At 37.9% G+C, this 258,341-nt stretch overlaps 2 protein-coding genes across 2 annotated transcripts; both read left to right on the top strand.

Moving 5' to 3' along the window:
• The first annotated feature begins 10,928 nt into the window (after window positions 1–10,928).
• Window positions 10,929–13,549, top strand: minar2.L (membrane integral NOTCH2 associated receptor 2 L homeolog). Its single transcript, XM_018224617.2, has 2 exons — window positions 10,929–11,297; window positions 13,370–13,549. Exons 1-2 carry the CDS (start codon window positions 11,070–11,072, stop codon window positions 13,547–13,549), a joined length of 408 nt encoding a protein of 135 aa, XP_018080106.2. The 5' UTR covers window positions 10,929–11,069.
• A 27,582-nt stretch (window positions 13,550–41,131) lies between these two features.
• Window positions 41,132–228,231, top strand: LOC108717241 (chondroitin sulfate synthase 3). The gene is made up of 3 exons (XM_018264109.2): window positions 41,132–42,446; window positions 64,057–64,340; window positions 225,834–228,231. The coding sequence occupies exons 1-3, from the start codon at window positions 41,780–41,782 to the stop codon at window positions 227,394–227,396; spliced, it is 2,514 nt and encodes an 837-aa protein (XP_018119598.1). The 5' UTR covers window positions 41,132–41,779; the 3' UTR covers window positions 227,397–228,231.
• The last annotated feature ends 30,110 nt before the right edge of the window (window positions 228,232–258,341 follow it).

Here is a 258,341-nt window from a genome sequence, read left to right as displayed (position 1 = left end):
TGAGTACTGTAACTGCTAAGGTGCTAAACCAGAAATAAAAGACATTCTGGTATTTTTAAAAATAAACGAAGCGACTAAAAACAAAGAATGAAAGCTATTGTTTATGCCATAGGACTTCTTTTGTCTGTGACGTTTTTTTTTCAGAATATGTGATATTTGAAAAAATACTCTAAAAACTTCACTGCTGTAGATATATAATTAAAAGGCAGCCTGAAAAGGTTTGTTCTCTTGGTGCTATGGAGAAAAAAAAGTTTGGTGCTATTTATTTCAATACCAGTTTGCCACAAATGGCTGATTTGTGAGTAATTACACAATAGGCTAATGGATTTAGCAGGCAGGGCACATAGTATTTTTGCACTGCTTCCATTTTCTTTAACATACACAGTATTGCTCTGCTTCATCATTAGAAACCACCGTGTGCCCAGGAACCGACCCCACCTGCCTGCTCACAAGCTGCACGCATATATATGTGTATATATTCTTGCTTCTATTACTTGCAAATATTATGACAAGCTCTATAATTGGAATGAATTTCATATAAAAAAAAATAATGAATTAAAAAACATTCGAAATAAGGAAATGGGAAAGATAGGGAAAAAGTATAGTTCAAAGAATACAAATAAGTGAGTTGTACCCAATGACCTTCTATCCTTTCATTTAGGTGGCATTAAAAAACGCACTGCAGGTCCAGGTAAACCACTTCTCATTTCTGGAATCTAAGGTTCAGTTGATGGGCAAAGGGAGAGCGACTGAAAAGGAATTTGATAGATTATTATGCTTTATCCTGTATATCCTGAATATGACAAGACCAAAAGCCTTCACATATATATATATATATATATATATGTCCTTTTGTAAACAAATACAATGAGTATTATGATAGATGTAGTAGAACTATAAGGAAATGCACATTATATAAAAACGATATACAGATGCAGCCACTTTGGTTTGTCTGTTTGACACAGAATAACTAAACACAGATATCCCATTTATCTCATTTAACACAGAAAACTGCGTCACAACATCCCATCTAATTAAAGCATTCACCATTGTGAACAATGGTGCTTTGGTATGCTAATGAAAAGGTTAAATGCATTAAATGAGTTAAGATGACTTTAGATAGCACAGTTTATTCAATTAACTCTGAGTCATGATGCATTTAACTCACAAATCCAAGTGGCTTCATCTGTAGTGCGGTAAGTTAATACGATTTGTGTATATACAAAAAGATGTGTGAAAACAAAATACCCTTAATATGACTTGTGCCCTTGTGTGATCTCTCCTTTACCGCACACCCAATGAGTCAGCCGATTCTCCAGATACAGACCAGTATTAAAGTGGACCTGTCACCCAGACATAAAAAGCTGTATAATAAAAGTCCTTTTCAAATTAAACATGAAATCCAATTTCTATTTTGTATTAAAGCATTCATAGCTGTTGTAAGCTCATTTAAAAATCTCAGCCGTCAATCAAATATTGTCTGCCCCTCCTCTATGCCTTAGGCGGGGCAGACAATTACTTTCACTTTCCATTCAGCACTTCCTAGATATCACTGCTCTCCACACATTCCCCAGTTTCATTTAATTGTGTAGTCAGTATTATAATAGAAAGCAGGACAAATCCAAGGCAGTAGCTATGACTGCAAAGTGCTTTTATTGGGGAAAATGCTCCACAACATGTTTCGTGTGTTGGTCCTTTATCAAGTGTCATTTAATTGTGTAGCCAGTACATGGGGATGGACATCAAGTCCCCCATTCTGGTGCACAAACAAGATTCTGAGATGATACAAGGCTTGTCTTAATAACAGTGTCCACAAAATGGCTCCTGCCTGCTTGCAATAATTATGAATTCCCAGACTGAAGGAAACAAGATTCAAATACGTTATATAGTGTAATTAAAGTTCATTTTGCAAGACTAATGTGATAAAATAGGATTTTGGATAATTATTTTGGGTGACGGATCCCCTTTAAGCAGACTGGAAAGGAATAAAGGTGCATATGGTCCTGCAGCAGATCTTCAAATGTCTTCACAGGTTGGACATAAAACACAGAAGCCAGGATATAATGTAGAAAATTTTAATGAATGAATAAAACGCTACTTACATAATATCCAAAATAGGTACAGCACATATACAGTATGTACAGCCAAATGAATACAATTAAGTTCAAGGTGTTTCAAGTGGTTAACTGCCACTCTTCCTCAGGGGCAGTCACTTGAAGTGGATTTTATTGGTTATTCTTTGACACATCTTTTTGTATATTCACAAATGGTCACAAACAGAGAGTAAGACCACTCCAACCGTGCCACATTGTATTAGTCCCTTCTTTAGTGTCCAGTGCACCCGTGTTGGAGTGCTGGCCACAAATAAAGTTGCACAGATCAAACTAGAAAGATGTAGACTGCACCTCTATTAAAAACGTATCCTTCATTGTTTGACTATTGAAAACGTTACCTAAAACCAATTGTACGCATCACTGCCTGACACATTTTGGACTACACTAGTCCTTAATGACCAAGGACTAGTGTAGTCTGAAATGCGTCAGGCAGTGACGCATACAATTGGTCTTATGTAACTTTTCCAATAGTCAAACAATAAAGGATACGTTTCTAATAGAGGTGCAGTCTACATCGTTCTAGTTTGATCTATACACAAATTTACTGCACTATATAGTTTTATATGGTTTTCCTTGTAGTTCTACTAATTCTATATCAGATTTGAGATTCCTGCACAGAGGGTATGATTCAGGAAGCTGAAATTCACAAATTGGATATTGGACATTTGATTGTGAAGATCAAGTTTTAGCACTGAACATTTGTTTAACTGGTATACAATGAGTATTATGTACGATGCAAATTCTCCACCCATCGTTTGGCTGTTATATGTCTTATTTTGTTCCCTGGTATGGTGAATACTTGGGAAATCACTTATTTCCCTGTCTGGCACCAGACTTAGGACTTGTATTTTAAAGGTGCCAGACCTGTTTAGCACAAAGGGAGTCTTATATAATTACCATCTGCCAGTCTTTACTGCCTTTGCTAAGTAATAAACATGCATCCATGTTGGGTTTCAAGTTTAGGGAATCAGAAGCAGGGGCAAAGGAAATGTGGTTGTGCAGCAGCTTTGTATTTTGTCTTTCCCTTATAGGCAACCCCCAGCTGTAATTCAGGTGGAAACATTCTCCTTTGGGGGAATGAGGGCCCTGGGATTTATTCTTCGAAGCAGCTTAAGTACTTTGAGTTGCCTTTTCCTGCGTTAGAATGATAGTTTTCCATCTCTTTGAAAGATCAATAGAATCCACCAGCAGAGTGAAATAGGTATAATTCAATTAGAGAGATTAGTTGCATGGTTGGTCAATCTGAGACTTTTTCTGCCAACTGTCATCTTCTCAGGACATTGTGCTGAGCACAAGTTCAATACAAAACCATTGAAACACTGTATATATTTACACTGAATCACAGTTGCACTGTTAGATAAACACAACCTTTTCAGATCCTTTTATTGTCAGTTGTTTCACTGGATTTATCCCATTTATTCCAAACAAGTCAATATTCATGGCATTATCTTCTCTTTAGGGTCTGGCCACATGGGCAGATTTGGGGAGATAAGTCGCCAGGCGACAAATCTCCTCTTCTTTGCGGGGACTAATCTCCCTGAGGCAATTATGGACGACTTCGGAAAACGAAGCACTCTGAGTGCCTGCACCAAGGCAATTTTCATTTTAGCCGGAGGAAGGCAGGGGAAGGCAGATCAGGGTGATTAGTCGCCACGAAGAAGAGGAGATTTGTCGCCTGGTGACTAATCTCCCCGAATCTGCCCGTGCAGACCCTTAAGCAGAAGAAACACTGAGAGCAAAGTACCTTTAAGCAATCTCTTAGGGTCTGATTATTGCTCTGTGGACAGAAGTTATTAAGAAGTAACATACAACTAACTATCTAGGACAAAGTTTATGAATACCTAATGGCATAGGTGATGGCATAGCTGAGGTGAAAGTAACGGTATTTATTTTAAAAAAGTGAATTCTACCACAAATATACACAATTACATTAGTAATGTAATAACCAGGGGAGGCTCATTTATGGACATTCTCATTCTAGTGAGAATGTCGCTGAACGATATGAATAAAAATCCAAAAACCTCAAGTTTTTTGGACAATTCCTTGCGGAAAAAAATCTGACAACCTCTAAAAGTCCTAACTGATTAAAAAATGTCCAATAGGATCAGCACAGCTCCCATCAACTTCTATAGGACCTCGACAACTTTTACCTGCCAAAGTTTTGTATTAGAGGTTTTCATACACTGACATTTTAAAAAAAAAAAGGAAAACCATGAATTTTTTGAGATTCATGGAAAAAAAATCAGAATTCAATTGTTAGTAAATCAGTCCTTGTTTCTTCTTGCTCTCTCATTATCTTATTATGTATATCTTTTATCCTATATTTCTACTGTATATACAGTTGCCACTGGTGCATGACTAGCACAACGAGGATAACTGCCAAATACATTTTATGGTTTAAACATATTTTTTAAAATCTTTTATAAAAAACAATTAGCAAAACGATCACAAAACATTGTGTTAGGAGGATATGTGTCAGCAAGGACTTCTCTGTTTTAATGAATTGTATCTAACATGATTCAGCAGACTAAACGGTACCCAACTACACAACAGCTATAAATTAAAACCATGTTCAGTGAACACACTAACAAATATTTTTTTATCTTAAATGCCAGTGTTATTTTTAACAACTTGGATTATTTGGATGAAATAGAGTCTATGGGAGATTGCCTTTCCATAATTCAAAGCTTTCTGGATAATGGGTTTCCATATAAAGATCTCATGTTTTTCTGATTTTACTGATCATACTGTAACAAAGATGGGCCTTGCTTATAGCTTTATTTTGTTCCTGGTACAAACTTACAGTTAACCCACTTTTTGTTAGTAACAAGGATTAGACCCAGACAGAATGTTTAAAGTTAAAGTGCTTTGCTCTCATTGTTAATGATAATGTAGTGACTGTGGAAGAGAAGAAACCTGTTTCCCCTGTGCAGAACAGCAATTAGAAAGGAAACCCAAGTAGACCCAACCATTGCCACTCATTTTTTATTTTTTCTTATCATTGTTACTGTATCTCTGCTATATTTACAATAAAAGGTCTATGTAAACAGAGCAATGATGAAATGTTCTTTATTAAAATATATTGTTTGAGTAAAAATTTTACATTGTCAAATAAAGGAAGCTTTACCGAATTTCGTTGTCAATTGTGTCATTTGAAAACTGTAACTTTGTACTTGTGACTTGTGTGTTCTTAAGCTCTCCATACACAAGCCAATATAAGATGTCAACAGATTAAAGGGCTTATCTACTAAACAACAAATGAAAAAATCACGAAAAATTTATGATTTTTTTTATAAAATGGGACTTTTAAAAAATCACACATTTTGCAGAAGTTTTTTAAACCCCGAGGATGGAAAAGTCAGAATCAGAAAATGAGGGATCTCAGTCCTGCCACAGTTGCATATAAGTCAATGGGAGACGTCCCAATGTTTTTTTGATGTTTGCTGGGTTTCGTGCAATACCCCAAAGTTTTCGGGAGAAAATTCTGAAAACAAATTGTAAAAATTAGATGAAAAATCCGAAAAAATCAAATTTTTGGGGAAATTTAATAATAAATAAGCCTAAAAAACCCGAGCGGATTTGAACAGAGTTTGCAGCAGAACATATTGAGATAAATTCAGACTTTGATAAATAACCCCTAAATCTGCAGTTTATTGGGCAGTGTATGGGGCCCTCCAACTGACTTTCCTTTCTTTTACAATTATATTTATTGGCATTTGACAAATAATAAGAGCGCATAATAATTGCACAACAAAAGTTTAGCATTCTTAAGATGGACAAAAAGTAATAGATTACAATGCAAAGTAAAATGGAAATTTCAGAACTAACTGCAAATGAACAAATTTTCAAAATTAATAACACTTTCCTCTCTATCATAAAAAGAAATGAATGATGAAAACATATGGAACCTATGGAACATCAAGGGGAGGGAATAGAATGCTCTCCAGGAGTGTACAAGAATTTATTAAGAATCAGTTTGTCATTAGAATTTAGGGGCCAATTCACTAACTTCGAGTAAAGGATTCGAAGTAAAAAAACTTCGAATTTCGAAGTGTTTTTTGGGCTACTTCGACCTCGACTACGACTTCGAATCGAACTATCCGAACTAAAAATCGTTCGACTAATCGACCATTCGATAGTCAAAGTACTGTCTCTTTAAGAAAAAACTTCGACCCCCTAGTTCACCATCTAAAAGCTACCGAAGTCAACGTTAGCCTATGGGGAAGGTCCCCATAGGCTTTCCAAAGTTTTTTTGGTCGAAGGATAATCCTTCGATCGTTGGATTAAAATCCTTCGAATCGTTCAATTCGAAGGATTTTATCGTTCGATCGAAGGAATAATCCTTCAATCGTTTGATTTGCGCTAAAATCCTTTGAATTCGATATTCGAAGTCGAAGGATTTTAATTCCCAGTCGAATATCGAGGGTTAATTAATCCTCGATATTCGACCCTTTGTGAATCGGCCCCTTAAAGTATCTAAATAAGGGGACCAATTGTCCAAAAATGTCTTTCTAATTGCAAAATTTTCATATCTAAAACTGACAGCATCTTGTAGACAGAGAGATTTTAAATATTACAAAATGTCTTTTAAATCAGGAGATTTCTCTTGAATCCAGTACAAGAATATTGAATTACGAGCTGCTGCTAAAACCAGATTGGTAAAAGGTTAATTTTTCCCAATGCTCTTTCCCTTAGCCATAGAACAAGATGCAGAGTTAATGTGTAAATCTAGTAAGGCAAGTTCAGGAGATAGATTAGAAACAATATGTAGTATTTTCCCATAAAGCAAAAATAGTTGGACATTTCCCCGGATAATGAAGAATTGAGATATTTTTTAGACTGCCTTCCTTATAGATATGTGGCCGAATGTCAGCCAGATGTTGATATGTCAGGTTTAAAAATCCTGTCAGATCGATGACTGCATCAGTTCGTTGATGTGGCACTCAATCTGACCGCCCATATTCTTCTTCTTGTGATCCGATCATTGGGCCTTAGGGCTCACGATCGGATCATCTCGATATTGCCCACCTCAAGTTGGGCATAACAGGGAGCTATCTGCTGGTTTGGTGACGGCTCCAAGCAAATGATTCTTCCCATGTATGGCCAGCTTTAGATGCACATGATCTGTGAGGAACAAAATGTAATATCTTGTAGGGGATTATTTATCAAAGTCTGAATTTATCTCAATATTTTGTGCTACAAACTTTTCCCGAAAATTTGCTTTGCGGAAAAAAAAATCAGATTTTCGCGTTTTTTTCTGATTTTTTTAACCAATTTTCGTGAATTTTTTGGATTTTTTTATCCGATTTTCACGTTTTTTCTGATTTTTCACCCGAAAACTTTGAAAATTTTGGGGTATTGCATGAAACCCAGCAAACATTAAAAAATCATTGGGACTTCTCCCATTGAATTATATGCAACCTCGACAAGTCTTAGATGCCGGATTTTCTGATTCAGACATTTCCATCCTCTGGGTTTAATAAGTTTCCGAAAAATTTGTGATCTTCGTTTAGTAAATAACCACTGTAACCTATTACAAAGGCATGCAAAAACTTTTTAATTTTCCAAAACACTGAAACCACAGTAAAATGATTTTATTTTGCAACTAATTGTTATTCCATGCTGCAACAAATACACATAACTCCATTTCTTATTATACAGGTAGGGGTCCTGTTATCCACAATGCTCCAGACCTGAGGCTTCTGTAATTTGGACCCCCATACCTTAACTCTACTAAAAAAAATCATTCAAACATTAAGGAGCAGATTGATCAAGGGTTGAATTTCGAAGTGGAAAATAGTTCGAAATTCGACCATCGAATAGAATCCTCGGACATTGAAAGTCGGAGAATTTTATTCATCGTACGATTGTATTCCGATCGTAGTACGATTGTACTATCGTACTCCGATCGTACTTCGGATTGTACGATTCAAATGATTTTATCGTACGATTTTCCTTCGATACCCAAAAACTTAGAAATATGCTCTGGCAGGTCCCCATAGGCTAACATAGCACTTTGGCAGGTTTAAGTTGGCGAAGTATTGAAGTCAAAGTTTTTTTTAAAGAGACAGTACTTAGACTATCGAATGGTCGAATATTCGAACGATTTTTACTTCGAATCGAAGTCGAAATTTGGGATCATGTACAGGTGCAAGTAGGGCAACGTATATGCTATTGCTAAATTATAACCACCTTGACTGCAATGAAATTTTGCAAAGAATTCCACAATTTTGCGGATTCAGAATTTTTTTTCCCAGTTTGCAAAATTGACGAAGCAAAATGCAAATGACCTCATTGCTATTAATGGCGACTGCTCACATAAATAATGCACAAGTAAAGCTGTCACCATCTTATATGCAGTGCCCCACATGCTGCCTTCTTTTGCATATAAACAAAACTTAAAATTGCAACATTTCATAAATGTTAAGGCTTTTTTATATTGATTTATTTTAGCACTACAAAAATAATTTGTGTCCCTACATTGAAATGCCGCACATGTTTGAATCCTACGGTGGATTAAAGAAGAAATGAGTACAGTGTAGAGCTAGAATTTCCTTCACCTACAGTATCGTTGTCTGTCTTCATGAATAATTCAGATTGTAAGACGTTCCATCTCCAGGCAGTTTTCCTCCTGTGTGAAATGAACCAAAAGGATGGATCTTTCTGTTTTGCCGAATAACAATCATCCTGACAAATTTCTACATCTTGATGTACAAACTTTAATAGAGAATTCTGCATTTATACATGCCAGGCAATGGCACAACAAACTGTATTTGCAGGTAAGAGATTGGCTCACACGCATGCGCATTGTATGAAGTTCTAATGAAGTGTATTATGTATGGAGCACATACTACATTCTGAGGGCTTTTATAAAAACAAAACAATGCAAAGAGGTTAAAGATCAACATTATGTCCTTTTTTTTAATAAAACTGTTAAGGGCAATTTTTTTATGTTTTCTATGAGTAGGTCTTTGACATCTAAAACGTGGAAAGCCTTTCGGTTTTTAAAAAAAGACTGCACGTGAGTTTGCCCAAAACTGTATGGATGGAAATTCAGAAATCTGCCCTTACATTGATGTATCTTTTACACTAAATGCATACCTGTATGGGACCTGTTATACAGAATGCTTAGGATCTGCGGGTTTTCTGGATAAGGGATATTTTTGTAATTTGGATCACTATGCCTTAAGTCTTTTAAAATAGAATTGAAACATTAATTAAACGAGGCACAAGGTACTGTTTTATTATTACATTATCATATATATTCATCCATTAAAGACATTGTTTCCCTTTTTTCAAATATTTTTTTAGTAGCAGAAACCTGACAAAAATTTTAGCTTATCACTAAACAAAATGGTGCCTCTTATTACTCGACTTTGTGGGAGATTTATACAGCACTCAGGGCAGTTATGTTAGTGTGTGCAGGTAAATTTTGGCATGAGGCACAGTTTATTCATTTTTCACCAGTGCATTAGGTTCCACAGTTGCTGAATGTCTTGTACATCTGATTTGTACTTCATTCTAAAGACCAGATTGATACACAGGGTCAGACTGGGCCGGCAGGACAGCGGGAAAAACCCAGACCCAAACCCCACTGGCGCTCCCCCAGGCCACTGATCTTCCTCCCCCGACATGCAGAAGGTATGTTTAATTTATGCACGCTCGGGGGAGGAGGAGTGGTGGCAGGCCCCTGTAGGGGGGTGTGGGGTCGTGGAAGGGGCCCCTTGTCCCGGTGGGCCCTGCACCCACCAGTCTGACCCTTCTGATACACATGGTGTTATGGAAGGGTTAATGCTTTTAAAGGGAGGTGGGCGTGTATTAAGGAGGTATTTATATGTGTCACTAAGCTCTATGGGATCAGATCTCTTATAGGTAATAAGCGAAGGGCTATATAAAATGCTTAAAGCATGTGATTGACAGGGGTGAAATAAAATCAGTCATTTCAAAACATTATATAGGGGCCCATGATGGTCATGCTGGGGTTAACTTTCAAATAATATATAAACCTTGATATCTGCTTAGAAAAGGTGATTTTGAATAAAGACTAGCAAGTCTTATTATATGTCTTAGGCACAAAACTGGCCAATCACGACACCTTTCTTCACCAGTGCTGGGTGGCCACTATCTGCATACAATCTTATATTCCATGGAGTAGGTTTATGGTACAAGGTAGTTTCAAAACCCCCATCTACTGCCTTCTGCTAAATAGCAGCCTAGTTGTGGCAGGGACCACAAAACTCATTATTTGTTCTCTGTTTCTATTTCTGCTTCTTGCTTGTTTTTAGGTAAGGTGCAGAGGAAGAAGGATGGGTGATTCCTGGAGGTGGGGGTCGTATGTAAAATGTATGTGTCATGTAACTTTGTTGGGGACATTATTCATTTTGCAGGAGTCTCTGTCCCTTGTTAACACGTGAGTTGAGGCTCTTTTTCTTTGTTTTTACATTTCTTTTCATTACAAAGAAGATATTCACTATTAAAGTCATTCTACTCTGAAGTCAGTCTGATTCGTGTCATCCCCCAAACTTAGATTGGAGCAGTAAAATGTTGTACCTAAAATTGTTAATACAGGTATAGGATCAGAATGTTCTGGACCTTGGGATTTCCAGATAAAGCATCCTTCCATTATTTGGATCACCATGCCATAGGTAAATAAGTTTGTTCTGCCATCAATGTGGATTCATGCAGTTTAGTTACCATTAAGTACAATGTACTATATTATTTTTACAGAGAACATGGCCTTCCTGTAATTTGGAGCTTTTTGGAAAACAATTTTCCAAAATACAGATCCCATATCTGTATAATTCTTTGACTTATACTGGGAAAAACCTGCAGTGAATTTGATAAAATTATGTTTAAAATGAGTTCTAATATGGATGTGTCATATAAAACATATTGCAGTGGTATTTACAGCAAACGTAATTGTTTTTTTTGTTATTTTAGAATGAACGCAACAATATGCCAGAAGTTGTGGAGCAGCCAAAGGAGGAGAGTCCTGTTCTGGTTGATAGGACATTACGTGAACACTTTTCACCAGAAATCATAACATCCACAATTAAAAATAACCCCTTGTACCAGGACATAGAGAGAGTGGAAAAAAGTGAAATTAAAAAGAAGAAGCCTTCGTGGACTGTTCAAGAGTATGATAAGCAGTCTATGAATCTGAAGCTTTCTCGATACCTTAAGGTAAGAGACCTGGAAGTCCTACATATGCATGTGGATTTTCAGGGAAAGATTTGGGGCAGATTCACTAAGTGGCCATCGCAAGCGTAATTTTGATTGAAATCCAATCTGTAGGGACATTGACAATTCACTAACAGGCGCAGACAACAATTTGCTAGCGAATGGGACGTCACTAGCGTTCATTTGCACTCTATCGCCAGGCGACATTTTTTACTCAGGTGAATGGTCGTTGATCCACAAATTCAGCAAAGTGAGGATTTTACTGAACGTTATCTCTTTCGCCAGAGTTGACTTCGCCACCACAGACCAAGCGAACTGCAAAAATGAAGCTAGATCGTTCTCAATCTGATGTCACATCATATCTTGTCTGCCGAAAATGCATTAAAGTTGAAAAAACACTGGCGACTTTTCCTTTTTTAAGCGGAATTGTGTAACGGGAAGTCCTTACAAATTTTTTTTTGGCTTAACATTTTTTCCCCAGCCATTTGAGAACATATGGAACATATGGCGCATTCATTTTACAGTGGGCTCATGTGTAGGGCATAATATTAATACTTTTGTCTTTATTAGGGTTCCCTGGACATTTGTGATATTAAGTTGTAACTTTAAGCATTTGCACCAGCATCTTTAATAAAGACGTCCATACAACTTTTATGTACCTGCCCTATTCAAATTGACCTAAGAGTAAGATCACTAGCGAATTTTCGCTAGGCACAAATGAACAGTAACGAATTTTCGCTGTGAAATTCTCGCACTGAAGAAGTATCGCTAGTGAAAAGTCACCAGCGTTCGGAGCCCAGGACGCAACACCGCATTTTAGTTAATTATCGTAGTGGTAACAAATTTGCACCTGGCAAAATGGTGCGGATCGGTCACTGGCGACAATTCGCCTTTTAGTGAATCTGCCCCTTGGAAGGGACAGAATTAGCCAAATACGATCAAATTCTTTTCACCTACCAGTTTAAAGCCCAATTAAATCAATGGCCTACAGAATTGGCGGAATATTTTAATGCCAAAGATTAAAGATTCTTCATGTTATACTGTATGTAGTAGTAACTGTCATGCCATATCTTTCTATGTTGACTGTTGTGTTGTTCTCTAAGCCATTTTGTTTGCTCCAGTAATTACATTTTAAATGTTGATATTTTAAATTAGAATTTATATTGGATAATTGTTTCCCAAACTGTATTTGAATACATACATCCACAGATGGGTATCTAGGTGTCACGGCCGGCACCCAATACCAGAACAGGTGCCAAGTACCCTGGTCTCGGCTCGGCTTCACCAGTAGTGTGACCACCGTTGGGCTTCGGGAGGAGCCCTCAGCTTACTTGGGTGCCACCTGGACTTAACGAGGGGTATAAGGCGAGATGTTCTGGCTAGCAGAGGGGCACGGCAGGTAGATAGTCTTTTGGGCCGAAGGTCACGGTACAAATGGAGCAGGCAAGAGAATCGTCAGACAGGCAGGGTCGAGGCAGGCAGATATCAAGAATCGTCAGGCAGGCAAGGGTCAAACCGGGTAATCAAACAGATGGGGTCAGGCAGAAAGAATAGTCGAGATGCAGGCAAAGGTCAGGATACGGATATAAGAATAGTCAGGAACAGGCGGGGATCAAAACCGGAATAACAGATACAATAGCAATTATATAGAAGGATAGGCTGCAACACTGGGTCCAGTATAATAAATAGCAGCTTTTTATTTATAGAACCAAGAAACATTGACACATGTCAGGCCTAGATTATGACTAAGGGTGGGAACACCTGAATTACCACTGGTTTCTTCAGCCTTGACTTTGTAAACAAATGCTTTTATCACTAGTATATCAAAAAAAAGCTCCTCGTGTTTATTCTAGTTCTGATGTTGTGGCCTAGCCTTTATCTAGCAATTGACTACATAAGGACCAATGTCTGGCCTGCACCTGGGTTTATCAATACCAGGAAATGGATCACCAAATTGAGGAATACAAGTCGAGTTTAGAGCTCTTTGCCTCTTGTTTTTTATTGGGTAGCTTGTAGTTTACCAATATCATGTACTAATAAGACTATCGCTTTCAATATCACTTTCAATATTTCAGGAAAATCCTAATGACTTGAACTACTGGCTAGAAGATATTTACACTCCCGGGTATGATTCACTGCTGAAGAAGAAAGAGACAGAAAGGAAAAAATCAAAATACTGTAAAATATTTGTTTTTGTGGCCTTAATTTGTTGCATCTTGGTTGCCATAATCACTGTCTCTGTTTTGTTTACTTGAATGTTTTTTTTAAAATATTTTATGAAATTGCATTAAGCATAAACTTATATTATGTAGCTTGTATTTGCACTAATAAAATAATAAGGATTCTGCACTTTTATATGTATATATATATATATATATATATATATATATATATATATATATATATAGTGAATAAAGTACCCCCTCTTGTAAAATATAAGGATATTATTAGTTACCAAGGAGTTTCATGACCATATAAAAACACGAGGCCGAAGGCCGAGTGTTTTTATACAGGTCATGGAACTCCGAGGTAACTTCTAATATCCTAATATTTTACAACTGGGGGTACTTTATTATAATACACAAATTTTAGTGAGTCATGTGACAGAAATGACATCACTACTCACCGTTTATAACTGATGACATCAGAACTCACCGTTTATAAGGATATAATTTACAGGATATTCATGGCTTTTGTGTATTATATATAAATATTTAATAATCATGCATATGATTGTATGCTTGATAATGTACTGCATGATTGGTTGGCTGGTTGGCATCATGCTTCTTTGTGCAATGTATGGACATATAAAAAATGTATTTTCAGTACACTGTAACGCAAAACATTTTTAGTAAGATGATAATAGACTAGACTTTGGGTGAATTTGTCCCGTTTCGGTTTCCCAACAAAATTAGAATTTTTTTTTCGAAACTGCAAAAAATTCAGTTTTTGGACGGCAGCGTGCATTTTCGCCGGCGAAAATGCGCCAGTGAATTTACGTGGCAGATTCGCAATTTATTTGCCAGTGGCGAAACGCAGGAATTCACAGCGAATTTGCGTATCCCGAATAAATTTGCCCATCACTACTAGACATCTCTACATTACAAGATTATAGTTAACCTGTTATTTCTTTGGTAAGAATTGTCCCTCCTGGATGTATTATTTTATTCTGAACTGCCTCCCCCTGTGATAATTAAAATATTTTCCAAAAGCCCCAGACCTAAATGACCAAAAATGCAGCTCTAAAATAAAGCATTTTAACAAGTCACATATGATATCACAGTCCCAGACAAACTATCAGTAATTCAGATGTTAAAGAACTACCCATATCAGACTCACTGCATGTTGTGATGGTTGGGGGCATTGGGAGTTTTGTGAATTCCTGAGCAGTAATGTAATCATTGGATATTGGAAAGTTTTGTTTTGTAAGATAACAGGTGTCATTTATGATCGCACAATCACAAATATGGAGCGCTCACCTCCCAACTCGTCTCACAGTTGCTGTGCCAGGTGCTGAACCGGAAGACCCCAATCCTGTCAAATGGTCACATCAATGCTCCAAGAAATTACCAGCAGCACACTGTTAGTCTTGCATAAGTGCTCAAGTGCAGATTTATTGTGTAGCCCATAGCATATAAAGGCAACGTTTCGGACCTCCCTGGTCCTTTGTCAAGCACAACTGAAATTTCAATTGTTGTCACCATGTGTTTTTCCCCCATAATACAGAGTTTTTCCCCAAAATTCCAATGTAGCCGCCATTGCCAGGGGGAGTTACTTTGGATGCAATTGCGGCTGATGAATCAGATGCAATTGCCCTGAAAATTTCCCAATGTCCAGTTGGCGTCATTTACAGTGTATGGCATGAGAGTGACGTCTGTGCCCGTTTCTCTATACACAAGTGCACTGCGCTTTTGATGAAGGGTGAGGAGGGAACCCTAGAGCTAACGCCTGCCCAGGAGGTGGTATTAGAGATCCAGGGTTTCTCTGTGGCAATAGGCGCAGGAGCTCTTTGATTAGAACAGAAGAAAGGCAGCAGCTGAAAGCGCAATTATATGGAAGAGCAAGTCATGTATTTTCATGCAAGTACCTTTAGATGACTGAGCGGAAATCAGCACAAACACATCACAAGTGTTTACATGCAACAATGTCGTAAATGACCCCTAACTAGTTGGCACTAATCATATAACCACCTATTTGTTGCTTGTTTTAGATGAGAAATTGAGCCTGGCTGCTGATGACTTTTAATATAATACCAGAATGGGATATATATGGCCTGTCAAAAAAGGGCAAAGTCCACAAACATTGACAGAAAGTATCCGTAACCAAAATACAAAGTTCCATGTTCAAAATGTAATATACGTACAGACCCCATGGTATTCCATCTTACGCGTTTCATACCCTCTGGTGACTTTTGTCATAGTCAAACAAGAGAGTCTGTTGTGGATAAAATACAATTATGACACATTTGCAGTCAACTCAGAAAAAGGGTTCAGCCTTCCAGATGTACTCGGAAAAATACTGGATATTATAAAGATTCATGTCAGTTGGTTCCCAGTCAGCAGCGTGATAACAATCTAGTCCTAATAGTAACAAACGTCTTTTCTAATCCTCATGATGTGCTTTGCTGATTAATTTGGTTTGATATAACCCATGGCTTTGGCTCAAGTTACAGGATGATTTGCAAACACAAGACGTCATTGTACAAAATAAAAATGTTTTACTTGTTATAAAGAGGCTCAAGATGACAAATTTGGGATCATTATATCATGTATGTTGTTCTTTTGGCATCTCTGCAGTCTGACTTGATGAGAATATAATCATGATCAAAATATAATGGAAACAAATAAACTAGAGGGTAGGTGAAGATGAAAACAAGCTGGATGTGGGGAATACCCAGTACAGAGCCCCTCCATGACCCACTGCTTGGATCATGTGCTCAGATTCTAACATGACGTCTAAACTTTGCCAAAGCCAGCAGTGTGTTGGAAAGGAGATCTGTTTTCTCATTACTGCAGGACACTGGACACACAAAACTATAAATCTGAGGGGAGAAATGTTAACAAAAGAAGCCCCCCAAGAGAGCTAAGGGGCTACAGGTTGTCACAAAAATAACATTCAAGTAGTGTTGTTGTTTGGAATCTTATTTACTTATTTACTCTTTTACTTTGCCAAAGAGAACAACCGTGTTTTTCATTTGCTTTTATATGTAGTAAAATCCCAGATTTTCAGTGGCGGGATACAATTTCTTACAAAACAATTTCAAATACACTTCATTGGCGCAGCACCCCTGATCTAACCTTTCATCCCCTAACTTGAATGTCAATCTAAATGCTCAAGATAGGGATAAGGAGGAGCCACAGGCAGTAGTGCAGCCCTGTCTTAGGACAAGAGAGGGAGTATCTTGCACCAAGGACTAGTTCACCTGAAGATCGAAAATGTGTTAGGGTGCGAAACTGTGCTAGCAATTATCTCTTTCGCTAGCGAATTGTCCTCTGTGCCTGTTCGTAAATTGGCGATGTCCTTTCGGATGGGATTTAAGATGAATTTTTGCTAGAGACAGCCACTTCTCCCTTTAGTAAATCTGCCCCATTGCTTTTAACACTAGCAAAACTGGAGACAACCAACGCTCCCATCACCAATTTGCAGCCAATGAATTTCCAAGAGCGGTATTTAGAACTAGGGGTGACTGGGATCTGCTCCTGCAGGCTACTGTTTGCTCAAATGCCTATATTATACTGTGCAACCCCTATCCTGTTTTCCAGATTCAGAAGGAAAAATGGGGAAACAATATTTTAATTAAAGTAATCTACTTATACTTCAGTAATTTCCTGAAAGACTGGATGTACAGTATTGAAAATAGGGATGGTTTGCAGCAGTGGCAGGACTACAGCAGAGGATAAGGACAGGGTTGGCTTGTGTCTGCCGATGCTGCACATCTCATGCCGCATTTCTTATTCTGTGTGAGCTGCAGATGGACACCAGACCCCAGACAGAAGTGTTCAATGAATGAGCACAATATGTTACCAATATGGATTAATAGAGCTTAGTTAGGATCAAATACAAGGCACTACAAGGAAATCATTTCTAAAAATTAGAAGTATCTGCTTAAAATATGGGAGATTGTCTTAAAATAGTAAGTTAGGTTGAAAAAAGACACACGTCCATCAAGTTCAACCTTTGAACTCTATTTTAACCTGCCTAACTGCCAGTTGATCCAGAGGAAGGCAGAAAAAACCCATCTGAAGCCTCTCCAATTTGCCTCAGAGGGGGAATAAATTCCTTCCTGACTTCAAAATGGCCTCTAGTCCCTGGATCAACTTGTACTATGAGCTATCTTCCATAACTCTGTATTCCCTCACTTGCTAAACACCATCCAACCCCTTCTTAAATGTATCTAATGTATCAGCCTGTACAACGGATTCAGGGAGAGAATTCCACATCTTCACAGCTCTCACTGTAAAAAAAACCCCATCCGAATATTTAGGCGGAACCTCTTTTCTTCTAATCGGAATGGGTGACCTTGTGTCAGCTGGAAAGACCTACTGGTAAATAAAGCATTAGAGAGTTTATTATATGATCCCCTTATACAGTTATGGACCTGTTATCCAGAATGGACCTGGGATTTTCCGGATAACCTGGACCTGGGATTTTCCGGATAACGGATCTTTCCTAAATTTGGATCTTCATACCTTACTACTAGAAAATCATGTAAACATTAAATAAACCAAATAGGCTGGGTTTGCTTCCAATACGGATTAATTATATTTTAGTTTGGATCAAGTACAAGGCACTGTTGTAACATTACAGAGAAAAAGGAAATAATTTTTAAAAATTCTGATTATTTGGATAAAATGGAGACTATGGGAGACGGCCCTTCTATAATTTGGAGCTTTCTGGATAGCGGGTTTCCGGATATGGATCCCATACCTGTATATATATATATATATATATATATATATATATATATATATATATATATATATATATCATATCACCCCTTAAGCGTCTCTTCTCCAGCATGAACATCCCCAATTTGGCCAGTCTTTCCTCATAGCTAAGATTTTCCATAACTTTTACCAGCTTAGTTGCCCTTCTCTGTACCCTCTCTAATACAATAATGTCCTGTTTGAGTGATGGAGACCAAAACTGTATGCCATTTTCTAGATCAGTGCTCTATACAATGGAAGAATGACCCCCTCCTCCTGTGACTCTATGCCCCTTTTAATACAGCTCCAGACCTTATTTGCCCTTGATGCTGCTGACTGGCATTGCTTGCTACAGCCAAGTTTATCATCTACAAGGACTCCAAGGTCCTTTTCCATAATGGATTTGGATATTTTTACACCCAGGTGCATGACTTTACATTTATCAACATTGAATCTTATTTGCCACTTAGCTGCCCAGATTGCCAGTTTGTCAAGATCCTGTTGCAAGGATGCCACATCCTGGATGGAATTAATTGGGCTGGATAGTTTTGTGTCATCTGCAAACACTGATACATTACTTACAATACCCTCCCCTAAGTCATTAATGAACAAGTTAAATAAAAATGGACCCGCATTTCAGAAAAGGGCTTTGATATGTGTACACACAAGCGAAAATGTTTACACTGCAGTTTAACTGGGGAAGGGAGGGGTTTGTTTAGACAGAGGGCTACTTTTAGATTCAGATTTTGTCCTGTTTAGAGCATGAAATAACAAAAACCACAGGCATGTATGTTCAGCATTAACTAATTAACTAAGTTCATGCTGAAAATGGAGGTATACTTTTATCTTTTAATATATTCTATATGAAATATGTTGGTGCTATATAAGGGAAAAAATTGTAATTATTATAATAAAAGTAGAAGCAATAAGAATAATGAATAAGACTTTTGCACTCAGGCTCAGACTAAATGGCAGTGTGTTGGGAGTTTCCTTAAATGAGAAGGATCTAAGGGGTTTTGTAGATAACAAGTTGTGTAATTCTGGGCAGTGTCATTCTGTGGCTACTAAAGCAAATAAAGTTCTGTCTTGCATAAAAAAGGGCATTAACTCAAGGGATGAAAACATAATTATGCCTCTTTATAGGTCCCTGGTAAGGCCTCATCTGGAGAATGCAGTGCAGTTTTGGACTCCAGTCCTTAAGAGGGATATAAATGAGCTGGAGAGAGTGCAGAGACTAAGTGCAACTAAACTGGTTAGAGGGACGGAAGACTTAAATTATGAGGGTAGACTGTCACGGTTGGGGTTGTTTTCTCTGGAAAAAAGGCGCTTGCGAGGGGACATGATTACACTTTACAAGTACATTAGAGGACATTATAGACAAATAGCAGGGGACCTTTTTACCCATAAAGTGGATCACCGTACCAGAGGCCACCCCTTTAGACTAGAAGAAAAGAACTTTCATTTGAAGCAACGTAGGGGGTTCTTCACAGTCAGGACAGTGAGGTTGTGGAATGCACTGCCGGGGGATGTTCTGATGGCTGATTCAGTTAATGCCTTTAAGAATGGCTTAGATTATTTCTTGGACAGACAGAATATCAAAGGCTATTGTGATACTAAACTCTATAGTTAATATAGGTATGGGTATATAGAATTTATGGGAAAGTATGGAGGGGTGTGTGTATGGATGCTGGGTTTTCATTTGGAGGGGTTGAACTTGATGGTCTTTTTTCAACCAGATTTAACTATGTAACTATGTGACTATGTGACTATGAACTACATTCACAGAGAAAAGTACATGTTAAATACACAGTGAGAGTAATACGTAGTGGAGTATCTAGATGCTACTGGGCACCACAGCAAATCGATTTTAGGGCCCCCATAATATCCAGAGGTTTCCCTGTTTTACCAATATATATTGAAATTTCTCATTAAGTAGGGCCTCATGGGGCCACCTATACCTCCTGCCCCCCCTGTAGTCACGCCGCTGGTAATAAGAAATACACACACAAACAGTGACACAGGGATAGAGAGCGAGGATGTAAAGAGAAGGAGCGAGACACAAGTACAGAGCACAGTGACAGGCATATACATGCAAAAGATGAACACAGAGAATATAATATTAACAATCTGATTTCCCAAATTCTGACATAACAATGACTGGTCCTGTGCTGCCCCCTTCAGGCAGCCAAAGAAACAAACCCATTGAAAGCGTATAGGCCATAAACAAAAATTAATTTGTTACAATATTGCTGTAAGGATACGTGGGCAGATAAATAGTTTTATGCTACCATTTTAAACCAGATCTACATCTCTCTAAACACTTCAAGGGGTTATTCCCCTTTAGATTAACATTTAGTATGTAGAGAATGATGTTCGTAGATCATTTACAATTGGTTTTCATTTTTTATTATTTGTGGTTTTTGAATTACTGTATTTAGCATTATATTGAGCAGCTCTCCAGTTTGCAATTTCAGCAATCTGGTTGTTAGGGTCCAAATTAATCTAGCAACCCTGCACTGATTTGAAGAATAGACTGGAATAAGAGTAGGAGAGGGCCCAAATAGAAAGATGAGAAACATAAATTAGCAATAGCAATACATTTGTAGCCTTTCAGAGATTTTGTATTTAGTTGGAGTCAGGTTATTAAAGTTTGAACACATTTCTGTGTTTTTTATATGTTATTATAGTTTTGCAAATGAAGGTGAATTGCCCTTTAAGCTGTGAGTCTTCGTTCTTATCTCATCAAACTATTACAAAAGTATGTTAGGGATCTATCCTGGGCTGTCTGCCAAGACCCAATTAAGTTAGAAACTTTGTTTCTGTTTCTGGCTGTTCAGTGCAGCAGATCAAAAATGAATTATCAGTACAAATCTGTGACAGCGGGACTGTCCCACTCAAAACGGGACAGTTGGGAGATATAACTAAAAGCCGAATTTCTGCTTTTCAACCCGGAAATTCGTCTCTTCTAGTGCAGAGAGTGCAATTGCACACCACCCCTGACCCCTCCAGGGTGACGTGGACCACCCCGACCCCCTCCAGCACTGAAGAGGTGAGTGCCGTGGGGAAGGGGGCCGGCGGCAAAAGGAAGGTCATCTCAGGCGGCAAAATGACCAGGATCACCCCTGCTAAGTATATAACTAGAATTGGGGAAAGAGTAAAGCAAGCAGTGCCCATGTATAAGCTACTATATACCAGGAGAGGTTGCCCCAAAAAAGTTGGTCCCCATGGCTAGACACACATAATATGGATGGTTGACACCCACATCCCAATAATGAACCACAATCTAATACCTGGAAATCAACTGAAGGGTTATTGATACTCCCCTTCTCCCCTCCCAGCCAAGAAACTAACTTAACCCCTATATCTTCCGTTTCTGTATGTAATAACAAAATCAGAAGCAATGCACAGTTTAAGTTTCTTGTTTCTTTATTTTTCTTTATAAACGTTTTTTTTTTATCAGTTAAACCAGACTGGAAATTACAGGACATGTAACACAATACGAGATCAGTATATTTTATTGTATTTTATACGACTAACAAACCATCTGTTTGTATAATTCTCCTCAGAAATTATTGCTTGTACACTGCTTTTCAATAAAAAGTTTTTGTTAAAAAAAAAAGAATTGGGGAAAGGGGTACAATGTATGATTATCCAACCACTACTTGTTATATATGGCTCCAAGACACCCGCACTCTTAACAAACAAGTTGAGCTTCAGATCAGCAGGGAGCTGCTTGGTTTTATTCCCAAAAAATGGTGTGTGCTTTTTATTGTATACGGAGAATGTAGGGGTCATATATTTGATGTAAGTGCTGGACACAAAGGGGCAGATTTACTAACGGGCAAATTTTTCGCCAGCGTCAGCTTCGTACCCATTGCACCACTTTGCCTAGGACAAATACGCTACTAATACACTAATTCAGTAAGATACAAAGTTTCGTCCCGGGCGTCGAACACTGGCGACTTTTCACTAGCATTACTTCGGCTGTGCAAGCATTTCATAGTGAAGATACGTTGGCATTCATTTGTGCCTGGTGATCTTGCACTTAGGACTTTTGCAGCCAATCCCGCGTAAAAAAAAAAGTGTTTTATGAACGTTAATGAATTTTCAACACACAGGATATGATGTAAGTGACAGAAGACTGAGGAAGATGTAGCTGCTTTATAGCACTTTGTCTGGTCTGAGGAGACGAAGGCAACTCTGGTGAAAGAAGTAACGTTCAGTAAAATCAGCAATCAATAGTGAATTTGCGGAGTAACATCCGTTCACCAGAGCAAAAAGTAATCTGGCGATAGAGAGAGAATGACCGCAAGTGACGGTCCTGTTCACTAGCGAATTGACACCCGCGCCTGATGGTGAATTGCCGATGTCCCTGCGGGTGGCTCCACTGGCGAAAAGTTGCTAGCGTTAGCCACTTCGCTCTTTAGTAAATCTGCCCCAAAAATCTTAGTTGTAATTCTGGGAGAAAATGGTGCACATTGGTGGTGGGATGGTACATATTTAATCCTTTTAATAAATGTACCAGCTAATTATTCTCTGGATGCTAGCATTTAGTAGCAACATGCGGTTCCACAAGCCATTGTAGACATCATTGGGACTTGAGTTAAAATATTAGCCTGTAGCTGCACTCCGTATATATATATTTATATATACAAGTAACATGCTCTGTGATATTCATCAGTGTGAACCAAGCCTAAAGATAACAATTCACTCCAGACATTACCTTTACAGAGATTTATTATAAGCACTAAACCGGAATAGCTTTACAGTTGTCTTGATACTGACCCTGACAAAAAAAACACCATAAATATTACAAAGAGGCTTCTGTGAATTAGTAAACAATACTTCCTCAGGGCATGTCGGTGGAGACTGTCTGGCCCAGGTGCTTTATCAATTGTATGTAGCTGTGTCATCCATTAGTAATCTTTATACATAATTCCTTTTTGTCTATCCGTTTAATTCTGTTACTTTCTAAATCACTGTTGTCCAAGCTCTTGTTTAGTGAGTGAATGACAGAATTTCCCAATGATATACTTCCCTTTTCTATTTGCATTAAAAGTATAGTTGGTAAATACTCTTAAGGGCTGAGAGATTCCCAACCAGTAATTATTTTGTGAATTTAAGTAAGAAAGTAAATAAACCATATGCACAGTTTTTTTCTTGTCTCCATCAAACATGGAGATAGCAATATCTGATCTTCATTTGAAGTGTATCTAAACATTGTGTGTAAAGGAGCAAAAAAAAATTATTCAACAGAAAATGAATACAAATATAAAGCAGTAATGATATCTGCTGGTGGTTGGTGGTTCTCCATCTCCATCTCTTTTAGTAGACTTAAGGTATGAAGATCCAAATAATGGAAGCATCCATTATCCAGAATACCCCAGGTTCCGAGCATTCTGGATTAAAGGTACCATACCTTTACAGTTTACATAAGAAAAAGCAATTCTTTGCATCCTAAGCAAAAGAGAGAGTGGAACTGCAGCCTAGATACATAATTAAGGTCAACGGTATCCAAAGTTGGTTGTTTTATTGATTTATTCATCTTCCTGTGATTGGCCTCATTGTGCTTCACCAAACATAGAAAGAACAAACCATTTAGAAAAAGACTGTCTGGTCTTAGTTCATTAACATTAAAGACTAGAGGTTGTTCACCTTTGAGATAACTTTTAGTATGATGCAGAGCGTGATGTTCTGAGATAGTTTGCAATTGGTTTTCATTTTTTATTATTGAAGGTTTTTGAGTTATTTCACTTTTTATTCAGCAGCTCTTCAATTTGCATTTTAAGCAGTCTGGTAACTAGGGCCCAAATGACCCTAGCAACCATGCAGTGATTTGAATAAGAGACTGGGATATGAATAGGAGAGAGTCAGTAATAAAAAGTAACAAAAACAATACATTTGAAGCCTTACAGAGCATTTGTTTTTTTTAGAAGGGGACAGCGACGCCCATTTGAAAGCTGCAAAGAGTCAGAAGAAAAAGACAAATAACTATAAAAAATAAAAAATGAAAACCAATTGAAAAGTTGCTTAGAATTGGTCGTTCTATAACATAATAAAAGTTACCTTAAAGTTGAACTACACCTTTAACAACCACTAACAACCAGCACAGATTCACAAATTTCCCCACAATCAGTTGAGTTAAATTGCATAATTGCACCGTATAATTGCACTGGGCACTGCTCCATTCTTTCTGTCTCCTGTTATCAAGTTAAGGTGCCCTTGTTTATGCAGGTTAAGCCTGAAGCAACCACCACCTTTGGTATCTCCAGTTTTAAATAGCAAAAAAATAGGGTGCACTAGTCATTACAACACTGAATTCATAGCCACTTTGCAGAATTTTTTCAGCTGTGAGATGTTTAAGGGATATCTTGCATGCACAGCCCTTTTCAACCCCCCAGCATCTCAATATGATTTCGATCTGACCTTTAGCCATTCTAAACCCCTTCAGCTTTTTTAACCATTACTTGGTGGATATACTGGAACTGAAATGTTCAGGGTCATTGTAATTTTGCAGGGCTACTTTCTGCCGAGGCTCAGTCTTCTAAAAGATGGATCCTCAAGCACCCTCTGATACAATGAAGAATTCATAGTAAATGTTATGATGGTGAGCTACCCAGGTCCTGATGAGAAAGGGATTACAGGGTTGAACTGGACTAGCAGGACATTGGGAAAGGACCCAGCCCTTGTGGGCTTTTCTGGCCCAGTCCTGCTCCTTGCTCTGCACCAGGAACTTTGGGTCCTTCTCTCCTACCCCAATTGGGGCCACAAGTAGGGTTGCCAACTTTTCTGGAAAAAAATACCTGCCTTCCTATATATTTATCTTTTTTCCCTATTAATAACATTGGGATCAGCCATAATTTTAAAATACCGGCCAGATGGCAACCCTAGCCACAAGTAAGAGAAATGCAGCATGGGGGGAGTCTTAGGTGTAGGTTGGTGGCACGTGGAGTAGTTTGTGACTAGGGTGGGGTGCCCTGGAGATGACAGCCCTGGTGGGCCTCTGACATGACAGTCCGACACTGAGGTTAGTATGTGACACCAGGCAGCCTGAGATAGGTTACAGTGGACTTAGTTAGGTGAGATAGTAGTAGGATACATTTGTTGGAGTTCACTGTAGATGGAGAGAGTGGCAGGGTATAGAGGGTATAGAGATGAGTACCTGAGACTCCAATGAGAGGGAAAGAGGGACCAGTGTCCTTACAGTACCTTACAGTTAGGGACCTGGAGAAAGAGGGACTAGGGTACAAAGGGCCCAGTGTGCCTCAAACACAAAGCTGACCCCTGCTGAAAGTATGTAATTGAGTACAGTGCCCTTTACAGAAAAGGAGGAGCAGGGATATAGGATTTCTGAAACAGGGTTTAGAAAGCCTAACTGGGCTTGGGTAATGCAGCTCCTTCCATCTGGCATTCAGTACACTTGTGAGCTCAGGCCGCTGGCACAGCAGTTCTAATCTGAGCTACAAAGCCAAAAGTATCATTTAGCAGTAATATCTTTCAAATGGCTAAATTAAATGTAATTCAACTGCAAATTCACTCTCCCATCATATCACATCTAGACTACTGTAACTCTCTTTTAATTGCCCTTCCCCTCCAGAGACTGTCACCTCTCCAGTCCATAATGAACACTGCTGCCAGGCTCATACACCTAAGCAACCGCTCCTCCTCTGCCTGATTCTGTCAATCCCTGCACTGGCTTCCATTACCTTTCAGAATCAAATTAATGACCCTGACATTCAAAGCACTTTATAGCTCTGCCCCACCCTACATCTCTGAACTCATCTCTATATACTCACCCAACCGCTTACTACGCTCCTCTACTGACCTGCTACTCAACTCTTCTCTCATTACCTCCTCACATGCTCTCATTCAAGACTTTGCAAGGGCTGCACCCCTCCTCTGGAACTCTCTTACATGGTCTGTCCGGCTTTCTCCCAACCTTTCTGCTTTCAAGAAATCTCTTAAAATGCACTTCTTTCGAGAAGCCTACCCTCACTCTGCTTAACTACCAAATGCAACACCACATACAGTACCACATTTCTCACTCACTTAATAAGATCTTGCCCACTCCCACATCTTGTGTATTACTCCCTTCCCTTTAGAGTGTATGCTCTTTTGCATAGGGCCTTCCTCACCTTTTGTACCTGTATTGATTGTGATGTATGTAACTCCATATGTTCTATGTACATAATTCATGTGATTTAGTTTTATAATCACATTTACTTTACAGTGCTATGCAATATGTTGGTGCTATATAAATAATGTTAATAAAAATAATAATAATGAAAAAGTGCTCAGAGGCGTTTTTGACTTTCCTTTAACCTGATTCAGGATGTCCCAAGTGAAAATGAAACCAGTTTGGCAAGTTGAATTTGCTTCATTAAACCTCAGGGGATCAATATTCTACGAAGCTCAGGTAAATATAGTATTTTACATTTGTCTTCTGAGCATACCATGCTGTAAATTATACAAAATATTTTTAAATTGAATGGATTTATAGTGAAGAAGCAGTAGAAACAGAAATTTCCCTGGACAGCATTTATTTAGTAATACAGATGCACTGCTTTTTACCAAGCAATAAAAACGTACATTATAGATCATTTTCAAGGGAAACATGCAACCTAGCTTCTGAAATACTAAATAAATGCTTGTAAAAAATTCCAGAGACACTGAGATATGCAGTTGTATAGTATATCAATTTGTGCATATTGCTATGATGGTTTTGATCTCTATTATACAAGTGCAAATCCAATGTTTTACAGATTTAGAGGGGTTGATACACTGTACAAAAAGTGACTTGGCCAGACAGTATGACTCTGAAGGACAAACCACTAAGAATATGGTGGATTGAGATCACAGAATTAGAATAGTCACAGGGATGGGCACAGAGGAGAGGGGCAGAAGAGACAGTGTAGATGGCATCCATCACAAGCAACACATTCTAATAGTGATACATCGAGGGACAGAAACAGACAGCAGATGATACAAGTGCTGACAGTCCAGAGGTGAGTAACAGTGATGAGAAGCCCAGAGCAGCAATAAGAAAAGTAGAAACATCTCATCTTCTCCCAGGATAAAAAGAACATCTCAATTGTGAAACCTATGTCCATCTTCCATATCCTGCCTGCTAACACATCTAACAACAGAGGAAAACTAAATATGGAGAGGGATGTAGGACACAAGGATCAGCCTGGTCTGCACAATGAATTATATAGCATAAAGTTAAACATATACATTTAGCTTGTTATTAATACTTCATTAGTGGTAGAATATGAATTGGTATATCCACTCAAATAAACAGTCCATTTCATGAATGTAAATACAAACATTTGTTTTCTAATATTAGTAATCTAAGGAATTAAAGATGCAAAATAAATAAAAATATTGAAAAAGCTAAATTTGTTTGCTGATCCTGATATGCTCAATAAAGGGTACACATATAGAGGATGAGGGGTTGGGAAAGAAAGTGAGAGGGGGTTGCTAAAAGGAAAGTATGAAGAGAAAGAGAAGTGGAAACTGGGGAAACAGGAGAGAAGAGAAGGAAGGGAAATCAGGTGGGGGCTATAGATAAAGGACAAAAAGACCATGGGGAAAATTTACTAACCTGTGGAGTTCCACTAGCGCAGCCTTCACCACACTTCTCTGCAATTCACCAGGTCGCGCTAATTCACTAAAATCCGAAGTTGCGCTCAGGGAGGCGAAAGGTAGTGATGCATAATTTGCATACGGCGCCAAGTTAAAGTACAATGGACGTATATGTAGCAGCAAATACATTACACTACACAAGCCTGGGAAAGCTTCATAAAATTAAATAGAGTTATTATTTTAAACTATACATGTGCCCACTGTATAGGTTAGGCTATGTAGGGGGTGAAGGAGGGTACCCCAAAAAAATGTACGATCTTTTTCAGCCTATCACCCTTAAAAAAGGAAAAGACGCCAACGATTTTTGGGAAAAAAATTCAACTTTTTTTGAAGCAATCCCTATCTACTATTGCACTTCGCCTTGTCTGAGGTGGCAAAGGCAAGTCTGGCGCAAGAGGTAACGTTCAGTAAAATGCGCAAGTTAGTGAATTAGTGTAGTTACGTCCCTTCGCCATAGCAAAACTTCACTTGGCGTAAGGGTGCAAAGTAGAGTTGGTCCACTTCGTTAGCGAATTTACGCCAGCCCCTGTTAGTAAATTGTCAAAGTAACTAAATGACGTCACACTGGCGAATTTTTGCGCTAGCGTTAGCCGCTTCGGGCTTTAGTGAATTTGTCCCTATAAAGGAAAATAGAACAAATAGTGTAGGGAGGACCATATTCTCTACAATAGTAGTTATTGGAGGTCAGATCTTTTGTCAGAACCCCCTTTGCCCATAACATAGATCCAGATCTAGGAAAATATTGATGTATCAGTCATTCAGCCATAGTTCCAAGAACATCTAGGACAGTAAATTCACCCTAACTGACCTTCAAACTAAGTTGTCAAGTATATCTAGGACACTGTTCCCTTTAATTCCTTCTTTGCTATGCGCTCAAAAACATTCATTAGTGTGCACGTTTTAAACTTGTGTGCTCAGTTTTTAAAAACTATGTGCTGAGATCAGAATTGATACAAAATGTTGTGTTTTCACTCAAAATTATTTGTGCACCTTAGAGGAACCATTAATTTAGGATAACAAATAGGCTTCTGTCCAAATCTTACCTGGCTCTGAGGCGGTGCCCTTCCTTCCAATTCTCCAGGTCCATTAATTTAGAAAAAGAAAGCAAATGTTGCACACGAACAGTAAAAACTGTAGTAGGGGTAAAAAAAAGAAAAAAGAAGGGGTGAATGGTAAAAAAACCCAATAAACACAAAAGAGAATTATTATTATCATTATTATAAATATGCATTTTTAGAGCGTCAACATATTGTGCAGTGCTGTAAAATAAATTTGTTTATACGAAAAAATATAAACCTATAAAGTAGAAAGGGAAGAAGAAAGACAGGGTGATTTGAAGAACAAAGTAGGAGAGTATCAGCAGCGGAAGACAAGGCAATGTGTGAGATAAATACAGTATTCCAATAAATATTGTACTTAATATATGGCTGTGCAAGCAACTCTCCTGCGGGGCTGTTACCCCGGATAATTATATTTTGCTTCCAAACAGATGGATGTTAAGGAATGGACTGCAAAAATAAATATTATACCAGTGTTGCTTTATCCTTGTCCAGCTGCTCAGAGTTACTGAGCCCTGATACATATCAATTCTATAAGGGGAAAATAGTACATATCCCTGCCCCTCACTATGTACTTCTATAGAAAGCTTGCCTACTGTTGGCCACCATCAAAATAGCGTCTGTGTCCTTTACACTCTCATGATAGACAGAGAAGAATTCTAAGTACAAGTACACCCTGAGAGAGAGAGAGAGAGAGAGAGAGAGAGAGAGAGAGAGAGAGAGAGAGAGAGAGAGAGAGGAGAGAGAGAGAGAGAGAGAGAGAGAGAGAGAGAGAGAGAGAGAGAAATGGCATGCCTTAATCTCATTAGTTATTGATTCTGTACACTGTGCATTCACTGTATGTGCACTTATATGTTATAAAGCAAAGATGGGTTTAATGAGTGTTTTTTTTACAGACCAGTAGTGTTTACTGTGTAGGATAAATAACTCACACTGTGATTGGAGCTACAGATAAACATTAAACTCAGAACATTTATCTGATTCATACTCATAATACATATATTTAACAGGCAAGTGCAGAACTGAAGGTAAATAATATATTAAAACTGATTTGCCTGTAAAGGTTCTGAAGACATATTTCTCAGAATGCCTCAGTGTGATAAATTATACATTAACAGCAGTTTCATTCTAAAGTCTATGGTTAAAGGAACTGTTCAGTATAAAAATAATGTTTCTAATATAGTTAGTTAGGAAAAAATTTAATGTATAAAGGCTGGAGTGACTGGATGTCTAACATAATAGCCAGAACACTACTTCCTGCTTTTCAGCTCTCTTGGTTTCCTCTGATTGGTTACCAGGCAATAACCAATCAGTGACTTCAGGGGGGCACATGGGTCATATCTGTTGCTTTTGATTCTGAGCTGAATGCTGAGGACCAATTGCAAACTCACTGAACAGTTATATCCCATGTGGGGTACCTTAAAGTCACTGGGGGTCATTTATAAAGTTTGCGCATCGAGTATTTATTCGCAAATAGTTATATTGCCCATGCTTTTTCCTGAACACTAAAATATTGCACTGCTGTGTTTTTGCGAATTCGCTTTGTGAATACATTTTCGTAAATGGCTCTCAAATAAGACGGGTGTTTGTGTGAATGCGCCCAGTGTGCGAGATTGTTGTGTGTGAAAATAGCGTTGACAGTTACTTAAATTCACAATTTGCGAAACTGTTTTGCAAATATTTTCTCCGCCACTAAAGTTGTGGCGTAACTCAAATGCAGAGTATTCGCAATTTGCATTTTTTCCCCATATTTAAAAAGCTCTTATGGACATTCGCAGCGCGAAAAAAAATTTGCAATTCTGTTTGCGCATTAAGGACACCACTCTTATCCAGCTTTATAAATATAACCATGCGCAGGCCAAATATTTTCAGTGTGCGAATCATTCTGCCCTGGCCGAAGTTTATAAATGAGCCCCACTGACTAACTCAGTGTTAGAGAGCTGAAAAGCAGGAAGTAATGTTCTGTTATGTTAGACTTCCACTCACTCCAGCCTTTATAGATTACATTTTTGGCTAACTAACTGTATTAAAAAACATTTTTTTTATTTTGCACAGCCTATCTATTTACCCAGTTTTTATTTTTATTTTTGCACTGAACTGTTCCTTTAACTTCTCACAGGGAGGCTACTATTTGATGCATACAAGCAGTCGACTAATATGGATATAACTATGTTCTATGGGACTAGACATCACCAGGCCTCTATAGGAAACAATAAATCCAATATCAAGCACGTATTCTGCAGCCCCCATAGGCAGGACCTTCTAACCTAATGTCTTGGCTTGTGCTTGATGTTTGTTATTGGTTTATTTATGTTATGTCTATTGTTTGTTATCTCCTTCAGCATACTGTGCAAATCTGAAGAATATCTTGTGGATTTTGAGTTATTTAGTTTTTTATTTAGCAGCTCTCCAGTTTGTAATTTCAACTGTCTGGTTGCTTAGGGTCCAATTTACTCTAGCAGCTATGCACTGAAATAAATAAGAGACTGGAATATGAATAGGAGAGGCCTGAAAAGAAAAATGAGTAGCAATGACTTTACATTTGTAGATTTACAGAGCATCTAGATTTTACATTTGAAAAGCTGGAAAGAGTCAGAAGAAGAAGACAAATAATTTAAAAACTATAAAAAATGAAAAATGAAGGCCAACTGGAAAGTTGCTTAGAATGAGCCATGGTACAACATAATCAAAGTTACCTTAAAGGTGAACCACCCCTTTAATCTACAATATATAATATATCAGCTATTTTATCTACATGCTGAGAATAAAATAACAAGCACACAGAGGTGGAGGTTACTAGTTTCCCTAGGTGTGACATATGTTATCAAACAGAAAGAGTCACTTTTTTAAAAATTTAAATTCAGTTCAAAGTACAATGATTTTAGATTTCAGAAGTATACTTGTGTTTGCTTTCCTAAATGAGTCTGAATTTTTGTTGGGTTACATAAAGGCTTTGGGTAAATGAGATTTGTTATATAGGTATGGGATCTGTTATGATCCAGAAAGCTCTGAATTATGGAAAGGCCATCTCCCATAGACTCCATTTTATCCAAATAATCCTATTTTTTAAAAAGATTTTATTTTTTTCTCTGTAATAATAAACCAGTACCTTGTACTTGATCCAAACTAAGATATAATGAATTCTTATTGGAAGCAAAACCAGCCTATGGGGTTTATTTAATGTTTACATGATTTTATAGTAGACTTAAGGTATGAAGGTTCAAATTACAGAAAGATCCATTAATTGGAAAACCCCAGGTCCTAAAATTCATGTATAACAGGTCCCATACCTGTACTGGCAAAACGTGACAATGTTCGTGGCTGCAGATTTCCGTTAATTGTAACTATGACAGTGACCACAAGAGGGAAGCATTGTTCTATTTTAATAGAAAGCAATAACTACTTGTATTTGGCTGGAGCAGTTGACTATATAAAAGTACGGCAAACAAAAGGGAAGGGCCGCACTAGCTCACCACTCTCCCCTCTAATCAGGTGCACAGTAAGACAGTGACCCCACTGTATATACGACAAGACATTCGACGGTAGACGGCACTTCTGAAAAAAGAGGGTTTATTGGAAATCCTGCTGGAATACACCTAACGCGTTTCGGGAGTTATCCCTTAATCATAGGTTCCTATGATTAAGGATAACTCCCGAAACGCGTTAGGTGTATTCCAGCAGGATTTCCAATAAACCCTCTTTTTTCAGAAGTGCCGTCTACCGTCGAATGTCTTGTCGTATATAAAAGTACCACAGCAAAGGTATTTAGAAACTGCAACACTGAAATGGGAACAGATTTTGAATGGGAGCTTCATTGTATGAACATTGATCAAACACCTTGCAACTTTATTGTCTGCTATTACATAGTTATAGGGAATCGTGGCTCGTTTACTGTACATAGATAGTTTTTTAGTCAAATGGGTGCACTCCCTGCACATAATGGTGAAAGTGTTTAGTGGTGGTGTCACCTCAAGATTAACGGCCATGCAAATGAAGCAAAAAAAAAAATGCGGAAAAAAACTGCGCTGACGTGCATGCGCGTAAAACCGAATACGCATGCACAGAAAATGCTGAAACATGACCATGCGCGAAAATCAGGCCAGCAATGTCCGGCCCAGTCCGACCCTGATTGTAAACCATACCGCTGGCTATGCTATAATTATCCATTACTTTTTTTTATATACACAGGTATGGGACCTGCTATCCAGAATTCTCGGGGCCTGGGGTTTTCCGGATAATGGATCTTTCCATAATTTGGATCTTCATACCTTAAGTCTACTAGAAAATCATTAAAACATTAAATAAACCCAATAGGCTGGTTTTGCTTCCAGTAAGGATGAATTATATCTTAGACTGGATCAAGTACAAGGTACTGTTTTATTGTTACAGAGAAATAGGAAATCATTTTTAAAGGAAAACTAAACCCTAAAAATGAATATTAGTAAAAATGAAAACTAGGCACGGATTTGCAGGAATCTCCCGGCGTCAATTTCCGATTTTTCCGTGAAAATGTTCAAATTGCTCGATTTTGTTGTGAAACCGTTAGAATTGTTCGATTTTTTCCGTGAAAACGTTCGAATTGCTTGATTTTTTCGTTAAAACGTTTGAATTGCTCGATTTTGAGTGAAAGCGTTCGAATTGCTAGATTTTTTTGTGAATATGTTCGAATTTTACGATGCATTCGTGAACTTTCAGTAAGTGACAGCAGCACAGAGCATGTGCAGTGAATCAGCAGAAAAGAAGATGGGGAGCTACTGGGGCATCTTTGGATACACAGATCTTTACTGCTAAAGGGCTGTGGTTGCCTTGGGCTGGTACAGAAGCACAAAACATAATGTACAACATTTCTAGCTACTTCTTTGGTTAGGCTTTAGTTCTCCTTTGGGGTTGTTCACACTGAAGAAGAGGTGCTTAAGGGGAGATATGATAACTATGTATAAATATAGTGTAGATCATATAATAATCTCTCTAATGCTTTATTCACCAGTTTTTTGTCCCCAGCAGACATGGGGGGATCTATTCTGATTAAAAGATAGAAGGTTCCATATTAATATTCATGAAGAGTTTTTTTTTAACAGTGAGAGCTGTAAGTGGATGTATGTGGAATTCTTTCCCTGAATCAGTTGTACTTAGCTTTAAGAAGGAGTTGGATGGCTTTTTAGCAAATTAAATAATACAGGGCTTATTTACATAGCTCTTAGTATAAAACTGATCCAGGGACTGGACTGGTCATTTTGTAGTCAGGAAGGATTTTCCCCCGGCAAATTAGAGAGGCTCAGATAAAGTATTTTGTCTTCCTCTGGATCAACTAGTAGTTAGGAAAGTTATTCATAGATAAAGTGGCGTAACTACTGGGGGAGCAGGGGGTGCGATTGGCCCAGGGCCCACACCCCCTCAGGGCCCCCCGGCAGCTTGCGCGCCACTGACTCTGGCGGAATTCCGGGTGGTTCCGGGCGTATGGAGGGGGCCCGGCTGCATGTCCATTGCCAGGGCCCGCCCCACTCTAGTTACGTTACTGCATAGATGCAAAATGTTGAAATTGATGGACGTGTATTCTTCCAACCTATGTTACTGTGTTTTTTAATCTGACATTTATTTTACAAGATGATGGGCAGGTAGATTAGTCATTTTAGACAATACTGTATTTGACTCTCTCTGAGTGGCAAGTTGCAAAATGCCATAAAGCAATTTCTTTCCCTGTTATACCCGTTAGGCATGGTAAAGTCCCTTTTCTATCACCATCGCCATCTCTCTTTTTCTTCTTCTTTGTCATCTCTCATATCTCCCTTCATTAGTCTTTTGCCTATCCTTTTTCCTTTTCTTAAAGCCACAGAGGATATTTTTTAAAGAACTGCATAAATCTTTCTGTAAAATTGAACAATGGTGTTCAATGCTTCCCTTAAGCAAAACTATGGGTTGTAACATAGAGGATACCTTGCTTCCTCCTTTCTCTTTTAATTTTTGATTGACATAAGCTTTTCTTATGATTTTCTTTTAATTCTTTTTTGTTAATTCTTTTCTACTATATCCTGTTTGGGCAAATTTCTCAATCATCATGCCCCCTTGATCGATACTCTGTCACTGGATACTCACATTGCTTGCCCTTGGTTCAATTTAAAAGTTTAAACAGTTATACAAACAAAATAAGACTTCACTTAGTGGAACTAAACATTTGGTGTAGTCACAGGGGATGATAGAAGGGCCACCATCATAAATCACGGGGCTCCAAAGGACAACATGTTCTGCCCCCTCCAGGCCCCTCCTGCCCTGTCCATACCATGCCCACCCCAGGCCTCGGCCACACTAAAGCAAATTAGCCTCACAGACATGAGCGGTAAAACAGTAAAAACACTTTTAGCCAAAGGATTATTGATCCTGCCACCACATCAAGGTAGACTTTATAAGCAGGTATCTACTCTAACCAAAAAGGCACTTAGTTTTAGAATTTGTCTGCATTTGTAATGTACAAATAAGAGCCATTTGGTTCAATATCTTGGTCAAAAAACAACCAGTGATGGCCAGTGTGCCCTACACAAATAATAAAAAAAAAACATGTCAGGATCCCCTACACAAGTAAAAAACATTGCTGGCCAGGCCCCTATTATTATTTTATTATTATTAACATGTATTTATATAGCGCCAACATATTGCGTAGCACTGTAAAGTAAATGTGATTATACAACTAAATAACATGAATTATATACATAGAACATATGGAGTTACATACATCACAATCAATACAGGTACAAAAGGTGAGGAAGGCCCTATGCTTAGGCATACAGTCTAAAGGGAGGGGAGTAATACGCAAGGTGTGGGAGTGGGCAAGATTGAATTAAGTGGGTGATGTGGTACTGTATGTGGTGTTGCGTTTGGTAGTTAAGCAGAGTGAGGGTAGGCTTCTCGAAAGAAGTGCATTTTAAGAGATTTCTTGAAAGCAGAAAGGTTGGGAGAAAGTCGGACAGACCGTGGGAGAGAGTTCCAGAGGAGGGGTGCAGCTCTTGCAAAGTCTTGAATGCGAGCATGTGAGGAGGTAATGAGAGAAGAGTTGAGTAGCAGATCAGTAGAGGAGCGTAGTAAGCGGTTGCGTGAGTATATAGAGATGAGTTATGAAGTGCTTTGAAAGTCAGTGTCATTAATTTGAATTTGATTCTAAAAGGTAACAGAAGCCAGTGCAGGGATTGACAGAATGGCGAGACAGAGGAGGAGCGGTTGCTGAGGTGTATGAGCCTGGCAGCAGTGTTCATTATGGACTGGAGAGGTGATAGTCTCTGGAGGGGAAGGCCAATTAAAAGCGAGTTACAGTAGTCTAGACGTGATATGACAAAAGAGTGAATAAGAATTTTGGCAGCATCTTGGGTGATAAATGATCGTATTTTGAATATGTTCCTTAGGTGGAAGTGACATGATTTAATAAGTGACTTAATAAGTGACTGGGTATGAGGAGTGAATGACAGGGCAGAATCTAGGATAACCCCAAGGCACCGGGCCTGGGGAGAGGGGGTGATAGTGGAATTGTTAACTATGATGGATACTTCCGGGATGTTACTGGTGTTAGTTGGAGGAAAGAGAACCATTTCAGTTCAGTTCAGTTCAGAACAAGTTAAAAAAAACATTTATGGCCAGCCACCCCCCCCCCCCCCAAATATAAAACAAAAATACATTGGTGGCAAGACCTAATAAGCACATTTATATTTTTAAAAATAATTTCCTTTTTCTCTGTAACACCTTGTACCTTGTATCCCGACTCAGATATATAAGATATATAGACATCTAATATATGGATATAGATATAATTAATTATAATGAGTTTATATAACGTTTACATGATTTTTCTTCACATTTTCTGTGAATGCCTCACATACAAGCCCTGTGAATAAGGTAAATAAGGTAGAGAACCTTAGTATAGTGTTGGATACATGACAAATCCTTCATCCATGCATCCAACTCGTAGTGTGTATATGCAATAAGTGTCCTCCTTTAAATTGGTGAGATGGCAACCATATCTCAGCAGGAAACTGTTTCCAATAGAAATGTAACATTCCACTTTAGCAGTGCTGGTAAATATAGTCCTGTATTTTTCAACTGTCAATATCATTCACTTGGAGGTACATTATTCTTTTAATACCGCATGAGAAATTACAATGGTAGTGTTGTTTCTGTATGTTCCTGCATGAAAAACCTGTTATGTTACAAGCACCAGTAGTATTTGGAGTATAGCATATGTACAAAGCTCCTCTGCATCTTTTCCTGTTGTATAAATATTGTCCATATGCAATGTAGAGACGTGCAACTGAACTGGTTAGGGGGATAGAAGACTTAAATTATGAGGGGAGACTGTCAAGGTTGGGGTTGTTTTCTCTGGAAAAAAGGTGCTTGCGAGGGGACATGATTACACTTTACAAGTACATTAGAGGACATTATAGACAAATAGCAGGGGACCTTTTTACCCATAAAGAGGATCACCGTACCAGAGGCCACCCCTTTAGACTAGAAGAAAAGAACTTTCATTTGAAGCAACGTAGGGCGTTCTTCACAGTCAGGACAGTGAGGTTGTGGAATGCACTGCCGGGTGATGTTGTGATGGCTGATTCAGTTAATGCCTTTAAGAATGGTTTGGATGATTTCTTGGACAGACATAATATCAAAGGCTATTGTGATTCTAAACTCTATAGTTAGTATAGGTATGGGTATATAGAATTTATATGAGGGTATGAAGGGGTGTGTGTGTATGGATGGTGGGTTTCATGTGGAGGAGTTGAACTTGATGGACTTTGTCTTTTTTAAACCCGATTTAAATATGTAACTATGTAACTATATGCACGGTAACCCATTCCTTATGTTTATTAGTAGATTAACACTCCCAGAGGCTGATTTACTTAATGATTGTGCTAAATTGCACCATTGCATTTCCCAATGGCAACCAAACAGGCAATATTTCTGATCTACTGCAAGTTAAAAAATTAAAACAAAGATCTGATTGGTTGCTCCAAGTAACTGAAATTTAGCACCTGTGTAAGTAAATCTATAACACTGGAAGATATGCATTTGTAAAAGTATAGGGAAGTAAAATTGATGGATAAGTCCTGGAGCATTTATCTTCCTGGAGTTTTCCTCCTGGTCATTGTCTCTATAATTATGTTTAAACTTCTAAAGGCACACACAGGATACTGGTACTGTATTCACCATTGGAAATAATGAGAAATAATCTGCTTAATGCGGTGTCATATGGGTCAGTGCTTGAGAGCAAAGTAATAATTTCCAAGCATCGAACCATCAGCACCTATTGGTTTCCTGTTAGTCAACTGACGAAGAACAATTATTGCTGCAGTTGGCATGATTGTCCACTCCAGTAGGCAGAGACCCACTGGGCAGAATGAAGTCAGATAACACTTGAGTAGCCATACGGTAGAATGCACATGAACAAAGCACACACCAAACTCAGGTTTGAACCACCTGGGAACACAGAGACAAAAGAACAACAGAAATTGCTTAGTCAGAGAAATTACAGTCTGCGGAAAGCTGTTGTGTGATCTGCAAGTGCTAAATGGTAAGTACAGACACAAGTAGCTATGTTTTTACCCACAATGCAGGTCCCCCCAGTCATAGTTACATAGTTACATAGTTACATAATTACATAGTTAAATTGGGTTGAAAAAAGACAAAGTCCATCAAGTTCAACCCCTCCAAATGAAACCCAGCATCCATACAAACACCCTTCCCTACTTTTAATTAAATTCTATATACCCATAGCCTTTGATATTATGTCTGTCCAAAAAATCATCCAAGTCATTCTTATAGTCATTAACTGAATCAGCCATCACAACATCACCCGGCAGTGCTGATAATAGAAGCCAATGTTAACCACTCCCTGTTTAGACCACACCCACTTTAAACCACACCCATGTTACCACAAGAACTTTTAAGACCATATTCACATTATATTGGTAGCACACCAGAAAACAAAATGGTTGATGCTCACTGCAGGGATATCAATCATATATGAAAAATGTAAGTTACATTAAAACATACCCTCAAATCCATATGCCTCCTCCTCCCCTGTGGATAACAAAGCACCCCCAGCACATGATTAATGACCTTAGGGGACTAATACCAAATGCTAACAAACCCCCAGAACAAACCCTACCAGGCTCATATCCCAAAAGTAGCTTACAGCAGGCTGAGTATGGCACACACAGGCAGAGTATAGTATACCCAGGGAGCATATGGCTAGTAGAGTATGGCACACAGGGAGCATAGGGAAGGCAGAGTATGGCACACAGGGAACATAGGGTAGGTAGAGTATGGCACACACAGGGAGCACAGGGCAGGCAGAGTTTGGCACACACAGGAAGCATAGGGTAGGTAGAGTATGTCACACAGGGAGCATATGGCAGTCAGATTATTGCACACAGGGAGCAAAGGGTAGTCAGAGTATGACACACATGGGCAGAGTATGGCACACACAAGGAGCATAGGGATGGCAGAGTATGGAACACACAGGGAGCACAGAGCAGGCAGAGTATGGCACACAGGGAGCATAGTTGCACAAAAATTTTTTGCCAAACACCGAAGGCTAGTATAGTGGGAATATCCCCTGCACGTTTATTTCATCAAGTGATGTAACATTTCAGGGGCGTGCCCCTTCATCAGACATAGGACAGGGAGCATAGGGCAGGCAGAGTTTGGCACACACAGGAAGCATAGGGTAGGTAGAGTATGGCACAAGGAGCATAGGGAAGGCAGAGTATGGCAAACACAGGACGCACAGGGCAGGCAGAGTATGACACACACATGGGGCATAGGACAGGCAGAGTATGGTACACACAGGGAGCATAGGGCAGGCAGAGTATGGCACACACAGGGGGCATAGGGCAGGCAGAGTATGGCACACACAGGGGGCATAGAGCAGGCAGAGTATGGCACACATAGTTAGCATAGGGCAGGCAGAGTATGGCACACAGAGGGAGCATAGGGCAGGCAGAGTATGACACGCACAGGGGGCTTAAGGCAGGCAGAGTATGGCACACACAGGGAGCATAGGGCAGGCAGAGTTGGCATACACAGGGAGCATAGGGTAGGTAGAGTATGACACACACAGGAAGCATAGAGCAGGTAGTGTATGGCACACAGGGAGCATAGGGCAGGCAGATTATGTCACACAGGGAGCAAAGGGCAGGCAGAGTATGGCACACACAAGGAGCATAGGGAAGGCAGAGTATGGCAAAACCTATAAGGACCACTCTAAGATGTGCTACATACAGTGCCCCTCCAGCGGTTTGTATGAGGTGTGAACAATGTGTGGGTCTGAGGGGTGAACAGTACAGAACTTTAGGGGTGTGAACAATGCAGGTGGGCTGCCATTTGGACAGCACTGTTCTAGTGGAACCCTAGAATTTCTACCACATTCAGATTGATAATAGTCACAGGGCTGCCTAGTGTCCATGTTTGTACTTGCATGAAATTCATCAAAACAAACTGAACTTGAATTCTTGCACTTGAGTTCATAAACAAGCTCTGCAGACTGTGAGTTGGTATAAAATAAAGACTGTGCTTATAAAAAAGTGTTTTCTTATGTGTAAAATAACACCCTGTATTTTGATCATGAAAAACTGCAACACAAAGGGTTAATTTGCATATTCTTTACACCAGACTGGTATTATTTCACACCACTATAGAGCTGCCATAACTGACTGGAGTCAGTGGTACAAATTAAGGTGACAAAGAATTTCTAATGTGAACAGCAGTGTAAAAGAGCAGTAGCAAGCAACTCCAGTAGCACGTCATTGTGAGACAGAATTGACACAAAATATGTTGCTTGTGCAGGAGGCAGGTCAGCTGGTAGGTTTTAAATGGAACTGTACTGTTGCTGCTGCAGGGCAATAAAGAATTAAAACTGCACCCTCGAGACCAAATTATCATGGAAATGGCAGAACACCGGCCTGTCTTTGCCAAGCAATGAATTTTCTTCTTGTTCTTAGTTCATGAAAATGGTGCAGCACACATTCCCAGCAGCAAATGGGACATTATATTGTTCATAGGGAGGGGATACGCACAATGAAGGCACATGGGCTGTTCTCTCTGCCTGTGCTCCCCTCCCCTGCCTGCCTGTTATACAATGGAGCTGAGGCGCTGCTTACAAGCCAAGGGACTGATGCATGGAAGTGCTGGCAATGCATATAGGAAGCCCCCTCCTTACTGACTTTATGTTTCTATGGAGATGAAAATGCTGAAGGAGAAGGGAGGGGGCTTCAAGTGAAGGGGAAGAGTTGTGAGCTGAAAAGAGAAAGTAGGAGGGGAGAATGCTTGGAAACTCTTGGACTCCTTCACTGTTATCCAAGGGCTGTACTGCTGCCACAGAGTCTGTGCTGAGACTTCCACTGCGGGACTTGGCTGAGGTGACAGAGGACAGTGGCAGAGAGGTGGCATGAGGCACAGGGTTCGTTGGAGCTGCTGCTGTTAGCTTGATGGGAGCAGAGGGAGAAGGTGGAGCAGAAGGAGGAGGAGAAGCAGCTGCAGCCTGCTGTATGGAGCAGGGGAGGAGGAGAGATGCAAGGGAGGTGCAATGAGCAGTGACAAGCTGGCAGCTCAGACACTGCTGTACTGTACAAGCTGCTCCAACCTCCCTCTGTCCGACAACTTTTACTCCTAACAAAGCCTGAGACGCCGGCGTGTGTAGGGCTGCTAGTAGTGCCAAAGCAGCAGCCGCCTAGGGAAGACACCGGTCATAGGCACACATTTGTCTCCTGGTCATTAGCATCATTAGCCTCTCTCTCTCTCTAGTTGTTAGTGGAGGATGTGCTAGAGGTCTGCGTGCATCTCTAACACCTTCACACTGTTCAATTGGCTCTGCAAGTGGATGTGGAGAATGGCTGTGAGGTCTAGGAGACAGTGGATGAGTGTGATAGTGGGTTTGGTCCTGGGATTTACAGCAGCTTCTTGGCTGATTGCCCCAAAAGTAGCAGAGATGAGTGAGAAGAAAAGAAGATCCAATGTCTGTGCCTATTACAGAGGGGCTGGAGAGCGCGTGCAGGGTCTTACTGGGGGCTTGACTAACCCCGCAAGGGGCGACCTCTGGCATGGGAAGGTGGCCAACAGCAGTCCAGCTCCTGCACTGGAAGAGGAGGATGAGCCAACAAAAAAAAAGAAGGAGAGTGGGGAAAGCAACAACACCAGCAGTCTCCGGGGTAACCACAGTGGCAGTGGGGGTTGGGGTCCCCCAAAAGATACCCCAAGTAATTTCCTCTACGTTGGAGTCATGACAGCTAAGAAGTATCTGGATACACGGGCTGTGGCTGCCTACCGGACTTGGGCTCCTTACATTCCAGGCAAGGTAGAATTCTTCTCCAGCCAGGGCTCTGAAGAGGTGCTACTGCCAGAGCCGGTACCTGTCATATCCCTTCCTGGGGTAGATGACTCCTACCCTCCCCAAAAGAAATCTTTCATGATGATCAAGTATATGCACGACAATTACCTGGACAAATATGAGTGGTTCATGAGGGCTGATGACGATGTGTACATCAAAGGCAAGTAACCATGCTCACATGTTATCTGGCATGACCCAAAGTTTAGCCATGCATGTACTGGAGAGCAGTTAGTGAAACTCTATTGCCTATATGCACATACAATAACAGCCAATCTTGTGTCTGCTGTGAATGTCATTTGCTTTTCTCTGGGGATTGAATGACACTGCCCCAGACCATGAATGAATTCAGCACATGAAGAAGTCAAGCTTAGTTCCACAATGAGTTTAGGGTTTCTTCTCTTCTCTAAAATAACTGCTGCCTGAGAGAATTACATGCTTGTAAACCAATTAGAAACCAGTTCTCTTTACCCTTTAAATAAAAAGTGTCATATTTAGTTAACAGATTTGTTCATGGTGGCATAGTCCATAATATTCTCTTTTCTTATTTATATTGACACAGTCTTATCATTATTCTGCCTACCAGCAGCATAACAGTACATTGTCTTTTTAATCAGAATGTCTGCGTGTGTTTTTGCAAAAAACTGGCCACACAAAAGTGCAGTATTTCAGCCTGTAACAAAAATAGCATTGAAAGCAAAGTAACGTATAGACCTGTATGAATTCAGCATACTGTAATGGTGACGTCCAGGACATTCCCTTAATCAGTGGAAAATATTATTGTTGCCTGGCTGTCTGAGGTCACACAACGAAGCATTCTGTACTGTACGTGGAATTTCATTATTCCATAGATGCAAAGGAATCTGTTTCAAACTACAAACAAGCAGAGCTTTTCATCAGAAGCTTCACCTAAATTGCTGGGCTTCTAAAGGTCCTGCTGAACTTTCACTCAGTAAATCACTTTTGCTTAACGAATGCTTTTGCTTCTTTAGGGCAAAGGGAGGCAATGATCTGTTTCCTATTGTATAAAAATACTTTATTCCCCACCAAATACACTTAAGACCTGATTAATGGTGGCATTATTTTCAGAAGTTTAAGAAGTTTTAGTAAAGTTTGCCCTGGTACAAATTATAAAAGGTACCAATGCACTAAATATACATAAATGCTAATGTAGAAAAAAAGTTTCTAATTTGCATATTTTTTCCATTTATGACATTTATTAGGTTTCTACCTTAGAGCCATGTCTTCTGAGATTGATACTCAAGACCATGATGGTCTTGAGAAAGGTCTTAGAAACAGACCGAAACGTCGACCTAATTTTAAATATGTAAATTAATACAATTTTGGACTATTTATCTTTAAAACGTACCCAGTGTGCATCTATATTTTTTGGATTTTTCTATTTATGGCATCTGTGGATAGCACCTGGGTCAGCTAACGTTGAAGGTGTGCTGGATGAAATTGGGACTATATATATATATATATATATATATATATATATATATATATATATATATATATATATATATATATTCGAAGGGGATATGTAATTTTTTATATATATAAGTTTGCTTGCTAGAAGCAGTTACACCATGTTTTCTTTTCCACTATCACTGGCAATGATAATAGATATTACAAGTGTGAGCCAGCACTATTGTTACAATTCAATTAGTCTTCAAACAAACCCCAAATTTAAGAATGCGGTTTATGGAACATTATATATATATTAAATGAAGCCAGTGAGTGTCATGATGCCCAGAAATGAACCCTCGCAGGTAATCAAAACCCAAATTGACTGTGATATATCAATTTGATAGCCACTCTCAGTCTCTCTGCCTTGGAACCCTGGTTCTTCTTTAAAAAACACAGAACCATGTATTATTTTCCATTGCAGCACCATGTCACCATCTTCTTTGCGTGTGGTACAAGAGATCCCTGTGCACTCTAATGTAAGAAACCCAAGGGACCCATGGGATTGAACCACTTTACAGATTGTTTAAGAAATCAAGGTGGATCTCTTCACCTCTAGCCCATCTTCTCCTACAGGAGATGGTTAGCAGGTCCCAGGTTAGCAATTAGACACCCCAGGGAGTTTGGTTTCATTGTTTTTTAAAGGCATTTAGGTTGAAAAAAGACACGTCCATCAAGTTCAACCTTTTAAGTCTATGTATATATATATATATATATATATAACCGGCCTAACTGCTAGTTGATCCAGTGGAAGGAAAAAAAAACATTTGAAGCCTCTCCAATTTGACTCAGAGGGGGAATAAATTCCTTCCTGACTCCAAAATGGCTCAAACTAGTCTCTGGATCAACTTGTACTATGAGCTATCTTTCATAACCCTATATTCCCTCACTTGCTAAAAAGTCATCCAACCCCTTCTTAAAGTTATCTAATGTATCAGCCACAACACTCAGCACAAAGCATATCCTCAATAAAGACATTTCACTTCTAGCAATAATTTTACACTTGATTTAAGGGTTATATTGGTGTTTTAAATGTTAAAATCTCCTCCAGGGCAAAAGCGGCTTTGTGAATAATTCCAACCCTCAGAAGGCCCACATCCACCCGTGTCAAACATGTACATACTCTGGTGACTGGCACAATCATACACTGCTCAAAGTATAGATTGGTTTGGATTAGATTCAATACATTCAGAGATTAAAACAGGGGTATTAAGTGATGACAATTTTCTGGTTGGTGTAAAATGGAGTGGTTTGTACTTAGTAATGTAAACCAGTGCAATGGGGAATACTAACGTTTGCTAAATCAATACTCTGCTTTTCAGTTTGTGCCCCAAGGGGCTCAGCCATGACTTGAATAGTGTTTGTGCCTACTAATGCTCTAGCATCCCTTTTAAAATACCAGGTTCATTGTTGTTTTGCAGATGAACCCGCTGTATTAGCAGCAGGATTGTCCTTCTCAAATACTTACTAAAATCAGTATAACATTTAAAATAATAATTCTGCAATGTAATATGAACTTAAACGTGCCCTGTTTCAGTTGAAGAGAGACAATTCTGTACAAGCATGCACATGTATTAAATGTTTTTAGTAGGCCTAAGGTTTGGTGATCCAGATTGCAGAAAAACTCCAGATTGTAGGCATTTGGGATTATAGATCCCATTTCTGTACTTAGATCAGAGTATGAATTTGCCACCTAACAAGTCACTGTACTGGGGGTGCACTGAAATAAGAGCAAAGCTTTCAACTAGTGATGAGTAAAATTATTTTGCCAAGTTTCACTGCAAGAATGACATTCATAGACTCCAATGGCTGGAAAAAAAAATTGTCGCTCATCAAAAATATTTAGTGTCCCATAGACTTTAATGCATTTTGGCTAATTTTCCCAGTTTTGTGAATTGTTCTGCAAAGCGAAAAGGGTCAGATTCGCCCATCATTACTTCCAACACTTTACTTTTGTTTTTTTTTTCTTTCTGCCTCCCATTAAATGGCACAGGGCACGTGAATTCTGGCATCCAGGGCTCTCTCGTATTGGGCTGGATTCAGTTAGACGACCTATCTCCTCATTCAATTCCAGATTTTCCCATAGAGACAGATGAAATCAATGAGAAAAATGTTTGACACTGTTTATCACATGAAAACTCTAAGGGAATGATTAAAACTGCATTAGGAAAAATGTTTTTTCTCCTCGACTCTGGTCAGATAAGTTTTCAAGTGATTATCCATAAATAAACGTTTTCTCCTTGATATGAATCTTGTTCCTTCATAAAGATATTTATTTACAATTCTCTACAGTTACAGTACTCTCTTCCAAATTGTTGGGCCCTAGGATGCTCAGACTAGGGATGTAGCGAACGTCGGAAAAAAAGTTCGCGAACATATTCGCGAACTTGCGCAAAAACGCGAGCGGTTCGCGAACGGTTCGCGAACCCCATAGACTTCAATGGGAAGGCGAACTTTAACATCTAGAAAAGACATTTCTGGCCAGAAAAATGATTTTAAAGTTGTTTAAAGGGTGCAACGACCTGGACAGTGGCATGCCAGAGGGGGATCAAGGGCAAAAATGTATCTGAAAAATCTGCCTGTGTGTGCTTGGAAGAGATAGTGTAGGGGGAGAGCTGTTAGTGATTTCAGGGACAGATGATAGTAAGTTTGCTGGCTAGTAATCTGCTTGATACTGCTCTGTATTGGAGGGACAGAAGTCTGCAGGGATTTGAGGGACATTTTAGCTTAGGTAGCTTTGCTGGCTAGTAATCTACTGTTCTCTTTAAACAACTGCCATACGTTGACCTTGTAGGCATTGTTTGCCCAGTTTTTTTGGACGCAGCCACTGAAGCACAGTTGCCAGAAAAAATATGCCATATAAATGCTGAAAATAGTCATTTTTCGCCATACGTTGACCTTGTAGACATTGTTTGCCCAGTTTTTTTGGACGCAGCCACTGAAGCACAGTTGCCAGAAAAATTATGCCATATAAATGCTGAAAATATAAATTTTTTTGGTTGCAGCCACTGAAGCACAGAGGCCAGAAAAATTATGCCATATAAATGCAGAAAATATGCATTTTTTTGGTCGCAGCCACTGAAGCACAGTTGACAGAAAAATTATGCCATATAAATGCTGAAAATATAAACTTTTTTGGTTGCAGCCACTGAAGCACAGAGGCCAGAAAAATTATGCCATATAAATGCAGAAAACATGCATTTTTTTGGTCGCAGCCACTGAAGCACAGTTGACAGAAAAATTATGCCATATAAATGCTGAAAATATAAATTTTTTTGGTTGCAGCCACTGAAGCACAGAGGCCAGAAAAATTATGCCATATAAATGCAGAAAATATGCATTTTTTTGGTCGCAGCCACTGAAGCACAGTTGCCAGAAAAAATATGCCATATAAATGCTGAAAATAGTCATTTTTTGCCATATACGTTGAGTCAACGTATGGCAAAAAATGACTATTTTCAGCATTTATATGGCATATTTTTTCTGGCCTCTGTGCTTCAGTGGCTGCGGCCAAAAAAACTGGGCAAACAATGCCTACAAGGTCAACGTCGTTGACCTTGTAGGCATTGTTTGCCCAGTTTTTTTGGCCGCAGCCACTGAAGCACAGAGGCCAGAAAAATATGCCATATAAATGCTGAAAATAGTCATTTTTTTGGTCGCAGCCACTGAAGCACAGTTGCCAGAAAAATTATGCCATATAAATGCTGAAAATATAAATTTTTTTGGTTGCAGCCACTGAAGCACAGAGGCCAGAAAAATTATGCCATATAAATGCAGAAAATATGCATTTTTTTGGTTGCAGCCACTGAAGCACAGAGGCCAGAAAAATTATGCCATATAAATGCAGAAAATATGCATTTTTTTGGATGCAGCCACTGAAGCACAGTTGCCAGAAAAAATATGCCATATAAATGCTGAAAATAGTCATTTTTTGCCATACGTTGACCTTGTAGACATTGTTTGCCCAGTTTTTTTGGTTGCAGCCACTGAAGCACAGAGGCCAGAAAAAATTAAACCAGTAGGGTTTGCACCCTAGTTTGTAACGGTGGCGGAGGGAGGAGGAGGACGCTAAAGGACAGCTGTGTGTGGAGTCATGAGGCTTGAAGAGAAGGACAGCTGCATAGAAGTCAGAACAAGTCTTCCGGCGTGCAGTAACCCTCCGAGATCCACCCCTCATTCATTTTAATAAAGGTCAGGTAATCGACACTTTTGTGACCTAGGCGAGTTCTCTTCTCAGTTACAATCCCTCCTGCTGCACTGAAGGTCCTTTCTGAGAGCACACTTGAGGCTGGGCAAGACAAGAGGTTCATGGCAAATTGTGACAGCTCTGGCCACAGATCAAGCCTGCGCACCCAGTAGTCCAGGGGTTCATCGCTCCTCAGAGTGTCGATATCTGCAGTTAATGCCAGGTAGTCCGCTACCTGCCGGTCGAGGCGTTCTTTGAGGGTGGATCCAGAAGGGTTGTGGCGCTGCCTTGGACAGAAAAACATTTGCATGTCTGACGTTACAGACTGGCCAAAGGGCTTTGTCCTTGCAGGTGTGCTCGTGGCAGGATTACTGGCACCTCTGCCCCTGGAATGTTGATGAGTTCCTGAAGTGACATCACCCTTAAAAGCATTGTACAACATGTTTTGCAGGCTGGTTTGTAAATGCCGCATCTTTTCGGACTTGTGGTATGTTGGTAACATTTCTGACACTTTATGCTTGTACCGAGGGTCTAGTAGCGTTGCGACCCAGTACAGGTCCTTCTCCTTAAGCCTCTTGATACGGGGGTCCTTCAACAGGCATGACAGCATGAAAGACCCCATTCTCACAAGGTTGGATGCAGAGCTATCCATCTCCGCTTCCTCATTATCAAGGACTGCATCATCCACGGTCTCCTCCCCCAGCCACGTACAAGACCAGGGGTCCCCAAAAGGTCACCACTAGCCCCCTGGGAAGCCTGCTCCTGTTGGTCCTCCTCCTCCTCCTCCACAAAGCCACCTTCCTCCTCTGACTCCACTTCTGGCACCTCTCCCTGCGTTGCAGCAGGTGCCTGGGTTCGTTCTGGTGATTCCGACCAGAAATCGTGCGCTTCCAGCTCCTCGTCACGCTGGTCTACAGCCTCATCTGTCACTCGTCGCACGGCACGCTCCAGGAAGAAAGCGAAGGGTATTAGGTCGCTGATGGTGCCTTCGGTGCGACTGACCATATTTGTCACCTCTTCAAAAGGTCGCATGAGCCTGCAGGCATCGCGCATAAGCACCCAGTAACGGGGGAAAAAAATCCCCAGCTGTGCAGATCCAGTCCTACCACCCAGTTCAAAAAGGTACTCGTTGACGGCCCTTTGTTGTTGCAGCAGACGTTCCAACATAAGGAGCGTTGAATTCCAGCGAGTCTGGCTGTCAGAAATCAAACGCCTGACTGGCATGTTGTAGCGCTGCTGAATGTCAGCAAGGCGTGCCATGGCTGTGTAGGAACGTCTGAAATGGGCCGACACCTTTCTGGACTGGGTGAGAACGTCCTGGAATCCTGGGTACTTGGAGACAAAACGTTGGACTATTAAATTTAACACATGTGCCATGCAGGGCACATGTGTTAAATTGCCTAGTCTCAACGCTGCCAACAGATTGCTTCCATTGTCACACACCACTTTTCCGATCTGCAGTTGGTGTGGGGTCAGCCACCGATCGGCCTGTGACTGCAGAGATGACAGGAGTACAGATCCGGTATGGTTTTTGCTTTCCAGGCACGTCATCCCCAAGACAGCGTGACAACGGCGTACCTGGCACGTCGAATAGCCTAGGGGGAGCTGGGGGTGCACAGGTGTGGAGGAGGAGAAGGAGGACCCAGCAGCAGAGTAAGAAGAAGAAGAAGACGAGGTAGAGAGCGATGGAGGAGTAGAGGTGGTGGCAGAACCGCGTGCAATCCGTGGCGGTGACACCAACTCCACTGTTGTTGTTGAGCTACCCATTCCCTGCTTCCCAGCCATTACCAAGTTCACCCAGTGGGCAGTGTAGGTGACATACCTGCCCTGACCATGCTTGGAGGACCATGCGTCAGTAGTCATATGGACCTTTGGCCCAACACTAAGTGACAGAGATGCGGTAACTTGGCTCTGCACATGTTGGTACAGGTGTGGTATTCCCTTTTTAGAAAAAAATTGCGGCTGGGTACCTTCCACTGCGGTGTCCCAATTGCTACAAATTTGCGGAAGGCCTCAGAGTCCACCAGCTGGTATGGTAAAAGCTGGCGGGCTAAGAGTGCAGACAAGCCAGCTGTCAGACGCCGGGCAAGGGGGTGACAGTCAGACATTGGCTTCTTACGCTCAAACATGGCCTTCACAGAAACTTGGCTGGTGGCAGATGACTGGGAATGGGAACAGGTGGTCAAGGTGGAAGGCGGAGTGGAGGGTGGTTCAGACGGGTCAAGGAGAGCAGAGGTAGAGCAGTAAGATGCTGGACCAGAAGGAGTGTGGCTTTTAGTTTGCCTGTTGCCTTTGAGGTGTTGCTCCCAAAGTGCTTTGTGCTTGCCGCTCATGTGCCTTCGCATAGAAGTTGTACCTATGTGGCTGTTGGGCTTACCAAGGCTCAGTTTCTGACTGCACTCATTGCAAATTACAATGCTTTTGTCAGAGGCACACACATTAAAAAAATCCCACACTGCTGACTTTTTGGAAGTGTGCGATCTGGCGGTAACAGTAGAAGTTGGCGGAGTTGGCGGTATTGGCGGCAATGGCGGGTGCGTTGGCCGGCTGAACACAGGTGCCGATACATGTTGTTGCCCTGCTGATCCCTGCGGGCTGTCCTCCCTGCTTCTTCTAAGTCTTATTCTCCTACTGCCTCTCTGACTCTCCGTCTCTCCATCTGAACTACCCTCCTCTTGCTCTCTTCTACTAGGCACCCACAAAACATCAATCTCCTCATCATCATTCTCCTCAGATGCATCAATTTCTTCTGACACATCACAGAAGGAAGCAGCAGCGGGGACCTCCTCCTCATCACTCATTATGTCCATCTCTATCGTGTTCTCTGCCAGAATTAAATCTGGTGTAAGGTCCTCATCTCCTTCATCTTCTTCTGGCAATAATGGTTGCGCATTACTCAGTTCAAGAAACTCATTGGAAAATAACTCCTCTGACCCCAGTGAAGAAGGGGCACCGGTGGTGGAGGAAGTGTTACGTGGGGTGGCCATAGCAGTGGAGGATGAGGAGGATGTTGTGGTAAAGTTAGAAACGGTAGAGGATGGGGTGTGCTGTGTAAGCCAGTCAACTACCTCTTCAGCATTTTGGGAGTTCAGGGTCATTGGCTTTTTAAAACTGGGCAATTTGCTAGGGCCACAGGATTGCATAGCAGCACGGCCCCTAGCACGGCCTCTGCGTGGCGGCCTGCCTTTGCCTGGCATTATTTTTAAAAAAACAACAACAACAACAAAAACTCAGTTGGTTTTTCTGGAAACGATAATACACACAGCTAGATGGCGGGTTGAAGAAAACACTGTGCAAATAATGCCTACAAAGTCAACGTATACACTACTACAGCGGTGGATACGGATTACGTAAAATATATGAATGCTGCTTGAAAAAAAGTAACTCAAGTGGTTTTTCTAGAGACGATAATATTATCAATATTTAGACAAAATGTGAACAAGGTCACACAGCTCGATGGCGGGTTGAAGAAAACAGTGTGCAAATAATGCCTACAAGGTCAACGTATACACTACTACAGCGGTGGATACGGATTACGTAAAATATATGAATGCTGCTTGAAAAAAAGTAACTCAAGTGGTTTTTCTAGAGACGATAATATTATCAATATTTAGACAAAATGTGAACAAGCTCACACAGCTCGATGGCGGGTTGAAGAAAACAGTGTGCAAATAATGCCTACAAGGTCAACGTATACACTACTACAGCGGTGGATACGGATTACGTAAAATATATGAATGCTGCTTGAAAAAAAGTAACTCAAGTGGTTTTTCTAGAGACGATAATATTATCAATATTTAGACAAAATGTGAACAAGCTCACACAGCTCGATGGCGGGTTGAAGAAAACACTGTGCAAATAATGCCTACAAGGCCAACGTATACACTACTACAGCGGTGGATACGGATTACGTAAAATATATGAATGCTGCTTGAAAAAAGTGACTCCGGTGTTTTTTCTGGAGACGGTAATATTATGGATATTTAGACAGAATGGGAACAAGGTCACACAGCTCGATGGCGGGTTGAAGAAAACAGTGTGCAAATAATGCCTACAAGGCCAACGTATACACTACTACAGCGGTGGATACGGATTACGTAAAATATATGAATGCTGCTTGAAAAAAGTGACTCCGGTGTTTTTTCTGGAGACGGTAATATTATGGATATTTAGACAGAATGGGAACAAGGTCACACAGCTCGATGGCGGGTTGAAGAAAACAGTGTGCAAATAATGCCTACAAGGTCAACGTATACACTACTACAGCGGTGGATACGGATTACGTAAAATATATGAATGCTGCTTGAAAAAAAGTAACTCAAGTGGTTTTTCTAGAGACGATAATATTATCAATATTTAGACAAAATGTGAACAAGCTCACACAGCTCGATGGCGGGTTGAAGAAAACACTGTGCAAATAATGCCTACAAGGCCAACGTATACACTACTACAGCGGTGGATACGGATTACGTAAAATATATGAATGCTGCTTGAAAAAAGTGACTCCGGTGTTTTTTCTGGAGACGGTAATATTATGGATATTTAGACAGAATGGGAACAAGGTCACACAGCTCGATGGCGGGTTGAAGAAAACAGTGTGCAAATAATGCCTACAAGGCCAACGTATACACTACTACAGCGGTGGATACGGATTACGTAAAATATATGAATGCTGCTTGAAAAAAGTGACTCCGGTGTTTTTTCTGGAGACGGTAATATTATGGATATTTAGACAGAATGGGAACAAGGTCACACAGCTCGATGGCGGGTTGAAGAAAACAGTGTGCAAATAATGCCTACAAGGCCAACGTATACACTACTACAGCGGTGGATACGGATTACGTAAAATATATTATGGCTGCTTGAAAAAAGTGACTCCGGTGTTTTTTCTGGAGACGGTAATATTATGGATATTTAGACAGAATGTGAACAAGGTCACACAGCTCGATGGCGGGTTGAAGAAAACAGTGTGCAAATAATGCCTACAGGGCAAATAATGCCTAAAAGGTCAACTTATACACTACTACAGCGGTAGTAAAATAAAAAAAGTAAAATAAAAAAAAAATGAATATTAAAAAAAAAAATTAAAGTTGGTGCTGCTGAACTACTAGGAGCAGCAGATTAGCACACCAGTCCCACTCCCCAACACTGCTAGACTAATAGCACTGGGCTCTTATAGTAGTAGTAGTAGTAGTAGTAGTAAAACAACAAAAAAATAAATAAAAGCAGTCCTTACAAGGACTACTGTTATTGCAGCAGTCAGCAGATGAGATCAGAAGCAGGACAGCTGCCCACTGCAGCTACATACAGAGCACTGCAGTAGAAGGTAGATTACTAGCCAGCAAAGCTACCTAAGCTTAAATGTCCCTCAAACCCCTGCAGACTTCTGTCCCTCCAATAACAGAGCAGTATCAAAACGATTACTAGCCAGCAAACTTTCAACTGTCCCTGAAATCACTAACAGGCAGCAGCTCTCTCCCTACACTATCTCTTCAGCACACACAGGCAGAGTGAAAAAACGCTGCAGGGCTTCGGTTTTTATAGGGAAGGGGAGTGGTCCAGGGGAGAGCTTCCTGATTGGCTGCCATGTACCTGCTGGTCTGGGGTGAGAGGGCAAAAAAAAGCGCCAACAATGGCGAACCCAAAATGGCGAACGTCGCGCGACGTTCGCGAACTTCCGGCGAGCGCGAACACCCGATGTTCGCGCGAACAAGTTCGCCGGCGAACAGTTCGCGACATCTCTAGCTCAGACAGCAGTTCACTTTCCAATCATCCTGGTTATATCAAATAGCACAATAGCTTTCAATGTACTTGTAATATTAGCATTACAGTGGCATTTGCTTGTGAAATATCATGCCTAAGGTGACTGTCTGTGCATCTCATTAGCAGTAAGCTGTGACAGGCCTGCGTGAGGTACCAAAATGCCCTTTGCTCATTACTATGTTTACATTTTAAATAGAGGTAAACATAGTCCTATAATACAATGCCAACATTGGAATTAGGAAGTCCCTTACTTTAGAAGTGTCAGCATCTCAGAAAACTTTAAAGGAAAAGAAAAGGCTTGGTGCACTTGGGGGTGCCAAATGTTAGGCATCACCACGCGATCGTAGTTACTTACCGGGCCAGTGCCAGTGCTCCTATCAGCAGAAAACTGCACCTGCCTGGGGTTATTCCAACGAGCACCGCGGAGCGCTTCTCGTCTGGCTTCTTCTTTCCTTTGCGCAGCTGCACATTCGCAGTAGAATGAAAAGCCGAACTTAAACTAAAAAGTCGGCTATTTTGTTCAACTGCGCGTGCGTTTGCCCCGGGAAATTTTCAGCTTTTCTCCACAGTAACAAAAAAATTACATTAACTTTCTTAGAAGTAAAATTCATTTCTCCTCCCTATCTACACCACTTTATCAATATAACAGGCATTGGATACACGAGTGTTATGGAAATAAAAGAAATTTGAACACTTGAAAGTCTGGTGTGCTGGTCCATTTTGAAGGTTGCATATTTCTCTGACCGTAGCACCCACAGATAAAACAACGGAAAGAGTGCAGGTACTGTCTGGACATTTTATATATATATATATATATATATATATATATATATATATATATATTTTTTTTTTTTTTTTATTCCAAGGAAAATTTCCCCTTTAAAGTGCATGCAGAGTAAGTACCTATAGCACACATAGAACATTTGCAGAGCTACCCGCACCAATAAACCAATGCAAATGCACTTTCTCTTATTAATGGGACACACATTCCTGAGAAAAGTAATGAGGCAGCGTCCTTTCTTTGTACAGGTATGGGATCCGTTATCCGGAAAACCATTATCCAGAAAGCTACGAATTACAGAAAGTTTGACTCCTATAGACTTTTTTTAAGAATGATTTCCTTTTTCTCTGTAATAATAAAACAATACCTTGTACTTGATCCAAACTATGATATAATTAATCCTTATAGGAAGAAGAACCAGTTTATTGAGTTTATTAAATGTTTACAAGATTTACTACTAGAATTAATGCATGAAGATCCAAATTACGGAAAGATCCGTTATCTGGAAAGACTCAGGCCCAGAGCATTCAGAATAACATGTCCCATAACTGTATATACAAATTCAAATTTCCCCTGAAGGTTTGGTCTATGAGCTTGATAAGCAATGTCCTTATACTTTTTTTCTTTTAAAAGGAAAGAAGTTTGCAGGCAAAAGCCTGTTTACATCTGCCATATAAATAGTATTTCACAAAACACTGATCGTTTTTTCTGCTCATGTAATCTGTCATTTAAAGCATGTGTATCTTATGTCTAATGATATACAGTACAAAGGATTATGGGAAAAAGGGAAAACGTTTCTTGAGATTAAGCAAAACCATTTAGTCAGGGGTTAGAGATGCTATTTTCTCAAAGGGGGGAATTCACAATAATATAAAAATGTAAAATAAAAATGTCCTATTTGAGCCAACTTATTCACAGACAAACTTTCCTTCATTCTTGTGTCTCTAACTACAATTTTCAAAAAATGTTGAATTAGTCGTACCCACAACCAATGTTCCTCTAATTACTCCTCAGCTATGTGCGCCAAAAAATTATTTTGTGCGCGCATTTTGAACTTGTGTGCACATTTTTTTAAAACTGTGTGCTTAAGGGGACCATTCACCAAAAAAAAATATTCAAAATCCTATTTTATCACATTATTAGTCAATTAAATTTACACAGCATTTTGCAAGTACATATACTCACTGAAGAGTTTTATCATAGAGTCAAACATAAAATCGTAGCATTAAGTAAATGTTTTTTGTTTTGTTTTAGTCTTATTTGTAATAGGAGTCTGGGAAAATACTGCCCTATATACAGAAGTGAATCTGTATAAACAGATTATGGAAAATAATATCAGTGGCAGCCAGAGGGGTTTATGACATAATCTGGCATATCGGATGTTAGGCAATAGATCCTCAGTAGATGTGGAGAACAGATGATAAGTAGCAGATTGCATGGTAATATCTTGGAAAAAGGGGAAAAAGAAGCACACCATACTTCAGCTCCTGCCTTTAAAGCAGAAATGTGGCACAAGCTTTCGGGGACAACCTTCCTTAAGTGCATTACACACTTAGTGAACACATTGCTTTAGGGTAATGGCACACCTGGCGATTCGGGGAGATTTAGTCATCTGCTGACTAATTGCCTCTTCTTCTTTTCATTATAGCTGGCGCAAGACAGAGTGAAGACGTTTGGGGAGATTAGTCGCTGCAAAAAAGAGGCGATTAGTCGCCAGGCGGCTAAATCTCCCCGGATCGCCAGGTATGCCCTTACCCGTAAATACCCTTCAACCCCATGTGATTGGCCATTTTATCCATTAACCCTTCACCACCAGTTTATACAAAGTCTCAAAAAAAATCCATCATTTAATCAGCAGATTGCATGGTACCTTGTACAGTGATACAAAATCACTGGGTGATAGTTCTTGGAGCAAATTATGTTATCAATACCCAATGGTACAACTGTACTTTAAAAGGCTTTTACATGGTGCTGTATAATTTATAACAGTATAAACTCAATCTATAGGTCTAGTGAATTCTTTATACGTATTCATTAATTGGACTACATTTAGAAGCAGTGTATAGCAGGGATCTACAGTGTCAGGGGCCTGATTTTATTTAAAATATTTATGTATTACTTTGAAATAAGGATTGAAATACATGTCTGAGGATGGCACAAAACTTACGAAAGAAATGGACTATGTGCAAAATGTATCAGAAGGGCAGAGGGGTGTTCTGCACAAATAGTGGTTTAGGCATTAAAGTAGAAGGTCAAATCCAAGTAAACCGGTGCATTAAAATTGAAAATTGTTTACAGCCTTAATGGAATTAGCTTTATAAATGGAAGTGGGTGATGGAAGTGGGTACAATTGAGAAACAATGATGGTGAGAATGACTTTATTTACATAATTATATTTAAGGCACCTACAGTCAGGGCAGCCATCAGGGGGGGACAGGGGGGAGAGTTGTAGGGGGCCCCGAGGGTAAGGGGGGCCCCGGCCATGCCACACTTACTTGATTAACCGGCCCCCCATCTTTCTGAGAGCTGCTGACTTTGGGAAGGCATGGACATTTAAGGGGCCCTGGCCACCAATTTTCTTATAATGTGAGGTGGGGTCTGGCCACCAATTTTTTTTTCTCATGTGGGGTCCTAGCCACCAATATTTTTTAATAGGGGGCCCTGGCCACAAATGTTTTTTTGTATGGGGGGCCCTGACGACCAATATCTTTTTATCTTTTATTAACATGTGGGAACCCTAGCCACCAATATTTTTTTTGTTTATTGACTGTGTGGTGGGCGGACCTGTGGGGTGGGGATGGTGGACCTGTAGGTGGGGCTTGTGGTGGGCGCAGCCCAGGGGGCCCAGGAAATGTTGTTGTATGGGGCCCTGTGATTTCTGATGGCGGTCCTGCCTACAGTCACCCCTCCTTACTTACAATTGACTTATTTGGGCATAAGTACTGTAAGTAAAGAGCCTTTAGATTAACCTAATGCTGTTTTGGGAGGCCATATATTCATTCATTTCATAGGGAAACCAACATGGAGATATTTGAAGGTAAATGGTGCCAGAACATTGACCTTTCATCGGCATAGGGTTCCAGCATTAGTGTTGGACTGGGCCTCCTAGGGCCCACTAGAAAACCTGAGAAATGTGCCAGCTGTTACAACAATTAGGTGTAGACAATATCAGATACAATATTACAAGTATTAATGCAATTTATTTAGTACTTGATTTCAAGTGCTTAGATTAATTTTTTTACTATAAAAATTTTAAAACATTTTTCTGGATTAATTATACCCAGAGGCTGCAAAAAGTCAGAATCGAAAAATCCAGCATATCAGACTTGCTGAGGTTGTATATAAACAAAATATAGACAGAAGGCGCACACCTATTAAAGTAAAATGAGGGGTGCTAATCCATAGGGGACTCCCCACAAGGGTGTCCAGACAAGACTATAAATACTCAAAGTAATGGATAGCACACCCAATATCAAAAAAATAAAAGAAACATTTATTACAAAAAAATAAAGAAAATACAAAAAATTACACAAAAATAATAAATAATGAAACAGAGAGCCCAACGCGTTTCGACTTTAGGGGTCTTCCTCAGGGGCACAAATAGACAAAAAAACAAAAAGGCATGTATATACGTCGGGAGAAGTCCCTATCCTATTTGGAAGTTTCTGTGGTCTGCACTGGAATAAGCCTGAAAATGTGACGATTGTGGTTTTTGTTCGATCTCCAATCTGGTTAAATCAAGCTTTTTTAAATAATAAATAAGGTCAACTCTTGGATTTTAGTTTGGTTGGACTTTTTTTTTTAAAATCAAATATTAGAAAAATTGGGTTTTTGATAAATAACCCCCTGCACTGGTAAAACTGCTGTGTTTGCTTCAGAAAGACTACTATTGGTTATATAAACAAGCTGCTGTGTAGCCATGGGGGCAGCCATTTGAGACACGTGTTACATAGCAGATAACACATACACACTGTAGAATACCGTTATATTCTATTACAGAGATTATCTGTTATCTGCTAAGTTATCTGGGCCTTTTCTTCTTTTTCAGCTTAATTGCTGCCCCCATGGCTACACAGCAGCTTGATAATATAAACTGTATAGTCTTTCTAAAGCAAACACATCATTACCAATGTAGGGCAACAATACATTATATTTTAATTACTTTTAATTGCACAATTGTGCCAGCCCTGTATGTCAAGTGTGCACATTGATACAGGGATACCCTGAGGGTGGATCCCTCCTGTGGGAAGCGTCAGTAGGTGACGCAGACTTGTGTCTAACGTACATGTGCAGACATCATGTTAATGCAGAGAACATGAAATGGTGCAACCCCACTGCGACAAATTTGAGAGCAATTGCTCCTGATTCTCAAAGTGCTGTACGTGCTAGAAAATTGCATGGGTTTTAATGCATTGGACCAATTACATGTGAATGCAAATCCATGAGCAATGTATAAAAAACATGCTGAATCGCACCCTAATTGCACTGCAGTTGTAAATGTGCCTTAGTGTAGAAATATGATAGACCTGTGAGGAAATAAAATGTGGATTGCGATTGTTCAGGGTTGGGGCCCACTGAGAGATCCTCTGGTACTCTGAAAGGCCAGTCTGACCCTAATTATCATCATCATCATTATTATCAGATAGCCACGTTTATGAGCTTAGCAGCCAAGTTGTTACAAGAATATAACAAGTGTTTGCTCTCATTTAGCCCTTTTGATCTAGTATCTATACAAATAGGAATTGTGTTTTATCAGTCTGTATCTTAAAATGACTCATTGTTACATACATTCAGACTTACTAAGTTTATATTAACGAGCTGCAAATTGATTAATTGTCTTATCTGGACGTCGTCTTTGCATCATTTACATCAGTACACAAAAAACCTTCCATGAATTAGTCTGATCCTTGGGGGATAAAAGCAAAATAAGTGCTATTTCCTGTAAAATACTTTCAAGCCTAAATTGTCTCCATCATCAACCCAGTAACTGAGCAATCCATGTAAATGTCTGTTAAGTGCTGAAGGAAGAACACCAGTCATGAGTGTTTTACACTTAATTTAGACAATTTAGGATCAAAGCAAGATTTAATCTTAGAGCCTTATCGGGATTAAATACCCTTTTATGTTAAACCACTGGTTACATATTCAAGGGTCATAACAGCCTTACAAACTGTCACTTATATGACAAGATGAGAGAAAGGTTTGTGTACTAAAATCTATCTTTTAAATCAGTGCCAGCAATTATAAAAAAAAATGTTCAATGCAAACTATTTCCTTCATGTGTTATTCAACTTGCCAGTGTTATTACAAACATATATAAGATCAGTGTTCATTAACAATCATTTGCCAAGTTATTTCTAAGAGTATTTACATAAATTAGGAAAGTGTCTTTTAATATTATCTTTGCTTTTCCCATCTGTTATTGTATCTTCTCTTTAACGGGCCCCAGAATTGTGATTGCTTTGTGTGATATACTGAGTAAAGCGCCAGCTGCCAGCAAGTGTTGCAGATGTGCTATAACAAGTACGTTATACAGGAAACTTCTTACATCTAAGTGTTATTTGCCTTTAGTGATTCAGTTATAGCAAGTATGATGTCATGTCAGCAGTCAAAGCCTGATTATTAAGTCTATTTTCAGGGCCAGACAGAACAAGAGATCACAGTAGGTGGCTCATTGCCTTTACGCAGATCACTATAGTGAGACTACATAAATACAATGCTGGCAGTGTTTTAGTTCATGTGGTACCATTAATGTGTGCATACTGTTTCCAGTAGGGTTTCCTGCTTGGCTGGCTTCTAGTGTTGGATTGCAGAAATTCTCCTCTTTCTCTAGTTATGGCCTGTGAACACTGCAGGGACGGGAATGGGATTTTATTTATATTAAAAACAAATACATACTGCATGTGATGGAATTCTTGCATAAATGTACCGATTCTTGCATAAGAAACCTGACTGTGTGCAGTGAAATTCTCCCTTCATTTACTGCTGTGGATAGGAATTGTCAGACAGTCCCTAACTGCTGAGCAGGGAAACAATCATACTTATGAACAGCAGGGGGAGCCCCCCGCCTTACTTACCAGCCATGCAGAATTCTAGCAGCTTTGTTTATGACGATCCCTAAGCAGCCCAGACCACACTGAGCATGTGCAGGGTCAGGGTCAGGCAAAGATGTATAATAAAGTTACAAGATGACAGCCCCCTGTGGCCAACTTTGAAAGCATAAATCATTTGTTTGATTAGGCTTTGTGGTGCAGTAAGTTCATGCTTATGTTTAGTATACAAAATACAACATTTGTAGCCTTATTCTATTTTAGACTTTTCTTGTCCTTTAAAATAGATAACCCAGGACAATGAAGACTTTGGGAGGGTGAGACAGAAAATCAGCTTTGCACAACAGCCAGTCTCTAACCTAGAGCATACTGCCGTCTTTTGCAAGGCATTATTTTATTAAAATAGCTCCAAATGAAGGGAAAAGGCATCTCCCATAGGGGCAAATTCAGTAACCTGCGGAGTTGCGCTAGCTCAGGCTTCGCCACAGTTCGCCGCACTTCGCCAGGGCGCCGCTAATTCACTAAAATCCAAAGTTGCGCTCAGGGAGGCGAACTGTAGCGAAGTTGCTCTTGCGTTAATTCGTCAAGGAAAGCGAAGTTATGCTAGCGATGCCTAATTTGCATATGGCGCCAAGTTAAAGTAAAATGGACGTATATGTAGCAACAAATACATTACACTACACAAGCCTGGGAAAGCTTCATAAAATAAAATAGAGTTGTTATATTGCCCTATACATGTGCCCACTGTATAGTTTTGGTGCCATATGTTAGGAAATGTAGGGGGGAAGGAGGGTATCCCCAAAAAAATTTACGATCTTTTTCAGCCTATCACCCTTAAAAAAGAAAAAGACGCCAGCGTTTTTTGGAACTTTTTTTGAAGCAATCCCTATCTACTCAATTGCACTTCGCCCGGTCTGAGGTGGCAAAGGCAAGTCTGGCGCAAGAGGTAACGTTCAGTAAAATGCGCAAGTTAGTGAATTAGCGTAGTTACGTCCCTTTGCCATAGCGCAACTTCGCCTGGCGTAAGGGTGTGATGTAGCGCTAGAGTAGGTCCACTTCACTAGCGAATTTACGCCAGCACCCATTAGTAAATCGGCAAAGTTATGAAATGACGTCACGCTGGCGAATTTGCGCTAGCGTTAGGCGCTTCATACTTTAGTGAATTTGCCCCATAGAGTCTATTTTAATTAAATAATTCACATTTTTAAAAAGGAATTCCCTTTTCTCTGTAATAATTAAACAGTACTTGATCTAAACTAAAATAAAACTAATCCTCATTGAAGGCAAAACAATTCCATTGGGCTTATTTAATGTTTGAATTATTTTTTAGTAGACTAAAGGTGGTCATAGACGCACCGATAATATCGTATGGCACAAATTTTCATTGCATGGAAAGTGGAAGACGAGCCGACTGATATCGGCAGAAGACTTGAATATCGGTCGGCTCGCCGATTGTGTAGCCTGAAATTTTTGATTTGATTTTTGAACATCAGCCATTGTTAGTGCTTAATTGTCAGATACAGGTAGAATTCTATTGTTTTTACCTGTATATCTGATAAGTCAGCTCTACACGTGTGTATTGAATGAACAATCTTTCCTGGAAAGATCTTTTTCAGGAAAGATCATAATTGTAATGTCTATGGCCACCTTTAAAGCCGAGGTCCCAAGCATTCTAGGTAACAGGTCCCATGCAAACATATGTTTCTTCTTCCCTGAGACCTAGGTCAATGGGTCTGCTGTATGCTAGTTACATCATTGCCCAGTATTACTGCCAGGTCCAAGATGGTGGTAGCTCCAAGGATCCTCCAGTGTCAATAGTTGCAGTTGTGGGACATTTATCAGATGTTGGACATTTTGGCAACCATGTGGAAATGCAGGAACATATGATTGCCAAATAAATTGTGTCAATATGTGCTCTCTATTGTGTCTGTTTTACAGTGCTAGCTGTCATAATATTTTATGGTCTACCTAGGTTTTTGGAAATTACACTATAACTTTTACTTTTACCATATATACTTTTTATTTGAGTATCAAATAAATGTATTGGTGTGCAGCTTTCCATTAGATGTTTGCCCACCAGCTCTAAGAGGGGTTAAACCACTTATTATTTGTTTCTACTAGCCATGAGAAGGTACTGAATGATATACGAGCAATCAAATACATGAAATTGCCCAAAGCTTCAAAATATCTAAAATATAATTCAAAGTGTAGAATGCATTAGAGGATTCAAAAATGTTATGCTAAATGCATTCCTGAAATAATGTTGAAATTTCCCTTTTACAGTGTCGTTTGAATTGCTGAGCCTGTCTCACTTGGTAATCGCCAAAGCGTCTGCAAGCAATTCTCCATTTTGGTCACAAACATGTCCAGTTTAATTCACTAGGCATCTGTTCACTTCATTTCTATTATGAGAAAATATTTCAAATGTTTATCTAAAGAAGGATTGGCAAACATTTACAATAGGTCGGCGCCATTAAATTATATTCATGTACTTCTTGTTATTGTGTGTATCTTGGATTATTGCTGTTACCAAAGACTATACAGTTCATCCAAAAATTATAGGTAGAACGGCTGAATAGATGTTTCAGCCCAAAGAAGAATTTAGAAATAAGATTGAGAAACTGATCAGAGGCAGAATGTTGTGTGTTCAACGAGCAAGGCAAAGATTCCATAGGTTGGCAAATAGATACACAGATAAACAGCCAGTTACAGTCTAGTATAACTGACAAGACAAGAAGGAAAAGAAAAAAGGGATCTGCAAGGAAGTTTAACAAAAGGCTAATGTATCCCTCTCTGACATCTTATATAACATAGCAGCAGGGCAAAGTGAGATAAAATACAGTATGTTGCCATCAGCCATCCAAAGAAAAGGCAACAAGGAGGTGACAACATTGTTGGGATGAAGAAATGGATTACAGGCCTATCTGAGGCCATATTTCAGTTTATTAACTATTTGGGACACTCCATGTGTGTTTGTAATTTTAATCACATGCCATTTCTCTGTATATTCTATAACTCTGGCCTTCAGTGAAATATACAGTTATGGGACCTGTTATCCATAATGCTTGGGACCTGGGGTTTTCTGGATAAGGAATCTTTCTGTAATTTGTATCTCCATACTTTAGGTCTACTAATAATTCATTTTACCATTAATTAAACCCAATAGGATTGCTTTGCCTGCAATAAGGATTCATTATATATGAGTTTGGATCAAGTACAATTTACTGTTTTATTATTACAGAGAAAAAGGTAATCATTTCTAAAAATTCTAATTATTTGTTTAAAATGGAGTCTATGGGAGGTGGGTAATACAGACCTTTCTGGATAATGAGTTTCCTGATAATGGATCCATAACCTGTATGTGATACTAGAGGTTCCCTCTGTCTAACATTTTTAGCCAAGTATTTGATAAAGAGCATTGCTTAGAAACGTAGATGAGACTCTGACCCACATAAAGCAATATCTCTTATTAATCTGCATGCTTAATAAAATAAATAACAGATTGTTTATTGTATATCCACAGGTGAAAAACTGGAGGCATTTCTAAGATCACTAAACAGCAGCAAGCCTCTGTACTTGGGACAAACTGGACTTGGTAATATAGAAGAACTTGGTAAGCTTGGTCTTGAACCTGGAGAGAATTTCTGCATGGGAGGCCCAGGAATGATCTTCAGTAGAGAAGTATTAAGAAAGATGGTACCGCACATTGGAGAATGTCTGCAGGAAATGTATACAACACATGAGGATGTGGAAGTTGGTCGATGTGTCCGGCGATTTGGTGGAACCCAGTGTGTCTGGTCATATGAGGTAAGGCCATTAGTTGTCTACACAGAGATATTACTAGCTGGGCATGGCTGTGTACATTATGCTTTGGTCTGTTATGTGTTAGGTTTTCTTTTTAGGTAAGGGAACTACAGTTTCATTAAGTACTAACCAATTTACAATATAATCTGTTGTAGGTGGACAAAAAAGCTTGTAGCTTTTGAAAGGAAAGTGCCAAGTGGTCCCTACAAGTGGACCCAGAGTTGTTGGGGGGTCAATTATGATAATCTATATGAGTTGCAGAAAGGGATACATATACCTTCTGACTTGGGGTTCACATCACTGGTTATTAGGAATGGCTTCTGGGGGGCTGGAGCATGCGATACACCTCATATTTGGTATCATTCTGGTTGCCTGTATATGAAACACAGCATACCCATAGTTTGCTACTGGCAGAAACTGGCATGGAACCATCAACCATATACAGGGGGTGGGATATGATAAGTTCCTGGGCACTCCTAAATCAAGCATTAGGTAATGAGGAGACATTTAAATAAAAATGGGGGAGACATAACCAATGGGGCTCATGTTTGAGGACACTTCGGAGTATGTGCCCAGTTATTCCAGCATCTGCCTAGTACCCTTTTATTTTATTTACTGTTTGAAATTCCCTATTTTTATGTATTTTGTATATAGATGCACTGTTTATTTTTGTGATATGACATAGAAAATGTAGTAAGCACTTTTTTCCTTCTTGCTCTAAGGGGAAAGCTTGTATGAAAGTCTGTGTCAGTGTAAAATTAACTCTGTGTGTGCTGAAAGGGAAAATTACATATTAATAGGCTAATTAAGCCAACTGCTAGCGTGAGAGTGTTTGAATGTAATGTAACCCTTTGGCTGCTGTGTGCTTGTTGGATTAGTAGAAACTAACCCTGATTGTGGTGAGAGAGTGTTTGATACATTTGTATATATTGTGAATTACTACTTGTTATACAGAGCAGGGAAATAATCATATTACACCTATGACTAAGCGCCGGAGGGTGCGAAACGCGTAAGGTGGGGTATGTGGGGTTGTATGTACTAGCTACTGTTTTAATGTGAATTACAATAAATTAATATTTTTTATTTGAAGAGGCCTTGGGACTTATATCATTTTTGATATAAACCTTTTTGTAGTTGAATGCCTTTCTGAACTGGGGCGAGTCCCTTGGGCCTGGCTGATTAACTATATGGACTCCCGATTTTGAATTGAAATAAATAATCATATTAGGTCTCTATCTACCTATTTTGTTAAGGATAGATGGTAGCAGTGAATTTTGTGGGTCAGATTTGGGGCCTGGACCTCTTCTATTGACTTATAAAGTAATTGGGCAGGTTTTAGATGGCGAAGAGTCAAATTTGAGTTCTTAAAAGGCTAAAGTATGATAAATCTGGAAATTCAAATTCAAATTAAAACTCGAATCGAGTTTGTTAATTCGATATTCGAATTTGAGAGTTTTGACCAAAAAATGTTTTGAAAATTCTAATTTGCACTTTGACCCTTCATAAATCTGTCCCTAAGCGTATAACTTACATTTATATTATTTTTGCCAAAGTGCATAACCTTGCATTTATCAACACTGAACCTCATTTTCCAGTTTGCTGCCCAGTTTTCCAATTTAGTCAAAACTGAGCAACAAACTGGAAAATGAGGTTCAATGTTGATAAATGCAAGGTTATGCACTTTGGCAAAAATAATATAAATGCAAGTTATATACTGAATGGCGGTGTGTTGGGAGTTTCCTTAAATGAGAAGGATCTAGGGGAGAATGATAAAGGGCAAATTAATTAGAATAGCATGTTTCGGTGGGGCACTGAGAACGAGAGTTACTATACAAAGGATTATTTTTATTGTTTCTCACCTACAAAAAAGCCAGCACCATAAAAACAAGTCAAGTGACACATCTAGTGGCCTCAAAGCATTCTGTATTAAGCAAGAAATGGGCTGAATGAATGGTATGCCAGGGGATGTTTTATCTATTTCCAGCATAGACAATTAGTTGCTTTTAATCTTGCTGGTTCCTTTGGTAACAATTCTCAATGTTTCATCTTTGACTTGTTACTGTCGGTGTTAACTCATTGTAGTGGATGATCAAATGCTAATTTAAGGATGCCACGCAGCTATTTTACAACTGGACATGCAATGGAATCCGGTAAAGTGACCATAGTAGTTGCAGCATGCTCTAGTAAAGGGCAAGCTAAAGTACTGCAGCATGCAATTGTCTGCACTACAACTTCATTACGATATAATCCTAAAGTGGAGATCATCAACTTACACTGCTGGGGATAAGGCAGTCCAGAATACACTGGTTTAAAGTGTATCTTTGGCACACTGATGTAACTGCTTTAGTACAATGTATGTGCACTGCCCATTTCACAATGTTATTTTTACTATCATTCTGCTTTTTATTTTTTTGCATACCCTAAGAAAAAATAATTCTAAACAACTTTCCAGTATACGTTAATTAAAACTGTTCAATGTTTTTAATGTTATTTGTAAATGTCATTGCATTTGAAGGCAACATTTGTTTGACACTGCTGGTTCTGACTATTGGAACAATGTAGCAGAAACCAGCTTTTCTCCAGCCAAGTCTCCACTTCCCATAATGCCTTGCATGCTTCTTCACAAGTCTGCCAATCAACGCGCTTCTGCTGTACCTGAAAACTGCAGAACAAAAAATCGAAATAACTTTAAAACTACAAAGAATAAAAAATGAATAGCAATTGCACGTTGAATTCTGCTGCCTACACCTTGCTAAAATTCTTTTTAAGGCGATTGACCCTTTTAATACATATTGGAAACTTGTTTACAATTATAATTTCTTTCTTGAAATAAAATAATTGTGTTCTCCTTTCAGTCATATGAGCATTACACATTACCCAAATATAAGCAGCGCCTGGTGCTATGGATTGCAGAATAATTTGTCTCTCAGCTGTTCTATTGGAACTGGAAGCTCAGCATTTCTCCAGTGACATAGCTTGATTAAATATTGTGAATAGCCTGTCCTTGTTTTAAAATAAGTGCTGTTCTCTGTAGGGCATTACCTGCCGGCCAAGTATTTACTGCCACTGAAATGGATTTCACTCTGACATTAAAAAGGTTTAAAGGGGAACTCCTGCTTCCAAACCAAAATTTGATAAAGAGGCCCACATAACACAGAAACCCCTTATATATTCATCACAGTTACCTGTTTCTTCAAAAAGTATGAATAAATGGTATGTTCTATGCTGAAATCCAGCTGTTTAACAGGTCTTCTCTTTCTGCATCATTTGAAATCCTGGCAGGGAAGGAGGGACTAAACACTGATGTTACAAATTGTAACAACTTCTCCACAGCTTACAGACAACATGCAGGAACTACATAACCACAATACACTGCACTGTGATGTTCCATTCCTTATTGAAATCATGTGCAGGGAATTGTGGGGTTTGGAGGATGCAGACTAAGGACAGACGGCTGTTGATACAAAGTAACATTAGTCAACCAGCTCAGCAAAGTAGTCAGACAGATGAGCAGGAGAGCAGGGGGCTAGGCTTATGGAACTGTCAGAAACCATTAAAAACCATGACAAATCAGCATATTGATGTATATTGCAAAGGTGCTTGTGTTTATGTTTACTTTTCAAAAAGCTTAAGTTATGTTTTTGTGGAGTTCCCCTTTAAGCTTTGATATCAGTTGTGTTGTTCAGATGATCCAAGGCCCTAACATTCTGCTACTCATCAATAACATTTTGTGGTTTAAAGGAGAAGGAAAGCTACCAAAGCCGTTCATTGCCAATATATTAGTCACAATAGTGCAAGCTATAACACTATTTATTCTGTAGAATTCTTTACCATACCTGAGTAAACATCTCTAGACATTGTCTCTGTTTGTTTAGGATAGCAGCTGCCATATTGGCTTGGTGTGACATCACTTCCTGCCTGAGTTTCTCCCTGCTCGCTCATAGCTCTGGGCTCAGATTACAGCAGTGAGGGGAGGAGGGAGGGGGAGAGAAGAGCAAACTGAGCATGCTCAAGACCTTAGTTGCTTCTTACTAAAGCAGCTTTAGCATAGTGTATAAAAGCAAATACTGGCACAAAAACGTAAAAGTAAAAGACCAATGCTGTGATACAGCCTAGTATTTTAGGCCTCAGCATGAATAACAGCTGTAAAAATATCTGCCATCATTTCTGTAAATGTCTGTGTTAGGACCTACAGATTTGGAAAGCAAACAAAGTAGCTGGAATCAAATGGATATTTCATACCTCTCCAACGAATTTAAGTTGTATTCTAACTTTGCCAATTCAGTCTTCAGCAGAATAGCCTAATGTTTGTCTGAATCATGCTGTGGTGCATTTAAGACTAGAGGGTTCCCTAGGTGAAAGGCCTTACATATCTGTTCAATGATTTCATCTTGGAGTCATGGAGTCATGGAGTGCACGGCCAGATCTGTGCCACTTGCTATCCCTTCTGAGAAACCTGTCACGTGCCTTAGGCCTGGCAGTAGTTACAAGATCCTGCACACTGCATGATACCCACAGAGGTTGCACTATTCGAAACTCGCTCCCATGTTGGCCACAGCGTTTGAAACCTTAGGGTTAAAACAAAGGGAGGATGGGGCAGTGGTGCTAAGATTTAAAATTGGATTTAAATTGAATACGTTTATTCTATTTTGCCATTTATTGAGATATTTTTTTCTTCTATGCTTTTGTCTCTAGTAATGTATTTTAAAGGAAGCAAAAACCTTTTGTTTAATAATTCCAGTATCCTATAAAAGTAATTTTTGTACAGCAGGTTTATGACTATATGACTATTTGGAGCTGTATTGAGCAGCCAGGAAACCTTGATTAGATACACTGTATGAATAGAGATCATCTTCCCTAGGAGGGATAGAGGTGCAAGGGGAATATCTTCTAAATCTCTTCTATATCTATATCTTCTAACATTAAACTACAATAACACTAATTAACAATCGATATGTAAAAAAATCTGGAGGCATGTATCTTATTAAATTTGCATGGTTATTCTGTATTCTTCTTCATAATGTATTTATTGGAAGGATACAAATAGCTTTTGTTTTCTTAGTATCAGTGGAGCTATTCCCTTGATAAGAAAAAGCAATACAATTGCTGCAGTGTTTGGATATGGAATTTGCAGGGTATCCAATAGTATAAATTGCCTTGCATACACACACACTATGGGGCATATTTATCAAGGGTATTCAAAAAGACCAACCGAAATCAAGTCAAAGTTTTTTTTGGGTCGAATAGGTCAGTTTTCGATGGAATAGGTCCATATTCGGCCGAATTCGATACAAAGTTTTCCTTAAAAAAAACCTTTGATTCCATATACTTTTGACGCCATGTATGTTCTAGGAGGTCCCCCATAGGCTAAAACAGCAATTCGCCAGGTTTTAGATGGCGAATGGTCGAAGTCGAATTATTAAAGCGACAGTACATGATAAATTTCAATTAGGGATGCACCAAATCCAGGATTCGGCCTTTTTCAGCAAGATTTGGATTCGGCCAAATCCTTGAGCCTGGCTGAACCAAATCTGAATCCTAATTTGCATATGTAAATTAGAGGTGGATAGGGAAACCATGTGACTATTCATCACAAAAGAAGAATTTTTTCCACTTTTTCCTTCCCTGCTCTTAATTTGCATATGCAAATTAGGATCCGGATTCGGTTCGGTATTCGGCCAAATCTTTCATCAAGGTTTCGGGGATTCAGCCGAATCCCAAATAGTGGATTCGGTGCATCCCTAATTTCAATATTCAAATTTTTGATTTTTTTTTCAAATTCGATTTGAATTTGGACTATTCCCTAGTCGAAGTACACAAAAAAACAGCTCGAAATTCAAATTTTTTCCATTTGAAAATTCACCTCGACCTTTGATAAATTTGCCCCTATGTATATATAAAGTATATAGTTGGGACCTGTTATGCAGAATGCTTGGAACCTGGGGTTTTCCGGATAACAGATCTAGGAGGAGCAGTCCCTTAATTCAAAAAGCAACTTGCCTGGGTGCAGTTAAAGTTACAAGTGGAAAGTGCCACACTCATGAGAGGTCATAAAAAAGTTTAACTATTATAAAGATGGATAGTTTTTCCTTCCCAATAAATTAATCTTTTCCATGACCTGGTGAATGTGGAGCTATGTCCTTTTCTATGACTTCTTTAAAGCAGGAAAACAGACAGCTGGTGTTTATGAACAAATTTTTACCAAGAATCAACATTCCAAGTACAGCTCTATATAGTTATATATAAACAATAATGTGTAGCACTGGGAAATAAGAGAAAGAGGAAACTAGTGAGCTATTCCAGCCTGCGATGTTGTTTATAGTTTCTATTTACATTGATTAGGATTTTGTGTACAGTTCTCTGCACCATAAAGGCCAACCGTCAACTGTTAATGTTTAATGCTGGGGATTTAAAATGGAATAATATAGCAGTGATATAACAGATACATTACTGTAAAGCAGCATTGACGTAATTCCAGAATTGGTTGCATTCATCTCTGCTTACTTCCAAGTACAGTAGCTCAGATATTTTCTTTCTTTCTTCCCATTCTGTGGATAAAGACAAGGAAATACAGAGCACATACCTTTTCAGTTCAACTTATTCTGAAAATATTCAGCCCAGATTCAGAATGTCTTTTAGCTTGATTTTATAAATGTTAATGATAATTTTCATATCTCTCTGTGTAATCAGTGTTAGTGTGGGATGTTCTTGCAAAGCCTGGGCTGTTTTTTCACCTTTAGGTAATAGACAAGGAGAAGTTATTACACAGTGGGGTGACAATATATAAGCCAACATCCAGTATAATAAACTGCTCGCTTTTTCCCCAAACAGTGCTCCTGTTTTGGAAAAAAATACACTCATGCTTTATTACCTAGCATCACACCACCATATTTTATATATTTCTCTATATGTCCCTTGGAGACTCCCAGACAATAGTAACATTTCAGTAGTAAGATTCTCCAACTTATATAATATAATGTGCATGCGCAAGCCTTAAAGGAACAGTAACACCAAAAAAAGTGTAATGAAAATATCATGTACTGTTGCCCAGGACTGTTTGCTTCAGAAACACTACTATAGTTCATATAAACAAGCTGCTCTGGAGCAATGGCGGAAATTGAAAAACGGCTATATGGCACAGGTTAACTAATGGATAACAGATAACACCATTAGACAGACAGAGCTTATCTGTTATTTGCTGTGTAACCTGAGCCTTTTGTCCTTTGAATGGCTGCCCCCATTGCTACACAGCAGCTTATTTATATAAACCATAGTAGTGTTTCTTAAGCAAACATATCAGTTTTACCAGTACCAGGCAACACTGCATTATATTTTCATTACTTTAAAACACTTTTATTTTTTGACGTTAGTGTTCCTTTAAAACATCATGGGAGTGTGGTGCTAAGTTGGTGTTGTCTTTCATGTTGGCACCCCCTATATATTAACCTTTCCATAACCTTTAAGACTTCTATTAAGTTTAGCATCTACTCCACACTCAACACACACTACATGCAGCACCTAATGCAGACAAATAAATCCATATAAAGGACAACAAACTGAATGATTTCTAAATGGAATAATCTAAAGGAATAGTTGTTGGCACGCCAGGCTTTTCTAGATGTACTTTACTCCTACCACTCTCTGTGCTTCATTTATTTTCACTTTCTCCCATATCATCCTGGCTCGCAGTGATTTATTGACCATTTAGCAGTTTGTCTTTCCTTTTTATCTCCTATGATCATTTCTAATTTCAAAATGGCCAAGATATATTTCTCTCTTAATTTCCTCAATTGTTCTCAGTTAGAAGCAGTGTAGTGAGAGTTTGTCTTATGTCAGTCTGCTTTAGCTTCCAATGTATACATCCCCCCTCCAGTTAATTACTTTTAATCACAATACTCTAAGGGGCAAATTCACTAACATTCGTAGTTTCGCCAGGCGCAACTTCGCCGCACTTCGCCAGGCGTAGTTTCGCCAGCGCTCCGCAAATTCACTAAAATCCGAAGTTGCGCACAGGGGTAGCGTAAGATTGCGAAGTTGCGCTAGCGTTGATTGGCTAAGTGAAGCGAAGTTACGCTAGCGAAGGCTAATTTGCATACGGCGCCAAATTCAAATTTCAATGGAGGAATACGTATCAGCACTACAAATGGCTAGAAAACCTTCAAAACATCAAATAAAATTTTTATTTTGCCCTACACATGTGCCCACTGTCTAGGTAAGTTGCCATGAGTCAGGAAATGTAGGGGGGAAAGAGGGGAGCCCCAAAAAAATTTCCGATCTTTTTCAGCCTATCACCCATAATGTAGAAAACACGCCAGCGTTTTTTGGGATTTAGAAAAAATTTTGACTTTTTTTGAAGCAATCCCTATCTACTCTATTGCACTTCGCCTGGTCTGAGGTGGCGAAGGAAGTCTAGCGTAAAAGGTAGGGTTCAGTACACTGCGCGCGTTAGTGAATTTGCGTAGTTACGTCGCTAGCAAAACTTCGCCAGGCGTAAGGGTGCGAAGTAACACTAGCGAAACTACGCCAGTGTTCGTTAGTGAATTTGCGCAGTAACGAAAATGCCAAACGCTAGCGAATTAACGCTAGCGTTCGGCGCTTAGTGAATTTGCCCCTAAATGTTCTGCCTTTGGTTTAAACATTTGACTTGACAATAAGTTTCACACCAACAATTGATAAGACATATATATTATTTTTATTTTATTTTTTTTCTCACCAAATCAAGTGCCAATGAAAGCTATAATTTTTTCAATGTTTAGCAGTGAAAGCAAACACAGTCTTGCGCTGATGACATAAATGTACATGTTTATACTGTAGAATGTTTCACATTCTGACACTCTTCTGGGACAATGGTCAACAATTTATTGTGTCTGAAGGATAAAACTGATAGCATGTTTAACATCTTTATACTCGAGTTCTATTTCTCTCATATATGCTCTTCTGCCTATAACAGCCACCTTTGGCTTTGGGCCTGGCCCTCAGCTACTTGGGTGCTTCCAGTTCTTACTGCACAAGAATCCAGTACTCCCACAGGGCCAGACGTGGGCACCAAACATATACTCTGGGAAGGAGTTGGTCAGGAAGGAGCTGGATGTAGTCAGAAAGGCCGGGTCAGAACCAGATAATAGGAGCAGACTTGAGAGGCAAACTCAAGGAACCAGAAAGTCAGGGGGACAGGAGCAGGTATCAGAAATCAAAGCAGTTTTCAGAGCACCTAAAACAGCAACAAAGATAACTGCAAGGAAATAATTACTTTGCATTTCCAGCAAGGATTTATGCTCTTGCATTTTTTATACATATGTTTAGCTTTGAAGAAACAGGCCATTCTCATTATTATAGAAACAAGATAGGATCCAAATCTTCCAAATGCTGGGATCTCACTTTAATAAAGAAGATTTGGATTTGTTTGCAGAAGCATAGAGTGGAGGGTGCCTTTGTTCCTATCTTGTTTCTATAGTTAGAAGGCTTGGAATTGCAGCAGAGCCCACATTGTGCACATCCCCTCAAAATAAAAAAAAAAAGATTTTGACTCAAGGAGCAAGGAAGAAACTAGGGTTGTGAGTATACATTATCATTATTAAATCAATCCCCAAGTGGCTTTGCCTCATAACCCCTCCATTTGGATTGATGCATTTGTTTTTACTTGCAGTTAGATACCTTTACAGTGTATAAAAGCTAGTGCTTAGCTATTACTCCAGGATTGCAAAGATTAGCATCCGCCCATCAAACAATGCTTTTGTGAGGCTCTGCTACCCTCCAGCTAGCTTCCCAGCTTCACTGCACAATACACAGCAAAGGGGGGACTGTTAGAGTTTATTACTATTCATTTAACATTGTATTAAAAACCTGCTTGAACTACAGAGAACGTATTGATGCTTCCATTTAGTTTCTGTATTTTTCATTGCTGAGAAATTATAGAATTTCTGCCCGTTAGCAGTAATAACACCAGTGGTATTTCAAAACCCTCTAAACTTTGTTGTGTCACTGCAAAGTGTAAAGCAATCAGAACAATAACAAAATCACAGTCAAATGATTAAAACATTTATCAGCTTGCACTTAACATTCAACATTCAATTTAAAGTGGACCTGTCACCCAGACACAAAAATCTGTATAATAAAAGTCCCTTTCAAATTAAACATGAAATCCAATTTCTATTTTTTATTAAAGCATTCATGGCCGTTGTAAGCTCATTTAAAAATCTCAGCTGTCAATCAAATATTGTCTGCCCCTCCTCTATGCCATGGGCATAGAGGCGGGGCAGGCAATTACTTTCACTTTCCATTCAGCACTTCCTAGATGTCACTGCTCTCTCCACATTCCTCTGTGCTCGTTAACATTTAATTGTGTAGCCAGGGCATGGAAATGGACAACGGGTCCCCCATTCTGGTGCACAAACAAGATTTTGAGATCATACAAGACTTGTCTTAATAACAGTGTCCACAAAATGGCTGCTGCCTGCTTGTTATAATTATGAATTCCCAGACTGAAGGAAACAAGATTCAAATAATTTATACAGTGTAATTAAAGTTCATTTTGCTTGACTAATGTGATAAAATAGGATTTTGAATAATTTTTTTGGGTGACGGGTCCCCTTTAACATTCAATATTTTCTATATGCAGGTCAAAAATACTTTTGATAGAGCGCTGTGTATTTTTAAAGATTATTATGAAGGTAAGAGACTGATCATGTGCTGCCACAATGGCAATTATGGGAACAGTTTAAGCATTAGTACAACTATTCCTCTCCTGCTGCAACATCAAAACTCAGCATATCAGAGGCCACCCATGTGATACTACATGAGCTCTTTATCATATTAATTCTACTATTATAGTCAATACTATCAAGGAGCATAGCTAGATTTTGGGGAGCTGCTCCAATGATCTGATTTGATAAATTAGTTTCAGGCACCTGCGCTGAGCAAGTTGTAGGGGCAACAAAAAGATGCTCCTGGTAAGTTAAAGAGTTTCATTTTCAATTTTAAAACTTGGCTTAGAATCTCCCCTGGTCCCCTCTAGGTTGGCCTTTATTTTCATGGTGATATGACCCATAGAGCTTCTGCATCCCAGTACTACTTTATTTTGAATTGTAAGGCCAAGGTGGGAGTTCTATGGGTTTTTAGTATGAGGAATCGTTTTGTAGCATCTTCCAGGAGTTGCCCTGCATGGAACCTGCAGCTACTCATTAAATTACTATCTTTAATCCTCCTTTGCATGAAGCCATTCCCCTTACAATACTTGGCTGTTTCTATACAAAGAACATCATAGGAGTTGGCTTTTAAGGCTGCCATCCAAATACTAGTAAGCCATACAGAAAATTTTAGAGGGCTATACATTTTTACTAACTGTATGGTTTGGCACATCTTATTATTTTGCAAGTTCCAATATTGTAATTTAGTATTATTTGTATTTATTTGTTTTTCATTTGTGCCTAAGCCAGTGAAAATAACATTAAGAAATAAGAGAAGGAGAATAAAATTGCACTTGCCTTAGCAGATGCTGAATTTAAAACAATTTAGGAATCTTTTTTTCTAAGGTTTATAACCAAGGAATGATAGTATTATTACCCATTGATGATGATCGTGAGGAACTCTGAGCACTTAGCTACAACTTCATCAACTGCAGCTTTTTGCCTTTTAATATTTCATTTGCATGCTATTTTAGAAACAGTGGAGAATAAATAAATCCATGTAGGTTTACAACTGAATATATGTCAGCACTTTAAATCAAGTTCAAGCATAATGCAACGGGCAATAAGAGATATAGAAAGAAGGTACTCTCATGTATATGGAAGTACTAGAGCTAATGTGCACCTTTTTGGCAGTGTAGTATCTGTCTTCTATTCTATTAAAAGCTTTATAGCTCTTTGCAATTTCTTTTAGTTAAAGGAGACCCGTCACCAAAAAAGCAAAATGAATGACACTATATAGGTTATTTGAATTTTGTATCCTTCAGTCTGGGAATTCATAATTATAGCAAGCAGGCAAGCCTTGCATCATCTTGCAGAATCTTGTTTGAGCACCAGAATAGGGGAACCGATGTCCATTCCCATGCCCTGGATACACGATTATACAGTGAAGAGAATGGGGGGATGTGAGGAGAGCAGAAACATCTAGGAAGTGCTGTATGGAAAGTGAAATTAATTGTCTGCCTAAGGCAAAGAGGAGGGGCAGACAGTATATGATTGACAGCTGAGATTTTTAAATGAGCTTACAACAGCTATGCATGCTCTAATAAAAAATAGAAATTGGATTTCATGTTTCATTTTAAAAGGACTTTTATTATACAACTTTTTGTGTCTGGGCTACAGGTCCACTTAGAGGTCATTATAACGTGCTCAACAGCTGATCCTGCTTCAGGCTATAAAGGTCTTCATATAGCAATGGAACTCAGAGGAGGAAAACCTTTATTGTCTAATTTATTCTACTATATTTCTACAGACCACCTATTGATTTAAAAAAAACATATGTTTTAGATAGCTATGCTTGCTGAACAAAGCAAAGGCTCTATGGTTCCTACCCAATCAAGGCTAATAAGTATTCCACTATTTCCAGGACTATATGGCCGTTATAATCTATGGTGGAGATGGCTGACCTCATTCATACATAGTAAGCTAAATGTAGATTTTTCAGATGAATATGGCATGATGGGGGGGAGGGAATTAAGCAAATTACTACATTTTCCGTATAGATTGAAATCGTAATTAACCAGCCTTGCAGCAAATAGTTATATTTGTAGTTCTCTAGTTAATTTTAACTTCTGATCCAGATGGCTAAAGGTTAAATTTAAGTATTTAATAATTTATACATCAATATATATATATATATATATATATATATATATATATATATATATATATATATACACAACAGTCATAAAAAAATACACAATAGCCATGAATATCCTGTACGTATTATATATCATTCATAATCACTGCTATCACTCTAATATGTGATAACATCTGATTAATTATACATTCATGCTTAATTTAACAGCAAGAAGCAAAATATTTTTATGTAGCCTAAATGCATTTCCATATGTTCTGACATGAGATCTCTGCCCATTCTGGTTCATTCCATGTGACCATTAGGAGCTAAGTGCACGAATGCTTGGAAATATGCACATATGCTAAAAAGTGTAAATATTTTTGAGATGACTGGTAAACTAATTGGTATGTATATACAGTATTGCTTTTTAGGAATTGCTTGTTATTATGAATTAATCCCAGGAGTCAATGTTGTAGCAATAACAAGAGTAGGAGAAGTCTCCACTGTGGACCGTGGCATCCTAGAGGCCCTTATAACCAATTTCTTATTCTTAAATCACGCATAAAAATGATGCAGTGGGGATGCTAAAAAAAGAGACAAACAAGGAGGCTGCTGCGAAAACAGGAGCTAATTTACTCATGCAAGTGCAATGTATAAAGAGTAAAACCTCACACACGGTATCTACAGCATTTTCCCCCAAAATTACATCTGTAATGTAAGTAATGTACACCAGAATCTGTAAACTGATAAACTGAGCACAAGCTGTGTTTTGTTGATTTCAATCTATGGCAGGCCATTACCATACTATACAGTTTATTAGATGCAAATCAGGTGTGACAGTACCACCTTGTCAAAGCATGGGTTAATGTCACTGGCCCTCTTGCATCCATGCACCCTGTATTTTGCACTTTTCAGGATGCTGAGGAGTATGAATTGATGTAAGTACTTGAGAATACCATTTGGCTGGATACAAAATTGTATGCAATTTTGCTCTTTTTTTAACTGCAGCTTTTTATAACACACTGAGAGCAGTGATTTTATTTATTTCAGTGGCACTAAGGGGGCAGTAAAATGAATACTATGAATACTGTATTAACTGAACTAGGAAGAGGTGTGAAGCGAAAACTGGGGTTATCAGGTACAGTATTTAGGCACTACACTGAAGTATTAGGGTCTTTTACTGAAACATTTAGGTGTATACCAGTGACCCCCAACCAGTGGCTCATGAGCAACATGTCACTTCCCAATTCCTTGGATGTTGCTTCCAGTGGCCTCAAAGCAGGTGCTTATAGCCTGCCAGTCCACATATGGGTTAACAATGATCAAACAAATGATCCATCACAGCCATGAATTTGCACCCTGAAACATGTTTCATGCTTTTGTTGTTCCCCAACTCTTTTTAAATCTGAATGTGGCTCGCAGCTAAAAAAAAAGGTTGGGGTTAGACCATCAAAGCCACGAAGGACATGATTAGTAAATTAAGGCAATCAAGAAAATGTTAATCAGATTGATCCTTGTGTACAAGGACTCCAGGGACTCAGTTTATTCTATAGAGAAAAGGTACTTGTTGCTCACATCTTGGTAAACTGAATATTTATGTTATATAAACCAGAGAACAGAAAGTAATAATACTGTAAATAGTAAATACTGCTTTTCCCATTTACAAATAAAAAAAACCACAGCAAAATTTGAATGGATGTATATTGGAATGCTGCTTAGAATAACATTTTCTCTCAATATGCAGACAAACTGTTTTTTGTGGAGGACCCTTTTAAAGAATCATGTGCTTATGCTTTTATTTAGATTTGTTACCTATTCCTTTTCCCCAATGGATTTTTAATCTATGTCATCTACCATACCCTGCAGACACATACACAGCTTTTGCTGGTCTACTACTCCCACTATAAGTATCTGGATAACAGTTGGAAAAGTGCAGGGCGAACACTTTAAATTTATCCGCTTATTATAACTGCAAAATATGCCGAACCAAGGCATCTAAGCAGATGATTATACGCCAATGTGAAGTTTTAAAAAGATTAATATAATCAGGAAAAAAATTAAAAAGCAATATCAGACTTACATTATTAATAACCAGTTCTGAGCAATAGAAAATATATGTAAAGCTCTATGGCTATTATATAAAGCAAGTGAATGCATGGGTAAGCAACCTTTACCTAATGATCCACGTTGACTTTATGTTGGAGAATTAAGGAAGCCCCTAATGAATACTCACTGTCATACCATCTGCTAAATCTATTCAGAAGAAAATAGTTACAAAACCATTATGCTGAATAAGATTTCTCCCCGGAAACCTTGGTTATTACAGTCTGGAGAGCTGTTCAGAGCAGGAAGTTATTTTCAGTGTCAGGATGACAATTTTATTCCTTACCCAGGTGCAAATAGCAATTTTATTTTATAATTAACTCTGCACATGCGCAACATAAAATATTGTTGAACTTGGAAAAAAAGTGGAAATGTGAATATAGTGTAGGTTTAGAGGTTTATTCGGGACACAGAGCATTCTGAATCAAAAGAGTTCATGCCAGGTTTGGGTTTTTTTAGGTTCAGTTTGAGATGGCTTTGAATAATCTAGGAAGAAATAGCTAGAGGGCAAGGGTTAATGGGCTTTACAGAATAGTAGAAGTCAGCACTCAGCAATGGAAACTTTTGCAGTTGGGGTGCACGTCTCAGGTAGCCACTTCCACCTTAATATTCAATATTCCCAGGTAGACAGCACCACACATCCAGTCATGTTCCTTAAAAAGCCTTTATTCGCAAAATGGCTTTAGCAAGACAGAAATACAGCGACGTTTCAGGCCGACATCAGCCTTTCCTCAAACTGAGGAAAGGCTGATGTCGGCCTGAAACGTCGCTGTATTTCTGTCTTGCTAAAGCCATTTTGCGAATAAAGGCTTTTTAAATAACATGACTGGATGTGTGGTGCTGTCTACCTGGGAATATTAATGGGCTTTACAAACATAGCTGGATATAGTCTGCTTACAAATGTTATTTTAATCCACATTAATGAATGAGGTCTCACAAAGAGAGAAAATACAAGATGAACAGCCATAATGCTCCTCTACACACAAACTAAATCAGAAAAGAACAAATGTATTTGTAAATAAATGAAAAAAAATTCCTCAGACCAAAAATTTGGGTTTAATGGGAACTGGTATTGGCAGGTAGTTGACAAAACTCAGATAAACTTGCTCTATGGACAATTTGCACTTTCACCAGTATATATCTTGAGGAATAATTAAAGATCATTAAAAAAAAAAGGTAGGTAAATGACAGCCAACTGGAGGATATCCAACTGGCCTTTGTCAATGTGCAGTGGCTGAGTTTACTGGCTGTTGGCCGTAAAAAAAATAGCAGGGCTCATAAAATTGCAAAGCCTGCTACGATAGGTATACCAAACCCAGTACAATCCCCAAGGTCCCGGTCTCTGCTCAGTCTTCTGCCTATAAAAACTACCTTTCGCTTAGTGAGGAGCCCTGTGCTACTCGGGTGACGCCAGGTCTTATCGTGAGATGACAAGGGAGAGTTCTAGGCAGGCAAGGGAACCATGGATGGTACAGAAAGGATGAGGGTCAAGGAGTGTGGTCAAGGAACTGGCCGGGTCAATATTAAACTGAAAATATGGTACAAAATCAGGAGCAAAAGCATAGTCAAGGTCACAGGACAGGGTCAAACCAAACAGGAACACTGTACACAATTTAGAATCCGAAGAGTAGTCAAATAACAGGCAAGGGTGAAGAACAATAATCAGACAATATGTAAGTGCACCCAGGAACTATGAAGATAGACCTATATTGGGAAATGATTCAGTGCTGAGCAGGGGTCGTATAGGCAGCCTAATGGCTTACACTGATCACCTGGGGCCAGATTGATAACAGGTGTACAAAGCTATACCGTACTTGCAATGACAAGTCTAGCAATGGGATTGAACTACAACCTTAGCTGTCTGCTCACATAGAGCAGTGGTAGCCCAGAAACACCAAGTCCCTGGTTTAACTTCAGGCAGGATATTACAGCCAAGGTGGGCATACAGGAGGCGATTAAAGCTGCCGACAAACCAAGTCAGCAGCTTACTGGTTAGTGTATGGGGACCTCCGACAGGCTTCACTGACTGATATCTGGGCAAAAATCAGAGACCGTCGGATTGAAGACCATGGAAGAGCACTCTAAGCATATTTACATTAAAGGACAAGGAAAGTCTAAAATAGAATAAGGCTAGAAATGCTGTATTTTGTATACTAAACATAAGCATGAACTTACTGCACCACAAAGTCTAATCAAACAAATGATTTATGCTTTCAAAGTTGGCCACAGGGGGCTGTCATCTTGTAACTTTGTTAAACATCTTGGCCTGACCCTGCACATGCTCAGTGTGGTCTGGGCTGCTTAGGGATCGTCATAAACAAAGCTGCTTGAGTTCTGCATGGCTCGGAAGTAAGGCGGGCGCTCCCCCTGCTGTTCATAAGTATGATTGTTTCCCTGCTCAGCAGTTAGGGACCATCTGACAATTCCTATCCACAGCAGTAAATGAAGGGAGAATTTCACTGCATACAGTCAGGTTTCTTATAAAAACGGTACACATTTTTTAATTAAAGTATATTGGAGATAGGTTTCTTTTTCATTAAAGAAAGTAAAAATGGGATTTTATTGTTTTGCCTTTCCTTGTCCTTTAAGTAATAATGTATATAGAGTTTGTTATTTTACATGCTTCCAAACAATGCAAGGATAAGGAATACATTGCCAAGATTAAAAACAAATTGATTACAATATTAACAGTTTTGCAGTATGTGTCACATTCTGTGAAGATAGTTGAATTAAAAATAAAGTACCTGTACCAGTACAATAACATATAAGGAGTCATGTTTGGAAATAAAACCAAGAATCTATTTGATTTGATATTCATGGAAAATACTGAAATGGGCCTCAATACCTCAGAAAACTGTTCATAAGGCGCCTACTAATGGTCCATCACCATACAATGTAATTCATGAATATTGTTGCAAGAACGCCCATTAAGCATACTAACATCTTATCATACAAATAACCTAACAGAAAAGGTTTTTAATGTATAAGAAGTGATGGGAAATGGTCCTGAAAATGCACATGCCCTATGAAGTGTTATGATTCATTGAGTAGCTACAATATAGCTGTAGTATGGTGATTTATTAGCCAACCATACCGCTGGTACCATTCTCAGATAAAATTATTGCTACAGAGCACTGCTGGTGATGGATGTTAAGCTTGTCCCATTAAAAGCAAATACATTGTGTCTGCTTTTTGAGATCAACTTAAAAGAGCAACCTACAGTGTGGTCTTTAACAGATGCTTCAAGGACTATTGTAGAAGACATGTTTACTAGCCCCACTGATTGGTAGGTGTGTGTGTGCTTTGTGTCTGCTTTAGAGATCAAAGTTTAAAAGAGGAAACTACAGGGTGTTCTTCAATAGATGTCTGAAATGATATTGTAGAACACGTTTTTACTGGCAATGCTGAATGTTTGGCTTGTTTACTGGGGTTTTCTGAATGTATGAGAAGGAAGCATGTTGGTAGTTTCCTGCACCTGTCAGCCTATTTGTGATTGCTGCAAATGATGAAGCATCGGATGGGAAATATCAAACATTTTTGCCTTGCAGTTTTCATAACCAACAATAGAATAAGACTTGCAGGAACAACTATAAACCACAAAGAGTATGACATAGAGTATGGCAGTAACTGTCACAACTGATCTTCAGATAGTGAAGGGGATATTTCCAAGGGCTTACAACAGAGAGAACCATTTCAAACCTCACTCCTTTAATTGCAGAGCCAGATTGTCATCATGTTAGCAATTTGTATACCCTCAAAATACTGTAGCAGCCGAATTGCACTTGATATCTGTGAATGCCATATTTCCCAGCCTTGGAGACTGCCATATACTGCACCACTGATGTCATGCCAAATCAGTTGGGCTACTAGGCAACTCACCAATAAAAACACTGTCATATGGGAATTTCCACCATGTGTAATTACAATAGGAGAGTCTGTGACTCCAGGGATAAGACTTGTATTATAGATCATAAAGCTGGAAATCTCTTATGACTTGGCTTATAAGGTACTTCCCAGCTGGGGAGTCTGTGACTCTAGGTATAAGAGTGTTTGTATTATAGATCTTAAAGCTGAAACTTTTTCTTATGACTTGCTCGTGAGGGAATTTCCCCAATATAACAGCTGGAGAGTCACCTGGTCTGCGTCTAGCCTGATACTTACAGAAAGAGCTTTGTTTGTAAAATATCATCTCCCTCTGTTTTTTTTTTTTCAAGGGTGATTTTCGCCTGATTTAACTGTGTTCCAGTTACAGTAGGATAATAACATCCATCAGATGTAAGCTCTTTATAGTAGGAATATTTAATCTGTATGTGAAAAAGGATGTAACATCTATTTGTAGATGCTTATTCTTTTCAAGCACTAATCATTGTCATTGGGCTGCTTCATCTGTTGCTGTGACATTTGATTTATAAACATAGAATATGTAAACCAGTTGGCTTAGAAAGCCTTAAGAAATTATACACATCCTGATTATTATGCCTGTTGGCCTTAACACCTTTAAATGAACTAAAGGTTTTTCATTCTTTCATATTTAAGTTAAATTTTCACAAACAAAAATCGAAAATTTCACTATATTATATGCACAACTTTTTAAAAGCATTTAATGAATACATGCAGCATTATTCATTATATATTAAACAGCATTTGTTAATGTTTACTGTGTTCTTGGTTACTCCTTTGTGTCATAATTACAAACTAGCTGGGAGTAAACATTACATAAAGCACACAAAACAATTGGTTACCCATTATGAAATACTGTTGTACCTACTCAATAAAACATACAGTAATATAGACGGGCTATAAATGACACATGTAAATTGAAAAATCATTATCTATCCACAAAAATATGTTCCACTATGTTGCCCATTGCAGTGAAGGCACAATTAAAGGGGTGGTTCACCTTTTCAACTGAACTTCATTATTTATTTATTTATGTTATAGTTTTTTAATTATTTGCCATCATCTTCTGCCTCTCTCCAGCATTCAAATGGGGGGTCAGTGACTCCATCTAAAAAACAAATGTTCTGTAAAGCTACAAATGTATTGTTATTGCTACTTCTTATTACCGATCTTTCTATTCAAGCCCTCTCCTATTCATATTCCAGTCTCTTATTCAAATCAATGCATGGCTGGACTCTAACAACCATATTACTGAAATTGCAAACTGGAGAGCTGCTAAATAAAAAGATAAATAACTCAAAAAACACAAATAAAAAAAAATGAAAGCCATTTGCAAATCGTCTCAGAATATCACTTTCTACATCATACTAAAAGTTAACTCAAAGGTGCACAAGGGGTTTGATTTGGTCTGGCTAAATAATAAACATTTATCTTAATCTGATACTTGCAAAATGTGCTGAGATTTTAATGAATACTGAATTTGATGCATTTGGGGTGCAAAATTGCACTGTTTGAGTCGCATCCACTTTGCTTCTACACCTAGTCTGCACTGCACTTTCCATCTTGCCTTTGATTTAAATCCATAAGTAAGGGGATCCATAGCACCTTGTGCCTATTGATATTCCTTAACTTGCATTTCTGAATAGCACACAAGCTAGCACTTCTCACCACCAGAGTATAAAGATGTAGAATGTACTGTAGGCAGCACTCTATTTATAGGAAAGGTGCTGAAGCCCAATTTGGTAGCATAATATGCAAATATATAAGAACGTCTGCAAAAATTACATTTGGAATGTGTTCAGAAGAAAACTCTGAACAAGTTGTCAATGTTTTTATTGGGAGGGGGTTTTGTTTCACCCTTTTACCACCAGATATGTAGAATCTACATTGCTAACAAAAAATACAGAGTACCAATAACACCAGTACCTATTTTTTGGTCCTAGAAATCACTATGCCTATAGATAAAATGAATGCAGAGTAACCCTCTGGTGATATTTAACTGTCTAGGTCATTGTTGTTACCAGGGTCGGACTGGGCCAGGACACCAGGAAAAAACTGGGCTCTCATGGGCCCCACCGGCCCAGATCCGCCTGCTTCTTCCTGCCGTGACTGCCTGAAAAACATAGGGGGAAATTTACTAGGGAAAAGTGGCGAAAATTCACCAGCGTGACGTCATTTTGGCATTTCGCCAATTTACTAACAGTAGCTGGCGTAAAAGGAGATAGACTCTGGCGCAACCTTGCACTCTAACGCCAGGCGAATTTTCGGTCTGGCGAAACAGCGTTACTATACAAATTCACTAAGTTTTTTATTTTACTGAACGTTACCTCTATCGCCAGACTTGCTTTCGCCACCTCAGACCAGGCGAAGTGCAATAGAGTAGATAGGAGTTCCTCAAAGTCCCTTCTAAGTCCTTCTAAGTCCCAAAAACGCTGGCGGTTTTTTCCTATTTAAAAGGTGATAGACTGAAAAAGATCAAAAACATTTTTTTGGGGTACCCTCCTTCCCCCCTACATTTGCTAACATATGGCACATAAACTATACTGTGGGCACATGTGTAGGGCAATATAACAACTTTATATAATTTAATTAAGGTTCCCTGGCCTTGTGTAGTGTAATGTATTTGCTGCAGCATATACGGCCATTGTACTTTAACTGCACACCGTATGCTAATTAGCCAACGCTAGCATAACTTCGAACTGCTGTGCGACAGCGTTCAGTACCCTGTGTGCAACTTTGGATCTTCGTGAATTAGCGTTGTCCAGTCGAATTTACGCCTGGCAAAGTGTTGTGATGTGCGCAAAGCCAGCACTGGTGAATTTTCACCGGTTAGTGAATTGGCCCCATAGTGCATGGTGTCATGAGCACATGAGCGCATGCGTAGGGGGAGTTTTTGTTGCCACAAATTTGCATCAGGGTACTAACCTTTTGTAACCTTTATTCTAAATGCTTTCTATGGGGTACTGCAAATTATCTAAGTACTATGGTGCAGTACTTCATAAGGCAATATTTTGTTAAAAAATAAAAAAAAAGTGGTGGGTGCAGTGGTTATTTATACCATATCTGTTTTCCCATCTTTTTTGTAAGGTTGTATTAAAATTGCAGTCATGTAGTGGTGAAGAGTAGATTGATTATTTAACTCCTTAATAAATGTCAGGAGTGTTCATTTTATTCCATACATTTAATCAATAAAAGCTGTTTTAAAGGAATAATACACTGGCTTAGTGAATAGACTTTCTGTATTCAATAAATTATGTAATTAATGTGTTCTCCAAAGGAGATGATCAAAATCTGGGAAAGAAGGGCTAAAATTGAAGGAGGCTACGATCGATGTATTTCATATTATTACAGTGTTGTTTCTAATCAATGTCAGGAACAGTTGGCATCTCGAGTATTGTTTCAGCCTTACAGGAACTGCATCTACAACAGAAATTAGATTTATATATATTTTATAAAAACATCCCAAAGCAGGCAAACAGATGTTGCACCTTTTTGTAGTTTGAATTTATATGTATTTAATACTTTGCTCTACTATCATACTATATATATATATATATATATATATATTATATATTGCTTGCTGTCAAAGATAGGAATAATATTTCTTATCTATATAAATAAGGAAGCATTGCAAGTAAAGTCTTTTTGTTATCTATCTAGCTAGAGATCAGTTTGTCTCACTTTCTGTCTCAACATTGAGGGGGTTATTTACTAAACTCCAAATGCAAAAATCACAAAAAATTTGTGATTATTTTTTTTATAAAATCAGACTTTGAAAAAAATCACGAATTTTGATGATGGAAAAGTCTGAATTTTAAAATCCGGTTTCTCAGACCTGTCGAGGTTGCATATAAGCCAATGGGACAAGTTGCAATGATTTTTTGATGTGCGCTGGCTTTTTGGCAATACCCCAACGTTTTCGGGAAAATTTCACGTTTTTTTCGTATTTTTTCCCGGAAACAAAATTTTCAGGAAAGTGTATTAATAAATAAGCCCAAAAAATCTGTGCAGATTTGCTCAGAGTTTTTTCAGAAAATATTGAGATAAATTCGGACTTTGATAAATAACCCTCATAATTTGGTTCTTGGGACAAGCTTAATCATTAAACAGTCAAGAAGAGATGGGTCGATTGACATTTATTAAATGATTTAACCTTTGCATAATCATTGGACCCTTTGTCAAAGCCGCAGTGAAGAATACAATGTTGATGAATATATTGAACATCAAAAAAACTTTTAAGCCTTAGACCTATTACCCATTTTTTTTCCAGGTAAGAGGTCTACTTTTATATTGTAGCATTAAACCAGCAGGGATTTTTTCAGTTTAAGCACAATTAAGCACAAGGTACTGTTATATTATTACAGAAAAAGACAGCTATTAAAAGCGTATAAGAATTATATGCTCAAATATATTTCATGGGAAATGGTAGACTCATATTTTGAAGATTTCGGGATAGGAAAGATCCTATACCTGTACTAGTAACGAATTAATTTCCAACTCTTATCATACTACAGGATCCGTTATCCAGAAACTTATTATCCATAAAGCTCCAAATAAGGGGAAAGTCATCTCCTATAGACTAAAAATATGTCTTCTTTTAAAGTGTTTGGTGCCAATCATAAATATGTACAGGTATAGGATCTGTTATCTGGAAACCCTTTATCTAGAAACTCGGGAAGGTCATCTCCCATAGACTCCATTTAAATCAAATAATTACAATTGTTAAAAATGTTTTCCCTTTTCTCTGTAATAATAAATCAGTACATTGTACCTTGTATCCCAACTAAGAACTAATCCTTATTGGAAGCATAATCAGCCTATTGGGTTTAATTAATGTTGAAATAATTTTAATAGATAGTTATGTAGATTCAAATTGCAAAAATACCTGTATATCTGGGAAACCCCAGGTCCCGAGCATTCTGGATAACAGGTCCCATACCTGTACTAACAAAAATTGGCTATTCAAGTGGCTGTGGAAAATACATTCAGTGGAGGACATCCAGTTACATATAAAGCAAAATATCCAGCGGAACTAATATTCATGGAACAGCAAATACATTTTTTTGCATTTTTTTTCTGTTACATCATTTTTTTCAAGTCAAATATTTCTTAATAAAAACGTTTGGATTAGAAGAAACTATATAATCTATGAAGAAAACCTTGTGAATCCTGTTGAATCGATGTGAGATCACTTGCAGTTAATACATTCTCACAATACATTACTGTGGCCCTGAGAATGACCCCCCCAAAAAAAAAAAAGAAAAAAAAAAAGAAGCTGGCAAATACACTTGTAAAAAAATTTATTTGAAAAAAGATGAGAAAATTAAATATTTTTTAACAATAGTAATACATTGTGTAGTCCTGAATGTGTGTTATAAATATATACTATCCACTACAGATATGTTTAATTTAATTTCTTATCCACCTGAGTATTGCCATTAAATTTAATTTCTCATACACTTGAGTATTGCCGTAGCTTTGCAAATCAGTTGATGTAAGCTCATATGGATTACCAGGTTTATTAAAGTTTCTAGCAAATCCCTGCATGTCTTGTGTGAACACTATGTTCAAGAAGCTCTCTTGTTGTTTCCTCGTCATCAAGTCCCATGCGTTTCGAACAAAAAAAAAAATCAATATCGCTGATTTTATTGTTGCATTAACAAACCAAATAGAGCCAGATATTTCCTTGCGCAAGTGGCAACTTGTTTCTGGGATACAACCTGGGAAATGAATTAAGTCCAGCCATAAATTAGGGAATGATACTTAAATGCTGGGGCACATGCCAGTCTGTTTTAGCCTTATAAATCACTGGCCACTTATATCAAGCTTAGAAGAGGGTCCCTTGAATTTTTACATTTTCTTTTGAGTTTGAAGAAGCTAAGAGATGACATGGTGGAGCAGAAATATGTCGAAACCTGCCGAAAAATATTACCCATCACTACCACTTTGTCTGACACATTTAGGGGCAGATTTATTAAAGCTTGAGTTGTATTTGACCTGAAAACTGTGAGTTTTCAAGGGTATTTTTTAAAAAAAAAACTCAAATTTTTCAGGGTTAAAAAAACTTTTTTTCAAATTTTTTGAGATGTATTATCTGAAAATATTCCATCTTAAACCTGTCAAGGCCATGAAGAAGTCAATGGCAGAGGTCTCTTGAACCATTTGAAGATGTTAATAGCCTTTATGCTGTAAAACCTCTTAAATTAGACCTTTAATAAATAAATACCCTAATCTATATCATGTTTTAAAATCTTTTTTTAAATTCAATTATATATATTTTTTTTAATAAAATTGCTTATGTTACTAGTTACCTTCAAGGAGCTCTGGCATTTTTAAAACCATCATTGAGAAAATACACTGCATTGTACTTGATCCCAATTAAGATAATGAATGTACATATTTTAAGTACAGTAGTTGAGTAATTGTTAACGAGTCAGGGAATATGAAGATAAAATTCAGAAAAAGAAAAGTGCATGATTTTTATGCTTGTACTTTTTTTCTGTTCTGTTCTAATAACAGTAAGTGGAACTTTGCACTGGGAGAGGCTAGGCTCGATGTTGTTTGATTCTATGTCCATTGATGTAATAGATATTATTGATATGTAACTTGATAATGTTTTTTCTTAACTCTGGGGCAGGGCCTGTGCTGGGGGTGCGAAGGGGTCTGGGGCGAGGCCTGTGGCGGGAGGAGCAGAAAGGTTTGTCGTATGGAGCCCCCTGATTTCTGATGGTGGCCCTGGACTTAAGCTAATAGGTTGCAGAATACATTTCTGTTTATGCTGATTTCAGTAACAATCTGGTACCATCGGGTTGAGCTGTCAAAACCGGGACTGTCCCACAAAAAACAGTCTTGGCCTATGGCTGGCAATGGAGAATACCAGATCCACAGAGTACCTAGGGCTTTCACACATTCTTCTATAAGGTCAGATTTAGATATGACAAAGCCTATAGAGACAATCTACTCCATCTACTCAAGCTCGGACCTGCAGTTTGAAAATTCTGGCTCTGTTTGGGCTTTTGTGTACTTGAAATGCCAGGGCCTATTTTGAATTTCAGCCCAGGCCTGGCTTTTTTCTATGATGTTTAGAGTCTTTGCATCCAGGGTTTAATTACACTGTCTTCTAAATACAGTAGCATAATGCAGAATATTTTAATATGAATATTTATAAGTTATAACTCTGGTTTAAACATACAAATGATTAAGAGCAAGGCAGAATGTCAGTTAAATAAACAAAAGTGATAGTATGCTTTTAAAATGTCAGAGCTTATCAGGCATGTGAAAAAGCTTTATTTTAGCAAGCTGTCCGTGGTATCATATTCTTAATTATTTACATTTTCTAGCACTTTTTAATTACTGCTACCAGGGGCACCCAGATATTTTTTGTGGGCACTCTGGACACTCTTTATATATCCTTTTTTCAATGATTTTATTGATGTCATAGGCTTGTATCTGACATTTTTAGTTTATAAAGCAGCCTTTAGGGCCTGTCAATATCTATACTCATTATTTTCTTACTTACTGTACATGTATATATTTTTTTTATCATTAATTCATTTGTTCGTTTATTTGCAGTCCTAGTCTCAGCAGTTTAGAAATTGGGGCGTAAACAGTATATTAGGGGGCACGTTTACTAAGGGTCGGATATCGAGGGTTAATTAACCCTCGATCTTCGACCATCGAAATAAAATCCTTCGACTTCGACTATTGAATGGTCGAATAGTTGAACGAGTTTTAGTTTGAATCGTTCGATTCGAAGTCGAAATCGTAGTCGAAGGTTGAAGTAGCCTATTTGATGGTCGAAGTACCCATAAAAAAACGTTGAAATTCAAAGTTTTTTTACTTCGAATCCTTCACTCGAGCTTAGCAAATGTGCCCCCAGGAGTATCAGTGGCTGCAGTTTGCGGTGGTATTTCTCTAACTGATTGATCGGCCTTCCAGGGTCTTCCACTTTTTTAATATTTTTTTCCTGTTTCCTCGCTCCACATTTTCACACATTTCTCAGACAATATATATGAATTTGATAATGATTGTAATCCCAATTAATTCACTACACTAATTCAGTTATATTGATTCACTAAGCAACCATACCCTGTTATATTCTTACATTATTTAATTAACTACTACATTTTTCCCCTCTTCTGAAATATTTCTAAGCTCATCCATTCTTTTTTTCTCTTTCTGTAATGCCAGCACCATCAGCATCAGTAACAAAGGGAAAGCACAGTGAAATGGATCATATTTGCTGCAACATGGATTGCTTTACAGGGTTCATGTGGATCACTGCGGATATTGTGGGGGTGACTTTGAACATGTATTAATCATGAGTTCAGACAGGGTCACTTGGGAGAGCCGGGTGCATCTAATATGCTGTTACTGATTTTGCTAGGTAGCACAGTAAGTCTTTTCTGTTGGTTTTACTTTTTCCAGCTTTTCTTGGCACTCTTAATATAAATTGGCACATATCCAGTCTGAATGATGTGAGCCTGGATTAAGCCAGGGATAACCAGAAAAAAGTTTAAAGAACAGGATTTGTAAGCTTAAATAATGTGAGCACAATGCAAGCTTGAATCAAGATGTAATTATAATCTTTAAAATCTTTAGAATCTAGACGCCTGCTGTCAAGTATATACCACCATGTTTGTTTTGTGTATGTTTTGCTTAACTTCCTTGGAAAATTATAGCCATTAATAAAACATGTGCAGCTTTGTAATGTATGCTGAAAATGTTTACAATCTAAAATCATTTTTCTCAGATTAAGTCTGTTACAGCTGTGCAGTATTTCCCCAAAACAATTTCAGCATTACAGTAATAAAATCCCACACATCATCTTATCCTGTATTGTATGATTTTTTAACTGTAATTTTACTGTTTGGCAACGTTTTGCAGCCCATTACTAATTGTGGTAAAATGCAGGGCTTGTCAACCCTCTGCCTTTCCATGCATAAGATTACTCTGCTGTGGCTTATAAATTTTACTTGGAATGCTATCCTTAAAGGAGATCTAAACCCTGAAAATGTAAAGGGCTAACAAAGTTGTATTTAATAAACTGCACCAGCCTCAAAGCTCAATATCTCTATAACACTAACAGTAATGATTCAGGCCATCAACGTTGTGCACAGGAGCTCTCCATCTTGGATTTTGTTAGTTTGTCACTGCACATGCTCAGGTTGCAGTTGAGAAGCCTAGGAATCATAGCAAATAATTGAACACAACATGAGGTTTGCTTGTCATAGAAGCTGATACTAAAGGGCTAATTATTAAGTTCTGATGCAGCATGGACTGCTTTCTGATCTGCAATGTAATGTGAATCGGTATTACTTACTAATCAGTGTCGTACTGTGATTTTTATATTATAAATAAATACTTGTGAGTGTGTCCAGAAGCCCCACACACAAAGTCCAGCATTTCTACCCTACTTCTTTGTTACAAAACCTCCTGCTAATGAGCTAAAACCTAAAGAATAGCGAATATAAGGCAGGGGTGCAATTTGAGGTTGGAACCCACTATTTTAGAAATACCCCCATCCCCATATAAACTCTAGAGATAGCGTGACATGCCCCTATAGCACCCCCCGGGGTTGTCGTTAAATTTAAGTAAGGATCTAGTAACCAAAAAATCTGCTTCATGGAGTTAAACTAGAATAGGGACCTAGGAAAAAGTGACCTACGTTTATCTTGAAATTTAAATATTATTTGTATATTCTTTTATACGAAAATAACCATTATAGAAGAATCATTATTTTGTATAAAATAGCAATGATTATGGATACAAATGATTTATTTTATATTATAATGAGCAATTTGAAAAAGATACAAATGTATAAAAAGTCTGGCTATTGTATAGGGGTATGTAAAGTTTACATGATACTATCCTTTTGCAGTCTATGTACCTAGACACAAAACCAGCAGACGGCACTTCTGGAAAGGGTTTATTGGGGTTGCTGCTGCAAAACCTAAGGTTTTGCAGCAGCAACCCCAATAAACCCTTTCCAGAAGTGCCATCTGCTGGTTTTGATTCTGTTGGAAGTTAGCAGTGGGGACACTGTTTGACAGAGCACCTGGTTGGGAAAACGCGGTGAGCAGTAGCGGTCCATCTCTCTTTGTTCTCTATCTATGTACCTAGACAGAAGCATTTTTTCTCTCCTAATTTTGCCAGATAAATATTTTTCTACTTTGAAATTAAAGTGAGATGGTTTGCCATTCTAGTTCTATCCTGACTATCACATTTTTATTACTTGATCCTATCTTAACTCTTTGGCTGACTCTAATAATACCTTCTCTGGGTGTTATGTACCCCCTTTATAGCCTAGCATTGACATATTCTGCATTCAGACTTGCACATTTTAAAAGTGTTATAGTGAACAAACTCAAGCGACTTCATGTGAGCTAATTAACTGAAATTCTTTTTTTTCCATGGCAAATTCCTAACTGATTTGTTCTTGTCTCAAAGATACAATTACATACCATAATTGACAGGAGGCTTTAGAGTACTGGAAAACTGCTGAAAGTGGAATAAATGTAGTAGATTTTTTTGCTGGGGGAACACAAAAGGCAAAAATAAGGAACAGCTGTATGGATTGTCAGTGTAGGGTCTAGCTTCAAATGTTAACAACTTGTAGCAGATGATGGGAATTGCTTGATACTTCAAGTCAGAGACAAGCTGTGATTAATTAACGGCAAACAGCATTAAGTAGTGTGACAGTGTGAGCTGACTTGGTGTATTCCATGCTCTTTCTATATAATTATTTGTTATGTGATTTGCTGATGTGCTGTATATTCAAGTAACATAAAGGAGTAGAGATTACACAGATTAACCGTGTATAATATTATAATAATATGAATATATATATATATATATATATATATATATATATATATATACATATATATACAGTATTATATACAGTACAGTATTAATATATTATTTGTATATCCAATCAATGATAGTGTAGTTTATATAAATAAGATATTTATACGATGTGATTATGGAATTTTAGTATATATAAATGGATTTTGTTTTATTTATGTATCTCAATCTGTGTGACTATTGTCAGATAGTTACATATCTAAAAATATAACCCTATGGGAGAGATTTAATAATGTTGTATTTTTGCAGTGATTCTTATAGAATGGCATTAAAACACAATGCGTCGTTTATACCTTATATATCAAGATTTATTAAACAAAAAATCTAAAAAACTGAAAATCAAAATTACACCACCTAAAACTTGCCATAGAAGTCAATGGAAGTGTATCTTTGGCAGACAAGCAAGTTGATATATGCAGGGGCGATCCGTGGGCTGCTGCTGCCTGAGGCAGCAACCCCGATGCCACCCCCCCTCTCCCGCTCCGTGCTTAAAAGTTTAGCATTGGAGCGGGTCAAAAGGGGCGGTATCACTAGTGCAATGAGCACGTACTGCGCTTTCTGCACTAGCAGAGCCGAATTTCGGCTTTTTGCCACCTCTTGTAACTGCCAGTTCACTGCCGCCTAAAGGAAAGGTGCTCACCTTGCCTCATGGCAGGAATGGCCCTGGATATATGACGTTTTTTCCCACTTTTTACACCAGTCACCACAATTTTTTCAGCTTGCTTAAAGCGATACTGACACATTCCTATAAAAATCTTAGGTGCCAGTATCAAGTAAATTCTGCACCCATAATCGTTCCCCTCAAAGCCGCTCTCAGCCCCTGCAAACCTGCATTAACCCGACCCTCCAACACTGCTAAATGATCTTCTGAGCCGTTTCAGTGACACTGGACTGGGGGTGGCATGATCCTTCCATAGGCTGATTACGAATGAAAACAGGAATTCAGCCCCAAGCCCAGCATCACTAAAGCAACGCAGAATATCCTGTTAGGGGCGGCTTTGAGGGGGGGCTTCGAGGTGAACTATTTCGGATGCAGCATTTACTTGATACTGACACGTTCCTATGATTTATATAGAAACGTGTCATTATCGCTTTAATAACAAATGGAAAAATGCAAATTGCAATTGGGTTTGTATGTACATATATATATATATATATATATATATATATATATATATATATATATATATATATATATATATATATATATACAGTATATATATACATATATATAATATAGTCAATGGAGGAGTCGGCACTCACGACACAAGGTTCACAGTTGCCTGGGTGCAGTGTCCAAAATAAGATTCAATATTGCACAAATAAGGTCCGCACTCTCAGGACTTACATTAAACACAGGAGGTGTGCACTAAATATATGTGAATGCCTATTGGCCAAGTATCTTCTAATTTTCAGTAATTGATTGGGGTAATTTACACATTTGATTAGCGTTTTTCCAGCGCTTTTTTATTAACACTGAGCATAAATTAATTAAGTTTAAGTACACATTTGCAGGCTCATATATACCCAGAAGCAGCTGTCCCAACACAAATGAACAGAGTTCTCACTTTTATTAACCATCCGGTTCAGAATGGAAGTGCTAGTACCCGCATTTAGGGAGATTTATTATTAGAGGGGAGAGCAATATGCATGTTTTCGGCCGAAACTGAAGGCCACATTACTGCATTACTTAAGGGCTTTTAGAATGGACTTGCGAGGGAGCTCACTATAGAGTCCACACAGACCTTGAATCTTATCTCTTATTGGATACTATTTGTAACATAAAATATCTAAATGAACAGCTGTTGCAGAACAAAATAGGAAATGGCTATAGAGGGGCAACAAAAATGTTACATAGTATTGTTTTTAACCATTTTAACAGTGTAGAGTGTAGGAGAGGTTTAATTTAAATGTTGGTGTGTTTTGTAATAGTCAAAAGTGAAACACCAGATGAGTGTATTGTTTGAAACATGTGTAGATTAATTATGTGACGTATACTGATGACCATGCTGACACGTCTATTCCAATTTGACTAATGTTCCCGCCATTTCTGTGTATTTAAAGCATTTCTGTAATCTCTGTCAGTACTTTGAGAAAGGCCTCTGAAGAGGTCGAAACGTCAGTCTCCTATGTGAATAAAAAAATTCTTAACTTTTCCTAAGTCCTGAGAGTGCGGACCTTATTTGTGCTATATATAAATATATATATATATATATATATATATATATATATATATATATATATATATATATATATATATATATATATATATATAAATATATATATATATATATATATATATATATAGTATATATATATACAGTATATATATATATATATATATATATATATATATTATATTTGCATATATATATATATATATATATTCCACCGTAAAGCCAGCACTCTCGAAACTTCAAAGTAAATTGCCTGGGTGCAGTCTCATTAAATTTAAATAATTAACCAACCAGTAAGATCCTCACTCACAGGTCTTAAAAAAATTAAAATTGTATTCTTGAAAGGAGGACTATATATTGTAATATTTCATAGTACAGGTGTGGGATCCGTTATCTGGAAACCTGTTGACCAGAAAACTGGAAGGCCATCTGGCATAGACTTGTACTTGATCCAAACTAAGATATAGTTATCTGTAGTTGAGTCAAAACAATGTTATTGTTTTATGTTTTATTTAGCTTGTCCCATGTGATATCGAGGCACAAAGACAAGATGATAATACCTTTCGAGTTTCACTAGGAAGGGATAACCTTTATGTACTACAGGTATAGCATCCCTTATCCGGAAACCCGATATCCAGAAAGCTCAGAATTACGGAATGGCTGTCTCCCATAGACTCCATTTTATCCAAATAATCCAAATATTTCAACATGATTTCCTTTTCCTCTGTAATAATAAAACAGAAGCTTGTACTTGATCCCAACTAAGATATAATTAATCCTTATTGGCAGCAAAACCAGCCTATTGGGTTTATTTAATGTTTAAATGAATGTCTAGTAGACTTAAGGTATGAAGACCCAAATTACGGAAAGATCCGTTATCCGGAAAACCCCAGGTCCCGAGCATTCTGGATAACAGGTCCCAAACCTGTACTGCATTTTTTACACGAACCCCTAAAGAAAACACCTTCAGTATATAAAAATTTAAATATGTGTTTCCTGAGTGTTGTAATATTGCCTTTATTCTGAACATATGCATACGTCTCTTATGACTAATAAGGAGAATGGATCTGTTATGCAGTGTAGCTTTTACAATTATTGGCAAAGATACTGAGTTGTTATCTCAGATAACTGAATCCAATGTGTTCAGACAATATCTTCTCTTTTCAATAAGAAATGTATCTTGTGCATTTACCAAAATCAGAATTTATCTAATTTCCCAAAAAAAAGCTTGACCAAACTCCCATGCCCAATTTTGCCTTATTTATTAATAAATATACTCCATTTAATTGGATCAGTAAAACATTTTAAAAAATCGAACGAAAACCAGAATCGTAGCTTGATTTTTTTTTTAGTTTTTGCATGAAAACCCCGAAAAAGTAGGATTTTTGGGCTAAACCCAGTGCTGACCACGATAACTTCAAATTGGAATAAGTGCTTCTGCCATTGAATTATATAGGACCTTGACAGGTCTGAGATGGCAGATTTTTGGATTCAGGCTTTTTGAAGCATTGGGGTATAATAAATCTCAGAAAATTTGAGTTTTTGCAAAAAAAAGCTCAATCAGAAAACGCTGAGTTTAGTAAATAACCCCTAAATATTAAAAGGATTAGAACACCACAAGTGTTTTGACTTCAGCCAAAATATAATTTACTGTTTTGTAAACAAAGTTATGATACTGAAACAGAGTTTAGATGGTAATTGTCAAAATGCACCTGCTCTGATAACATATTCTGTGGGCGATGCTTTATAATAAGCTTGTTCAATCCATTGCATGATACATACATTCATTAATTAGTTCAAGGTATGCATAAACTGATATTATACCAGTTGGGGCACATTTATAAATGTGTACATTAAACCAGATATTGCCACTTTAACGCCATAGTCTACCATGTAAAATCATGCATATTTTTAAAGCTGTTTAATTATTTCATATTTCAGATATGTAGCTGAGTGTCAAATTCTGGTTTAAAAGTTGTTGACTATCCTACAGAAGAGAGAGCTTCAAGCAGCAACGTTATGGCAAGAAAAATATTTTTTTTGCAGAATAAACTTTAAACTGTAAAATTAGAATTATTATGTTGCTCCATTTAAGGAACCTGTGACACCGTTTCTTTAATGTGGCATTTTCTGCAGAAAGTGTCCAGAAGGGTCAGACTGTGCCCCTCTTGGCTTAGGAAAGCAGCATCCAGATAGGCGAGTGCCAGCTGCGAGGCTCATAAAATAAACATTTCAGGCAGAGGTCCAAAAACAGCGCATTTCTTTGCTGGCCAAAGATCAGTAGCGGAGACTGGAGGTACAAAGTGATTAATGCACCACAATAGTTCAGTCGTTGTAGTCTAACCTGGACATCAGCTGTAGTATTCAAGGGGAAAGGTTGCCTGCAAACACTCTCCTAGCTTTCTTTTTTTTGACACCAAACTCTACTCTAGTTAAACATGTTCCTCTTAAGGCATGCTGTATTAAAAATTGACAAAGTGGCGGCTTAGGTAATAAAATGTGTTAACTTAGAAATATGTACAATTTGAACAGTTCTCCTTTGTGCATATTAGTATTTATTATATATATATATATATATATATATATATATATATATATATATATATATATATATATATATATATATATATATATATATATAGGGATGTGAAAATTTAGACACCCTTACACATTATTGACAGGCACATCCCTAGTAATATGGACGCCTAAGTGGGTCCTTATGGGGTCCTTGTGCTTATGTAACTCCTGTAGTTCTCACAGTGTACACCAGATGGCACTTTGTAGTTGTATAAAGGTCATGGGAACCATAAGGTCTGGGTCTATTACTTTAGCCCAACCAAGCAGGCTGGAAGGGAATGGTTATTGTGATCCTAGGAGCCTTGGCCCTAGTAAATAGATTAGCATACTCTGTCATAGATCACTCTAGGAGTAATAGATAGCTTAGGTAGTTACATAGTTAAATTGGGTTGAAAAAAGACAAAGTCCATCAAGTTCAACCCCTCCAAATGAAAACCCAGCATCCATACACAACCAAGCAGTTGAGTTGAGCAGCTCAAAGCTCCAACGAGGAGACATTAGAGGGATTCTAATAATTCCGGGTACTAATAGCCATGAAGTAGGGCAAAATGTTGAGACTAGAGATGATAGGAATTCCCCTAGATGCCAACTAAAGAGATCCTGAAAGCTGGCTGTACCTTTAACATTACTGCTACCTCTGCTGACATGAACCCTTGCCTGTAGGGATGCAGCCCAATGCATGGTGCTGTGAGTATTTGCTTCCTTTATGCTATCTGATTGTTCTATGCTCCATTGTGGATATGTGCTATGTTGAATAAATACAGTTCATTGGTTAAGCATTAAAGAACTACTGGTACCCATTTATTGTGCGATTGCACCTGGTTACAGTTGCACTACACCCTGCCTCCACCCCGTTGCGGGGGCTTACCCCTGAGAGAGAGAGAGCCTCATTTGCGGTATTACCCCACACTGAAAGTAGCTAAAACTGACCACAGTAAAGTCAGTTTACTATAGCCCTACATATATATATATAGACAAATACAAGAGTCCTCTGCACTCAACCCATTATCAATATATTTAAGACAGAGACATTTTGTGCATACTGCTACTGAAAAATGCCTTACCCTTTAAACAAAACAGGGATTGTTTGTCCATATATTGCAATATATTTAAGCTGGCCAACTACGTCAAAGTCATCCCATATCTGGCCAGTCCTATGCTCAATTTTCATCTGATTCATTAAGAATTCTATTGCTTCATTATACATTTTACAAAGGGACTAGGTTTTACCTGCAACTTACTTGCTGCTTTCAAAGTAAAACTCCCATACTTGGCTGCCCTTTTATTAGACACCAGTGGGATCACCTGACCATAGCTGGGAAGGGTGGGAGCTACAACATGGAGCTGGTCACTACTCCTGTATAACTATAACAAACAAGGGAAAGTTGTGCTCACCACTAATTTTTAAAACCATTAGGCGGGGGTGCAATGAGGCTGTGACCACAAAATACATATAGACAAATACAAGAGTCCTCTGCACTCAACCCATTATCCATCTGATTCATTAAGAATTCTATTGCTTCATTATACATTTTTGCTTTTATAATACATTTTGGGGCACATTTACTAAGCTTGAGTAAAGGATTCGAAGTAAAAAAACTTCAAATTTCGAAGTATTTTTTTGGGTACTTCAACCATCGAATAGGCAACTTCGACCTGCGACTACGACTTCGAACGTTTCGAACTAAAAATCGTTCGACTATTCGATAGTCAAAGTACTGTTTCTTTAAAAAAAACTTTGACTACCTACTTCGGCACTTTAAACCTACCGAGCTACAATGTTAGCCTATGGGGACCTTCCCCATAATCTTTCTAACCTTTTTTTGATAGAAGGAAAATCGTTCGATCGATGGATTAAAATCATTCAAAGTATTTTACTTCGAGGGTCGAATATCGATGGTTAATTAACCCTCGATATTCGACCCTTAGTAAATGTGCCCCTTTATGTCACAGCCTCATTGCACCCCAGCCTAATGGTTTTAAAAATTAGTGGTGAGCACAACTTTCCCTATTCCCTTGTTATATATATATATATATATATATATATATATATATATATATATATATATATATATATATATATATGTATGGACAGCACCTCATTCCCAACGGCTTGATTATATCTGCCCCTGTGCACGGAACCAATTGCATATACAAAAAGAACACAAATGCCAGCACCAAGGGTCTTGTGTCCAAAAAACTTGTATTAAGACATGGCATGTTTTTACCATGTCTTAATGCAAGTTTTTGTTGGACACAAGACCCTTGGTGCTGGCATTTTTGTTCTTTTTGTGTATATATATATATATATATATATATATATATATATATATATATATATATATATATATATATATATATATATATATATAGATATGTATATATATATATATGTATATATATATATATATATGTATATAATATATATAGATATGTATATATATATATATGTATATGTATATATATATATATACACATACAGTCTATAGCTATTCTTCATCCACATGAACAATTGTGCATGTATTGTAGTGCAGTATATGTAATAAAAACATTACTGAATTGTGACATTGTGAACCATTATTTTTGGTTCCTTACCCTATTAGTGGCTATGTGACTTAGCACAAGCAGTAGTAGAGTCTGTGTCAATCAACCCACTGTGCAGTCACGGGAGAGAACCTCCTTTCTCCCTCTTCTAAATTGTCCTGTGCAGTACTCTGGCAAGCTCCTACCACTGCTGTGACAAATAAAACTTCTTATACACCATCATGTATTCACTGTGTGGATCCAGAGGAAGGCAAAAAAACCAGCCTGAAGCCTGTGCCAATTATGTCTTAAGATGGAAAAAATTCCTTCCTGACCCCAATAGCGATCTGAAACATTCCCTGGATCAAGCATTTGACATTTATTTAACATGAATTAATACAATGCAGACTCTCGTATTCATACTGTGTAAAGATACAGAAACTACAATAAATCAGCGCATTCAGGAAAACATCCACATCCAGATATTAATAGATAATATGAGAACATAAAGAAGAAAAACTCAAAAATGTAAAAAAAACTCAAAAAATTTAAAAAAGGGGGAGAGTGGGTAGGATGTTTCTATCTGCTCAGAAGAAAAGGAAGTGAACTGATTCTTTCCCTCACATCACATCTCTCTCTTTCTCCGTCTCCAGCCCAGCTCTCCCCTGCCTTAAAGGAGAACTAAAGCCTAAGGAAAGAAGTAGGATATAAATGTTGTATATTATGTTTTGGGCTTCTATACCAACCCAAGTTAACCGCTGCCTATTAACAGGGAAGATCTTTGCCTCCAAAGATGCGCCAGTAGCTCCCCATCTTCTTTTCTGCGTATTCACTGCACATGCTCTGTGCTGCTGTCCCTTACTGAGCTTAGGGACCAACTCACAATATATTGTATATACAGAATATAAATGTACAATATAAGTTGATTAGTACTTAATACAGATAAGCCAGTGCAATTAGCATCAGAATGTAATAATCAGCCTTGTAGCAACATCTCATATTACAGGTCAACCTCATTTTCTGCTTGTAAATTTGCACCGACCCCTAAGCTTCGCTTCTCAACAGCTGCTCAGAGCCCACTGATGGTGACTCCCTGTGACTGATTCTGCCAATCTCTAACCATAAACCAGTGTTATTTGTCTGCTGGTCATTCAGATCCCTTGTCATGCACACCCTGCTCTTATACTGTAGCTCCAGGGCTTTCCTTTACAGCCCCATTTTATCTGGTACTTTGGATACATTTATTTAATACATTATCTCTACTGCTAAAAAAAACAGAAGAATAGCTAGGAAAGGTCACACTGAGCTGTATTTGAAATGATCCACTGCATTCTACATTCTGATAGCATAAACATGACGGTAACTTTATTGTTACTACTGCCAACCTATGCACTTGAATGTGATATTAAATAAAAATGCAAAACACTTCCAACCCATGTCTGGAAAATGTAATTTTGTGGCATTGTTAAATGTAATGAACTGTGGCAAGTAGATATCAAAGTAAACCGACTTTTTACTATCTGCTACACCAGTTACAAGATAAGAGACTATTTGTTATTATTCTGTATAATGTCAAAAGCTTTTTAGCTCGCAGACGTATCCATTAAACAGCTCATTGCTCCACATTTCTTGTATGAAAGAGATATGTGTATCACTTATATTATAACAAGGTGTTTTGGTTGCAACCCCTTTACATTACATGTGATAATGTTTGTATAATACTTAACGGTTAGAGAGAGTTAGCATTGCCATAATGCCATATATAATTTTTCTATAACATATAAAAAGCCCAACAGAACAAATAATTGAGTATACAGGTATGGGATCTGTTATCTGGAAATCCATTATCCAGAAACCTCCAAATTACAGGAAGGCTATCTCCCATATACTCTATTTATCCAAATAATCCAACATTTTTAAAATGATTACCTTTTTCTCTGTAATAATAAAACAGTACCTTGTACTTGATCCAAACTAAGATATAATTAATCCTTATTGGAACCAAAGCCAGCCAAAGTGGTTTATTTAACGATTTTCCAGTAGACATAAGGTATGAAAATCCAGATTACAGAAAGATCTATTATCTGGAGAACCGCAGGTATTGAGTATTCAGGTTAATAGGTCCCATACCTGTACAAGTTAAATGAGTAGCCTTTTCTAGACTGTATAATTATGTGTAGTAGAGGCAAAATCATATGAATTCTGAGAAACCTTCATGTTACAGGCAAATGAGGCTTGCAGACTAGGGATGTAGCGAACGTCGGAAAAAAAGTTCGCGAACATATTCGCGAACTTGCGCAAAAACGCGAGCGGTTCGCGAACGGTTCGCGAACCCCATAGACTTCAATGGGAAGGCGAACTTTAACATCTAGAAAAGACATTTCTGGCCAGAAAAATGATTTTAAAGTTGTTTAAAGGGTGCAACGACCTGGACAGTGGCATGCCAGAGGGGGATCAAGGGCAAAAATGTATCTGAAAATCTGCCTGTGTGTGCTTGGAAGAGATAGTGTAGGGGGAGAGCTGTTAGTGATTTCAGGGGACAGATGATAGTAAGTTTGCTGGCTAGTAATCTGCTTGATACTGCTCTGTATTGGAGGGACAGAAGTCTGCAGGGATTTGAGGGACATTTTAGCTTAGGTAGCTTTGCTGGCTAGTAATCTACTGTTCTCTTTAAACAACTGCCATACGTTGACCTTGTAGGCATTGTTTGCCCAGTTTTTTTGGACGCAGCCACTGAAGCACAGTTGCCAGAAAAATATGCCATATAAATGCTGAAAATAGTCATTTTTCGCCATACGTTGACCTTGTAGACATTGTTTGCCCAGTTTTTTTGGACGCAGCCACTGAAGCACAGTTGCCAGAAAAATTATGCCATATAAATGCTGAAAATATAAATTTTTTTGGTTGCAGCCACTGAAGCACAGAGGCCAGAAAAATTATGCCATATAAATGCAGAAACATGCATTTTTTTGGTCGCAGCCACTGAAGCACAGTTGACAGAAAAATTATGCCATATAAATGCTGAAAATATAAATTTTTTTGGTTGCAGCCACTGAAGCACAGTTGACAGAAAAATTATGCCATATAAATGCTGAAAATATAAACTTTTTTGGTTGCAGCCACTGAAGCACAGAGGCCAGAAAAATTATGCCATATAAATGCAGAAAACATGCATTTTTTTGGTCGCAGCCACTGAAGCACAGTTGACAGAAAAATTATGCCATATAAATGCTGAAAATATAAATTTTTTTGGTTGCAGCCACTGAAGCACAGAGGCCAGAAAAATTATGCCATATAAATGCAGAAAATATGCATTTTTTTGGTCGCAGCCACTGAAGCACAGTTGCCAGAAAAAATATGCCATATAAATGCTGAAAATAGTCATTTTTTGCCATATACGTTGAGTCAACGTATGGCAAAAAATGACTATTTTCAGCATTTATATGGCATATTTTTTCTGGCCTCTGTGCTTCAGTGGCTGCGGCCAAAAAAACTGGGCAAACAATGCCTACAAGGTCAACGTCGTTGACCTTGTAGGCATTGTTTGCCCAGTTTTTTTGGCCGCAGCCACTGAAGCACAGAGGCCAGAAAAAATATGCCATATAAATGCTGAAAATAGTCATTTTTTTGGTCGCAGCCACTGAAGCACAGTTGCCAGAAAAATTATGCCATATAAATGCTGAAAATATAAATTTTTTGGTTGCAGCCACTGAAGCACAGAGGCCAGAAAAATTATGCCATATAAATGCAGAAAATATGCATTTTTTTGGTTGCAGCCACTGAAGCACAGAGGCCAGAAAAATTATGCCATATAAATGCAGAAAATATGCATTTTTTTGGATGCAGCCACTGAAGCACAGTTGCCAGAAAAAATATGCCATATAAATGCTGAAAATAGTCATTTTTTGCCATACGTTGACCTTGTAGACATTGTTTGCCCAGTTTTTTTGGTTGCAGCCACTGAAGCACAGAGGCCAGAAAAAATTAAACCAGTAGGGTTTGCACCCTAGTTTGTAACGGTGGCGGAGGGAGGAGGAGGACGCTAAAGGACAGCTGTGTGTGGAGTCATGAGGCTTGAAGAGAAGGACAGCTGCATAGAAGTCAGAACAAGTCTTCCGGCGTGCAGTAACCCTCCGAGATCCACCCCTCATTCATTTTAATAAAGGTCAGGTAATCGACACTTTTGTGACCTAGGCGAGTTCTCTTCTCAGTTACAATCCCTCCTGCTGCACTGAAGGTCCTTTCTGAGAGCACACTTGAGGCTGGGCAAGACAAGAGGTTCATGGCAAATTGTGACAGCTCTGGCCACAGATCAAGCCTGCGCACCCAGTAGTCCAGGGGTTCATCGCTCCTCAGAGTGTCGATATCTGCAGTTAATGCCAGGTAGTCCGCTACCTGCCGGTCGAGGCGTTCTTTGAGGGTGGATCCAGAAGGGTTGTGGCGCTGCCTTGGACAGAAAAACATTTGCATGTCTGACGTTACAGACTGGCCAAAGGGCTTTGTCCTTGCAGGTGTGCTCGTGGCAGGATTACTGGCACCTCTGCCCCTGGAATGTTGATGAGTTCCTGAAGTGACATCACCCTTAAAAGCATTGTACAACATGTTTTGCAGGCTGGTTTGTAAATGCCGCATCTTTTCGGACTTGTGGTATGTTGGTAACATTTCTGACACTTTATGCTTGTACCGAGGGTCTAGTAGCGTTGCGACCCAGTACAGGTCCTTCTCCTTAAGCCTCTTGATACGGGGGTCCTTCAACAGGCATGACAGCATGAAAGACCCCATTCTCACAAGGTTGGATGCAGAGCTATCCATCTCCGCTTCCTCATTATCAAGGACTGCATCATCCACGGTCTCCTCCCCCCAGCCACGTACAAGACCAGGGGTCCCCAAAAGGTCACCACTAGCCCCCTGGGAAGCCTGCTCCTGTTGGTCCTCCTCCTCCTCCTCCACAAAGCCACCTTCCTCCTCTGACTCCACTTCTGGCACCTCTCCCTGCGTTGCAGCAGGTGCCTGGGTTCGTTCTGGTGATTCCGACCAGAAATCGTGCGCTTCCAGCTCCTCGTCACGCTGGTCTACAGCCTCATCTGTCACTCGTCGCACGGCACGCTCCAGGAAGAAAGCGAAGGGTATTAGGTCGCTGATGGTGCCTTCGGTGCGACTGACCATATTTGTCACCTCTTCAAAAGGTCGCATGAGCCTGCAGGCATCGCGCATAAGCACCCAGTAACGGGGGAAAAAAATCCCCAGCTGTGCAGATCCAGTCCTACCACCCAGTTCAAAAAGGTACTCGTTGACGGCCCTTTGTTGTTGCAGCAGACGTTCCAACATAAGGAGCGTTGAATTCCAGCGAGTCTGGCTGTCAGAAATCAAACGCCTGACTGGCATGTTGTAGCGCTGCTGAATGTCAGCAAGGCGTGCCATGGCTGTGTAGGAACGTCTGAAATGGGCCGACACCTTTCTGGACTGGGTGAGAACGTCCTGGAATCCTGGGTACTTGGAGACAAAACGTTGGACTATTAAATTTAACACATGTGCCATGCAGGGCACATGTGTTAAATTGCCTAGTCTCAACGCTGCCAACAGATTGCTTCCATTGTCACACACCACTTTTCCGATCTGCAGTTGGTGTGGGGTCAGCCACCGATCGGCCTGTGACTGCAGAGATGACAGGAGTACAGATCCGGTATGGTTTTTGCTTTCCAGGCACGTCATCCCCAAGACAGCGTGACAACGGCGTACCTGGCACGTCGAATAGCCTAGGGGGAGCTGGGGGTGCACAGGTGTGGAGGAGGAGAAGGAGGACCCAGCAGCAGAGTAAGAAGAAGAAGAAGACGAGGTAGAGAGCGATGGAGGAGTAGAGGTGGTGGCAGAACCGCGTGCAATCCGTGGCGGTGACACCAACTCCACTGTTGTTGTTGAGCTACCCATTCCCTGCTTCCCAGCCATTACCAAGTTCACCCAGTGGGCAGTGTAGGTGACATACCTGCCCTGACCATGCTTGGAGGACCATGCGTCAGTAGTCATATGGACCTTTGGCCCAACACTAAGTGACAGAGATGCGGTAACTTGGCTCTGCACATGTTGGTACAGGTGTGGTATTCCCTTTTTAGAAAAAAAATTGCGGCTGGGTACCTTCCACTGCGGTGTCCCAATTGCTACAAATTTGCGGAAGGCCTCAGAGTCCACCAGCTGGTATGGTAAAAGCTGGCGGGCTAAGAGTGCAGACAAGCCAGCTGTCAGACGCCGGGCAAGGGGGTGACAGTCAGACATTGGCTTCTTACGCTCAAACATGGCCTTCACAGAAACTTGGCTGGTGGCAGATGACTGGGAATGGGAACAGGTGGTCAAGGTGGAAGGCGGAGTGGAGGGTGGTTCAGACGGGTCAAGGAGAGCAGAGGTAGAGCAGTAAGATGCTGGACCAGAAGGAGTGTGGCTTTTAGTTTGCCTGTTGCCTTTGAGGTGTTGCTCCCAAAGTGCTTTGTGCTTGCCGCTCATGTGCCTTCGCATAGAAGTTGTACCTATGTGGCTGTTGGGCTTACCAAGGCTCAGTTTCTGACTGCACTCATTGCAAATTACAATGCTTTTGTCAGAGGCACACACATTAAAAAAATCCCACACTGCTGACTTTTTGGAAGTGTGCGATCTGGCGGTAACAGTAGAAGTTGGCGGAGTTGGCGGTATTGGCGGCAATGGCGGGTGCGTTGGCCGGCTGAACACAGGTGCCGATACATGTTGTTGCCCTGCTGATCCCTGCGGGCTGTCCTCCCTGCTTCTTCTAAGTCTTATTCTCCTACTGCCTCTCTGACTCTCCGTCTCTCCATCTGAACTACCCTCCTCTTGCTCTCTTCTACTAGGCACCCACAAAACATCAATCTCCTCATCATCATTCTCCTCAGATGCATCAATTTCTTCTGACACATCACAGAAGGAAGCAGCAGCGGGGACCTCCTCCTCATCACTCATTATGTCCATCTCTATCGTGTTCTCTGCCAGAATTAAATCTGGTGTAAGGTCCTCATCTCCTTCATCTTCTTCTGGCAATAATGGTTGCGCATTACTCAGTTCAAGAAACTCATTGGAAAATAACTCCTCTGACCCAGTGAAGAAGGGCACCGGTGGTGGAGGAAGTGTTACGTGGGGTGGCCATAGCAGTGGAGGATGAGGAGGATGTTGTGGTAAAGTTAGAAACGGTAGAGGATGGGGTGTGCTGTGTAAGCCAGTCAACTACCTCTTCAGCATTTTGGGAGTTCAGGGTCATTGGCTTTTTAAAACTGAGCAATTTGCTAGGGCCACAGGATTGCATAGCAGCACGGCCCCTAGCACGGCCTCTGCGTGGCGGCCTGCCTTTGCCTGGCATTATTTTTAAAAAAACAACAACAACAACAAAAACTCAGTTGGTTTTTCTGGAAACGATAATACGCACAGCTAGATGGCGGGTTGAAGAAAACACTGTGCAAATAATGCCTACAAAGTCAACGTATACACTACTACAGCGGTGGATACGGATTACGTAAAATATATGAATGCTGCTTGAAAAAAGTAACTCAAGTGGTTTTTCTAGAGACGATAATATTATCAATATTTAGACAAAATGTGAACAAGGTCACACAGCTCGATGGCGGGTTGAAGAAAACAGTGTGCAAATAATGCCTACAAGGTCAACGTATACACTACTACAGCGGTGGATACGGATTACGTAAAATATATGAATGCTGCTTGAAAAAAAGTAACTCAAGTGGTTTTTCTAGAGACGATAATATTATCAATATTTAGACAAAATGTGAACAAGCTCACACAGCTCGATGGCGGGTTGAAGAAAACACTGTGCAAATAATGCCTACAAGGCCAACGTATACACTACTACAGCGGTGGATACGGATTACGTAAAATATATGAATGCTGCTTGAAAAAAGTGACTCCGGTGTTTTTTCTGGAGACGGTAATATTATGGATATTTAGACAGAATGGGAACAAGGTCACACAGCTCGATGGCGGGTTGAAGAAAACAGTGTGCAAATAATGCCTACAAGGCCAACGTATACACTACTACAGCGGTGGATACGGATTACGTAAAATATATGAATGCTGCTTGAAAAAAGTGACTCCGGTGTTTTTTCTGGAGACGGTAATATTATGGATATTTAGACAGAATGGGAACAAGGTCACACAGCTCGATGGCGGGTTGAAGAAAACAGTGTGCAAATAATGCCTACAAGGTCAACGTATACACTACTACAGCGGTGGATACGGATTACGTAAAATATATGAATGCTGCTTGAAAAAAAGTAACTCAAGTGGTTTTTCTAGAGACGATAATATTATCAATATTTAGACAAAATGTGAACAAGGTCACACAGCTCGATGGCGGGTTGAAGAAAACAGTGTGCAAATAATGCCTACAAGGTCAACGTATACACTACTACAGCGGTGGATACGGATTACGTAAAATATATGAATGCTGCTTGAAAAAAAGTAACTCAAGTGGTTTTTCTAGAGACGATAATATTATCAATATTTAGACAAAATGTGAACAAGCTCACACAGCTCGATGGCGGGTTGAAGAAAACACTGTGCAAATAATGCCTACAAGGCCAACGTATACACTACTACAGCGGTGGATACGGATTACGTAAAATATATGAATGCTGCTTGAAAAAAGTGACTCCGGTGTTTTTCTGGAGACGGTAATATTATGGATATTTAGAAAGAATGGGAACAAGGTCACACAGCTCGATGGCGGGTTGAAGAAAACAGTGTGCAAATAATGCCTACAAGGCCAACGTATACACTACTACAGCGGTGGATACGGATTACGTAAAATATATGAATGCTGCTTGAAAAAAGTGACTCCGGTGTTTTTTCTGGAGACGGTAATATTATGGATATTTAGACAGAATGGGAACAAGGTCACACAGCTCGATGGCGGGTTGAAGAAAACAGTGTGCAAATAATGCCTACAAGGCCAACGTATACACTACTACAGCGGTGGATACGGATTACGTAAAATATATGAATGCTGCTTGAAAAAAGTGACTCCGGTGTTTTTTCTGGAGACGGTAATATTATGGATATTTAGACAGAATGGGAACAAGGTCACACAGCTCGATGGCGGGTTGAAGAAAACAGTGTGCAAATAATGCCTACAAGGCCAACGTATACACTACTACAGCGGTGGATACGGATTACGTAAAATATATTATGGCTGCTTGAAAAAAGTGACTCCGGTGTTTTTTCTGGAGACGGTAATATTATGGATATTTAGACAGAATGTGAACAAGGTCACACAGCTCGATGGCGGGTTGAAGAAAACAGTGTGCAAATAATGCCTACAGGGCAAATAATGCCTAAAAGGTCAACTTATACACTACTACAGCGGTAGTAAAATAAAAAAAAGTAAAATAAAAAAAAAATGAATATTAAAAAAAAAAAATTAAAGTTGGTGCTGCTGAACTACTAGGAGCAGCAGATTAGCACACCAGTCCCACTCCCCCAACACTGCTAGACTAATAGCACTGGGCTCTTATAGTAGTAGTAGTAGTAGTAGTAGTAAAACAACAAAAAAATAAATAAAAGCAGTCCTTACAAGGACTACTGTTATTGCAGCAGTCAGCAGATGAGATCAGAAGCAGGACAGCTGCCCACTGCAGCTACATACAGAGCACTGCAGTAGAAGGTAGATTACTAGCCAGCAAAGCTACCTAAGCTTAAATGTCCCTCAAACCCCTGCAGACTTCTGTCCCTCCAATAACAGAGCAGTATCAAAACGATTACTAGCCAGCAAACTTTCAACTGTCCCTGAAATCACTAACAGGCAGCAGCTCTCTCCCTACACTATCTCTTCAGCACACACAGGCAGAGTGAAAAAACGCTGCAGGGCTTCGGTTTTTATAGGGAAGGGGAGTGGTCCAGGGGAGAGCTTCCTGATTGGCTGCCATGTACCTGCTGGTCTGGGGTGAGAGGGCAAAAAAAAGCGCCAACAATGGCGAACCCAAAATGGCGAACGTCGCGCGACGTTCGCGAACTTCCGGCGAGCGCGAACACCCGATGTTCGCGCGAACAAGTTCGCCGGCGAACAGTTCGCGACATCTCTATTGCAGACATAACAAGTCTAGGGAAAGAGATCCCTTTCTTTCTGCCACAGGGTTTTGGGAATTTTCCAGTATATCTGTCCAAAGGTTTGTTTGTCATGTCAAGATACAGGGGTGTCACAACATAAAATCACAATTTGGACACAGATCTTGATCATTTTCCTGGTGAAAAAAAGTGAGTGCAGATATGGTGACTTTGTATTCTGCACCCCATAAATGAAATAAGCCCCTTGCTGTATTGGCTTTTAATTGATCTGCACACCTTAATTAGTTATCAGTCTGATTATGTTTCATGCAGAGGAACCCAATAATATTAATTATGTTTAATACTGAATATGGAAAACAAGTTATCAAGTTACATTGCATATTCAAGCAACATAACATGCTCTTGACCACTGACATGCTGTCAGTGGTCAAGAGCATGTTATGTTGGTTGAATATTCAATGTAATTTGATAAACCCTTTCCCAAACACTCATTATTTTCTATGCTTGTTAGGCTTCTAACTGTGCTGATAATTGAGACATGCTGCAACTTTCAAGGACGTATTATCTGCCAAGGTCAGGAGAAGCGACTTTTTGGAATAAAATGAGATTTCCTGCTCATACACTTGGCTGCACTAACCGTAGGAGAGAATGGCATAGTGCAATTAACATTTAGCACATTTCATTCACAAGTGGGGACATTTGCATAATATTATGTTCCAATGGTAGAGCATTATAATTATATCATAAAACGCAGGTCACATATGAGAATACATTTTCTATAAATATCATTCTGTCGATCATTGTTTAATGGACGACTGAATCATTAGGCTTGAGATGATGTAACAGCCAAGGAGTAGAAGACTGAGGAACATTGCTTTAAAAGGTGTCCCTCAAAACTAGTGATGGGCGAATTTGCGCTGTTTCGCTTCGACGAAAAATTCGCAAAATTCGCGCGAAATTCGTGAAATGGCGAAAAAAACTGCGCCGGTGTCTAATTTTTTGCCCGTTTTTCCGACTCCGGCGCCCATTTTTGACGCCGGCGCCCGTTTTTTCGGAAAAATTTTTTTTTGACGCCGCCGAATTTTTGCTGCGAATTTTCGCGGGCGTTTCACGAATTTATTCGCTGGCGGCGAATCGCGCAAATTCGCCGCGGCGAATAAATTCGCCCATCACTACTCAAAACCCAAATGCAGGGATCAGCTGGATCAACCAACACCTTCTAGATGGCTGGATTTCCAGGACTCCCCACTCTGTTAAAACTTTGAATGAAATTACTTACAATTAAACCCACAATGTACACCAATTATTGTTTTAAAACATGAGACACAATTATGGAAACGCAACATTACACTTGCCTGCAATAATGATGTGGGGAAAACACTGCATTATGGGTAAAAATATTCAGATTTGTGACCGGAAATTCCACTTTGCTTACTTCATCTTGGTGAATGAACCCTATGGCTCCACAGGGAACAATGTCAAAGACATGGAATTTCATTATAATAGGGCTGATCTACATCTTGGCTTTACTATGCTTTTCAATTCACTGGGTTGTAACTGCACTGTGATTCTGAGCAAGCTTTTTGTTAGCAGGTAACTATGTCCCTGGTTTGAAACCAAAGCAAATTACACTGTTCCAACTTAAAGGGACAGTTCACCTTTAAATTAACTTGTGGAGACTTATTTATTAAAGGTCGGATTTTGGTGGGTTTAAAGGTTTTTGAAACCACAACTAAACGCACAAACTCTAAAACTAGGATTGTCATTGAATTAATCTATGTATTGATATACTAATGAACCATCGCTGAAAAAATTACGAATACCTCTAAAAATTCGAGTTTCTCGGACAATTCATTTTGAAAAAAAAAAATCCAAAAACCTCTAAAATTCTGATTGGCTTAAAAATTGTCCTATAGCATCAGTGCACCTCCCATTGACTTCTACAGCACCTCAATAACTTTTACTTGGAGAAGTTTGGCATTGGCATTAAAAGGCATTCCTAATTTTTTTCACCTAATAAATATTGAATTTTTAGAGCTATTTAAAAAATATAGGAAAACCACAAATTTTTCGTGATTCATGGAAAATAAATTGCAATTTGATTGTTATTATATGACCCCCTTAGTATGATTTTTTATTTTCAATATAAGAATAAAAGGAGAGGTTGTAACAATAAATTAACAATAAAATAACAATAAAAGTGTTGCTTCAAAGAGAAATAGTTTTTTTGGCTGCCAAGGTCAGTAGCCCCCATTTAAAAATTGGAAAGAGGCAGAAGAAGAAGAATTCAAAAACTATAAGAAATAAATGAAGACAAATTACAAAGTTGCTAAGAATTGGGCATTCTATAACATACTAATAGTTAACTTAAAGGTGTACCACACCTTTTATGGCTTCTGTGTTATAGTTTGTTTCACTTTGTATTTGTCTAATAGAAATATTATGAAGCTGGATATATTATCATTTTCTTTTTGGTTTTCTGTCTGGTTAATACGTTGGCCTTACTAGCTCAGCTTCCAGTCTTATCCCAGCCTAAACTGCTATTGACTCTCAGCCTGGCTGGAAAACCAAAGCATCTCCCATAGGCCTCTTATTGTGTTATAATCCAGAATTAGGAGCGGTCAAAAAATATTTGTGTCCCTGTAATTTTGCTAAATCTTTTACTCAAAAAGACTTTTAATGATTAAACAGTCACTAATAAGCCCATTTTCCCCATACATTTCAACATGACCTATTTTGTTTCATTTGCATTTGTTTCCTTTTTCATTTCTAAAAAGAGTGCAGCGCCAGAATACTTAGAAGTTTGACCTTATGAGAAAGTGAACAAGAAAACCATTAGTAAATTGCTCTGGATAAATAAAAGTAAAATTCCAAAGTAATTATTTGATTTTTTTTGTTGTAAGCTTCTCTATTGCTGTATTGACTAATGACTTCCTTTGTCTCCAGTAATTCCCACAGAACATTGTGATTAGCTATTTGATTGCTTCCTTATTATTTCACATTTGCATAGGGATTATACGCCAGCTCCGAAGCTATAAATAAAAGAATAGAGTATTCCTTAGCCTTCCAAAAAATCTTAACTCAGAACTCCTAATATTATCTTTAAATATAGGATGTCAGCGAAATCAAACGTTTCATATTTTATTCTTATTTCCATGAACTCTTCAGTAAGAAAAAAAAGTGATTTTCTATGAAACTGTACCGTCGACTGTCTAGATTTTCTTTTGGCACAAAGATTCCTTTCTGAACTTATTCCAGTCACAGCTGCAAGCAGACGCGGGGCAAGGGAACTTGCAAATCTTCAGCAAGGAGAAGAGATTGCAACTGGATACAATTAATTACAGTATGCAGAAGATTTCGTTTCTAATGTTTAATTAAATGCAGTATCTGTTTTGGAAAAACAGCATATGGGAAATAGAAATAGATATCCTATATGCAGTTTTAAGGGAAGATAAGACAATTAGCTCAACCATCTGCAGCCATTGTTTTGTCAATTGTTTTACTTACCTCAAGCATTGCTCTCTAAGGATGCTGGGAACTGCAGTTGCTGATCAAAGTGCTTGCCAGGAAAATGAATAGTGTAATAGTTTATGTACAATGGCAGGTTATATGCAGTCATTACTGTAGCTGCAGTGAACTGAAGAAACATAGTCATGCAATGTTAATTTCATGAATTCTCTATTATGGAAGAAACACATGGTTAGTACATGGTTAGTGCATCATAGTGGCTGTGATGAAGGGTCATCTGATAAGCCCAGGATATTTAAAGGGGAGAAAATAATGTCTCATGGGGTCCCCATATCTGGAACTCTGGGTATTTACTTTTGGAAGTGCAAGTGCGGGGCACAAAAATGCATATTGATAATTTATAAAAGGTACTTTTTACATGTCACCCATGTACGCTCCATGCATGCTTTGCTGAATAAGTTTAAGTGATGTGCAGGTCAACAAAAATTTGACCAAACCATAAGCCAGCCTACTCCCTAACTACACATAACCCCACCTGGTGAGCTGCAATTATTTATGGAACTATGTATGCCCCACCCATCTCTGACTTCACAGAAGGGACGAGGCAAAGCAGACACAAGTCTATAAATTTGGAATGCTGATGGAGAAAGTGGGGCATAGTCAGATCACAGGCAGGGTGGCTGGATGGCAGATTTTGGTCCAAACCCATCAATGACCCACTACTACCCTGAATGTGCCTGTCATTGCAGGGTTCCCACAGTTAATTGTGTCAAAAGTGTGTGGCTTTGTATGCTGTTGCTATTACAGGTATGGGACCTGTTATCCAAAATTTGTGGCCTTGCAACAAAACCGTGCCTGGGTTTCTGGATAAGGGATCCAATACCTTAACTACTTTATGATAATGCTATCAACAACTTTTATGCAACTGCAGGCACACCCAATGTTTTTTGACCCAATATGGGAGTGCCCATAGTGAAGGTGGATTTCTATTAAAAAAAAAAACGAAAAAAAAAATTCTAAAAAGAATTCTATCTGAAAACTTCAACTGTGCCAACTGTGTTGCAGTCGTAAATGAGGCTTATGCTATTTTATGTCCTGTTTTCAGCAGTCTTACAAAGGTGATTTCACTCACTTTTCAGCATACTGATCCGCCTAATGAAAGCAATAGTATTTGTTCAACAGACAAAGCCAACCGCTCCTAGCATGTCTCTCTCTGCGTAAATGGCAGCGGAATGTTATTTGACTTCCAATAGCTGGAGGTTCTTTTTTGTTCCTGGACAAGGAACTTATTAGAAACAGAGACATTTACTTTACTGAAGTTTTAAAACAAAAAACACACCTGTGATATTGCCTCTACTTTTTTATATTTCAGTAAATTAATTTTGAATATCAACCTGTCTCTGACATAGTCAATGGGAAATTACCCTCCGATTCACAATATTGTACAGTAGAAAGCAGCAATAAACTTATGGTGGTTTAATGTACAGTATTGATTTACTCATGTTTTCTTAGATACAATGCACATTGTCATATTTACAACTTTTATTATGTGGAGAGGGTGCTGAAGATAATGTGATAACAAGGACAGGCTGGTGTCTCAGTTGAGTTAAGCTAACTAGATCTCCCTGTTGGCGTATGAAACAAATGGGACAGCAGTGGCAAGTAACTAAACAAGAAATGGTAATCATTATCAGCAGTGGAAAGTCCACTAGGGGCATATCATACAGTTTTTGGCAGGCTGCAATCAAACAGTGGCATTGCAACTCTCTAGAAATTAGAGGAGTATTTAATAGCAATAATATATTGACATGAAATTAGCCTTTTCACTTTTTGTACATTATTCAAGATTCAAGATGGTGTTTCAAGATTCCTTTATTCAAGATTCCTTTATTTGTCAATACAGACTATATAGTTATACAGCGTATCGAAATCACGTTTCACTCAGGGCGGTATAGTAGTTCAAATGCTGTAAATATTTTCCACTGTGTGTACATTATATATATATACTTATATTATATAAGAACACTGAACATTTATTGCAGAATCAAAATTTTAAGCATACTGTCAGACAGCGTTCGGCAGCAGAACAACAGTGGAAAAATACCAGCCGGCATAGACTAGATAGTGCTTCCCGACACCATTTTTATATTCAGTAGCCAATTTGTATGTTGTTTATTGCTAGCAGGTAACCTACTCACTTTCTTGTTTGTATTAGGCACATGTTTATTTATCTATTACTGCACTGCTATAACTGATCAATACAATCTCCAGCATGGAAGATTCAAGTATCTATAAAGCTTACAGGCCCAAGACTACACAAACCACACTGAGCAGTGTTATACTGTATATATATATATATATATATATATATATATATATATATATATATATATATATATATCATCAGTGTATCCATTTACATAGATTTTCCATATATGAGGGACATTTCCGTGACATTATCGTAAGAGAAGGTGAACTGCAAAGGTTTGCAACAGTATAAGGGATCTTAGCTGTTTGTCCCCAAATATACAATCCTTCTTACCCATGTTAAAAACAATTAATAAAATAGATACAGTAACCAATTAACTAAATAGATCCGGTATGCTGTTACATGGATTACCCAAAGCACTTTTTATTTAAAAATTGGATTATTCATCTATAAAAAAGCTAAATATACATTCTGTGATGATTAATGAAATACAACTTGTACTCCTATGATGAATCAATAGGTTATAATAATACGTTTTTATTTACTCCAGAGTAAAATTGAGTTCCTAAGAGAAGGAAGCACGTTCTAATGTAAAACAGATATAGGATCCATTATTGAAAATGATTGGGATCATGGCTTTTGGTAGTGTGGAACTCCATGAATGTAGTATACTGCAAATGACCAATCCCATTACTATTGATGGCATGTATATTAACCCAGTTAACTCAGCACGCTTTGACCAGTCCCTCTCCTTTTCTAATCATATTAATAAAACTGCCAAAACCTGTCGTTTCTTCCTCCGCAATATAGCTAAGATATGCCAGTTTCTTTCACAAACAACCAAAACACTAATCCATGCCCTTTTCCCATTTAGACTATTGCAATCTCCTCCTAACTGGTCTTCCTGACTCCCATCTCTCTCCCCTCCAATCAATCTTAAACTCTGCTAGCAGGATCCTTCTGCTCTCTCCTAAAAAGGAACCTGCTCAACTCCAACTAAAATCTTTAGCATGACTGCCTGTTAAGCAACAAATAGAATATAAAATCCTTCTGCTAACATTCAAAGCCCTTCACTCCTCTGCTCCTCACTACATTTCTTCTCTTGTGTCACTATATGTTCCTGGTCGTCTTCTCCGCTCTTCTCTTCACACCATCCACTGTCACCTCTTGTCTCAAACCCTTCTATCTTGCTGCTCCTTACCTCCGGAATTCCATCCCTGAATTCCTCTGTAAGGAATCCTCTCTTTATCTTTTCAATAAAAAACTAAGAGCCTACATTTTGAAGCACTAAAACATTAGCCTTGTCCTGTCCCTACTGTCTATGCCTTTACCTTGTGCACTTTTTCATCTCCAATTTGTACCATGTTAGCCTCCCATCCACTTAGACTGTAAGCTCTATGAGACAGGGACCTAAGTCCCACTACGTCTCTTACCACATAGCACTTAAGTTCTTTGTCCTATGATTCTGTATATATTATGTGATTTGTCTCCCCCATGTATACTTTTATATATATTGTACTTTTATGCACTGTAGTGCTGCGGATCCTTAACAGCAATTTACAAATAAAGTTATACATACATACATACATCCCAAGCCTATGAAAGGGATCCCTTGTAATTACATTGTAGCAAGGTGGTGGCACCTCCTTAGTTTTAAAAAGGCAAATTCACTGGGGGTGGCAAAATATTTGGTATGCCCCAGTGAATTAGCCTTTCCTTGTACTTTAATCCTATCAGACATGGCATTTTGGTATTTCGGACTCTTCTCTTTTCCTGATGATGGATTCCCTACCTGTACAGCAAAACAAAATAAAAATCCCCTTTCAGGATTTTTTAGTAATATCATCAATAGTCATGTAGTCCAAAAACATGGATTTCCTATTTTCACTTTTTTGATTTGTTGTAAAAGAAATTGCTGTTTTAAGTGAGCATATGGATTGTTACAAAATAAGCAAGCTAACAGCGAGAACAATGTTTGGCATCTGTCTTCTATTAAAATGGAAGTTAACATAAGATAAAACAATTTAAACATCATCTATTTTAAGTTCAAAGCATCAAAGAACTAAGTATCAGCACAATAAAGACATCTGTCAAAACGAAAAGCTATTTTATGTTCACCAGAAAGTATATCCATATTTTAGCAGAATATTGACCAGTTTTTAAAAAATGTATTGTTATTAGTAACAACTCAATATTTTAAAAAAATATGTGTAATAAAATATAGATTAAGCAAAAGGGTTGAAAGGACTAATGGCTTGTAGTCTAATTTGTTCCTCCAAAATTGTTTTTATCTCTGCAATGTTCCCTGGGAATCATACCAATGAGGTAATTACTTTGAGTTACTTGGCGTCTTCTACAGATAAAAGGCAACGGTAGCTGTTACAGCATGATAAGGGAAACGTTAAATATGTGGGAAATTGTTTTTAGAAATATATAGCCTGTAGTATAACAAGATCAGTCACCGTTATCTGCACATGTTGTGTTCCATAAAGTTTTTTTTATAGATAAAGTCTTTATACATTTGTGATCTTTATATAACTCAAATAACAATGATTGCAGATCAAAATACCTGCCCCTGCTTTAAATGGCAGCTCGTTTTCAGTGCTGTTGATTTAATATAAAAAGATTATAGGGCAAGGTTTGGAAACATTTTGTACTCCAATGAAACATCCAACAACCTTGTAGCTACCATAGGTTATAGTTACACCATTTAATAATGATAGTGTCATTATCTAGCAGGCAAAAGACTACGGGGCAGATGTATTAAGGGTCGAATATCGAGGGTTAATTAACCCTCGATATTCGACTGGCGAATTAAAATCCTTCGACTTCGAATATCGAAGTCAAAGGATTTTGCGCAATTCGTTTGATCGAATGATCGAAGGATTTTAATCCATCAATTGAAGGATTATCCTTCGACCAAAAAAAGATAGCCAAGCCTATGGGGACCTTCCCCATAGGCTAACATTGACTTCGGTAGCTTTTAGGTGGCGAACTAGGGGGTCGAAGTTTTTTCTTAAAGAGACAGTACTTCGACTATCGGATGGTCGAATAGTCGAACGATTTTTAGTTCGAAACGTTTCGATTGTAAATCAAAGTCGTAGTCGAAGGTCGAAGTAGCCCATTCGATGGTCGAAGTAGCCAAAAAAACACTTCGAAATTCGAAGTATTTTTTCTTCTATTCCTTCACTCGAACTTAGTGAATGGGCCCCTAAGTAAAACCCGAAGGGTGTTATTTATTAAAATCCGAATGTTAAAATCTCGACAAATTCGACTTTTTTTCATTCGAAAAACTCAAATTTAGTGATGGGCAAATTTGCACAGTTTCGCTTCTCCGAAAAATTCGGGAAATGGCGCTGGCATCTCGTTTTTTATGCTGGCGCCCATTTTTGATGAAATTTTTTTTGGATTTGCCGGTGAATTTTCACGGGCGTTTCGCGGATTTATTCGCTGGCGGCGAATCGCGCAAATTCGCTGCGAATTCGCGCCTGCCGAATAAATTCGCCCATCAATACTCAAATTATTAGAGGAAAAAACTTGAATTTTTCGAGATTTATTATACCCTGATGCTGCAAAAAGCCAGAAACAGAAAATCTGCCATCTCAGACCTGCCGAGGTCCTGTATGAGTCAATGTGACTTTATTTTTTATTAATAAATATGTGGTAATAAATTTGTGTTTTTTTAAAATGTGATAAATTTGGATTATAATAAACGATCCCCAAAAAGTCAGGCCTAGGTCAGGGATATTTTCCTTCTAGGGAGTACTGTATATGGTCATTTAACTCCTTGTGGCTTGTAATATTGTTATATGCAAAATAGGGGGCTTCTTATTCACTGTATAACCAATAAGGTTTATACTATGTTATAGGGGTGTGACTATGCTCCACTTAGTCTTCTTCTAGTTGCATCTGGGACATAAGTAAGAAGATTCTAGTGGCTAAATGCACAAGTGCAGTTGCTTTTAGCTGTCAATCAATCAATCAATCAATCTTTTTAACTTAGTAAAAGGAAACCACTCCACTAGTGACCACTACACAACAACAGTATTTGACTAATACCTATAGTTTCCTATACTGTATATGAACATACCAGATGACACTCAATAACATGGCTGCAGAAACAAAGGACAGTGGTTAACTTAAATTCACAAACTGCTTAGTCCACTGTAGAGTAAGCCACACATATGCATCATATAAATATAAAGACATGTATCTACTTTGCTGTTTACTATGTTGTGTGTTTACCCATAGAGCACCGTCACCTTGATTGTTTAATTTCCAGAGAAGTGACTGGGACCAGCACATAGCGGCGTGCAGCTTATTACATTAATATATAATTTACAGTAAACTGTTAAAAAAATTGCTGATTGGTTGCTTCGGGCAAATTACCATTTCAACAGAAGTATCTTTTTTTAAATCAGCATAGGAAACAATGTGTCAATGTGGGAAATTGTTATTATCCTTTAGCCTGATGTCAGTATATGGAGAGTGAATTGTGCAGGACGGATAAAGTTGCGCAAAGTTCGGATGAGGATCCCAGAACCTGGAATAGAATATTCTTAAACTCTCTAAACTTATACCTTCTGATTTTCCTTTCATAGATAAGAATCTACCTGTCTACCACTAAGTTGCGTGTGATTGCTAGAATCTGGTGGGGTCACGAATTTTTTTTTTTAAATATATATTCACACACAGAATTTTTAGAGTGTTTTTAATCACACACCAAAAGGTTAAAAGAAACACTGTTTTTTTAAATTTCTTAATTAATCCTTATTGGAAGCAAAAACAGTCAATTGGGGTTATTTAATGTTTACATGATTTTCTAGTAGACAGGGTATGGAGATCCACATTACCGAAAAATCTGTTGTCCAGTAAACCCCAGGTCCCAAGCATTCTGGATAACAGGTACCATACCTGTACCTTTAATGAATGGCATCAATATACGTCACACTTGCATACATTTGTGGCTACAATCACAAATCATATCCTCTTAAGGATTTTGTAATGAACATGTGCTTGTATAAACTACTTCCCTTCGGACTGTTAATCCCAAGATCCTTGCAGACACAATAGAGTTATATATTGATTCGATTTTGTGAAATCATCACTCTGGTGCTCTGGCAGAATCCCAAGTCTCCTTGGCACAGTACATATTAGTTGCTTTGGCAGTGTGACTTAATCATTTGAGGTATATTATGGGTTAATGCCATTTTTTAATCAATTTGTTTCTTTTAGTGTGTAACGTTTTTTATGCAGCAAATGTCAGCATGATGTGGGTTAGTAGCTGTGTACAGCCCATGTTTTATTCCCAGAGTGCTGCATCTGAGAAGTAGCTCCTATGGGTGTTAATCCTAGAGAAAATAGCCAAAAATACAGCACTGAGAAAATGCATTCAGAGCAACAAATATGTCATGTTGCCACTGGATCAAAAGACTGAATAGGGTCTGCACTGAGGTCCCACGAGGTCCATTTATTGCCAAGTACAAAACTATTACAAAGCAATTCCATTTGTTAAAGCTGTGCTATAATAATCAAATCTTTGAAGCTGAAAACACTTTTTGGAAATGATGTATGTTTTTCCCTCTTTTTTTTACTTTTATTTATATATATATATAAAAAAAAATTCAGTAAATAAACGAAAATGCCTTGATCTTTTCACAGAGGTGTTAAAACCCATAAATGTTCAGTTCCTGTAAATGACACTGCTAACAACCTTTGCAACCCCCCCCCCCCATTTCTTCGGCTGTTATATGAAACATTACACATAAAAAATGTTACCCGAAATATGGAAACATTTTCTTTTTGCTTTCTATTGATTTCTTCTTGCCAGCCCCACTTTCAAATTTTTCAACATTGTTCCGTGGGAGGAAGAAAAGGCAATTGACTCATATTGAGTCATATTAGGCTAGAGAAAATTGTTTGAAATTGTTTTTGTTGCAGCCTGCTGGGAACTGCTGTGCATTTGAAGGATATCTTTGTGAGAACATTACATTTGTACATGTTTTAACTCCATGCAATGACAAATGTACTATAAAAAAGGTAAATTATTTTATCCTCACTGTGATCTGAAGGCAGGCGTAAATGGTTAATCCAATGCTTTATATTTTCACAGTGTGGCGCTCACATTAGTGCTGTTAATGAGTGCACTCTCTCATCTCTTCTTGTGTCAGTCTTTCATAACATATGTGGAATCATATGCTTCATATGCTTCATTCTTTAATTGGAGCAATTGTATTTAATTTATTTGTCTACTCGGTTTCCATTTGTCTGCAGGTATAATCTCAGCAATTATTACTAACAGTGGCCAATACAGCTTTGCTAATATTCAATATACATGTCAGAGTAAATTCTGTGTTTCAATGTAACATGGGTCAGGGGTGTTGCCAAGGTAAGATGACCCAAAGTCAGACAAATGTTGATTAGCCGTATGATCAAGGAATGCATTTTTTGGTTGATGTGGCCCTCAATCCGATTGCCTGTTTTCTCCTCAATGCAAATCGATCGTTGGGCCCTAGGACCCATGATCGGATCATCCCGATATCGCCCGCCTGAAAAGTCAAACAAAAGGATCCCCATATGTATGGCCAGCTTTAAAAGACAGGCCACTTTGCTTGCTCTTAGGGTTCCACTCACAGGGAAGCGTCAGCCATGTGGCTCTCCTCACATTTAAAGTGATACTGACACTAAAAAATGAATTTTAGCATATGAATGCACATTTAATGTTACCTATAGGTCATGTTGATCATTTTTTGCTGAGAGGTTTGTTTTTGTATATAATTGTTAGTTGAAGTTCCTAAGCCTGACTCTCTGACACTCTGACTTTGCCAACCTGACTGTCCCATCTCAGCCTGTTAGTTACAGTTTCTAATGCTAACGGACTCCTGCTGCACAAATATGGCAGCCCCCTCATACAGGAACATGGGGGATCAGACAGGTAATGTAAAAGCATCCTGCAAATACTTTATGGCAAAGTTAGAAGTAGCTTGCAAAGCCAATATTATAATAGATGTAAAAAAAAGTTTAATTTCATGTGTCAGTATCTCTTTAAGAAGAGCTGTCTCCTCCAGCCATCTATGGAAGAGCACATATGTGTTGGAGTACACCCCTTTAACCTGCAGTAGCAGCTCTGCTCACAAATGCTTAATTATCTGGCTAAATAATCATTCTGCAGGTACAATTTTCTGTACATTTTTCTTTCCACACTCTTGCAGAACATGATCACACTTCAGCATAATCAGGAAGCTTGTCCCTAGAAATTGGGGTGGGAGATATTGTGAAACAAGGATAGCATAAGGGATCTCACTAGGAAATAACATGTGGGGGTCATTTATCAACACTGGGCAAATTTGGTGTGGGCAGTTACCCATGCCAACCAATCAAAATGCTGCATTCATTATCTTAAATGCAGCTGCCTGAATGAAGCCAAGTGCCAAGTGCTATGGGTTATCGTCCATGGGCAAATTTGCCCAGTGTTTATCAATTAGTTTTGCAACAGTCATAAGCATTATATTCAAAGAAAAAGTAAATGCATCTAAACAATGAGACACTCCTGCAATGGCGACAAGTGGGGCTGTGTGTCTTATCAATAAAATTCATGCTGACTGTCTAATTAACACAGTCCTTGGAAGTATCAGTCCCACAATTTACTCTGGAATGAATGTATTCACAATTAAGTACTTTGTATAATATTCCTCCAAAGAGTTCAACTCATTATCGCAGGCAGTCCTACCTTCCCCAAATTACCTCTCCTTGCAAAAGGCAGTTGCTCCCACATAGCAAGCACACAAACAAGACCTGTCCTCAAATAGAGGCCACATATTTTTAGTTCTGCCAATATCCCCTTCCTTGGTGGTTTACCAAGGAAGGGGATCCAAGCTCAGCTGATACAGTTTTATCCCAAGTTTTATCGCAAGCTCAGGCTTGAGAAAGGGCAAGAGTAAGTCTGAAATGTTGCCTGGTTGTTTGACCTAATAAATTACATTTTTGTTTTCAATTTTTTGCAACAAAGAGGTGCTGCAGTGGTATTTTTTCCTGTATGTCTATGCAAACTCCTGGCAAGGATTGCTTTGCACACAACCTACAAGGTTAAATAAGGTGGTTGAAGCATACACAATATTGTCTATTTATCCCTGCTCTATGGACAGTCTCTGACTCTCTCTGAGAGTGGCAGCAAAGGAACCCTTATAGTCTCTGTGTTTCTCACTTGGACTTATAAAGTTATCAGGGTCTCCGTGGTGTCACTACAGTGACCTTAAAATATAGGAATATAAGGATAGTTAGGAATGTGAATCGCTTATGAATGGCATAATCTTGCTTTTGTATCTCATCCTGTTCTATAGCTTATAGTTTAATGATTTCTTGTCTTCTCAAGTCTGGTTCTATATTACTCTTTGCTTAGCTAATGATTTCCATGGGATTTTGTGAATAATTTAGTACATCATATTATGGCAGCACCTATAAAAACGAAATATTTCCAAAGGAAACAATTGAAATTAAAACAAAATTACATCAAGCAAAGAAACAAAACCACATGCTAATTAGCCATTCCTTAGCTAGTTATAATTTATTTTAAATAGTAATGGGTGATACAGAGACTATCATTATCATTTTCTCTGCCAAGACATGAATATCTGAGTCTCTAATAATGTATCCTCAGCGTTAATGATTTCATGATGCACCTAAGGCAAAAAGACAAATAGCTTTTTTTATCCACAAACAATAAATTCCATTCATATTTTCTAAATACAGAGTGTTGAGGTTTATGTGGTTATTTGCCTGTTTTTGAATTCATGTTGTAATTGCTTGAAGAACAATTTTACTCTATTGTGACATTTATATTCTATGTGTACTGTATATTGTGAGTTGGTCCCTAAGCTCAGTAAGTGACAGCAGCACAGAGCATGTGCAGTGAATCAGCAGAAAAGAAGATGGGGAGCTACTGGGGCATCTTTGAAGACATAGATCTTTACTGCTAAAGAGCTGTGGTTGCCTTGGGCTTGTAGAGAACCCCAAAACATACACATAAACATAAACATGTACAATATTCCTAGCTTACTTCTTTAGTTAAGCTTTAGTTCTCCTTTAATGCTTGCTGTTTTCCTGTAGGTGAAGTAATATATAAATAAAATAAATCATACAACATTAAAATTTAAGAACTTATTGAAAAAATGTAAAACCCAATGGGACAAGTTGGTTTGTGTATATGTATCCTCCTTGGCCAATATCCAACATGGACTCATCAGACATTAATTGGGCCAAGTGAAAATCCATTAACTGAGGATTCTGTTGGACTGTGGCTACAATTCTCTACTAATGGGACAGCACAGGCCTCCCATGTGAACCAATGATTGGCCTAAGATTTTATTAATAGAACAGTTCTGTATGGAATTCACCATATAATAGCTGGTACAAACAAGCCAAATTAAAAAAGAACATTACTGCAAAGACCTACATTCTTTCATTAGCCAAAAGTAGAGTACTTATGTGTCATGGGAAATCTGTTTTGTATATTATGTAGGCCCAATTGTCCCTCTAAATCCTTCTTGGCTATTTGCACACAAAAAAAATTTTTGCGCACATTTTAAACTTGCGTGTTAAGTTTTTTGAAAAATGTTTTCACACAAAATTCTTTGTGTACACCACAAATTGCAGGCCTTAAAATTTGTGTACAGGTGCATGAGCGCACACCTCAGAGGGAACATAGTTCAGCACCCATCTATATTTTGTTTGGAGCAGGCTAGATTTTTTATGTAATTTATGTAAAAATTAAAGATACAAAAAAGAGGTACAATTGTTAAGAAAAGAATGCCATACTTTTGCATCATAGAAATGTTATTTAATACAGTTATGGGACTAACAATCCAGAATGCTAGGGACCTGGGGCTTTCCAGATAGCGGATCTTTCCACAATTTGGATCTCTGTACCTTAAGTCTACTAGATAATCATGTTAACATTAAATAAACCCAACAGGCTGGTTTTACTTCCAATAAGGACTAATTATATCTTATCTGGGATCAAGTGCAAGGTACTATTTTATTATTACAGAGAAATTTGCAGATGGCATCTCTGTAATTCGGAGCTTTCTGGATAACAGGTTGCGGATAACAGATCCCATACCTGTATCTCAAACAGGTACTTTCTTTCGTTACTTTTCTTTCTTACTGTCTTTTAATATCTAATTAATATATCAAGTGAAGCTTGGCTGATGCTCTGAGTTATATTTCATGCTTCTTACTGTTCTTAAATTATTTCCTGCAATGTTATCCATGAGTAAATAAGCATTTTTAATTTTGCTCCAGATATTTTGATTCACTTTTGCAGTATAGTATCTGATTGTGTATATTGTATATCTATTCCTAACTCCCACCCAAATCTGCCTTGGTTTATTGCCCTTCAAATACAGTATGTTGGTCAACTTTTGTAGTATAGAGCAAACAATTGTGCAGTGATTATTTTATTTTCTTCCTACAAAAGAGCATTCTGATTGCTAAATCTACAGAGATATTACTTCTGCTGTTTAAGGCGGCCTCATGACAATCCCTTGTTGTGAGTCAGTCATAAGTACAGAGAGAGACAAGGCTCTGAGATATGATTGCTGCTGTTCAGGACATAATGATAGCAATTTGCTGTTCCAAAGTCTATCTCAAAGTCTATCTCAAATAACCAAAACATATGTGACTTTACCATTTAAGCCTAAAAGCCAAATGTGAGCAACTTCGAAACAACTTGTGAGTAGGAGAGGTACATAGTAACTTTATTGCTATAAAACAATCTGCTATGTGATTTTGGGGTGAATCACCACCATTCCTAATAAATTAAGATTTGTATGATTCACTCTCATCTCCAGTGAATCACAATACTCACAATCACACACAGTTACATATGCATGGGTGGGTGGGTTATTCTTAGATTGCTGTTGAGTAAATGTAATGTTTAACAGCAATTTGTTAATAAAGCTGTGGCCTGTTGTATCCCAACCTGGTTGTCATTATTGTCTTCCCGACTGATGATACACAGTCATGATAAATACATTAATAAACCCATCAGCACTCACAATTATACTATTAAACTTAAAATGGCAAAAGGACACAATTAGGTTTATACTTACAGCAGGGTCCAGAATGTTTGTGAGTTAAGCAGTAACTAAAGTGATACGTTCAGATAAATATAATTTAGAAAAGCACATTCTGAATAAACATATTTTAGATTAAAGAAATGCAAACTACACCACTTAAAGATATATTTTACTCTTCTTACAGTTTTGTTTCTAGATTTTTGAAAGAAGGATTTAATTACCCAGGTGTCATTCTTTAAATAATGTTCTGAAGGAGAATAAGAAATGTCCTCTCCTCCTTTTCTGGTGCTGGTCAGCAAATCTCTCTTCTGTCCACTGTTATCTCTGTAGACAAAACCATATCCAATAACACTGTCATTCATGTTGTGACCTGGCAGGAATTCACTGATTTTTACTGCTTGTGTCTGCTCCCATCTTGAGTAAAGTGAGCAAACTGGTTGGGTGTGTGTATACTGTTAATTAGCAACTTGTAAAACTGCACCAGAACAATATTGGCTTATAACATTGATATGGATATGAAAGTCTGTATAAGAATATGAGCTGCTGGAAAAGGCAGATTTATAAATAAAAGTAAGCTGGTGTTTATCAGAATTCATGATATTAAGCAAGCAGTTTGAGTGCAAGGTTGCTGCCTGAATACGGATTATATTACAGTATATTATACCATGATTTGCTCTGGAGTTGCAGCTGCTCTTACAGTCAAAACTTGTAGGAAACAGAGATTTTTAAACCCTTGATAGCCAGCACAGCTTAGAGTCTACTTTGTTGGAAACCACAATGGAAGTGAGTTAAGGGGTTAAAAATTCTTAGAGTTTGCTGAAAGAAAATGAATCCACTCTATTGTGCAACAGCCAGCCAGCAAAGAATCTTTCAGCTTAATGGAACATATTCCTTGTCTGGTAATTACAAAGAAGCAACTGAAATAGTCCCAAGCTCTAGCTCATTAGTGAGTGCTCAGTTTGAGAAATGCACATTCTATATTTATCATTATCCAGTGTGACAATGAGAGGGGGCTCTGTCACTTATTTCTTTCACAAAAATAGTAACTCCTCATTACCGGAATGTTCAATGCCGAAAAAAAAATAAACATTTTATTCTGGCCACATCCAGGCTTATTCTTATGCAGTCAAATTGTTCAGCCCATGTGTTGGCCATGTCAGGTGGGCTTCAAATGTTGGTGCCTAAAAGTATATATATGTGCCGGTCAGCAGGCTACACATTGTGATCACACAGGAAGAAAGAAAAGAAAAAAGAGGTATTGCGTGACATCTGAAAAGAATGGAAGGGCATATAAACTGGTTCCTTAAATCTAAAGTGGCCAATTAAGCAAAGATACCTACTATATATATTAAACAGACAAGCGGTGTGCCACCCCATGGGATATATATATATCTATATATATATATATATATATATATATCTCTATATATATATATATCTATCTATATATATATCTATCTAAGGAACAAGCATAGTAGTGAATTTTAGACATCTTTTTGACATTATTTTATCAGCTCATCATTCGTAGCACATATTTAAAGGGGTGGTTCAGCTAAAACCTTTTAATTGACTTTTTTTTTATATATCATTTTTTAATTATTTTCCTTCGTCTTCTTACTTCCAGCTTTCAAATTGGGCATGTTGACCCTATCTAAAAAAACAAATGCTCTGTATTATTGCTCATCTTTCTATTCAGGCCTTCTATTCTTATTCCAGTCTCTTATTCAAATCAATGCATGGTTGCTAGGGTAATTTGGTCCCTGTCAACCAGATTTCTGAACTTGCAAACTGGAAAGCTGCTGAATAAAAAGCTAAATAACTCAAAAATCCCAAGCCATCTCAGGATATCACTCTCTAAATCATACTAAAAGTTAGTTTAAAGGTGAACAACCTCTTTAATAACAAACATAATTTTTACATTTTTATTTATTATTTCAAATGCACTTCAGCTAAGTATCATTTTAGTTTTAAAATAATAAATATGTTCCTCGGCTAAAGGGTATGATTCCCTGTACTGCCAGATTTTAAGCACAGTTTGTCTCTGAATTATCCTTTCTGTTCTGCTTTTTTTATAATCAATAATGATTTTGCGTAATCATAACAAAACAAACGAAAGATCTGTAGGGTACATTTTGTAGTCAGAGTGAAGGATTATTGAATTATATTAAAACAGAAAACATAATTTTATGTTTTTTTTTCATCTCTTTATTTTGTAACCCTTTTGTGTGTAACACAATTGCAATTAATTGGTCAGGCAGCCTTTTTTTTTGAAGCGTTCCAAAAAAATTATTCCTGGTTATGAATTAGGAAAAAAACACAAAAACTGGTCATTTGTGCATTTGGGACTTAGTTATCTTCTTCTCTAATAAAACAAAGACCTGCCAGAACTTCAGTTTGAACATATGACAACTTGCATTGTGGGAGCCAAAGGAAATGTATGCTCTTTATAGCCAAGACATATGCTAATAGTTACATACACACAGTACACAGATTAGAAATGTTTGATAGATATACAATTTTATCATTTTATATTATTTCTATTGTATTGGCTGCAAAGTTAACTACTGTGTTGACATACATTTTTTTAGAATTGTTTCCGATACAGTTGCAATTCTATTATATACAAATTGGACTTCAAGATTTAAGATAAAATTCATTCAGAGTAATAGATTAAGATTATTTGTCAACTAGTAGAGTTTCCCATATATGGACTGTGTATAACTTTTTAATGCCCTTTTTTTGACCATCACTTACGTTTTAATTTGTTCATTAATGAACTTGGGCATTGTAAGTACTGTCTCAGTTTTTGCTGATTATGTGTTGGGGGTATTCTTAATTAAGTAGGTTTGAGGATTTTTTAGATACATTTTTTAATTCCAGGCCATTCTGTACCTATTAAAGCAAATCAACTGCTGTCTTTCATAGAAAAAGCATTAACTCAAATATTTGTGGTGGGACTTATCTTCGTTGTACAAGCATCCCTTTATTCTACAGTAGTGATGGGTGAATTTATTGGCAAGGCACGAATTTGTGGTGAATTCCCGCGATTCACCGCTGGTGAATAAATTCACAAAACCACCGTGAAAATTCACCGGCGTAAAAAAAATGGACGCTGGCGCAATTTTGCCAAAAAAAAACGTTTCGCCATTTCGCGAAACGCCCCAAATTCGCCCATCACTAGTCTACAGCACTGTTTTTTATACAGTATATATGTGCTACTTATAACCAGACCTTTCTATACATTATGGGCATTCCTACTTCAACTAAGAGTATTAAAGGGAGATCTAAACTTAAATGAGTCTAATTGATGTAAACATATGGCCCTTTGAACAGTTTGCAATTTATATTAATTTTGCATTTTAGTGGCGTCTGGGTCATTATTAGTTTTAAACAGTTTACACTACGAATTGCACGCTTTCAGCTCAACAGTGTTTGAAAGCCCAGAATGTCAGCGTCGATAACGTCAATATGTTTCCTATGCTCCTATATTGAGCGAAATATCACGTTTCTGAACCAAATCCTGCTATTAGCAGTCTTAAACTGCAAATATCTCAGAAGGGTTCAGAGAGGCACCCTGTGTAAGTTTACATCTATTCACTTTGTGGTGAAATCCCCTTTACATAGAGGACTTGAATTATGGACTGGAGAAAAGCTACTAGTTCCCTTCAGATAGCAATTTGCAGCGTGCAGTGTCGTTGTAGTTACCACATGTATATTTAAATAATCCAGCAAATCAACAGCCAATTGTAATTTTGATTGTATGCCCCCTTATAATAAAGGAATGCTAATTGGTGGTAAGTACTGATTCATATTCTCAGCAACAGTAACACTACAAAATAGTTGTTTTTTATTGGCAAGATGTTTTAACTATACAAAACCATTAGTACAGATTATATCTGCTGTCACTGGTATCTATCAAGGATACTGCATTATGTATGCAAGAGTTAAGCAGTGAACCGAATTCTTTGCCAACTACCTTTCTTGCACTACCTCCATTTCCTCTTTTTTGTCACTTGAAATGTGTCTTTGTTCCAGGGCACTCCACCCTTTTGCTTTTTCAGACTGTGGAATTTTGTTTAACTTCTCCAGATGCGGTGGCTAAAGACCATACGAGGCCAAGACTATTTCTATTTGAAGAGTCTGACGTAATCAGCTGTAACAGTTGTTAGAAAAGTCTTAAATAAGACAAAATTATAAAAATAAAATAATTGCTGCTTGTTTTTGTCTAGAAGGGAATGTAAATCCCATGGTTTGCCTAGCTCAGTAGAAAGCTTGTGTTTCTTTTTGTAGAAGCAGCTGCTGAACCATCTAAATGAAGGCTTCCAGGAGCTACTCTCACAGGTATCTGACAGGATCAGCTTATTAAGCAGAGATGCAGTGTTATTTTCTTACCTTTACTAATTCAGCCTAAATATGAGAAAATATATTGAAATTATTCATTAAAATGAAACCAGTCACCTTTATCACATTTAATAGTCATCAACAAACATTTAATATATTTTGGTGTTAAATTGTGCCATTAAATAGAACACATTCCTTACTTATAAAAAGGATATGGAGTATGGAGGTATGTACTAGGATAAATCTCCCACGGAGCAGAAGGGCAAAAGCTTGCTTGCTCCTGATTTTTAGTTTAAATACAGATTATGAAAGCAGGGCTTCATGATTATTCTGAATTTTGGATTGTAAACAGGAGGTATCCACAGTCCTACAACATGGGATAACCTTTGATCCTTTGTTGTTGGCTCTTCCTATCATTATTTATTTAGCCCATGTACATACAAGATAAGGCAACATTTCAGACCCCACTGGACCCTTTATCAAGCTTCCAGATTCGAAACGTTGCCCGTATCTTGCATGTACAAATAAACAAGGAATTAATTTGCTTCACTTCAAATCAATGCTGGTTCATTTCTACAACTGGATAAAGGACCTATTGGCTAGGAGAAGGTCATCCAGATTAAGCACCTGATACCCACATTGGGTGCACATTATAAGGGTGAGCACTCCAAATTGGATAAAGTAAAGGCTCTTCCTGTCATTGTGAAGCAAATTCACGCAAGTATTGCTTGTTGGTTTGATTCCATCCAGGAACTGATGTGAATCATGTGCATTATCTGTAAAGCACTGTATTAGCACTATAAATATAACAATAAAATGAGTTGCGAGAGGTAATGAGATTTGTGAATGGGTAGTAGAATAGAGGGGTGCATAAGAAGTCACTGGTAAAGATATTTGGTGGCATACTTTACTGAGAGTCAATATCAAGATAAACCATGTTTTAAAGAACATCAAACTTATAGAAAATACAGAAAAATAAAATGTTAATTTAAAAATTCATTGTTGCCTGCACTTATGTCATGATATGTGTTCACATGCACTATTGTGAGACTTAGAAGGGTCATTGGACAGCTGTGGGATGGTTCAGGGGATCCCAACAAACAGATAATATCTCAACAATGACTATGCCACAATAAATTGTAATACATTTGCTAAGGTCCAGTAAACTCTTCTGTAAAGTGATGCAGACAATTTGTATAAATACAGCTAAATCTGAAGATTGTCATAGTCAGTAGATCTTTAAAGATAACAACAGATGTTTGCTAAATAGGACATTGACATGGATAGCTTTGTTGTTTTAAACATTATTTATAGATGAGAACAATTTATGCATAAGCATGCCATATGTAACTGAAAGTGCACGCAACTTCATGGGAGCTTGCAAATAGTTTACACAATATCAGTATTTTAAAAGTTTATATTTGTCTTTCTGAAATAAAATTTAGAATATCTAAGGAAATGTTGCCTTTTATACTGTTTGGCAAGTGAGTGGCATTGGCAAAGAACAGCGGTAGGAGTGTTGTAAGCTAATTAATCTATCCCATTGCTTTGAAAGTATTGCTTCCATCTGCTGCTTCAGGAGCAATCTTCCTTCTCTTTCTGTTAGTATTCACACTGCACAGGTTTAAGAATTAACAGTCCTCTGATTATCTTTCCGGGGTCAACAATACTTGCATAAGCTAAGTAGTAGAGCAGCTAATGGAATTAGTCTTTGTAATTAGTATGTATGTAAATATAATGTTAATGAATATTACTGTTATGAGCATTTCTAGCATTCATTGTATTCAAACAGTGCTAGAAATGTGTGTGTCAACAGCACCAATCACATTTCACAAAACTTATAGTATGTGTCAGGAGAGCTAGTCATCATGACAGGCCCCTTGACAGTATGCAAACATGCTAGTTTGCATACTAACCCCCATATGTAGTATAAGGCACTAAGTTTGCCCAAGAGCAGTAACCCATAGCAACCAATAAGATGCTTGCATTTAAACAGGTGACTAGTAAATTCTACCTGCTGATTGGTTGCTATGGATTACTGCCCCTGGGCAAACTTAGTGCCTTATATTACATAACCCCAATGTTTTACAAAGGTTAATTTGTGCACATGACTTCTGTATTGTATATTTTCATTTATACATACTAAATTGAGCTCCCATTTGCTGAGGGATTCTCTGTTCCCCACAATCCCTCACCATCCATTAACAACTGCTAGTGCCTCTGTTTTATGGTAGCAAAAGTATGGGATCCTTTATCTGGAAACCCATTATCCAGAAAGCTCAGAGTTACGGAAAGACCGTCTCCCATAGACTTAATTTTATCCAAATTTTTTAAAATTATTTCTTTTGCCTCTGTAATAATAAAATAATAATTTGTACTTATTAAAAACTATTAATCCTTTTTGGAAGTAAAACCAGCCTATTGGGTTTATTTAATGTTCACATGACTTGACTGTGAAAGGCCTAGAGTGGAGACAATGCCCGGAAGGAGGGGGGGTGGGGAACCTTATACTTACCCAGCCTCTCAACACACAGTCTGTAACCTTGACCCACTTCACTTCCAATAAAACAGACCACACCACATTTTGTTGGATAATGATGGCCGCAGCATCTGTATTAATTTTTCATAAGAAAACCGTCAAGCACCAATAATCTGTAGTAATTATTAACCATTTTACAAAAACATTTTAACATCCATAACATTCCATATTAATTATTTTTAACCTGTCCTGATTCACCTGGGCAGATGGTCCTGGGATTACCATCCTGTGCATGGTCCCTTCATACTGCTGCACACATCATGACTTTTATTTATTTATTTACCCATCAGCTGCAATACACCTCTCAATGGTACTTTTCTTTTGCCACCAGGGGACCCCATGCCCGAGTTGGCCATTATAAAGTATATCTCCATTTTTTACGGAACCCATCATAGTTCCACCTTTTTTCTCTCTGATTTCCCAGGACCACCGCCAAAATTGCTGCAACAGCTAACTGCCCCTATAAGTGTCCCTTAATACATTCAACCCCCCCCCCACTTACCTGTCAGAAAATAGGTTGGGAGGGTGGGCCTGCTACTGTCCTGTGACTCTCCCTCTGTCCAGGTAGGAAAAGGAAGTACCTTTCTCCCGCTCTTTTACTTATGTACCCCCAACCCCCTATCTGTTTTACCTATCACCACTTCCTGTAACCCATTCCTTATTCTATCCCCCTTGCCTTCCAGTCATGCCCCCTTTTCCGCCCATACAGGCTCCAAGGTTACTTTCTAGTAGATTTTTTAGGTACGAAGATCCAAAGTACAGAAAGATCCGCCATCCGGAAAACCCCAGGTCCCGAGTATTCTGAATAACAGGTCCTTTATCTGTATAATAATTCTAATGCCAGGGCAAGAAGATTGGCAGTTCATTAATGACTTAATGACTAATACTAGTGATGGACAAATTTCTTCCATTTTGCTTTGCCACGAAATTCGCGACTTTTCCACAAAATTCACAAATTTTCAATGAAATTCGCAAAACGGGCCAAAAATTTACGAAACCGTGTTTTTTTTGCCGGGAAAATTTGCCAATTTTTTTGCCAGCGGCACAACGTGGAAATTCCCCGCGAATTAGTCCCTGGCGAATACATTCGCCCATCACTACTTGTCGCAGCTTAAACACATACATATTTTGAAGAAATAAAATGAAACAGGTACCAAAGACATTCCACAAGCTTTGTAAACAGTGGAGGCATCTAAATTAAGAAAGGTGATTTTAGTTTTACCTTTTGTTGTACGCCTTCTATGGAACTTTGGGGCTTGGAAAAATACAATTAAATACGTTTACTTTGAGAAGCTGAAGCCATCTGGGCCCTTTAGGGGTATAGTACATAGAATTCTATGCTTTTCTACTGCAGATTCTGTAAACATGATCATGCTATGGCCACTTTGTCTATTTTAGACCCATCCAGAGCATTACAAATATTAACTATAGGAGAAGCCCCCTACTTCAACTCATACGGCATTGTAAATGGGTCAGAAAGTAAACATTGTTAAATTTGGCCTTCAGTTCCAAATACAGAGTCAGGATAGCATGGGAAAGGGGCTTTTATTGCATATGCATAAAATACCTATGATGAGTAAAAAGGTTAAGCATTTTATATGCTTTTAATAATTCTGTGAGCCTAACCTTTATATTGGCTTAAACAATGCCTTCCTAGACTAGTAGCAGTAGAACATGGGTTACACTGGGCTCTTGCCCAGATGGGCCTTCACTAAGGGGAAGAGGAAGGTGAAAGTGCAACTACACCACTCCTGCTGTTCTTGCAAAAAAAACCTTAGCAAATTTATTCAACACAGGGTTTACCCACAGATCCTTTGAGGTACTACAGACTTGTAGCACCTCTGTGGAAATCCGTCTAGATTCCCCAGTTAGGAAATCCACTTTTTCTATTCTTTTTTCAGTTATACTAAAGATATCATGTTTCTTAGTAACCAGGGCAAATTCAAGTAAGTTAAAGAATGGGTTTACATGTTGTTATAGACCTATATTAACCTACAACTACATGTTTAAATGCATACAACTCAATGATTACTGTATGTCAAACAGGTGCTATGGAATTAATATGGGTAAATTGTACCACTAAACTAAGCATGTGGCCCCTTAGTTAGTGGGACCTTAGGAACAACATGTATTCCTATCAAGTGAAATATAAGTTCTGCATGTCTTGCTGATATAGATGCACAGCCACAAGGTCCCAAATTAAATTACCTGTCCCAGGAACAGAGAGCAAAAAGTAATAATGATGCCTTAAGAATAAAGAATGCGCAGTCCTTCATTTAAACCCAAATGTTATGCTATCTTGCAATTAAATCAGCATTTTGTGTTTATTTCAAGCACTGCATTAGGAATGATTAGAGCATAGCGCTAGTGTTACATGAAGAACTTAGCTTTATTGCAGTGGGTTCCATCTGTTTTCTTCCGATTACAATAAAAGCTTTAAGCAAGAGATAAATAGCTAATGGTTATAGCTGAGAACCTGAACAGCTTGAATCAGAAATGCCAAATTTGCACCATATAGCTGTTTTTCATGACTCCTTCCAGCACCTGCTTCTAGCCATTGCCAGCTGGCTGAGGATTCTGAGAGTTTAGTGGGTTTTTAAGTTGTTTTCTGCTGTTGGTGGGTCATGTCTACTTAGAAGGATTTACCTTCTTCTTGTTCCTGAAATATATATAAGAATAACTGGCAAAAGATCATTCAGGCTTTTGTACTTCCCTCTGATGCTGAATGAAATGTAATGTAAAACTGAGGATAAATGCCAAGAAAGGCTTGGAATATATCAGTAAATAGTAATCTTGGTTGTTTAAGTCACATAGTCTTTGGTTATAAGGATAGGATTCATTCTTAATCCACTAAAACTGGGACACTTTGCAGTACTATAAAGCAGAATACTTACAATTTGATGGACTGTGAACTACTGTTCATGTGCCTAAGCTGTGAATATGGAATAGTTATCATTATTTTTAGTATTAACATGTATTTATAAAGAACCACAATGTATGGCAGTGCTTTACAATGAATGGGTGTATACAGTACATTGAGCATAAAAGATAACATACAAAAACATCCAATAACCAATAACAAGTAAAGAGGGCCTTGCCCAGAAGACATACGTGTCTAGGGTGCAGGGAAGGGGCAAAATCAGGAGTTGGTAAGGTGAGATATGTGGCATTGAACATTGTGTTTAGCAGAAAAGAATGCATTGAACTATGCTAAGCTACATGAAGGTAAGCGTTTCTAAAGACATTTTTTTTAAGAAATCTTTTGAAAATTGCTATCAGGGTCACTTTGCTAAATGGGTAATTGGGGCATCTGCCCAGAGCCCACTGATTTGAAGGGCCCCCTGTCCACCACCGCCACTGCTGCTGCCACTGCCCTCTTCACCAGTGACCCACCACCCTCTTCACCCGTGGTTTCAGGAAAAAAAGTCCAAGATGGCTGTGCTTTCCACTGTGGAATGCACAGCCATCTTTGTCTGTTTCACATGTGGTAAAGCCAAGCAGCCAGAGAAAGAGAGCACCAAGCAGCAAGGGACAAAAAATAAATCTTTGATATTAGTATTTTGCTTTTGCAAGGGTAGGTAATGCTTTCAGTCTATGTACTGATGATCTTACTGATTTGTATGGAGTTAATTAAGTGCTCATTTGCTTTATAGAGTGCTCACTGGTCATTATGCTGATTATCAATTTTCTGTTGCAATTATATTGCCATGTCTGGGATTTTTTTGGTAAAATGGGTGTGGTTGTTTAGAGGTGTGGCCTAAAATGGTCATGGTCAAAATGTTTACCACACTGTGCACGGCAGGCCAAGGGCCCACTAAATGGGCCCAGTAAAGACTTAAATGGGATAAAGTTGGACTGAATGTGGGAAGGTGTGCCAGAGAAGGGGTACAGCCCTTGCAAAGTCTTGAATGCAGGGAGATAATGAGTGGGGAGTTGAGGAGTAGGTCAGTAGAGGTGAGTAACAAGTGGTTTGGTGAGTATCTGGAGATAAATCACAAATATAGGGTGGGGCAGAGGAATGATCTGCTTTGAATGTCAGGATAATTTGTTTGAATTTTATTCTGAAAGGTACTGGCAATAGTGGTATAGCAGAAGAGGAGCGAGTTCTGGCATGGATCTATAAACTTACATCACAATAAATCTTGGTATTTTGGCACATGGGATATTTTAATAGCCTCTGTTTTCTGGCAGAAAACAGTGTGGTCAAAAAACACTTGTCCATGTGTCACCACCTGACTGATACATAGGGAGTAGTGAAAGTGGAACCTCTGCACAATGAGTGCACAAAAAATGCTTGAGTGTTGCAAAGTCGTAGCAGGTTGGTCTACTAATGAGCACTGCTGATGGCAGACAAGACAACCTGTGTGCTATAGTCTTAGGCTTCATGCAAAGTAGTAGTAATCTTTTCTTCGATTTTCAGACCACATCATCATCATAGCTGCAATAACATTCGATAGCAGATTAGTAAAAAAAAGAATGAAAACCTTATTCTCATACACTTGTCCTCTGACTTTGTCATATTAGCTTTTCTTACTATGCGTATTCAAGGAAGCTGCAGAAGTTTTCCTCTTTTCTTACAGACTCTGCCGGAGAACGTTTTCATATTTTGTAGAGCACATCTTCATCATATTACATTTTCTATTTTTTTTTATATGTGCAGCCGAACAACATTTTCCTGTTCTAGTTAAAAGAATATGGTTCCATAATTTTCTTTAATAGCTAATGCATTTTCTGGCCTGTATAAAAGTTTGATGCAGTATTGACACGTAAAGCAATAGGCATCATAAATCACCGGATGCTTCTACTGCAGATTGGGCTGCGTCTCACAAGAGCTTTACACCATACAACTCTGTCTTAGTATTGTACATATTTCACAGACTTACCATCTGGAAAGTGACAGTTTCAGATGGAATACTTCCAAGAATAACTCCTTCAAATTGACACACAAAAATATATGCTTTCATTGCTTTGCCAATAATAACTTAATGAATGGATATACTGCTAGACATCATGCCCCTCTGTTAATATAGCCAAAATGAAACCTGATGCTTTTTCACCCTTTTAACTTTTTCTAGTTCTTTTTTGTAAAAAGATACGGCAGATTTCAGTCAGTTAACAAGCACAGCATAGCTACTATAATAATATTATCTGAAAGCTTTGGCCTCTGTTTCATGGCAGGGCATTTGCGCTGGGACTTCAATATCACAGGGAATTTCTTTGTCAGGAAAAATAAAATTAAAAAATGATTTATATTTATCTTGTTAGATATTGTATCATATCAGGAATATGCAAACGCAGATTTCTATTACTGAACTAGGGGTTTAGAAGTGTTTTAGGAAGTATTAGGAGTAGTACAGAATTATTCACAGGTTGGGACCCCAAATTTTAGATACTCCATTAATCGAGTATGGTTGATATATAATATATATATAAGGTACTACCATCAGTAACTGCAGGTATGTTAAGTTGAGTTAAGTTGCACACGAGCGCACAGCTTAGAGGGACCATTGCCCAATGCATGTATAATTGGTACACCTTGCCACTCACTTTTCAGGAGTCTTTATCTCTCAGTGTTCCACATCTTTTTTCTGCTCTCTTCCTCCTCATTATATATTTTTCACAATTTTCTTCAAATGTGACTTACTCTCCTCAAATTTAATTCACTACTCTGGATATAGTATTTTTCTTTTAGTTACAGGGCCAGCAAATCAGCACCCCAAGGCTGCATAGTCCCAGTGCTGGCCGATTCTTGCTTGCAAGCCCCCACCCCCGCATTGTACTAGTGCCGGCCCCTTAGCATGCACACCCTCCCCGTTCACTCTGACGCACCAGAGCACTGTGAATTCCCCAGTGCTCCTAAGATGTGGCTTGGCGATCCTAGGCCCAGGCCTTTGTCGTACATCACATATCACAAATTCAATCCTTTTGTTCCCTCTACTATTCCGTTTCCATAATCTTTTTATCTTTTTGTATTCTATTATCCTCTTCTACCCTCTAATGCAAAAATGCCGTAGGATCGCAGCCGCATCTGTTCGTTGATGCGGTCCCGCGATGTGACCGCCCGTTCCCATTCGTTAGGATTCGATCGTTGGGCCCTAGGGCCCACGATCGGATTAGCCTGATATTGCCCACCTCAAGGTGGGCATATCGGAGAGAGATCCGCTTGTTTGATGACATCGCCAAACGAGCGGATCTCTCCGTGTATGGCCACCTTAACACAGAGGTTTGGCTGATTTGAAAATAGCTTAGAAGGGTTGCTAAGCAACCAAGGAATTTCAACTGAGCATGTGCGGGATTTCAGAGCTGTTGTCGGCTGTGAAGCTATAGGTAGGAGGAGCCAGTGAAATCCAAGATGCCTGTCTCAGCTAGGACTGCAGTGGAGATAGGGGAGATCTTGCAGAAGGTATAGTGAACAGATGATTTATATTAAACAAACAATTCAACTGTTTTAAATATCTGATTTCTTGAACTTTCACATAGTGTATTTACTTAGTAAATGATTTTCATTATGATTGGTGCCCTTTAAGATTCACAATGCAATAAAAAGCCTAATAAAGAATATTACATTGCGACATGCTAATTTTTATTAGCAAATTTGTTCTCTTTGCGAATTTTATTACATTACCCCCTTTGTCTCCATTTTAGCTATATAATTCCAAGTTTAAAAAATGATTTCCTTAAAAAGATCCGTGCCTTTGAACCTCTGAAGATGCCCCAGTAGCTCCCCATCTTCTTTTCTGCTGACTCACTGCACATGCTCTGTGCTGCTGTCACTTACTGAGCTCAGGGACCCACTCACAATATACAGTACACATAGAATATAAATGTCACAGTATAAGGCTGATTAGTAATAAATACAGATAATTACTACATGGCAGCACAGATGCCAGTGCAACTAGCATCAGAATTTAATAATCGGCCCTAGAGCATCAGCTTATATGACAGGCAAACTTTATTTTCTACTAAATTGTGACGACCCCTAAGCTTAGCTTTCTCAACAGCTGCTCAGAGCCCACTGAGCATGTGAGTGTCACAGACACTTTCCAAGATGGTGACCCCCTGTGACAAGTTTGAAGTCCTGGATCATTGTTGCTATTGACAAGATGAAACTTTAGTCTGGTGCAATAAGTTCAGTATATAAAACATAGCATTTTAACCACAATAATTTTTAGGGTTTAGTTCTCATTTAATCCTTAAATTAGGCAAAACAATCCTATTGGGTTTATTTAAAGTTTAAACTATATTTTAGTAGACTAAATGAACGGATATCCAAATTACAGAAAGATCCCTTTTCCGGAAACCACCAGGTCATGAGCATTCTGGATAACAGGTCCCATATATGTATAATTAACACTGGAGTAGAAGGTGTGCTCTATTGGTATATACTGTGTATATTACAGCATAATGGATTACAGTCTGTAAATCAATATTTATATGTTATAGAAGCTTTGTGAGCCGTTTTCAAGCACATAGCATTCCATGTGGGGAACTGTCTCTGTAGATATAAATTACTTTTCCATCTAGATTTAGATCAGTTTAGCTGTATATGACTCACTTGTTTATCTGCTGGCCAAGTATGGGAAGAATACTGATGAATACCCCCATGTGGTCTCAAATTCCCAATGGAAACTCTCTGAGACCAGGAAATGCCTTCAATAAATCATTAGAGCTACACAAATCTTATTTAACGCATTCATTTTAGTCATATAATCTGTTAATTTTTAAGACACAGTGGGCCGTGAAACGCACAGAAGCCACAGATGGGTATGCTGACTGTGGTGCCATCTTACAGCACTGAAATGCTGGCATCCATTACACACACAGAAAATGTGCTTTATTGCCAAAAACAGAACAGTCTGGTGCTATGTATATGTACTAATGTGCCCTGTCAGGATTTTTAGAAATGTATTTATGAATAATACCCTGACATAAAACACATTATAATTTCAGTGGTTACATATGTATGGGGCTTTAGAATCCATATGTTTAATGGTGTTGTGAGCAGCAATTAACTACATATACAAGACTATGTACTAGAACTTTTGCATTTCAGTCTATATTAACGGGGTCATATATGTTGCAGAGTTCTTTTAAACTGGTTAAAAGGAAAGGTTAGTCAAACTTGATTTAAAAGTTTTTCTTTTACAATATCCTTAGCCCAAACAACCACTTGTGGTGCTTGTAATTGCCCATAGGAAAGAATATATATATAATTTAATGTCATGATCTGCCCTCTGATCATTTCATTCAGCAGTCTGATGTAAATTCTTTCTTAGGGGGCGGAGACACGCTGCGATTCAGGGAGTTTAGTCACCCGACTAATCTCCCTGAATTGCCTCCCCTGCTAGAATGTAAATCGCTGGCGGGATCGCACTCAAAGCGCTTTGTTTTCCGCCCAAATTTTCCTTGTGAGGCAACTGGCAAAAATGAATCGATCCCGCCGGCAATTTACATTCTATCAGGGGAGGCAGTTCAGGGAGATTAGTCAGGTGACTAATCTCCCTGAATCGCAGCGTGTGTCTCTGCCCTTAGATCTACGACTGGGGGCAGCTGGGAAACTGCCAATATGTCTAGCCCCATGTAAGGTTTTAAAATTAAATATAAAAAAAATGTGTTGCTCTTTTGCAAATCTGATTAAAGTGCAGAATTCTGCTGATCTGTGAAAAAAAAAATTCCCATGACAGCATCCCTTTAAAATGACAATCAGTGTACATTAGCTAAAATAAACTTCAGTATGCTGATATGAAACATAGTCAGTTCTTTTTTTTTTTGTGTATTCCTATTTCTGAACTTCAAAATACAAAATCTTTGTTAGAACTGATGATCAGCTTGTTGCTTTATGTTAGTGTTACATTTACTGGTCTTTAGCCACTGCCTCTACAGAGCTTTGCTTTGTCCATTCAGAGACACGATACTTGGCTCTGCCAAAAAAGTTTGATGAGTTCCAGTTAGGTTTCCTAAGAACAGACACATTTAAACTTTGCCAAGTGGTTCATAAGCTTTAGGAATTATTACAACATTTGCAGCGGGAAAGAATCAGCATATACTTAGTTTTATTGAAAAATCTGCTCCTTAGAAAGATATTAATATGCTATTTTCCTATGGGTCTGAAACACTGCACTGGTCGTACATATTCTCTAGGTGATGATATGGTCATTGACAACCTAACATAACATTAATGTGGGCAATGAGATGGGTTATAGTGGGATTCAGCAACTTAAAGGGGCAAAAGATTTCAGTCATTTAAAACACAATATGATCACGACAGACAGCAACATATTTATTTTACTGCTGTGTATTATGTATAAAAATAAATTGTTAAATGTTTAACAGTGATAAAATGTTATTATTTAGTACAGTATAATACATAATATTTGTTATTCTTTGTGTAAAAGGTATATTATTCATTTACTGTAATTTTCCTGATATCAGTAGTATGTCAAAACCTCTGGTTATTCACCCCCCAGGTGATGAAGACTTAAGGAAGACCTACAGTTAGCCATATGTACTGTAACTATTCATACACAACAGATTGATAGTACAAATATTGATAGACTGGAGCGTCAGCAAAGAGGGGCCAGCAGCTGAAGGGTGCCAGACTGGACATGCTCCTCTTTATTCTCTTTATATGGGTATGGGCCTGTTATCCAAAATGCTTGGGACCTGGGGTTTTCCGGATAAGGGGTCATCTTGTAATTTGGATCTCCATATATTAAGTCCACTAAATATCATTTAAACATTTATTAAACCCTATAGGATTGTTTGCCTCTAATAAAGATAATTATATTTTAGTTAGAATCAGGTACAAGGTACTGTTTTATTATTACAGAGAAAAAAATTAATTAATCATTTTTAAAAATTGTAATTGTGTTTGAAATGGAATCAATGGGAGATGGCCTTCCAGTAATTTGGCGCTTTCTTTATGAGTTTCCAGATATGAACATATTTCATGTGCTTGCCCTGAAACAGCGTTGTATCGAGTGTAGCATATAGAGAAATATACATACAGTAGCATTATTTGCTAGTGATTAGCAATTTTTTCGCTAAGCATGATTCACAGCAAAATCCTGCATTTCATGGCAAAAAATTTGCAGCAACATCAAAGTCACAGAGACAAAAAAGTTGCTGCAAGAAAAATGCCCATTGACTTCAACATATTTGAAAAAACTTGAAAGAAAACCACGAATGGACAAAAAGTTACCAAGACCAAAAATTCGCTGAGACACAAAAAGTAATCTAAAAAAAAAACCGCCAATGCATATGGAGAAAAAAAACACAACTTGTCACCTATTGAGTTTTCAATTTGCAGATATTTCACTGTTTCACATGTTTTTCGACAAAGCAAACGTGTTAAATGCTCAAAATGGAGTGGTAACATTTTTTAATCTAACCACTGATAATGGTGCAAAACCTTTATATAACGGTGTATTTTTTCTAAAGATACTCTGATGTTTATCAGAGAATGCAGCATTCTTGAATAGTGTAGAAGAAGATGTATTGTCAGTTGCACACAAAAGGCATTGTACCGTACACTAACACTAGTGAGACATCAGTATATTTGAAATCAGTTGCTTTAACCCGGCCTGGATTTGTGGAAAGGCCACCAAGGCCCGGGCCTAGGGCAGCAGGATTTTAGGGGGGCAGCATGTGGCCCAACCACACCCACATTGGATCAGAAACACTGTGGATGCTCAGACGATAACATCGTTTTTTAAATTTCCCGTGTACCGATGAAAATTGGCCCGAATAAAAGGGAGGGGACTGGGGCAACAAGCGTCAGCGGGCCTAGGGGTGCCCGCTATGTAAATCCGGCCCTGCCGTCAATAAACTCGGATTCCAAATAGAATTGTTTTTGTTCTAGTGCCAGGTTTTCAATTCACACATGTATATTTTCACAATCAACTAGAATACCTTTCTTCAACAGTACAATAGATTTTATTGACATTCTAAGTATTTAGATGAAATCATTATAGTACAATATTTTGAAGCAAACTCTATTGTCCATGAAGATCTTTTAACTGGTACTTTTCCTAGTAATGGTTAGTATTATAGGGTAGCATGGTGGCACAGTGGTTAGCTTTGCTGCTTTCTAGTGCTCTAGTCTTTAGTTGATTCCAGGCAAAGCTCAGGTTGTAAGGAAATTGCAGTCCTACAGTTTGCATGGGTTTCCTCCCACAGTCCGAAAATATATAGGAAGGTTAATTGTTTTCTGATAAAACCACCTAGTGTGTTTGATTGGGACCTTAAAATATGACTATTTTGACAAAAAATTGCAAAATTGCTGAAATATTTGTAAAATGGTGAAAAATTCATGAAATGCATTAAAAATGCATTTTTTTTTGCAGAAACTTTTTTGTAGCCTATTTTTATGGAGTCTATGTGCAACTTTTTTTAGTGATCATTTTTAATGATGCAACTGGTATTTGTGGAACATTTCCTACACAATGATCTATAGAGCCAAGATTCATTGCATAAAACAGATACCCCAGTCTGAAAGTCATCTAGTGTTTAGTGATCCCTTAGTATGTATCATACTCCAGTCATTCTTGTTGTGTTTTTACATCATGTAGAACTCAGCTTTCCAAATGCAGCTTATACCTTGCTGTGCTGGGGTCTGCTGAAGCATTAAAAAAGCTGCATGAAGTAAAGACATTATGTTGCTTAAAGGGAACAGAACAACTAGGAATATGAAAATGTATATTTTTGAGAATTTTCTTTAAACATTTTCTTTAGAAAAGATAGCAAATTCCTGCATCTCTGGGTATTGCAATATCAACACTGGTAGTCAGAACCAGAAGCACAGATTTTATATACTGTACTTAAGAGTACTTAACAGTTCTAGATTATTCAAACTACTTTATATTAGAAATGAGAAGGCTATACCCATTATGTGTCCCAGAAGCCAGTTAACAGCTAAGCTTCCCCTACCCACGACTCAACTGTAAGAGTTTTAACATGCCTGGCATAAGCATAATGGCATTATAAAGATCCATATGAACAACCTATAGAGGTGTCATTCAGCCAGGAAAGTAATACAGAAATTTATGCAATGAATCTTGGCTCTATAGATCATTGTGTAGGAAATGTTCCACAAAAACCAGTTGTATCACTTCTTGAATTGCTGTTTAGACCACAGCAGTTCAGCTGAAAAATGTTAAGTAAACACAGATTTCAGCTCTGTATATTTTGAGAATTCAGCTGTTTTCCTCCCTAATAGATAGCAGCATCTGAAATGGCATGCCAGAGTAAGTCATGCACAGAATAAGAAGATGAGAAACAATTTCAGAGAGTTAAAACAGGCCAAAGATTAATAATCCCAGATAACGGCAAACAAAAAATCATGTTGACCATATTGGTTAGCAGGGTTAAATTATTGCATAATACTTATGTAATGTACCATGAATTTACCTACAATCCAGAGTTAATGCCCTAGAATTATAATTGTGTCTTCTGAAAGTTACTTTGGCCATGCTACAAGAAGAAAGCTTTGCTACAACATGGGAGCGAAAATTGCACCACTGTGGTCATCTCTTGGATAAGTAATGGACATATACTTACTTGTCCTTGAATTGCATGCTTTGAACACGTGTTTAGTAATGTATAGTAATTACACTGACTTACAGTAATTTTTAATAATGATCAGTAGAGTGAGCGGTCGTACCTCACCATGGAATATTAATAAATAACATAGAATCCCAAACCTGCTAAGCAAAAAAGATTAGACAGAGCTTATTTTTCAAGACATTTAGGCACAAATTGACCGTGCTAAGCTTATATGTTTCTGATCAAGATTTTGTAAACTACATGACACCCCCTATTGCCAATAGAGCGCTGAGTAACACAGTATTTGTGGTAGAAATAGCAATTCCTAAAAATCAAAACACAGTGTGCAAAGAGAGGGGTTCTGTTGCTACAAAAATATGTCATTCGTTAAACCATTCGAAAGTAAGTCAGAATGTTAGCCGATTAGATTTGGCCAGTGTGCACATTCTTTCTACAGGGCTTCTCAGAAATGCACCAAAGACTTATTTGCACAGTAAATAAAATGAATTGTGTTCAGTGGCATAACTAGATGTTATTGGGTCCCACAACAAATTCATTTTAGGGCTCTCCAAATGTCCAGAGGTTGAACTGTTTTGCCTATGTATATTTCATTTGGGCCTCATGAGCCCCCTATACCTCCTGGGCCCCTTGTAGTAATGCCCCTGATGGTGTTAAAAACCAGAGAAACCATTCAATAAAGTTTGCCCAAGAAATGTTAGACTCTTTGATTTAATTGGCCAGAAAATATCTGAAAAGCATATATCAGTTCTGCATGAAAAGTACAACCCATTTAAATAGTATAAGAAAAGCTTATGAAGTATACCGGAGCCAGCTACTTGTGTTTAAATTACTTATCTGAAAGTGTTGGCCCATATTAGTGTCATTTTTGCAATCTAAAGAATATTTTATGCAGGAATAGGACATTGTTGGCACGCCTGCTGCTACAGAACTGCAGCTCCCAGCATTTCTCCAGCAGATCTGCTGTAATTACACAACAGCTGGCTTGTCAACAGCATATATATTCGGAAGCATTTCCACCACTAAAACTTGGCATCCTTTTCTGTGTCCAGGATCAGTCCACCATAAGAATTATTGCCAGACATTCTACCTCCACAAGCTTTGCTTTTAAGCATCACTGCCCAAGATCCTAGATCTCTCGGATGCCAGACATTACATCAAACACCGTCAGCCCCTACTGTTTCTTATTGATTTCTTAGTTCCCGCTCTTAAACCATTTAACCTTCCAGCTGAAGAGGAGTTTCTTAGTGTCTGTACTATCATTTGCACTTCTACTTGTACTTTCCTCTATGGTCACTCACTTCCTAGTGTGACATGTCCTATCTGCTCCATCTATGCCTACATACCACTCAAAGAAATTAAAATATGACCCCAACTCACTCTTCAGGTGTCAGCCTTGTTCAACTGTTTTCCACTATACAGGTATGGGACTTCTATCCTGGGGGTTTCCAGGATCTTTCTGTAATTTGGATCTCCATACATTAAGGGGGTTATTTACGAAACTTTTTTTTTTTTTTTGAAACTCATTTTTCGAGATTTATTAAAGCCTGATGCAACAAAAAGCCAGAATCCAAAAATCCTCCATCACAGACCGGCTGAAGTTGTATATAAGTCAATGGCAGAAGTCTAATTAAAATGAAATTAAACATTAAGGGGCAGATTTATCAAGGGTCGAATTTCGAAGTTAAAAAAACTCCGAAATTCGACCATCGAATTGAAAAACGTTGAATTTGAATATCGCATTTGAAGTTTTTTCACCGAATCTGGCAATCATTCGATCAAACAATTAAATGGTTCGAATCGAACGATTCAAACGATTTTAGCGTACGATCGAAGGATTTTTATTCGATGTGTAAACACTTAGAAAAAGTTTGTAGACGGTCCCCATAGGCTAACATAGCAATTCGGCAGGTTTAATTTGGCGAAGTATTGAAGTCGAACTTTTTTTAAAGAGACAGTACTTAGATTATCGAATGGTTGAATATTCAAACGATTTTTACTTTGAATCGAAGTCGAAGTAAATTTGAAGTCGTAGTATCCTATTCGATGGTCGAAGTATCCAAAAAATTACTTCGAAATTCGAACTTTTTGTACTTCGAAAATTCACTCGAACCTTAGTAAATCTGCCCCTATATACACCCAATAGGATTAACTATATCTCAGCTTGGATCAAGTACAAGGTACTGTTTCTTTGTTACAGATTAAAAGGAAAGCAGTTTTAAAAAATAGAATTATTTGAGTAAAATGGAGTCTTTCAGACTGCCCTCAATGAGTTCTCTGCCAACTTATATCCATATATAGATAAGCTTTTTTTTTTTTTTTAACACTAGTAGAATCACTGACACCCAGTGGACGGGGATCCGTCCTTTAGAATAGCAACACTAGCATAAGTCAATCCACACTCTCTCAATGGCTGTACAGATGCAGCCACTTTGGTTTGTCTGTTTGACACAGAATAACTAAACACAGATATCCCATTTATCTCATTTAACACAGAAAACTGCGTCACAACATCCCATCTAATTAAGGCATTCACCATTGTTCACAATGGTGCTTTGGTATGCTAATGGAAAGGTTAAATGCATTAAATGAGTTAAGATGACTTTAGATAACGCAGTTTCTTCAATTAACCATGAGTCATGACGCATTTATCTCACAAATCCAAGTGGCTTCATCTGTACATTGTTATCTTCTTTGAATATTGTTTTTTGATTATTTATAAAGTGTCTAATGTTTAACTGTAAAATATGTAAAAGTAATAAATAAAAAAAAAAAAAAAAAAGCTTTCCAATAAATATAATACTTTTTTTTACCCTCCTCTGTTACAGATCAAAAACCTTTTCCAAGTAGAACTGACTTTTAATATATCAATACACTTGCTTATTTTATTTTCCATTTTAGCCCTGCACTTGTGCTGTTGCTTTAAAGCAGATAATCTGTGAACTGTATAAATACATTGTTTATGTGATGAATATTTGAATATAAACTAAGTAATGCAGGGAATTGTTATAAGAGAGGTGCACACAGACATCCACTGATCTCCTCCTGGCATTGTTTGATAACATGATGGATTCCTTTTTCTTGTCCCTGGTGCTTTCGTGAAGGCCCAAACTTGTTCAGATGATAAATACAGAAGCTGCTTACTTACTGTTTATTCTGTTATGTAGAGCTGGAATTCCTCCATTAATGAAGTGCGTTAAAAGGCACAGTCCTTAGAAGTCAACCAAAGAGAACATTTTATTAGGAACGTACTTATTTAATTAACACTCAACAAATGTAGCTACTGTACATTATCTCTAAAGCTAATAAGCTAAATAAGTACGTGTATATGTTATACATGGTTCTGTGTTGTTAAGGGGGGCGTATAAATGAATTTTAGAGTTATGTGAGCTTTTTAAAACCTTCAATTAACTCGATTGAACTCACAACTCGAATGGTTTCTTATCTAAGAAAAAACCTCAAATGGAATTAAGCGAATTCGGGATGTACAACCTGAAAACTCGAATTGATTGAGTTTTCGACAAATAAAACCTCGAATCGCTCGAATTGATGGAGTTTTTGAGCAAAACCCTCCAAAAAAAAACTTAAAGGCTAGTAAAATCTTTAAATGGTTCAAGGGACCTCTGCCATTGACTCTTACATGATCTAGACAGATTTTAGATGGTGTATTTTTGGATTCCAGCTATTTGAAGGGTCAGGGTATAATACATTTTTTTTAAAAAATTAACCTTGAAAAAAAATTTTTAACCAAAAAAATCTATTTTTGACCAAAAAAAATAACCTTAAAACTCAAATTTTTGTGGAAAACACAACTCGAACCCTTCATAAATGTTCCCCTTAAATAGAACCAAACCCTTACCACCCTATATAGACCCCCATTCCTGATCCCCCCAGCCTAGGTGGTACCTTTGGTAAATGCCCCTACTTACCCCTCAATGCAGATTCAGGGCATTAGAGTTCACGGGCGGCATCTTCTTCTCTTCGGTAAGCTTCGGGAAGAGCGACGTGTCGTGCAGGTCTGGATTGAGAATTAAAATAGGCCCTTTCATTTCAGGTATGCAGAGGCCCAATTAGCCCACATAGGGGCCCAATCAGCCCCCACCAGGCCACTAAATACTGACTTTCTATGTCACCTTATAGCAGCCCCTCTGGCATTTGCCAGAACCCACAGATTGCCAGTCCTGGCCTGTGGGTGTCGGTGCATGCACAGTTGGGGCAATCTTCTGTTTTGCGACGAACTGCGCCGAAAGTCACGGAAATTTCCGAGGTGCCGGAAGAAGAACTGAAAATTCCCGAAGAGAAGAAGATGGCGCCCGTAAACTCTGATGCCCTGAATCTGCACCGAGGGATAAGTACAGAGGTAGGGGCATTTACCACCTAGGCTGGGGGGGGAGCAGGGAAGGGGGGGGGTCTATGTAGGGTAGGGGTATGGGTTTTTTATTAGCAAAGGTTTGGTTCTCCTTTAATGTTTACATGATTTTCTAGTAGATTTAAGGTATGAAGATCCAAATTACAGAGAGATACATTATCATGAAAACCCCATGTCCCAAGCATTCTGGATAACAGGTCCCATACCTATATATACATCTTTGGTTTGCTGATGTTACATTTCCTTCAATTCTAAATTAAAATAGTTTAAATAAAATAAAGTAATGCCCATAAGTTTAAAGAACATAATGCTGTGTTTGCTAAAATGATTATTTATAAATATTCTGTGGTAAGAAAAAGAATCCATTATTCACACGGTAAATAAGTTCTAAAATCAGCGTTAACTGGTAGAAACCAATATAAATCAGCAGAAGCAATGAATTCTGAGTTTCTGTGGGAGACACAGCCTGACAGTTTTTTCATAGCAACATTTAAGAGAAATTATAACCCAAACCATAAAGCAATATTAGTTCGGCTTCTTTCCGCCTCCAGTGACTAAAGTCAGTGCTGTAATGATTCCATAACAACCTTAGAGAATTTCATGTCTGCAAGTGCCCTGGATTAAATGGAAAGTATTACTGGGAAACAAGTATTCCTTAGACACTTCCCTCTGCCTCTCCTGCCTCTAAAGGAGCTTAGAAAGCAAACGTACCTGTGGTGAGAAGTCTGCTGTCCTGAAAAGTAACCCTTTCTGTTCCATAATAGCCATTAAACCACAAGATGTAGACACTGTGTACTCCACCAGCGTTTAGACTAACACTAACTTAGAGGATCCCTTGTTCACAAGTTTGCATGACAAAATCAGACACATGTGAAGTATATTTTTATATGTAATTTGTTATTTTTAGTAACATTAATGCAATAGAAATAAACTATATTGTGCAGTGTAGTGCCCATAAGCAAACATTGTATATCGAGAACAGTTGTATGTATATGTTTTAGGATGAAAACAAAAATAATTATTGATATTAAAGAGGTTTTTCATCTTTGAATAAACTTGTAGCATGATGTAGAGAGTGATACTCTAAGACAATTTTCAATTGTGGTTTTTAAGGTACAGTAGAACCCCCCATTTTACGTTTTTTCAGGGGACCAGAAAAAAATTATGTAAAATCCAGGAAAATGTAAAATCAGTGAAATGTATTCTGCATAATATATAGGTGGGACCACAAAACAACAATGTAAAATGAGGGAAAACATTAAATCAGGGGATGCAAAACGGGGGTTCTACTGTGTTTAGCTTTTTATTCAGCAGTTTGCAATTTCAGAAATCTGGTAGCTAGGGTCCAAATTACCTTAGCAACCATGCACTGATTTCGAGAGACTGGATATATATGAATAGTAGAGAACCTGACTAGAATAATAAAAAGTAGTGATACTGAGCATTTGTTATTTAGATGGGGTCAGTGACCCCCATTTGAAAGCTGAAAAGACAAGAAGAATCAAAAACTGGGGTTTCCAGACAGGATCTTTATACCTTAAGTCTACTACAAAATCATGTAAATGTTAAATAAACCCAATAGGCTGGTTCTGCTTCCAATAAGGATTAAGTAGATCTTAGTTTGTATCCGTACTGTTTTATTATCACAGAAGAAAAGGAAATTGTTTTAAAAAAACTGGATTATTTGGATAAAATGGAGTCTATGGGAGATGACTTTCCGTACTTCTGAGCTTTCTGGATAATGGGTTTCTGGATAACGAATCCCATAACTGTACCAATGATACCAATAGCTGCCACATATGTTCTTTAGGAAGATCTCAGTGATGAAGTCACTGCTAAACACTTCCTGTTGATGTCAAGCCATAAAAGCTTATGGATCAATAAAGCCTTTCCATGACAACAATAAGGAACAACTAGAGAGGTACATTTCCTGAAGAAAATGTGAGTGGTGCTTGCCGTGGCAAAACTCAGGCCCAAATCTGATTGGCTGTTGTTGCCCCGCCCCTTTTTTTCCTAATTGTGAACCACAGTCACTCAGTGACTAACATACCAAAGTTTGGGAATGCTGTCATTTAATGTGTAAAAATGGCAGCATTTCTATTTTTTTCTATTGAAAATCAATGAATGAAATTTGATTGGTTGTTGGTGGCTCCGCCCACTTTTTCTAAACTTGAAGTGGAAACCCCCAGCGACCACATTTGTGATATTCAAGGTCCCTGACATCAATACTGAGAGAATGGCAGCCTTCTTAATTTTTCCCATTAAAACCATTCAAAGAAATCTGATTGGTTGGTTTTGGCTCCACCCACTTTTCTTAATTTTAATCCCAGTCCCCCAGTGACCAACTGTGCCAAGTTTGAGGACCCTGCCATTAACCGTCTAAGAGCGGCAGCAGTTTAAAATTTTCCTATTTAATTGAATGGCTGAAATTTGATTGGCTGTTGTAGACTCCGCCCACTTTTTGTAAATTTTGGCTGCAGTCACCCAGTGACCCACGGTGCCAAGTTTGGGAGCTCTCGCTTTATTACTGTGAGAATTACAGCTGTTTACATTTTCTCATTGAAGTCAATAGGGAAAATCTGATTGGTTGTTTGCGGCTCCGCTCACTTTTTTGGGTCCCCAAAATAGGACAGAAAAGTCACAACACCCCATTCCCGAATAAGCTGAACGGTTTGACACCTCATTCATGGGTCTGCGACAAACTAATTATTCGATAAATTCCCCATTATAAGTCAATGGGGCAAATTTGGGGACCTCTCCTGCCCCGGGGGTAAAACTTATACCCTCGTGTGGGGTATCATCTGACACAGGTCGCAAACCTCTTCAAATGTGGTAAATTTAACGTTTCTACAAGATTCCCTCTCTGCGCTAGAATCCGTCAAAAGTTGGCCTCAATGTTAATCTATGGGACTTTTCGGGGTGGTTAATTGCCCCCGCAAGGGGCAATTAACCACCCACCCCTTAGAAAAGTCATACCACCCCATTCCCGATTAAGCCGCACGATTTGACACCTCATTCATGGGTCTAGGACAAACGGTGCGGGACTAGTTACGCGCCAAACTTTCATACGGAAGAAGAATAAAAATAAGTTTGCAAGATAACAGTAGTGATGCTTTGCTTCGCAAGCACCACTAACAAGAAGCCATTTCCCAAAGAAAACAGTCTTTCAGTCCCATGTACTTAGTTTAAAGTATATTTCCTGGAAAAAAAAACTCTTGTCTGACTTACTTAAACTGTATTGGAAGTCTAGGCTATTATAAAATGTACCCAGAGCAGATTCTGTATACAACAAGACCATTGTACCATTATTTAAATGCATTGCATGGCAACCCAACACCTCAAACAAGATTTGAATTTAGAACTCAAAGGATTTGCTGTGAGTGCATTGAACACATTCTGGTTTATATTGTATAAAGCAATGGAATAAAGCACACATCATAGACAAAATCTTACAGGGTGCTGGTTTCCAATCAAAGTATTTTGATAGCTATGATTCTCACTTATCAATCTGGCCTGTGGAGGCAATGCAATATACATGCCATTATAATGTGCTGTAGAACTACATTTTAAAAGTGAGTTTACTCCTAATGAAACCTTTGTGTTGGTTATGTAAAATATCTAAGGCCTAGGGGAATAAAGGCTGGAAAAAGCTACTGCTCCTCCATTGAAGTCAAGATGGAGATTTCCATTAGTTAATGCAGAATTCAGAAGTATGGCGTTTTGTCTATGTCACTAAAAGGCTTGCCATCTAGATTAACTAAGTTATATTAATACAGAAACCATTTTCTTAGTGTTCTAATGTGGCTTACATATTAATTATTTTTCTTTGAACCCACACCGCCTCTATAATATGATTTCAAAAATCTATCATTTAACAGCGCCATCCATGTATTTCAGTATTAATCCAAAGGCAGCCTTCATTAGAGCATGTGGCTTCTTGTAACATCATTAGCATCTCACTTTTGTGGCTACATTTTGTTTTGCTATATTAGCTTGTTTAGTGTCACCTTGAGATGATTACTTGCACGATTGCTCTCTCTATCTGGGATGTCAGATGTTGCTCTGGAGCCCAGAGATTCGGTGACTGTCATTATTTCCGAGTTACACTGTGCCTTACATTAGACATCTATCATGTAACCTGACAAAACGCCATCCGATTTGCACTTTTGTAATCTCGGATGTTCCAGCTGCATACCATTATACAATATTAACTTCTGATAACACTATGTCATAGAATAGCAATTTTTATGCAAAATTAAGTACACAAAAGCTCCCTGACTTAATGATTATATTGCGTCTCTCTGTCAGTTAAAATATTACATGTACTTACCACTTATACATTTCTTATATCCTGCTGAAGTGGCGTCTCTTAAGCCATGTCCCTTAAGTACGAGCTTAATACAGCCATATGCATGTGTATACATTAGCAATAAGATTAAGTCATGGTAGAAGAGTGCCTGCCACCCAGGTTACACCATTGCACATTGTTATTAGTAAGTAAAACAGAATTTGTGCTATAATGCATATCTGAAATGCCAACCAAACCCTCAACTAAAGAGTAAAACTAAAACAATTTAAAAAAAAAATCACCTTGTGCAACACCCTGATTTTGCCTCAGCATAAGAGAAATAGTATGAATCCTACCCCACTCACCAAAACAAAATAAATGCAGCTAATTATCTATTATATGGGTAAAGAAAGGCAAGCAGACTTGTTTGTGTGCACAGAAGCTGTGAATAAGGTCACTCATAAATGGCAAAAAATAAATGTTAATAGTATTACAAATATTAATCTGGTTTGCATAGTTTTTCCTGCTTTTTATACAGACATTCTATTGGATTGTGGTGTGCCGATTGGGAAGGACCCAGGCTACCACAGTAATCCTATGAAATCAGAATTTATTAGAAAAAGTTGATGATTAACCAGTCCTTGCCTAGCAACTAGAGTATTTGTGTTGCTTAACCTACATCTTTAAGCATGTCCTTCTCCAAGATGTCTCAGTCCATAGTGACATGAAACAGTTACAAGCCAAGCAACCCTACATTATATTGGGAAAAAGACATTTATAAAATTTTGTATTACTCTAAAACATTTAACTGGTTTGACTTATAAATCACGCTATTTATCAGGAAAGTAATTCCAAACATTAGACTAAACTATTTTATAATTAAACCCATACACTAGCTTTTCAACATTCTCTTCTACATTTCTGCAAACACACGTGTGTATAGTGGGGGTTTCTGGCATTCTGCTGAACCAAGAAAAATGCTGATTAAATCATCTATACAGTACATAATCTATGTACAGTAGGGAGTATGATTTGCTACAGCTCTTTACGGCTCATTAATTTAATCTGCATTGTTCTAATTGAACTGCTCGACTGGAACATTGATTGCCATGCCATGGAGATAACCTAGTAACCTAGCCTGTCATTGATAAGAGTTGGAAATAAGAAATAATGTGTCCACCTAAGATTTTCAATGTCTTATTTTCTGCCCCTGGTACTATACTTAATATAAACAAATAAAATTTTTGGACAAAACCTTATTTAAAAGACCTGCATATTATATTACAATGGTTGAAGCTGTCCAAATATACTGCCCCCGCCCCTGAAGGGGTATCAGTAAATCTGCCAACTGAATGTGGCTGGCCATCCAGAGTGTACCTGTAATGATCGTCAGAGATGTGAGGGAACCGGCCTGCAGATCTTCGTGAAAACTGTGCCGTGCGAGCCGAATACACGTAAGATACATGCAGTGAAGTTCTGATGCTTTTCACATTCACAGAGGGCTCTGATCTGATCCCTGCATTGCGCAGGGTGCACAATCTTTGTAAATCAAGACAGGCACAATAGTATCCGAGGGCTAATGAACAGCGTTTATTCCATAACACCGGCCGTGCATAATTTCACTAGCACGATTTTTATTTTTTATCTATATTCTCAAATTTTTAGATTTTTTTATACACGCTTATGTTTTTTCTATTGCTTATGTATATGATATTGGACTTTCATCACATGATATGTGCACTATTTATATGAGAATGCCTATTGACTAAATATAAAATAATTCTGTTTTGATATAAGACCACATGGAGGGTGGGACTAATTCACATGATTGATCAGTAATGGTTTAGTTTTTTATATACACATATTGATTTTCTATATACACAAAACCTAAGGCTATATTATGTCATTTTTACACTTTTATCGGGTTCTTATACAGACAGGTTCAAACAGACCCTGCTGCGGTTGTCCTAACACAAGGATCAGAGTTTTTTCTTTAACAGACCATCAGGTTTTTTCTTTCACAACCACCAGGCTTTAGAATGAAGGGTTAATTACTGCATGTGGGGTTAATTACCATACGAAGGGAGAAAAAAGTTTTGTCTATAAGGTGGGACAATTTGCATGTTATGCTATAATTGAGGGATATATTAGTTTTATTACATGATGTAAGGGCTTTATGATTGTGAAGTTGAGGGAGTTCACTTTAACAACGACCTATAATCTTATCTCTTTTTTAGATACTAAATGTAACATAAAACTTTTAAATGAACAGCTGCGGCTAAGGAAGCAACAAATGGCCATAGAGGGCAGCAAAATGTTACTTAGTATTTGTTTTTAGTTTTTTAACAATGTATATTGGGGTAGAGGTTGAATTTAAATGTTAGTGTACCTCTGCAATTACTGAAAGTGATATATGGAATGAGTGTATAGTCTTAAATATTTGTTTGCTAATTATGTTACGTATTCTGATGATTGTACTGACATGTCTTTTCCAATCTGACTTTTTCCCGCCATTCTCTGTATTTAAAGCATTTCTGTAACATCTACCAGTGCTTTGAGAAAGGCCTCCGAAGAGGTCGAAACGTCAGTCTCCTTGTGAATAAAAAACTTTTATATTTTTCTAAGTCCTGAGAGTGCGGACCTTATTCTGTATGATATATATGTGTGTGTGTGTGTGTAGGGACCCATAGGGTTAATGTGCCCTACGGGTTAATGTGCCCATTAGCTAGTTGTAATTTGTATAGTTGTGCTATTGGCCCAAAGGTGTTGTGACCACATCCTGTCTGGTTTCTGACCCATCTGGATGTTTCCAGGGAGCCTGGGTACACCAAGGACCAGTAAAGCCAGTTTGCCCTAGAGGAACCTGAACCTCTAGTGTTTAAGTCGGGGAGCAGGGACCCAGTGAATGAGGCTAGTGAGCGGCAAGAATATAATGTTATAGACTCTCTAGGAGAGTAAGACAGGGAAGATATAAAGAGCAGCTTTGTGCTCCATCAAAAAGGTGTAGCAGGGAGTAGCTTCCCAGGCTGTAAGATTTGCCTACAGTGAAGGGACCACAGTGGATAGGGTGTCAGGCTTTAGGTTCTCCTATATATTCTGCAAATGCCTCTTTATTGATGTAAGTACCCTGTAGATCATTTGTTCTGACAAATAAAAGTGTGTTCTGTTTGACTGCAAGAACCTCCTGGCACCCATTTATTTATTGGTTAAAGCACAGTAGACTGTTGGAGTTGTAGTTGCACTACACTGCACCTTCATTTCTTCCATTTTGTGAAGGCCCTGCCCCATGCTCTAGTATACTAGCTCGTTATATATATATATATATACACACAGTATATATGTTTTTCATTCATGTAGTATGTTTTTATAACTTAAATTGTAGAGTCAAAGGTTGGATTTTCACAACCCCTTAAATAGTCAAACAGTATGAAATAAAACTGACATGATGAATTTTTGATTGAAGACATACTCCGGAGCTTCATGTTGGAGTGCTTTCTTTGATCCCTTAATACTTGTAGAAATAAGCCAGATTCTATTTCTGTGTTTCAAGGATGTCAGTTTTCAAAGCTGAAGATTCAGGATATGACATCTGAACAAAGCATAGAAGAGGCAACTTGTCATATGGCTTCTAAGACTTGATTCTGTCAAACACTGAATATAAAACCTGAGCTCTAACTTTGATGTGCCCTGAAATTTCCTCTCAATATTACAACTTTCTGCAGAAATAATTGCTACTGCAGTTATATAAATTCAGTCCCAGTGTAGATAAAGATAAGAACAACATGAAAAGCTTGCTCATATCTATTAAACTGATTTGCTTTAACTCAAGTAATAATTTCATCAACATAAAGAGGATTTCTTCACTAGTAAAGCTAGCTTTATCTCCTTATGATTCTAATTAACAGAAGAAGTAATTCATTATTGTAATAGATTGCTATGTTTTTACTTCAGCATATAAACTAGATACTAATCTTACAGAGGCAGCTAATATTACTTCACTTCAGGTAACTATTCAACTGTAAAAAAGGCAAATAGCCTATATTCCTTGTACAAATCTGTAAAGCCTAGTAATGTAAGGGGAAAATTTATAAAGGGTTGAATTTCGAATTTGAAAAACTTTGAAATTCGAATTCAAAAAGACCAACCGAAATTAAATCAAAGGTTTTTTTGGCTGAATAGTTCCGTTTTCGATCGAATTCAAATCGTGCGAATCGAAGTAATAGTGCATTTGACTCATACGATTCAATGTTTTTCCCCCAAAAAAAACTTTCAAAGTCCACCCTTTCACTCCGAATGGGTTCTAGGAGGTCTCCCATAGGCTAAAACAGCAATTTGGCAGGTTTTAGATAGAAAATGGTCGAAGTCGAATTTTTAAAAAGAGAGTACATCATAAATTTAGAAATTCGAATTTTCGATTTTTTTTTTCAAATTCAAATTTAATTTGGACTATTCCCTAGTCGAAGTACACAACAATTAGCTTGAAATTCAATTTTTTTTAATTAGAATTTTCATTTCGACCTTTGATAAATCTGCCCCTAAATGTATAAAGGGCAAATGTATTAAAATGGAACATTGTGATTTTTTCACAATTCAAGAAAATCACAGAAAATCACAGAAAATCACAGAAAATCACAGAAAATCACAGAAAATCACAGAAAATCACAGAAAATCACAGAAAATCACAGAAAAAGGTGATTTCATATTTTTTTCAAATTCATGTTCATAAAACTCAAATATTTAAGATTTATAATTTATAAAAACAAAATAAAACTGAAAAAACTGCTTCTGCAGAAGGAAAGGAAGGTTTATTTTAAACATTAAGCATTATTTTAAAATGGTTACGTTTAAATGCCAATTTTCATTTGCAAGTTTTTTTCATCTTCATATCGCAATTGAGTCTTTTGGATTCAAGTTTTTTCTTAAACATGCAATCACCAAAAAACTGTGATCATGAAGAAGTTGAATTACAATTGTTTTCAGGGAGTGTGCTTTAAAATGTTTTGTGCATTTGATTCCCCGAAGTTGCACACAAGTTACAGATCATTTGCGAAGTTACGATCAGCGGTTCGAAGTTACGATAGCGAAGGCAAATTTGCATACGGCGTGCAGTTAAAAGTACAATGGCCGTATATGCAGCAGCAAACACATTACACTACACAAGGCCAGGGAACCTTAATAAATGTATTCTAATGCCCTACACATGTGCCCACAGTATAGTTTAGGTGCCATATGTTATCAAATGTAGGGGGGAAGGAAGATACCCTAAAAAAAGATTTTTGATCATTTTCAACCTATAACCCTATAAAAGATGCCAGCGTTTCTTTGGGACTTTTTTTGGACCATCCCTATCTACTCTATTGCACTTTGCCTGGTCTGAAGTGGCGAAGTACAGTCTGGCGCAAGAGGTAACGTTCAGGAAAATCCACAAGTTAGTGAATTAGTGTAGTTACGTCCCTTCGCCAGAGCACAACTTCACCTGGCGTAAGGGTACGAAGTAGCACTAGAGTAGGTCCACTTCACAAGCTAATTTACACCAGGACCCATTAGAAAATCGGCAAAGTGGCAAAATGACGTCACACTGTCGAATTTTCGCTAGCGTTAGCCACTTCGCCCTTTAGTAAATTTACCCCTATGACTTTTGGGCAGATAACACTGAATTAAATTCTTACCTCTTGTAACTAATTGTAATTCTTGCCATGTACCTCCTATGCACTCCCTTGAGTTTCAGAACCAATGGTGTGCCTTGGTTTAAATATTTAATACTGATGTCCGACATGCCTTAAAGAAACAGTAACACCAAAAAATGTAAGTGTTTTAAAGTAATTAAAATATAATGTACTGCACTGCTTCACTGCACTAGAACAACGGACGTGTTTGCTTTAGAATTACTACTACAGTTTATACAAACAAGCTACTGTGCAGCCATGAAGGCAGCCATTCAACACATGGGTTACATAGCAGATACCAGATACTCTGTAGAATACTATTGTATTCTATTACAGAGCTTATCTGTTATCTGCTAAATATCCTGTGCCTTTTCTCCTTGTTCAGCATTAATGGCTGCCCCCATGTCTACACAGTAGCTTATTTATAAAAACAATAGTAGTCTTTCTTAGGCAAACACATAACTTTTATCAAAGCATAGCAACAGTACATTATATTTTAATTACTTTAAAACACTTTTATTTTTTTGGTGTTATTATCCATTTAATATTTTAAGCAAGGTTCTTTTATATGCAAATTATGGGATATTAATAAATTACTGTGGTCGGTTAAGTTATTTCTGTAATACGTTATGTCTGCTATCCACATTTATGTTTCTGGTAAACTGTGCTAATGGAGATATATAAGTATCCAGTATATGAATGTGTATTTATTGATTTAAATAGAGGTTTAATGCTGTGTTGATCAGAAGCCTAGGGGGCAGATTCACTAAAGGGTGAAGTGGCCATCAATAGTGAAAATTTGCCAGAAATCCCATCCACAGGAACATCGGCAATAGTGATGGGTGAATAAATTCACCAGGCACTAATTTGCGGTGAATTTCCACGTTTCATTGCCAGTGAATAAACTCGTGAAACTGTGGCAAAAAATCTCGCCACATCCAAAATAGTTGAACGTATAAAATTTTTCCCTCACGTCAAAATTATTCAGTTGCCCGTTGACTTTAATGCATTTCACAAATTTTTTGTTTCAGCACAGATTTGCCCATCACTGATCGCCAATTCACTAACAGCAGTAGAGGAAAATTCACTATTGCCAGATGACTTTTTGCTCTGGCGAATGGTCGTAACTCCTTAAATTTACTAAGATGCAGATTTTACTGAACGTCACCTCTTTCACCAGAGTTTACTTTTGCCACCTCAGACCAGGTGAACTGATAAAACTAAGATAAATCTTCCTCAGTCTTATGTCAGTGACATCATATCCTATATGCCAGAAATACATTAAAGTTGTAAAAACCGCTGGCGACTTTTCTTTTTTTAAGCATTTAAGCACTTCAAGCATTTGCACCAACATATTAAAGACGTCTATACGACCCGTCCTATTCAAATTAACCTAAGCGCAAGAGTGCTACCAAAGTTTCACTAGTCAGAAATGAACATTTGCGAAAATTCACTATAAAATTCTCGCCCAGCTGAAATTAAGCTAGCAAAAATTCGCCAGCGTTCAGCTGAGCTGCTGAGACGCAATTTCGCATATAAGCGAATTAACGTAGTGGTAATGAATTTGAACCTGCCAAAGTGGCCTGGACTGTGGTGAAGCGGTCACTGGCAAAAAAATTGCCTTTAGTGAATTTGCCTCTAGGGCTCTGGTTACATAAAGCAATTATACTTACAACTTACAGTGGTGTGAAAAACTATTTGCCCCCTTCCTGATTTCTTATTCTTTTGCATGTTTGTCACACAAAATGTTTCTGATCATCAAACACATTTAACTATTAGTCAAAGATAACACAAGTAAACACAAAATGCAGTTTTTAAATGAGGGTTTTTATTATTTAGGGAGAAAAGAAATCCAAACCTGTGTGAAAAAGTAATTGCCCCCTGAACCTAATAACTGGTTGGGCCACCCTTAGCAGCAATAACTGCAATCAAGCGTTTGCGATAACTTGCAACGAGTCTTTTACAGCGCTCTGGAGGAATTTTGGCCCACTCATCTTTGCAGAATTGTTGTAATTCAGCTTTATTTGAGGGTTTTCTAGCATGAACCGCCTTTTTAAGGTCATGCCACAACATCTCAATAGGATTCAGGTCAGGACTTTGACTAGGCCACTCCAAAGTCTTCATTTTGTTTTTCTTCAGCCATTCAGAGGTGGATTTGCTGGTGTGTTTTGGGTCATTGTCCTGCTGCAGCACCCAAGATCGCTTCAGCTTGAGTTGACGAACAGATGGCCGGACATTCTCCTTCAGGATTTTTTGGTAGACAGTAGAATTCATGGTTCCATCTATCACAGCAAGTCTTCCAGGTCCTGAAGCAGCAAAACAACCCCAGACCATCACACTACCACCACCATATTTTACTGTTGGTATGATGTTCTTTTTCTGAAATGCTGTGTTACTTTTACGCCAGATGTAACGGGACGCGCACCTTCCAAAAAGTTCAACTTTTGTCTCGTCGGTCCATAAGGTATTTTCCCAAAAGTCTTGGCAATCATTGAGATGTTTTTTAGCAAAATTGAGACGAGCCTTAATGTTCTTTTTGCTTAAAAGTGGTTTGCGCCTTGGAAATCTGCCATGCAGGCCGTTTTTGCCCAGTCTCTTTCTTATGGTGGAGTCGTGAATACTGACCTTAATTGAGGCAAGTGAGGCCTGCAGTTCTTTAGATGTTGTCCTGGGGTCTTTTGTGGCCTCTCGGATGAGTTGTCTCTGCGCTCTTGGGGTAATTTTGGTCGGCCGGCCACTCCTGGGAAGGTTCACCACTGTTCCATGTTTTTGCCATTTGTGGATAATGGCTCTCACTGTGGTTCGCTGGAGTCCCAAAGCTTTAGAAATGGCTTTATAACCTTTGAAATTGAACTCGGGTGTGATAAACCACAGTTAAGTTATTTTTTAACAAGGGGGGCAATCACTTTTTCACACAGGCCCATGTAGATTTGGAGTTTTTTTTCTCCCTTAATAATGTAAACCTTCATTTAAAAACTGCATTTTGTGTTCAATTATGTTATCTTTGACTAATAGTTAACGGTTTTTGATGAGCAGAAACATTTAAGTGCGACAAACATGCAAAAGAATAAGAAATCAGGAAGGGGGCAAATAGTTTTTCACACCACTGTATACTTACAACTGACCCTGGGTTTCTATTAGAAAGGGGTAGATCATTTCCATTTGGTTTGATTGTGTGATGGAGCTAAAATGCTAATGCTTACTATGCAGATAATCTGTTATAAATCCAATGGGAAGCAAGATTACTATGGATATGTGTTCACTGTAAAACTTTGCTTTTTTGCTTCTGTATTTTGGCCAGGTTAAGAATGTCATCTGAAAAACACTGCCTAGTGCATATTAAGGAGACAATATCAGGTCAGGGTTATAACTGGAAAATAGCATATGGTTAGCCTCTGCAGTTTTCCTTTGTACTACTACTACTACTACTTTATATTTCATATCCAAAGTTACACGTTTTCAGTTGCAAAAGTATTTTGTGTTCATAACATGTTTATCATCTTAAATTCTAGCATGTATACACATATATATAGACATATTCACAGAGCTGCATATTTCTTGCTTGTATAGTTCCTTTGGAAAATGGAGCTAAATTTGGATTTAATGGAATCTGGTGATATGCAGTGTGGGATCATGCATTGAACTTCAAACACTCCACATCATGATATAAAATAATATTGCACATTCATTGAGCTGAATGTAGAAAATCCAGCTTTAATAGAAAGGAAACTGTACCAGATGTACTCACAACAGGAAATTATGATAACATAATTGACAGCTGCACTTGTTAGATGGAATTAGAAACTTCTAATAATGTATTTGCATTTCAGACAATTTTGTCTGCCAGTAGAATATTCAACAATAATACACTGAAGGCTTTTGTTTTCTTCTTCCTTGCTGATACAAAAAAAAAATAGAAGCATGGTAAAATGCGAAAGACAATTTATCTAAGGACAATGTCACATATGGAAGTTTAGGGTGCTTTAAATGCTGCTTTTTTAAGTAGTCCAAAAACTTTGTGCTAAATAGTCCAAAACAGTCCCCTGTGGAGTAAATAGTTACTCCCCAGTGGAGTAACAGTGAACTTGCCTAATAAGCTCTTCTGCAAGGGCTATTCAGGTAATTGTCATATATTGACTGCTATTGTCTACCCATTTGTCAGTTGGCAGACTATTGAACAGTATATGGGTCAAAAGCAATGCCTTTCCAGACTGATATCTGATTGGGGCTTGAACTGATACTGTTTGAGAAGGGGGCAGATTCCGGTTGGACGAGGTCCACATTGTCTCATGAATTGATTATATTTTAATGCTCGTATATCAAAAAAATTCTCCATCAAAAATTCACCATCAATGTAATCTACTTTGGCACGAATGATGAGACTACTCTAGTTCCATTATTTACAAAAGCCTCAGCTCTTGATAAAATGCGCTTCATGGTTTACCACTCAGCTTCAATAGGTAGATACAAAAATATCAGGTCACTCTTATTATTGTTTACAAAGGGAATCAAGCCCTTTTTTAAGTTCAAAAACTGTTTAATGCTTTCAGAAATAGGCTGTGCCTTTACACTAGAACACGGGTCTCCAACCTTTTTTACCCATGAGCCACCTTCAAATGGTGGGGAGCAACACAAGTATGAAAATGTTCCTGGGGATGCTAAATAAGGGCTGATGATAGCCCCTATGTGAACTGTCAGCCTACAGGAGGCTCTTGGCAGTAGACCTAGTTTTTATGCAATTAAAACTTGCCTCCGCATACAATAAAAAAAAAAAAATAAGTACCTGCTTTGAGACTACTGAGAGCAACATCCAAGGGGTTGATAAGCAACATGTTTCTCACTAGCCACTGGTTAGGAATCACTGCACAAGATAGATATATGGTTCTAATTTAAAAAATGTTGTGCCAGAAAAACTGATTATACTGATCTACCTCTTGCAAAAATTGTTTTTTCACCGTGCAACTAGTTGTATCTCAATTGCACATATGCAAAGGCATACTGTATATGCCTTAGCCCTCAGGCTTTTACCCAAAATGGAAAATTCTCAAAACAAGATTATTATTACTATTGCTTGAAGATGTCAACCCAAAGCAGCAAAACAGCATTTTGTTTGATTGACCTTACTGGTGATTACTGTGAGTTTCCACTCGAGTAAGAATACAACAGTTTAACGAATGATAAACAAAAAATAAAGACCACTGGACATGTTTCTTAGAGTAGGACATTCAATAACATAATGAACTTAAGTATAATATTTTCTGTTAGAACCATATTGGAGACTGATAAAAAATGTTCTACAATACAGTAACAAAGCCCATCCTGAATAAGCATTAAGGCGTTAAAGCATTAAGTTGCATTAAGGCTGGTGGCGCAATCCACCACAATAAGGACTCTAAATACAATCAATCTAGAGAATGAGGACATAGAACTGAGCAAATGTTCATGGCAAAATGCCCAATACAAATAACAAGAACCCACTCTGGTGCTAATAAGGTTATAGAGGAGATGATGAATAATGTCATTTATTTGTCCTTGATGGATATGACAGATTCACAACTTCTTCTTAGTGAAGGATGAAATAATAATTCTGCTGTGTTTTGTCTTTAATTTATGTTAAATCAAGCTTCTATAAAATTGGATCCTTACACTTTCCTGTTTCCCAGAAGGGTTGCTAGTTTGGCTGATCATGCTTCTTCTGGGAAATACAGAAGATGCAGATGAATGCCCATCATCAATTACTCCTCAGACACCAGTTTGTTCAAATCTCTTATAAGAGTGTAATATTGATCTTAACATTTGTTTTTTTCTCTTGTGTTAACGCAGGAATCCCAAGCACTGGATTCTTCACTGTTTAAAAAGGAAGTTTCCCATAATTTAGATCACTATACTAGGGATGAGAAAAGTGTTTCACCTGATATGGTTTTACAACAAATGTTGTTTTTTTTTATTATGGCAATTATTTTAGCAATATTTTTAGCGAAACTGCATTCGAATTTTCCATCTGTTTTGTCTTGTAGGTAAAAACACATGAAAAATACATTTGACAATGCATTTGGCAGAATTTTTTTGCCAAATTTCAAATTTTTGCTAATTTTTCAGTGAAGTGACATGGAGCAGTTGCACTTATCACTACACCATACTATAAGTCTATTAAAAGCATGAAATAAACCCAATAGGATTGTTTTGCCAACAAGGTACTGTTTTATTATTTCAGAGAAAAAGGAAATCATTTTTAATTGATAAGAATTATTTGCTTAAAATGGCCTTCCGTAATTCAAAGCTTTCTGGATATTGGGTTTCCAGATAAAAAACGGACTCATTGGGCAAATGTATTCTTATAGTGGTGTTACTTTTTTCCAATAAAAAGTTCAAGAGGAGGCAATTAGTGTGAGACCATTCTTCATTTGCTATATTATTGCCATATACAGTATACATAGATATAGATATTTTAATTAAAATTAGACAACATATACAATTGTATAATATAATTCTAAATAATATTCATAATCTTTTTCCTCCAGCATGTTATATTACATATGCATAAAGCAATAAATGGGGCACGTAAATCAAGCCCTAAATCATTGCTCAGGGGTACTCTTGAAATTGCTTCGAATCTATTCACAAAACGTAATTCTGCAAAAACAGTTTATGTCTCCGGTTGACAAATTTATGTTTATAGGATATTCAGGAAGCATATGGCTGAGCTGATTTGAGTGCTGGGGAGAAATTAATATTTAGTCATCAATCAGGAGTGAAGAAAAAGTCAGACACAGGCGGGTTTCATGGAACAATATGTTTGAACTGCAAGTTATGGTGTCCAAACCTAATCCAAACTGACACAGCCACATGGAGAGAGATTACAGGAGAACATGCTTGTAATACAAGAAACAGTTGAGCCGATGTTCACCGAGACTCAGGGATTAGCAGGAACATTAGCAACTAGAATTTCTTAACAAGGTTAAAGGCACACTAACCCACTAATCATTTGCATTTGTCTAGTAAATACAGTGTACCGTATATACTCGAGTATTAACCGAGTTTTTCAGCCCCCAAAATATGCTGAAAAACTCTACCTCGGTTTATACTCGGGTCAAGCGCAAAAACGGTCACCGGCGTCTAAGAATAGTCGCCGGTGTCCAAGAATAGTCGCCGGCGTCCAAGAATAGTCTCCAAGAATATTCGCCGGCATCCAAGAATGGTCGCCGGCATCCAAAAACGAGACGCCGGCACCTCCAATGGGAGCAGAAAGCCTCAATTTTTTGATTGAAACTTACCAGAAGCTGCTGCATTTCTCACCCTCGGCTTATACTCGAGTCAATAAGCTTTCCCAGTGGAGAAACAGTTGAGCCGATGTTTACCGAGACTCAGGGATTAGCAGGAACATTAGCAACTAGAATTTCTTAACAAGGTTAAAGGCACACTAACCCCCTAAACATTTGCATTTGTCTAGTAAATACAGTGTACCGTATATTAAAGGGGATTTATTATTGTATTCTTATTTCTGTGCAGGTGTTTCTTATTGCAGATTCTGCTTACCTGTAGAATTAATTGTCTGTTCTCTTACAGAATCTGTCTATGAAGGTTCTTATTCATATAGGTTGTGTTATAGCTATCGTAATAAGTAAAATGAACTAAACTTGCTTGCACAAAATACAGCAACTCCAGTTGATTTGACTTATTACTTTATATACGCTTTCAAAAGTTTCCTTTTCTTTGCCTAACACTGTCATTCTAAGTCTTGTTCCATAGTCCTGTCAGTACAGTGATTTGGGGCAAGTATTATGGGTGGGGTGAGTCTGACATAAGACTAAAGCAATGGTACCAGAAGAGTAAACCATCTGTAATAAATATACCTGGCAGGGATTCCCACGCCTTCCATCTGCGCTCTCTTGTGCCCGAAGTCTTCTGCTGTTCCGGGTTTACCTGTAGCTTCGCATAACGTCAATGTACAATGGCTCAAATTTCAAATATTTAAAGGGGCCTTGGGCTAGTTTTCACTGTCCAACGTAAAGGTTTCTTTTGATATTTCTGGGTGTGTTCTATTCGGTTCTTTAGTATATTCCTGTGTTTGACCCTTGCCTTTCCCTGACTCCATTTCATACTGACTCCTGCCTGTTTTGACTATTCTTCTGATTCTGTCTGGTGCTGTGACTCCTCTCCATGTATGACCTTGGCTTGTGACCCGTACTGGTACCACATTGCTCGTTTGGATTGACCTGGCCTGTTTCTAGACTCCGTTATCCTCCATCCAATCAATACATGTTCAGTTCCTGTGCTCGCCCAGAACTCTCTCCCTGGTTCTCCCGCATTAAGACATGGCGGCATCTGAGTAGTGTACGGCTCCACCCAAAGCCAAAGGCGGCTTTTATAGGTAGAAGAGCAGGCTGAGACCGGAATCTTGGAGTTGGTTCTGTGTTTGGGATACCATATGTTACACCATCTAGTTTAATCATCAGCGACGTAACTAGAGGGGGCGGGCCCTGGCGTGGGACGTGCAGCCGGGCCCGCCCCCTCCGTATGGGCAGAAACGGCCGCATTAGAACAGTGCCGCAAGCTGCCGGGGGACCCTGAGAGGGTGCGGGCCCTGGCCCAATCGCACCCCCTGCTCCCCCGGTAGTTACGCCACTGTTAATCATAGCCTATACTGATTTATCATATAAAGCTATATGTAGCATACACAAACACTAGTATCCCTTTATGATTTTCTGGACAGTAAAATATACATTGCAAGTTTGCATTTGCATACAAATGTCCCTTTAGGTGCAATACAGAGTAGATTTTATTTGTTATATGTGAAGCAGTAAGGAGTTACACAAAAGGGCCAAGTGCACAAAAACACCACTACTATTTTTTCTGTACACTCTATTGTTAAAGCGTAAACGTCTCCTTCCTACTTATGGCGTGTAGGTTTGATGTTTAATACACGCATCACTCATTTTTATGTGGGAAGGCATCTGGCAATGATCAGAAGTGCCATATTTAAAAGTCTGACTGAATGTTGTCAGTTCATGCAGATCCTCTTTGAGTCTCATTTACTGGCCATCTGCAGAAAACTTTTTATGGAATGTCATGAATATTTGAAGCTACTGTCATAGGTAAGCACAGATATGCCTTATATATTTAAATTGTGCCACGTTCTACCTAATGCTGAATTAAATGACAGTGCCAGTCTCAAGCAAGGGCATTGCATGTTCATATTTTTCAAAGGTAGTATATATTATATTTTCCTTACTAATATTATATACTATAGATTTGGTGGGTGATTGTAAGACCATTACATGTCCATGTTTTGCAGAGGTAACAGTAATAATATGATTCTACCTAATATTATTTACTAGAAATCTGATGGGTGATTGCAGATTTTAATTCTGCTTTTCATTATACCGTCTGTATGTTCCAATAGAACTAAAAGCCCAAAGTAACCCGGTCTTCATAGCCCATTACTCCAATTTTCTACTAGAGCAGTGATCCCCAACCAGTGGCATCTGAGCAACCAGTAACCTGTGTTGATGTAGGTGTTATTTTGAAGCCAAATGCTGGAAATGACAGCATATGAGCACCAAGGATTTTCAGATGATCTGTTGCATCCAATTAGCATTAAAGCACACTTATAGCTGCACAAGATTTAATACAATGGGCCAGGTTCAATTCAGTGAGAAAAAGTTATCTTATGGTTTCGAGGAGAAAAGACTTTTCCCCAAATTCAGTTCCAGTTTTTTTCCCATAGACTTCATGGGAGTTTTGAAGTGATAAGCCAAGAGATGTTTTTCCGAATTGAATTGCGTCTCAAATTGAATCTCGTCCACCATTTTTTTACGTGATAAACCTTTTTCTCACTGAATTGATTCTAGCCTAATGGCTGTTATTGAGTCAGGCAGGATTATAGGGAACCAATGTGTATAAGAAACAGATCCGCACACACACTGATTAATGCAGTCGGGGAATATCCCCTTTTATTCAGCCACCAAATATCTGGTGTTTGGTGGCTGAATAAAAGGGGATATTCCCCGACTGCATTAATCAGTGTGTGTGCGGATCCGTTTCTTATACACATTGGTTGCTAAGGGAACCGGCCGGGTCAACGGAAGGAACGCACCACCAACTGCAGGATTGGTGAACTACAGGTGTGCGGTAGGAGAATTACATTGTAATTAGGATTATAGGGAAAACAGTGCATTGTGGGTAATAAACAGGGTCTTGCTGCACAGTTTTCTTACACTCACTCATATGTAAGCCCTAATATTTTTATAAAAAAAAATGCCTTTCCTTCATATTCTATAGATTTCTGCAACTAGCCACAAGTTCATATTATGTCAAGTTCTATAAACATTTAATGGGGTTTTGTTTAGGTATTGAATTATTGATGCCTTTAGGCAGAAGAGTTGAGCCCATAGCACATATGCTGCAATAAAAACAAGATTCTTGCTTCATAGAAAACATTTTCACATTTATATGACAAATCACTATAAGTCAAGATGAAGGATTTTCATTTTCGTATTACTGATCCTTTAAAAGATTTCAGTCTTTAAAATGTTGGTATCATCATTGGCACAGCACTTTAGCTGGGAATGTTTGCACTGTAGTTTCCTTACAGGAGTGACAGATTCAAGACATTCTTTATGCTGAGCCCTCTGCTATTGTACAAGATGATGGCTGTTCCAGACTTGATAGAGAGGAAAATCAGACCTCTAGGCTGTGAGCCAGGCAAGACAGAGGCTTTTTCAATATCCGTTCATACCCTATGATAGGTGGTATGACGATAACCACTACTCTTAACAACAATACCCTCTCAGTCACTTACAAATTGCTATTGACATACAAATGAAACCGAATAAATAGCTGATGTTTCACTGTTATTAAAGAAGCCTGATACAAACGAAAGTCAGTATAGTCAGTATATACTTACAAAAAGGAATTATTACCGATGAGCACTAAGTACATCTACGTGGGCTTTAGACGTAACATACAATGATGATGTACAATCCATGGACACATGCTATGCATTTTTACAAAATACACTATATTCATAGCTGTAATTTTAGCTTAGAAAATATATTTAAAAAAAAAAATAAAAAAATTACAAGTGTGTTTTATAGTTGGGAGTTTTAGAGAACCTACCTATCCCTGTCAGCTTATCAGATATGATAACTATAATTCCATCTTAAAGGGGTTGTTCATCTTTGAATTAACTTTTAGTGTGATGTAGAGAGTGATATTCTGAGACGATTTGCAATTGCTAAGTAGCTATATATAAAGAAGTAGTTATATATATATATATATATATATATATATATATATATATATCTATATATATCTATATATCTATATATCTATCTATATCTATCTATATATATCTATATATCTATATATCTATATATCTATATATCTATATATATATATATATATATATATATATATATATATATATATATATATACATTATGTTTTGGCTTTCTATACCAGCTCAAGGCAACCACAGCCCTTTAGCAGTAAATATCTGTGTCTCCAAAGATGCCCCAGTAGCTCCCCATCTTCTTTTCTGCTGATTCACTGCACATGCTCTGTGCTGCTGTCACTTACTGACCTTAGGGACCCTCTCACAATATACAGTACACATAGAATAGAAATGTTACAATATAAGGCTGATTAGTAATTAATAAATACAATGTACAATATATATAGATAATTACTACATGGCAGCACAGAAACCAGTGCAACTAGCATTAGAATTTAATAATCAGCTTGATTTTCTGCTTGATAATTTGCAACAGCACCTAAACTTAGCTTCTCAACAGCTGCTCAGAGTCCACTGATCATGTGAGTGTCGCAGACACTTTCCAAGATGGTGACCTCCTGTGACAAGCTGGAAGTCCTGGATCATTGCTGCTATTGAGAAGCTGAAACTTTAGGCCAGTACAATAACTTCAATATACAAAGTATGACATTTTTAGCCATATTAATTTTTAGGGGATAGTTCTCCTTTAATAGAGTCGCAGTGTATAGAGTATAATCTTTTGGAGCACCACTAAATAGCAGATACATCAGGGAAGATATCTGTGGTAAGATTAAACATCTAATTGCTAGACATATTTGCTGATGCTCATGATTAGAAACTACTGTTTCTCAGCATCTAAACTACAACGCCCTCCTCCAACTCCATGTGGGCAGTGTCACAGTGTTCTTTTGCTCAGTAAATGAGATAAAAGAAGGGAAATGGTTCAACCCCCCCCCCCCTTACCCACGTGTTAAAATGTTATTTTTAAATGTAACTGCAGTCAAAAGCAGTGTTTGTTTATCCCTTTCTGTTGTCTGGGTCTGACTCTTAAAACAATGTAACAGGAGTCAGTTTTTCTCGATTTTAATTATTTGGCATGCTACATTGTTTCAAGAGTCAGAGTCTGGAGTGCAGAGAACGTTAGAGTAACATTTGTAAAAAACTTATATTGGAAAGTACACATTTTCTTTCATTGTGCAAAAAATAGTTTTTGGGTGGAGGATCCCTTTAAGATTCAGACTTCTTGTAAATTTCTTTTAAAAGTATTTACTGAAAAGTTTTATGTGAAGTGAATGACCATTTGCTTGTCTTTTGGGCACACCGTCTGGTGTCTGATGAAATGCTAGGTGAATTAGAGCTATTGAAATCTTTAAATATTTACAAAATAATAATAATTTGTGTTTCCCTTCATAGGTAATACACATGCTTTATATATATATATATATATATATATATATATATATATATATATATATATATATATATATATATATATATATACATACATACTATATATATATATATATATATATATATATATATATATATATATATATATATATATATATACATACATACAATTACAAGAGTCCTCAGCACTCAACCCATTATCAATATATTTAAGACAGAGACATTTTGTGCATACTGCTACTGAAAAATGCCTTACCCTTTAAACAAAACAGGGATTGTTTGTCCATATATTGCAATATATTTAAGCTGGCCAACTACGTCAAAGTCATCCCATATCTGGCCAGTCCTACGCTTAATTTTCATCTGATTCATTAAGAATTCTATGGTTCCATTATACATTTTATAAAAGGGACGAAAATGTTTTACCTGCAACTTACTAGCTGCTTTCAAAGTAAAACTCCCAAACTTGGCTGCCCTTCTATTAGACACCAGTGGGATCACCTGACTATAGTTGGAGGGGGTGGGATATATATATATATATATATATATATATATCCCACCCTCTCCACATATATATATATATATATATATATATATATATATATATATATATATATATATATATATATATATATATATATATATTATATATATATATATATATATATATATATATATATATATATATATATATTTAGAGAGAGAGAGAGAGAGAGAGACTGAGAGAGAACCTGAGACTGAGACTGAGAGAGAGACTGAGAGAGAGAGAGACTTAGAGAGAGACTGAGAGAGAGACTGAGACTGAGAGAGACTGAGACTGAGAGAGACAGAGAGAGAGAGACTGAGAGAGAGAGAGACTTGCTTTCAGTCAAATGAAAACTCTTTACTTTAATTTCTTTTCCACACATCTGATGTCTCTGGAGTGGAAGCAATTCATTGACCCAGAAAGGATTTGATGGCAGCAATTGGGCCTTGGAAGGAAACTGTCTGGCTCCACATGTTAGAAAGATGTCCCACCAGTGATGAAAGAATATAAAGCAATGACAACTCCACATACAGTAGTTCAGTCTCTCCCAACACACACACATTTTTTGATGTTTATTTATAAGGCATCTACGTAGAGTATGAAACCTTTTGGCAGCGAATGACTTATTGTGCAGCCATTAACTGGACCAAGGGGATGCTGCAACAATACTAAAAGGAACTGTATAAATATTCATAGGATTAATAGGAAATATAGTCACTTGAAAAGAACCTCCAAACTCTCCTTCTGCAACAGTAATAATAGAACATTATACAGTAACCATCTCACCTAATATTTGTATAAGAGGCAGTCTGTCATGTACAGCCTTTGATCATTTTACCAAGTTAATAATATGCAGCAATTGTTTGGGAGAATAAAGACTTGCACAGTTTCTTTAGACAACAAAGTGACTCTGTTCAAACCTTATCATAATAAGCGGTGCTGTTATGTGATTACAGGGCAACTTACTTCAGGCACGTTGTATTAATGTAAGGCTTCCGCAACATTCATTCTGAGCTAGCTCTGAAATGGGAAGGTACAAATACTGTGTGTTTATTCATCTGAAAGTCCCAAATTGTGTGGAAGGACATTTAATATCAAAGCTCTGCTAATAAGAGAGAGAAGAAAAACATACATTTTAAATGAACCTGTATAGATGGGACAAATATTTTAGTAGTGCATCACAGAGGTGAAAGTTTCTGTGGGAGAATAAAACAGTTGGTATGTGTACAAGAATTGCTATAGCAGTATATAAAGGATTGTGCTGTGGGAATGGGGTTTCTCTGTTGCAGGTAGAAGATAGAAAAAATATGCAGAACTGGCTAATACTGTAGTTATTATGAAGGGGATAATGGTGTGGCTTATTAACTTTTTGGGAGATAATTTGGGTTGTTGGAGAGTGGAGTTGGGTACTTGAAGTACTGCTCTAACAAACCATGTATGTAGCTGCCAGCTTGCTGTATCCACAAGGTTTATGCCCTTTTCAGCAGGCTGAGAATTGAATTGTGAAGAAATCGAACAAGGGAGTTTGCGGTTAAAACCTATAGGGACCATTTGCAGTCACAAGAACAGTTGTGGTCTTGCGAGTTTGCCATTTTTTAAATGGAATGGAGTCAGCAGTGATGAGCACAACTATATGGAGTTAGAAGGAGCATGTGCACCTAAGGTGGTGCAAGTTCCAGGGTTCCCACAGTAGTATGCATCAACTGACAAAGTAAATTTGGGACTAAAGGCTCATGGCCTACACAGGAGATAACTCCATCATAACAATTGCATCCAGTTCGCATTAAAGTGCAAGTGGGCTACTTTAGACTCATCAGTCACAATTGCATTAGGCACATCTCCCCCTTGTGGACATAATGAGGATGCAATTCTGGAAAAAAAATCTCTGTATTGTGGGCACTGTGGCCACTGTCCTTGTGAATCGTAAATTATGTCTTTTTTTCGGTGGGTGCAAATGAACCTTTTGGAAGTTTACAGATTTGAATAATTTTTTTCACCATAATGACTAGTAGAACCACAGTGAAACAAGTTAATTAAAGAGATACGGACACCAGAATATTGGCTTTGCATGCTACTTATAATTTTGCTATAAAGTATTGGCCTCATGCTTTTCTATTACCTGTCTGACTCACTGTGTTCGTCTATGAGGGGGCTGCCATATTTGTGCAGCAGGAATCCATTAGTATTAGAAACTGTAACTGACAGGCTAAGTTGGGACAGTCAGTTTTAGAAACTTCAACTAACAATTGCTTACAAAAAAAAAAGATCAACATGACCTATAGGTAACTTTTAATGTACATTCATATTTTAAAAAATAGATTTTTAGTGTCAGTATCACCTTAAGTCTTCTGATATCTATTGAGCACTATTTAAGACACAGAGACTTTTACTGGTGATGGGCTTGTTAGGGAAGCAAGAACAAAGGTGAGACTTACGAAGCTAGAGCAATGAAGCAATTCAAGATAAAAATGGGAAGATATATAACTGGAGAATGACGATGGCTGAAAAATAACATATATAAATCCTATTATTAAGTGCACTAAATGCGTAAAAGTGTTTAAACACCTTACAATATGGGAAAACGAGTGAAAAACAAAGCAAAAAGGGACTAATGTTTGTTGTACCTTTGTATAATTGCAGTTATGCAGAGAAGCAATGTTTTGTTCATATAAGTCCATGTTCCCTAAACTTTTATCTTCCTTAATTGTGTCTGTAATGGTTGTATGCTATATATACTGAATGTTTTCTCTCTGTTCAGGCTGTGTACAAATTTAAGGCATTTTCTGTGCCATATAGAAGTTTTTTTATATGTCTGATAAGAATCCCAGTGACCACAAATCACAAGCCATAATGTTATTCAAAAAAAAAAAAAAAACCCACGTGCTAAAAGGCTTTTAATAAATAACATTATGAATTGTGTATTGAGTATCCGACTCATGATTTTTAGATTGATGATGGCCATTGTGGTACAGCCACTCCAGTCAAATATACTGAAGAATTCAAGTGATTCCATTAATCTTTTTGTTACCTACTAGCCCACTCCCTTCATAAACACACAAAAACACAACTGATCTGTTTGTCTCATTACATGGAAAGGCAGGTGGATAAAATAAAGGAGCTAAGTGACCAAACACCACATAAACACATCTACACAAACCACCCATCTGTTAACCATAAAAGTATGATTCATCCTTAGATATGTTTGCATCTTCATAGAAGCAGCTGAAGGCCTGCAACTAAGTTATATTTGTAGCATCTACTCTTTGTATTTCCATTAGATAAACTACAAGGAAAACCCAATAAAGGTCTTCCGTATTCTGACATAGCACAGTTTTTCTTTAATATATCCTGAACACGGAAATCTGTTTGTACAGATGCCAAAACCATCATGTTGATGTGTAATAGGCAAAATATTACTGGATTTAGAGATGAGATGTTTTTAGGTCAACACATTTTTATTGGGACAATATTATGTCTGTAGTTTGCTCTTCACAATTTGAAATGTATAAAAAGTGTTGGATCATGTTTGCAAAACTTTTATGACAAAAATGATGTGCCTTCCTCTCCCAGCATTATTTTCACTTTGATCTTTATCCCTAAAGGTCCTAAAAGGATAACTAAAATTCCATGCAGTACTTCTGTGTGTCATTGCATTTCTGCTGCTATTACTGTATGTTAAGCTTATCTCTTTATTTTAGAATACACTGGAATATTATCTCACGTTGGGCCAACTTCTACTTGATAAGAAAAAATGTATCTTGTGTTGTTTTTTTTTGGGATTCCCTGCGTTTTTACACTGTGAAGAACCAGGGAGTAGTGATGGGTGAATTTATTAGCCAGGCGCGAATTCGCCGGCGTCAAAAAAAAAATGGATGCCAGCATCCGTTTTGTTGACGCCGGGGTATTTTCGCCAGCTATTGTGCGCTGGCGTCCAAAAAAACGGATGGCGGCATCAAAAAAGTGGACACCGGTGTCAAAAATGGGTGCCGACATCAAAAACGAGATGCCGGCACCGTTTCGTGAATTTTTCGCCGTTTCACAGGAAATTCACAAATTTTTCAGGGAAGCGAAACGGCGCAAATTCGCCCATCACTACTAGGGAGGAGGCCCTGAACAATACATACAACACTATAGTCAGTCGAGCCAGTTTGTAACTTTCAAAGAACGATTTAAATTCTAAATTCGTCTAAATTATTTATAGATATTTATAGATATTTAAAATTAGAGGAAAACTATAAATGAATTATTCTCATTAAAATGCTCATCAAAATAAATTAACATCATATGTTTTCACATTGACCTCTACTCTTAAATTTGAATTTATCAGGTTGTGTGAAAGTTTCCCATCTACATTCTCAGTAATGTTCTCAGTAGTATTCTCACTGTGCCTTAACCATCAAATTACTAAGAAAATAGAACACTGAAAATGTGTTTGATGTTTGTAAGCAATAACTTTTAAACTAAACATCTGCTTTTTGTATTCATCAAGCATGACGTCAGCATGCAATGTGGTCTACAAGCTTTTGACCTCAATGATATTATCACTTAAAATGCATGTAGTAATATTTTTCAAATGTAATGGCTGATTTATTACAATTAATAATGTTAATATTAAATGTTCATTGATATTTTTCTCTTGTTGAAAAATCTTTAAAATTTGAATGAAAAAATTTAGCAGCTGGAATTCTATTTTCATAATCAAGTTAGTTGTTAATTGTAAAATTAGAGCATTTCAGTTTTTCCAATTCCAGTTAATTTTCGTAAATATGCTTGTTATTGAAAAAAATATCTTATTGGAATATTGATTGCATTCACAATTAAGAAAAGACGTAAATGTGAAAATTGTTGCTTCAGAATGAAAACACTGGTTATATCTCACCTTACCTTTCCTTACAAACATTCTGCCATTTAAAAGCGTAATGTTGTCCTAAAAGAAAACGTATAAAATAAAGTGATTGATTCCCGGTTTCTATCTTGGGGTAACAATTTACAGAGGGGGGTTTGTTTTAAATTGTGCTAAAAAAATTCACACTTTTTTTATGTTTTTTTTCCTAAAACATACTTCTGTGTTCGTTTTCTGTTCTAACATATCCATTTGATTATTTGTACAGAATATTTTGCGCAGGTGTAGCTGGGATTTATTTTTAAGTACAAAGAAGCTACACAACCCAGCATAACTGCTAGTGTCAGACCACCATGAAGAGAGGAATATACACTTTCAGCAACCATGCTAAGCATTTATAGGTGTTACAGTTACATCTGTATTTTAACATTTACACGCTTGCATTAAGCCAGCTATAAATTTAGTCTATGCCTTTTAAGCAGCTGTTGTCACTTATACTGCAGCCACAGAGTTCTCACACTATTGAATGGCCTGTTAATTAGATCCTTCAGCATGCTTGTGATTGCAGCCCTAGCATTCCGTTTTAGCATCTCCTTCACTTTTATAAATGTCCTATTATACTAACAATGCATTTACTGTAAGAGGTGAAAAAGATGCACACGGACATAAATAAAGCATGAAAACATGCTCGATTAAAAGATTCCCAGAACATTATTTATGGAAATTGTTGTTAAAAAAAAAAGAAAATGTTCAATTGGATTAACAGCAGTAAACCCATAGCTCCCTTTCCTATTTTCAAATAGTTTTCTTACCTATAGAACTCAGTTCTACCATTAACTTCATGATTGGCCATCCCCAGCTCCTGTCCATTTCATTTATCCTTGCCAACCTACATGCACCCATGGTTAATACTGCCCAATTTGTACATTTGTGATAGGCAATGGCTAAAAAATCCAGCTAAATACCCATAGGGAACTGTTATTTACGATATCTATCAGCAGTCATATTAGGGCAAAAGGCACATGGCATATTTTGACTACTGCTGCCATCCATCAGGAAATAGTGGTTGTCAAAAGGCCCCTGTCCTCTTGGAACTTGAAATTCACCCCTTCTTATATACAGTACATGGAGAGGTCACAGATGGATGTTGATGTAAAATTGCTCAAACATCACGTGGTGTTACAGATGGAGGGGGATGGTTTGACCACCAATATTTTCTGCTAGAAGGCAGCAGAGGTGAAAATACCTGAGTGCCTTTGGAAGTATACCAATTTAGGATGTTTTGCATGGTTGCTCCTTGAGATCCAGATTCTCAGGCAGATCCCCTAGGCCGATACCTCCTATTCCTGATATTAAACATATCTTCGACCATTTATCAGCCTCTAGGACCGGCACATCTAGCAATATGGCTGCTTCTTATAAAGAAGGAAAGCATTTTAAGGCAAAAGCATTAAATGCAATTTTATAGGAATATACTATCTGAATATGAGCTCCGCTCAATGAACATCAGATTGAAGATTTAGGGGCCGATTCACAAATGGTCGAATATCGAGGGTTAATTAACCCTCGATATTCGACTGGGAATTAAAATCCTTCGACTTCGAATATCGAAGTCGAAGGATTTTAGCGCAAATAGTGCGATCGAACGATCGAAGGATTATTCCTTCGATCGAACGATAAAATCCTTCGAATCGAACGGTTCGAAGGATTTAAATCCAACGATCGAAGGAATATCCTTCAATCAAAAAAACTTAGGAAAGCCTATGGGGACCTTCCACATAGGCTAACATTGAGTTCGGTAGCTTTTAGATGGCGAACTAGGGGGTCGAAGTTTTTTCTTAAAGAGACAGTACTTCGACTATCGAATAGTCGAACGATTTTTCGTTCAAATAGTTCGTTTCGTAGTCGTAGTCGTAGTCAAAGGTCGTAGTAGCCCATTCGATGGCCAAAGAAGCCCAAAAAACATTTCGAAATTCTAAGTTTTTTTACTTCGAATCCTTCACTCGAAGTTAGTGAATCGGCCCCATACTGTAGTTACCTGTATACAGGCAGTCCTCTGGTAAAGTACGAGATAGTGTCTGTAGGTTTGTTCTTAAGTTGAATTTGTACTGTATGTAAGTTGGAACAGGTACATTTACCTATTAAATACAACTTAGACATATGTTTATCTTAACATAGTATTTGTTTTTACCTTTCTGTGTATTTTTACATTTCTGTGCTCCACAGTAAACAACACACGCCAGAGGGGGTTGGGGTGGATGGTTTATTAAAGTTACATGCTAATAAAGGCCAAGCAAACCACAGTACATTATTGTAATAGCCTCTGTTTGTAAGTGTGAGTTGTATGTAAGTCAGATGTATGTAACCTGGGGACTCCCTGTATTTGATATATACTAGCAACTAGGTATGAGTGAAATATTTAGCAGCAAAAAACACCCCTAGACTATACAGTAATGTATAGTAAAAACAATGATGTGTGGTTTGAAAATAATTGCGCCAAAAAACGACTATTGACTTCAATGTGTTTCGCAACTTTACGTTTATGCGAAACAGGTCAGATTTGCCCATCACTACTAACAGCGTTTTTTGTTTCCTCTGATCAATGTCCTTCTTTGTAAATTTGTATTTTGCTGTTCATTTTTTTTTTCTACAGCATGGGTAGTAAATATAATGGAAAACGTATTTAGCAACAAAATATTAGTAGCTGAAATTGGCAATTCAAGTTAAAAAGTGATGCATTCATTTTTATCCTGATGACCTTGTTTCTTATGTTCAACATTTTGAATTAAAACCAGAAACATTTAATTAATTCAGACCGTCAATGTTTCTGTCATCGTGCCAGATACTTACTGCAGAGTTTGCTAACACTGCTCGTTTAAACAGGGATAACAGTCCTTAACACAAACTTTTTGATGTAATTAGTAATTTAACAAAAATATGGTTCACTTTGCAACTATATAAGCCAAATGCTGTAGGTTTTGCAGAAGCTACCTTTATACAAATATTGGAATGTGATAGATAGATGAGAGATAGATAGATAGATAGATAGATAGATAGATAGATAGATAGATAGATAGATAGATAGATAGATAGATAGATAGATAGATAGATACAGTAGATAGATGCTGTAGATAGTAACATAGTAAGTTAGGTTGAAAAAAAGACAAAATGGCAATCGGACTAGTCCCTGGATCAACTTGAACTATGAGCTATCTCCCATAATCCTGTATTCCCTCACTTGCTTAAAAGCCATCCAACCCCTTCTTAAAGCTATCTAATGTATCAGCCTGTACAACTGATTCAGGGACAGAATTCCACATCTTCACAGCTCTCACTGTAAAAAACCCTTCAGAATATTTAGGCAGAACCTCTTTTCTTCTAATCGGAATGGGTGACCTTGTGTCAGCTGGAAAGACCTACTGGTAAATAAAGCATTAGAGAGATTATTATATGATCCCCTTATATATTTATACATAGTTATCATATCACCCCTTAAGCACCTCTTCTCCAGCGTGAACATCCTAATTTGGCCAGTCTTTCCTCATAGCTAAGATTTCCCATACCTTTTACCAGCTTAGTTGCCCTTCTCTGTACCCTCTCTAATACAATAATGTCCTGTTTGAGTGATAGAGACCAAAACTGTACGGTATAGATGGGGCCTTACCAGTGCTCTAAAGTGGAAGACCGACTGCTTTCTGCTGTGCATCTATGCCCCTTTTAATACAGCTCAAGACATTATTTGCCCTTGATGCTGCTGACTGGCATTGCTTGCTACAGCCAAGTTTATTATCTACAAGGACTCCAAGTTCATTTTCCATTATGGATTTGACTAGTGCAGTCCCATTAAGGGTATAGGTGGCTTGGATATATTTACATCCCAGGTGCATGACTTTACATTTATCAACATTGAATCTCATTTGCCACTTAGCTGCCCAGATTGCCAATTTGCCAAGATCCTGTTGCAAGGATGCTGCATCCTGGGTGGAATTTATTGGGCTGGATAGTTTTGTGTCATCTGCAAACACTAATACATTACTTAAAATACCCTCCCCTAAGTCATTATGAACAAGTTAAATAAAAGTGGACCCAATACCGAGCCCTGGGGGACCCCACTAAGAACCTTGTTCCAAGCAGAGAATATACCATTAACAACCACCCTCTGTACCCGATCCTGTAGCCAGTTTCCTATCCATGTGCAAACGACTTCATTAAGCCCAACAGACCTAAGTTTAGAAAGCAGTCGTTTGTGGGGCACGGTATCAAACGCTTTGGCAAAATCCAAATAGATCACATCTAGTGCCCCCCCATTGTCCAGCATCTTACTTACCTCATCATAAAAAGCAATCAAATTTGTCTGACATGACCTATCCTTCATAAAGCCATGCTGATTGTTGATCCTAATGCCATTCACTAGGACAACATTTTGAATGTGATCCCTTTACAAGCCTTCAAATAATTTGCCCACCAGAGATGTCAAAGTTACTGGCCTATAATTGCCAGGCTGATATCATAATCCTTTTTTAAATATTGAAATTACATCAGCTTTTCTTCAATCCAAAGGAACCATACCAGATGAAAGCGAATCTGAGAAAATCAGAAATAGGGGCTGATCTAAAATTGAACTAAGCTCTCTTAGAACCTGGGGGTGTATGCCATCAGGCCCTGGAGCCTTGTTTACTTTAATTTTTATTAAAGCTTTATGAATCATATCCTGAGTCAGCTACTGACTAGATTGAACTGAGCCATCAGTGTAGCTATGAAATGAGCCTGGGAACGCTGACTCCTCTATTGTATACACTGAAGAAAATAACTGATTTAGCATATTTGCCTTTTTTGTATCTGTTACAACCATACTGGTACCATTATTTGATGGAGCAACACTCTCAACCTGCATCTTTTTACTATTAATATATTTAAAAAACTTTTTGGGGTTAGTCTTAGCCTCCGCCTCAATGCACTCTTCATTTCCTTTCTTTGCCTTCCCGATTGCACATTTACAACATTTATTACAGTGTTTATATTCATTAAATGCAGCTTCTGTCCCAACAGACTTGTATTTTTTAAATGCCTTTCTCTTTTTTCATATTAACTTCTTTACTTCTATATTAAGCCACATAGGGTGATTCTTAAGAGCTTCTACATTTAATCCCTAATGGAATAAATTGAGATCAGTAATGATTTAATATAATTTTAAATGACAACTATTTCTGTTCTGTGTTTTTAGCTGAAAACGTAATACTCCAATCAATGCTCTGGAGGGCAGCCCTCAAAGCACGAAAATTTGCTTTTCTGAAATTCATAGTTTTTGTTGCCCCAGTGTATATTTGTTTTTTTGCACCAGATATTAAATGATATAACATTATGGTCACTTTTACCCAGGAGAAAGAATATTTTCACAAAGATATTTATATAAATAATATATAGGAATAGAGTTGCATGGCACTTCAAAGGAAGTCAGTAGAGATACATTTTACAACTGTGTAAATTGTCAGAAATGTTAGAAGAAAGACTTATTAAATAAAGGGATTGCAGAGGGACAGGGATTGCAAGTCCTATAAAATAAAAATGAGAATACACGTGGAGCTCACCTAGTCTCTTAGTCGGAATTTCCCACGGGGTATCCTGTGCTTGATATCCCAGTTTAGTCAAACTGTAGAAAATATGAAGGTGTGGGACACATCCAAGGCAGCAACTGAGAATGTAAGTAGAGACCTCGATTCTGGGATGGCAGTGGATGTGATTTACTTAGACTTTGCTAAAGCATTTGATACAGTGCCACACAAAAGGTTACTGGTTAAATTAAGGAATGTTGGCCTGGAACATAGTATTTGTACCTGGATAGAGAACTGGCTAAAAGATAGACTACAAAGAGTGGTGGTAAATGGAACATTTTCTAATTGGACCAGTGTTGTTAGTGGAGTACCGCAGGGCTCTGTACTAGGTCCCTTGCTTTTCAACTTGTTTATTAATGACCTGGAGGTGGGCATTGAAAGTACTGTTTCTATTTTTGCAGATGATACTAAATTGTGCAGAACTATAGGTTCCATGCAGGATGCTGCCACTTTGCAAAGTGATTTGTCTAAACTGGAAAACTGGGCAGCAAACTGGAAAATGAGGTTCAATGTTGATAAATGCAAGGTTATGCACTTTGGCAAAAATAATATAAATGCATGTTATGCACTAAATGGCAATGTGTTGGGAGTTTCCTTAAATGAAAAGGATCTAGGGGTCTTTGTAGATAACACGTTGTCTAATTCTGGGCAGTGTCATTCTGTGGCTACTAAAGCAAATAAAGTTCTGTCTTGCATAAAAAAGGGCATTAACTCAAGGGATGAAAACATAATTATGCCTCTTTATAGGTACCTGGTAAGGCCTCATCTGGAGTATGCAGTTCAGTTTTGGACTCCAGTCCTTAAGAGGGATATAAATGAGCTGGAGAGAGTGCAGATACGTGCAACTAAATTGGTTAGAGGGACGGAAGACTTAAATTATGAGGGTAGACTGTCAAGGTTGGGGACATGATTACACTTTACAAGTACATTAGAGGACATTATAGACAAATGGCAGGGGACCTTTTTACCCATAAAGTGGATCACCGTACCAGAGGCCACCCCTTTAGACTAGAAGAAAAGAACTTTCATTTGAAGCAACGTAGAGGGTTCTTCACAGTCAGGACAGTGAGGTTGTGGAATGCACTGCGGGGTGATGTTGTGATGGCTGATTCAGTTAATGCCTTTAAGAAAAGCTTGGATGATTTTTTGGACAGACATAATATCAAAGGCTATTGTGATACTAAACTCTATAGTTAGTATAGGTATGGGTATATAGAATTTTAATTAAAAGTAGGGAGGGGTGTGTGTATGGATGCTGGGTTTTTATTTGGAGAGGTTGAACTTGATGGACTTTGTCTTTTTTCAACCAAATTTAACTATGTAACTATGTAACTATGTAACTGGACTGCAATAGTTTCTTTATTGGGGGTAGAGATACACAACATGTTTCGGGCGGTGCCCTTTGTCAAGTGTCTATAAAATACTTGCAGTATATTATAATAGTGCTTCAGGTTGGAATTGTTTTTTTTAATTATGTATAATTTTTTATATGGCAGCTCCAACTTAGAAAACACAACTATAAATAGCAGTTTCATAGCAAACAGGGAACATTAAAGGAATTGTTCAGTGTAAAAATAAAAACTGGGTAAATAGATAGGCTGTGCAAAATAAAAAATGTTTCTAATATAGTTAGTTAGCCAAAAATGTAATGTATAAAGGCTGGAGTGACTGGATGTATAATATAACAGCTACAACACTACTTCCTGCTTTTTCTATTTATACAGTTTTTAGTTTCACACTGAACTATTCCTTTAAACTAAATTAACTGTTTGGTCATTATGGAAGGCTCTCATTGGCCAGATCTTTTTTTCATCTTTATGACAAGTTGTTTTAGTTGTTAGTACTGGGAACTGGGATTTACAGCGAAGTGCCTCCACCTAGGGAACACTGAGGAGCACACGTCAAGGAACTTACACTAGGACAAATAAAACACACAATTTGCAAATGAAACAGATATAATCTTTATATAAACACAACAGTAAACCTGGGCAATCTAATACACAATGCACTCCTGCATTGGGGACACGAGGGACACTACCTAACTCACTATTAGGTACCTTACTTTTATTATCAAAGTCCCAATCCTCTGGAAGGGGTTAATAACCACACAGTTCAGTTCAAATAGAATGCCCCTTCCCCAGAGCTCTTATACCCCAGGTAGCACTACCTTTCCCAAAAGTACCTCTCCCTTTGGAACTTAGCAGCCGCTCCCACGTAGAAGGTAAATGCACAAGACCTGTCTTCAAATTGGGGCCCCATGCTTGTATCCTTGCCAGTATCCTCCCTTGGGTGGCTCACTCACCGGGGTGCTCTCAGAGGCAATCACACTGGAGATTACAGGCAGCTCTGCAGCAGGATAAATCTCACCAGTGGCACCTTTCACCTTCTGAGTCTCTACCAGCTTGGCAGGAAATAGGATGGGCTCTTTCTGTATTCCCACAGATTCAACAGCTTGTACAGTTTCACAAGACTTGCTGGATCTTTCACAACACAACCCTTGTTAAACTCTGTCAGAGACCCTGTACAAAAGGCTCCAAAGTCAGGCACACCCTCTCTCCCAAGGATGCATTGGTGCGCCCTGCCAATCGGATGGCTCTCCAGCCTGTAACTGGGCTGGATGATGTCATAGACAGAAAAACAGGAGAAGGATTTCTCTGATCCCCTACATTAATAATGCTTTATCCATGTATTTTTAACTTTACTCATCTTCCCATTTACAGTTATATGCTAATTCCCAAACCTGCTGAATAAGTCTGCAGAACAAAATGGGCAGAATTAATTTGCATCAGCAATTTACTGTTTAAAAAATAAGCCTTTTGTGCCACCACAGATACATCACTTGTAATTAAAAAGCAGTTACCGACTTCACATTGCTCTAGCGAAATGCCTCATTGACTCAACAAGTCCTAGAAGGCGGCCTCAACCAATATAACTCTATTAGTGGTGCATGAACTTCAAACCTCTACAGCATTGGTATGACATACACTGAAAATTGAATGCTTAAAAAATACACAGTGCAAGATGGATTAGTAAACGTTTTTTACATGCTGTACTCAGTAAGGGGTCTCTATGCTACAATGCTAATAATTCATCCATCATAATAATTTCAATTAATCATTATTTAAGATAACTGTTGTTCTGTAAGCTATATATTATACAACAATACATTGCTTATATAAGGTCTCCTGTTCATTGTACCTATACAGGCTCTCCCTACATAACCTAAAAGTGTCCTTTATTACATAATGGCCCCTTAAATTGAATGTCTCCTTGTTGTGTTTAGTGGCATATTATATTAGGAAGCAGCCCTCCGAGAACATTTGGGAAGGCAGAGAACAGGGGGGCCCAGACCATGGTATGTGTTTCTTCTATAGCTCTGAAGAATTCCCCACTCCCCAGCCACTCTCCTACTTGTGAGGGAGGGAGGACACAGATGGGTGGGAAACACTGGTGGGGGGTGGAGAATGGGCCGGAGGGGGACAGCTAGGGATTGCTGTGTGCCGGGCCCCTCCGAAGAATGTTTTTGCAGGGGAGCCTGGTGCATACTTGTTACACCACTGTTTGTGCTACCAGGAAAATACCCATTTATTTATTTAGTTATCTGGTTTGCTGTTGTTTTTGAAGGATTCAAAAAAAGGTTGGGATCTTGACTCTAATTGAGAGATTTCCATTCTGTGGTGAATGTAAAGCACCAGTGTTAGACATTTTGCACTGTGCCAGAGCAATTGCATCTTATGTCAGATGGCTCAGCCACAGATTGGGAAAGTGGAGAACTGCATTGCAGATTTACCTTAGTAATAATGGTTGTGCACCTGCACTTGTATTTTCAATTATACAACTATCGTCTGAATGAATGTACACTTGCATCGTATATGCTGTAGGGTACTGATAAATGTATTCCCCATTTATAGAGCATTCCTCCTAAGGTTTGGTGACTAAAGGGGCCCTTGATCTAATGGAAGAAGTAGTTCTTCCCTTCCTGGATCACAGCATGACCCCTAACTATCCTGAGGTTGGCCATTAGGTGGCACTGTGTAATAATATACAAGAATGAGCTATGTGGTCTCAGGGCTTTTTGCCAGCAGCTTCCCCAAGGGAAGGGAGAAAAGTGGGGTAAGTGTAGGGTTCAGTGAGTATTAGTTAGCTCTTTTACAAGTCTCTCTAGGAGAGGTATCCAGGCATAGGGCTACCTATAAGAGCAGATCTTGGCTCCACCAAGGAGTATAGAAGGGATAAGACTCCCAAGGGCATTTTTGCCTAGTCAGGGAACCAGAGACAAGTTATAGGGACTAGATAGATCCCTGCCTGGGGACCAGAGACAGATTATAGGGACTAGACAAATTCCTGCTTGGGTTCCACTTAAGATGTCCCCTAAGGAAACAGGAGTCAACCTTCTCCCTTGTGGATCTGTTTTAATAAACCAGTTTTGATTATTATTCAAAGTACCACTGGTGCTCATTCTTTAATAATACTACTAATTACAGTTTATTACACCCTGCCTCCACACCGTAGAGAGGGCTCATCCCCAGAGGATTATAGTTCTAATCAAGAGCAAATATTAGGGTACAGCTCATAGGTGAATAAAGGTGCCGCTCATTTTACTATAGCCTTACAATTAGAGATGTCGCGAACTGTTCGCCGGCGAACTTGTTCGCGCGAACATCGGGTGTTCGCGCTCGCCGGAAGTTCGCGAACGTCGCGCGACGTTCGCCATTTTGGGTTCGCCATTGTTGGCGCTTTTTTTTGCCCTCTCACCCCAGACCAGCAGGTACATGGCAGCCAATCAGGAAGCTCTCCCCTGGACCACTCCCCTTCCCTATAAAAACCGAAGCCCTGCAGCGTTTTTTCACTCTGCCTGTGTGTGCTGAAGAGATAGTGTAGGGAGAGAGCTGCTGCCTGTTAGTGATTTCAGGGACAGTTGAAAGTTTGCTGGCTAGTAATCGTTTTGATACTGCTCTGTTATTGGAGGGACAGAAGTCTGCAGGGGTTTGAGGGACATTTTAGCTTAGGTAGCTTTGCTGGCTAGTAATCTACCTTCTACTGCAGTGCTCTGTATGTAGCTGCAGTGGGCAGCTGTCCTGCTTCTGATCTCATCTGCTGACTGCTGCAATAACAGTAGTCCTTGTAAGGACTGCTTTTATTTATTTTTTTGTTGTTTTACTACTACTACTACTACTACTATAAGAGCCCAGTGCTATTAGTCTAGCAGTGTTGGGGAGTGGGACTGGTGTGCTAATCTGCTGCTCCTAGTAGTTCAGCAGCACCAACTTTAATTTTTTTTTTTAATATTCATTTTTTTTTTATTTTACTTTTTTTTATTTTACTACCGCTGTAGTAGTGTATAAGTTGACCTTTTAGGCATTATTTGCCCTGTAGGCATTATTTGCACACTGTTTTCTTCAACCCGCCATCTAGCTGTGTGACCTTGTTCACATTCTGTCTAAATATCCATAATATTACCGTCTCCAGAAAAAACACCGGAGTGACTTTTTTCAAGCAGCCATAATATATTTTACGTAATCCGTATCCACCGCTGTAGTAGTGTATACGTTGACCTTGTAGGCATTATTTGCACAGTGTTTTCTTCAACCCGCCATCTAGCTGTGTGAGCTTGTTCACATTTTGTCTAAATATTGATAATATTATCGTCTCTAGAAAAACCACTTGAGTTACTTTTTTTCAAGCAGCATTCATATATTTTACGTAATCCGTATCCACCGCTGTAGTAGTGTATACGTTGACCTTGTAGGCATTATTTGCACACTGTTTTCTTCAACCCGCCATCTAGCTGTGTGACCTTGTTCACATTCTGTCTAAATATCCATAATATTACCGTCTCCAGAAAAAACACCGGAGTGACTTTTTTCAAGCAGCCATAATATATTTTACGTAATCCGTATCCACCGCTGTAGTAGTGTATACGTTGACCTTGTAGGCATTATTTGCACACTGTTTTCTTCAACCCGCCATCTAGCTGTGTGACCTTGTTCACATTCTGTCTAAATATCCATAATATTACCGTCTCCAGAAAAAACACCGGAGTGACTTTTTTCAAGCAGCCATAATATATTTTACGTAATCCGTATCCACCGCTGTAGTAGTGTATACGTTGACCTTGTAGGCATTGTTTGCCCAGTTTTTTTGGCCGCAGCCACTGAAGCACAGAGGCCAGAAAAAATATGCCATATAAATGCTGAAAATAGTCATTTTTTGCCATACGTTGACTCAACGTATATGGCAAAAAATGACTATTTTCAGCATTTATATGGCATATTTTTTCTGGCAACTGTGCTTCAGTGGCTGCGACCAAAAAAACTGGGCAAACAATGCCTACAAGGTCAACGTATGGCAAAAAATGACTATTTTCAGCATTTATATGGCATATTTTTTCTGGCAACTGTGCTTCAGTGGCTGCAACCAAAAAAACTGGGCAAACAATGTCTACAAGGTCAACGTATGGCGAAAAATTACTATTTTCAGCATTTATATGGCATATTTTTTATGGCAACTGTGCTTCAGTGGCTGCGTCCAAAAAAACTGGGCAAACAATGCCTACAAGGTCAACGTATGGCAGTTGTTTAAAGAGAACAGTAGATTACTAGCCAGCAAAGCTACCTAAGCTAAAATGTCCCTCAAATCCCTGCAGACTTCTGTCCCTCCAATACAGAGCAGTATCAAGCAGATTACTAGCCAGCAAACTTACTATCATCTGTCCCTGAAATCACTAACAGCTCTCCCCCTACACTATCTCTTCCAAGCACACACAGGCAGATTTTTCAGATACATTTTTGCCCTTGATCCCCCTCTGGCATGCCACTGTCCAGGTCGTTGCACCCTTTAAACAACTTTAAAATCATTTTTCTGGCCAGAAATGTCTTTTCTAGATGTTAAAGTTCGCCTTCCCATTGAAGTCTATGGGGTTCGCGAACCGTTCGCGAACCGCTCGCATTTTTGCGCAAGTTCGCGAATATGTTCGCGAACTTTTTTTCCGACGTTCGCTACATCCCTACTTACAATACCATTGCTGTTGTTATGACAAGGAGAGTATTCAAGCTATCTCCACCCTGAACATGGCTGTAGTTCCATAGTTCACATAGTGAGCACTCGTTAATGACATTTTAGAAACCACTCCTTATTCCCACTCTGGAGCACTTACACCAGATACAACTTTCCACATGGCTGCAATTGTGCTGGAATTCTGGGAAAAAGATGTTGCATTGTAGATCAAAAAAATTTAGAGGTTTGCATCTGTGTCTAGAAAGCAAATGTGTCATATATATATATATATATATATATATATATATCAGGCATTAGGGGCCGATTCACTAACTTCGAGTGAAGGATTCGAGGTAAAAAAAACTTCGAATTACGAAGTGTTTTTTGGGCTACTTCGACCATCGAATGGGCTACTTCGACCTTCGACTACGACTTCGAATCGAAGGATTCAAACTAAAAATCGTTCGACTATTCGACCATTCGATAATCGAAGTACTGTCTCTTTAAAAAAAACTTCGACCCCCTAGTTCGCCATCTAAAACCTACCGAACTCAATGTTAGCCTACGGGGAAGGTCCCCATAGGCTTTCCTAAGTTTTTGTGATCGAAGGATATTCCTTCTATCGTTGGATTAAAATCCTTCGATTCGAAGGATTTAATCGTTCGATCGAAGGAATAATCCTTCGATCGTTCGATCGTACTATCTGCGCTAAATCCTTCGACTTCGATATTCGAAGTCGAAGGATTTTAATTCCCAGTCGAATATTCGACCCTTAGTGAATCGGCAACTAGGTGTATCTAAGGTCTTTGCTCAGTATTGTAGTTAGTAACAAATAGGGGAAATTGTTAAATGGGAAATATTTAATCTGTATGACTTTGGACAAAATTTTCAGTTCTGGATTATATATAGCCTGTAATGCTCTTGAGAATATATCATTATTATAACACATTGGCTGTGCATTAGCAGATAGTACAAAATAATAAAGCACAGTGATTAAAGTTACGGCACCCACAGAAGAAACGTAACAAATTACTGACCTAATTAACTGCATACGGCCTTGATGAGCAAGCAATTTATGCCAAATTCATCTCCTGCCACAGTATGATAACATAGCCAAATGAGTTTAATGGGGAGTCAGCAGTGGCAAATGGCGCTAATGACATTCTACTTTTCTGCAACCTTTTTTAATATGTGGTAAAGGGACAATAAAACCTAAAAATTATGGTGGTTATAAATGTAAATGTCCATTTATAACATTAAAAAGAGTTGTAGATTAAAAGTTAGCTTTAAAGTCCCAAGCCACTTGCACTTGAGTATCTATTATACTTTTATAATTATGCCCAGGATTTAAGGGGCATATTTATTAAGCTGAATAAAGAATTTAAGGCTAAAATGTTGTAGCCATCTTCTGCAATTAATGCCAAGTAATAATATAAGAAATAATCCATCACAAAAAAGTGTGTGTGTATATAAATATAAATGTATTTTTAACACCAGAATGACATTGAAAATTACACAGTTATTTTAGATCCATTCTGGACCTGGAGTAGTATGTCAATCTTACTTTATAAATATGCCTCTTAAAGGCTCATTTCGAACAGAAACCATCATGGTTGCTAAAATGCTATGTTCTTTTCCACAGCTACAGTAAGTTGCATCTGGTTCATTTGCACACAATGTACCATAGGTATTTTAACTTGCATTCGCTTTCCTTGAATAGGGCGCAAGTTACGGCTAACATTTACAAATGGAGGATGCATCACTACAGGCGTGCCAATGTGCACAATGTAATTAACATAAACATAATTACTATAATAACTTGAAGCATTTTAGTAGTGGCAATTAGTGATGGGCAAATTTATTCACAAGGTACGAATTCGATGCAAATTCCCACAATTCACTGCCGGCGAATAAATTAGCGAAACCGCTGAAAAAACAGACGCTGGCATCAAAAACGATTTCGCAAATTTTCGGGGGAAATTCACTTATTTTTCGGTGAAATGAAACACCCCAAATTCGCCCATCACTAGTGGCAATTGGAACCCTGATACTACCCTGAGGTGACAGCTATTCCAGGGGTCTCTATTGTCAAATTGTACAGTTCATCAGAGCAGGTTGGGTGGGTGCAGAGTGTAAGCAGGCCCGGCTATTCCAGGGGTCTCTATTGTTAATCTGTGTACAGTTCATTAGAGCAGGTTGGGTGGGTGCAGAGTGTAAGCAGGCCCGGCGGTTGCAGGAGGGCCCCGCAGTGTACTTAAAGGTCTATATATCTTGATAGAATAGGTCAATTTACCAATGTTTTGGGGCCCTAAATTTAATTTGTTGTGGGAACCAGTAACATCTAATTACACCACTGGGTGGGTGCGTGGGTAAGTGCAATTTACTTCATAGCTTTTATGAGTGGTGTCAGTATGCTCTACATTTTTCATCCAGTGTAGTTCGTCGCAGTTGTGGTTACATTGGTAAACGCCCTCTAGTGTCAAGTCATGGGTGCTCTAAGTCTTTGCAATTTTGTATGAATCTAAAAGAAGAAACAACAACACTACACACAACAAATCTTGTTACATACATAATTATATACTCTTTTGCTTTCGTCTTAACATGTTTCACTTACCTACAAAAATCAACATACTGTAGAACAAATGTCTGTGTCTCTATTTTCTTTATATCTCAAGGGTTTCACTACCCTAATGACAGAGGGCAATGTACAGTTGAATAAAATGTGTTTCCCCCAATACCTATGTCTTCAGATAATAAGAGAGGAATTTAAATTCATATTTTAGAGATTTTCAGAAAACAACAGAAGCAGAAAGAGTTATCTGAATGCAGAGACACAGCAGATGGTAAAAGCCTGTAGATCAATATTACTTTGAAAAGGTCATCAGTGTGATCACATCAAGCCCTGCATTTTACTTCCAAGCTTGTACCAGGACAAATCATGAAAAATAACTTGTACATCCCTCTAAATAGCTTTCTGCATAGACAGAATACATAGAGAGACCTGTGAGATTCAATGCACAGAGGAGGCATTCGTCTGCAGTAGTTAGTTACAAGATATCAGGAACCTTTAGCTCCAAGATCCCAGATGGGTAGCTTGCCTTATCCGACTCACTGCATTCTCTAAACTAAAAGCATATGGAGAGAGCAGGTGTGCCTTGTAGTGCTGGGAAATGGCATGCACTAGATGTGCTATTTAAAGTTTTTAAAGCAATAATCTAGATGAAATACAGGAAATATATAAAGATTTAATATTCACCTAATTACACACTTGGCTAAATCTGCTTTATAGAGAGTAAAATATGTATCCGCGCTGTTGGCATTGGATCACTTCAGGCTTTCTTGATGTAACTGATGGCACCTGTATTGCCACTTAAGAGAGGCTCCTGTGTTTTCAAGGCTTTTATTCCAAAAACAAGATAAGGCTGGGGTTAGATTTCCTGTCCCGGCAGCTGGGGATATTAATTTAATTACCTGCCACAACATCCACCTGTTCATTCTGTAACACACACTTCTCTCCTCTCTTGGTGAAAGTGAATTTATTTCTCTGTTCAATTCTTAGTCCCTATGTTATTGAAGGCATAAGTATTTAATGTACCCATTATATAGTCAGGCAGTTCTTATCTGCCATCAGACCATGTTTTCCCTGTAATACAATCTTCTGGTCTCCATAATTGTCCTGTTTCCCATTGGGATGCACAGAAGTTAATTTGCTGTAAACTTACTTGCATTCTATGGTTGGAAATTCTTCATTTCAATCAATGTTTTATTTCAGACTTTCAGTATAAAAAATCTTAAATAACTCAGACACATTCACATTTTGATATGTCCCAGGATAATTCAATTAGTATTATTTAAAAAATAAATAATACATCTCATCTAAAAGCCGCAGAGTTCATGTAGAAGTCAATAGGGCTGTCCAGCAATTTGAATGTGTTTTTTCAATGAGAGTTAAGTTTTATTTCTATCTGAAATTTTTTCACTTCGATTTTGACATTTGGATTTTTCAATAAATAGGCAAGCATTCAAATATTTTAAATTACAGTTTATTTGAAGTAGAATAAACTTCCTACATTACACAAACTTGATTTTTATAAATAAGACCTTTATAATTACAATGAGTTACAATGCCACTCACATTTTGGGAGACAACAATGAACATGTCTCATGGAATGGTGCCAAGTGTAACTACCTGACTCACACAGATAAATCTTGTTTTATATGTGAAAATCTGAAGTTGTTAAATATGTTTGATCTATGGCAGCAGCCTTCCCCAATAAAATAATAAATGCCTAACATGATAAGTGGACTAGAGGAAGCCCCTGGGGAAAAGTTGGAAAATAATGAACATAACATTTATACATCTGAATCACTAGAGATGCCACATAACACTATACAGGTATGAGACCTGTTATTCAGAATGCTTTGGACCTGGGGTTTTCCTAGTAACAAATCTTTCCATAATTTGGATCTTCATAAATTGTCTACTAGAAAATCATGTAAACATTAAATAAACCTAACAGGCTGGTTTTGCTTCCAATAATGATTAATTATATCTTAGTTTGGGTCAAGTAAAAGGTATTGTTTTATTATTACAGAGAAAAACAAAATCTTTACAACATTTTAAAAATGTGGATTATTTGGATAAAATGGAGTCTATGAGAGACAGCCTTTTCCGTAATTTGGAGCTTTACAGATAACGAGTTTATGGATAACGGACCCCATACCTGTAAAAGCAAATATGGATCACTTGTATTCTCTCCACCAACAAGTAGATGTGCAAATTAGTAAAAGGAGATTAAATTATGTAGGTAATGTAAAGAGTTTACCTCCTCTACTGGATGAAGTAAAACCAGTGCCCTGTTGGAGGAATGGCTTCCCATTGGCCCAGGGGTATTATGAGTATTATCTAGTATTAAAAATGAAAGGTATCCCATACTGTAGTTCTTCATCTTTGGGTTCTACTTTAAGCAGGAGTTGGAGGGTCAAAACACAAGGCCATTTTAAAACATGATTTTCTACTCATTGCCATTTTTAAGGTTAGTTTTGTTACAGACACGAGTAGCATAATTATGTCTCCCAAAATATACATCTGATTATCTTTAGCAAGGAATAAATTTACAATATGCCAATGGCTAAAAAAAATACTTTATACTTTAATCAAAAGTTAGTACCAATGTATAATTTTGAAAAAGTCCCCTAAGTTTATTCTTAAGTGAATAAAAAAGATTAATTTCCCTTAGATTTGTAGTCTCTTTGAAGTTAATACTAAAGGGAAATAAGTAAGAACTAGTTTTTGTTTTCCTTAAGGTTTAAGAGGATATCACTATATTTTATGTTTATAAATCTTTATTTTTAGTGAGGTTCTCACTGCAATGCAAAAATCAGATGAATTATATGTAAATATTTGTCACGTACGGCTCCCTAAATTCACAACAAGTCAATCTTCCACCTGTAGCAGCTGCTTTTGGCCTCGGGAGGAGCCCTCTATTAGCCCTCTATTACTCAGATGCCGCCAGGTCTCAACTTGAGAGGAGCAAAGCAGATGTTCTGAATGTGCAAAGGTGCATGTTAGTTTCCAAGGTTTTGGACGGAAGACAACAGTTCAGGGAGTAGATGAAAAGCGTAGTCAATCAGGTCAGGGTCGGTACAGGCAGCTTTCAAAGTATAGGCAGGCAGGCAAGGGTCAGGATTGACAGAGTTCAGAATAGTTAGCCAGGCAGGGAACAAAACCGGAACCAAACAAACAGAAATCGCCCCAGATACTAAGCAAGTTAGACCTAACAACGGGCAATGATTTCCAGTTCTAAGCCCGTTTAAATATTCAAAGTTTGTGCCAAAATAAAATGATGTCATGGCTCGTGACACGTAAAAATCCAGAAGTGACACGTAAAATCCAGAAGTGTGTGCCGCGCGCGCCATAGGAGACTAGCAACTTAAAAGGAAGAGGAACCACGTGGCAAGCATCCCCGCCAGCCCACTAGACCACCAGGGAGAGTTGTTACAATAATAAACTGTATGCACCTTTTTAAACCTCAGTAACTATACATTAACTTTATCTTTAGCCATATCCATATTCTAAATGATCCCCAACCTGTAGCTTGTGAGCAACAACCCCTTGGATGCTGCTTCCAGTGGCCTCAAAACAGAAGCTTATTTTTAAATTCCAGGCTTGGAGGCATGTTTTGGTTGCATAAAAAACAGCTGTACTGCCAAACAGAGCCTCAGTATAGGTTGACATGACAATCCATATAGGGGTTACCAAATGGCCAATCACATCACTTATTTTGCACCCCCAAGAACATTTTTTCATGCTATTGTTGCTCCCTAACTCCTTTTACTTCTGAATGTTGCTAACGGGTTCAAAAGGTTGGGGACCCCTGTTCTAACTGAAAAGAACAACCAGGGCACAGCACACTTAAAATATTGTGTGACTTAATCCCTTACCCAAACCTTATAATGGGATCTTCCTTGCTTAAATCCATTATATTTCACAAATGTTGATCATGTATGCTTTTATCTGTCACTATAATATTTGTGGAGCTATGCTAGGAAAAAGACTTGTCAATGGAAAAACAATGGGATTTTTTCACAGACAAGATATAAATAAAGTTCTTCAGAATAGCAGGTGAAGCCAAATAGAGAGTAAAGATTATATGCAAATATGCAGCCCTACATACTCAAATAGTTTTTCTGAAAAAAAACCCCAAGACAACTGATATATATTTTTTTTTTTGGTAGCTGCCAGACCCATTTAGGATGAGCTGTAATCCTCAATGCTTCTCTTCGGGGGCTGTTGGTATTTTTTTTTAGACCTTTGGCTTAGAAAAATCTTGGGGCAGATTTTTGTTTTCTCTGTGCAAAATTGAGACTGGAAGCCATGATACAGTGAATGTAATGGTTTATAAAAGAGAAATAGTGAAAGACAAAAGGTGTAAAACAGAATGTACCCCAGGTTGCAAAATATGAGGATATTAAATATTTTACAAGAGGGAGTACTTTATTCACTACAGGAGGCCCTATGTGGGATATATATAATGAATAGCGGTAGAGGATAAATGTTGGACACACTTTGTAATTTATTATTAATATGTTACCTGCATTTAAGCCCAAAGAGTCTAAGTAATTGCTTGTGACACTATAAGTACTGACACTGTTTACTGCCTTTTATTGAGTTACTCATTGCTCTGTCACTTCGATTGGCCTCAGGGCCGTCACTGACAGTCCATCCATCTACAACTAGAGGTCCAGCCATCAATTTATTTTTTGCGGAAATTGTGTGTGATTACTGATACTTACATTGAGACAATAATACTCAACAATTCTTTCCCTGACACCCACTATTTATCAAGTACCCCAACTTGATTAATATATACTATAGTCTCTGAACTGAAATTATATCTTGAAAACTCTGCTTCCAGAACAGTGTGTATAATTAAAAAATATCATCCATTTATTTGGTGTATGTGTTGAGTTACAAGAATTCCCCTAACCCAAGGGTTCTGAGGCTGTAACCATTCATCCTAGATTTGACAGCTTGAGCTGTAAGGAAGGATCTCAGGAGATGACAAACAGTGATTAGGAAAATATGACAAACTGACAAGAATAGAAAAACTGAAAAAGCAAAACCTTTGTGAGTCAATGCCTTTTCTTTCTCAAAAAAAAAATGTATGTTACTTAAGTGCATTTATTGTGAACCAGATAGTGGTTCCTGCTTCTTAAAACCCACTGTATATCTACTGACATCCTAGTCAATTTAAGGGTATCATTTTAATGGAACTTGTTGGCATTCAATGGTCTTTGCTATTTTCTTAAAGGAAAAAATTGGGAGATGATGATGAGATATATAGAGTTTTGATTGGTATAATGTTAACACACTTTCAGGCATGTACAAAACTTAAATATTGTGCACTGGATCACTGTATAGGGCCCAAGAGTGTTCAGGAGTTTATGGCATACTAAATTAAATATTTTATGGTTTGGAACTTAAAAATAACTCTCATCAGCAAAGATGCCATGTAGCCAAGATGATGAATCACGCAGCTAAGAAAAGAAGGGTAAGTGAAATATATTGGCACTATCAAAGAGAAGAAAAGTTCTACCTAGCCTTTTATATTTCACTGTAAGCAGACACAACAAATTGTGATAATACAACTAAATGGGAGATTGAGGAATGTCAGGCTATCATTATGCAATCCGAGCAATATTCTATGTTTGTAATAAGCATTCGTAAAACAATACAACATAGAAGCTTATGCTTACCAATATTAATATCCAGATATGGATAGATAGATAGATAGATAGATAGATAGATAGATAGATAGATAGATAGATGATAGATAGATGATGGATGGATGGAGGGAGCGGGAGAGAGAGTAATAAAAGCTTGGCATTTAGCAGGGCTTATGTAAATGTATATAAATATTTTATTGCATTATTACATAGAAAGAACCAATGTTTTGGCTCAAGTGCAGAAGATTTGTCAGAGGTCCTACAACTGAGATGAAATGTTGGTTAAGGACTTTACTATGTTTTAAGGATTTCTCTTAATGAAAATTCAAAGATATGTCAATCTGATATGTTTTAGCCTATGGAGAACCTCCTACGACCTATTTGGAGTCAATTGGTGGACTTTGAAAAATCAAAGTTTTTTGGGGGGGATTCGAATTCAGCCGAATACGGACCTATTCGACCAAAAAAACCCTTCAACTTAATTTCGGTTGGTCTTTTTGAATTTTAATTTTGAAGTTTTTTCAATTCGAAATTCGATGCTTGATAAATATGCCCCTAAATGTAGGGCATCTCACACTCTTAATTCATACCATAACTAGTTGTATGTAGCTTATTCTGCTTGTATCTGTTGTACCAAGAACCGCTCAAGGAAAGTATTATTTTTCCTGTAACATTTATCTACCATATCTCATTCAGTAATTTCCTTCAAACTGATTAGCCAGAAGAGCTTCCATATCCACTCAATCAATATCTTTTGGGCCAGTGCCCATTACCATCTTTCCTTTTCGTTCATTTCCATTCAACAGATCATATCTTCTTTCCTGTAAAGCTATTGAATATCTAATGAATCTTGCAATATTTTCCTAGTTTTTTGATTTATATATATATATATATATATATATATATATATATATATATATATATATATATATATATATATATATATATATATATATATATATATAGGGATGTAGCGAACTGTTCGCCCGCGAACTAGTTCGCGCGAACTTCGACCGTTCGCGTCCGCCGAATGTTCGCATTTTGAGTTCGCGTTCGATTCGAATACAAGTCGTTCGACCATTCGACCAATCGAATTCCTTCGACCGCTAAAAATCGAACGATTTCCTTTCGTTCGAACGATTGTAAGCATTCGATCGAATGAAAAGCATTCGATCGAATGGCTTCGATCGTTCGATTCGAATGAAAATCCTTCGATCGAATGATTAAAATCCTTCGATCGTTCGAATCGAACGATTTTAGCGGGTGTTCGAAGTTCGCGAACTGTCCGCGAACGTTCGCTTTTTTTGCCGGTGTTCGCGAACACCAAATCGGCAGTTCGCTACATCCCTATATATATATATATATATATATATATATATAGATAGATAGATATGTTTGTTACCCTTGAGAAAGATATAGTTTGTGACCAATACATTGGGCTTCGAGTAAAACACTTTTGATTTATTTTCCATGTCCTGCTATGTGCTACACTCTGTTTTATAAATATATATATTAATTTTAACGAATGTATTGTATTCTCAAAGTTGCAGCTGTGACGCATTTCAGGTTCAAGGACACTTGATATTAGTGGTGGGCTTTTTGCAGTGGGATTCACACTGAAAGAAGAGGGTTTGTAGCACCCAGGAGCCCCTGACACTCTGAATTCATTTGTGAGCAAAAGGCAATACATAGCTTAACAAATACAGATTTCAGTTGAAGTCATAAAACATTCCTATGAAAAATAAATGCACACTAGCACCTGAGCCCTGTTAGAATTCTCAATGTATTATGAGTTCTAGCAATAGAAGAGTCAGCAACGTACTACATGTTTCTTGTCGTGGAAAGGTATAAAAGTGACCGATAGACTCAAAACAGGCAGACGGCACTTCTGGAAAAGATTTATTGGGGTTGCTGCTGTGAAACCTAACGCGTTTCGGGAGTAAATCCCTTAATCATAGGCCTATGATTAAGGAATTTACTCCCGAAACGCGTTAGGTTTCACAGCAGCAACCCCAATAAATCTTTTCCAGAAGTGCCGTCTGCCTGTTTTGAGTCTATTGGATGTTTGCAGTGGGGACACTGCTTGACAGAGCACCTGGACAAGTGTATGCGGTGAGCAGTAGCGGTCCTTTTCTTTTGTTTCCTATCTATAAAAGTGACTGTGTCTTTTCACTGACAGACAAAGTCTTTACAGCCAACAATACAGGATTTGAAGCTCTACATCATTTAATTATTGGTTGCTTCCTGAGTTAAGGGATATGCTTGGAGGTTCCCAATTAGCTACTCCTGTGTATATAATAACTTCTACTTCATGTTGGTTTCATTTTTATTGTACAGCTAAGTGCAAATTAAAAAGACAGGCAGGTATGTAATTAGCTTTGTTGGAACTGAGAACAAGTGCACCAGAGCTCCAGAATTCACTTCTTGATTTGCAAATTAACAGCTCAAAGTAAATCCTAAACTTCCTTTTCTGTGACTTATGTGTCCATGGCAACAGGATATGAAGTCATTATATCTGCAAAACTATATCCATTTGTCACCGAGGTAGAGAAGGATATTGCATTCTGGTCATAGAAAAATCATTAATTCTGATTTATTGGAAGCGTGTTTATTCCAAATGTTATGCACAGCAAACAGAGGATTTCAGAAATGAACAGGGACTGTGTGCCCCACAGAGGATTCAAGAATAAAGATGTACTGTATTCATCACAGTGTATAAATCTCTGTGTCCAAATTATTAATGATAATAAGTTGGATATCTAAAACTAGTAAGAACAGTTACAGGATCTATTAGTACCAGGGGTTATCTGTGTAAGGGGGTCTTTCCATAATTTGGGTCACCATGCCTTAAGTTTGCAAAAAAAAAAAAAATATATTTAAACATGAAATAAACCCAATAGAATGTTTTACTTCCAATATGGATTAATGCAGCTTAGTTATCAAGTACAAGGTACTGTTTTATTATTACAGAAAAAAAGGAAATCGTATTTTTTTTTTTTTTAAATAAAAATATATGTACTTTATGGGAGATGGTCTTCCTGTAATTCAAATCTGTTTTCTGGATAACAGGTTTTCGGGTAAGTGATCTCATACCTGTATTAAGATACTGTATAATGAAAATGGATTTTGGGATTTCTGCTGCAAGCAAGAGGGTATAGCAAATATTTAGATCTGAGTAAGCTGGTAGGTCTGTGATATATACAAACCTTTCTGGGAATTTTTGTGTTGCATTGCTCAAAAGTGCTCCTTTGTGAAGAAGGTACAAGGTACTGTTTTATTATTACAGAGACATTTTTAAAAAAAGATGTTTAATTATTTGGTTAAAATGGAATCTATGAGGGTTTATGTAATTCGGGGGTTTCTGGATAACAGGCTTTCAGATAACAGGCTTTCGGATAACAGGCTTTCGGATAACAGATCAAATACCTGTACTAGGAATGAGAGGGGTTTGATATCCAGGTCCATGGTGAAGGGTGGAAAGCAAAAAGGAGCTGGAGTAAATCAAAAGCACATAGGAGCTTGCCGCAAAGAGCACTTATGCATGCTTCCAGTTTAACACGTTGCACTAATTTAAAAAATAGGCCCTTAATGGTAGACTGGAGGGCTTCTGAGGGCAGGCAAAGTCTAGTTCTATGCTGAGACTTCTGTAGGTAGGACATAGGTTACCAAATTGTACGGTTACCCTTCCTAGAAAATGTGAACTACTGGAATGGAGTAAGAGTGGAGTTAGAAAGCAGTTTATTATTTCACTTTATTTATATAGCATTGATATGTATTTATTACTGATAATGTTAATCTATTCTGTATCGTCATTACAAATCGGAGTATAATTTTTCAAGCACATGTATGCAAGGTTCATTTTAATCAGAAGCCAATGAACTTTCCATGATATTTTGGACTATAGGAGAAATCAATACTACCTGGAGGGATCCCACATAAACAAAACAGAAATATCTAAATATGTAATGGTTCACTTGGCCATGCTGCATCAGAGTGTTGGTAACATTTGGCAAAGTTAAAGGCCAAGGGAATGCTAAATGCCAAACAAAGAAGGTGCCGACATTGATTACAGACAGGCAACCAGGTTTTGCAAGAAAACAGACCAACCATTTTAACACAACTGCTGTTACCGGTAATATTTTAGTATCTTCCACTGTATAATAAGAAAGGAAAATTGCTGTTAGTGTATTTAACATTTCAAAGCAGTTGTTTCTGCTGCAGATTTTCTAATTGAATTGTGTTTTCACTCAACACAAAATGATTTTTCAATCAAATATAATGGTAAACACAAAAGCAATCAAGCCTGAAAACGTGCACATTCTTCAAAGGAATTCTATAATGTTTTTTTTCATGCGGCTTTATCTGGTCTTCAAGATTTTAGCTGAGGTAGAAATGCATTAAACATTTAATTAAAACTTAGATTTCTAGCAAGCCATGAACATGTAAATTCACTGCTTCTTCTCTTTCCAACCATATTTTTTTTTTTAAAATATTCATTTTCTCTGCCTTGATCCATATAAAATTAAACTAAGAATATCATTTGAATAACTGTGTATGCACTGTGTATGCAAAAAAAACAATGCTTTTATAGGTATCTATGGATTCTAATGTCACGCTGAATCCCAAACCCCATTTAATGAAACAGAATTGCACATTACCTCCCAGCACTTAATGCATGGAACAAAAAGAACATTCACACATGTTTTAGAGCCAGTCTTGGCAGATGTTATTCCATATCAGCTAATCATCGTTTGGAGACATTGTTTTGTTCTTCACAATGAATTATTATGCAGGTATTTGATCCATTATCCGGAAACCTGTTACCAGAAAGCTACGAATTACAGAAAGGCCATCTCCGATAGGCTCAATTTTATCCAAATAATCCAAACTTTTTAAAATGATTTCCTTTTTTTCTGTAATTATAAAACAGTAGCTTGTTCTTGATCCAAATAAAGATATATGTAATCCTTGTTGGAATCAAACCCAACCTATTGGGTTTATTTAATGTTTAAATGGTATTCTAGAAGATCCAAATTACAGAGAGATCTGTTATCTGGAAAACCACAGGTTCTGAACAGTCTGGATAACAGATCCCATACCTGTATTGTACATCTAATTCATGTATGTATGTATGCCTGCTTTATCAACTATCTGGGGAAAGTAATTTGGCCCTATAGCATAGCATAATATCAGTGCTCCTCTTAAGCCTTAATAAAGCATGTAAGGATCATTATTGCATTCATATCTGTCAAATTGTGTAGCTTTAGTTTCTCTATATAGTGAGTGTATTTTCACTGGGCCAGATTCAATTCAGTGAGAAAAAGTTATCTACTGGTTTATCACATGAAAACGGAATTCTCTGGAACGGGATTCTTCTGTAAATTCAGTACCATTTTTTCCTCATAGATTTTAATGGTTTTCGCGTGATAAACTGTGAGATAAATTATTCTGAATTGAATTGAATCTCATACTTGACTTCACCCTTTTGTCACTGAATTGAATCTGGCCCATTGTTTGAATGATAATTTGATTTGAATTTCTGTTTCATCTTGTTTCAGTATTTGGGATATCCCAACTTAATTATCTACCTGCCAGGGACCAAATATGAATGGGCTCCAATTTCCCTGTTTGCAAGAATTACTACTCCAATGCCACTACACAAAACTAGCTACTATATTAATATTTTATAGTGAATACGATTATCCTTTGTATTTGGACTTTATTTGGGTTTCTTTTTTTTTTTTTATAGAAAATAAAGCACATTTATTTGCTTAAAAATAAGTTTTATTTTTTTACTACTTAAATCTCTAACTCAATAATGTGTCTTTGCTTTCCCTTCACCAAGCTAAATACTTAATGATATTTGATGTTTTGGTTATTATAATTAATAGATAATCAATAACAGATTTCAACATATAGCTTTAATTCTTCATTTCTGGAGTAGCATCAAATTAGGCACAATTGATTACATTGAAGCAAAAAAGACAGCTTTAGTTGGCAAATGGAAGTTAATGCTGAGGCTGTTGCAATGCTGGACGATGCTGCAGTAGTTAGGCAAGGGGCAGACACATGGGATCTTATTAGTAACTTGCTCAAAGGGCAATAGTGATTGGGTTCTCCCCCCAGTAGCAGCAAAATGTTTAATGATATAAAATGTGTTTATGTTTACTAGGTGCAATATATATATTGTACTGCCTTCAGAGAACACCCAGCAAGTGATTTAAATACAGGTTCGTTATCCATTATCCAGAAAGCTCCAATTTACGGGAACTCCATCTCTTATACGGTCTATTTTAATCAAATTATTCAAATTTGTTTCTGTAATAAAAGCAGTATTGTGTACTTTATCCCAATTAAGATACAATTAATCCTTATTGGACACAAAACAAGCCCCCTTATCCGGAAAACCCCAGGTCCCGAGCATTGTGGATAACAGGTCCCATACATGTACTCAATGACTGATGAAGCTTATTTCTCTGTAGAGAAAAGATGAATATATATTTTTTAAAAAAAGATAATTTGTGCTTAAAATAAATAATTCGTAATTCCATATACATTTATGTTAAATTTTATAGTTTATAGATATTTTTGCTAGTGAAAAAAAATGTACATGTGAATATATTCTACCTTTACTAATTGATATCCTTTAATTACCACTGGGACATTGTGCAGGTATTCCTTCGAAACTGGAAAAAGTTAGCTTTTCCTAATTTATCTCTATGGCTAGTAAGAATTTTTTGGGGCTTAGATTTGCAGGACACTTCATTATGAGTAATTTTGGCTTCTAGGTAGGTTTATTAATGAAAAACCTTGAACCTTGTAATGAGTTGTTTACAATGAACTTGTATTAGTCTCTCAGTACGAGCTGCATACAGCCTGAGTATCAAAGAGCAGTTCTGTCTGTGTAGTTTAACTTAGTGGCCCTCAGAGAGCTTAGAAATAAAATACTGCACTAATTTACAAAATCAGGATTTTGGAAAATACCTACAAAAAGATGAATTCATGGGGGGCAGATTTACTAACCGACGAAAAGTCCACTTCGCACCCAGCGCAAAACACTTCACCAGATGAAAATTTGCTCAGACAACACAAATTCACTAACATGCAGTGTTTTGTACTCGGCGGCGAACGCTGGCGACTTTTCGTTATCGGTATTTCGGTAATGCGAGCATTTCAAAGCGAAGATACGCTAGCGTTCACTTTTGCCTAGTGAAAATTCGGTAGAGATCTTGGGCTCAGGTTAATTTTCTTATGGCGGGAAATTTAAAGTTGTATGGATGTCTTTATGTTATATGTTGCAGCAAATACTTTACATTTACACTGTTTATTACGCAAGTCCAGGGAAACTTAAAAAAGACAACAGAGTTGTTATAATGCCCTACACATGAGCCCACTGTATAGTTAATGTTCGATATGTTAGAAAATGTATGGAGAAAACCGGTTACAAAAGGACTTCTACAGCCTAAGGAATAGTCACCAGTGTTTTTTGAATTTTGATGCATTTTCCACTCAGAATATTATGTAAGTAACTGAAGATTGAGGAAGATCTATGCACTCCATTGCACTTCGCCTGGTTTGAGCTGGCAAATGCAAGTCTGGTGAAAGAGGTAATGTTTAGTAAAATCCGCATTTTAGTGAATTTGCAGAGTAACGTCCATTCAACAGAGTGAATTGTCACCTGATCATAGAGTGCAAATTACCGTTTTCGTCTTTCTCTTTCGCTAGCAAATTGGCACCTGCGTCCGTTAGTAAATTGGCGATGTTCCTGCGTCCTAGCATTAACCACTTTGCCCTTTAGTAAATCTAACCCCTGGAGTGACAACACCCATTTGATGGTACAAAAGTGAGGTTTATCCAAAGTCATCATTTATCAATAAATCTGACTACTTTAACTATTGGATTCATTTGGAAAGCTGCTGCTAATTTTCACAGCATCTTTCAGATTTCCAACAGTTTCTGCTCAAAGAGAGGTCATCCTGGAAGAGAAGTTCATTATTATTCTTTAAATATCCAGTTCTGGTAAAATTATTGAAAAACTATAAAAAAAAAAACTAAAACAAAAACTATTGGCTAAGAAGGTTTAAGACTGACAGACAATGGCACCCACTTGTTAAATAAACAGTGTCAACAGAACTGAGGAATTAGCTGGTTAATTTTAGTGTGCAGTTTTCATTTTCATTATAGTCAAAGGATGCCCTGCAAGGAAAACTGTGCATTTAAATGCTTTTAAACGTGCATTTTCATCACCAGCTTTAATTTTAGTGTATATTAGAAAATAGAAAGAAGTGAGCCAGTAGAAAAGATAAAATTACCTTCCATAATTATCGCCTCAGGTAAGCATAAGGAATGGTACCTTTTTTATCTTACAGTATGAAGTGATATTTTTTATAATTCATTTGCAATTGTATCTCTAGCGAATTTATTGGGTACTTTTGAAAAGACAAGACCTAAGCTGTATGTTACAGATCACTGCAGATCCAATATATTGTTTAGTCCTTTTTCCTTTTTCCTTTTTTCTTCAAATGACTGATATCTGTTTTAAATTTACCTAAATTGTCATTCTCTGGAAGGTCCCAGATTTCCTTAAAGAAGAACTAAAGCCTGACTAAAGAAGTAGCTAAAAATATTGTACATTATAGTTTGGGCTTCTGTACCAACCCAAGGCAACCACAGCCCTTTAGCAGTAAAGATCTGTGTCTCCAAAGATGCCCCAATAGCTCCCCATCTTATTTTCTGCTGATTCACTGCACATGCTCGGTGCTGCTGTCACTTACTGAGCTTAGGGACCCACTCACAATATACAGTACATATAGAAAATAAATGTCACAATTTAAGGCTGATTAGTAATTAATACAGATAATTGTTACACAACACACACCAATGCAACTAGCATCAGCATTTAATAATCAGCCCTGTAGCATCAGCTTATATTACAGGACAACCTCATTTTCTGCTTGATAATTTGCAACAACCCCTAAGCTTAGCTTTTCTACAGCTGCTCAGAGCCCACTGAGCATGTGAGAGTCGCAGACAATTTACAAGATGGTGACCCCCTGTGACAAGTTTGAAGTCCTGGATCATTGTTGCACCAAATGGGGCTGTCAATGGATTTCTCTTCATATGTAATGATTATCAAAGTGTTAACTATTAAATACCAATATCTTCTTCTGCCAAAAGGGATGCCATTACTGATAGTAATAGCTATACAATTCTTTGCAGACATTAATGCACTGTATACAATATAATAAGTCAGAATATATACAATCTGTAAAAAAAAACATAAAGAAATTATTTTACACAACATTAGGAAACGTTTAGCACTGCCCTTTCAGTTTGTCTCACTTGGGTAAACCGCTATCCCAACATCCGGCGACAAATTAAAGAATGAGGAGAGCACTTCTCAATAGCAAAAAACGCTGTAGTTTATTTAGAGCCCTAAATAAACACAACCACAGCGTTTTTTGCTATTGAGAAGTGCTCTCCTCGTTCTTTAATTTTATTTGACCTGTTTCTGTCCGAAGCTACTTTATAAGTATGTCTTATAAATGCCTATAAAATGTGCATTGACTGCTTAAAAGTCTAATCTTTTACATGGCTCTTTTTAAAAAAGAGCAACAGCCACTGCTACTGCTGCCAAGTGATAATGCTGTGTACTTGATTTATATATCCCTTATCGCCTTTTTGATGCTCATACTTTTTACCATAATTTAGCTTGTGCCTTTGCCCATGATTGTATAAAAGCAGGGCTTGTTCTCCACTGTATCTTTTCCATTCCCTTGCTTTCAAATTGCGCAGTGAATAATGAGCATCACAGCTACACTGATGTTGTTATTCATCTGTGCTATGACAGAGCATAGCATACCTCTGTTTTAATGTATCACATTTACCTGAGCACACTGTTTTACCGTGTCTATTATTTAGCATCTTGTCCTCAATTTATCGATCTGTAATGCTGTTTAGAAAAGGTATGTATATTAGCAAATATTCACAAGACATTTCCTGGGAAGTGTTCCCAGATAAAATTGTGCTCTTTAGATTCGCCAGATTTTTACCTTTGGAGTAACGTTTTGGAATCACATCAGGCATAACATCAACTATAATTAGTACGACAAAAGTATTAAATTGTACAAAAAAAGTACAAAATTGGCATGTACAAGATATTGCTATTAATTATAGGAGGAAGAAAACACCCGTTCAATGCATTTGGCATAAGAAAAAAAAAACACCCATTGACTTCTATGCAATTGGTCTTCTATGCAACTTTAGATGAAATCATTTTGCATATATTTCTGTGGTTTCATAAACTTTTCGGTGAAGCAAAATGGGGCTGTTTCACTCAGCACTAGACAGCACTTACGTACATCCCTGTGCCTTAGACGAAGACTAATGGTTTAGTTCCTTTTTGTTTTTACCTACTGTAAAAGTATGTCTGGAAAAATCTAAAAAGAAAAAGGAAAAGGGGAATGGGTGATGGTAGCAGACCAATGAAGTTGGTTTATTTGTGCTACTGTTAGTTGTAAGGCAATTACACATGCATTTAATTTGAAGCAGAAATTGTCCAAATTGCACAAAGATCATGTTCCATACTGTATATGGCAACCTTTGATAAAAATGGGCATTTTTTGGGCATTTTTTCTAATTCAAAATCAGTTTAGACCAATTTTATAGCCTGCAAGAACAAGGATGGCTATTCTAAATTCCTGCTTTTATTATAAGAGCAGAAACCAAATTGAAGGGCCTTGCTGCAGTAGCTATACTCTAAAAGTTGGTCCATCCTTAAATATTGTTTTGCCTTTGCAGATCTTCACTCCATCTGGGTTCAATGAGACATATTTTCTCTGTTTCTTTTTGTAGCAAGAAGGAGCACTGCACATTGTAAACAGGGAGCTAAACATGGGAACATAAGAATTTTGCCTAAAATGAAGAAAATGTGTAGCTCTTTTTAATAATTTATGAAATTGGTTTGAACAATGTGAATTCATCTCTTCCTTTAAGCATAACCTTCAGTGCAAATTATTTATTGCATTAACGTCTGTGGAACTAGTAAAAAGGAATCAGTTTTGTTACCTCAGAGCTATACAGTATTAAAAGCTTCTATCCCTTTCATTTTATATTACTGGAAGCTACTATGTTGTTTAAATAGCTCTCATAAAATATATATTTGAATTGTTTATATAGTTTTTTTTTTAATAGGAAAAATAAAGAATAAAGTCTGGGGGCAAACCAATGCCATAAAAACATTTTTAGCGGGGAGGAAAGGGTCCACATGTGACTTTCTTAGGAATTTTTATGCAAATGCACAAAAGTTCTACAGACCTTTTTTGCATTGCTAATTTATTATAAAAGGTTAATTTAGTATGTAGTGGGTATAGGTACATTAGAGTCCTACTTCCCCCCAGGTTGTGCTTTGGAGGCCACTTTAATAATTTAATAATTGCTTTATTAAATAAAGGAGTGTTCTTTAGTGCTTTTAAATCATTAAATTAGATTAATGTGTACAGAAAAGCAGGTTCAAACAAAGTGTGCTACCTAAGATATGTGTAGTTATCCAGGCATAATTCACAGATATGATGTGAGGGGTCTCACATGACATCACCACCTTTCTACCTGACCAGTCGGAACAGCAGGAAGTGAAAAGGAGTTGTGGCTAAAAATGATATAATTCGATGTATTATTTCCTGTTTATTTATTTTGTTTACATTTCATTGTGAGTGTTTAGTTTGCCATGGTAATAAACCCCGACAAAAAATAAAACCCAAAGACCATCTTCATTGATTATATTGTTGGATATTAAACTTGTAGCAATTTATTTAAAACCAATTTAAATTCCTTTTATCCAAATGTGCCAGTTTTAAATAATTTAGGGATTAGTAGATTTAAACTAATGGCATAATGTATGGTTGGTTAATCTACTATTTTTACTGGAAGGGCAATTTAAAAGAAAAACAGAGTGTGTATGATTGTGATGATAACACAGGTATACAGACTATTTTGCATTTCTGTATATTATGGCCAGCAAACATTTTTCTACATTTTGACATTATTAATGAATATTAATTCCAGTAGAAAGATATAAGTATACCAAAAAGACCCTAGATTCTCCATCTAGCTTGCTCACTCCCTCTACGTTAAATCTAGGGCAGCTGTTTAGTTTCATCTGGGTTAGCATTACTTTTTAATATTCAGATATTCTCAGAAAATCGCTTGATTAGACAACATACTTTTATTTATAAGATATAATGTAACTTTTGCAGGATTACTAGTTAATCATTACATTCTGTAATGTGGCATTGCAAGTTTTCTTTTCTATTCCTTGGTTTTTATTAATATAATCATTGAAAACAGTAATGCCAACCAAGAGACTTAATTTTAGTCCCTGGCCACTAATTGTCAGTAATTGTGTTAGTGTAATTGTCTAATGTTAGAATAGTTACACACCAAATTACAATTACTTTTACTGCAGTTTTAGCTTAATGAAACACTGTGATCTTATCTTTAAAAAGTTATAGCTTGTTTCTGTTCTCTGTGGCGCTTGGTTTATGGGATGTGACACTGTTTCTTTCTGAGATGATCCATAATGAATGGGGAGTGGGGACACAGAATTTTTTTAAATCACCCTTATCATATAGGTAATTATAAATAATACACAGCACCTGATTTAACAAATGTTGGATTTTGCAGGTCCTAACAGTCCTTTAAATGAAACACATTAGGTTGCAGGTAACCAATCACAGTGTTGCCCTCAAACAGGGAAAGATTAATGGTGGTTCCCCTGTCAGGCTCCCCAAAAGAACAAACCAAGTAAGCTCTAACATGTTGCAACTTCTACACAATACTTGTGCACCATTTTACTACAGTCAGGGGTTTCATCCTGGATCTTATATTTTTTTTTAAAAAAAGAGCAATATTGTGTATACAGGTAAGGGATCTGCTATTGTTACTGTTATTGGAAGCAAAAACAGCATATTGGGTCTATTTAATGTTTAAGGTATGAAGGTCCAAATTCAGGAAAGATCCTTTATCTGGAAAACCCCAGGTCCCAAGAATTCTGAATAACAGGACCCATACCTGTATTATAGGAATAGAGGGTATCCCACATGAGTTAATGTTGCATCTTTACCTACAGTAAACCTTTCCAAAATATATTATAGTGATCACATTGGTGATCATTTCTGATGCTGAGGGGCAAATTCACTAAGAATCGTAGTTGCGCCAGGCGCCAATTCGCCGCACTTTGCCACACTTCGCCAGGTGTAGTTTCACCAGCACTCGCGTAAGCTTGCGAAGTTGCGCTAGCGTTAATTCGCCAAGCGAAGTTGCGCTAGCGATGGTTAATTTGCATACGGCGCCAAATTCAAATTTCAATGGAGTAATACGTATCAGCACTACAAATGCCTAGAAAACCTTCAAAACATCAAATAAAATTTTTATTTTGCCCTACACATGTGCCCACTGTATAGTTAAGTTGCCATGAGTTAGGAAATGTAGGGGGGAAGGAGGGGAGTCCCAAAACACGCCAGCGTTTTTTGGGACTTGAAGCAATCCCTATCTACTCTATTGAGCTTCGCCTGGTCTGAGGTGGCGAAGGAAGTCTAGCGTAAAAGGTGGCGTTCAGAACAATGCGCGCGTTAGTGAATTTGCGTAGTTTCGTTCGTTGTGCAAATTCGCCAGGCGTAAGGGTGCGAAATTACACTAGCGAAATTACGCCAGCGTCCGTTAGTGAATTTGCGAAGTAATGAAAATGCCCTACGCTAGCGAATTGACGCTAGCGTTCGGTGCTTCGGCGCTTAGTGAATTTGCCCCATATCTCTAGCTGTCTTTGCTTTTTGTTTGCCAAGATACCCCTTTCATAATGTTTATTAATTCCATTTCCTATTGAAAAACAATATCGCCTTCACATTTCTTCTTTTACCAGGCTTTTATAATAAAGAGAACTGGGCATCTTTATTAAAGGTTAATCTTGACTTTGACCTTTAATTTTCAAAAATTACTCCTTAGCTTCTTTTATTTCTGGAAATCTTTTTTTTTGTATTTGTTTAGTAAAGAGTTAAATGTATCAGTCTGTTAATGGGATTTATTTCTACTATGCTGGGGATTCCCAGAGATTTCAGCATCAGATTGGATGTACAAAAACCCCTCCAGAAACTACAGTAAAAGCATACATTTACCTGCAACATGTTTAGCTGCAGTACATAATGTATGCATGCAATTTATATATAATTTAATTAACACTAAGGGGCAAATTTATTAAAATGTAAGATTTATGCTCACCACAGAAAATTCATCCACTTTCTGTAGGAAAGAATTTTTAGAAGCATATCTATCAAATTGTAAACTCTTACTTTCACCCATTGAGAAATATGCTTAGAAAAAACCCAAAGAAATGAATAGAAAGCGGGTGAATTCTTCTGTGTTGAGCTCTAATTGCACATTTTAATAAACCTTATATTCTTATTTTGTTTATTTAAAATAACCCTTCTTTGGCTATTTCTAATATGGAAACCAGATGGTCCATATTAGAACCCAATTTTAGGCTGTTACAAGTAATCAGAAATTTTATCCACATATGGCAATAGCCATTTGGTTTACAGTTTTTTTTTTTATAATACATCATTTATCTGCTTATTACAAAGAGATTAATTTGCTTCCAGTCATTGTCTACGAAATGCATGAACCCATTTGTGTTTTTTTCTCATGCATTCCATGTTGGTTAGCTAATGATATGGAATGACGTTCTACAGTTATGAATATAAAATGTCAGTAGTTTCCCAGTTCCCAGCAGTTATAGAAGATGTGTGCCTCTATAACAACTTTGCCTACAGACTAAAAAGACAGACAGAGCAGCTGTAACTATATTGCACATTCCACCATTCTGTAAGCTCATAAAGTAGTGGAGGATTTAGTTTCAGATTTGCAGCAGGGCTGTGTAGCTGCTAACATATATATATATATATATATATATATATATATATATATATATATATATATATATATATATATATATATATATATCACCATTCTGATTTTGTTATCTTAAATAAAGATAAGTTTTGCCGTTTCTAGTATCGTTAAATCATATGACAAGATAAATAGATTTTCTTGCTGATCGTAAAAAACACTTTTAGAACCAAAAACATTCGTTGAACCCCTATTTCACTTAGAAATAGTAAAGAACATACAGACACATATACAGGTATGGGATCCATTATCCAGAAACCCGTTATCCAGAAAGTTCCAAATTATGGAAAGGCCGTCTCGCATAGACTCCATTATAATCAAATAATCCAAAATTTTAAAAATGATTTCCTTTTTTTCTGTAGTAAGAAAACAGTTGGTTGTACTTGATTCAAACTAAGATATAATTAATCCTTATTGGAAGTACAACCAGCCTATTGGGTTTATTTAATGTTTACATGATTTTCTAGTAGTATTAAGTGTGAAGATCCAAATTACGGAAAGACCCGTTATACAGAAAGCCCCAGGTCCTGATGATTCCAGATAATAGGTCCAATACCTGTACTGTATGTTGGTGGTTTGGTTCAATGCCAAACATTTGTATATCAAAAGCTTCTTCTGTAATATTATATGTATGTTTAGTTAATATATTGACAAGCAGAAAGTATTACAGGATGAATGAATGAATTAATGAATTAATGAAGCATAGCCTCCCTCCACACACATACAATAAAAGTCTAAAACCTGATTGGATTATGGTGGTTGATTGAAAACTGAAATTGGTTAATAGAAGAAGTGGAATGTAATAAATTAAATATTTTCTTTTCTTCCTCTTAGTCAAGGCATCAACCCCAATGAATCGAGCATAATATAATTTTTTGAATGAGATGAGACTGGAATTTTCTCATTCATTGGACCCTGTTCTTCACTGGTACGTTGTGCATGAGAAAATCTACCAAATGAATATTTTTGCACAACAATGGCAGACAACAGAAAGTCACTTATTCCTGATACAACCTAATATGTCTGCAGGTCCCCTGTGAGTTTGCAGTAAGGTGGGATTGTTGTTGACTAGTGATGTAGGTTGACTTAAGTAATTACAATTTTGGCTAAGTATTCAACCTTTAATCTATTCTCCCTTGTTATAAGAACAGGTAGATCATTAGTCTGCGTTAGCATTTTCTACTGCAGCGTCCAAATAATAATATAACATATAAAAATAGAAGCATAGCATCTTCGGCATTGTTGTCTTAAATTATAACCTTCTTTGTTATTTACTACAAAACACGAGGGAGATTATAAAATACAACAATGCATGGCCCCTGATCAAGAGTCAATATTCATGAATATGTGTGATTAATGTGACTCATTTTTCTTTTTTAATGTATTTTAATACATGCTGTTATCCAAAACCTTTCCTGGTCGATATCTGATCTGGGCTTTTTACATATTTACCAGACAAGCTAGAAAATTGTATTAGAAGAGAACTGTATAAGGCCATGGGGGGGGGACGTTTTGACTTGATGGGTCTTCACAATCCTCCTTGTCCACATTATTGGCCTATAAAAAGCATACCAAACAATAACACTTAACAGGGTAGTTCATCTTTAAGATAACTTTTTAATATGTTATAGAATGGCCAATTATAAGCAACTGTCATCATTATTTATTTTTATAGTTTTGAATTATTTGCTTTTTTTTCAGCTTTTTTTCAGCTTTCAAATGGGGGGGTCACTCCTCATCTAAAAAACAAATGCTCTGTAATGCTACAAATGTATTGGTATTGTTACTTTTTATTACTCGTCTTTTTATTTAGACCCTCTCCTATTTATCTGCTAGGGTAATGTGGATCCTAGCGACCAGATTGTTGAAATTGTAAACTGGAGTGCTGATGAATAAAAAGCGAAATAACTCAGAAACCACAAATAATAATAATAAAAATGAAAAGCAATTGCAAATTGTCTCAGAATATCACGCTCTAGAACATACTAAGAATTAACTCAAATGTGAGCAACCCCTTTAAAAAGCTCATTGAAAAATACTCTCATTAAATGCAGAATTCCCTGTGAATTTTTGCTATACACTAATTTCCATTTAATGGCTTATACATAATGACAGACACATTGCCCAGTGGGTTTTTTTTTATTTGGGATATTGCACGAAATACAGGTACCTCGACAGGTCTGAGATGCCAGATTTTCTGATTCTGAATTCCACCCTCTGGGTATAATAAATTCTGAAAAATTTGTGATTCTTTAAAAGTCAGATTTTATACAAAAAAATCACAATTTTTTTGGGATTTTTGCATTCAAAGTTCAGTAAATAATTCCCATAGGGTGGCCACCTGTTTGTTTTTCACCTGGATAGCCCAGTTTTTTGAATAGCTGTTCAGGTGAAAACCACCTGTACAGATTTCCAAATAGGGAAATACAGACAGAACCCTAGGAACACATTCTCCCATAAGTTAGTGTAACGCCTTTCTGGGCTATCCACATCCACACTTTCCAGCTAGTGAGCAGAGCATCGTTACATTTGGACTCATACTTCTGTATCAGGGCCTTCACTAAGTGGAAGTTCCCTCTAAGGTGTAGTGCAACTACAACACTCAGGCTACTGTGCATACAAAATGATTGGGCGCCAGGAGGTTCTTATGATGCAAACAAAGAAACTGTCTATTAGTCTGAAGACAATATCCCCAGGTTTACTCACGTACACAGATGAGGTGTTAGCACATGACACACATTCACATCAGGTAATAGGCAATTGCAGTATTCAGTACACCATTCCCATCCAGTGCACTGTTCAGGAAGCTTGAAGCTAACCTAACACCCTCTTCACTGAGGTCCCTGCATTGGAGGCAATCACACAGAGCCTCTGGGAAGCTACTCCCTGCTGCAAATCCTTGTTGGAGCTTCAACTGCCCTTTCTCTTTACACTATCTACCTTTCTCTCCTAGAGAGACTATCTGCCCTACTATAGCTAAACCTCATTCACGGGGTTTCCCGGTCCCCGACTTCTTTTCTCAAGAACACTTGCTTCTCTGGGCCTTGCTGTACCCAGGCCCCCTGGGCACACCCAGCTAGATCACCATCCAACAGCTAAAGAGGAAGCGGCCACTCCTTACACACACTATATTGCAGTGTGGCAGGAAGTTGTCATTATACCTCTTGGTCAATAAAACTGAGCTTAAACTCAAATAGATACATAGGCTTTTGCCTAGTAACAAAGGAAAAGGGTAGGGCCTTAAAGCCATAGGGGCAGACTAACCCCTATTAGACCCTACATTAGCTTCCTTTTCTTGGAGTGTTCCCGTCCACTTAGCACCGAAAAGAGATCTAGAGGTAGAAGAAGTATATAGCATAGTACATGCTCTGCTGTATTTTTCCATGTATTTTTTTCTTCCAATGGTTAATAATAACATGTTGCCCAGTAAAACACATTCTCCCACAACTAACATTCTTTCCTTGGAGTGGATTCCCATCCACTTAGCACTGATATCAAATGGAAAACAATTCTCTTCCTAAAAAAACAAATTTAGAGAAAGACACAGCATATATTGTAGAACATGTTCAGATGTGTTTTTCCCTGTAAAGGTTCACCATATTCTTGGTTTCATCCAATGATTAATATGACACATTGCTCAGTGTAACATATTCTCCCACAAGCTAGCTTCCTTTTCTTTTTCCCCTCCACTTAGCATAGATATCATTTGGGAAAACAAATCTCTTAAAAAAAATAATTCAGAGGTAGAGGAAGCATATAGTATAGTTCATGGCCACCTGTGTTTTTTTCCAGTCTAAACAACTATATTTTATATATATTTGGGCTTTCTAAAAAAAAGACTGATTTAAATGAGCACTCAGATGGTACAGATGGAAATGTGCTGTGATTTTCTTTTTATTTATCATCTTAGATAAAACAGCTGCTTCAGTGAAAAATAACAAAAATGTTAAATCTGCATAATATAAATTTGTTTTTACCCTTTCAACATCTGTTCTAATTGAGTGTCAAATTGCATTTTCACAAACATTGAACAAAGGTTCTCTAATTCGGATCTTGCAGGCAGTGATATATCTATTTTTACCATCAGTTCCTATTAGTTAAGCAAGCAGAAAAACTGTTCTGTCTTATTAGAAGGGACAGATAACCAAGTCTCATGAATCTCTGCTTTCCCTTCCTCTTCTCTGTTAATCTACAGAAAAAATAGAATCAATGTTAGAAGCAGGAGTAGTCTTGGGAGCAATTGCTCCTTTGGATGAAACCTGACTTGTTATAAACTGCACTGTAACTTCTTTTATATGTTTATTTGCAAATTAGCTCCCATTGGGTTCATAGACCACAATGGCTATGGTTTAAACTTTGTTAATTGCCTAGAAAGACTGAGTAGACCAATAGCAATAAATCTGTTAATATGCAGACCATTTAGCAACTTACAAAAATTAAAGGTAAGGTGACTTTTCATCCATGGAACACTATATATAAAGCTAGCACATAGTTATCAGGTTAAATACCTGGATCATTAGTAGGAATTCTAATTCTTTGTTGTTCACCTTTACATTAACTTTTCCTATAATGCAGAGAGTGATATTCTAAGACAATTTGTAGTTGGTGTTTTTGGTCTCTTTTTTATTTGTGTTTTTCAATTATTTAGCTTTGTGTTAAGCAGCTCCAAATTATGAAATTTCTGCAACTATCTGGTTACAATCAACCAGACAGGGGTTTGAATAAGGGAATATGAGTAGGAAAGGACCCAAATAGAAAGATAATTAACAAAAAGTTTAAACAACAATAAATTAAAACTATTTTCTTAAAAATGAAAAGTTGTAAAGAATTGGCCATTTTAAAACATACTAAAATGAAACTTAAAAGTGAGCAAGAGTTCAAGAGTGAGCAAAAGTGAAACCAACTGGTCTGACATCATTGTGAATTAAATAACCTTTACTGTTCACATGTAAATCATATGGACTTAAGGACTACTGAAAATTCAAAGACCTCTTTAAGGACAAATAATCAACCTATGTTATAATAAGATCACATGTGCATGAATATACCAACACTAATATTGATAACAACTGTAGGAATGTAGGAAATAATGCAATTATAGAAAGAAAAGTGAAGGAGATCAAGAGATGTTAAGGAAAAAATAAGGAATTCATAGGAACACACATAGATAATTGTAAACATTATGGACATACTGTTGATTTGAGCAAAACTGGAGCAAAAAATGCCTTGAAAAATCAGTGTACATTCCCGATTCAAGCCATGAGTTATTAAACATCTCTTAACATGCATGGGGCATGGGGGGTCCCATGTGGAAAATCAAGCTATGAAGACTAATTACATGTTATGGTATGGGACAGGTATGATCAGGCCCTGGGGTTTTCAGGATAATGGATCTTTCTGTAATTTGGATCTTCATACCTTAAGTCTATTAGAAAATCATTTAAACATTAAATAAACCCCACAGGATGGCTTTGCTTCCAGTAAGGATAAAGAATATCTTAGTCTAGATCAAGTACAATGTACATTTTTAAAAATTTGCATTATTTGGATAAAATGGGAGACAGCTTTTCCTTTATTTGGAGCTTTTTGGATAACGGGTTTCCAGATAATGTATCCCATACCTGTATTACACTCACTTGTCTTGATAAAACATTCATCCTGCAGGCTATTATATAATGTCATGGTTGTTGTGCCACAGTTTCATGAAGTAACAGCACCACTCAACCACCCATTTTATTTTAAATAACTAAAATACAGTTGGGGGCACATTTACTAAGCTTAAGTGAAGGATTCGAAGTAAAAAAACTTTGAATTTCAAACTTTTTTTTGGATACTTCGACCATCGAATAGGCTACTTCGACTTTCTACTACAACTTCGACTTCGAATGGAACGATTCGAACTACAAATCATTCGACCATTCGATAGTCGAAGTGCTGTCTCTTTAAAAAAAAACTTTGACTACCTACTTCGCCACTTTAAACCTACCGAGCTTCAATGTTAGCCTATGGGGACCTTCCCCATAAGGTTTCTAAGCTTTTTTTGATCGAAGGAAAATCCTTAGATCGATGGATTAAAATCCTTCGAATCGTTCGATTTGAAGGATTTAATCGTTCGATCAAATGATTTTTCCTTCGATGGTTCGATCAAACTATTTGCGGTAAATCCTTCGACTTCATTATTGAAGTCGAATGATTTTACTTCGAGGGTCGAATATCGAGGGTTAATTAACCCTCGATATTCGACCCTTGTGAGTCCAAGTTCTTTTAGGAAAGCCAAAGATCAATAGGCCTGTGAATGAATGCATCCCCAGGATATATGTATTCCTTATCAGTCAAAATGAGGCAGCAGTATCCCTTTATGGAAATCTGTCTAGTTATGACTTTAATTATGTATGGCTCTTTGTGATGGATTATGGTGACCATGATTTAGTTGAATGGCCACTTACTGTGAAAGAGCCAACAACTAAGTCAAGCATCACAAATTATGATGTCTAACTTTTTCACAATTAACATATTGAAATGGATGGTAAAATGCTAAACTTTTAGTTTTAGGATCATTTGTTCTACCCAGTTATTTAATGAGCTGAAAAAAAAGTAAAAGGTATAAGAGAAATGAAAACAGATATATGGCTAAAAATAAGATGCTACTTGCTTATGTTAGTTTAATTTCATGTTTGCTCTAGGGGTGCTTCGAATTTATGATGAAGTTTTAATGTTAATAAAGTCAGTTGGATGGAAACTCATCTTAATCTCCTTTGAGCCTAATCAACAGGAAAAATGCAGTATCAGAAATTATAGTGAGAGAGAAAAAGTACAACTTAAAATCTCTTCTTTTATATATGGCACTTTGATCAATTAAATGCAACACCAATCATACAAGGAATGTTTATAGTTCCTACAGGTATAATTAACTGCTGGATTAATAAATGGTGGGAGATAATGCAGTGGCCCCTAATAATTCAAGAACAATCATAGTTTATTTTTTAATTACCATAAACTTCTACAGAGGTATTAAGGGGTGATTTATGTCCACAAGTGCAGTTGCAAGACTGCACAGTCAGTTGCATGAAATTAATTAATTTCTTGCATAAACATGTGCTCCTTGCATAGTTGCATCAACATGTGCTATTCCACATACAGTAGTTGCACCACTGCCTTCCTCCTGTTCTGAACTTATACAGTTGGGTCTATGGACACAGGGGAAACCTCTAGCTACTGCCACCTGTAAACCAGTTGGTAGCTCTGGGGGTTCCCACAGTAGGGTGCATACGTCACTCTGACACCAAACGCTGGAATTAACAATAACTGTAGTTATTTAATTTTTAGTACAAACCGTGTTGAAGTGCAAAAGCAATTGTGTCAATTTACATCCGATTGCATCTGCAATTGCGCTGGAATCTTGGGGAAACCACTCAATTGTGTATAAAAAAACATGCCAATTGTACTTGAAATTGCACTTACCCTACTCCATTTTGGGGGTCATTTATGAATGTGATAGATTAGAAACAGTGTAAAAAAGATAGTTTGCCATAATATTTAGTTGATGACCAGTATATCAGGCAGGAAAGTTACTCTACATGGTGGTTTTAATATTGCATATCTCCTAACCGAGTGTTTAACTGATTCTGTCAAATAAAAAGTATATATCATATTTATGAGATACTTACGGGTATTGGGTATCAGTTGTTGAAAAGGAGGTTTAAAGCTGCTTTTTCTAGTGTAGTGGGCTTTAGAGTACAACAACAATATACATCCCATATTTACTAACATTGGAGATAAACATCTGGAGATATTTCTGGAGATGTTGCCCATAGCAACCAACCAGATCTTTGTTTTTGTTTTCAAAGTTATAGGTGGCTGATTAAACGAATTGCTGATTGGTTGCCATGGGCAACATCTCCAGAAATATCTCTGGCTTTGACAGGATTATTTACTCTGTGAAGAAGTTGATGCATGCTGTTTACATTTTTCTTTCTGAAAAGGGGTTGCATTGATCATCCAAAGTGGTTTGTAGACAGTTTAAATCAACACCTACTGTTCTATAATAACAAAAGTATATACAGGAACATAATGGAAGTGCTGGCACAAATATTATAGTAAGTGTGTATATGACTGCAAGCAAGTAACAAAGTAAGCAGATGTGCAGTTGACAGTTTGGCTGTAGATTTCTGTTGTTATATATCCAATGTGTTATTTGAAGTCTGGAACTATTTGGCACCAACCTTATTAATAAAGGCTTCTTGGCTGTGCATTTTAGCATAACTAAAGTTTCCTAGGCAGCCTAAATAAAAGGTTAGGTGGGCCTTCTTTGGTTCTCTTAGGTGGGCCTGTGGTGGAAGCTTGACACAATAGTTTCCTTACCAGCCAAAATAGAAGCCTAGTCTCAGCTGCTACCCCTGACTCCATGTAAACAGTACACACATATATATAGTGCATATAATGCCACTTATGGTGCACAAGGTATTTTATCACTGGTATTAAGTAGTGGCCCATATTTCAAAACCCTATGGAGAATACCACACATTTCTTTCTTACAAATAATGTTATAAGCTACTTCTCATTATAACTAGTTGTACACCTAAGAAAGTATCACCTGGCAATAAAGACATGCAATAAAGACTTCTGCATTCTCTGTGATAGCAGCACATTCTTGTTTTAAGCCCAACAATTACCTTTAATGCAAATGTGAACTTCTTTGTGACAACTGCTGTTTGACACTATTACAAAATGTCACATTTGCCATTTTGTTGTTTGTTTTTTTATTTCAGTTCTCTGACTGGAATTTTCTCTTCTTATTTAAGGAATAAATCATTCCTTTTTTAAAGTGGGGGTTGATCTGGATCATTGGCTGTGGATAATGTGTGATTTATATGGTCATATACCTATAATTCTGCATTCCAATGTTGCCATTGACATGATGTCTTCATCCGTCAATGTGTGACATGCCGTTTAATCATGACTTGCTGACAAGTAAAGTCAAATTGACAACATTAACAGGCTTGCAATTCTTCGAATTAAAATTTTCTGGTCAAAACTGTGAAATTTAACTAGGGAATTGTTAAAAGTTTTTAAAAAATTCTAAATCAATTTTCGAGATTTATCATACACTGGCCCTTTAAGAACTCAAATTCAACCATTCACCACATTAAACCTGTTTTCAACCTATGGAAGAAGTCCTGGGATCAATTTGGAGTTGTTTGTAATTTGGATAGAGTTTTTAAACTCTATCCTATTCACCTGACTTTGAAAAATGTAATTTTTTAAATAAATTTAGAGTTCATAGGAGTTTAGGGGAGTTTTGAATAACTCGATACACTCGAAATTTGACCCTTGATAAATTTGCCACAAGTGTATTTGTAGGGTCCAAGATTTTGCACAGATGTGGCTGCAAGATCATGTACCCAGGATCAGAGAGCAACAGGTTATTTTACTGACTGATGCACAATTTCATTATATGTTTGTGAAAAAATTGGGCAGATTAATAACAAATCAAATTTTCCTGAGAGTCATGAAAGTGTTGATGTTGGGTAGGCTTTATAGAATCAGTTGCTACATCCAACATTTTAAATGTGTAATTTGTGTTTACTTTTATCTTTCTGTATAATGAGCACTAAATGTCAACAGAGGGTTCACTCTGACTATTTATACGTAAATGAGAAGGTATTCACCTTTATGACACCTTTTTTGATTATTTAGTTAGGTCTACAATGAACTCATTTCAGAACTTTTTGTTTTTAAAGTCTTCGGGTATGTAATTTTTGACTATGACTAGAAAAAGCACAAAACGCGTAAGTCTTATGTTATACTGTTTTTAATCATTTGCTTTTTTTCTGCAACAAGTTAGTGTTTATGTCTTTTCATATGCTTTTAAGCAAAACTAACAAATCTAAAGATTATCAAACAGTTTTGGATGGTCTTCCATGCATCATTTTCACTTCATCAGAGTCACAGTGCTATATTTCTATAGAATACTATATACACAAAAAAAAAAAATGTATAAAAATGTATAATCTGATTTTTATATATTGAATACTGTCTTCTACAATATTTACTTTTAAAATACATGTTACAAAGCTCAAATCCATGTTAAAAAAAACTTGAACTAAAATGTTAATTATAGTTGTTCACCCAGATTATTTTTTTTTTCAGATGCAGCAATTATTCCATGAAAATTATGAACACAACAGAAAAGGATACATACAAGACCTTCACAACAGCAAGATTCATGCAGCTATAACACTGCACCCTAACAAAAGGCCAGCATATCAGTACAGGCTTCATAATTATATACTGAGCCGAAAGATTTCCGAATTGCGGTTTCACACTATCCAGCTTCATAGGGAAAGTGTTCTAATGAGCAAACTTAGTAACAGTGAAATAAGCAAGGAAGATCAGCAGCTTGGCATGATGCCATCATTCAACAGATTTCAGCCACGGGAAAGAAATGAAGTAATTGAATGGGAGTTTCTAACAGGGAAGCATATTTATTCTATGAATGCAAATGTTCCACCGTGCCAGAGTTTAACTAACCTTTTAAAGGCATCATTAGATGACACGGTAATGCAAGTTATGGAAATGATAAATGAGAACTCTAAATCTAGAGGAAGATTAATAGATTTTAAGGAAATCCAGTATGGCTACCGCAGAGTTCATCCTTTGTATGGGGTAGAATTTATATTGGATATGTTGCTTTTATACAAAAGACACAAGGGGAGAAAGCTCACAGTACCTGTAAGACGTCATGCCTACCTTCAACAATCATTTAGCAAGCCTTTTTTCAAAGAAGAAGAGGAACTGGATGTACAGAGTGTTTTGCAGAGCATTAACACGGATGCTCAGACATTTTCTTTTTTTTCCAATTCGTTAAAAATGTTTTCTTCGCTCCATGTCACCAAAGAAATGAAAGCAAACGGTGACAAGAAAATCCATTTTCTTGTCCCTCTCACTGGAAGATTTGACATTTTTGTAAGATTTATGGAGAACTATGAAAAGACCTGCCTGATCCCAAAGCAAAATGTTAAATTGGTGGTCATTCTTTTTAATTCTGACTCAAGTTCAGATTCCAATAAGCACACTGAGTTAATGACAGAATATCAAAACAAATATCCACAGGCAGACATGAATATAATCACACTGACAGGACAATTTTCCAGGGGCCTAAGTCTTGACAAAGGTTCTGCTCAGTTTGGAAATGACACTTTACTGCTCTTCTGTGATGTAGACCTTTTGTTCACCTCAGACTTCCTTCAGCGATGTAGACATAATACTATTCAGGGAAAGCAAGTCTATTATCCTATTGTATTTAGCCAGTATGATCCCAAAATAGCATACAGTGGAAATCCTCCGTCACCTAATAACTTTGTTTTTACAAAGAAAACAGGATTTTGGAGAGATTATGGCTTTGGAATCACCTGTATTTATAAAAGTGATCTCTTAAACATAGGTGGATTTGATACATCCATTCAAGGTTGGGGACTGGAAGATGTTGATCTCTTTATGAAAGTAATAAATTCTGGACTGAAAGCATTCCGAAGTCAGGAAACAGGAGTGGTTCATATTTTTCACCCAGTTCATTGTGACCCTAATTTAAATCCTAAGCAGTACAAGATGTGCCTAGGTTCCAAAGCAAGTACATTTGGATCTACTGCTCAATTAGCAGAAATCTGGTTAGAAAAACATTTAGGTGTTGGCTACAACAGAACTCACTCCTGACATGTCAACTTGTTTATATATCTTTAAGGGGAGTTTACCTCATATTATTTTTTTTTTCGTCTTCATTGTCCATAAACTCCTCTATGTCTTCCAAAGGATATTTGTCAACCATAAAGAACTCTACTGATTATAAGTATTTGAACTTCCTATTAAATATGGGGGTTATTTATTTTTTTTCTATTTTGGAATTTGAACATGAGTATCCATGTTGTGTTTTTAGAGCACATCTACCAAGGCTTATCCCAGAGAACTCTTTTGAGCAGGGTGCAATATTGGTCAATATTGTGTTTGTTAATGTGACAAAATATTTGTCGATGGTACCACAAAAGTGCTTTATACTTTCCTTGGGGAAGAGACATTTGTTTTATAATTTATACAAAAACTAAAATATATAAACACTACTTTTCTTAAAAAAGTAAGAATTATGATTGTATCTTTATTTTTTAAAATGAATTAAGACGTTCTTTTCATGAGCAGTTGGTACTGGCTACCATGTTCTTGAAAGTATATATCAAGTTCCCTATGTTTTTTTGTTAATACAAATCAAGTTTATTCTTTTTTTCTTCTTGGGAACACGATAGTTTTAAAAAATTGTGTACTGTACATTTTAAAAAGTTTTTGTGAACCATTGTCCTTCATTTGCTGGCAAGAAGATGAACTAAATGGGCATAACATTTTAAGAAAAAATGTTAGAATTTCTTATTTAAAAAATGAAGATTATGCTTTTTATGTTTCTATTTTCTAATTTTGTTTGCTTTTTTTCTGAAAACATGCATCTTGTATTTATGCTGAATTGCCTGTAAGATTTAATGTGATAAACTAATCGTCATTTAAAGGAGCAGTCCTACTTAGTCTGATTGAAAAACATTTTAGTACTATTTTTCATAAGGTAACAATATGTACGTATTATCTCCTTACTTAAAAGTTTCCCAAAAGTTTAATTGAGGAAGTTTCTAAAGAAAGTGGCAAGGCATCAATGTAATTGTAAGTGTTTATCTTTTAAGGAAACGTATGAAAACCCATTTCACTCCATACCCACTGTGGTATTAATTGTATTTGAAGTAGAGCTATTTAAAAATCTAATGAATTTGTTTTCACAAAAAGCCATTTTGAATTGCCAAGACTTAATAATATACTCTATACTTATAGAACAGATTTACAAATAAAATGGTGACAGACTTTCTATTTGGATTTCAGAGTTGAAACTGTGAATAACTAGAAAATATGTATTACAAACAACTGCATGCAGAAGAAACTCTGATAATCAGATCTTTTTTTGTAAATTTGGGGGCATATTTAACAAAGGTTGAATTTAAAATTTTTTTTTAACTCTAATAAATTTGAATGTACTCACAACTCGAATGGGAGGTTATTTATGAAAAAACCCAAATGTCTAATATTCAAAAATCAAATTCAAATTGTTAAGGCAATTAACATATTAAAATTTTTCAACCGACCTCTGCCATTGACTTGTAAATGAACCTGGCAGGTTTTACATAGTGAATATTCAAATTAGAACTCTTTCCAGGGCCGAGTTGTGATAAATCTCACATGTGAATTTAAATTACAGTTGATGAATTAGAATTAGAATTTCAACGTTTTGACCAAAAAAAAATCGAAAATTAGAATTCAAATTTGCCATTCGAACCTTAATAAATCTGCCCCTAAGTGTACCCAATATTTATCGTTAGATTAAATACATTATAAAAATATAAAAGGATTTTAACCTCCGTAGTATTGTGCCTGTGCCTCACTGCAGGAAATTACTTGCAACAGGCAGGGGAATTAAAGAATACAGAGGAACATGTTCAATATAATGTATCAAAACAACCTTTTAAATATCTATACAATTGTATAAGTATGAAACCAAGATGCAGGATAGGATTAAAAACAATTAAAACCCTGGGGCATTACCAAAGTAAAGTAGCTCCCATTATGCCTGGAAAACTCATGTACAACTTCTAATGAAGCCTGCAGAGGGAAATATGTGTGGAGTTTAGTGTGCCCTCCTTTGAGAAAAAAAATGACAACAAGTATTATTACAATTATGCTCAGGACCTGGGGTTTTCCAAATAAGGGATCTCTCCATGATATGGATCTCCAAACCTTAAGGGGCAGATTTACCAAGGTTAGAATATCGAGGGTTAATTCAACGGTCAAAGTTAAATCCTTCGAATTCGAAGGATTTTAATCCATCGATCGAACGATTTTTCTTCGACCAAAAGAAGATTGCAAAGCCTATGGGGACCTTCACCATAGGCTAACATTGACTTCGGTAGGTTTTAGGTGGCGAACTAGGGGGCGAAGTTTTTTTTTAAAGAGACAGTACTTCGACTATCGAATGGTTGAATAGTCGAACGATTTTTAGTTTGAATTGTTCGATTCGAAGTCTTAGTCGAAGTAGCCCATTCGTTGCTCGAAGTAGCCAAAAAAAACATTCGAAGTTCAACGTTTTTTTTTATTCTATTCCTTCACTCGAGTTAAGTAAATGGGCTCCTAAGTCTACTCAAAAATATTTTAAACATTAATTAAACCCAATAGGATTGTTTGGAATCCAATTAGGATTTAGTATATCTAAATTTGGATCAAGTACAAGGTACTGTTCCATTACTACAGTGAAAAAGGAAATCAATTTAAAAATGTTGAATTATTTGCTTAAAATGAAGTCTATGGCTTTCCGTAATTTGGAGAATTCTGGATAATTGGGTTCCGGATAACGGATACTAAACCTATACTATTTTCCAGTGACTTTGGCTGGAACTGTTGTTACACAATACCATATTTGTTAACTCACATTGGCACCTGAGTTGTTCAATTCCAGTCATGGTCTTACACAATTGCTACATTCTTTTTAGGGAAGTGAATCTTCTTTTTATTCACAAATACTAGCATATGGCCAGTCCTAAACCTACACAATTACTGGATATTATTTTAGTGACATGACTCTCTAGTTCACTTAAATATCATAATATATATCCAGGCAAAATAGCAGCTACATACTGTACATTTCTTTGATGGCATTGCAGAGTTTAATGGTTTTAATTCTTGTCCTACATTTTGATATTTTGAACACTGGAAGTGTGCATGTTCCCAGGCATTCGTTTATTCCTGTGCCTGCTGTGGGAAATGTCTCTTGTGTAGTTATTTGTTTATTCCAGTTGTACCTTCTACACTGACTATGGCAATTAATGAAGCAGTGTGAGCTGGTATAGCAGAGGATGAAATAAGGATAAAATGTCAGAAAAAAGTCTAAATTGTATGTTCCAATTTAAAAACGGGGCTTTGTTATAGTTTTATATGTAAATCTTATTTAACAAAATGCCATTTTATTAATTTAAGAAATATTTTATCTGAACCCCTTACATGGTTATATACTGTCTAAATAAGCCATCTGTGTGAGGCTAAAGATAACCTGGTGTTAGTGCAGGTGGATCAATACTTAGCTCAGCATTGCTGACGTGCACTGGGCTATGAAACCTGCACTCAGATGGTATTTAATAGATTGCTCCTGCACACCTGCAATAGATAAATAAGCTGAACTTTCTGGTGTGTATCAAACTCTGCAGAGGTATCAGAACTGCTGCATGTAATCATATCAGTATTATGAAATGTGTGCCATGCATTCCCTAACGGATACTGGAGAATGCTGGGAAAGGATGTCATAAAAAATGCATGTGGTACATGGTAGAGTTACTGCAGCTTATTAAAATGTTAGATTTTGATTCCAGTTCCTGGGAGATCTACAGTATTTGGGTTCATAATGCCATTAAAAGTATATAGAAACAGGTTCATGTTTTGTTTACTAGCAGACGAAAAAAACCTCTCAGACAGTCATTGAATGTGTACATCTACATGAAAATATTTTTTTTCTATGCTCATATGCTTTAAGGGCCCCTAACCCATATAGATATTAGTACAGCTGAGAGCAATAATGACTCCATTGCCACTTCACACCTACTGATAATCTACCCTTGAGGTAAAAAAAGCTAAACTATCACAGTAAGCATTTTTGTTCTTCTGGTATATGTCTGTTCTTCTAAGAAAGCATTCCTAGCTCACAAAAATGAAACCACATGTATGGACATTTCCATTTATTGAGATTGTTTGAACAGAATGATTGTTTGACTAGCAAAGAAGCAGAAGCTACATTGGGCTAACACTTTTGTGTTAGCAGCTACTGCATCACCATTTTTTCTCTTTCCATTTGCTTAAAGAAATAATGCAGTGTAAAAATAAAAACTGGGTAAATAGGATGTGCAAAATAAAAAAATTTTTCTAATATAATTACTTAACCAAAAATAGCTCTCTAACCTGTTGTATCCAATCAGTGACTGGGAGGCCATATGGGACATAACTGCCCAGTTAGTTTGCTTTTGAATCTGACCTGAGTGCTAAGTATAACTAACTATATTTAATTTTTTTATTATTATTTTGCACAGCCTATTTAACCAGTTTCATTTCTGCACTGAACAGTTAATTTAAGCTGAACACAGAAGCGCCACAGTAGCAGGGAGATCTGTGCCCCATAGAGTTTACATTCTACATATATAAATATATAGAAAAGTCCTTGGTTATCCGCACTCCACTGTATTCAGCAAGCTACCCAGGTGCTACTCAAAAAGAGCATAATGAATATAAGTCCAAGGAGAGACGTCTTGATAAAAGTCCTAGAAGTGGACCGAAACGTTGGCCTGTTTTTTTATTAACTTAATAAAATTATGATTTTAAAGTAAACCTGTGGAAAGGTTCCCAGTGTGCACTCATTTACCTTGGACTTTTATTTTATTCTTAAAGAGAGGACTAACATTTCGGCCTGCTCCGGGGCCTTTCTCAAAGTGGTAAGTACTTAATGAAAATGCCATATATACGCATGTTGGAGGGAAAGAAACTACTTAATTAATGATGACGTCTTTTTCCCCACCCCAAGGGCTTTTAGAAGTATTCAGATTTTTTTTTCCCTATTGAGGATTTTGTATCATCCAACTTTTTTTTCATTCATGCTTTTTATATTCAGCTCTTTTAATAAACGAAACGGCATTTGTGTTTTTAGAGAATGCAGAAAATCCGAAAAAAAACACAAATTTTTCAGAATGTATTATAACCCGAGGATGAAAAAAGTCAATTATAAAATCCGGCATCTCAGCCTTGCCGAAGTCAATGGGATAAATCCCAAAGATTTTTTGATTTGCGTTGGGTTTCGTGCAATAATCCAAATTTTCTGGGTTTGCGAGTGGAAATTCCAAAAAATTTGTAGAATTCGTATTTTGTAAAAGTTTCGGGAAAAGTGTATTAATAAATAAGGCAAAAAAACCTGTGCCGATTTGGTCTGAGTTTTTTCCAGAAAATATTGAGATAAATTCGAAATTTGATAAGTCAGTGATATTCAATCAGCCAAAACTCTGCTCATTTGATGGCCAAAGAAACATAAGTGAGTGTTGCTCTTTTCTCTATAAAAATACTACAAATAACGACAAAAACATGGTTTTAATGCTAATGTTTTCCAAACTAAATTTTGACATACAAATCTGGTGCCACAATCCACCTGTAGCAGAAATGGTGGAAAATTTTCAAACCTCATTTTGACGTCGACGTCAAAATTATTTTCACTCCGGCAATAATTCTGACACGCATTAAAGTCAATGTGCATCTATTAATTGCTGCCAGTGTCAAAATATTTTTCAGAATTTTCACAGCAATTTCACGAATTTATTCACCGTCAGCGAAATATGGAAATTTGCCGTGAATTTGGCCGTTCATTCGATTTTTTCACGATTTTATCTTCCGTTTTTTCCTGAACTAGAAATTTTCAGGAAAATGTATTGATAAATAAGGGGGAAAAATCCATGTGGATTTAGTTGGAGTCGTTTTCATATCATGGGACTGCACTGTGGATCCTCCATGAATGTAATTCTTTTTGCATTTAATTACTCGCTGTGTTTTAAAGATATGCCCTCACAGTCTTGACAGCTCTTAATAAAGAAACCTACTGTGTACCAAGCCAGGAAACCTATTGCAGTTATAATGTATTATAAGGTATGATATAACCCTCAAAAAGTAAACATGAAGGATTTTAGCATTCACCATGGATAGTGATGCGCGAATTCGCGACGAATTTGCGCGATTCGCCGCCAGCTAATAAATTCGCGAAACGCTCGCAAAAATTCGCTGCAAAAAGTCAAAAACGGGCGCCGGGGTCAAAAACGGGCGCCGGCGTCGAAAAAACGCGCGCCGGCGTCAAAAACGAGATGCCGGCGCCGTTTCGTGAATTTCGCTAATTTTTCGGCGAACCGAAACAACGCAAATTCGCCCATCACTAACCATGGACCTTGGTGACCCATGTACACATTTATATTGTCAGTGACTTGTAATAGTACTCTTGAAGGTTTACTGTAGTGAGGAGATTTGACGTCTTTTTTTTTTTATAATAAAAAATTACTATAAATTGAATGCAATTTTCCACCATTTAATTTGTAGCAGCAGAATACTGGTACATAAAGAGTTGATATGATGAAGCAACAGAGCTCTATAAAACAAAAAAGTTCCATTTTGTATTTTTTTACATGACAAATGATCTGTTTTGTGCAAACATGAAAATGATTGAATTGTTGGTCCACTGAGACAGCCATCATATCTTTGTCTCTGCATTGTCCTTTAAATCTGTATTATTTAAGGTATAATTGGTTACTTGCTGGTCTAGTAACATATGCAAAACATTTCTTGTTCTGTTAATTTTATAAAACATTTAATTTCTTTAAAAGTTTGTTGCTTTTTGTGTTTGTAGTATATTTATTAGTTTAATAAACCTTCTATATAAAGTGCCTTTTCTTAGCAAATGGTTGGTTGCTTTCACTAGGGAGCACAATATGCTGTGCACACCTCATGTACCTATATTTTAAAACAGCAGTATTTAATATAATCTCATGTCTGTGCAAGGATGGGGACAAACTTATAATAACAGCAAAATTTAAGAAGCAGTGATGGCGGAGCTCTTCCTGGTTCAGCGTCTCGTGGCTGTTCGCAGTTATTGCGAAAGATTTGGGTACTTCACCCGGACATATCAGCATAAGCAAATACAGATACTCACTGTCAGTGCTGACCGATCCACACAGGAGTAATGTTAATAGCAAATTCAGTTTTATTCAATCATTCAGTGTGAGAGCAATGTTACAGTGGGTGTGCAAACTCCAAACCTACGTGTTTCGTGCCTAAAAGCTCGGCACTTCATCAGGGTCAACATTTAATATTAATGTAGGTACTTGTAACAATTGTGTATTAGAGCTTCATGAGCACCAGGTTGAAAGGTACATCAAGACAATTTAAAAACTATTATTTGGCAACATGAAGTGAATTAAGATGAAATACACAATTAATTTACAGGCAGTTTGCTCTAAAATCTAACTGGTCATTCCACAACAGTATGGAAAGATATTACCAATTCAGAGATGACTAATAATACCCTTCAAGAGGGTAATAAACAGTAATGTACATTTGCAGTAAATTCACTGGGACCTTTATGTGTGCTGGTCATGGAACAAATGCTTCTAGATGTTAAACTGACATAATATTGCTTTGCTATTTTTTTTTTTCATTTCTGGGCTGAGGTTTTAAAATATCTCAAATATTGCTCAAACATCAGATGCGCAACCGTAACACTAGCAAGGAAAAAAATGCCTGAAAAGTTCCACATAGAAAATTATGTAAAAATAGAATCTTCATCTCATGTATGTACACATATTGACCGACCTCATCTAATAAGCATTAGCATTCCTCCACTGACATAGAAATGGCATCATCATCATCCAATATGTAACATAACTGGTACATGGGACAATCAGTCAGATCAGTGCACGAAGTTCATCATAAGAAATATAGAAAGGTAGAAAGGTAAGAGGTACAGCTCCAACAAAATGCATTATTAACAAATCTTAAACTTTATACGAGAGAAAGAGACCTATATTTTGCTTCATCTGTATTTATAGTTGTTGGGGTTAATTTTATTCTTTAACCTCGCCTTTTCTTAGACTTTACCAGTAAACCCCCGATTCTCTAAAGAATCGTTAATGAAAGAATGGTAACAACAGTGAGGCAGCAAAATGCGATGGGTGCTGATTCACTCGGCATCCCCAGGCAGCAACTGGCGACGCTAATTTGTGGGGATGTAGAGTGAATCTGTGCCTATTGCTTGTTATTACCTATCTGCTATTAGAATTCTTAAATTTTGAGTTTATTGGTAGTAAAGTGTTACTGAAAAATTTCTTTATAAACAACATTTTTTGTGAAAATGTTCTCCTGTCCTTGAATGAGTTCTCCCTGGTGAGCTGTACTTAAAATCTTGACTTTAACATCAGATGAACGCTGCACTCTTGAAAATGCAACATAAAGTTGACCATGACCAAACACAGGCTCAGATAGGTAAATGCCGACTTTATCCAATGTTTGTCCTTGTGATTTGTTGATTGTCATGGCAAATGCAGCCTTAATGGGGAATTGTCGTCGTTTAAGTTTAAAAGGTAATTCCTGGTCAGAACTGGTAAGGTCAATTCTGGGAATCAAAACAGTATCACCGCTATGGGATCCTGTAAGCACTTCTGCCTTGATAACATTTTGTCTCATGCTCTTCACAACCAACCGTGTACCGTTACATAAACCTTGCTTAGTGTTAGGGTAGGGGCACACGGCGCGATTTCGCCGCGATTCTGCGCTGGGCGAGTTGTCGCTGCGTTTTTTAAGCCGAAATAGCTTTGCTAACTTTGGCGCTGGCGTCAATGCAAATCGCGGCGAAATCGCTGCGCTAATTCACACGCGGCGATTCTTTTTCTACTGTCGCCCGGAAACGCTCAGCGAGGCAACTTCGGACGACAATAGAAAACGAATCGCCGCGTGTGAATTAGCGCAGCGATTTCGCCGCGATTTGCATTGACGCCAGCGCCAAAGTTAGCAAAGCTATTTCGGCTTAAAAAACGCAGCGACAACTCGCTTAGCGCAGAATCGCGGCGAAATCGCGCCGTGTGCCCCTACCCTTAAGGTTTCTTAACAGCATGACTATTGTTCCTACTTTGAGTATAAGATTGTGTTGTGGTAATCCAGCATTGTTGATAGTGTTTAAATATTCTAATGGGAAGTTAAGTTTCTCACTTTCGTCTTCAGAATCAATACAGTCAGTACTAAATACAGTCAGTTGCTAAAAATGGCCACCCACGCAGGTACGCAACCGGTTCCCCTCCTAGAGTGACGCTAGCGCCGCCATTAGACAAACTTGCAAAGGAGTAGCAAGATGGCCGACGCTTATACAGACTTTAGTGGGCGGATGACAAACTCGCAGAGGAGTAGCAAGATGGCCGACGCTTATACAGACTTTAGTGGGCGGATTTGGCAGTGGGCGGATGACAAAGTCGCAGAGGAGTAGCAAGATGGCCGACGCTTATACAGACTTTCGTGCAGGTACGCAACCGGTTCCCCTCCTAGAGTGACGCTAGCGCCGCCATTAGACAAACTTGCAAAGGAGTAGCAAGATGGCCGATGCTTTATACAGACTTTAGTGGGCGGATGACAAACTCGCAGAGGAGTAGCAAGATGGCCGACGCTTATACAGACTTTAGTGGGCGGATTTGGCAGTGGGCGGATGACAAAGTCGCAGAGGAGTAGCAAGATGGCCGACGCTTATACAGACTTTCGTGCAGGTACGCAACCGGTTCCCCTAGTGTGACGGTGAGCGCATCTGCCTCCCTAGATCCTAACCTTCCAGCGGTCGCCGCCTGAGTGAGCAGGAAAGAAGAGGCGGCGGGAGGCAGAAGGAGACGGTGAGCGCATCTGCCTCCCTAGATCCTAACCTTCCAGCGCATCTGCCTCCCCGATCCTAACCTGTTCTGATCCTAACCTTCCAGCACATCTGCTAATCGAAGGCCGCATCTATGTCTTTCGGCTGAAGTTGCGCGCGCATCTCATAGATCCTAACCGAAGTTGCGTGCGCATCTGCCTCCCCTCCACTCGGGACATAGATAGGCCTTCGGTTAGTATATAGGATAAAGCAGATAACTTTTAAATTTAAATTTTCCCATGCACTACCAATTTTGAGCTTGCAGCTACAGTGTATCTATATACACAGCTCCGGATATAAAATCTGTGTGTCCCTAGGCCACTCATCCCTCCCCTCCTCTTGGACGCATGAGCAGTTGCTCTTCTCCTTCTCACCACTCCCTCCATTGCTTTGCATAGCTCCTACACACTCACGCTTCTCCTCAGGATCCAAATTGGCATGCAGAAGAGTTAAATCACCAGGAAAAAAACAATGCAGCATGCCCTTGGCCCAGGCCTTTATAAACAATATCTTCATCACACCAACTACAACGTAAATTGTTCCCTACCTGGATATCATTTTTTACTTTATCCTCTTAGTTATTCCCTCTTTCTAGTCAATGATTGTACCTTCATAAAATCAGCAAAATACATATTTCCTCATTACAATAGTATGCTATAAATTTATTACCCAAATACCAGTACTTCCATTATAGATTGTCTACAGTAAAGCATCTTTATGCTCTCAAGATCACCAACTTCCCCTCATTTAATCCATCTCTTTGCCAGACAATTCAATGACCCCCCCCCCCTCCACCATGGTTTCCAGGGAAAAATGCAAACCTATGCTTCAAAGCCTTGCATTTCATCTTCCAAACTACATCATACACTATATGATTTTTATGACCATCTTTCATAGAAATTAACAGCTCAACTATCCTTATAACATTCCTTTCATCATTGAATTGGTGTAGCTATTACTTTTCAGTAAAGTTATAATTTGCCAATTGTTCTTTTAATGCTTGTCCTTACATAGTTATATACTGTAGGCTAAAAAAAGACATATAATAAGTATATTCACTCAGTTAGTGACCCTCAGCAGCCCAAACAAATGTCTTTTTCTGAAATGATAATGGTTAAAATTATTTTAGCTCTGCAGTGCCACTAGCTTGGTATGGGTGGGTCTTTTTCTTGGTCAGCACAGGTACCCTCTGTTAACTGTCCACCCCAAAATGTAGCCTTTCCAAAGGACTTTCCCTTTTTTACAGTGGAATCCAAATAAAACAGCCTCCATTTCAGCCTCATGGGACAAAAATGCCCTGTTGACCATAAAATAGCAAGTAGATCCTAATTTAAATATGTCCTTTGTTGTTACAAAGTCACCCCCAATAAAATATTCTTCAAAACCACTTTATGTGCAATATAGATCAGTAGCTTCCAAACTTTTGGCGTTTTTAGATTATCCCATGCTCAGCCTTAAGGCCAATCAGAGTGAGGTTATAGTCGATGTCCAATTTCTGTCTAATTTGTGTCTGTCTTGTCATCGGAAATATAATATAGTAATTATTAACGTCATGTTTTTATATCTGTAACTTTCCAATGTAACTATGTCACTATATAAGGTAGCTGAAGCAGATGCTGGACCATAAAGGGAGGCCTGAGCCCAACAGGTCTGAAATTTAAACTCTTTCCTGTTTTATTCTGCTTTTTATTGTAATTTGTTGCACTGCAGGAAAATAGTAATATGGAAAATAATATGGAAGAATTACAATTATATAACATCCAATAAGCCCTATAATTTAATAGTCTAAATTGCCTTCTGAGAAACACATTTTGCTGTTGAGCAGATGAAAGTTTTCAGCTTTTACTGATTTAACTTAATATAAATGTAATTCAGGTTTACACTTTCATATTATAATATTACATTTTTCAGCAATTTCTTAAGCATCATGTTCCACTTATGCATATACTTTGCTTAATATAATGTCATTACATTTATAATTCAGTAGGTGTCCTTGGAGTGAAATCATTGTAACTAATGTCCCTTGAACTGAGCATCATTTTATATGGGGGAGTCATTGAATGTATGCCAAATGCTTGTCTGGGATTACAGATGACAGAACAATTATGGCCAAGACATTGTATAACATTTTCATTTTTATTTAGAACTATCAATTTTAGGGGTCATTTCTGTTGCCAGTGTAAGCACACAGAGCATAGAGGTGAGCAGAAATAAAAAATTTGAGCCAGAGACACATTTAATGAATGTGACACTATCAAGTGTTACTCCACTCCTCCTCAAGTGTAAATAGCTAATGCCAAAAACGAAGGTACTGAGAAGAAGCCAAAGAAGCAGGACTGAACATTGCTCTATTCACACAACATGTTTGAGCTAAAGGCTCTTTATCACTTGATAAAAAATTTTGGGTTTGAGAGCTTGAAACATGTTGTATGAATAAAACACTTTTCAGCAGCTTATCCAGCTTTATTTTCTCTTGATACCTTTATTTTTGGCATTTTTAAAAATAAGTCACACATTATTGCCACCAGGTCTTTCAGGGTTTCAGAGGAATTTTCATGCATTCTGTTCATTGGGTTATTATACTAATGGCAGTGAGCGATTATTCTACCCCTACTTCTGCTGGTGCACAGCTGAATATTCTTTTTGGAACCAGTTTAGAACACTTTGGAACATATCATTAAGATACTGCAAGTAATGCTGATTTGGCTGTGCTGAAATGACCTGTAAAACTACATGTTGAGATGTACAGCACTTAAAAATTCATACCATAATATCCTGTCTTTCCCATACCAAGCATATAGTGAGAAATACTGTATCTGGGACTAGGTTTATTTGAAGTGCCATATGTTCCACACATAGACTATACATATTGTTTAAATAGCCTAATAAATATGGTTTAAATTATCTAAATGTATACATAATCCCTTCTTGGCACACTCCCTTATAATAAGATCACACTCCATTAAACAGCTGGTGAATATCTGTGGTGGTCAGGCAGACCTGTGCACTATACGTCACTCAATGCGCCAGATTCAGTTCAGTGAGAAAAAGTTATCTCAAGGTTTATCCTAATATTTTCCACATATTGGGCTATATTCAGTTCAGTGAGAAAAAGGTTTATCACATGAAAAATCATGGATGAGATTTTGAGAAGAAAAAACGTTTCACCTATTTTAGTTGCAGCTTTTACCCATAGGCTTCAACTGAGTTTTCAACCTTTTTCTCACTGAACTGCATATAGCCCAATATGTGGAAAATACTGGGAAACTGGTATATAAAAGTGCATGGGCACTGAGAGATACACTGCAGAGGGTCGCACTAGGAATAAAACACAAACAATTGAAAAAGTAAATACATTGGGCCCCTTATAAAGTGAAACACTCATGCAATGGGGACCCATGAATGGTTATGGTAACTTCAACAGGCTATCCCCTTTTAGGGAGGAGCAGGTCCGAGATGCCTGTTTAGGAAGAAGCAGGTCAAAAGATTGTTGAACCCTTCCTGCTGTGCATGCTGCTTTACCCAATGATGATGCCTTTACCTGACGAAGGGAGGGTTGTACAGGTCGATGCACAGGTGGTCACAATAAAAAGGGTAAGCTCCCCACCTGCAGTAAACATGGTGTCTGTGAGATTCTCTCCAAACATTTTGCTTTTACCTTAAAAACATAGATAAGTGATAAATAGATAAGTGCTTGGATTTTGTGTGCACGTCAGAATACAAAATTTAGTGTTTTTACACAAAATTCTTTGTGCGTACCACAATTTGTTCCATAAACACACACCTTAGGGCGATTTCGGTGTGATCCAACACACTGCGCAAAAACGTAGGTGTCAAGTCTGATGCAACGGAAATAAGGTAAGCAACAGGAACGTCGGATGGTGTCGCAGCATTCGTCCGACGCGACTGTCGGATGCAGACGATGCACGCTGCGTCTGCATCCGACATTTCCATCTCTTACCTTATTTCTGTTGCATCCGACTTGATGCCTGTGGTTTTGCACAGCGCCTCAGATTGCGCTGATATCGACTGTGGAGTTCTACCCTTAGAGGGAACATTGCCATTGATGGCGTATTTACAACAATGGACAAAAAAAGTCTGCTGCCATCTGCTCCATGTCCCAGAATCACTGTTGATTGATTGTTAATTGCTTGGCCTAAAGCATCAATTGTGCATTTTCATGGCTGTCCCTTGTCTAATGGTAGTGGATTGGTGTGTGTTTTTTTCCATGTGCGGCATTAGCCTAGTAATTTTCTTACTACTGCCAAAACGCAAGCACTCTCAGCATGCAATACAAACAACAAATGACGTCTGGTACTTAATGCCTATGAAAATTATTATTAATTGATATATTAATTTATATCATTTATATATTCTATATATATATACACAACACTTAGGGGCAGATTTACATAGGCTCGAATATCAAGGGTTAATTAACCCTCGATATTCGACTACCGAATGTAAATCCTTTGACTTCGAATATCAGAGTCGAAAGATTTACCACAAATAGTTCGATCAAACGATCGTTTCGAAGGATTTTAATCCATCGATCGAATGATTTTTCTTCGACCTAAAAATTGTTAGAAAGCCTATGGGGACCTTCCCCATAGGCTAACATTGCACCTCGTAGGTTTTAGGTGGCGAAGTAGGGGGTCGAAGTTTTTTTTAAAGAGACAGTACTTCGACTATCGAATGGTCGAATAGTCAAACGATTTTTAGTGTGAATCGTTAGATTCAAAGTCATGGTCGAAGGTCGAAGTAGCCAATTCGATGGTCGAAGTAGCCAAAAAAAACATTAGAAATTCTAACTTTTTTTTATTCTATTCCTTCACTCGAACTAAGTAAATGGGCTCCCTAGATTAGCCATTACCTTACAACTCTAGTGAGGTTTCAAACACAGGCCAAACTAATTACAGAGTTGAATTAAAGTGCCAATTTCCTTACTAACCTCTGAGACTGATTTTTGTGCTTCACACGTTCTGCTTGATATATTTTCTTCAAGTCCATGTATGGAAGCTGAACTTTTTAACATTTTTGCAGTTGTGTAAATGCTAAGTATTATTAACAGTGTTATCCTACTTGGATAGATGACTGTAGTTCTTGAATGGACAACAGAATCCTGAAAATTCAAACAATTGCCTGATGAGTGCCAAAACAAAGTGACATGCCCTGGATACATCCTGGAATTGCCCTGATGCATAACTTAGATATGTACCTTTTTTAAGGATGAGCATTAGTGATGGGCGAATTTGTTCGCCAGGTGCGAATTTGCAGCGAATTCCCGCAATTTCCGGTCGTTTCGTGAGTTTTTCGTCTTTTTGCAGGAATTTCGCAAATTTTTCAGTGAAACAACCCAAATTCACCCATCACTAATGAGAATAACCTTCCAAAATTTCCTGAGTTATGTACTATATATATATTTAGTTGCATATGTGCTGTTGTAATGTGACATAAAGTCACTAATTTGAAGAGTGATCGCTGCAGACCATCAATTCATATTGGGTTTATACAGTTAATGCTAAGCACAGTAGTCAAATGCCCAATAAACAAATGAATGGGAAGCATAAAAGCTCTGACAGCTTGCCATTTTATTGAATAACATATTTATCTACATTGTGATCAACACAAATTATGGGGTCCCTTATGCAGAAGCCATTATCCAGAAAGCTACAAATGATGGGAAGGCAATCTTAGTTGAAGTATATAGCTAATTTATATTCAAGCTCATTTTTAAAATTATTTCTCTGTATCAATAAAACAGTTCCTCAAATCCCTGTTTTATTAATACTGGTATGAATCAATATGGTGGCAGAATAATCCTATTAAGTGTATTTATTGTTTTTAATCAAATTTATGGATTGGTAATTCAAATGATTGTAAGATCACTTATTTGGAAAACCCCAGGTCCCAAGCATTCCAGATAATAGATCTTATAAATGACCTGTCAAGTAATATAGTTATGCAAGAAAAAAAGATGTATTTTCAAATAACCAACTTAGGGGTGAAAAAAGAAATTATACATCAAACTGACCAAACTGACCTCTGCTGACAGGCTTGTTAGTTTGAAAGAGAAAGAAGGCAGAAATGTCACCCACAGTGACAAGTAAAGTGTAATGAGAGAATACTCTGAATTACAAACAGGACAGAAGATTGTTTATGTTTCTACAGTAAACAAGAACTAACATTGTTATTTGAACCAACATAATCAAGATGGTTGTACTGTTAATTAAAACTTGCAATCATGTGCAGACTGCAGAGTAGTGGAAAGAAGCAGTTTAAATAGTGACAACAGTTAAGAATATGAAGAATTATGTGACAATGAGAAAATAGAGACAATTACAGGTATGGGCCCTGTTATCCTGTTATCTTTCTGTAATTTGGATCACCATACCTTTAGTCTGCAACAAAAAAAAATAATTTAAATATTTATTAAACCCAATAGGATGGTTTTGCGTCTAATAAGGATTAATTATGTCATAGTTGGGATCAAGTACAAGGTACTTGTATTACAGAGAGAAAGGAAATATTTTTTACATTTTTAACTATTTGATTAAAATAGAATATATGGGAGATGCAATTCTGTAATTTAGAGCATTCTGGATAACCGGTTTCCAGGTAACATATTCCATACCTGTACCATGGAAGAGGAGTATATGCATTAAAAGGCTAAACAAAAACCTGAAACTGGTTATATGTATTGCTTACACAAATTTATCATGTTGTTGTTCAGTATAGAAGATAGGGCTCTATAGTGAAGAGGCAGATACCTAAACCCAGAGTAAGTCTGCTGAAGGGATCTGGGAAACAGGATAACTATACATTTAAACTTTATGATGACCAAAAGCACAAACTGAAATTAGATTTAGAGGTGGACGTGGACTAGATGAGGATTAAATAGTTTTGTGAGTTCAATCTCATTAAGGATAATATCATTTATTGTTTATATTATGCTCATTTTTCAGAGTCACAACAACAGCAACTTCTTTAAAACCTCTAATTAGCATTTATATGGGCATCTGCCAAGGACAAGTCTCATCATTCCACTGAGGCGCTCATCCGCTTAGTGGTCTTTTCTCATTCTTTTGTCATATACTGTATTTCACTCTTTGCTACCCATTCCTTTAACTAATGCAATTATATAATTATCTCTCTGAGCTCCCTTTGTTCTCAGCATTAGAATTGTGCATTCTATTTGATAAAATTGAATTTTTTTACCAGTTGTCTGCGTTTTATTAGATTATCAGTAGTGATGGGCGAATTTATTCGCCAGGCGCGAATTTGCGGCGATTCACGGCCAGCGAATAAATACGAGAAACGCCTGCGAAAATGTTCCAACCCAACAGCTTTTATTACTCCAGCTACATTTCCCAAAGAACCTCTCCTTGGCCGAAGGCAGCTGCTCCCTTGTAGCAGGTACACACACAAGGCCTGTCCTCAATATGGAGGCACACAATCTTTTTTTCCAGACTTTTCCTTTAAGTCAAGCTCTCTCTCTTTCTGGCTGGATGCTGCATGAGGGGCCTCTGTTGGATCACCCTGTAGATTGGGTGCCAATGTCAGGGTTTCTCTGGGTCCCCATCTTTTCACAAGCACTCATACACCCAAGACCATAGTTTATACCTGCAATGCACCTGCTGTACTGAACACTGTTGCACCAACTTTTCCCTTAATTAATCTATTTCTGAAAATATGATTGAGCTAATGTCACAGTCAGTCTCTCCTGATGTCAGTGGGAATCATACTTACTATTTTACTTTTTAGATAAATTTTTCAACTTTTCTCCTGTTGCTTTTAAAATATATTAACAATGCTCAATTTATAAGAAGCTCTGCAACTTAAATTGTGTTACAATATACAGATTTCTCCTGTATTTAGAAAGCTATTTCAATTTTTAACAGAAAGTTATTTACTGCACTGCCAGATCCAACAAATATAAATGTAGAAAGCAGAAAAAGTACAACGCTCATTTATAAACACTGGGCAAATTCGCAACTGGGCAGTAACCCAAAGCAACCAATCAGAAGTTTGCTTTCACTGTTCAAGCTGCAGCTGGCTGAAAAAAGCTCATTACTGATTGGTGGCTATAGGCCCAGGTGCAGATTTGCCCAGTGTTTATAAATGAGCCCCACTGTCTATTTACCAGGTTAAATAAATAAAAAATATTTTGTAGCACCAGCTTACACTGTATTTGGCTCTGTAGCTTGTAAATGGCTGTGGTTGGCACAGTCTAAAGCAGATGCACAGGCTTTTTTGAAAGACGTAGGCATGGTACTCAGCATTGATATGTTGAAACTAAAAATGGTCCCTTATGTCGCACCCTTGTAAATTTCTTCTTAATGAAATATAATAATCATTAATTAATTGAATGATTATTGGAGTAAATTGATTTAAATTAATTGAGGTTTTTTATTTCATCACAAAATATATATAAAATCATTTACAAAATTAATTTATCAAATTTCATATGTAGCAATTAATTTATAGCATTGAATTCATATTATCAGTTCGTATATAAATATTTAGCAGCAACCTGAAGCATAAAAAGTTCTTTATTAAAAATAGACTGAGAGGTGTAGTTGCTCTGGTTATTTTAGTATTCATTAGTTGTGCAGAAATATTCATGTTTCACTGTCCGTATATAAATCAGAGGTACGTATTATCTGCTGTTCGGCTGCAAAGAGAAACAAAGTAACAAGTGCAGTAATTATTACCCGCGACTATTCTTGCTGAAAGGATGCACTATGGCAACAGTTATGTGGTGAAAATAACTGCTTCATCCGCTCCTGCAAACAGCGGAGCACTCCTTATCCAAGTTCAGCGTAAGGACAGACAAATGACTCCAGTGTATGCTAGTTAATGATTTATACTCGCCAGATTATGTCCTCCGTGTGATGTTTGCTTCACCACGACGCCGTCACTTAGAGGCTGTTCTCATAGCGGCTTCATCTCGGGGCCTTTTCTTAGCTAACTAGCAACTTGGGAGCTGGTTATAGCGTGCAGTGTCCCCACAAATCCATATTCTCTTGCTTGCCATTAATCAGTTAGGATACATATAACTCAGAGTTCTTACACCTCGTGGCCAAAGCGCGTTTCACCTTGATTGGCTTCGTCAGGGCATCACATCATGGTACACAGCATTATATTGAACTAAGGCAGACTTTTATTGAACAGCTTCTTACAGAGGAAGGTTACAGACCAGGACTCTAGTTGCAATGAACACCTATCAAAAGGTTCTCTACACCTCTCATGCTCACAGTGTTCCTCTCACAAAGCCTTCAGTGCCACTATCATGTAGATGAACACAGATGATCAAAGTGCCATTACCATTCCAGGGACTTTCCTCCTTCTCCCTATCCATCGCCCTTCTCTGTTGTATCCACATACAGTGCACAATCCTGGCACCTGGCACTGCAGCCCATAGGTTCCCTCTAACCTACACCTGAATGCTCTAATTCCCTAACTGGGGCACACTCGCCCTGGGCTCTACCACAAAAACTGAATAACGTCTCTTTTCTTTTACTCCTAGAGTGAGCTCACACCCCACTACTATCCATTTTCTAGTCCTAAAGATACAGTCCTTGTCTGGCCACAACAGTCTTTCCTGTTTGATGCTACTAGACCAAACGTGGATGTTCCCTGCTTCTTCACTCCCTTATATAGGCTCCAGAATGGGAATTACCATTCAGGCCAAACTTGAGGATTGATGCTATTTGCTGGCTGAACTGTAATATTTCCCACACTATTTACATACAAATTAAATTTCCACTTCACCCATAAGCTTCTCATGTTTTCACATGTGGGTCTACTAGTTCAAACTTTCTTAGAACATACAGCATTACTATTCCTAAACATTACTGTGCCACACGTCTGAAACATTTTCCCACACAATCCCAGCATGTTAATCTGACCCACCATAGATAATTTTCTGGGCCACTAACCTTTGGCATCAGCAACTAAAAAAAAACCTAATAATTTCTTACAAACAAGTAATTCAATGTAATTAATAGTCTTATAGTACATCATTAATATCCTGTAAATTGTAAATTATATCCTTATAAATACTCCTTAGTGATGTCATCAGTTAAAATCTATGCATAATGATGTAATTTCTGTCACATGATTTTGAAACGTGTATATTATAATAAATAATGTACCCCTGTTGTAAAATATGGGCATATTATAAGTCACTTTGGCATGATATGACCTGTATAAAAGCATTCTGCCTTTGGCCTTGTGCTTTTATATGGTCATGGAACTCCTTGTCTTATTATATCCCCTACTGTATATTTTACAATAGGGAGTACATTTTTTTTCTATTTCATAAAGGACTAGTCCTTTGCTGATGTTTAAATCCTCTTTCCTCCAATTCCAAGGCACTGTTCTAGATATAAAGAGCCAATTTGAGACATTAATTTACAAATTTATTTCTTGGTAAATAGATCCTCATTTGTAAATACATTCTAATGATTCTGTGTCCTGTTAAGAAGCGTTGATGTTAATATCTGTACCCTTTGAAATTGATTACATACCTGTACCCAAAAAGTTGACATTTAAAATTAATTCTTGATAATTATTTATTAATAGGCTAAAAATGTTTTCCAGTATTCAATTTTATGGGGATAATGAAGACAAGCAACATGGCAATCCACCATTTAGTAGCAGACCTTATGTATTATAAAATATTCAGTGCCATATAAACGTCTTTATGTGTTTTACGGTACTCGGAAATTTTATTACTTTAATATTGTTTTCCCTCAGTTTAATAATCCAAGTAAATATTTGAGCAAAATGTCTGGAACAATGTTGATAAACACAGAAAATCAATATAAAATGCAATTATAACTTACTACTGTCTATTTTACAGCTGTGAACCATTTTCAATAAATTATTTCTTATTGAATTAATGACAACTTTTTATAATAACCATAATATTTAATAATCTTGTGTTTACTGCAATATAGTATCTGGCAGAAAATGTACAATTTTATAGCATGGGAATGAAACACCCTCTTGGTGACCCCCTTGTTCCAAGGTTGTACATTCTTACAAACTTCCAATGCAGATCCTGATTCCCCTTTGCAAGTTGAAGGGGTACTGGGAAGTTTTTCTCCTGGCAGGACCTCCACCTAATGGGATCCAGGAATACACCTGCAGGTGGCCCCATTAGGAAAACATTCAACACAAAGCTGGAACAGGCACCCAGAGCGATGAAGTCCTTTTAGCCAAGCACCTGCAGCTTGCTTTATCTTCAGGGTATTGCTCCCAGCACTGTCCATAGCGTGAGCACGATAAACCCCTTTATTCCTTACAACACAGCTCCCAGCACTGTCTATAGCTTGAGCACACAATATGTCCTTCTCAGCTCCAAACCTGCATGGTTGTGCTTACCAGGCTTTGGAGTACCCTGCATCAGCCCGCAGGGCTATCAAACTCCTTTTAGCCCCTTACATCTTTGCAGCAGTTCTGTCCACCCTCTCTCCATGAAAGTGAAAGCAGGAATCCTGTAAGCACAGGAGTCTCCTATATATTCAAAGGTGGTGCAGCAGCCACACCTTGTGACAACCTCCGGTACCTGCCAGACATGCTGCACAGGGACAAGGGCTCCAGCCCCTCCCAAGACCTTGGAGACCCTGTAGCTACACAGGGAAATTAACCCTCTGTATCCCTACAAGAACAAAGTATGTTTCTGGGCTCAAAAAAACTAGACATGCTATTGTTGCTTACTAATAATAAAAATACATTCAAAAATCTAATGTTCTCATATAAAAAAAGATGTTATGAAGTTTACCCTTTCCCTGTGCTTTGGACCTTCAGCTTCACTTCAGGCCTCACTTAATTGTTTTAAATATCTACTTAGCCTGGCTCACTGTCTCTCTGGTCACAACTGCATTCTAGTTCACTTGATTAAAGTAATACATTTTGTTCTTAGGTTGGGCTGGAAAAATGTAGCCCATCTTTGTGCATTGCTTTAACAAAACTAAAGAAAGAGGGCAATTTAGGTCTTTATTATATGTACTAGTTGAATTCTATTATTCCATAATCCCCATTTTTACATTTACATTTTTTAGTAGTTATATGATATCCCCAAAAAAATTACATTTCCATCAGCTTGTATATTTGGGGCTCCTGATAGGTCCTTTGTGATTTGGTTTTCCCCTTTTTGATTGAATATCTTATTTCAAGAAATGAAATGTTAGCACTTCTAAAGGAGTAACAAAGAAGATATTTATGATGGGGTGCACTACAATTAATAAAGCCCAGTATGCAAGGATTTATTTTTTGTCTTCTGTATAAAAGCCCCATAGTTTTGTCCCTATAGGTACAATGTTCAATAAAATGTCCCCCCATCCCCCATGTTCCCTTTTACAACAAGTGCATAAGTCAATCTACCCGTTGTCTGACAGAAGCAGATGCTCTCATCTGCTAAACCTGCAGCCTGAAATGCCCAATAATTATGTGTTTATACAGGTCCAATATTCCAAAATCCCTAATTTTTACCAGGTCAGAACCCAAAAACCTTTCAGTGGTGGCAAGGAAATAATTTGGACAAATAACACACCTGTTTACAGTGAGAGGTCCAATCACTCTGGCATACCTTCAGGACCATTTACAATTTCCCTCATCACATGATATCCTTGTTATATTGTGTAAAATAATGAATCCTCTGGACCATCCCTATGTGGTGGCCTGGGAAACAGTTTCTCAGTCAATCTACTGCCCCAAAGGACTGATCCATGATCTGGCTGATTACTAAAACAAGTTCAATCAACACATTATTAGTGGAAGCCTCTTATACAATTCTGTTAAGTTGGTGCTTGACCCCTCAGAGAATTGCTCAATATGTAGTAAATGTTTTTAGGGGATGTCCACAGACTGGCACAATGTACCTTAAATGGGACCCTATGCAGGCAGAATGGTAAATGTGAACAATTTACAAAATCCCAACATATATTTCTTACTAATATTTTCATAGCTGCACGCCTAACTATCGCTAAAGCATGAAAAATAGATTGGATTATGATTAGTGATGGGCTAATTTGCGGCGTTTCGTGAAAAAATCACGAAACTGCACCGTCGTCTCGATTTTGACGCTGGCGTCCGGTTTTTTGGTCGCCGGCGACATTTTTTCGCGGGCGTTTCGCGGATTTATTCGCCGGTTGCAAATCGCGAAAATTCACCGCAAATTCGCGCCTGGCGAATAAATTCGCCCATCACTAATTATGATGAACGGAAAACTAACCAGTTTTCTTCTCCAGAAACATGATAAGTTTCTAAAGGTTTGGAGCCCCTGGATGCTCTACAGACAATCAGATCCATCATCTGTCTGTTTACTGTCAATATAAAAATGTTAACCTGAAGCCTTTATCTATGCTCAAACTAAGGCCTTTTTGGAAAATTGTGAAATAGATACTGTGATCACGTTTGATACATACTGCTACACATTTTTATTAATTAAGGGTAAAGAATCAAGCAATGATTTACATCTTCACCAGATTTTTTTCCTTTTGTTATTTTTAGTTTTCTTTATCAGTTGTGATTTTGACATTTTCTTTTACCTTATGTCTATGATTATGCTCATAATTGCAGTGGCCATACTGCCCAGTTTATACTGTAAATGTATAACTGGAAAAATAAAAATGTTCATTAAAAAAAAAATTAAATTAGACATAGAGATATCCATCACCATTCACAGAAAGCGTACATGGAGATCCATGGAGATCCAGAAAGTGTGGTGATATCACTTCCAGTTCAGTATGTCAAGGAGCAAGGCCAACTGGGGATTATAGTGCTCCCATCATGCTTGATACCTCTGATAGTAAAATCAGTAATTGCATAGGTTACTATATATAAAAGAAAATATTGCCTGTACATGCTTTGTCTATAAAAATGACACTATGATTAATTCAGCTCATCACAAACAACCATTATTTTGTGTATATATATATAAATGAGAGAGAGAGAGAGAGAGAGAGAGAGAGAGAGAGAGAGAGAGAGAGAGAGAGAGAGAGAGAGAGAGAGTAAGGAAAGCAAAACAATAATTCTATTCTGTCTGCCCATTTCTGAAAGGTTAGATGTGTGCAATTCCTCTAAATCTAATCACAGAGGGCAGGCAGTATCTTGTGCAATGTTGCATGTTAAGTCCTTTCCTTGTTAATCTTTAACCTGTGCTCCCAATATTTGATTTTCAGTTCTCTGCTAGTCTTGCATATGTAGGCAAGGCCATATGGCATCATAAAAAAACAACCTCCAGTAAGTTTAAAATGCAAACTTGCCAGGTTTTCTTCTTAGTCAAAGTCAAAAGTCAAAGTAAACTTTATTGTCATCTCAGCAGTATACGAATACACAGTGAGACGAAACGACATGGCTCCAGCTAGTACATATCACAAAAAGGCACTTAAAAATACAAAATAAATATGTAAACATGAAATGTGCAATATATTGGCAGGAATTCTATATATGCATGTGTAAACCTTTAGAATTGTGCAAATAAATTAACAGTTCACAGTTCAGGTGTGTCTGGAATGTAGTGGGAGGACAGGCAGTGAGTTGAGGAGTCTGATAGCTTGTGGAAAAAGCTTTCGCACAGCTTTGTTGTTTGGGCTTTATTGCTGTGAAAGCGTCTGCCGGATGGGAGCAGTGTGAACAGTCTGTGTGAGGGGTGCGTGGAGTCCAGTGCAATGCAGGAGGCCTTTCTTGCACAGCGCTTGTGTAAGATGTCCGCGGTGATGGAAGAGCCACTCCAATGATGTTGCCAGTTGCTCTGACAGTCCATTGTAGACTTTTCCGGTCAGCAGAACTGGCACTACTGTACCAGATGGAGATGCAGCTCGTCAGGACGCATTCTATGGTGCCCCTGTAGAACACTGTGAGGGTGGGAGGTGAAGGCTGGCCCGTTTCAGTCGTCTTAGGAAGTGAAGATGCTGCTGAGCCTTTTTGGTAATGGAGGTGGTGTTGGTGGTCCAATTGAGGTCATCAGAGATGTGGACTCCCAGGAATTTGGTGTTCTTTACTGTCTCTACTGTGGAGCCGTTGATTTTGAGTGGTGTGTGAGCAGGGCGAGTTATCCTGAAGTCGACGATCATCTCTTTAGTTTTATCCATATTCAGTGACAGGTTGTTCCCATTGCACCAGACCGCCAGCTTCTGAACCTCATCTCTGTATACCGACTCGCCATTGTGGCTGATGAGCCCCACCACAGTTGTGTCATTGGCAAACTTGATGATGTGGTTTGAGCTGTGTCTAGCTATGCAGTCATGTGTCAGCAATGTGTACAACAACGGGCTGAGAACACATCCTTGAGGAGCTCCTGTGCTCAATCTGATGGTGCTGGAAACGTTGCCGCTGATACGAACAGACTGAGGCCTCTCTGACAGAAAGTCCAAGATCCAATTGCACAAAGAAGTACTCAATCCCAGCTCGCTTAGGTTCCCACTCAGCTTTTGAGGGATGATGGTATTGAATGCTGAGCTAAAGTCTATAAACAGCATTCTCACATAACTGTCTTTCTTGTCCAGATGAGTTAGTGAGAGCAGAATATATGGCATCATCAGTTGACCTGTTTGGCCGATATGCAAATTGTAGTGGGTCCAGTGAGAGGATGAGGGTGCTCTTGATGTGTGCCATCACAAGTCTCTCGAAGCATTTCATGATGACCAGGGTTAGTGCAACAGGGCGGTAGTCATTCAGGCAGGTTACTGAAGATTTCTTTGGCATTGGAATGATGGTGGTGGACTTGAAGCATGTGGGGATGATCATCTGGTTTAGCGATGTGTTGAAAATGTCAGTGAAGATGACAGCCATCTGATCAGTCTCTGAGCACATGACCAGGAATGTTGTCTGGTCCGGCAGCCTTTCATGGATTGACCTTGGTTAAGGTTCGCCTCACGTCGGCTGTGGGTAGACAGATGACTTGGTCGGTGAGAAGAGGTGTGGCTTTCCTCACAGGCTCTTCGTTTAGTGCATCAAACTGCAAACTTTTTTTTTTTCTTGAAGACGTTTACACCAGTCATCCAACTGGCTTTCTCAATTCAGAAAGCCACTAAGATGACTATTGAAATGTCTTCAAGAAAAACACAACAGGTCCAGTTGATTTGACTTATTTTCAAAGACATACCATGACCTGGATGTATGAGAATCTTCACAAACACTTATTAGAAGTGATATTTTAATTGAACACAAAATGATAATGGTTTTATCTCATTGAACCCCAGTACAATTAGATAATTATGCTACATGAGTGTTATAGGATTGCACATGTGCTTCTAAATAGTGTAGCTTGCACTTGTTTGAGAGGCTACCTTGTTGAAGACTGTCCAAGAAAACATCTTTTAAGGACAGTACACATGCACTTATTGCTTCAGCAAGATTAAAGATTAGGGATGTAGCGAACGTCGGAAAAAAAGTTCGCGAACATATTCGCGAACTTGCGCAAAAACGCGAGCGGTTCGCGAACGGTTCGCGAACCCCATAGACTTCAATGGGAAGGCGAACTTTAACATCTAGAAAAGACATTTCTGGCCAGAAAAATGATTTTAAAGTTGTTTAAAGGGTGCAACGACCTGGACAGTGGCATGCCAGAGGGGGATCAAGGGCAAAAATGTATCTGAAAAATCTGCCTGTGTGTGCTTGGAAGAGATAGTGTAGGGGGAGAGCTGTTAGTGATTTCAGGGACAGATGATAGTAAGTTTGCTGGCTAGTAATCTGCTTGATACTGCTCTGTATTGGAGGGACAGAAGTCTGCAGGGATTTGAGGGACATTTTAGCTTAGGTAGCTTTGCTGGCTAGTAATCTACTGTTCTCTTTAAACAACTGCCATACGTTGACCTTGTAGGCATTGTTTGCCCAGTTTTTTTTGGACGCAGCCACTGAAGCACAGTTGCCAGAAAAAATATGCCATATAAATGCTGAAAATAGTCATTTTTCGCCATACGTTGACCTTGTAGACATTGTTTGCCCAGTTTTTTTGGACGCAGCCACTGAAGCACAGTTGCCAGAAAAATTATGCCATATAAATGCTGAAAATATAAATTTTTTTGGTTGCAGCCACTGAAGCACAGAGGCCAGAAAAATTATGCCATATAAATGCAGAAAATATGCATTTTTTTGGTCGCAGCCACTGAAGCACAGTTGACAGAAAAATTATGCCATATAAATGCTGAAAATATAAACTTTTTTGGTTGCAGCCACTGAAGCACAGAGGCCAGAAAAATTATGCCATATAAATGCAGAAAACATGCATTTTTTTGGTCGCAGCCACTGAAGCACAGTTGACAGAAAAATTATGCCATATAAATGCTGAAAATATAAATTTTTTTGGTTGCAGCCACTGAAGCACAGAGGCCAGAAAAATTATGCCATATAAATGCAGAAAATATGCATTTTTTTGGTCGCAGCCACTGAAGCACAGTTGCCAGAAAAAATATGCCATATAAATGCTGAAAATAGTCATTTTTTGCCATACGTTGACCTTGTAGACATTGTTTGCCCAGTTTTTTTGGTTGCAGCCACTGAAGCACAGAGGCCAGAAAAAATTAAACCAGTAGGGTTTGCACCCTAGTTTGTAACGGTGGCGGAGGGAGGAGGAGGACGCTAAAGGACAGCTGTGTGTGGAGTCATGAGGCTTGAAGAGAAGGACAGCTGCATAGAAGTCAGAACAAGTCTTCCGGCGTGCAGTAACCCTCCGAGATCCACCCCTCATTCATTTTAATAAAGGTCAGGTAATCGACACTTTTGTGACCTAGGCGAGTTCTCTTCTCAGTTACAATCCCTCCTGCTGCACTGAAGGTCCTTTCTGAGAGCACACTTGAGGCTGGGCAAGACAAGAGGTTCATGGCAAATTGTGACAGCTCTGGCCACAGATCAAGCCTGCGCACCCAGTAGTCCAGGGGTTCATCGCTCCTCAGAGTGTCGATATCTGCAGTTAATGCCAGGTAGTCCGCTACCTGCCGGTCGAGGCGTTCTTTGAGGGTGGATCCAGAAGGGTTGTGGCGCTGCCTTGGACAGAAAAACATTTGCATGTCTGACGTTACAGACTGGCCAAAGGGCTTTGTCCTTGCAGGTGTGCTCGTGGCAGGATTACTGGCACCTCTGCCCCTGGAATGTTGATGAGTTCCTGAAGTGACATCAACCTTAAAAGCATTGTACAACATGTTTTGCAGGCTGGTTTGTAAATGCCGCATCTTTTCGGACTTGTGGTATGTTGGTAACATTTCTGACACTTTATGCTTGTACCGAGGGTCTAGTAGCGTTGCGACCCAGTACAGGTCCTTCTCCTTAAGCCTCTTGATACGGGGGTCCTTCAACAGGCATGACAGCATGAAAGACCCCATTCTCACAAGGTTGGATGCAGAGCTATCCATCTCCGCTTCCTCATTATCAAGGACTGCATCATCCACGGTCTCCTCCCCCCAGCCACGTACAAGACCAGGGGTCCCCAAAAGGTCACCACTAGCCCCCTGGGAAGCCTGCTCCTGTTGGTCCTCCTCCTCCTCCTCCACAAAGCCACCTTCCTCCTCTGACTCCACTTCTGGCACCTCTCCCTGCGTTGCAGCAGGTGCCTGGGTTCGTTCTGGTGATTCCGACCAGAAATCGTGCGCTTCCAGCTCCTCGTCACGCTGGTCTACAGCCTCATCTGTCACTCGTCGCACGGCACGCTCCAGGAAGAAAGCGAAGGGTATTAGGTCGCTGATGGTGCCTTCGGTGCGACTGACCATATTTGTCACCTCTTCAAAAGGTCGCATGAGCCTGCAGGCATCGCGCATAAGCACCCAGTAACGGGGGAAAAAAATCCCCAGCTGTGCAGATCCAGTCCTACCACCCAGTTCAAAAAGGTACTCGTTGACGGCCCTTTGTTGTTGCAGCAGACGTTCCAACATAAGGAGCGTTGAATTCCAGCGAGTCTGGCTGTCAGAAATCAAACGCCTGACTGGCATGTTGTAGCGCTGCTGAATGTCAGCAAGGCGTGCCATGGCTGTGTAGGAACGTCTGAAATGGGCCGACACCTTTCTGGACTGGGTGAGAACGTCCTGGAATCCTGGGTACTTGGAGACAAAACGTTGGACTATTAAATTTAACACATGTGCCATGCAGGGCACATGTGTTAAATTGCCTAGTCTCAACGCTGCCAACAGATTGCTTCCATTGTCACACACCACTTTTCCGATCTGCAGTTGGTGTGGGGTCAGCCACCGATCGGCCTGTGACTGCAGAGATGACAGGAGTACAGATCCGGTATGGTTTTTGCTTTCCAGGCACGTCATCCCCAAGACAGCGTGACAACGGCGTACCTGGCACGTCGAATAGCCTAGGGGGAGCTGGGGGTGCACAGGTGTGGAGGAGGAGAAGGAGGACCCAGCAGCAGAGTAAGAAGAAGAAGAAGACGAGGTAGAGAGCGATGGAGGAGTAGAGGTGGTGGCAGAACCACGTGCAATCCGTGGCGGTGACACCAACTCCACTGTTGTTGTTGAGCTACCCATTCCCTGCTTCCCAGCCATTACCAAGTTCACCCAGTGGGCAGTGTAGGTGACATACCTGCCCTGACCATGCTTGGAGGACCATGCGTCAGTAGTCATATGGACCTTTGGCCCAACACTAAGTGACAGAGATGCGGTAACTTGGCTCTGCACATGTTGGTACAGGTGTGGTATTCCCTTTTTAGAAAAAAAATTGCGGCTGGGTACCTTCCACTGCGGTGTCCCAATTGCTACAAATTTGCGGAAGGCCTCAGAGTCCACCAGCTGGTATGGTAAAAGCTGGCGGGCTAAGAGTGCAGACAAGCCAGCTGTCAGACGCCGGGCAAGGGGGTGACAGTCAGACATTGGCTTCTTACGCTCAAACATGGCCTTCACAGAAACTTGGCTGGTGGCAGATGACTGGGAATGGGAACAGGTGGTCAAGGTGGAAGGCGGAGTGGAGGGTGGTTCAGACGGGTCAAGGAGAGCAGAGGTAGAGCAGTAAGATGCTGGACCAGAAGGAGTGTGGCTTTTAGTTTGCCTGTTGCCTTTGAGGTGTTGCTCCCAAAGTGCTTTGTGCTTGCCGCTCATGTGCCTTCGCATAGAAGTTGTACCTATGTGGCTGTTGGGCTTACCAAGGCTCAGTTTCTGACTGCACTCATTGCAAATTACAATGCTTTTGTCAGAGGCACACACATTAAAAAAATCCCACACTGCTGACTTTTTGGAAGTGTGCGATCTGGCGGTAACAGTAGAAGTTGGCGGAGTTGGCGGTATTGGCGGCAATGGCGGGTGCGTTGGCCGGCTGAACACAGGTGCCGATACATGTTGTTGCCCTGCTGATCCCTGCGGGCTGTCCTCCCTGCTTCTTCTAAGTCTTATTCTCCTACTGCCTCTCTGACTCTCCGTCTCTCCATCTGAACTACCCTCCTCTTGCTCTCTTCTACTAGGCACCCACAAAACATCAATCTCCTCATCATCATTCTCCTCAGATGCATCAATTTCTTCTGACACATCACAGAAGGAAGCAGCAGCGGGGACCTCCTCCTCATCACTCATTATGTCCATCTCTATCGTGTTCTCTGCCAGAATTAAATCTGGTGTAAGGTCCTCATCTCCTTCATCTTCTTCTGGCAATAATGGTTGCGCATTACTCAGTTCAAGAAACTCATTGGAAAATAACTCCTCTGACCCCAGTGAAGAAGGGGCACCGGTGGTGGAGGAAGTGTTACGTGGGGTGGCCATAGCAGTGGAGGATGAGGAGGATGTTGTGGTAAAGTTAGAAACGGTAGAGGATGGGGTGTGCTGTGTAAGCCAGTCAACTACCTCTTCAGCATTTTGGGAGTTCAGGGTCATTGGCTTTTTAAAACTGGGCAATTTGCTAGGGCCACAGGATTGCATAGCAGCACGGCCCCTAGCACGGCCTCTGCGTGGCGGCCTGCCTTTGCCTGGCATTATTTTTAAAAAAACAACAACAACAACAAAAACTCAGTTGGTTTTTCTGGAAACGATAATACACACAGCTAGATGGCGGGTTGAAGAAAACACTGTGCAAATAATGCCTACAAAGTCAACGTATACACTACTACAGCGGTGGATACGGATTACGTAAAATATATGAATGCTGCTTGAAAAAAAGTAACTCAAGTGGTTTTTCTAGAGACGATAATATTA

The sequence above is a fragment of the Xenopus laevis genome, chromosome 1L (assembly GCF_017654675.1).
Source record: "Xenopus laevis strain J_2021 chromosome 1L, Xenopus_laevis_v10.1, whole genome shotgun sequence".
Lineage (NCBI taxonomy): Eukaryota > Metazoa > Chordata > Amphibia > Anura > Pipidae > Xenopus > Xenopus laevis.
The sequence above is the reverse complement of the archived record's forward strand: the minus strand, read 5'-3'. Positions and strand labels throughout refer to the sequence as shown.

Bases quoted from the DNA above. Each gene is read 5' to 3' on its own strand.
- LOC108717241 (XM_018264109.2), top strand. From the start codon at position 41,780: ATGTGGAGAATGGCTGTGAGGTCTAGGAGACAGTGGATGAGTGTGATA. The intron at 42,447-64,056 runs GCAAGTAACCAT...GTATATCCACAG, and splicing joins TGACGATGTGTACATCAAAG to GTGAAAAACTGGAGGCATTT. The intron at 64,341-225,833 runs GTAAGGCCATTA...TTTTTTTTTCAG, and splicing joins AGTGTGTCTGGTCATATGAG to ATGCAGCAATTATTCCATGA.
- minar2.L (XM_018224617.2), top strand. From the start codon at position 11,070: ATGCCAGAAGTTGTGGAGCAGCCAAAGGAGGAGAGTCCTGTTCTGGTT. The intron at 11,298-13,369 runs GTAAGAGACCTG...TCAATATTTCAG, and splicing joins AGCTTTCTCGATACCTTAAG to GAAAATCCTAATGACTTGAA.